Source organism: Lonchura striata, chromosome 4, assembly GCF_046129695.1.
Source record: "Lonchura striata isolate bLonStr1 chromosome 4, bLonStr1.mat, whole genome shotgun sequence".
NCBI classification, from domain to species: domain Eukaryota; kingdom Metazoa; phylum Chordata; class Aves; order Passeriformes; family Estrildidae; genus Lonchura; species Lonchura striata.
Genome location: NC_134606.1, coordinates 27,909,897 through 28,198,254, shown reverse-complemented (window position 1 = coordinate 28,198,254; position 288,358 = coordinate 27,909,897). Strand labels below are relative to the sequence as shown.

At 36.5% G+C, this 288,358-nt stretch overlaps 1 protein-coding gene across 7 annotated transcripts; it reads left to right on the top strand.

The window, feature by feature from the left end:
- The first annotated feature begins 73,458 nt into the window (after nt 1-73,458).
- Nucleotides 73,459-287,287, top strand: DLC1 (DLC1 Rho GTPase activating protein). Of its 7 annotated transcripts, none has more exons than XM_021533628.3 (18): nt 73,459-73,768; nt 88,505-89,669; nt 124,524-124,673; nt 127,145-127,285; nt 161,010-161,043; nt 261,979-262,050; nt 265,070-265,151; nt 272,006-272,069; nt 274,812-276,241; nt 277,354-277,530; nt 279,450-279,609; nt 279,849-280,047; nt 281,982-282,195; nt 282,600-282,714; nt 283,549-283,770; nt 284,215-284,432; nt 284,601-284,774; nt 285,324-287,287. In XM_021533628.3, exons 2-18 carry the CDS (start codon nt 88,617-88,619, stop codon nt 285,442-285,444), a joined length of 4,626 nt encoding a protein of 1,541 aa, XP_021389303.1. In that variant the 5' UTR covers nt 73,459-73,768; nt 88,505-88,616; the 3' UTR covers nt 285,445-287,287. The 7 variants fall into 7 exon arrangements, with proteins under 7 accessions (XP_021389303.1, XP_021389216.1, XP_021389559.1 ...); XM_021533541.3 differs by lacking the exon at nt 73,459-73,768 and adding an exon at nt 73,877-73,965; XM_021533884.3 differs by lacking the exons at nt 73,459-73,768; nt 88,505-89,669; nt 124,524-124,673; nt 127,145-127,285; nt 161,010-161,043 and adding an exon at nt 190,288-190,597.
- The last annotated feature ends 1,071 nt before the right edge of the window (nt 287,288-288,358 follow it).

Here is a 288,358-nt window from a genome sequence, read left to right as displayed (position 1 = left end):
ACAGGTCTCATCTGTAATGAGATGGAATTTTTTGGAATACACAAGAGGATAAAGGTTAACACAATCTCATTGTGTGGTATCTTCCTCTTATTCTTTTACATCCATTCTGCTGTACCATATGTATAAGACAATCTGGTTTTCATTGAAGGATAAATTCTTCAGTAAACATGTATCATGGAAAGCACAGTCCAAGATAAAACAATATCTGATATTAAGTGCAACCATTAAGAAATTATAGATTACAAGGAGTTACAGACTGTCTAACCTCAGTTACAGTGAGCAAAAATTTTGCCATAAGGATTTAATGATCAATATGAAAATAGATTTTACGGTATGTAAAAAGGTTCAAAGATTTTTCTTTGAAATTCTCTTATTCAGAGTTGAAAAAGAGTACCTATGGAGGAAAAAATAATTCTGAAAACTATGTTACAGTAAATATTTGGTCAAACTAATATATGAACAAAAGAAATATATTTTAAACTAAAATTTATTGTGATTCACCTAGTCATGTGAAAATCAAATGTCACATATAAAATGATAATAAGGTGACCACGATATTTATGCATGCCAAAAGCCTGAAATTTCTGGCAATGTTATGACAAAGAGTCTTTCTATATGAAACAGAATATAGCAAAACTAAGAATCAGTTCAAAAGCTTTTCTGTAATAGCAAGAGTGATCAAATATGTCAAAACAGTATAGAAAGACGGAGTCGTGACTCAAATGTTGAGTTGGTGCTACCAGAGAGCCTAATATCACATATTAGAAAACTGAACTCAGGATGCAGTACTTCTCTTTTGTAGAATACAGTTAAATTAATTCACCTGTCAATTTCTGCTGTGAATGGAGTAGCTCCTGCAAGTTACATTTTTGCTAATAGGTAAATTTAAGTTCACATTTTAAGTTTTATTATATAAGGTAGTAGTGCTGGATCCCACATAACTCCTGGGCAACTTAAACTACTTCTTTCTACTGCAACCACACGTACCTGGGTGGTTGCAGTTTTCACCTATTCTGTGTCAAATGTCCCAAAGTTCCACGGCAAAAGAGATTTAATCTCACACAGAGAACAAGGAATGAAAAGGGAGAGAAACTGATCTACTTGGAAGGACAGGAAGGAAAGCTTGTTTTATCTCATTTGACTTGTCAAGCAGGACTGACTTGGCAAAGGGACAGCAGAGCAGTACAAGGTTCTTAGACAAGGAACCCTTGGTCAAAGTGTAAACAGTTCTAAAATTCATCAGGGAAATAAAGCAATTATACTAGGAAGCAGAATGTCAGTGCCCAAGCATCCAATCCGCCTGGAGGTGGGAAGGAGATCAGGTGCTGTTTAACTGAGAGGGTGAAAGTGGGCAAAGCTTTCCATAACCTTCTTTGTGCCGAATCCTTTCCCGTTCATAGTGTGCTAATGGCCATGCCCTGGCTGCATTCTTACATGAGCCCAGGGCCTACAGGCAGCCAGCTGGATTTTCCCCGTGACTGAGCTTCATGACCAGCTAAGTAGCAAGGCAGGCTGGTTTATATTTTCCCACTTTTCTGCTACATTCTAGTTCCAATGTTAATATAACAGGTGCAGAGAGATTAAGAGCAAAGTAGTCATTAGGTCAACCAGTCTGGATTTGGATGTCTTCGATTTTTTAAATTTCACAAGATATTTTAAAAGCCAAGAATTTGTTTGTACTTGACTGAAATTATCTTTCAGAAGATTAGGCAAGCTGAAAAGATGGAGAAACCAAAATTTCTTGAAGCTTATTCTAATAGAAACATTCCTACTTTTCCTTAAAGTGAAGTCCCTGAATTTCTCTAGCTTCAGATTTCAGAAATTTTTTCATGTTGCTCCTTACAAAACAGAAGCCAGACAATAAATTAGGCTGTGATTTCTTCCTCTTGAAGTGATATACTGATAGTAGGTTTCCTTTCAGTCCTCTCTTCATTACTTAAACACATTCCTCTCTTTAAATATTTGCCTCTATGTCATGGACCCTGTTGGAGAGACAGTACCTTATAACTTCTAAATTTTGTATCTTGCTGCCTACTAAAACACTTTCCTTAGTTTTTCTAAATTATGATATATCTATAAATGATACATATCTTTCTCTAGGTCTGGAGGCCAATTTATTTAATACAAAATCTTTGATACGGGCAGGTAAAACCTTTTTTTAAATATTGATCACTTTCTATTCTATCTAGTCCTTTCACATGAATGATTGCAGATAGAAAGAAAAAAATACAAAGCAGAATCCTTACCTTGTAAATAAAAAGAAACAGTCAATATACAGTTAAATCAAGAAGCGTGTAAATAGATGTAGCATTAAACAAAGAAAAAAGAGCAGTATATTAAAGCACATCTATTGATTATGGACTGTAAATTTTATCCCAGCAGGTTTGCAAAGATTCTTTGTCTTCCACAGAAAAGCTAATTATGTTCTAGGATTTAAGCCAGGTTAAAATATGGACAAAAATAAAAAATTGATAACAATTAAAAAATTATTACAAAATGGTTATGATAAAAGAAAAATAATTCTGATGGAGACAAAAAATAAAAGTTAATGTATGAAGTTTTATCATATTCCACAAAGTGCTGATATTTTAACTTAATTGTCAAGTCATTAATACAAGCCTCAATCCCAGCACTGCCCAGTCTTTTCCTGATGCTATCTGAATCACCACCTAGCAGTTCTCCCAGGTGTGGCAAACATCCTCTTGTCATGAGAGCAGAAGTGGTTGCTGAGGTGAAGTCTCCATCAGGGGCAGGTGTGAGAAGGAGGCCCCAGAAATGCCAGCAGCTCTCAGCATTCAAAGGCAGGAGAGGACTGTGAGCACAGGTGCAGCAGAAAATGGGAGATTTCGCTAAAGAGAAACATTTAGGCTCAAAGATTTACAAGAGTCACAAGTCATGAAGAAAGGGATGACCATATGCTGACCTCATCAAAAAGGCAGCTATTGTCTTTCCAACTGGAAAAGTGAGAAAGGAAGAATAAGGCACTAAATCAAAAAGAAGAATATATGGGCAGAGCTAAAAGACACTCTGTATGATTTTGAAAGAAATTACATGTCCTTAGAAACATGCTAGGTTTTGTTCTTTAAAAGAATTAAAAATAGAGCTGAAGACGGGAAATTTATAATACCTGTGTTCTGAGAGTGTTTGAAATACATCAGCATCAAAGATGAATCCACAGGGTCAGCAGTAAGGTGCAATCCCAGGGATCTCAACCAAACACAAATGGCACTTTGGAAATGATTTTGAGATGGAGAGAGAGGACAACCAGTATGCAACAAGCCTCAGTGTTATGACCAGTTTGTTGACTGAAGTAGAGACATAGAATAAGATAAAAGCAAATGCATATTGTTGTAAAACATGCACATGAAGTTGAAATAAGATGGAAAATGAAGTAGAAAATAAATTATGATAGTAAAATATCTGACTAAAGAGCTAAAATTTACTTCCTGATTGAAATTCTCAAGAAATATTTTTCCATTCCAGAATAAAAAAAGTACATTCTTGGAAGTGTTTCAATTATGTTACCCTCAGGGGCCTGAGACCACTGAACCTTGCCTTAAGCTGAGGAATTTTATTTTACATTGAGATGAACACAGCTTCATTTGATCTTCATTTTCATGTGATAACTATGTAGTGACCTTCTCATATGGAACTAAATTATAATATCCCATGTGGCTGTTTGAATTTCTTACCCTCTAAAATGGCAATTTGCTCAGAGTAGCAAAAGCTAGGAAAATTCCAATGCTTAAAACTGTTGGGGTTTTTGTTTGTTTGTTTGGGGTTTGTTTGATTGGTTTTGTTTTGGTTTTTTTATGAGGGTGTTGTTGAAAGATTTATTGATGATCAAAGTGGCTGTAGAACCAATTATGTTACCTATTGACACAAAAAACATTTAGAAATAATCAGGACTATATGGAACAGTAAAAGAACTGAGAGTTGAAATAGCATAGTTACTCTAAGCAGCTTGTAACATCTAATTTCAAAAAGTCTTTTTGGTCACTTAAAATTGAAAAGTAGTATGAAAGATAAAAATATAAGAATTTTAGGGGAGACCTGGAGACCTGTAAAACTTAAAGTGTTACTAACCATGTCAGGCTAAAATTAAAAATTATCTTTAAAAGAGGCTTTTGAGATGGTCTCTTCCCTGATGACTTAGAAGAAATTAAGCAACTATAACATAAAAGGGAAGCATGTCATTTTTATTCTAGTTCTGTTTCTATTCATTTTTATCTCCTTACAGCTAGGTACTGCTGGTGCCATGATTTTGAGCTACATTTAGAAATGGTTGTGTCCTTATTTTCATGTGTTTTTCTGCTATTACTTGTTTCTTTAACTTCATCATGTCTCAGCCTCCCTATGACTGCCCTGCTAAGTTGCAAAGGACATATAAATGAGTTGCTCATTGTTTCTATTGATCAGAAAGGAAAAGCAAGTATTTAAGTGAGGTGAACATATATTATCTGGGCCATATTAAGATTTCCTCACACACTATCCCAACTTAAATCTGAAAATGGATTCCTGAAGACTAATGCTTGAAAATGCTTTTTCTATTTCAGAAATCTAAAAAATTTCTCACTGAAACTGGAGATGTTACAGGGGGGCTTAAAAATGTTGGACTATTCACAAGGAAATTATTTTGGAAAGTTTTGCAATTATGTGATTCTCGAGGTAAGGCAAACTTCTAAATTATCTTTATGACTTGTAGATGAGACAGGTTCAGCAAAGGTTAGGTTTGCCCTTCAGTCACTCATTGATATTCATTCAATGTGCATAATACTGAAAGAACTCTTGAAGACTAAGAAAAAAATCTCAGTTTCACATGCTAATTGAGAATCAGTTTTTGATTTGGTATGTGTAGATTAAATTGCATGGGATTTTTTTCTGTGGTAGGTACTTTTATGTATGTGCTTTTCCTGTTCACTGATGCCTTATCCTGGGGCATCACACCGTAGCTCCTTACATGCCTTCTAGGAGATTTTCCTATCCATATCAGACATCTTAAGAGTTATCTGCTCTCTATCATACATCTTTATAGCTCCTTTTCGTTCCTTTCTTCCCTAACCCTTCAGTCTTCCAGATGCACTCCAGTTCAGCTGCACTTTCAGTGCAGTCTCTGTGTGGGAAAAGCAAGCACGAGTTTCCAGGAAAGTTCAGGGATCCTGGTCCCAGCTTGAGGACCTGAAAGCCATTTACAGGAGTAACTATTGGTTGTTTGGATAGGCCTTCACTGTCATCCTACAATTTCAAGTGTTTCAGTGTCTTGGTGCATGCAGAAAACAAATGTCAAAGTATCTTTCTGCCCTCAACCCCAGACAAAAATTTCTCTTTGTAGCTGGTTGTTGTAATGAACAAATTTGCTGTTGCAGCATTTGGAGGCATCCATGGTTACTGCTCTTGACTGGGAAATAGAACCTAAGGGCCTGGGTGCTCTGGTGTATGTGGGGGGTGTGTATTCTCTATAAATGATGTCATGAACATGGAAACTCCTCACAGATAGGAATATCCAGAGCTGCACACTGCCAGGTTTCTGTAGTTAAAAGGGTAAAAGGTTAAAACAGTTGAAAGGTGTTAGATTGTTCTACAAAGAGAAAAATTTTCATGATCTTTAAATGAATAATTTAGCATTGATAGCAGATGTACTGTAAGAATTATAGAAATAGATATTGTAATATGATTATAATGTGGGTTTTTTTTCTGAAAATGCAAAAGGTTTGTTGAAACAAATGTTTAAATTAGAGTAAATTCTAATTCACCATATTTATATACATATTTGTTTGCACATTTATTATTTGTATAAATTTGTACTTAAAAATTTATATATTCTAGGCAAATTTGTATTTTCCCAGTAGAATATATTTATATTCAAAATTTTAATATATTGATTTTACAATATAAAATATACTTTATTATGTAATTTATAGACTTAATCTGGTATTGAATATCAATTTCTAGTCAAATAGTTTTTAACTACTTTGATTTCCAGAAAAATATCAAAAATCAGATATTAATTCTCAACATTTCTCTCTTTATTTTTGACCTTCACTCTCTATTTCTTGTGTTCACCCCTACAAGTTTACTGTCTCACATGGGCAAAAAATCCCAACGGTTTTCCTCCTTTTTTTGCTTGCTTTTCCCTCTCACCTTTTTTGCAGTGTTCTCATTTTCAAAGTTCCTTTGTTCAGTCCAGTCTCTCAAAATTTGCTGCAGTGCTCTCTCCTATTATAAATGCAAACTTAATCTTTTCCATACCACAGCCAGGTGATTCATTAAGCTTATACTGATGGAATACACAAATATCTCTTTTCTTTCAAACAGCTTCTTTATAACTTTGTTTCTTTTAAATTATATTTTTTGCAGTGCCTTACATTTTTTTGTGTGTTGTGGTTTAATCCCAACCATCAAACAAGTGAGCTCCTCTCTCACTTCCTTGCCAGCAGGATCAGGAAGAGAATTAGAAGGGTAAAAGCCAGAAAACTCATGGGTTGAGATAAAGACAGCTTACTAGGAAAAACAAAAGTCGCACACACTAACAAAGCAAAAGAAGAAATTCACTGCTTCCAATGGGCTGGCAGGTGTTCAGCCATCTCCATCAGAGCAGGGCCCCATCACACATAACAGTGACTTGGAACACAAACTCCACTGTTACAAACACTCACCCCTTTCTTCCTTCTTCCCCCCACTTTATAAACTGAGCTTGACGCCACCCAGCCTGAAATATCCCTTCCAGTTGGTCAGCTGGGGTCACCTGTCCTGGCTGTCCCATGCTGCCCCAGCCCCCTCACCAGTTTGGCACTACATAAGGCAGAAAAAGCCTTGGCTCTGTGTAAGCCCTGCTCAGCAATAACAAAAATGTCTCTATATTACCATCATCATGTTCAGCAAAAATTCAAAATACAGCCTCATACTAGCCATCATGAAGAAAAATTAGTATACCCCATCCAAAATCAGTGCAACATATCTTAATATTTTCCTTTCTGTTACACTTTGTTTTCCATTCTCAAAACTTTAGTTTAACCTCCTTTTCATTTTCCAGTAAATTTTTATCTCTGTTTTTGTTTTCTTTATTTTAAATCTGCAAATATTCAAAATCAAGGCATTTGTGTTTCAGTAACTGAGCTTGGATGACTCAGGACAAAATCCAGGCTGTAGTGTTTGCAAAAGCAGAGTTGTAAGATATTATCAATTTATTGTTTCTTAACTTGAATTATTTAGGGCAGAACTTAAATCATTATAAACATCATTCTGATTCCCTGAACCTTTTTAGATATTGCAGAACAGATCTATGATATTTAACCCTAGACTATAGAGACTGTTATTGCAAAAGGAAATATTTTGTTTCATACTGCTGCACTGGAGCTTTTTCTGGAGGTGCTTTTCCTGAACATTGCAAAGCCATTAATGCTGTCACATGGCTAATCTTTGTTAGAGAGACAGCCACCAAGGAGAGCATATGAAAAATGTGAAGAATTAGGGCAAAACCCCACAACAAACTGAGTGAGAGGAGCCTGTGAGTCACACACCTGTTGGTTGTCAACATCAAATGTAGAAATAGAAGGAAGAGAAGTTTAAATTATCCATCTATGATTTAACAAATGAGTAATTGTGGCCTAACTCAGAATACATTGCATGTCAAAGTCATACACCACTCTGACAAAATGAACAGGAGAGTTTTTAAATAGCTATTCTCTGAAGGCACTATTAAGTCTCTATTCCAACAACTTTCACAGAGGAAAACTCTGGTGGGGATTATTATAACCACACAGCTGTAAATTGGCAGATAGATAAAGGTCACTCAGAAAAGGTAAATAATCCCCCTGCTTCAGTGTAGAACTAAATCACAGCAGAATCATGTTGTTTCCTGATATAAAAACATGGTTTTTATTAGGTATAGTACCATGAGAACACTTCAAAAATCCTTATTGGAAGTCACAAGTAAAACATATGCACATGCTTTATGAACTAAACTTGAAGACTGGGTTACTATTGCCCAAAATACATTTTTATTCATTCATTCATTCATTCATTGTTCTTTTCTGTGGTTTGTTTTTTTTTTTTTTTTTCTGCTCCTAATCTTCTTTTTCTAATCTTCTTTGAACTGATAATAAAGAAATAAAGAAAATAGACAAATTATTATTTGGTGCAAGGAATAAAAGATTTTTCAAAGGAGGGTGTTTCAAACCTGAGATGTGGATCAAAAAAAAAAGGAAACAGGACGTTGGAGAATATTTAAAAAATTAGAGAATCTTAAGTTTAGAAGGCCTGATGGATTCATTTGATATTACCAAGGAAGCTAGTTACAACTTTTTAGGCTTAAGAGATTTTACTCTTAGAACTCTAAGAAGAAAGGGAAGGGGCAGGTAAACATAGCAGCTCTCTCTAAAGACCAGATAGGGGACAGAAGGATGTTCTGAGCAAATCTGTTCCAGCCAGCCCACTTTCGTTTTTGAAAGGCATGAGATCATAAACTAGCTCATTGGTAAGTACCTAACATACAGTGAGACATTAAAAAGATGGTGTGGATCTGTCAAGAGCAAATCATGTCAAAGTGCTGTAATTTCTTTCTTTGACAAGGCAACTGACCTAGTGTATAAAAGAAACACTGAAATTGTTATACCTTGACTTCAGTAAGGCTTTTGACACTGTTCCACATGACATGTTCATAAGATTATTGTTAACAACCTGGATGGCAGAACGGACATTACACCTGTAGAATTTAACGCTGGCATCAAGCTAGGAGTGTTTGTGAGCTCTTCAGAGAACAGAATAAGAAATCAAAATTATCTTGACTAAGTGAATAAATGGTGTAAATGGCAAAGACAAAAGGCAGTATCAGGAAGAGCAATTATCTCAAAGGACTGGTTTTAAAATCAAGAAGAGCTCTCAAAGAGAGCGAAAGGACATAGGGTGTCATGACTTTCAAGAGGAGAAATTACTCCAATGACTTCTAATATTGTAAAAATATATGAATTGTGTTTTTTCTTAATCCTAAGTGGTGATTACCAGTCAGGGGAGAAAAGTTTATTTTAAAGGAAAGCATATATTAAATAATTATTTAGATTTTTAAGGAAAGTTTTCCAAGTGCAATAGTCACTTCCTCTGATATGAGATTCTCTTCAGTGGTACTTTTAAGAAGTATGGTAGATAAATATCTAGTGGGGATAATGTAATTACAGTTTATCATGCACCAAAGAGTAAGTATGGACTGGATATTCTTGAGATCCCTCCTGGTTTTTTTATCATTTTTACTGTAAAATATGAATGTAAGTATTTTGCTAGGTGAGAGAACTGCTAGAAAGAGCCTGAATGAAAAAAAAAAATAATATCTCTATCACATTTTGTACTTGTTAAGGTGGGAATAGGATGATAGCACATTTTGCTTCCTTTTTTTACCAATTGTACTTCAGACCAGAATTTGTGGATGCAGGACAGAACAGTTGAAAACACGGGAGGTTCAAATATGTATTTGAATATTTTGAAACTCATTTCCCATCAGCTTCCCATTAGTTCAGTTTTAATTTACTTTTTCAGCCCTACTTGTTTCTAGTGATAACAACTCATTTAAATAGATTCTCTGGTGTCCTCCATAATATACTGTATTAGAGAAGACATTATTGCACTGAAAAACTAAGACTTCAAGATTTGTATCTGGGAATGCATCCAGATAATTTGGGGAGGATTTTCCAGCATCTTATTAAGCTGTCTACATGTTTCCATTTTATTCTTCCTCATTTTTGTCATGAACAGAGATGTGAGGCATGGGAAGAATTAAGACAGAATTTGCAAAAATGTTTCAGATGAGCTTAAAAAAAAATTACTGTGGTCGCTTTAGTCATAGAAATACAGAACAAATACAGTTAGATACCACGGATTTTAAAATGAGCAGACTTCTTTCTGATTTCATCACAATCGTTATGTAAAACCAAGTGAGTCCCCCAGACAGGAAATCTAATAAAACTACTAAGAACAACATAATTTTCTAAAGAAAAATTGCAAGGATTTGCTATGGACCAAGTTTATATGTTACTTTGACAACACTTCAGTTAATATAATAAAAATATTTATATAAATGATACATAGATGTTAGCCCTCTAATATGGTATTACAATAACTGATTTCAATAGTTCTGCAGCTGAAGTCCTATTCCATTTGCAAAAGAATGAAATGCATTTCAAAAGACTAACAAAATTAATGAATTTTCAAAAATACCAGCATGAAATGCACATTCAAAATTCATTAGCATTCATAAATAATATGTATAACTTACTTTTCACTGAGAAACAAGGGCCTTTGCCAAATATAAACCTCTGGCTACACTGCAAAATGAAATCAAGTTCCCCACAGTTCACACCAATGACCTCACGAATACATCTCAACATCTTGTTAAAGGCCAGGTGAGAGGGTTAACCAATGGCCCTGTGCTAATGCAGTCATTGTGATTTTAAAATCTAGGGTAGTGTTTCATTCACTGCACAATGCACAGATAGGACTTTGGATACTCATGAGCTTTATCACCACCAGGTCACTATTGTCTGTACTGGACTGCCTAGGTGATTTAGTCAATCCTTAATAAAAGAAAATGGCAAAATAGTGATTGTCACATAATACAATTGGGAACTGGAGAAGATATTTTGGGTCTTTTTATAAATTAGAAAAAAATTCAGAGATGAGGGAGTAGGAAATGGTTTCTCTGTGATCAAATGCAGTAGATATAATGGATTCAGGATGAGTTCTTTATTAAGAAATAATTTTAAAATATTGAAGTAACTCTGAAGTGAATGCAGCATTTTATAAAAGCTTTGCTATTTCTTGGAGAGATGAGAAGTTGCATCAACCAAAGAGGTTTAGCTCCAGAGACTGATATTAAGTCTGTTCAACATCATGGTGTTTGCCCATATACATCCATGTACTAAAAGCGATAGATATATCACACATAACTGTGCATGTGTGAGTGTGTGAAAACTAAATAAAAGATCATTTAGTTTCTTAAAAAAATGTAAAGATTTTCTCCCCATATTTTTGCACTAGGAAAAGTATTAACTAATTTAGGTTTATCTAGAAGAATCCTATTTCTATATAGTAATTGTATGAGGAAAAGATATCTTCAACTCTCTTCAAGAGTCTGCTCACAAGAGCTGTAATTGAATTTTAACTTTAAGAAAAAACTTGAATCATATGACTGATTCAATACTGAAATGATCAAAAGATATGGGTAAAGTATTTCTCTTAGATATGTGCAGCTTGTAAGACTTTTGTAAGTGATAAAACCAATTATGCTTCTAAATTTATTTTTTTTAAAGTAGGTAATTAAATATTTACTTTACAAATCTGTACTTTTAACAACTGCATGGACTTTACTTACTAAGTTTCTTGGAAGTTCTTGCACTTTAGCTGGATGCTGCTGTTGTCACACTAATACTTCTGTCAGATCCATCTACCTCAGATGGACACTTTTCCCTTACACTCTTTGCCATCTCTTGTGTGATTAATATACAAACGTAACCATATCCATTGTTGTGAATCTGGTTATTGCCAAACACATAGGGCTCAGTTGGCTTCCTGGGGTTTGTGACCTCCCAGCAATTTAAAAAATTAGTTCATTTATTTACAGCAATCATCCTTCTTAAAAGTCCATAGTTACTAAAAAATAGTGTATAAAATAGTAAGGATTTGTTTCTTTCCTTATAGACAAAAACCCAAACAAAAAAGCCCAAAAAATCCCCCAAACCCATTTCAAAAATCAACATCTGATTGTAATGTGATGCTTTATGTCAAAATAATTCCCAAATCTTGAAATTAATTACAATCCATTTTATATAATTACATTTTTTTCCCCCCAAAGGAGATCTTGGAGAGTTTTGGTGCCTTAAATCATAGAAAAATAACTAATTTGCTGCTCAGAGGGAAAAAATAAAATCTGATTCAACTGTATTATAGAAAATTGCACACCGTGAAGCTTCACAGGTACTGAAAGGCAAGCTCATTAATAGAGCTCATGAGACTTTAAATTATTTCAATTAGTTGAAGAGCATCAAAATATTTTGATACTTCTCAGTTTTAAAGGTGAGATGTAATGCTGACAAATAGTAGGATCCCAAATTAGTTGAAGATCAGGAGAAAATTTTTAAAATATGGTTGTTTCAAAGGTGTAGCTAGATTCTTCCATTTTTATAACCACACAGATGCAGTAGTCTGAGCAGGAACTTCTCTTTTATAGTCTAGAGTTGTCAAATATTATAGAATTTCAAAAGATAGTAAAAATATTTAGAAAGAAATTATTAAATGATTTGTGGCAAATAAGTAAAAGAGTAATATTAAAATTTGCATATTTAAATCATCTTTAGTTGCTAACACAAGCCTCATTCTTTTTTTGTGTGTATTTTAGATTTTTTAAGTAATTTGAGCCATCTTAAATTATTCATGCAAGAAAGCCTGGTGTCTTATAAAGAGAGGACAGAATTCACATTCCTTTTCCTCTGCCTTTATGTGTTGCTCTTACTGTGTTGCCTTAAGACCTTGTGACATTTTAAGTAAGAGTATTCAAAATCAGGGAGTAGTATGCAAAGTTGAGTGAAGTAGGTTGCAATTGCTGTGGCATACATTCCTATGTGAGATCAGGCAAACCTCCCCCATCTACAAAAGCAACTTCTGAATAAGTCAGGCTTGTACATGGCTTATAATGTAAGCACAAAGATTCAGCAAAACTGCAGTGACCAAAAGTCTTTGAGTTGAAGTAAAATAATTTAATTCTAAAACATAAAGAGTTAAACCAACTTTTCTTTCAAAATACAAAATTCAGATTGTCTATATGCCCAACCTGAGCTGCCTGTCTTTACAAGATCCATAGGTTGTAATACCCAGATCTGGAAGTCATTCACATTAAAGAAACTGGAGAACTACAGCCACAAGTTTCTTTAAGCAGCTTCCTTTAGTCATATTTAATTCTGGGTTAAATTAGATTAATGATATTAAATCTAGCAACTAGATTTATTTCTCCTTCCAAAATTAGCAACTAGCATGTTCCATTCTTGAAACTGTGGTTAAAAAAGAAAAACTATTCAACTCTGGCTTAAATAGTAATGTATTTGAAGAAGTAAAATGGGAGTAAAGATCTGAGTATGAATATACACTAGGGAAGCTCCATGGAATCTACAACTGCAGGGAGTGACAACAGGCACTAAAAACTGCACTCTGCCAGCTAAGTAGTGGCATTCAACACCATCTATATGAAGGGCAAACAGTCTCCTAAAGAAATCAATTAGAGTTTTGCAATCAGAGCCTGCTCTAGCATATTGGGCTCTTTACTCATTAAGTAAACTCAAGCCATATTCTTGCATATTATTATTAGTTATCTTGCTGTTATATTGCTGTTATTATAAGTTATCTTTTGACTCAGTCTATCCCTGAGTGCCAGCACTCTGCCTAGCAGGCTGAAGATAGAGCATAGAAAAGGACAAAAAATAGTGATGATTGAAGGCCACTTTTTGACCAGACCAGGAAGCATTATTTCCAAAGTAGGCTGGAATATATGCTCCTGTACAATTGCAGGGAATATCTTCTCTGACCCTTGACAGCAGCTCTTTAAGCTTAACTGGACTATCAGTATCATGTGTGAAGGCAAATTTCAGCCCTTAGATGACAGAGTGGCTATATCTTGGACACCAAAAAATGAACTTTTGGCTAGTAATGACTCACCAAATGTATATATTTTGGCATTGGTTTTCTAACTACAGAACTGAATAAAAAATTTATTTACAAAATACTGAATAATTTACTGGCTTATCAGTATATGTCATGAGTATAGGATGATTCCACTGATTTTTTTATTTTTAAGTAACAGTCAAACAGATATTAGTCATTGTACTATAGGTTGTACTGTGGAAAACATCTGCCTTTAGAGTGAAACTTCTATTAGTGCTCATTCTGTATCCGTATAAGAATATTTGCACGTCTTAAGACAATTTTTTCAAAAGTACTTATATACATATTGCTGTCAAAGATATTTTTAATATTTTTAAAAATTATTTTAGTATTTTTAAATTATTTTAGGGTTTTAGAAATGTTGGCAGTATGTATGTGTGTGTCTGATCTACATGATCAATCACAAATTGGGGAATATTGTTTTGAACTTATAAGCATTTATCAGGGGACATAGTTATCAGATATTACAGCTCTTCTGATAATACAAAAATATTAAACTGCCATAGGCTAAAGAAGTACAATTTTGTCACCTAAAACCAAGGGATGCTGGCATTTCTTGTATGAAGCAATTGTGAACATTATACGACTCAGAAATGACAATAACCATGTGTAATTGCCTCTTAAGTCACTGCTTGTTTATTTCTGCATCATCTGGGCACTACATCTTTGTACACTGGAGTGGGCTAATTTTGACATATTTTAGAGTTGGCTGCCACCTGCTGGGAGTCTGACCTCGTTTTGTCTTTAAAGCAGTTTGGAGGAGCTAGAGGAGGTTGGGTTTGTGCTGAAACTTTATTTAAATGGATAATGCAAACTGTGAGTGCCTAAACGTAAGAATTTAAGCATAACTGATTTGAAAACAGAAAATACACATCCCTGCCTGGTGAAATGCATTTAAACTAAAGGAAAAGGCATCCTCTCAGCTGCCTGTCATTCATGGGGATGTTATTCCCTACATCAGAAAAAAAAATAACAAAAAATGTTGAATTGACTGAATAACTTTCCCCTAAGGCACTGAAAAACAGCCCAAGTCTCCTTTCCTTTTACCAGTGGGAATAAACTATACATAAAATCATCTATTATTCAATACAATGTAACTTTTACAAAAGCTCTGCAGTATAATGACACTGCAAGAACCTCACCCAAAAGAATCTGTCAGCAGTTAATGAAGACAGGCTAAGCCATGTACTATAAAGACCTACAGCTTTTTGGACAGTGATATCCAAAGCACCAGGAAAACTCACATGCTTGGCCCCTTGCAGAGTCAAGGCCATAATCACAGAGAAGAATTATTTTTTTTTAACTGCTTAAAACCAATTGCCAAACATCCCTGCACTATGCAATGGTAATGTGAGATCCAAAAATCCCCAACTACATATGGGATCTCTTTTGCACTCTGCTGTACAGTAAGAGCACAAATCTTAAACTATTTCCAAAACTAGATAATCCTAACCCAGTTATCCCAGGCAGCCAGCTCTGTCCCAGCATTGGCTGCTTCCAGTCTTCACTGCCAGGAAATGTTCACTTTGTGTATCAAAGTTAGCTGCAGTAGTCAAACATTTTACTCAGCCTGTTCAAGTAACCCTTCACAGGATGACATAGCACCGTTCTCAAGAGAAAAGTGAAAATATTGAACTGTAGTCTTGGATTAACCCCAGGTCATAGGGTAATCTCTTTTTATGTGAATATAGCCCTCAAAACTAAAATAAATCTCATATGAAGTAATTAACTACCTGATCAGTGAAGAGAAAGGCAGAACTTGAGAACTTTCTGTTGCCTAATCAAAACTCATCCAGATCACAAAGTCTGAAAGTTCTTCATACTCTTAAAGAGAATAAAAATCTGGTTTCCAAGGGCCCAGATTATCTAAACTACAATTCCAAGTGTACGGCTTCACTCCAGCAGCCGCCTGGAGACACTGTAGGGGAAGATCTGTCTCTATAAGAGTCTCATCTAATTCATCTTTTCTACAGTGTAGTGGGTTGACTTTGGCAGGATGTCAGGTTCTCATTGAGCCACTCCACTCCTCAGCTGGACATGAGGAGAAAAAAAGTAATGAGAAGCTTGTGGATCAAGATAAGGACATGGAGATTATTCAGCAAATACCATCACAGGCAAAACAGGCCCTAGTTGGAGAACTTGATTTCTTACCTACCAACTCAGAGTAGTTTAATAAGAAAATAAAAACTAAATCTTAAAACATCTTTATCCCTTCCTCTCTTCTTCCCAGAATCAACTTCAGTCCTTATTTTCTCTGCCTCCTGCCCCTCTATCCACCCTCATCAGCACAGGGGAATTGGGAATGGGGTCTGCAGTCAGTTCATCAAAGGTTGTCTGCACAGGTTCTTTCTCCTCAGAGCTAGGACTGCTTGAATGGGATCCTTCAGTCATCCATGAACAAGTCTAATGTGAATCCTTCCCGGAACTATCTCTGCTCTGTCACCTGAAGTATCTCCTCCCACTCCTTCTGCATAGACATTGGATTTCCTGACCATTTTTCCCTGCCTTCTTAAATACCTTTTCCCAGAGACACTACTGCTGTCACTTGGGCTCAGCCTTGGCCAGTAGTGGGTCTGCCTTGGAGCTGGCTGGCATTGGCTCTGTCAGACATGGGGAAGCTTCTGGCAGGTTTTTCCAGAAATCAACCCTGTAGCCTCCCTGCCATAAAACTTTGCCATGTACAGCCAGTACACACAGTCTGCCTGGGCAGGGCAATATGTCCAAAAGGTATGTTTGGCTACCTAGAGGAACTCTTCAATTTAGAATTTTTTTGCATCAGATTTAGTATACACAGCATACTAAAGTAATGGTGATAGTTAAAACATAACTAGTAATTAGTCTGTGACTATTATATATCTCCTTTACTAGATTTACATATAGAGTGACAATATATTTCTCTATTTTTAGAAGTCGAAGTTATCTGATTGACTTAAAAGACAGATGAGACTTGATGTTCTCAAGCATTATTTTGGCTTATGTGTATCAAGGTTCCATAAAATTCTGATGTCTTGAATTACCAGGAACTTTGACACAACTTCTTAGAACCATTAAGAGATATTCTGTATTTGTGCCAGTAAAATTTAGGAAATTATTTTATCTAACTGATTTTGTGTCTAAGCTTCATATCTCCAGTACAGTCCACAACTATATAATGTTTTATGATTATGGACACAAAGGCAACAACTCTGTTGAAATAGGTTAGTCTAATTAGTCTTAGTTACATTTAAAAAAAAAGTAAAAAACCCTTAAAATTCATTACGTTATTGTTAAAATACAACTGTTCGGTTGAGAATTAAGGCAAGTGAGCATTAGTCAGCTCATGTTGGAGCAAAACCTAGAGTTGAACACACTAATTGCCCTTCCTACTGTTCGGTTCAAATCTAACAAGTCTCAAGCTGTTAGTACATACTTTGTGAACAGATGAACACATCATTCTGTGTCCTACCCCACGAGCCAACAGAGTGTATTATCATGTATAACTGAGGAGGTATTGCTGTGAGTGTCCCTGGCATGTCTTGCAGCTGATACTGCAGGCAGTGACCAGGCAGAAATCTCCTCATTGGCACTGCGCTGCTGTGGTCTGGACAGAAAGCAGAAGAGCTGTCTTGTCAGGATGTGGGCTGTGAAACAAAGCTGTCCTGCAAGAAAAGAAAACAAGAACAAAAACAAAACACCTATTCCTGCACTGCACAATGCAGATATGCCAGGTTAGTGAGAGCCCATGTCTTCTCCATCTTGTTAAGGGAAATAGGACATGCATATAAATATACTTTTGCTTCTTTGTAGTTTCAGTTCTTCCTGTCCTTCTTTTCACTTTTATCCTCTTCCTCCATCTATCTTCTATCCCAAAGTTCACTTCAGACACAGTAGTGCTGGGAGCAAGGTGAATATTCTTGACTTCAGTCATCAGTCTTTGCAGTATGTTACTACAACTACCCTTCCAAGGGTGCTATAACACTGCACCAACTCCCTTCAGCAGCCTTCCCCTGCAGCCTTTATCATGTGTCCTGAGATACATTTTTATCTGCTATACAAAGACGGCATACATTAACTAAGTCTCCCTAGTGCAACTTCACATAACACTTTTTTTATTTTTCTGCCAAGAAATTCTTACAAAAAAAAAAAAAAGGAGAGAGAAAAAGAAAAAAAGAAAAAAGGTAGCAGTAAGAGTTGTCAGCTTATTAGTTTTTATAGCTTTGTTTTGCACTCAGAGGGTATAGATACAGCTTTAGTCTAAAAAGAGATAATATATCATCACATTTGAATTATCATCACAATTGAATTTACAATTGCAATATGTTTAAGCAAGTGTCCTCTCTTGCATCCTGATTTTTTGTTTTCTTTTTGTTAAATATGTCTGTGTTAAAATTTATGAGATATTCTTAATCTATAAGATTTTCTGGCTTTTTAAAACTAAATTGTTACTCATATGTAAAATAGCACCAACAGTATCATTAGAACTGCCATTAATTATTTTCTTCACTCTGTAGGTAATTTACGTGTTAAATGTATATTAGAAAGACTCCTTTTTTCAATATTTTTTGCAGATAGTATTTTCCATACTAGAGGCATATCAACATTACAGTCTAGAGCAGTAATTCCCACACTAGTTTCTGACAGCCCAGCAGCAGTATCACAAGAGTAACTCCTAAGATAGTCTACCTTTCAGGCTATTATTAAAATAACATCATACTCTAATTATATTTGAAAGCCTGCTACAGAGACACATGCCTTCTGAGTTGTGGTGGTATTCACATCCAGGACATAATAGTGCTTGCTAAAAATTAAAACAGAAATCTCTGATTGTAAACAAGCTTTAATTCAATTAATTTCTTATGTTATTTCTTTCCTTTTAAATTTTAAGAAACATTATCTGAAATTATCACAGATCTCTTCCAGTGTGATTTTGTAGCTCTTCTCTGCTTACTTTTTGTGTGCACAGCAAATTCTCTTGTAGTCAGTCAGCAAACCTGTCTGAGAAATGAGGATATTTTTAGTAGAAGTAGGCAGAAGGTAATTGATTATTTTCACCTCTGCAGTCTTTGATTAAAGACAATGTGCTTAGGGGGGAAAGTCAACAAACATTCCTAAACATATACAACCATTTAATTGTAGTAATTAATTTATCTATACAACTCAGTGTACTTTTAAAAAGCTTCTTGACTGAGAATGAATGCCTCATCAGTCTTAAATATAACAGCCTGAAAGAACAAATGAAGCCAGTAGAATAACAAACAGTACTGCAGAAACCTCAGGCACTTGCAGGAAACAAAAAGACATTTCCAACTCTGTGCAGAGCAAAATTATGAAGAATTTGAGAAATAAAGGCTGTAGAAGAAACATAAATTGATAGAGTCACAAAAATAAAGTACATCCTCGTACACATTGCCATGTAAAAGAAATGAAAAGAGAAGCCTTGAGATTACAGAATTACAAAGACAATTTTGTAGGAGAGTTTGAAAAATTCAGTAGTTATAATCAATCCCATTTTTATAAATGTCATGTTTCCCATCAGTTTATCTGTTCACTACAAACAAGAATTTCTGTCAGAATGTGAGTCAAAGCAGCATCTAATGAAAAACAAACACCCAGAGGAAGGCAGTCAAGACAGATGAGCAGCAAAGACAGATAAACAGCTTCAGAAGAATCAATGTAAAAATGGCTGTGCCATTAATTGGGCAGGATAGATAAGCCTTTTTTCTCTCCAAGCTTGAAAGGTTTACTCTTCCCAAAGATGACAGCCTAAATGATGAAGGTAAGAAAATTTAAAATATACTATTCTCAGGAAACAGGAAAAGTGATCAGGTTATATATTATTACCAGGTGGCCCCAACTGGAAATATTGCATAGATAAAATATTCTCAGCAAAAATGTTTATGTTTTACCAGTGGATGTTGTACAAAAGTAGAGGTATTGAGCAGGCAGAGCTCTTGGAGAGACTCTTCTGGATGGATAGGGAGCTGAAAAGACTATCTTGACAGGTTTCTGCCTATCTGAAAGAGGGCTTTCCTGAGTGGTTTTTAATCAACAGCTCAGTCATAGATACTCTCTCACAAACAACTCCAATTCAGCAAGGTTTACTGCATACCTTACTGCACACTCTTCTTTTTCCTCACAGGAAGAAGAGAGAATTATGGAGAACAAAAAGACAATGGTCATGAGCTAAAAATTACAAAATTAGTGTTTTACTACTTAGTTTTATGCTTCCTCCAACTCCTCAATGCTATCAAACTCCTTCTATTCACTTTCAGTCAACTGTTACAGGTAATATCCACGACATTAGTCAGAAAACTAAATTTCCTGACATAATCAGAAATGCAGTGATATAGAGCCAATATATTAGGGATCATAACTTAGAAGTCAATCACATTTGTGATGTGGTCAATTTTAGCTTTTACGGTCGCATGAAGTAGTGTGCATTTCTGAGAGAGACAATGGCATTCAGGTTCATCTAGGAGAGAATTCCAGGATTCTTCGGGGTTTTTTCAAAAATTAAATCTAGTACCATAGAATCATAAAATCATTAAGGTTGCACAAGACCTCCAACATCAACCAACTTTTGACCAAACACCACTGTGTCAACTAAACCTCAGCACTAAGTGCCACATCCAGCATTTCTTGAATACTTCCAGGCATGCTGACTCCACCACTTCCCTGGGCAGCCCATTTTATTGCCTGACCACTTTTTCAATGAAAAAATTCTTCCTGGTATCCAACCTGAAACTCCTCTAGTATAGCTTGAGGCCATTTCCTCTTGTCTGTCACTTGTTACCTGCGAGAAAAGGCCAACTCCCACCTGGTTACAACCTATTTCACCTGGTTACAACCTATTTCATGTTGTTGTAGAGAGTGATAAGGTCACCCCTGAGCCTTCTTTTCTCCAGGCTAAACAAGAAGAGATAAAAAAAAACTTCCAACATAGTTTGTTTTTTTTTTATCCCTTTCCATATATAAGAATTTCAGCAAAGTGAATTGCAGAGTATTTTCTTAATTTTTTTTTGTAAGAAAGAGAATGCTTGAGTGATTTTAGTTTTCATTGCTGTAGATATTAATGTATTTGCAATCTTTCTTTCTATTGATATAGGACTTGTTAATATTTATAAATCTCTTGTAAATATCCAGAAAACTCTTAAGATTCTCTGAGGAGAAAGAGAAAATGAAGTTTTCTGCAAGAGGCAGAACTGCTGCTGCAAACAACTCACTGGCATTATTTCCATTATGTTCCTGAAGAACAGCCAGTCCCAAGATGAATCCTATCACTTGGTCCAAATGATGCAGCTCCGGGCTGAGCAGATTACTTCATTTTTCCTTAAAACAATGTAGAAATTCAAAATCTTGAATGTACAGTCTAGACTTGAATAATAATTCTATGAATAACTCAGTTCTATTTTTTTTTTTTTGTTCTGTAGTGTTTCCTAGTAAAATGAAAAGATTAATAGATTGAAGTTTTCAATTTTTTTTTTGTCATCAGAGTTTAAATATAGACCTAATGGCCCCTGTGATTGCAGGCTACATTTGCTGAAACAGTATGTCAGAAGTTGATAAATGTGCTTGGCAAGAACAAGGAAGGTCTCCCTAGTGCAGAAATTCACTTTCACATGAAGCTGGACAGCTTACACAGTTGATGGTGGAGCTCAGAAAAATAGTGATGATGTAGAGGAGGTACTTTGACCTGTGTCATTGAGGAGAAGTGTTAGAGCTCTGAATGTAACTTTGAAGAGAATTAAGAGATTATAGACTCGTATAACTCAGATGGGGTGCAGCAGTTTTATCTGGTTGTGCTATACACAGCAGGAGGAAAGATGCTGCAGTTAGGAAACAAAACAAGAGTCAATGCAAAAAATAGCAGTTTTATTTGTGATACTTCATGTGGGCTAATGAATGTTGATGAACGACAGAATTATTTCACTGTACCTACAGGCAGTTGCCTAGGGGTTTTATTTTATTTGCTGTACTGGAATCCTTTGGTTGTATATAAATCATTAGACTAAAGATCATACTGAGGCATTTTCATTAATTAACAAATAATGAAATCGTTAGCCAAGGCTAAAAAAAATATAAACTAACTAGCTTGGCTTACTACCAAAACTTCATATAACTATTGTATTATTAATGTTATACTGAAATTCTGAAATGAATTGATAAAATATACAAAAATGAGCAAAAAAAGAATGACCATTCTCTCTTATACAAAGAAAGATGCTCTTATACAAAGAAAGATGTAGGTGCACCATTTATTAAATCGCCAGTGAGAAAACCAACCCTGAACAGATGTTTGTCTTTTTTTCTGAGTGAGAATAGATATCTGATCTAATGGGCTTAGAACCAGAAAATAGTAAAAGACACAAACAAAATGGAGTGAAAGAAAAGAGTACAATTCTTTAGAATATGGCAAAACAAAGTAACTATGTATTTATGTTTATATTTGTATACAAAATTCTGCAGTATAAAACAGGTTGTAAAGAAGTTGTTATCCCTTAACCAGAGCAATGACAACAAATGTCAACACAGCAACATGTTTCATGTAAATAACCTGCAATTAGTAATTTTTAAGTACCTTTAAAATGTGACTTTATTCTTGGGAAAATTTTAATGATGTGAAATGTTTTTCATATATTTTTATATATTATTTAAAATATATAAATATATAAATAATTAATATTTATATATTATTTAATAACTTTTTTATTATTTGCTAGTTTGGGATTTTAATTTATGCTTGAATTTTGGAATAAAAATCTATAGATTACAAACTAGTTTTTGGGGTCTTTTTTGTGTGCATTTTTTTGGGTTTTTTTTGGTTTTGGTTTTTTATAACACAGTTAATATTACAACACTGGGGATTTCCCCTCCACTTTATAGTCTGAAAAATATTTGGTCCTTAAAACTTCCTGGTTTAAGATTCTGTAATCATAATGTGAAAATGCTGCAAATATATTCTTAGCACAAAATTTTCCTCTATGCAGGTTAAAGCAAAAAGAATTTGTCATAAAGCTTTGGGAAAGGAGGATGCGTTCCTGACCTTGGAAGATTTAGCCAGACCTCCAAACAAATAACTAAGGATATCCTTGCACATGGAGAGCTGCCAGGTCCAATTAAGATGGGTCCCAGCCAAAAGTAGTCACTAATAAAATGATCTGGGAGTAAGCAAAGCTCTGGGACCCCTTAGAGGATAGGAATGCTGAGAAAATTGAGAGTGTTTTATATCTATGTCTGTTGCTGTTATTAAGAGTAGTCTTACAGTAGGTTATAGGAATGGCAACAGCATTTGTGCTAACAATAAGGTTTTTTAGCGGGAAATTTCTGAGCAGAGGTACTGCCTGGATATAGTTCAGGGAAACTCTAAGGCCCATGGGGGATGCATTTTGCCTGAAAGAACAGCTCCGAGCTTAAATACAAATATGGATTTTTCCTGTATTAAATACTGGGAAAATTATATAAAATTCTTTTTGAGGGCTCTGATGAGTGTGAAATGGGTTTATCAAACTATGAATCCAAGGCTGAATATCTAGTGTGAAACTCTGAAGTTTCCACATGTGAAAAAAACCACAGTCTCATGAGTCAGCTATGGCTCAATTTGCTTCAAATGAGGAAAACTACCTGCTGTAGGAAGTGCTTGGTTTTCTGGTGCACAGCTCTGGGGAGATACACTTTATGGGGAGTTTCTTTCTGCAAATCTAGATTATTAAGTGTTAAAAGTATAACTCGTGTATTGGCTTCCTTAAAATTATGAGAATTATATTGAATTCTGCCCAAACACTCACTCTATAAATGTGCTGGTGATGAAATAATTAATAATTAACAAGCTGTGATCTTGTGCCTTCAGAGAAATTTGCTTGCTTCAGTACATTTTCCATACTTTAAGTAATAAAACTAGAACTTCTGCTCTGTAAATGCTTCCTTTCATGGCACCCCTTAGCTTCTATATTTCTAAGCAATGCTAAGACAAGGTCAAACTACATCTGGACTCCTGTCTTTATGGGTAAGGTAGCAACCACCTGATTCCACTGCCTGACAAAAATTTTGGAATGCACAATTTTATTCCTGAAAATTAGTGAAATTATCAACTAGAAAAGAATTTGAACTATTGTAAATATCTTACATGGTGAGACTGGGAGGTGAAATACAAATTTAAATTTCCATCACTTTCACTCTCAAACTGCCACTCAACTAAACAGTAAGCAGCAAGTACTTGTCTAAAGCAGCATCCAATTTTTGGCAGCTGTGAAGGAGATGAAGCCAGAAGAGAAGGGCTGCTCCTGAAGTGAGAAGCAGCAGCTGATAACATAAATTACTGCCATGATATTTGGATATGAGTAATCTGAGAAGACAGAATCAACTCTTGTTGGAAAGCTCTAATCCCAAAAAGAAGGAAGCAATTCACAAAAAAATGTGTGACAAGTGTCTGAAAGACTAGAAATAGGCTCATGTTATACAATTCTTTTATTCCATAGTCTGTTAGGATTTTTTAACCTAGTAAAAACACTAATAAGACAAAAAACATAACTACTTAATGGAGATTCTTATTGGTTCATTTTTATTTTATTTTACTTGCAAGATCACTCTTTCTAGGTTTTGAGCAAAGCATTTTGCTCTGTATGTAAAGGAATAAATTTTTCTAAAATATTGCTTTCTTTAACAGAGGTAAATAAGGTATTCCATATGTGAAATAGACTTCTTTTTGTGCACCACTTTACTAAAAATTAATTATGATTCTCAAAATCGAATGTCACTGCCTGTAGTTTGGGGATGAATTCCACTTGAACTTTAAATTTTGCCACACTACAATAGTTCTGAACTATACAGTCCCTGTCTGCATCTCTATACTACTTCTGAATGTTATAAATAAGGGAAATAACTCAATAAATGCAGTTATAAATAAAGATATCAGTACCTTTTAAGTATTTCAGCTGCTACCTGACTGTAAAATGTTATCCCTTCCTGAGGGTGAGATATTGGTGTTTCTATCAGCTTTTTTATTGACAACTACCCATGATACATGCTCTGGTGCTATAATTTTGAAAGCTGTCCAAAAGTGATGCTGGCTTAAGTAAAAAAATCCACTTGAGAATATCCGAAAAGTCATGGGAAGTCTGTAAGGGGCTGGAAGGTCAAGTGTAATTCTGCCTGCTTCCAGCTGGCTTCCCACTGTGTAGGCTGCTGTGAGAAAAGTTCCAAGAAGGATGGAGTCTGGGACAAAACAGAACTCTGTATGTGTAGCATGCACAAGTCTTGCCATGCACATTCAAGGCTTCAGACTGGAACACAGATAGGGAACAGCTGGCTGTAGGGAGAAACCAACATTTGGTATCTGACTTGAGAAAACTAATGGACCAAAAATGTCAGTGTAAAGTCATGGTCCTATCCTGTGCACAAACATTGTGATGCTGAATTCTTAATAACAAAATGCTCCATTTTTAACAGTATGTATTTGGGAAATGAATAAATTGTACCTTGCCCTGGGTTTGCCCACCCTAGGACATACCTTTAGACCTGAAAACCCCTGAGAAGAAATATAAAAAAGCCAAAATGGTTTTGTTTGTGAACTGTTATCCCTGAAACATTATCCTTGTTAGTTGAAAAAGGTTTATATTAAAAAAGGTTAAAAAAGGTCTTCAGTATTATTTTCATCTTTTTTTTGAAGATATAACTTGCTAAATATTTTGTAAATATACAAAAGGCTGCTCAAACTTCTTGCATTGGAGGAGGTCTGACTCATTTTACATTGTAACTTGTTAGAATTGCTAGCTTCTTTAATTTTTTTATCAGAAATACTGTGCAAAACAAAGTTTAAACACTGTTTTGAAAATTGCTTGCACGAGCACCTAGTGTCCATTTTCCAGCAGACATTAATTTGAAACCCAAGGGTTTGTGTGCTAAATGTATTATTTTGTAAAAGATAACTCTTAAGTTGAGAAAGAGTTAGTATTCCTTTAGCAATATTCATTTTAGCATCAAGTTGTTAAAACACATTTTATTCCTAGGGACTATACTAATTTCTAACAAGAGTATTATCCTTTCTGTGTCTGGTACCTGGTTAGGCAGCTCCCTAGCATGATAAGATGGCATAACAAGAAAAAATTAAGTATAGACTGTTTTTCACAAATAGATTCAGTTTTACTTCTGAAAGTTTCTTGAGCTACAGCAACTTTGGAGAAGCAGGTTATTTTTGCTGTCTATCTTCTGATTAATTGGATAGAAAAATTAGGAAATTAAATTAAACTTGTGCTTGTTGCAGTCCTTCTAGCTGAACAGTGAGCTAAGGGAAGGAAGTACTAACTTGCACTTCCATAGACATTTGTAATGATGTGAGAAATAGGTGACTATGCAATAAATTATTTTCTGATTCTTAGGAGAAAATAACACTGTAAAAAAAAAAGAAATAACTCTGTATTTCATATATAAATATATATATATATATATATATATATATACAGAGTATCACTGGTTGGAACATATTAATATTTTGTTTGTTTCATGTTTTAAAGGCTATAAAGGAAATAGTTTTTCTTGGATTATTCCGACAAATGTATAGCATCCCATATGCAATTAATGAAATAACTTTCTACCACGAAGCCAAAGACATGCCATATTTTTTCTAATGCTGCATTCTCATTCATCTACTTCAACTTTCACTTTTTCTCCTCTATTCCATTTACTGTTCAGATGGGTATAAGTGAAGTATTCCTTTCTTTTTTTTAAAGCCCATTGTTTGTTCTTACCTTAGCATGGTCTGTGTACATATCCTTCAAATTAAATTTTAGGGTTTGCAGTTACAATGTGTGGTGATACAGGGGAGAGAATATATTCCTCACTGGCAAATATGTTTTCTCAGCACTCAAATTCCAGCTATACACATGCTGTAAACTACCCAGTAAACATCATATGCAGGACCTGTAAACTTAATAAATAATACTCTTGCATCTCCTGTGTTGTCAAATAACAAAAGTCCCCTATGCATTATGAGTCCTTGGACACAGTATAATGCTCCTGTCACTAACTACCCACCTGGGTATTATCTGAATATTATGATGACCTAGGAGATTCCAAGTCATAAAAATGGCTCTTGCCACACTGGCTATATGTCTGACTTAAGTTAAATTTATCAGCAGTTAAATTTTCTTAGGGAGAAAGCAACCAAATAAACTAAAAGTACTAAACCTGTGTCTCATTTTATAGACAAAGATGTTGAAAGATCAGTACAGTCTTTGAAAAATAGATCAGTGTGCACGTGTATTTTAAGACCATAGCTAAACATCATTCAGAAACTTATGAGTTCTATTAATACTGGTATGTGTCACTCAAAGGTGACTCTTCCAGAACTGAAAGGGAGAGCCGCCTAATTAGAACAGTTAAAATCTCCTTGACTTCAACTTATTGTAAACTCTCTAAGAAAGAAGGAGGATTTGGTAGAGGTGCATGTTTAAAACATGCACTGTTTTAACTCTGCTCAAGGCTTTTCCACTACATCAGAAGTATTACAATGTGTTCAGAGTAGAAGGCTTTATAATTGCTTCAAAACCTGTCTAGATTCTAGTTTTGGTCGACTTAAAGTAATTGGTTAATTCTGTTCCAGTGTGGATTGTGGTTATACAGATTTTTTTTTTCTTTTTTCACTTCCTTCTTTCTTCTTTCATGTAAGAATACTTTCCAATGAAATGTTCAAAGTTCAAACCCAAATAAGACAGAAATTAGTGTTTCCACTCTATGCACCCTGCTTTAAATAATAAAAAGGTAGTGCTAAGAATTAAAAGACTTGCAGACCTTTAAAAATGGGCTACTGAACAAGGCATTAGCAAGGACTTTCAGGAGTGTATTGCTGGAATTTTGCCACTCGATGGCACTCTGTGTTCTACTGTTTGCTCGAGGCTCAACGCTGTAGTCCACTAGGTTGTGAAACTCCTCCAAGTCTGCAACAAAGCACAAGTCACTTTGAAGTGGTCTGCAAGATGTAACGACCGTGGGCAGAGGAGATGTGCTTGGGAGGGTAGGAAAGGGTTTCCTTTTTGCTCTTTCCACCGACCCCATGGGAAGAGTCAGGAGCTGTTACTGATTCATCCTGTGGTATGGAAGTATTTTGCCCCCACTCCAAGCCAAAGCAAAAGTATAGGTTTCCCTTCTTAGGAGTCAAAATTTTTATCTTGTTTTTGCTTATGACTGACTGCAGCCAGCCAGAGAAGGTGAGACTTGCACGTGTTCTGCTGTCTCTTAGGTTTTGCAGACTTTTAAGTGACTTTCCATCAGACTACTACTAGAGCAAATGCTTAAGCGTTAAAACAAACATGAAGACATGTCTCAAGCATTTCTATTTCTGAAGGAATTTTAGCATGTATTTCTTAAATAGCAGTCCTTATAAACAAATATGCACTTGGATTTTGGCCAGTCTCCTCTAGAGAGGAGAGTCTGTGCAGGGAAACAGGAGGGGGGTTGGGATAGGGGAGGATAGGGCACAGTGGCACAGGATGGGATTAACAGCTCCCAGGTGATATTTTTATTTTATTTTTATTTTTATTTTTATTTTTATTTTTATTTTTATTTTTATTATTTTTATTTTTAGCTTTCACACTGCAATCTCATATCCAGTAATTCAATATAAGCCTTGAGACTTTATTAAGGATTCATAACCTAGAGCTTTATAGCTATTTTCTTTCGAACTGGTAGAATTATTTTTTTCTGGTTGCCTCAGTTTTTCATGAATTACTATAACCTTGTCAGTCAAGAAATATTGACTCTTCTGATGTTTTTTTATTTTCCCAGGTCTTAGTTGAGTATACCATCAGATCAGAATAATGTATGCTATAAGTTAGTGGGACTTGCCAAACTAAATGTTTTTGTGCTATTTCACCTATTAAGCTTTTTAAGTTAGTGACCAAATTGCTGTTTTTCAGGTAAATTAATTTCATGGCCCTTCTCAATGAGTCTCAGCTGTAAGTTCCATGAATACTAGTATGCAAGGCCATTTTGGAAGTCTTTTTTTCCTCCTAATACAGTCAAGTTATGTGTTAGTAACTGCTGAAAGTGATGCTGAAACACAAGTAATTAGAAATAAGCCTTTTTATTGATCTTTTGGACTATATATATTTATGTATCTAATTTACCAGCTGCATTGTTCTAGGCATTTTTTATGTGTGAAATTGAAATTTCCCAAGAGTGAGGTTTGTTAGTAACACATGCAGACATTTCTTATTTGTAAAAACATGCCTACATGCCTGGTAGATATTATAAAAATTATAAATTTAAATAATCACAGTCATAAAGAATTCTGTTCTTTATGGCAGCTTGGATATGGTCAAATGATCTTACAGAAGTGCACTAACACAGCTTACTAAGTGACTACCAAGACTATAATACTACTGTGGTAATTCACTCTGGATGCTCCTAAGACCACCCAGCCTGCAAAATGTGACACATTAGCTCAGTGTCCTGCTGCTGTATTTAACAGCAGGAGGTGGCAAAGAGCATGTATATAGTAGTTACTGGAGCTTAGCAGGGTACCTTGTCACTACCCCTGTTCCTGCAACTTGAACTGAAAGGCATTCAGTTGTGCACTCAGGTCTGAGTCAGAGAATTGCTTTATTCAGTGGTTAAATCCAAACATTGAGACTCATGATAACTACACAAATTGGTTTATTTGGGCCAATGAAAGACTAAGAAGTCTGAAGTTTAACTTGAGGACAAGAGGGTAAGAAGAATGGTCATTTGTCATCTTGTCAGCATGCTAAGATGACAGTGATGACAGATGATTTCCAGACATTTCTGTACTATGTTCTGGTACAACTTCACAAGGATACCTTTTCAATACTCTCTCTTTTTAACTACATCTGAGGGAATGTGGGTTCAGACATCACTTACAATTCAGCTGAACCTTGAATGACAGAGTTGTTCTGGAAAACCTTTGGTGTAGCACCATCCACGCTTTGCCAGAGAAATTTAGTTCTAGAATTCTTTGTGGAAGAAACAATATCTACATTTGGTACATCATTTAACAGCACTCAGCTCTAACATTTTAGGGCCAATCTCTAAAGGATTTTAGAATTTAGGATTTTAATAGTCAGATAATACTGTGAGAGTCATCTGAGAGCATAGTTGCTCTCTGATTATAAAATTCAGGAAACTAATGTTGGCATTGAGAGAAATGGAAGTTTCATACAGGCATGAAAGTACTAATTGCACTTTGGACATTTAATTTCTGCTCAAACTGCTTTCTTTCTTTATTTTTCTTGATCTAGAGTACTCAATTTATAGCTTACTGGTTAGACAAAAATAATTCTATGGTGGTAGTTTTAAGTGTGTTTGGGTTTTTTGTTGTTGTGTTTATTTTCTAATCCAGTGCCTAACATGAATGGGAATGCCTCAGACTGTCACTGTGTAATGGATGATGTATAGTAGGCATGTGCTCTAACACTTAGAGGGAGTAAGCCTGCAAAGATTTGGGAGATTATAATTAGACAGATGACAAAAAAACCCAAACAATTTCAGTTTAGTTAAAAATTTTATTTCCAGCTTCTCCTACTGAAAAACTAGGGGGAAAGGGCGATAAAAATTGTATTTCCATCTTGCCCACATAACTAAGTACATAATGATCAAAGCCCTAGGAGGAGAGAAATGCAGCTTCAATTTAAAATTAATATATCTTGAATCATGAAGGCATGTTGCCATAACAGCCAATTTCCTTTTACATGGAGGAATCTTTACCTGCTGATCCAGCAGAAATATTTGTCACCTCCATAAAGACATGATTAGAGTGATATGACAACATTAGGACTAACCAAAATGTAAGTTAGTAACAATGTAGTTATGAGCTACACTGCATGTTACATAATGTCTTACTTTCAAAAAGAAAAAAATGGTTCAGATTAACAGCAAAGTTATGGATTCAAGCAGTAAACAAACATGATTCTGTTACACCCTTTGGCAGCTGAGACAAAGTGATATCGTCAGCTCTGCCTTGCATGCCCCAAGTCACATGTTGTTTGTGACTCATTTAATCTCTACAACTGCCTCTATTGTTCTGTAGAGCACAACAGTATAAAGGGATGTCAACTGAGAAGCAAGAAACAACTATTGCATTGTTAGATGGAAAAAATAAATTTATAAGTAATTCATGCTTCTGTCTTTTATGATCTCTCTCTAAGAAGCTGTTCTTGGTAAGAAATACTTCTCTTGTTTCTCAGGAAGATGGTAAATAAACCCTGTATTTTTATTTTGGTTATAACTATTCCTATTTTAACTTTTATTCAGTTAGTGGTTACTGCAGGTAAAGCAGTTCATAAGGGAAGGGAGGTGGACAGTAATTGCATCTGAATGACTAGCAGCTTGTGCCTTCCCTTGAAAGCACTGCTAATGCAATGAAATGATCAATTGACTTTCATATGAAAGAGGAGTTTCTTGCTTAGTGTCACTAGAAAGGAAGAATCACATTACTGTTTTGCTTTCTACTAGGTGTTCTACAGTTTTGGCCTAAACCAAGAAGCTTGCAGAAGTGAGGCAGAAGCTGAGGAGAATTTGGTTCAGAATTTGTGAAAGACATATTTTTCTAAAGAATTTGCCAGAACAGTATCAATTGCTTGCTTAATTGTTATTTATCACTTGCAGAAACACTGATTTTGGTTAAATGTGTTAAATGGTAGTTGACTGCCAAAATATGGTTCAAACAACAAATCTGCCTACTCAATATCTAAAGGAGAACAGCACCCTTATTGTCAATGTTAGCATATGAGAGATGCTTAGCTGTCATACCTTTTGCAATGGTGATTTTTTTGCAATAGCTGTAGGCAAATGCTTTAAAAAGGGAAGTTGTAAAAATTACCACTGAGTGATTAAAAGTAGTACTACTCATAAAAGACTTACAGCAGCCAGGGTTTGTTTCTGGCAGCTGGAGTGTCAGGTACTGACTAATATTTGCTCCATTTATTATCTGTCAGGTGTCAGTAGGTGTTTTAGAAATGGCCTCTGTGTCCTGACACAGCAAGCAGAGATTGCAGAGTGTTGGGTGTCATTTTTGCTTTCCATTACACACAGGAGGATTTAAGACTGGAGGATTTAAGCTGTTCTATGGAAATACAGATAAGGAGCCACAGTAGCACTGGGCATAAGGCTAAAATCATCTTGGTTTAGTTCTTAAACCACGTTGTAACATTTTAAGAGGGCATTTCAATACCTCAGCATATCTGTGGCCTGTTCCTGTAGGCTTGATGCTTTTTGGTAGTGCTTGCATAAATGATTTTTTTCCTCCAATTTTCTTAAGTCATTTTCCAAGGTGCTGAATAACTTTGGATTAAAATGGTTAATATTCTTACTGCCATCTCATAACTTCCTGGTAGATATGCATTTAAATTTGAAAAAAGTGCTACGCAACTGGAATTTAACAATTTTGTGTAAAACAGCCATGTCTTTCTTATACCTTGCATGGTTGGCACTTGAGAAGGAAGATGATTGAATAAAGGACATACTAATATAGATAAGAAGTATAAAAATAGTTTGTGTTGGAATATTCTCTTTTGCTAAGACCTGAAGATCTGGGCACTATTAATTTGCACTCCAATATGTGTGTTTGGTATATCAGATAGAACTATTAATTGCTAATGAAAGTGATATATGATAGCTATTAGGCTCGATGTCTCATATAAGGTTTAAAACTAATAAAAAAAGAAGCAAATATCAACAGCTGAATCTTCTCAAAAATTATTGCTGATCAGGCTTTTTGCATTTCTCTTCTGAAGAAGCTCCTCTTCTACTCCAGGGTTTCATTATTGTTGTATCTGTAAGAACTCGGAACAGCTATGTTTAAATCTATTTGCCTTAAATCTTTCTGGCAAGGAAGCTGTACTCTAGGACTACCATTAATTACCACTCTTCTAACCTTTGTTGATTTTTTTAAAGATTTGAATATATAGGATCTTTCAGAATAGGTGGCAAGATGTTACATCTCAAAGGAAATGTCATATGTTAGATGATTTCTGTGGGATCAGAGGCTATATCCTGATTAGATTGCAAGATCTTCTTGAGCAAGAGCAGATAGAACACAGCGTCCTGGAATAAAGCATGTATACATGCTTTTGTATTTGAATACTTTTGTATTTGAATACTGTGTAGTAACTTCATATTTCTCCTCTACTTCAGAATCCTGCCATGTGAACCCAACTGTGTGTGATGATATGTTTCCACTTTGTTTCTGACACTTGAAAACAGTTGTGGAAAAACTGCTGAAAATCTAGGCGGGAGATGGACATGGAAATACTATCTGGTAGGAACAACTCCCTTGGGAATGTGAAGCACTGTACAGAGTTATGTGAAAATAAATTTGGAATAAAAAGCAGAACAAGTAACAATACAGCCAAAAGGATAAAGTCCAGATGTTCATTTGCAACACAACTCACTGAGTGAGTTATAATTAGAATATGAAGGCCAAATACATGATAAATAAATCTTATAACAGTCCTTGTCACTAAATAAGAAATACTTCCTTTCTAAACATCCACTTATGTTCATCTTGCTTGTTTCATCTATTATCTTGGTTGTGCAAGCTATGAAGTTGCAAGATGTTATGTTAACTTGGAGTCTACCATAGAGCACCTGAAGCTGTAGCTTTTAAAAGAAATAGATAATAATTCTTCTGTGAACTTTTGTGGCTCATTGAATTCTGAGGTCAATAAATAATAAAGGAGGGGAGAGAGAGGGGGAAGGGGGAGAAAGGGGAAGCTCCAGACCTGCTACTTCTAGCCCCCAGCCATATCTTCAGATATGGAAAATCCAAACTATTCTGGACCTTTACTTTGGTGCTTAACTACTTTCATTATTTAAATAACTTTATTTATACTCAATGTAATTGCTCTTGTTGTTACTCAGCACTGTCACCTTGACCTTTTCCTCTACTTGTCTGAGCAGTGTTCAATTTCCTCTATATCTCTTCCCATAGAGTGCATCCAGTTTCTCCGTAGCTATCTCTTTTCTAGCCTCAGCAAGCTCCATTGCCTCAGGCATCCCTCACCATTGCTAGGTGGAGGGAATGACCCATTCCCTCAGCTCACTGCCAGTTTTCTCATTGCAGCCTAGTGAGCACAGCTGAAACCAGTTCACTCACTCTGTGGTGTCTGGGGTTATTTTTTGACTGCTTGTTTACATGTCCCCTCTTAAATAATTTCCACTCTGTGTATTAAAAAAAAAATTAAATAATAAAAAAGAAGAGGAAAAAAAAAAAGACAAAAAAAAGCTAAATCATTAAAACCCCCAAACAAAACTAAAAGAAGCCCCGAGAAAACACACCATCATCTGTAACACATTTTTCAGTCTTTGCATTGTCTGCATGTTGGGTGAATTTTTATATTTTTTTCTTACTGCTATTTGTAATACTGTTAGAGTATACTAGAAATTTATTTATTCACTTTTTAGAATTAGTTTTAATGCATTAATTATACAGAATATAAAATCTTAAAATAATTTCGTCTTCTACAATTTAATTCAGTTAGTTCCCTCAGCCCCTAAAATGACTGTGAAATAGATGTGTTTAAGATTATATATATTTAAAAATGCACTTAACCCAAAACTTATCACAATAAAAGCTGGAGGGATTGCAACTTAAAGCAAGTAAACTAGGTAATTACAGTTTGCAGATATCTGAAAAGCTTTCTATAACAATCGTAAAACCTAGACTTCTAAACAAGCTAAAAAGAGCATCAGGATGTGAACAAAAGAAGGAGGGAAGGAAGGGAAGGGAAGGGAAGGGAAGGGAAGGGAAGGGAAGGGAAGGGAAGGGAAGGGAAGGGAAGGGAAGGGAAGGGAAGGGAAGGGAAGGGAAGGGAAGGGAAGGGAAGGGAAGGGAAGGGAAGGGAAGGGAACAGTATCAATATTGGTCTTAGTTCTGGTTTTGGCTACATTAATTTTCACAGGAACCAGGAGAGAGAAAAATTCCCCTTCTCAAAGGTCACTAAGAAAAATTTGAGATGGAAGTCATGGGAAACAGGAAACTCAGGGAAAGTGTCAACATTTTGATATCAGTCTATGAATACCAAAGTGAAAGTATTTATAATTTGTTAAGTTATGCATGAGAAATGCAGAAGCTTCTGCAGTATCAAGAGTTATAAATACTTTCCAGTGTTTGGAAGCAAGATAGCAAAACTGCAGTCCATTCTTACCTCTGAGGTGGCCATGGGTTTTGATTTATTCCATGAGGAAATTATTAAAATTAGTGGTGTCTCAGAGTTGGTTTTTTGTTTGTTTGGGGTTTTTTTTTGTTTGTTTTTGTTTGTTTTGTTTTTTTGTTTGGTTTTTTTGTTTGGTTTTGTTTGGTTTGGTTTTTTTGTTAGAGTTCTCTGGTTGCTTTTTTGGTGGGTTCTTTTTTGGCTGCAGGTGGATGGGTATTGCTCATGGGGTTTGAGTTTCTTTAAGAACAAGTACTCTGAAACAGAGCATGATGTATGAAAACCAGGACCTGTTCAAATCAGTGATAGAGCCCTCACTACCACGTGTCATGATTTTTATCCAAAAATTAGAGTTCTTCATCCTTCCTTAGATGCCCATAAGTATATGAAAAACCGGAGCTTGATTTCAGGAAGATGGCTGCTCTTGAGTTTAATCTCAATCTGTTAATCTTTCCATAAAATTTCAGAACTCTCTTTCTCCTCCTGTCTGAGCTTTCACCTCAGCAGATGATTTGGACTACAGTCTGTATTCTGCAGCATGATGTATGGTTGAAAGCTTTGCCACTCTACACAGCTGTCCAGTAATGGTCTACACTCAGTACTGTGGTTGAACGCACTGCTTGGATTTGAGATGTTTGTCCAGCAGAGTCTTAAAACTTCAAGGATGGAGACTACAGTATCCTTGGGTAATTTGCTCCAGCATTTCCTGAAGGAACAAGATGTTTTTACATTTCAGCTTAGACCTCCCAGACATCAGTTTTTGGCTATAGGCAGATCATTCTTACTGCTCTCAATTTCTCTTGCCTGTAAAAAATTCTTAACACCATGCTGGTCAACATTGATGACAGAAAAACAAGAAGCTTAGATTCTGATATCTGTTCAAACTAGATTTTTGTGAACTGGAGTCTTCAATACTAAATGTTTTAATATTCAAACCCATAAACATTCTGAAATATTTTCTTTCTAATACTGTTATATTTTGCGTAAAACTTATTACATAATAATTTAATACATAGGAATTTTTCTTCTTATCTGAGCCTAGCAGATTTCAGTTGAGTCCTGGTTCTTATCCTAATGAATAAATAACTTGAAAACAAACAAAAAACCTGTAAATATGAGACTAGGAAATTCCCCTGTGTTTTTTCCTTTCTTACCTTATTTGTCAGCACATGATCTGCAGAATAGGGTAGTGAGGATTCTTTCCTGGATGTCACTTTATCAGCATTTTGAGAATGCTAATTGTCCTCCACAGTGCCATGAGAAGTGAAACAGTTCTCATCTTGAAATGAGATTATAATCAGAGAATAATATAATTATAATAATGAGAATTTCATCAAAAGAAATTTTACCAAACTGAGTGTTCTGAATAAGTCTTTTTCACTTTTCAGTTTTCTTTCTGATTCATTATTACCCTGTGTTAGTGTAGATATAGCAGTGTTTTCGTTATTTCTCTACCAGCCTGAAACCTAACCATTCTCTGGCTTGGTAAGAAAGGAAAATGCCCAAGAAAATTTATATTTAAAAGAATAAAAGCTATCCTATTAATTTTAATAGCTGTTGAACCATATTATATCTTTTAATTAACTGTAAGGAAAGGTGGTTTTAATGTCCTAAGACAGAAGTTTAAAGTCTTGTAGAAAGGAATCTCATTACAGTGTATTGGGTTGCTCCCATTTCAGTGCCTAGTTTTCAGAGGAGATGAGATATAATTATTCTTTTTTACAGTAAATCTAGGATGCTGGCAAAATTCCCTGGATACTGGTAACAACTGGTGCTGCCGTTGAAATATTAGATATGATCCAAAGAGAGGAAGTGCTGCCCACGCACAGAGGGCAGGAGAGGTTAGATGCAACTATTCAGTCAATGAAAAAACAGGGGATCCTCACAAAAAGGGTATGAAAATTACTTAATCCACAAGCTGTAAACAAACTTATCCTAGCAACAGAATTCATTAAGAGTTGTATTGACATAAACACTAACACTTGGGCTTAAGAGCTGCATTCTTAGTAAAAGTTTGAAAGCAGTTTGTTCAATGTAAGCAGTACATTAATGCAGTGATACATCTCCAGAAAAACTGTAGAAGGAAAACCATGTCTTTCTTGAACTTTCTAAGAAACTTATGGTGGCATTAACGAAACACCACACACCAAGCCAGTCATGAAGTCAACTGAAAAAATGCAGAAGATTTGTAGTTGATGAGACTTTTTCTCATTGCAATCTTCTATTTCATATACAGCAGCAGAGAAGTATGGTTTAAAAAAATAATTCAAAGGACTGCAACCCCTTAATGGAGCAAATATGCACAGAGGTATTACAACTATTTCTCAGTGCAATACTGTTTGGTGTATCCCAGTCTATTTGTAGCATTATGGTCCATCTTGTATTTTTTCATTATCTTCTTCACTACAGTTATATGACATTCGAAAATTATTGTTTCAATGGGAAAATATGTTTATGGTAAATATGTTGGCCTAGTCTCCTCAAATGTTATTACTTAGGCTGTATTGGCAAACCTCTGCAACAAAAATAATTTTTCAAGGTATTTATGTTATGGTACAGGATGGCATTTTTTAATAGACTGTCTCAGAAACACCTTTAGGTACACTTCTGCAATCTCTAAAGAGCTAGATAATTCTAGATACACCAGGTGACTCCACAGAGGGTTGCCCCAGGTTCTTTTGACAGCCCTTGTTATAAGGAAATGTGAAGATGCTCCTGATGAGTAATACCCCTGAGAGGCAGCAAGAGCTCTGCTGTTTTCCTAATGATCAGAAGAACTGACTACACACAGAAGCCTTTATATCACCAAATTATTCTGTACTTTAGTATGGAAGAGTAAAGAAAAATTGTCTGAGATTTTGTGTACTAGAGATGCAGATTGAGCTTCTCTGACTGGAAGAGGTAAAGGATAGAAAACACTTATTTGAGAAGATGTCTTCTTTGTGTTAAATGCCATTGAGCCATGATTCTGCCCAGATTTGTTTCTGACAATCAATGTCTCTGTTTACAGCTTGTAGATGAAATGCAGTTTCCAGTATCTAGAGTGCTTTGTGTCTTTCCCAAAAAAAATTAATTGGTTTGATGATGTGCAGGTAATGCTTAACACTGGCCACAGTTCCACAACACATCAGTAAATTCAACCACTGTTTGTAGAAAGATGGCATTTTATGAAATTTAATTTCCTTTATCAAAGAACATTTTCTGCTTACAAAATATTGCAGTTTAAGTGAATAAGGACAACTGTATGGAAGAATTTTATCCAATACTGACTATAAGTATCAAACAGAAGAAGTGTAACTGCAAGTCTTGGGACTTAGCAGTAGCAAAGGGGGCTGCATGTAATTTATTTATTTAAAAGACAATATCTTGGCTGTCTGGTGTCACTTTTCCATGAAGTAATCTGTAAAGTAGGTGAAAAAAAGTAATTTAATACAAGCAATGCACAGGCCAGAAGTTGAAACAGACTTTCAACTGCATATTAGATCAGTAAAAGAAGGTCTCAGGTAAGGTCAGTCTGTTAGGTCAGAATAATTAAGTTCTAAGGTCTACCAGGGTGCAATTACTTCATATAAAGAGCTGAATCACAGCATTTGGAGAAGTCTAGTGCATGTGACATGTGGGTTTTGTTCTGTCAGTATGAAATGCAGTCTTACATGCTTCTAATTTTTGCATCAAATTGAAAGGAAAATTTTATTTTCATTAAATAGATTGTTCAGTTCAGTTCAATTCTTTTACAGGTCTTTGGGTGAAGGTAAAAGCTTTCCAATTAATGCATCAAGCATATATTTGAAATTTAATTGAAATTATCAATTAGTGTTATATTTCTTTTAAGTGTCTTATTAGCAGGATGGCGTTAACACTTCTATTGACATAAAGAACTCCTATCAAAATAATTACTTTTAATATTTTTAGAAATTAAAAAAGTATACTTGTGCTTGGATAAAACTATTTCTGACAGGAACAAGCTTCATTTCTGACTCCTGAATATTCTGAACTTGTACAGAAAAACTTGTCTAGACATGTTCAGAGAAGCTCTCTCAGCCAATGTAAAATGAACTCTTCCCAGATTGTTTATGATACTTTTTAAAACCTGTTCTTAAAGGCTTTCAGGCAAATAAGAAGGCTGAGGAATCTCCCTGTTTACTGGTAGATCCAAGGATTAGGCATTGGAAAGTATTTTTCCCTGTAATTTAAACTTCTTCTTTGTTATGCTGTCTTCTATAAAGATGGGAAACATCACTTGCTTTTGACATAGCTAAATATTATAATTCTTTTCCCTTGCTGTTCTTCCTTCACCTTCTGCACTTTGAGTTGAGCAACTGTAAATTCTTTTCATTTCTTTGGAAATTACATCCTCAGAATTCTACATTAGGTAAGGTTGTTATCTCCTATTCAGGTAACACTCACGTTTGAACATTCTAGGATGATGATTATTCTTTTGGTTTGTCTTTTGAGTAACTCAAATTCTTGAGTGTAGCATCCCTGTTGGGACAGTTTCAAGAAAAGTTGTGGCAAACAAGACTACTTCATGACTCAATGGTAAGGGCAGTTGCATGGAGCTGAGAAAATTCAAGTTGATTTTGAAGGGAAGGGAGCTGAATTTGTCTTTCACATCCTGAACGAATGCTGGAATTTATACAGAAGAAAGCTATGATTGTTTGTACCTCTTGTGAGTTAGCTAACAAGAAAGCTATAAAAGCTACAAGCAGAGTCACTGGCAGGATTGGCCAGCCAGATTGACTTTTACGATGAAACAGATGAAACAGCTACCTGGATGGACGAGTGGAGGGCAGTGGGTATTGTCTGCCTCAACACAGTCTCTCACAGCATCCTCACAGGCTCCACAGCATCCACTCAGGAAGTGTGGGCTGGATGAGTCGACAGCGAAGTGGATTGATAACTGTCTGAATAGCAGATAGTCATTATTAGTGACACGAGATCCACTTGGAAGCCTGTCACAAGCAGTGTCCCCAAAGGTTCAATACTGGGCCTAGTATTGTTTAACTTACTCATCAGTGACTTGCTCAAAAGATACTCCACTTCTTCATCCAAGTTTGCTGATGCATCAAAACTGGGTGGCTGATACCCCTGGGTGCTGTGCTTATCTTTCAGAAAGACCTTGATAGGTTGGAGGGATGGACAGAGAGAAACCTTCTGAAATTCAATAAAGGCAAATGCAGGGTTCTGCATCTGTGTATGTAATCCCAGACACCAGCATAGTCTGTGACTGACCTGCTGGAAAGCACCTCTGCAGAGCTGGAAATCCATGAGTCAGCTTTGTTTTGCTTTTTATCTGTAAATGAGGAAATAAGGGAAGTGCTGGATGATTTAATAAAGGCTGATAGGCTCACATAGTCCAGTAATCAGGTTGTATGACCATTATTCTTACAGATCTACTGAGGTGGTTGGCTGAATACTGGGACCCTTCACCCTTTGTTATATTCACTGCCATAACCTTGCCAGATATATCTCTCTTTCATTCAAATTATCAATTGATGCTTTTATTTGTTGTCTACTATATCAATGACCACATACACTCTCCAAGGTTTGTCTACTCATACATCTTAATAATAATCACTATAAACATCACTGTTCTTTGTTGGAGAGCTCACAGGAAGCTATTTTTTGTTATTGGGTTAACATAGTACAGAGCTTCTTCATTATGTCTGAGCTGCCAACTACATGGGAAATTAGTGATAGCCAGTAGGGTGGGTGCGTATCTGCTTTTTCTGCAGCTTATCATTTAGGATTATGATACTCTTAATTTTTTTTTTTTAGGGAAGGATTGACATGCTTGAATTAGAGTTTCTCAGATTAAATGGTTAGAATCGCTAATAAACCCAGACATTCCACACACCTATAGGCTAAATAAATAATTTATTCATAATGGCCTTTTATGACTCTCCTTTTTCCATATATAAAGTGTATGCACACACATACATACATATATTTATATATATACTTTCCTTGTAAAACATACTGCAGTTTTCATCCTCTGAAAGCTTTAACATATAGGAAATATTTGAATCTGCATCACTCCATGTGTGTACTTGTACTTGCTCCCTGTGTCTTAACCTAATCATCCAGAAGCTTGTGACAGTAAGTGTAGAGTGGTTTCCTTGTCTGCAGCAGCACTCTTTCAAAGGGAAGATTCCCTGGTGAATTCATTATTACACAGAAGTCCCACCCCCATGAAACTGCTGTAGACATATAACAGGATTACTGTTCAAGAGTTTACTAAGATGCAAGTAAAATTGTTCCAGTCAGCAGCAAGGATCTTTGACTAAGGTAAGAGAATGCTTTCTTTTACACACCTCCTAAAAACATAAGGAAGCATTTATATTTATTTTCTATACATAAAATTACTTTGCATATTACATTATCAATTCACTTTATATGAAAAAAAAAAAGGTGGTTTTTTTAAACTTGTCTGAATCTGACTCTACAAAAATAGCTTGTTAAGGTTAGTGCATTCACAGTCAGTCAAACAGTAGATGTGAAAATTGCTTTACTGTTAGGAGAGGATATATAGTTCAAATATATTTTAAAATACTGAAGGAAGAGCTTCTGTACCTAATAGATCATAAATTATTTTGGCAGTTGATATTTGGGGGATTTTTTGTTTAACATCATTTCCTTGTTACCTGTAGTTTTATAGCTGCAAGGAAATGAAAATTTTAGTTTCAAAATATTAGCTGTTGTATATTATATCTTTAAAAACAACACATATTTTGTTTCTGAATTGGAGTTTTGATAATGGTAGTTCTCAATACTTACAGAAAGGATTTGATATGAATCTTCTGACTTCATTAGCTAATGAATGTGTCAAATGTATTCATGTAATTCTCAAGAAAGAAATTAGCTGGATCTAATAACCTAATGGCATAGAGGTACTCTGAAAATGTAGAGCTGCCTAATCGATATGGTGACAAATGAAATGATCTGTGGTCTGCAAGGTTAGGAGTTAATTGAATGAAGAGACAGTATTGACAGTATTTTATTGTTTTTAACAGCTGCTCATATATTCCTAATGGAAAGCTTGGTTTTATTATTCCTTAAAGTAATTGCACATTCATCCTTAATTGAAATTCCTGGGTTTTATCTAGCAAATTGCTTTTACACAGAGTAAGGGTCTTTGGCACTTATACTTTGGAGATTTAAGTTGTCGATGTGATATATAGAGAACCTACTTTTAACTATAAGTTACTGAAAATCATTTTAACCTGCACTGAAAATTTTCTTCTGCACTCAGATTCTAAAAGCTTATGTGAGTGCTGGGAAATACATCAATTTATGTTATATATTTCATGTTTTAGATACTGTTTGCTCTCCACATTACTGTATGAGGAAATATAACACATTTTCATTTTGTTGAAGTAGGTTTTCATTAGTTTGCACAGCCAGCTACATACAACATAAATGATTTCATTGATAGCTAGATTAAGAAGATTATTAATGACCTCTAGATCCATATAAGAATCCTCATCCAAATTCTAGTAAGTCTCCTTACTAGGATTCAGACATCAGAAGTGTCACAACAAGTACTGTTTAAATGATTGTCCAGGTCTCAAAAAAAAACCCAAAAAAATAGGAAAGCCAGCTACTTTTCCTGCACTTCCTACAACTGCTCCATCTTCAGGGAACCCAGTGATCAAAACTAACTTCTGTTTTCTGATCGCACACTCTGCACACCCACTTGTACTCACTGAAAGCCTGTATCTGTCAATGGGTTCTGGAAACTTGATGTATTTGAAGAAGTCCATGCTCTTTGCTGGGGGTTGGACTAGGTGGCTTTTGGACGTCCTTTCCAACCCAAACTATTCTATGATTTTTGTTCTATCTCTGCTTATCCGGCAGCAACTATCCTGAATATCTCAATTTTAACACCACCTAATACTGGGAAAAGGAGGGAAACAAAGATTCAGAAAAAAGGTGGTTCAGCTGTAGAAACATAAATGGCATAATTAACTCACATTTAAATAAAGACAAAATGAAATATAAAATTAAAACAAGCTGGATAGGAGTTTGTGGGAACCCCAGGCTTGCTCTGGGGTCCCATGTGGTGGTGAAATTCCTCCTCCAACCCGTGCTTCCAAAGAAAAACTGCGCAGGCTCTTGCTGTTTGGTATCGAGGCAGTTTATTGTTGGTTATCTAAAGGATTGTCTTCTCGGGCTGCGGCTGTTTGATCAGCGGCCCAGGCAGAGGCACACACACACCCTGACATCCTCTCTGTCTGCTGTCTTCTTCTTCTCCCCTCCACCCAGGGCTGCTGCTATCTTTTATATGATATATTACATATTACATGTTTATAGTTTTCCCCCAATACCTACTACCTATATTACAAAGAGCTTTTCTGCTCTAAACCAATCTGTGAATGCCAGCATCACCAAGAACATGGAGGCAAGGAAGAAGAAGGAGGAAGAACAGGATCAGCCCACTTTCCTCCATCTTAGAACCTCTGACCCCCATGTACAAAGTAAAAACCCCCCTGTACAAATGTTAAAACCCCCCTGTACAATACTAAAAAAATTTCCCCTCTGTTTTGTAACTACTTTTACTATACTATCTAACCTTTTGTGACTGCTTGTTCCACCTCCAAAGTTGGTAACTCATTCCATGGCTCAAACTCAAAATCACAGCTGTTTCCAGCTGCCTGCCAGGGTCTAAAATGCTTCTGACCAAGGCCTGGAACCTCTAAAAATGTCTGAGAGACATTTTGAGTTCCAACAGGAGTTTGGCATGAGGTAACAGCATCACCCTGTGCTTTACCACAGAGGTGGTTGATGAACTGACAACATAGGCAATGTCATGATCAGTAATAGGTGTGAAGGTATGCCCAAACCCTAGGATAAATTAATATGGAGATATCCCAAGATATCCAAGTTGTAGAAGAAGAGGATGTCTCAGTTATAATCATGTGCCACAAAAATTACTGCCACTGAAGAGCTTGGCAAGCCTGGTTTCACCCTTCAGACTAGGACATCTGGGCTGACCTAAACATGCTGTGATTCACTGCACAGGGGCATGCAGACATGTGTCAAGTAGACTGCCAAGCAGATGGTTTTTTGCTGCCTATGGGTTTGGGGAGTCAATTATGCTAAATCCAGAAAACAGTAGTTAAATCAGCATGTACTGAAAGCTTGTTATACTATAGATACGTGATAAATAATTTTCTTCATCACTTGAAGCTTTAAACAGGGAATAAAGTGTTGATAATGAACTAGAAACTGTTTCTCAAATACCAATTTTTTTTAGAACATCCCTGTGGCATATGAATTTTTAGCATGTTCTGTGATTGTATGAACTTTAGACAACTTGATTCCACTATTGTAGGGTCCAGCTCTTACCTCCAGGACTCTTTAGCAGGGGTTTATTAGGTTTCAACTATTTGGTTTCAGGGAGGTACTGTGCAATGCAGCAATATGAACAGTGTTCTCCATTGATCCTAACCTGATATTAACAAAGCTCTCCTCAGTAAATAGTTCTTTTCTTTCTTGATTTATGTAGAGTTTGGACATATTAAAAACTACTATGACTGCCTGCTAGACTTTGTGGGCTTTGATCTATAATCATACTTTGACTATTTCTGAAATATTTTTATTTTTACTATAGCCTTTGTGGGCTTTGATCTATAATCATACTTTGACTATTTCTGAAATATTTTTATTTTTACTATAGCCTTTGGACCTCTGTTTTCCCCCACAAATCTCACTTGTCCTCCAGTGCTTAACACATATCAACTGAGCAGGTCCCCTCAATTCCTTTAGCTTGGGAACAAAAAAAGCTTTGAGAATGGTATCTCAGAACGGTGCAGTGAAATAAAGTTTGCATCCTTTGAAACTTGACAATGAGCCATAATCTGTCCTTTTCTTCTCAAATTTGAATGTCATCCATATTTAATATGTGAAAAGCTTCTACACTGCTTGCTTTATCTTTTTTGGTTTTTTTTCCCAGTGTCCCCCTCTGAAACAAAGCATAAAACATCCAGGTGCATGAGTTGGACCTGGGATGGGTTTTCAGAGTAAGGAACAAAAAGAGAAATAAAATGGAGGAGGGGAAGAAAGTGTCTAAGACTTTGAAAGGCAATGGCTGTTCTCACAATGGAAACAACCCTATAACCCCAAAAGGCTAGTTGCTGTGTAGAAGAGCATGGAAGAGTAGCATAGCATATAGCTAAAGAATATTTTGGGGAATCCTCTTTTAAATTAGAAATTCATAATAAAATAGAAGTGAGATGTTTCTGTGGTTGAACACTGCACATAGAGACATAACAAGGCAGGAGGCAGCAGTAGAAAGGAAACAGCTGGCACTTGACCAAGCTTTCTCCTTCAGTAACTACTGTCTATATAGCGGGGACCTCTCCTCTATTAATCTTTGTTCTGACATAAGCTAACTTCATAGTGATTCATAACTTCATAGTGATAGTGAATACTTCACCATAATGAAGTATTTATCTTTTAAGTAAATTTCTTTTTAGTAAATTTATTTTGTGATAAAACCATTGATGCAGTACAAATACAGAACTATGAATTTAAAGTCTACTTGTGCTACTTGAGGTCTTGTAATTACAACCAAAAGAAATTGTTTGTGGCTTGATATGGAAATATTTTGTTTTCTATTGTGTATGGATTTATATCACCAAAAAAATCAAATGAATGGGCAAGCTTACAACATTTAAATCTTGTTTTCTTAATAAAAATCTGTAAGGTAATGAGGTACTTGCAACCTAAATTTTACATATGGTTGTATATTATATAGATATATAAATCAAGTGCCAAATGTAGAAAAAAGTGTGCTATTTAAAGCATATATAAGGATTTCCACTTTATTTTTACAATATAAACATGAGCATAGAAAATCATAAAGCTGTAAATTCAGATATGCATATATATACAGTATATATATTATAAATATAAGTATATAAATAAATCTCCACTAAAAGTTCTGAAATTAACCTCTGTTTTATATATATATGACAATTCTGATAAGTACTTACACAAAGGTGAGACTCATTCTTGAGTCTTTTGAAATGCAAAAATATCTTTGAAATGCAATACTGTTCCTGAACCACTTAAGAAAGATGTACTTTTGAAAAGATGGCTTGAGATTGTATAACAATCTATATTGATACATAAGGAGCAACGAGGTAGCAATTAATTGTGTAAGTAATAATTCTTTTAATGTATTTGCCATGGTTTTATTTACTTGACTTCCCTTTCAAAAGGCTTCTAACTGGTTTAGCAATCAGTTTTACAAGTGGTCTGGATAATTCTTCTACAGTGTTAATTCTATTTAGATTCCACTAATGCTACTGAAAGTTATCTAGCTTTATTTGACCTTATGTTCACATAATTGAAAATGCTATTGACACAGCAAAAATTGCACAAGTGTAATTATGTATATCTTTCTTGAAATTGGTATAATATAGGGTAATATTTTTTTCAACCAGCTCTCTGATACTTAGAGTTTGTGCCTTGGCTTTACATCAGTAAAGTACTAAGGATATCCTGCCTGATCAGAAAGAATAAAAGTAATTTTCTAGGTAGTTTCAGAGACCATTTGGTATCTAATAGATTAATGAAAGCCTAGGTATAGGCTAGACAGGAATTTAGAATTTTATTATTCAGAGTTTTCCCATAAATTAACACACTTGCCAGCACAGATTCTTTTTTCATAAATTTAAATTGAGGTGACTTTGTGCCTGAACCTCACTTTCCTATTTTAATTTGGGCTTTTAAAGGAAAGCCTTCACAAATGCCTTTTTAATGCAAACCTGGCATATATACTCTCTATTCTCTCTGTAATAGCTGTTCAAGAGAACAGCTTTGAATGTTATAGAGAATATAGAAAACATATATAGCTATATATAAGATTAAAATTTGGCTGTTTTATCCAGTAATTTTCTGGATTTCATCTTGGATTTCATTGAGTTGCCAGTTGAGTTCTATCAAACACACAGCTAATGGATTCATTTTGATAGAGCTGTAGCACAGTATGGGCTTACTCCTGACAGTTCCTTATATTGACAGGTCATTTTTCAAGTTTTCCCTCAAAGTTATTCTACTGGCTCCCCTTGATTCTGGACTTTGATCAAGCTGAGCCTTTGGACAGGTTGCTGTCAAAATGGTGAAGGCATTTTCTACCTTTACCTAGGAAATGCTCTAAGTAGATTGTCAATACTTTCTGCTCCTATTTCCCCCTCTATCTCTCACTTGCTGTGTGGGATTTGGTCACTCTACCCAGGTTACCAGTCACAGGCCAGAGACACACAAACTGTGATACATAGTAAACTGGGCTACTGACTAGCACTGATCTGTACCTCTGCAGTTCATTGGGCTGAGGAAGGCATATGGATATCAATTTTTAAAAAATAAAGTCATAAAAGCACAAAAATCCACAAATCATAGGTTGATTCCAGACTTTGTGAGTAGAAGGACAACTATATTATTTTAAACTAGGTCATCTAGACCACATGCAAACATTGATCAAGATACTCTATTGCAAAATAGTTATTTTCTTAAATGCTATCTTATTCTAACAATCTGAGTCTTTGTCAAGGGTGGGAGAAGGATTGTGAGAAGAGTAAGAATAATTTTGATTCTTGAAATAAATGAGGAAGAAAATAATATACCATTAAAATATCAGGTGCATCTCTTCTTTTTTTTTTTTTTTTTGTTTGTTTGTTTGGTTTTTCCCTTGATGTCAAGACACAGATCTGTTATTTTGACACAAAAGAGAAGCATTTTCTTCCTTTCTTATCCAAGAATTGTCAAATAAATCTTGTCAGGTGAATCTAATGTTTGCAGAAAAGCAGTTCCTGTAAGAAGCATCCAATTAGCCTACTTATGTCACTTAGTACTCTGTGCTGTAGTGTTCTCTGACTATAGATTAGTTTCTGTGCTCTAATTCCTGCCATTAATATTCACCCACCATAATCTTGCTTTGCTATGCATTATTTATCAAGTTTAGAAAGTGTTAAAGCCACTTTAACTAGGTAACAGGCAAAAACTGTTGTCCAAAAAGTGTTTTTAACCTGAACAGTTCACACACTGAAGGAGATGTGAAAAATGTTATTTCAAATGAGACAACTTTAGAGATAGTGGGGATATGTTCTTTGTTCGGGTGTTTTTCTGTCTTTATAACCATCTGTTTCTTCAAGTGCTGAGAATGGAACTAAATTTCTATAAAATTTAATTTTAAAAATATTTCAAAGTTGGAAATTTGAAAAATACCCTGTAAGTATATCAAAGGGAATCTTTCCTACCAGAAGGGAACTCAAGTTACAAACTATAACAGGGGTTCTTACAAATACTTCTATAGTCTGTTGGGCAGAAGGGCTCATGCAGGTGCTTCTTTAGGAACTGTTGTTTGCAGGGTAGAAAACTGGCTGGATGGCCATGGCCAGAGGGGATGGTGAAGGGTGCTATGTCCAGCTGGCAGCAGTTCACCAGTGGGGTTCTGAAAGGCTCAGTGTAGAGCCCAGTCCTGTTTAATAGGTTTGACAGGATTCTGGATGAGATGGTCAAGTGCGCACTCAGTGAGTTTGCAGATGACACCAAGTTGGGTGAGAGTGCTGATCTGCTGGAGGGAGGAAGACTCTGCAGAGAGTTATGGACAGGCTGGATCCATGGGCCAAGGCCAATTTTATGAGGTTCAACAAGGCCAAGTTCTTGGTCCTGCACTTAGGTCACAACAAACCCAAGCAGCATTAGAGGATGGAAGAGTGGCTGGAAAGCTGCTCAACAGAAAAGGATCTGGGGTTGCTGGTGATGGGCTGAACATGAGCCAGCTGTGCCCAGGTGGCCAAGAAGGCCAATGGCACCCTGGCCTGTGTCAGCAATAGTGTGGCCAGCAGGACCAGGGCAGTGACTGTCCCCCTCCACTCAGCACTGGTGACGCTGCACTTCAAATCCTATGTCCAGTTCTGGGCCCCTCACTTCAAAAAATATGTTGAGATGATGCAACATGTCCAGAGGATCTAGTGAAGGGTCTGGAACAGATGTCCTGTGAGGAGTGGCTGAGGAAGTCATTTATACTGGAGAAAAGGAGGCTCAGTAGTGATTTTATCTCTGACTATAATTACTTGAATGGAGGTTGTAGCAGCATGTGTCAGTCCTTCTCCCAGTTACCAAGCAATAGGACAAGAGGAAATGGCCCCATGTTGTACTAGGGGAGGTTTAGATTGATAACTGGGAAAAAATTCTTCACGGAAAGGGCTATCAAGCATTGAAACAGGCTGCCCAAGGAAGTGGTGGAGTCAACAGCCCAGAATATATATAAAAGCCATGTAGACATGATTTGGTGGTGGATTTGGTGGGGTTGGTGGTTTAACTCTATGATCTTAAGGAACTTTTACAAATCTATTAGTTACTCTATTTGCTAAATAGCATACACAATTTTGATAAATGAAATTATTTTCATAATAACAAGAAATTTTAAAAGTTTGATTTTTAAGAAGGATATTTGGATTGGGTAAAAGAATAGAGTATGCAAAATGCCAAGGGAGATTACAAGCTTTTACAAGGGCATTGGATTAGGGAGACAATCCCTGAAAAATGTGTTGAGAATGTTTTGGTGCACATTTAATCTGAGACCTCAGATAATAATAATCATGAAAAGACAAGGAAACAAGCATGGGACTTACACTCCTATGAATATAATGCAACTCCCATGTCGAAAGGAGGACAGCTGCCTTCTGAGAACAGGGTAGAAATCTGGGCCAGTCAGTTAAATGAGAGTTTAAAATAAATACATTGCTGTTTTCAGAATTTTAATTTTTTTTTCATGAGCTCCTTCATGAATTTTTTAATTTTTAAAAGTTACATATTTGAGTATTCAACTAAAAGTAAGCAAGATTGCCACTGGAGCTGTTGTAACAGGTATCCATTATATCAAATGAAGAGCAAGCTAGCTTTGTAAATATGTCAAAATTGTTATGTGGAAGAATAATTTGCCTAAATACTTATCTATATTTGAATGAATGATATGGTTCTACTTATGAATACGTAGAGAAAAAAATATGTAACCTGCATGTATTATATACATATATATATACAGAAAGAGAGAGAGTGGGAGAGAGAAAGGAATTGTATCATTTTATTTCTTAAATAATCTAATCATTAGAACAGTAAAGTAAGTAATTGGATATTTTTTCTGTTGTCTTATTTCAGGCAGAAGAATATTAAATATTTACAGCAGTAATAGCTGTAGTACTCATCATATCTATATTTTTTCATAAGTTACATGGCTTGTGATTCCATCGATCAAGGATACTACTGAAGGTTTAACCTCAACACCTATAATTTAAAAGTCCACATTTCCATCAAAAATGAAGAGGTCTGAGCTGAAGGTACTGTGGGAAGCTGGACCTACAGTAGCTCTCCTTTTAGTGTATTTGCTTTGACTAGAAAAATATTTTTAATTCAGAATATCTTATATTTGAGGAAAAAATATATGATTTTGAGAAAGTGAATAAAGTTTTCTGGTCATTAGCTAAACTTTAAACTCATATAAGAATATCTTGGAGCTGATGTAATGTATGAGTTGAAGGAAATTATAAATTGCTATAGGATATTGTCATAGACTTATCCACATTTGTGGTTTAGGAATACATCTAATGTTTACTTTGTAAAGCTAGTTGGTTTCTCTGAGTCACTTTTAAGACACTTCATATTCATATGACAGTGAATTAGATTTTTACTTATTCTTCTCTTTTCTTCAGCAAATAAGTTATTTATTACAGATTATGTAATACGTAGCCCCAAAATATCAGTTTGAAATTATAAAATTAGAAACACTGAATTTCTATATATGTGGTAGCACTCTCCAAATGAAGTAAAATATAAAGTTGTTATACAGTCACACCATTAAAGCAGTCAAGGAATTAAAATATTTGTTTTACTTCATTTATGAAGATGTTTTGTGCAGAAACATCCCTTATACTTTATCTTACTTCTCCCATGAAACATCTGCTTTAATGTCATATTTATGTTTCAGTGATTAAAATTGAAAGTTTTTTAAAGATTTAGGTATATAATCATGGAGAACAAATGAAAGGAAATCAGTGATGCCTGGAAATGAATAGCTTTATGCTTCCCCTGTGACCTGTGGTGCATCCTGTGAATCATTCATTTTCCAAGTATTAACCTAAATTATTTTTTTATAAAATATATCCTCTTAGTTCCTTTTTATCTCTTTCAAACTAAAACATCAAAAAAACACTTTGTTTTCTCCACAACATGGCCATAACTAATGCTAATACTAGAATTAAAATGAGAGGAGATTATCTGTGCCTGGACTGAATATATTTTATTTTTGAGGTCTGTACCAGTAGGTCCCTTATAATCCCAGTCAATGATGCAATTCTGAGATTATAAGGGACTAAATTTTGGTTTTTCTTGCCAACTCCTCAAGACTCATACAGCAGGATGCTTCTGTCTCTGTTCATAACTGGCAGCCTTGAAACCCTGAAATTCTAAGCTTGTTTTTGTGGGACATCTAGATCACCCTGCAGTCCCAGTGATGACGAGGCACGATCTGATTCAGCACTGGAAAGAATCCTTTGCTTCTCAAAGGATTACATCTTCTTGTGCAATGTTCAGCAATTTTCTGGATGTAGAGGGGTTAAGCAGCATAAGGAGATGCTAAGTGTCGGTTTCAATGCTGTTTCCAATTAGGTTTGATAAATAATTGTGTAAAAAAGCAACAGTCAAGGGCAACGGGGAGCTACTTTAGAAGAGAAGAACAGATGCTGAAGTCAGGTTTATGATCCAGGTGATTGGTATTATAAACTTCAGGAGATAATTCAAGAGACAGCAGAGCATTTTAAACAATGTTCTCTTCATAATTTTTCTGTGGTTTTTTATGCGTGTTTTTTCATCATTCTGTGGAACATCTGACATGCTGCAGTTCTGAATGTACCTGTACCCATCCTGGGAGAGAAGCTGTGGCTAAACTGAGACACTTATTCATTAGCATTTGATGTATACCGAAATAAAGAATGCATTTCTTACCCTATTAGTGCTTTTCTATTTGGATGGGACTTGGAAATAACTTGAAAATTGAAGGAAATATTTTTAAAGATATTTTGCATCTTGTTTTTTTTTAATTTCTCTCTTTCTAAATTCCCCTAAAAAAGCATGAAGCAAATTATACCAGAGTGATTCTATATGTGTTTCCCAAAACTTACAAGGTTGAGGGCCTACTTCCCCTGCCCTTAGTTTTGAGGATCTCTAGCTCTCTCTATCATCTACTGCTGGTGTGCTGAAAGGTATTTTACCATATGCCTCTGCTGTGCTAAAAACCATCAAATAATGCAGGACTGGACAGACACAATAGGCCAGTGGGGGTGATTTAATTAGCAATGAGCTAAAGGCTTTTTATTGGACATTTTCTACCCAGTTCTATCTTTTTGCTATGTTTTTTGATTGTGTCCTCATGACATGTCCTCCAAATTAAGTGTTCAGCATCTTCAGAGCAATTTGGTGTTTCTTTTTACTATTTCAGGACTAGGTCTCTGGCATTGCTGCACTTTGGGTTACATCATAAGAGGATGTGACTGCAGCCTATAGGCCTCTGCAGTCACTCTGAAAATTCAAAGGTTCTTCTCACCATCCCATCAGTCATTTTTTCCATTAAATTCCTCATGCCATTTTCAATGGGGTAAAGAAATAATTTGAATTTAGAATCTGTAAATACACAGCTTGAGAAGATGCATTTGACAGAGTATTGCACTCTGGCATCAGTCCTCTGAACTAAAGCCCTGCCGGGGAATTTCACATCAATTTTGTCAGTATTTTGGGCAATTTATCTACCATTGTAGAAAATACTGATGATATAAATAATTTCGTTTGGGAGGACTTTTTTTTCATGCTTTAGAGACCTTTTTTCTGAGCCCATGAGACAAACAGATGGGGTAGACAGCTGCTGTGCCACATTGCTGAGGTGACCAGCAGCAAAAAATTCAGGATAACAAAATGTTCTCTGATGGAAGTCTCACTTCAGAACTTCAGAGCAATATGAAATCTTCTCAAACAGTCCAGAAGCACACGTCCCTCAGTATATGAAAGATCATTCAATCTAATGGCAAAATGCCAAAACATATGGTGCAGACAGTGCAGTAGATATGTGGCTTAATTTCAAGACAGTAGTGCCATCACACTGCTTAGCAATACCAAGTCTGGTTTTAGCAACCTGGGCTACTTTTAACAGAGGAAAAAGAAGACATTAGAACTCCTGCAACATAAATAGTACTGTGAGTCTTCCTTGTTTAGGATGGCAGCAGGCAAACTTGCAGGACAACACATTAAAGAAAAAGAAGGACTTTATTAATTACTTCCCATCAGCAAGCAGAAGTTTAGCCTTTTCCTGTAAAGCAGGGCTTCAGAAAATATAACAGCTACTTTGGAAGACACATACCATAATTATGTCCCCCCTTCCTCCTTCTTTCCCTAAGTTTTTACTTTTGAGCATGTTGTGATATGGTATGGAATATCCCTTTGGCCAGTGTGATTCAGCTGTCTCCTCCCAGCCTCAGCTCTGCTCATTGAGGGAGGCAGAGTTGGGGGAGAGAAAACCTCAGTGCTGTGTAAGCACTGTCCAGACACTGCCAAAACATTGGTGTGTTGGTGTGTTATCCACATGGTTGTGGGTTTTTTTTCTCCCACTTTAGGAATACAAGAAGTTGTGGCAACATGAAGTAATGCTGTTGATACAGCTTGGTGTCATGCTCAGGCTTGCTGAGGGTGCATTCAATTCCACTGTCCATGTCACCAACAAAGATGTTAAACGGTGCCAGTTCCAAAATCTACCCCTGAGGAACAACACTTGTCACTGCTCTCCACTTGGACATCGTGCTGCCAAATGCCACTCTGAGTGCAACCATCCAGACAGTTTTTTTCCCACAGCATGGTCTGTCCATCAAATCCGTAACTTTCCATTTTAAAGACAAGGATGTCATATGGGACAGTGTAAAATGCTTTGCACAAGTAGAGGTAGATGTCAGTCACTCTTCCCCCATCCACTACCTCTGTATCCATCACAGAAGGCCACCAAAATTTTTAGGCACTGTTTGTCTTTGGAGAAGCCATTTTTGCTATCACCCATCACATCTTTATTTTCCTTGTGCTTTTGCAGTAGTTACCGACATTCTGATCCATGACCTTGGCAGGCATAGACATGGAATTGACTGACTTGTAGTTCTCTGCTTGTGGATATCTTGCTGCTGAAATGTTGCAATTAAAACACACAGAGAAAACACTATTTAGAGAGGTTCTATGACACAGCTTTCATGTATTTTAAGAATTAATTCACAACCCCAGTTCATAAAATTGATTTGGACTCTACCCAAAGAGGATACTGCTGTTTCAAGTTTGAGTGGATGAAAGAAAAAGATAGTGCCAAGGAAGTGATCTGCTTACTGGTAAAGACAAATGGCTGGGTAGGATGTATGACGTGGTAGGAAATTATTACTATGAAGCAGGTCAGTTTGAGAAACTAGAAGAGCAGCAAAGAGTTTCTGTAGAAGGAAAACAGTAAAACAGGTAAGGACAAATAAGAGCATTTTATGACTATTGTTTAGATTCAGGCAGAGGACTTAGAGCAGAGAAGGAGAATGTGATTCTATATAAATCCTACAATCTAGCTGGTCTTTTTACCACTTATACCATGTGGAATCTGCTGTGGTACTTTTCAGAGTATAATGTGTAAAAATAAATGAAAGGTATTAATTTACCATAAGACCACTTACTTATAATAAAATCTATTGTATCAAAAGAAAATAGCTACCAGCTGACACATCTGGGGAAGTGAGTAGTCTTGTCCACTTTGAGCTCTATGAGCTTCTTGCATAGCAGGGAAGTCTTGGCTCTTAGTCAATATTTCTTTTTCAGAATCAGCAGAAGCCATCTTCATCTTTTCTTCCTTTGCCTAAGTTGGTCATATCTGCCCAAACCTCAACCTGCAGTGTGTCTCACAGTAAAATCTTCTTAATGTAGGTGGATTGTGGGAATATTTATATGGCTAGATTCTCATTCTTGTTAAAATCAATTATTTTGATTTGAAAATAAATTATATCCTGGTTATGACCCCATCCTTTTAGCAGCTCTCTCAAGTCTATTTTGGTTCTGTTTCATTTCAGGAGCTTACTGAATCTGAATGTTCTTAGACTCTGTGGAAATTTATCTGCAGTAACAGTTGCAAACTCCAGTGTCAGCATAATCCAAAGTCTAATATTTGCTTTTAGAGCAGGTACTCCTCATAGTCTAGTCTTGGCTGTAAATCAACATGTAAAGAGGCAGGTAGCATCCAATTATGCCTTGAAAAGGGGAAAGACTACTCTTGTACATAGATCAATCCACTCTACAGGGACTGAAGAACTACTGGATGACAGCTGGAGGCTGAGCAAACATAAGAAACCTGTCAGCTTCATCTGCCGTGGTCTTCCTGCACTTTCAAACAGAGAATAAGCCTGTAAATTGATAATATTATGTGTGATATCTGAACTGAGAGTAATCTGGGTTGCACATATCTGGCTATTCATGTCCTCATGTAAATTTCAAATAATTTAAGTAAATTCACACTGATGTCCCTGTGGGATGTAGTGGCAGAGCAGCACAGTACACATAGAGAATCAATTTAAACTTGCCATTGATCTCAAGATAACTTCAAATGCCAACTCAACACTGTTGGGTGAGACACATCATACAGGTGGGCAGGACCAGGTTCAGCATGATTCTTTAGTGTTTCGTTGTTTTGAAGTTTTTATTATATATTTTTGTTATCTTTTTTTATATTCCTGGATTCTGTCTTTCTTGAGATCCTCATCCTCCTTAATAAATTAGTGATGGCTTATTAATCATGGAATGGTTTGGGTTGGAAGGGACCTTAAAGACAATCTAATTCCAAAGTTCGTGCCATGGTCTTCCACTAGACCAGGTTACTCAATGCCCCATCCAACCTGGCTTTGAACTCTGTCAGAGATGGGGTATCCACACACATCTGGACAACCTGTTCCATTGCCTCACCACCCCTACAGGTTAACACCTTCCCTCCTTTTGCTGTTTGACTTTACTACATTTCTGGGTTCTTTGCAGTCAGCAGAAAGGGCAGATTCATACATGCAACACAGTTTTACAAACCACTTTGCAAGAGAATGGTACAGATTATTTTACCCTACAGTCTGATGGAAATAGAGACTTATTGTTCTTCCCTAAATGCCCATTGATTGAGGCTACATTATAATTAAATCACTTTGCAATTGTCCCCTCATCTTATGCTTTCTTAGTTTTTACAAATCATACTTTTAGAACTCTACATTATTCATATATTTCTCCGATGGCAAAAATACATACTTATCTCAATCCCTCTCTTGACATTTCCAGTCTCCTTTGCAACTTTTGACTTTTTTCTCTGAATTCCCTTGAACTTGCTAACAATCTTGTGACAGCAATGCACCAAAGTAATTTCTGAGTCCACTGTTTTGTCTGTATGACTTTGAGGGGAAGGGTTATAAAGAATAAGCTATGCAAGGACATGCTTAAAATCCAATGGGATGGGAGGTTTTTTTACTGATTTCCACGTTTTCCATACTGACCACATGGGACTTCGACCAGTCAGACTGAAGTCTATTTGAAGCAGCTAGAAAATGCCTGTATCTTAGTCATACTGGCTGGCCACCCACAAATCCTCAAAAAAAATTCTTTAAACTTCATCCACCGTTTTTATTGTCTTGAGTCCAACAAATGGAATGATCTGGATATTAGTCACAGATGTCTGTGTTACTTCATATTAAGTGTGGGCATTGCCCAGATGTTGTGTGTACATAATCTCTTTGGACTTCCAGAGTCCAGAGGGGGAGGGGGAGAAGGCACACCAACACATATGCATATATAAAAGTTAATTTGTGAGTGAGCTCATCCTCCAGTGTTTTTTGATGATGGGCTTTGGAATGATTTAGGGAGGCATTTATATTTAGGTATATTTAACTTTTTGTGGGTATGCAGACAAATATTTGCTATAGCTCTACTTCAGCTTTCACATACTATAGTATATTAAACCACAAAACCACACTGGCATAGTTAAAGGGTGGATATTTAACATTATGCTCTTCTTGGAATAGATGTGTTTGAGGAGGAATGGGGGGTGGTTTTGTGTGTGTTTTTTTTTTGGTTTGTATGTTTTGGGTTATTTCCTTGCGACTGTGCATGCTTTATAGAAACTTTGTTTCAACATTAAAATCTTATCATTAGTGACACTGCAACTCAGGGGTTCAATTACACTGGACAAAATTACAAAATATCATCCTAATTTTATGGTAGCTCTGAAGATGGCAATGCATAAGAGATTTTCTCATTCAACATAAGAACTTAATGCAAAGAATATTAAAACATGCCATTCTGTGTTTCTTTGCAAAAAGATTTGATGTGAATATTGTTCATATTGAATTTTTATGAATACTTTGAAAAAAATTCAAATTCAATACCAGTAACCTACATTACAGCTACAACTAATTAGTTAATACTAATTGGTACCAATCTTAATATGTATTTATAGTTGACTCAGAGGTTGTCTCATTAAAGAAACAAGCATAGAACAAAATATTTCCTCATTAGGTTGTTATTGCCTTAAAATTTGTCTCTTTGGCTCCTGCTTCTTGAGTTGTATCGCTGCCTAACAGGGAAATCCACGAGAGACTAAATACTTATATTTAGTAAAAGAAACCTTATTAGCCTGCAATGTTTTCTGTAAAACTCTTGCATTCACTTCAGGAACAAACAATGCTAGCAACAGCCCACTTAGTTTTACTTTTGCATCCTTTACAACTTTCATTCTTGTGACACCTTATGTCATTTCATCTGCTGTCTTCTGGCACTCTCACTCTCCTCAAATAATTTTCTTTGTTAGACTCTCAAGACACTTAAAATACAGCAGTATCCTGATACCATCCAAGCGTTCTCTTAGAATGAGTCACAGACTCCTGCTCATCTCATCAAAAATATTTTTTTTTGCCAGGATATTCATTAATCAATAAACTCAAATTCAGGAGGCAGAGATAGGGAAATTTATACCATACACTATGCTGATTTGCTGTATATATTGGTTTTGTGTAATAAAAATCCTAGGTCATGGAGGTAAGTTTCTATTTACCTTAAATATACCTTAAATCTGGAATTAATTTGTCAGTCCATGTACTTTTATATTTCCACTAATAACTATTCTTAAACCCTGAGTGGTTCAGGAGCACAGTGCCTGCTGAAAATTTCAGTTAAATAATTAAAATATGTAAAACTTCTCTAAAATATCTTCAGTGTTGTAAAACTTAATGGAGACAAGTTTCCTTTGAAATGACTGTATTAGAACTGAATCATTGCTAATAGCATAAGAAGCTAAAGGCTTATTGTTCTTACGTCTCTAAAAGCCCCAGTAATACAACAAACTATGAAGCTAGACATGACACTGAATACCTTGCTGTCACAGAGTTCTCTCCATCTTATCTTCCAATCTGCAAACAGTACCTTTATCCCTAAAATGAATTGCATTCCTAACCTTGTATTTTGAACAATATTAAAGGTTTTGTGCAAATGTCTTGAAAGTACATTTTAAGGGATGACACAGACAAACTATGTGTTCACGTGCATAATATATATTACTCTTCCATTGTTCATTTGCAATTTTTTGATTAAACACCTTTTAAAAAATCTGTAGTTTCATTCTACTGAATGTTAACCAATCACATAAACTGCATCCTGTGACAAACTGGTATATGATTACCAGAACAATTCATAACCTCTTTGCCAATCTATGATTTATGTCACAGAATCATTCTACATTAGACCTTATTTTGCCATGCACAAGAAAACTAATTATAAGGATATTTATGAATTAAGAGTGCTAAAGAATGACCTTTTCTCCAAATAACAGCAGCTAGTAGAGGCTATGTATTAGTGTGTGGTGTTTATGCTTCTGTTTAGAAACCTCATATTCCTCTGTACAGTCCCTATTTATATACTTTCTTCTGCATTAACAGCAATTTCTTCAGTAAAGCAAAGTTAAGCTGTGCTACACCAAACTAGGCCTTGATTTATAGCATGATTCATAGCAGGGGAATCTAAGTGTGTTATTGGGTATGATCCAACACAGATCAACATGCTCTGTGTCATCTGGGGAGTTTGTCGGGTACCTACAGGACCCAGTATTTAGTATGTGTGAGTACTGCACCCTGTGTACCCATATGCATTTTGGAGCTTAAAATAAATCCACAATTGAAAAGGATTGCTGGATTGGATGGATGAAAATTATGGTGAGGTGAAGTATGTCTGGTATCTCTTGCTGCTGATTATGATCTGATATGTTTAGACTTTGCTTATCCTCTCTTTCTCCAACATAAATTTGAAGAATAAAGTAACTGGTAAAAAATAGTGATTAGAAGAAAATATAATGTCAAATTCATCTGAAAAAGGATTGACCCTGTGCCCTATGCTTTACAATGTACTTCATAAATCTTTGGAGAGCCTACAAAAAGCAAATCTTTTCTCCCTACTCCCTCATCATTAATTAAGGGATAATTCATCATCAAATCCTGAAAATTTGAGAAGCTTCCTTACTGTCCCAAAGTGTTCCCTTGTTCTGTTTAGTCTTTGCACTGACTCAACTTCTGGCTTTTAGTCAGGAGGCAAAAGTCATGTCACTGATGGAGAATGAAGATCTCTGTCTATCTGGATCACATGGCCTGGGTACGCACGCTGGACAGAAAGTAGAAAACCCACATGGGATCCTTTAACAACCTTTCAGACAGGTAGGATACATTAAGGGTTTCTCTGAACTGGGTAAATGAAGCAAATTGTGAAGTTAAGTATTTAATTCACAAACTTATTCCATGACAAAGCAGAGAATTAGAAATAAAAATAAAAAAAAATGGAGACAGAGAGAAAGAGAGCTCAAGGTGGGAAAGAAGCCTTTCAGGATTGAAGATCTTCCCCCAAAAATTATCTTGCGAAGGATGGTATTGGGAGATCATTTAGTTATGTATATCAGGATTAACTTCCAAATCTTCCTGAAGTTTCTTCTTATGAATAGGTTTTAAATGTGCTGATTGGAATTTGAACTATGCTGGAATGGGAAAATTTTATTGCAATGTGAGCAAAATCTCATGAACTGAGAAACTGGACCTGAGCACTGAGCTTGTAACTCAGTTGTTCTCAAGATTTTTCATCTCGCAGACCAGCTCATTTTTCTAGTTCTCTCAAACCCCATGTGATACATGATTGCTTCCATCTGTTTGTGAGGTTAAATTTCTGAACTGAAAATGTGGAAGGAGAAATTCAGTTATGCATGATACTAGCTGGATAGGGCTGCTTAAAAGAGAAAAATGTTTTGGCAAAACTTTTCTAGAGTTGTATTCACCATAAATCTCTTACAATATTAATTTTTATAACTGTGTCATAAATAAATTACAGTATAAAACTACATCCCTCTTTCTATGCCTTAATACTATCTGTCATGTCCTCAGAAATGCCAATGAAATTAATTACACCTTTCTGAGCAGAATTATCTAGGCATCACAGTCCTTTGTGACAGCTGCTCTGACTCATGAGGGTTTCTCTCTAACTAAGGAATGTAACTTAAAGTCCTGAGATTCACAAGTCTTAAGAGTTTTGTTACTTGGGATGCTTCTCAAAAATATTACTGTTACATATTTGGCAATTTTCTCTGAATTACCTAACCTTAAAATATAACCCCACATTTATTACTATTATAGAAGGAGTTGAGATTTTGATTATAAAATTTCAGTCAGTAACAACAAATAAATGAACAGCATTATATATAGGGGGTATTTAGCTATAAGGGTGTTAATGAGTTGCTGAAATATTTCAAGTTGTACTTTGGTTCAAGAAGAACTTTTTTGCATCACTACAGTTCCTTTTCAGAAGGAACTTATCTTCCTATGCATTCTTAAGTACTTTTTATAGTTGATCTCCATTAGGAACCCTGCTTCAGTAAAAGAGTTCTGTGCCAGACTTGGCCATAACAATTTGCAGACCTTCCTTTTAGTCCTTTGGTATTAGGATTTTCTTCCCTTGTTCCCTGAAGTTCATCTATGAGGCATGTGAATGTGGGAAGCATACCCACGAAGGTAGTACTGACTAAAGTGAACAGGTCTTTATATTCAGCTTTTCAGGTGGATAAAATGCAGTTTACTCTAACTGTTTTAATCATAAGGGCCACTATGTACCAGGAACACCTTCTCTCCAAAATGAGAAGTTTTGTGAGAAGGCTAGTTCTTTCTAACTGCAAGATGGGGAAAATATTTAAAAATCTCTTTGAACTTTAGAAATCACACCTAATGGGCTTTGTATGTTACCCAGATATGCAGAACAGCATATTTCAGTGTTTCCATTTGTGCTCTGCTTTGAATCCTTAGATTAGCACAATAACTTTGTGCTAGCCCTGTTAAGTTCTTAACTTTTGATTTTCAGTGTCTTCTAGGAAATTAAGACAGCACAGATTCAGTACTTACTATCTTGAATTGTAAGAAAAGAATAATCATGTCTTCTTAACACACAGAGGAAACCAAGTAACTGAGAATTTACCATAATATCTTCTTTAAAAACTAAGCTGTCACATAATAGAAAAAGTGAGTTCACTGAAAATAGGATGTCTATGAGCCTAGCCAAGACAACTAAAACATTGATCTTGGTTGGACAGACAAGAGTTCATATCTACTATAAAAATACTGTCCATTGCTAATGCAAAATTTGATATATTAAAGACAAGAGAAATTACAAAAAAAACTTTGTGAAAATCAGTGGATATGAAAGTGTTTGATATACCTTATCTTGATATATATTTGAATGTTTATGTTACTAAACATACAAATAGAGGAAATAACTTAAAATGAAAACTCCATGTAAAAGAGTACAATACACATACTTGACATATTTATCACTTTGAACACCTACAAGCTTTGTTTGAGAATTTTCTGTGATGTCTGGGAAGTATTCCAGATACCTGCCTCTCTCTCAGAAAAGCTGGTTTTAATCACTCCTTTTCCTAGTATGTAAACTAATCTTACAAATATAGTGTGGTATAAAAGACATGGAAGTTGGACTCATATTAAGCATTGATAATTTTGTATTTTTCTTCTTTGACTTATCCAATGACAAAATAAGGTTATCAAAATTCTTCTCTTAGTTATGTATATCTCTTTTATCTTCTGTTACCTTTAAATATCAGTTAGTCATGGGAGGTAGAATAAAACAGTTCCTGTTTTTTTTTTACTTTGAATATGTCATCTGCTGAATCTTCAGGTCTGATTCCAGCCCGTTTTAGGTGACAAAAACTGCTGGAGTCCTCAGATCTTAACAGAGCATATACTCCTTCCTTTTACTGCCTTTCATTTTTACTTCACTTCTTTTTAAAGATAGATAGCTGATATCTTTTTCCCTTATATGGAACTACTCTTTGATCTTCCCCACAAATATTTTCTGTGTAAGTTTGCCACTCTTTGTCAGGTATCTTTTCATTACCACCTTCTCTCAAGTGACTTGAAATATATAATTTTTTCACTTTTTACCCTCTTTGTAACAGGATGCACTTTCCCTGTTCCTTTGACATTTATAAAAATCTAATTAGTATATCTTGTAACGATTTTTAAAGAACGGTTTTACAAGTAATGCTGAGTTGCACTGTATGTTGATGTTAATTTTAGATTGTTTTACCAGCATAAACTTTTGTTCCAAAATCAAATTCCAGAGTTATCTAATTAGTTCAGCGGGAAGGTTCCTTGCAACTTTAAAATTTGTTTATATAGAATCTCTAATTGGAGTTGCTTTTATAAATTATGGAATATTTATCTTAAGTTTCCTTTACTCTCACTCTTATAATGAGAAAAAAAATACACATAATGCTGTCATTTACTCTGGTATGTTTTGTTTCTTTTGTCCCTTGTAATTTGAGATTCCTTCTCTCTGAGGAAAAAATCATTGTTACTCAAGTACTGCACACTCTCAAAGACTACTGTTGTGCTTACCATGGTTTTCCTCAAGTTGAACATGTGGTCTTGAAAAAAGATGTGAAAACAGTCTTTATCATTGTCAGTTTTGCTACTTCTAGAAGAACGAGCAGCTGAGAAGTTCTGAACAATCATGGTAGTCAGACTAAGAAAAGTAGTGAATGTGAGAGAGAGAGAGGGGAAAATGTCTTGTTAAGCTAAATTTGGAGAAATGCTCTCTATTTTAGAATATAATGTAAGAACCAAATACTGCCAATGAAAATATCAGAAATGGAAAGAGGAAGAGAGCATCAGCAAGGGATGAATAGAATATTTATTCTGCAAAAAGGGAAGTGGAAACTCTTCAAGATGAAAGCTGTATGTGATCTTGTTTTCTACTCGGAATCAGCAATGCAGTTTTAGTGAAAAAATATCATAGCAATCATAATGAATTCAATCGTAGCAATCATAATGAATTCAATAAAATCTTTCTTACTAATCTTTAAATAAAGATTAGCACACCACTCTAATGTCTAATCAAGATCAAAAAGACTAAGTTCCCATCTGCCCATGAGGAAACCAATAAAACCAACCTAAATTTCTCTTGAGAAGGATTGTTGCATAACTCCCTTACTGAGGTTTATGCTTTTACTAGATTCCTAATAGATCTACATTAGCAGGCTAATACAAATACAAAGCATTTTTTGAGGCAAATCTCCTAGTCATTCCTATTTACTATGTTTTAAAAGCAGGCTCTAGGAGCATGTGGGTGAAAGTAAACTGCATCACATGGAGCACACCAAATACATCCAGCCTAGGGCACCCCACTTAAAGAAACACAGCCTCTGACGGGCATATAATGTAGATCTCACTTCCTTAGCTGCTTCCCTCTACAGGTTTACTTTCATTGGACACTACTTACCAATGCAAACATGAGTACTATGGTCCAAGACCAGACTAAGTAGACCACAAGATCGTGTAGACACTGGTACAGCAAGTGTTGCATGAAAGGCTCTGTGAATAACTGATAGTCTTGGCTTACAAGCAATTTTGAAAAAAATGGAAGAAGTCTTGCCAGGACATAAAATTTTAAAGAAACATTTTCCTTTTTTTTTTTTTCCTAATAGTCTCAATGTAATTTGGTTGCTTAGTCTCCTTTGTTTTTCAAAACCAAGTTGTTTAGGCCCAGCTCTTTCCTCAAACTCCTTTCTCTTTGAAGCCAGTTTCTCAGATTAGTGAGATATGTTCAGAGTTGCAGACACCTGTCTTGTCTTTAAATTTTGAGTGGTTGCTGCCAGTTTAGGAGTACTTGTCTTGGAGAGTAGAAGGAGAGTGAAAGCTACTGAGAGTATGCTGTGAGAGCTCAAAGCTTTTTAGGCACTGAGCAACTAAGTGTAAGGGACAATACCATAAGAAATCTCCCTTAATTATCACTGCTGTTCATGAAGAGTGAAATACTGGACTAGCTAAATGGTGTGCAGAAGTCTTAAATTTAACTCTTAGTCATCAGCAGTTACATATCAGATATTTCATTTCATGGAGACATTACTTGCATTTTATTTTCCTTGTATGTTCTGTGGTCAGATTAATGTAGAAACCACCAAATCCTCTGTCTTTAATTTAAATGTTGAAGGGTTTTGAGTTTTGTTGGGTTTTGTTGAGCTAAAAAGGAAAAAGTAAGAAATATATAGCTCAGCATAAGATGAGATGTATAGAATGTGGCTACACTGGTACGTAACATATGGTTGTTATCTCCCAACCCAGTTGGTGCTTGTGTTGCAGATATGTCTTTATTCATATTTATAAAAGAAATGAGCACATGCCCTTATCCCCTAACTAAATTTACTGCACTCGCCGAATACAGTCCTATCCCATTCCTGGATGGAAACCACCTTTGAAATACTTGCTGCTGCTATTGATGCCCTCCTTATTCTCATCACTGCATCCCTCTAATTACCATTGCAATTTTAACACTTGCTGGAAATATGGAAAAGAGAGGGAGAAGGAAGAAAAGCCAGATGGTTTTCTCCCAGCATTATCTAACTCTCTTCTCTGTGGTTCAGGTCTCTCCCACCATAGAGGAGAAGAGATTGCAGGAAGTCTTCCCCTGGAAAGCATAATTAATTGCCTGGGGGGAATGAACAATTTTACTTCCCCTGCAGAAAGAGGCATGAGGAGTTAGCTTCACTATGCATCTGCACAGAGTCAAGCCTTCTAACTCAAGAGAAAGCAACAGGCAGAACTTCTCAGCACCAGCCCAGATGTTGGAATGACCAAACACATTCCTGACACTGTAACCTCATCCACTGCTCATTACACAGTGTGCACGTTTGCCTAGTAAAATAAAGAACTCTTCTCTGAGTTCCAGAAGACCCAAGATTTACTGTATTCTCTTTTCAGAAAGATCAATTAGAAAAGAAAGTTTGCTCATAAAAACGTTGTGTGTTCTGGATTTTTGATAAGTTAGGAAGCAGACAAAATAGACACTCCATTAAATTCTTAACAAATATTGTAAATTTCAGCTTTTACTTCTGTCTCTCCAAGATGGAAATAGAAACAGGCATAATGTTGTCAGAAATGTTGAGTTTTCTTGAATTTGAATTGGATATTCTGTACAACAAAAGTCATAAGAAAACATGAAGTAAAATGATGGTACTGTACAGCAAAGTCAGGCCCAATATTCTGTGTCTTACAGTGGCAAATAGCAGATTCCTGGTAGTGGTGAGTTATGAAAGATTACAAGAACAAGACCCCCTCACCTGGAGGATTTCCCTGCTAGTTCTTGTCTTCAGTCCCCCACTTTCCTCAAATCAAAAGTTTAGATGAGAAACTCAAGCCAGTGTTTGTATCTTTGTTTAATAGCCCTTGATATGTCTATGTACAGATGGAGGAAAGATCATTCTCACTTTGCTGCCTTAGCTAATATGAAACATAAATTGGGACCCTCTTAACTCATCAGAATTCTGAATAAAATACAGTAAGATTAAAGACCAGCATGCAATCTCAAATATCCTTTTGTCCAAATATTTAAGTCATGTTTAAATGCATACCTTTGCACCCTGGAGGCTTTTAACATCTGTGATATTAATAAAGTATCTATAATATTTTAGTATATTGGTAAAATATACTAATAAACAATGTTAGTTATATATTAGGTACTTAGTATATTAAGATTATGAAATTTTTAATAATTTTACATCTGTAATATTAGTAAAGTGTTATGCTGTGGAGTTTTCTCCCACTACATCTCATTTATCTTTATGGTTACTATCTGCACTGTTAGAATGTTTAAAGACAAACTTTCTTCTCATGACCATGCAAAGTGGTTCAAGTCAGTACAGCTAAGGTTAATGATACTCTATAAAATGATACCAGGAAGGAATTTGTCTGAAGTAAGCCAATAATTCCCTATTGTTTGGCAAGTCTGAATTTATTTTCAGTAACTGGTGGTTTCTATAAGAAAACAGTGATAATTATATTTGTCTCCCAAGTATTTTCTCAGGAAACACAAACAGCTTTTCTTGGTTTGTTTTAAGAACAAGCATATTACCATTTTAAATATTTTCTTATTGACTCTGAAGATGAAACAGGTTAGTAATGGAATGAGAATTGATAAAGAAAGGGTAAATTTTTAGGGTATTTGCAAAAGAGAAAATAAAGGCAGAGTTTGCACAAACTTTACAGATTCTGTAGAAATGTTAATCAGAGTGTGCATATCCAAATAGAAAAAACAGAGCCCTGTGTTTCTCCAGCACTGTGTTTCACCAACTACAAATTTATATGTTATTACAATGAGAAAGAATGATAAGCTCCTGGGGATTGTTGAATGTTCTTATGCATCCAGCCACACAAAGAAGTTTAGGAAATGGATCAACAGCTTTTATAATCTTATATATTCTTTATTCTGTATATTATTTTATATTCTTATATTTTAGATAGGTGGACAAATATAAAAGAATTGATAGTAAATATAAATACAGAGACACCACAAAACCAGTAGCAGTAGAGGGAGAGAGGAAACAGTCTCAAGTTCCTCCAGGGGAGGTTTAGATTGAATATTAGGGAAAATTTCTTGTCTGAAAGGTTTGTCAGCCAATGGAACTGGCTACTCAGGAAAGTGGTGGAGTCAACATTCCTGGAACAGTTCAAAAGGTACATGAATGTGGCACCTGGGGATATGGTTTAGTGAGGAAACACAGTTGTGCTGGATTAATGGTAGAAATTGATGATATTAAAGGACTTTTTCAGCCTTAATGATTCTAAGGTTCTAGGTCTGAAAATCCTCAAGTTGTGCTGAGCATAACACAGCTATTGAGAGACTGGCATTCCACAGGTCTGAAAGCAATTAGGAATGATGAATCCAAACAGCTTGCTCAAGCCTGGAACAACAGGACCCAATCCTCAACTACTTTAAATTGAAGTATCTCCCATGAGTTTAGTGGAACTATTTGGATCCTATCACAAGAACATTAACAGCAATAAAATGTGATTGTTCAAGTAAATATACTTCAACATCCTTCCAGGAGCATTCATATATATGAGATTTAAGGAAAGAATTGTTTTTACTGAGAGATGAAGAATGTTGAAGAACCTGGCTGCGTATTGTCTACTCATACTCAATATTTAATGGCACCATCCTTAATATTTACCATATGCAAGCATGTATTCTTCTTTATCAGTGCTTCTCAATTCTATGGAAATAAAAATTATGACCTGCACCCATAAGACAATTTTTAATTCATCTTGTAACCACAAGTACTTTGAACCACTGTACTTTTGTACAGTACTTGAAAATGGAGGACAGTTAATGTATCCTCAGCCTTCTGTTCGAAATCTGTGCTTTTTAAAAGAAAAACTGTCTTTACAGGGGCTTGATTTAAAAACTAAGAATTGCTTGAAAGATATCCCAAAATAGAAGATGCAGTCTTCACAACAGGAAATGTAAAATATAGTTAAGCAATACACAGCTTTCTGTGTTTCTTGCCAAGTTGTGACAGATATACTGATCAATTGCTGAGAGGTAGAAGCAATGCCAAAATCTGGATAGCATATCCCAGAGAGAGTAGAACTACTTATTCTTTGATGGGCTCTTGAAACTGCGCTTTATCTCCAGTTTATATCGTTGTGTGACACTCTCAACCAAATAGTTTTACAATGTCTTGCTGAACTTCAGTGTTAGTTGTCTAGAAATATGAAGTTGTAGATTGTGACAGGTTTTATTTCCATGGGGCCTGCAGTAATTGTAATTTTACTGGCTTTGTCACCAATTTGCCAACATAATAAAAGATGTGTACATAACTAACAAGTCCACTAACAGGTACACTTGAGTCCTAGTTTGGGGAAAGTTTGGACATTTAACTGCTTTTATCTTCAGTGTTTTCTAAAATGTTTTACTCTACTTAAACAGAGTAGCCTGAAAGGATTTAATATGAATATTAGTGAAGAAAGGGTTTTTAAATATTGACACAGACATTTCTACCAATATTTGAAACTTGAAAACAAGTGACATTTGTTTGGAGCAATGGCTAACAATCCATATTAGGGAAAATGTAATCAACCCTGACAGACACGCTTCAAATAGACTACTATGTTATTAAAAAATCCTTCTTTTGATCATTTGAACCAGAATGGTAATGATCAAAAATCCCAAAACAGTAAATAGAACAAACAGTTCTAAAAATAGGCAATCTCTCTGAGTGTTATCATCTACTAATTTGAGAAGTCACGGCATTCTTTTAATCCATCATTTAGCATATTATTTTGGTGTTTGGGCCTGCCTCAGCAGCAACCTCAATTTGAGAGTTTATCTTCTGTGGAAAAGTTAGAATCTTTATAAAAAAAACACAAAAGAGCCTTAACTTTCTTTTTACCTTTTAATGGCTTAATGATAATCTTCATTAATACATCACTGAGAACAAGAATGTCTATAAATACACGCAAAACTAAAGGCTTCTTTAAAAATTATTTTAATATTTCTGTCTAAATTATTGAGTTAAGTCCTTGACAATTAGAATTTAATATTCCAGATTGCAGAAATGTAATTAGCAAATTCCAAATGAATTTTGTATTTAGAAGGGTGTTTATTTGGTGCGGTTTTTATTAAAAAACCCCAACATTATTTCTCATAGTGATACACACAGATATGTTTCCTTCTCCTAGTGATTTGGATGACGATTTTTTCAAGCAGTTCCAGTTGTATCCTATTCATAAAGTCTTGGCAGTGAAGAATTGTGCATATGGACATAGTTTTAATATATTCAAATTAATTTCATTTTTCTGAAATGGTCACTTATAAATTTATTTCAACTTGGAAATCGTAGAGTCTTTTTTAGACTTCTTCATGCAGCACACTTATACTGCAATTCAATGCACTAGGATCTATCAAGAATATAGGAAACATGGTCTGTTCCTGAACAGGCTAGTACATGAAATCCATGTTTCTCCCATGCCTGATCCCCAGCCATTCTATTATACCGGTTTCTGTGTGCCTGATGGATGCTTCTCTTTCCCTCCACTTGCTCCCTCTTGTGTTTTATAATGATTTCATGAAATCCAAAGCATCTTCATAAAATGTCTTGGCAAGAATAAAATAATATACCTGATACTTATGAAATGTGAAAGTATGGAAATCATGAAATCAGATAATTCCACAAAAGCAAACATTGCAAGTTTGAAAATAGTTTTTAAAATAGAGCTGTTAGTCTCTGTCTTGCAGTACTTTTGGCAGTTCCAGGTGTATTTAAACAAAATAGGGTTGGGTTTTTTCCTATTCTTCAGTTTTTAAGGGAAATATATCAGGTTTAAATATGCTCTTTAAGAAAAAAGGAAGATGTTAGTGAAAGCTTTTGTGTTTTTCTGTAAGGAATATGGCAACTTCTATTTCTTAAGACAAATAAGAGTAAGACCTCATGTGTTCTTTTTTTTGTTTTTCTCCTTATTTAACACATTCCCTTTTCTGCAGGATTGCTTTTTAAGCATGAAAGCAGATTAGTTCTGTCCACAAATCCTGATGATACTGTTTCACAGAAGTTACTTGAATTTTGCATTCAGTAAACCATAGCTATATTATGCTAATAATTTCCTATAAACCCACTGTGAGATTTGGATAAATTCTCATTGCTTTATGTAGGGATTTGTCTGAGCAAGAACTAAATTATGGAAGAGCCTACCAGCATGTGTAGTTCAAAGTTTAGAAAAGACCATCGGATCTTCAGACAAATAAAGAGTGTCTCAAAATATCTACATCTGCATTATATTAATGTCTGTGTACTGCTACAACAGAAATTGTTTGACTACTTTGCATTCTTCTTAGTTTTTAAATTGTTTTGGTAGTTCACTTTATATAGGATCATGGAAATAACATATTATTAGTTTCTTTTTCCACAATATGTCATGGAGTGTATTCAGCTTACACTAGTATGACAAAAATGTTTTATGTTTTGCATAAATAATATTATATATGTCTGCTTTTTTCTACATTGATCTTACATAGAAATAAAATATAATAATAATAATAGAACATTATAATTCTTCAATTAACATTACCTAAAAGAAAGTTGGAGCTTTTTGAATATCTGATTTATATAGCGTAGCTTTGAGACATATGGTTTTCTGAGTTACAGATGTGTTAAGGAAAGGACCACCTTTGTGTTTAACTTAAGCTTAGAAATAGCAAGGAGATAAATTCTATCATTTTAGCATTGTCATTCTGACCACAGTGGAAGTGGTATTAACTGGTCTTATTAATGAATTTCTTTGTTTCTCATTAGTACTCCATTCCTCTACTAATTTTTTCCCTTCCGTTTATTGTTCAAGATCAAATAGAATTACCAAGATTTCAGACTTAAATGTTCTGATTTCACATGTTCTTTCTATTTTACCATTGTAAAGTTTTATTAAAGCAGCTTTTGTATAAGTATTCAAACTCTGGTTATTCCCCTCCTTTCTGCAGATGTGATAGCAAGGAAAGATATTCAGGGGACAGTCTGCCCTCAGTTTTCTCAGACAGGAAATGCACAGACAATGTCTGTGAGGGTCTTTTTTTCAGCTATTTATCAAGCACTAGAATATTTGAAATAAGTTTTCTTTTTGAAACTGTTTCACATAACAGATCATGTTCTAATAATCTCATACCTTTTAAATATGTCCCCACTTATAAATTTTTCAATCTCTCTTATTCCTTGTGACTGGCTTCTGCAATAAAAGAGAGAACACCTTATTTAATTAAAAGGCTTATGATGGAATATTAAGTGAAGTTTAGCTAAAGAAAAATAATTCTTAAAAAAATAATTAAAATTCTGTCTTGAAATGTTTGTTTACTTTTTTGGAACAGTGTGTTACAAATTTTCATCACTTTTTTTTTGCATTATAAAGCCAAACAGTTTTAGTAAATTTTAACTGCAAGGAAACTAAAGGCTTTTTGTTTTATTTTTATTCCCATAAGCATAAATTTTTAAATTGTGCAATTTGTGCAATTGCATAATTGCAAATAAAATGTGCCCCTTCACAGCTTGTAACTTATTCAGTAAATTCCAAACTGAAATCTTGCAGGGGAAATAGTATAAATCACACTTCACTGTGGAGTTAAAGTTATGGATTCAGAACTGAGAGTAGCCAAATGTAGTTAAAAATAATCCTGAAAAGTTATTTACCTCTGGGGCTGTGCTTCTGGCTGTTCTGAGTTTACCAGCACATGTGCTGTTTCCTTTTATGGGCTTCAAAGACCTCCGCCTTTGAAGATGCAGAGGTTAGGCTGGGAAGTCATTCCACTTAAGGCTGTCTACCTCCACTATCCATGGACATGAAAGCTACTGGGAAAAATTTCAAACCCACTTCCATTTGGGCCTGCATAACTTTGTAACTAACTTTTAAAGCTAATACTGTAATTTTAAGGCTGAAAACTGCATATATAAAATTACATTTGTGACAACGAAGACCACATTCAGCAAATTTAGCAGATTTTAGCACAAAGTTCCACATGCTTAGGAACTAAAGCTTGACAAATTAGCTCCAGATATGGCCACATTAGTGGGAGCTGGAGACAGCCCTACAGGGCTGGCTTTGCTTTGACTTAAGAAATGTCCTTGAAAAGATTCAATTGAGCTAATGAAGGCATTATATAAACAGTTAAAAGCAGTCGTTGGAGGCTGGTAGAAACTCATGTATCAGCAGTTAGTAATTAAGAAGATCTTCTATCTCCTCTCAGAGTAAATATCCTGTCCTAGTTGCAGCAGGCCTGCTGAATGCAGACTTTCTGGTCAGTAAATGTCCAGACATTGTTTTCTGTATGAAAGCATCTGTAATGTGTTACCTCTGTAGCTCCCTCTCCAAGCCAGACAAAGGCCAAAGTTTCCAATGAATAACCTGATCAATAACCATAAAATCATTTACTCAGACCAATAATTAATAAAGAGGGTTTACACCAGCCAAAGGGGTTGTCAGACAGCAAGTGATGTATGACTGACCCACCTGGTTAGATGAATAAACTTAGCAACAGCACTACTTTCTGTCTTAAGTGTAAAAAAAATTTTAAATTCTGCATGTTGATGACTACTATGAGTCACACTGACTTAAATAAAATAAATACTAAGTTATTTCACCTAAATATGAAAGCAGCGGCCAAAGATGGGGGTTTGCATGTGTTTATTAGTAGAATTTGTTATGTGAATAGCTAATATTTATTACTAATAAATACACTAATTAAAGCCATACTAGTAATTTCCATTAGCTTACCCTCAAATTTCCATGGAGCTGTCCGTCTGGTTTTAATCAAAACCAAATGGTAATCCAAGTTCTCAGGCTGGAACAGCTAAGAGGAAGTCGTTCAGAGAAGGCAGAAGAAAGCAAAAAAGATAAACAGACGATATTCACTAAATTTGTATAGAGCAAAGGATGTAGATGCTGTGGGTTACTCTGAAGACATGATTCAGGCACCCTGTCAAGCTGGAACGAAGTAGTTACAAGTGTTTTATGTCAGCAAAATACTAATATGATCAAGATGGAGTCTGTCCTTTTGCTTTTGCAGAGCTGGATTTGTGTGACTCTGGAGGATTCTCAAAAGAGGTAAAGCAACATATTCCACTGCCTGCAACATGACTCTTTAAACTGTAACATTCATTTTTTGAGATACAGCTTATTCTCTTGAGTAGGAATGCAATTTTAGCATATGTCTTTAAATGGAATCTGCCTGACTGTGTATATTTGACAGAATAGTACTAGACCTTTTGTCACAGTGATATGTTAAGTTTAGACCGTGTTTCTCACTACCTGATGTCAAAGGCCAGGTTTCAGAAATGTCCTTGTGTTGTTCTGGATAGCTGTTACCTCTGCATGAGCATTAGAGAAGCATAAAGTATTTTTTTTTTTTAAAGGAAAAAGTCCAGGAGGGAGAGGTTTAAGTACATTTTTACATTATGTAGCTGGAGCAGAGATTTTTTTTCTTTGGCAGGAATAGCCCTGCAGTGTATAAAGCTGACTGCTTTGAAACACTCGGTCTTGACGTTTTCTTTTCCCTCCATTTCTGCGCTCTCTCGCTGGCGCAGGCAGGCAGCCTCGCTGTCTCTCTCCCTCTCTCTCTCAAAGGCAGGAAATACTTTTCAGGCAATCTGGGCCTGGTTGTTGAGGCCCCCTTTCACAAAACATCAGTCTGAATTTAGTAGACAGAAGTCACTGGGAAAAGCTTGACAGGCTCGTGCTTAGCTAAGGCTCCCTCCAGCTGCAGAGGGTGTTTTTGTTAGAATCACACATTGAGCAAAACTGCTTAGAATAGAGCAATGATCTCAGTAGCGAAATCCGAACTTTTATGCTAGCAGAGCTAGCTGGGACTGTGCTCTTTTGTTTGTTTGTTTGCTTCTTCGTTTTGTTGTTTGGACTTTTTTTCTTCTTCTAATGGCTAAAGATTTTAGGGAGGTCATGTCTGAATTCCTGATTCTCTTCATCTAGGTAAGGCTGTCTTGGAATCTCTCCGTACTTTCAACTACTAAATTAAAAAAAAAAACAAAAAACAAAAAAAAAAAAAAACCACCAAAGGAAAAAGAAAAGAAAAAAAAAATAGAAGGTAAGAAAAACCTCAGGAAAGAAAAAAGCAGTATCCAGCACTGGAGTGTTCTGCGTTCAGGATCTCAGCACTAGAAATAGAGGTAAAATATTTATAATCTTTAAAAATATACATTTAGTTGTAAACTGTGACAACTCTGTTTTTCAGAATATGCCAGACCTATAAAAAAATTACTGTGCATTTTTCCTCATCTTTTAAAAATATGCTTGAAATGTTGAACTTTATTTGCGTTCTTATATAAATAGAGCTGTATGGTATTGCTTGCATATTTTTTAATGTACATTAAATTGGAAAGTTCAGTGTGAGTGATTCGGTTTTTTCACCTCATTTAACAACAGGGAGGGCATTTAGGGCTATGTTTTTTTGGTTTTTTTTCTCTCCCACCTCCCCTTCTCTCCACTCCAGAGGTAATGATGACGAGGAGTGTTTTAGGTAGATATATCGGTTATACCTTACTGGGCTAGGTCTCTAGCCTTTTCTCAGTCCTAGATGAAATTTTTAATAGAAGTGACATTACAGTCTTAAAGGTGTATACTCTAAATCTGAAAATCCAAGGTTTATTTGTTGGCTTTAGCTAAATTAGGTTATTTTTAGTAATGCATTATTAGATATGGAGATTGTGTGTTGTGCTAGCATTTAGAAGAGGTAAAGTAAGACATAGTAAATGTCACCTGACTATAATTTTTGGGAGGATGTATGGATTTACTCTTTTTTTCTTCTTAACCTAGTAAACATGTAACTAATAAAAATAACAACAATCTGCTGTTAAGGAATTTAGGGAGAAAATCAGGATAGTATCTTTCACTGATATGTGAATGCATTTATATTTTATGTAAAATTGCGATTTAATTATTCATTTGTTATGGATATGAGAAGCATTTTTATGTCAATCTATATAGTAGTCTTTGTCTTCCTGAAAAATGTTGCTAAAAAGTAATCTGAAAATTTCTTTCTTTCTTTCTTTTTCTTTTTCTTTCTTTCTTTCTTTCTTTCTTTCTTTCTTTCTTTCTTTCTTTCTTTCTTTCTTTCTTTCTTTCTTTCTTTCCTTTCTTTCTTTCTTTCTTTCCCTCTCTTTTCTGTCTTTCTTTTCTCTCTTTCTCTTGTTCTCTCCTTCTTTCCTTCCTTCTTTCCTTCCTTCCTTCCTTCTTTCCTTCTTTCCTTTTTCCTTCTTTCCTTCTTTCCTTCTTTCCTTCTTTCCTTCTTTCTTTCTGTCATTAAGACTCCATGTAGTTCTTGGCCAGATTGGTAACTAAAGTGAAGTCGTCTGTTCATGTATTTCAAGAATCTTTTAACTTTGCTTTTACTATTTTTCAAAATGGTTGTGAAAGGAGATGACTTTGTGGTGTGAAAGAACATGAAGGCTATTCCAGAATGGAGTTAAATATCTCCAGTATCTCCTCTGCAATAGACTGAGAATTGTACACTTTACTGACATATGGAGGAAGAAAATTGTCCAGGGTGGTCAGAATTGGCTCTGAGTTGTGAAGGGAATGCATCTAAACTGGACAGAGAACAACCAATAGGCAGTAAATTGTTCCTGAGTATATTCTGGGGTGAATTTTAACACCACAATCACTTATTTGGTTATGGACAAGTCTTCTCCAGTGAGATGTTGTGGTCTGGGAGAGCTGTGATACGTAAGTGGTGGGACTGAGAAGTTGAGAGGAATTTGACTGACTGAGTCTGTCATCCTTGTGAAATTTGTGCTGGAACACTGATGTCTCAAAGGATTTGGCTTTAGTGGCTTCTACTGCACTGTGTTCCCATGCTTGCTGCTGCAAGTATAAGTGCACGTATTTAGTATTTGTGAGTACTCCAGTTAAACAGAAGGAAACTTTCCCTACTAAGCGGGTATCTTCTGCAGCACCACCTCTAGGGTTTAAAGCATATAATGACCTCATCTGACCTCACTTGCAGATGAAAATACTTGGCACCTGAGGCAGTTGAACTATAAGGTGGACAACAGAAGAGAAACAAAAAGTATTTTCTCATTAAACTCTTAAGTTTCTTGTAGACCATAGGAAAATATAACACTGATAAATGCCTACATTTTTGATTTAGAAGGTTTAAATGAAAGTCCTGGAGTCAAATCACTATTCAACTTCTGGTTCTCCTTAGTCTAATTTCTCAGTTATACTTACCTTTTTTTGTTCTCAAGGGTTCAAGAAAAAGGATTCACAGAAAAGTTACAGTCTAAAAAACCTCTGAAAATTATTATATAGATATATAGCAATAATGAACATGGAAAATGAACATCCAGAGTTTTTTGACCTTGTTTTGTTCCTTCAGAAATGTTAAAGCTCTTTATTTGAAGCAAGAAAATAGCCCAAGTAGTTGGATCAAATGACTCCCTTGAAGGAAGTAATGAATTTATGTCTGGAACCTTGAGAAAAATTAAAACAAATAGTTACATCCATTTAATAGGAATTATTCAAATAGCTTGCCTTCACATAAATTTATGTGCCTAAAAGCTAATTTTCTTTTGAACTTGTACCTGTTGACCTTCATGTCAAATTCCATACCCAGAATACTGGGAAAAAAGGGTTTGTATATTTAGGCATAATTCACAAAAACTTCTGTAACACAAAGCAATCCCTCCTAAAAGAAAATTAAAGACAATAGCTTGGATGTGCAGTTTTTAAATAGGCAAGACTTATAGTTATTATTTTAAAATGTTTGGCTTAAAATAAATTTTAAAATTGTTCTTTACATGATGGAAAAATTTAAACATTCCTCTTTTGTCTTTTTCATCTCAAAGGTTACTTAACTTTTATTTTTCTTGATTGCCAGAAGTATTAAGTCACATTTTATATAATAGTTTTCTGTTGTTCTTAACATGAATTTTATTGCTGGAATGTATCTTCTTTGTTATAAAGCTTCCCTGAGGACAGCAGTAGCAGAAGGAGGAAGACAATTTACAAATGTTTTCCTCTTTTCTCAAAAAGAAGCTATATTTTAGAGCATTCTCCTTTTTTCTTTTATTCATCTGGTTCCATTTTCTATTATTTGTTTGTCTGGAGAAACAAAATAAAGTATGGGAGGGTTGTTGGTGTTCTGTCTTTTTTACAAAAGAAAGAGCAAAAAAACAAAAACAGAGTAATATAAGGGCCAGAGAAATTGAAATAGCATATCCAGAAGTATCAGATCTTGATTTCCTTCCTATTAGGAGAGAGCCTCTGGAGGTTTCTGATCCAACATGTCATTCAAAGTGGGCTCAACTAGAGCCAGTTGCGCAGCTCCTTGTCCACTAGGGCTTTAAATATGTCATCCAAAGATGATAACTGTGAATTCTTAGTAAGGACTTTAAGACTGGCTGGGTACATAAGTATATTCTTAAATATATATGTGTGTATGCATATGTATATATACTTGTCGACATATGCATATGTGTATATATGCATAAATTATACCTCAAATCAAAATTATCTAAAAATTTACATGTAAATCCTATGTATATCATATGTGAACATTATTTTATTGTAATAACTACTGATATTGAACTTCAATATTTTTTGTGGTATATTTCACAACTGATTTTTTTATGCTTTCAGGTATTACTTATTTAAGAAGAGCTTGTTGGTAGATAACTACAAATCCACTATTATCATAGTTGCTTGCTTCCTTTAATGATAAAAATAGCTTATGTTGTGATTAGTAATGTCCCGAGTTTTATCTCTGGTGTATTTTACATCAGTCACATCCCAAATACTAAGTTTGCTTAGGCTGTGTGTATCATTAAAATCAATTTCACTCATACTGTGTACTCTTTACTTCTAGTCTTCATTTTCATCTAGGCACTTCTTTTTCTTACAGTGATTTGTAATACTTCCTGATGGTTATTCCAATGTTCCCTGTGTCAAAATCTATCAGCTTTAGATGGAATACCCTTAAATTTTAGAAAATTTTATAATCAAATTTCTTACCTTTGAATTTCTGTTGGTTTTCCCACCCTCTTGCTCCCTCTTTATCAGTTGTAGAGTTTCTGGGTAGATAGGACTTACTGGTGAGAGTTTCACAATAGGATTAAACCACTACTAATACTCTTTAATGCTCAAACAAATAAATGTTCCAAGTTGGACATCATGGTACTTGTGGAAAGTTCACCTTATGATAAAAAATACTGGTATAAGAGGGAGTTGGTGGTGAGTTTTAAATAAACATCATTAGACTGAGAAGTGAGGAAAATCTGGAGTAGAGTGGAGGACTGCTGCAACGTGCTGTTCTGCTAAAGGAGCTAAGAGAAGATGGAAGGGGCAAGAGGAACCAGTGGCAAATACTCCAGGCCAAAGCTATTGGGGTTACATTATCAAAGCTATTTTACTGCACCTTATTAAGGAGCTTTCATAACCTTAATATTGTATTACTAGCATCTTTGCTAAGACTATTACAAAATTTAAACCTTTTTGAACCTCTGCATGAATTTTCTAATAAATGACATAGACATGTAAAGGGCAAGGAGAACTTACTTTGGATTCATTTTTTCAGTTTGGAAGATTTAACAATCCAATTCTTAGCAGTCCTGAGAGGCTCAACACAATAAAAGTTGTACTGTTAAATTCATTACGCACTTTTTTTTGTCTGCAGTCAAATTAAGATATCCCTTTTCATTTTGCTTGAATTGTTTATTTTCAGTTAATGCTGTTTTATCAGAGAAAGTTGATAGCTTCCAATAATAACTATTAAAATGAAACACTTTTTCTGAAAGGACGGTTTCTATGAGTTGTATCCTTCACAACAAAACCTAGGCTTTGAGGATTCCATATACAGAAACAATTTTACACTCTTCTTCCATCAAATACCTATGTGCAGATGTCACTGACAACTCCCAAACATTGAGTCACCGTCAGCTTAATTGGATATACCATACTGAATATAAGATTTTTTAAAAGCTTTTGCATGTTGTGAGACAATTGGTGCCAGTAAAGGAAATAGATCTGAATTAGTTTTAAAATCACTCACAACTCATCTGTTTTATTTTTCCTGTAGTTTTGTACTCAGAAACAGCAATTTCCAGGGCTCAGCATATCTCTCCAGGCACGCTACAAACACTGAGTAGAAGAATATCATTACAAAATCAGGAGACCAGCTGATGAGTTTGGAATTCAGGCACTCTGGAAAATATTGTGAAGACTTTCTATTGACTATAGTAGATATATTCACATTATGCCTATAAGAGGCAGAGAGAAAGGAGATGTAAAGATGAGATACACATACTCTGTAAAAGTTATTTGAAAGACAGGTTTCCTGAATTCCAAAATAAGAATAATAAAATGAAAAATAATCAATTTCAGGGTTAGATTTGGAAACCAGGGAGAATTAAATTCTTACTTTCCCTTCCTTGGAGGAAGTAGATTTAATTAGGCTGTCAAGTGCATTGACAAAGCCCTCAGTGTACATTATGTGTTATTTCTCTCTCTACTTTCAAAGAAATATTGGTACAGCTGCCATTTTGAATAATTTTTGCTTTTCACACCTTCAGCTACGGTCCAGAAATACTTGCTCAGTTTTCTCTCAGTACTTTTTTACAGGTGCAAAAGAAAGGGATTCTGAATGATCCTGCTAATGGCTCATTTCCACCAAAGAGCAGAGTCAGCTCAGTAGTCATTGTCTGTAGACTCTCAATGATTAAATATTTGTCTTTCTCAATGGGAGAAAATAATTTTCAGCTCTTTAGGTACAAAGTATAGGCAAAATAATGTCAAAAATATTCTCTAGTCATGTCTACACCAGGAATGAAAACAGGCCCCCTGCTATTCAGTAAGGAGGCTGGTTGCCAAAAGTCTTTGTCTATAGTGCCTCATACTACAGAGGTTTCATAGCTCATGGCTATAATGGACACCAGCAACTTTTTTTTTTAAATAGAAACACCATATTAGAACCTTAAATCTAAAAGGCAACAGGAATACAATCTGGTCAATTTATACTGTTTTCAAAAAGACCTCCTGTAGCTAAAAGATGTTTTTCACTAGAGTTGGCTAGAAAATGAAACATCTTCTATTTGGGGGAAGGGGGGACATATTTGTGGAAAAACATTTCCCTAATTCTGGACCAAAAATAATAGCCACAGTTTTCTGGGTTGCCATGTCCCATGGGATGACCTTTTCTCATTTAATGTCTTTTCAAGATGCTTCCAGTTCAACCAGGGAGTGAAAGGAGGTGTAAGAAATCTATAAATTATGTTATCTTTTTTATTTTCTGGGAATAGAGAGCCAAAATTATTTGGAGGAGGATTGGCAGAGCAATGAATTTTCCACATAAACCTCCTATGGAAAAACAAAACTTTAAACCTTTACACTTTAGATTACTTTTATTACAAAGAAAAAAGAAATTTATATCATGGAATCAAGACACTATCTGTAATAACCTTCACACTACTAAATACTAGAGACCAGCAGACTCACAGATCTGAATTGATAGACAGGTCTAATTTTCTTCTTAAAAAGTCTATGCTAGAAACTATTTTTTGGCTTAAAACCCTTTTACTTTTTAGTGGGCACTTATAAATTTGATGGCTGTTGTCACTTTGGAATTGTGCCATGGTGAAGGGGATGGATGTTCATAACTGCTAATATTACTTTAATGCTGATTATTATTAAACTACTATTAACAAAATTACAGTAAAGTGGTACCATTGTGCTATAAATACTTGAGAAAATAATATTTCATGGTTTTATTGACTATTCAAAATAAGACAGAAACATAAAGTTGGATATATTTAAACGTTGTGTTTAAATGGTTTTGATTTGATAATTAAATTGGGTGTAAACTATATAGATCTTTTTTAAGCCTGGATAACTGTGGATCAGTTTGGATCCCATTTCCCCTTTCTCATCCTTGAGGAAGCGACTCAGCTAATCTGAGGCTCAGCACTGGAAATGAACCAAATACAAATACAACCAAGGTAAAACCACTGTAATCACATGTTGGCTACAAGTAAAAGCTCTTCATTGTATGATGATGAGTACTGGTAATGCAGCTGCTTTTTGAGGAAGAGAAAATAACTCCATGATATTTTCTGTTTTCAGGCTATAAATTAAGGCATATTGACAAAGTTTGGGCTCATATCTAAGGAGCCAATAATATTTTCATAAAACAAGACTTTTGAAATCTCTGAATGAATAACTTACCAACTTGACTGTACATTTTGTGGTGTCTAAGGTATTGAGATCTTATAACGCTGCTGGACACTATTGGTTTTTGTAACATGTTAAATATCTTCCAAAGGAAGGATGTTTACAAACTTAAGTGTGTTAGGCATTTTCAGTGACAGTAAACTGTAATAAGGATATATGACATATGTCAGAATCTGTGAAGAAGAAAATAATTTGTAAATAGATAATGAGACTGATCCCTGAAGGAAAGAAGAAATTCTTATCAAGTCAGAAAAATTATTTCAGGTACATGGCTTGATTAATTTCTTGTGTGGATTTCTTATATTGAAAATAACAACTCTTTTGCAGTATGATTTATATTTATTATATATTATAGCTTCTATTTGCTTATATGGACAAGCAAAAAAAATATTCTTTGGTCTGTTTTTATATTTCTACTTTCTACTTCTACTTTACACTTCTGCAAATTCCCGCTGTATGAGGCAGAATGAATAAATGTTCTCCTTATTCATGATACTGTTGATTTTTATATGGCTCTAAATTCTCTCTTTCCCAGACAGGAAATATTCATGTATTTCATGGCTCTTCAGACAGAAGCTATACCATACATTTAATCCTTTCTCTTGTTTTTTTTTCCTGTATGTTTTCCTACTCTATTTCTGTTTCTGAGATGGAATTACCATCATTATAGGTAGTTCATTGCATAATAAGAATTTAAAAAACATATTTTATTATATATTTATTATATTTTATGTATGTTCAGCCTTTCTTTTGCTTATTGTGCTACATATCTTCTAATTTTGAGCTTGAAATTCAGTTGCAGATTAACAGCCTCAGTGACTTAGTTTTGGGTTTGTTTTCTGAATTGGTAGACAATATAATAAAGACTTTTTATATGCATTTAAAATTAGAAATACTTTTTTTTAATCACTGCATGCTATTTTATTTAGTACAGAGAGTTTCATAAGCAGTTTTATCTCCTAGTTCTCCATTTCAATTTGGTGAAATTAGCAAATTTCATAATTTTACTTATTTTCTTATTCTGAATAGTCTAGAAAACACAGTTTTTAATACCTGCCTTCACAAAACTATTTATAATCTTCCCCTTTATATTTTAAAACATGAATTGGTGCACACATTCTCAGTTCTGATTTTCGGTTTAGTTTCTGGTTTTTGCTGATTAGCCAGTTAACTGCATATGGAAATCCGATTTGCAAGTATGTAGTTCACAACCCAGTGGTCTTTTTTTTATTTGATTTTAAACCAGGTTTTGTTGCATCCTATCATTGCCCACAGCACCCCAAGGCTAAGTGCAGAGAAATTCCCTTTTTTCCCCACTTTCTCACTCCGTGGAGATTCCATTCATGAGGCCTTGTAGGGAGATGGGAATTTGAGGACCAGAAATCCCTCTGCTTTGTCTTCCTTTTAATGATCAGAGAGGAAGATTGGTAAAAGTCTCTTATCCTAGAAAGGCTGTACTTCCTATCCCTACTCCAGTCCCTGCTCAGGATCCCTTCTGGCTCTGTGGCTCTTTCTCAAGTAAAACTCATCTCTGGCCCCAAAGGCATTTGCCATTAGCTTGGAAGCATGTGCCTTTCGCAGTTCCCCAGATTTGCCCTCTCTACATCTGTCACACCTTTCCTTCCTTAGTGCAAAGAGGGTTACTTGGACACCTTTCAGAGTCACAAGTTCAGTAATATTTCTTTTGAGTATTGTTATGCAATTCTAATATTTGGTTCCCAATCACTTTATGTTCTTGGAGTCTCTCCTAACAGATGCTTTGAGGATCTGTTTCTAACAGAGTTTGAGGAGTCAGTTCCTCAAATTTGTCAGGGAAATGTTAGCAGTTGTGTGCTGTTTGATCTATAGCTGGGCAGCAATTTTAAAATCCTGTGTGTAGGGTATGCTGGAAGGAATGTTTGTGTGTTAGACTTAGTACTATTTGCCTCTATTTCTGTCCTCTGATTCATTGCTGGAAACCAACAGTAAGATCTCATCAAAGAAAAAGACAAGTATCCTGTGAATGGACAATATTGGAATGTGTTGGCGTTTATCTGTACAAAAATCAGAAGCACCTACATTTAACTGTTTATATTCACATTTATAAGTACATCACATGCATACATACATATGCAAACCTGAACATTATAAGTTATATAAAACATTTTAATTGTTATATTATTTTATTCTGAAGACATACTTGTCTTATGAGTATTATACTATTTCTAATTTTTAGAGTAAAGTTGTAAATATTTTTAAATAATTATAAGTTCAATCGGTCTTAGCATTTGATTTTACATACTAAAGAAATTTTTAAAAATTGCATCTGGTATTCACTGGATTAATACCCCACAACAAAACATCCTTATATTTCTACTCTATGACAGCAGGGTTTAGTATGGTCTAAAATCCTGCACTGCGAATGCTGCTTATATAGAAACTGCAGACAAGGTAAGCCTCCCCTTCAGTGAAATCCAAAAGGTGGTCTATGTCCAGGAAATAAGAAAATGAAGGATTGCATTTTAAAATGAGAAGATCTTTTAAAATAAATAGCCGAGTGAAGACCTAGAGGCTTATGTTTTATCTCAAATTATTTGTAAACAACATTCTGTGTCAGAGATTGGTATGGAGTTACTGAAAGAGCTGTATGCAAGCCAGACCAGGATATGTGAGACGAGTTTATAGGAAACAGACCCTGTTCACTTAGACTTCCCTAAACAAAGTTTGCTGACTGTGGTCATAGACCAATGAAGATAAAATAATGAAAACAAAATAAATATTTCTGGTCAATCTCCACTGCTCACAAATTCCTGCTATGTAAAAAAATATAAGGAAACAGTCTTTCATCTTTGTTTACATTAATAAGCTAATGTTTTGCCTTTTTTATTTTTTTTTAAGAAAAGATTTGCATCCCAGGTAAAACATTAAATTCCACTGGCATGATGGTGGGGTTGTACATCCTGGGTTGCCCTCTCAGAAACTTTCCTGCCACAGACTCTGTAAGCTGTCCTGTGTTCTCTGCAACTTCTTTCCTTCCAAAGCTTTTCTATTTATTGCCAGTTGATGGGCAAATACGGTGCAATGAATTGTCAAAATGGAGGAACTGGTGGAGCCAGCAGGGACGTCACACCTGGGTCAGTGGCAGTGCTTGCTTTGGCCATACAGGGATGCCACCAAGTGTCCTGCACAGCAGTGCATTACTTAGGCCTGCCTTTGCCATAGTCCTTCCCTCCTAATGGCTTGGGGTTCACTGCCTGGGCATGTGTGGTGGCTGCTCTTGCTGCATGGCCCCAGGTTTCTCTCCTTATCTCTTTCTTCCACTCTGGGAAAAACAGAGATCCACTCCCATGCCCTGGAAGTGTGAGGGACAAGATGTAGGACCAGAGAGCCTTGGCTGTGTGCTTCTGGCCTCACATTCCTGTAACTGGGGTGTTTATGTGTCCTCTCCTAAGCCCCAGAAAGGAAGCTGCTCAGCCACAGTTCCAGATATTAGAGTAGGTGCTCTTCCTTACATTTCCAGTCCCCCTCTAGCTCCAAGACTCATTTCTTCCTGATGCAGTTTTCACAGGCGTCAGTCCTAGTACTGGGTTTGTGTAAGGATAGTTCTTGTAAAGTGTCATTTTTCCTTGAGGAGGGAATCAAGAGAAGGTGAAATGTACCTTCAAAAATGTGTAGCATAGCCAAATCTGAATGGAATTTCATGAGATAAAAGAAAATTTAATGTCTGAATTTTGAAAACCTGCTGCAAGCCGTTTAACATGAATTTTTCTGAAAAAAAAAAAAAAAATCACAGGTATCATAATTGAAGGAAAATGTTAGGCAGTCTGATTATGAGAGCCTACCAGTTCATCATCATGTTGCAAAGTCACACAGTTCTGTGAGACTAGACACAAAGATTCCAAAAATAAACTAACCTAATGGTTTTCCCTACTTTTCATTAACATTACATTTTATAGTGAAAGGTGATAGGCAATAAATTATTACAGAATCCATCTCAATTTACATCTAGTTTTGTAAACAATGTGAAGCATGATAGAGGGTTCTTGAATGGGCTTCTGCTGTAGTATAGTGACCCACCACTCAGTTTCACGTCCTGTAGGTCAAGAACGACCTATTGGGTCAATGTTGTCAATATTCCTTAATTCACACCCAGGATCAAGAAATTTTGCCCAGAAGTTTTTAATGGTTTGTATCTTTGTTTCAAAATTTGTTCTTCAGAAAGATAACAGTACTAAGCAATACCAAACAGTGCTGTTGGAAAGTAAAGCAAAATATAAGTCTGAATTATAGCAACAGCTGAGTGGACAGTATCATATTGCTAGATGCTTTGATGAGAAGAAACATTTCAACAGACTGGTAATGGCTCATCTGATAGTCTTAATATTCTACAGAAACCAGATATAAAGGTTTCTAGTTGTGGCATGGCAAGAATAGAAAGTGAGAAAGGGGGATACTTCTTCCCTTGAGTAAAAGTACAAATGGACTCAAGAGGGCCGTTGCTCAGATGGTAAAATATGGTGCCTGTCAAGAAAAAAAATGAGTAGCAATAGAAGAAAAGCAGTGATCAAGGCAGGAACACTTTCTTCTGCAAAGTGGCAGTGCACTTTGTTCTCTGGCAGAGAATCTCTTTCAGAGGTCTGGAGCAGTGAACCCTCCAAGGCACAGCTTATGTGCTTACATGTGAGTCAAAGGAAGTTGTCCTGAGCAAATAGGTAGAAAAGAAAGAAATTTTCTTGTCAGCCCTTAAGTGTCAAGCAATTAGAGCAGGAAAATAATTTCTAAGCTGAATTGTTTAACACGGTCTTTGAGGAGTGGAGAGGGAGCAGAAGAAAAGAAAGCTGTCACCAAGCTCTGAGCTCCTTCATGCATCATGGGAGTGAGGGCATTTCAGGAACTGCTGGTGAAGCTGCCTGGGGAGGTGACATATGTATTGTAGATATTCATATTAAGTGCTAACATGCATTTATTTGTTGGAGAACAATAAAAGTTCCCACATTGTGTATTTATTTGTCTTGCATTTCAAGCAAAGTATTTTATATGTCTCTGTTTAATAATTTTTCTGCAGTATATGAGGCAGCCAAAACTAGTGATAATTCAATCAAAACAGAAAGGTAAAATTTGGTTTTCATCCCCCATGAAATATAACTCACTACATCCAAAAACTGCAAAACAGTAACAGATCTGTTCTTCCATTTCTGTAAGTCCATGTAGCAGCAGCAAGATTAACACATACCCATTAACTCCCTGAGAGCCTGCCTTCTGTGCATTAATTAGGTAGGTGGATGCATGTATGTCATTAGAAAGTTGCATTTTTTAGCTTTTTACCCTTGACTTCTACTATCTTTATTGATTGCTGTGAGAAATGTCCCTGTATGGCTGTAACAACCATGTTTAATTTTCTCTAAAGTAGATGAGGGTAGTGTTCCAGTAGGGGAAGAAAGGGAAGCTGCAAATGATTTGCACCCACATGCAACTCCAAACATTGTTCATGGAGGACATAGAAATCATTGAGCCAATTCTAGTGAATATGCCTCTTTTCAAAGATCAAAAGAAAACACTGTGGTGGCTGTAAAATTCTTTTAATTGAAGAGCTTTAGTGTCCATCAGGAAAAGGTGCAGCAAAAGTTAAAAGTTTATCACTATTGATTTTTCACTCTGGTAATTTTGCGTCACAAACACTTAGAAATTCACTCTGGTAATTTTGCACCACAAACACTTAGAAATAAAGATTAAATCAAAATAACAATGTGCTACAATTTATACATTAATTTGATTTTAAATTTTAATATTTAGGGTACATCTCATATTTGATCAGGAAAGAAGAGTGAATTATAAAATTGTATTAATTTTGTACTACTAAAATTTGCCTCTGAAAGCAGATAATTTTTTTGGCCTGGCTCTGTGTGTTATTTTCCATTTTGCTCAGCCTCCTACACACTAATGACTTGTGCATGGAATTTCATATACTCTATGAATATATGTTCTTCTTAAGCAGAGTCTTCACAGAGGTGGAAAATGTGAACGTGAAATGAAGTTTGCCATTCCTAAAAGAAGGTTAAAGATCTAGGACTGTGTACTAGCCTATCCTGAAAGTCAGTTTGTCAAGTCATAATTTATGGAGGTTCAGTTGCCCAGGCATAATTCTGCATTTCTTTCAGGATAAATACTTTTATACTTTCAGGCATGTGATTTGTCAAGGCAGCTTTGTGGCCTGGTGGGCAGTCAGAATTTGCCTTAGTGGACTGAAATGACCCAGAACAAACTCACTACTTAATCTTCTTTATTGCTGAAATCAATAACCAGATCCATGCTAAGTGCTGACAGTTCTTGTGTAGGGAGTGAAAAGTAGAAGTGTCTGCTCCTTGAACTTCTAACATTTGATGAGCCAGAAGTTTTGTTTTCTTCTTTGACAATGAACTTGTTAATTTTATTTTATAATTTATAAATTAATATATTTTCTTTGTGCTAATATACACATGCAATGACACAAGATTAACGTATCTCAAATGCCATCATACAGAATGCCTAATGCAACAGCCAGGGAAAATTTCCACATAGAAACCCAAGCAGGGACAGTGGCCTCTGGCAGAGCCAGGCAGTCCAGGTGAGTGGCAAATCTACAGCCAACCATGCTGACTCACAATCTACCCTTCTGGAGACCCCTGTTCTAAATAACAGTTTTCTCCATGCCTTACACTAGAAAATCATGAATATATTCAGCAAGGGGGGTGTGTGGCAGGGTTCAGGTTTTATAATGCATTTGAATAAGGAAATAAGCCAAAAACTTAAAGTGGTTTTCCAAGTGTTGTATTTTAGAGGGTAGGACTACATGGCCTTTAAAGGCTCCTTCAGACCCAAGCTTATCTATGATTCTATGATTTATTATTTTTTTTATTACCACACAATAACTGATTTTCCCTGCAGTTTCATGTAACACTTGTAATTACAACCTGGCCTGAAGAGAATGAATAGTAACAATAAAAATAAGAGCCACTGAATGGGCCAAAGATACTCAGAAGATAAGTAGTTTATACATTTGGTAAATTTGGAAAAAACCCTCAATTGTTCTCTACCTCTTTGAGAAACAGCCAGAATTCTGCACTCCACAGGTATCTGTGTATGCAGAAGAAATAAAGTTACAAAGCAACTGTAAGTTATAATGTCATTTATATCAATTGAAATTATTATCTTATGAGAGAAACAGTTAAGCGGAGCATGTTGTAAAATTTTGGCTCTGGAGCTACTTGCTTGTCCATATGCCTGTTTATATCCTTTTTGTTTACTTGATACTGGAAAGTAATCAGAAAAAAATGTTATACTGAATTATGAGTGCAGTCAAGTTTTGTATGAAAAGTATTAAAACTTTAAACAAAACAGTCTTTTAATTCCTGTCCTTCTGGTCCCACAGTCTTATCTTGTTTTACACTTTTGTTTAAACTGTTCCTTCCCTTTCTTTTTTTTTTTATTTGGAGTTGATTCAATAACACAGTCTTTTTTTATTTCTTGCAGATGTTAAAATGATGAAACCTGCTCTCCCTCAGGAGCAGTGCACAGCAGCCATGACATCTCCTCTGGTCCTCTGTGGAAGGTACATTGCAGTCTGCTGCTGAACTGTTATGACATGTCTCTAGCAATCAGAAAGAAAAGCTGGGAAGAGCATGTGACCCAGTGGATGGGATTGGCTTTGGAGCCTGTGGAGTATAATACAGCATGTCGTCACGGACTTGTAGCTGATAACTTGCAGACAAGTATGGAAAAAGATGAGGTTTTGAGCATGGACCGGAAAGAAAAATGTGCTTCATTTCCAGAGTGCTGCTATAGTGGAGAGGTGACTGGCTTCCCTGAAAAGCAGCTGGGAAATGTTTCAAAGGAGGTGGATGAAAATGACAACCATGAGGACGAGGAATACTTTCTGGAGGCAAGCACGGAAACTCTAGTCCATGTGTCTGATGACAACGATGACTATTCTGCACTCAGCCTGGAGAGTGTTAATTACCACATCACCGCTGTAGGAAGCGAACCCAAAGATGAAGGGCACAGCTTAAATGGAGCAGGCTCCTTAACACAGATGGTGCCAATAACAGAGGGTAGCAAGGCAGTTGAATCATCTGGAGTCAGTGGAGATATACGTGAGGAACCTGGCTGTGACACAGCTCCTAAAGAGGAGACAAAAGAAGGTGTTTGTGGCAGCGTTGGTCAAAGCCTGGAGCTTTGTAATTATGAAGTCTCAAATGAAGTAGTAGATGTAGAGAAGGAAAATTGTATCAATTCTCCAAATGTGAAAGAGGTTATTATGTCTGGGAAGCAGCTGCTTCATACTGCTGTAATTGCACAACAGCGCCGGAAATCTGATGCTTTCAAAGACGGGCTTGGAAAGTCTGAGTGCAATGTGGTAGAGAGTGGGATTTCTTCTGAATCATACACCAGTAGTGATGGACAGCTCTGCTCAGCAGTGCAACCCAGCAATGGCCTTATGCAATCTCCTCCTTGCTCTTGCATCCTGGCAGTGGAAAATGGTCTGGATAAAAGTGGTTTCACGGAACCTCAAGTGGCCCCTGAAAACAAATGCCTTTCAAATGTCAGTTCAGCAGAAGACATTCAGTGTTTAGATGTAAGGAATCATTTGACCACGCATGACTATTCAGAGAATCAAGTGAAACTGCGCAAAAGAAAGGTAGGATGCTTGTAGAGTGCAGAGTGTTTTTCAAGTAATTCTGTCCAGTTTTTGATGATGGTGATTCTGTGCCTGATTAACTGGAGAGAAAAATGATTGTTTCATTAATTTATCAGGTTCAAAGAGTTTCAAGACAAATATGTCTATACGACAACTGAATTTTAGGAGGTTTTTTTAAGGTCTGAAAGTGGCTGAGCTGTGAATTGGTATGGTACCTTATATTTACTTTATATATATTGTTTTATATATTTCATATATGCTGTTCAAGGATAAATGAGTACCTGTTTTCTTTTTTTGGTTTTCTAATGCTATCATTATTTGATTCCTCTTAGGAAAACTTATTGTGTCCAGGGGTTTGGAAGATTTATTGAAAAAAAAAAAAAAAACAAGGGAAAAGTGCAGCAAGAATTTAAAAGAGAAAAAAAAAAACAGTGGAAATATTCTGTAGTAGTTCTTTGGTCTTTAGCTCAGCTCCATTAGCATATGTTCTTGCAAAAACAAGTATTGCTGGTTCTGAAACCATATTTTGTAATTTTAAAGCAACCAGAGAGTTTCACTGTCTTCACAAGTAAGGAAGAGTATCATTATAAAATTTTAATGGAGAGATTCCTTTTCAATAATACTCCCACTGGCTTTAATGGAAGGAGATGTGCTGATTGTGGCACTATGGAATTTATCTTAAAGTCTGGCTTTCCCAGTTATGCTGCTTATTCTAGCGAATAACCTAATTGTAATTGTTTACTTCTCTCTGCCTTTTTTTATTTGACATCATTCAGCTTTTTTTGTCTGGTTTTTATTTTTTACATCTGGTTTCTTTTAATTGTGTGGGTTTTATCTGTCAGCTGCAGTGTCTCAGTAGCTGTGTCACTGAAGCAAAAATTCACATATCTGAAGTACTCCATGCCCACACAGCATCCTGAGCTTCTGGCCATTGCTTCCTTGTGTAGACTCCTTGGTAACAGTAACACTAGGTTAACATGGTGAGATGTTAATAAAGCAAGTTTTGCCAAGGTTTCAGAAGCCCTCCAAGCCAGTCTTCTTTTGATAATTTATGTAATCACAGTTAATGCAGTAACTGTTCAAATATCTCAGAGTTACAAATAAGAAACAAAATATGACTACCAGTACCAGAAATGGTAATGAAAATGGTTCAAGTTTTAAAAAAATTAACCAAATTGACATTGTAATTGAGACCTAATTGACTATTATAATAATTTCTCAGCTGCTTTACTTTGGCATCAAATTTTCTTTCTAAGTATAGTTACTTAATGTAACTATAGACTGATATGTACATTTCATATCATTAGCAAGATGCAGCATGCTATAGTTTTTAACAGCTCTGATTTTATGCTAGTTTCCATGTATCTCCTTGGATCTTACTTTGAGGTCCCATACCCATCTTTTAAATGTACAATCATGAGAATAATATTTGAGAATGTATGTATTATTTGTGTTTGTGCCATTAAATATTTTAAAGGACAGACAATAAAAATTCCACAGAGACAATAGTGAGAAAAACTAAGAAAGGAGATGAGCATAAAAAGGAGCAAAACAAGGAGTTTCTTCAAGTTTGAGCATTACATGGCTGCAACAACTGCAGAATTGTGTGTAATGTAAAAGGGGATGGAGTCTGTAAATCTCAAGGAGACCTCATTCTACTTTGGTTAAAGAAATCTTTGCCAACCACTGTAACATGAATGGTAAAAGAGAAAAGATACGATCTGTTATTGTTTGTGGTATTATTTATCTCTAAGTTCACAGGACACTTCTACAAGCAACATTCATGCATAAGGGATTTTCTCACTTATATCTAACCATGCCCTATTTTAAAAAAGCTTGCCTGTGTTTGTAGTAGTGTGCAATTAAAAATGTGCCTATGTTTACAAACTTACACTGAAAGCTACTTTTGTAATTTTAAGAAAACATTAGAAAAACTGCAGACTTGAAACTGAATCCATCCATAAAAGCCAAGTATTTGCTTTGCAGTGACAGGAAGACTTAAGAGATTGGGAATGGTATATAAAACCTTTTCTCTCAAGGTCAGCAGTTCAAACAGTGCAGTTAAGGCCTAAAACACACCAGTGTCTGATTAATGCTCAGTGGCAATTATAGTTGCACATAATCATGTGCCCATAAAGGTCAGAATATGGGAAAAGGCAGATGGAAGTGAATTGCTAAAGGTATTTGGGCACCCAAATCTTCAGGTAGCACCTTGGGTAATCGCAGGAAGGCACTGATCTTCAGGCATTTTCATGACAGTTAAAACTTAGGACCTTTGAGTAGACTTCTGCTCTTGCTGGTACTAAATTCTTTTTCAAATCTGTTCCTCATTAACATATTTTAAAGTGTTTTTAATTGTGGCAATAGAGCATGACCTTCCCTCTTATCATCAGATCGGCTGTCTTCAATCCAGAGCTGAGGTGAGAGACAATGTGGATCTGATATGCTTACTTCCAGACGGATGCAGGTTTGAGGGCTTAAGGGCTTAAAGTTTAGCATCTTTGACCAGCACGAACTCCATTGCAGTAAATTGCTTTAGTCATGATGGATGTACTGACACTGAAGATGCTTTCTGCAAACACGTCCAGCTGTTGCAGCATTCTTTGCTCCCTCAAGTCAACAGGGTTCAAATGTTCAAAGCACAGCTCCCTCTTTGCCTTCGCATTCTCAGAAAGACTTCCTAAGGCTCGGAAATAGGAAGGACCTGAATTTAATTGTAAGAAGTTAATGATATTAGGTCTAATTGAAAGATACAAAATAATCAAGCTTTTCTGTTGTTCCTGATTTGATAATCAATTCAGTTCCTCCACAACATGAAATTTATCGTCATTAATGGTTCCCAGTAGCAGAAACAGAAATGGATTAACTATATGTGGATAAACCAGCTAGACCCTTCTGTATGCTTTCTTGGGTTAAATAAATTTAGATTTTAAAATAGTCACTTCACAGAATTGTACATTAAATAATATTTGGAACTAAAGAGCAAACTGCAGTGCTTGTGATATCAAAACAGCTCACATGTATGTTCATATGTAAAAATCAACAGAGCTTTTAGCAAATAGTTTTATATAAAACTGGAAGACCACCAAGTATTAAGAGAATACCAACAAAAGGAGACTATTTAATTATTATGCTCTGATTTGTACGTGTAAGAAAATGGTCATTATCTCATACGGAATCCGTCAAATTTTTGTATGTGCTCCATTTTATGTTTTCTCCAAGCTGCTCATCTCATCAAGCTTAGGCAAAGACAGGAAAATCCCTGCTGGGGCATATTGAGAAGATTCAGAAATGCAGCAGAACTCTAAAAAATTAATTTCAGTTCTTTTTCAAGGCAAAAAAGAACTACTTTATTCAGTACCAGCATAAAAAAGTGGGTTGAGGCATATAGTTTCCCAGTAAGTTCTCTGCACTCAATTCCCAAGCACAATTACAGCTGTGCTGTTGGAGCCAGCGATAATCAGCATTTTATAAATGCAGTTTTTAAAATAAGGCTCATAGAGCTCTTTTAAATGACGAAACAGTAAAGGAGTAGAAAATCAACATTGTAAAGTGTGGCTCTAAAGAGTTTGAATAAAAATCCACAAATTTAAAAAAAAGGTGAAACATTAGCAAAATGTTAATAACACTTAAAAAACAAATTTTGGCTTGTTCTGTATATTTCATTGCTCTTCCACCATCCCCCCACCCCCACCTTAGATTTTATTCCTAAAGATCATTTAACATAAATAGGAAGAAAACAACTACAGAAACCACTGTGACTGTTCATTTCTCTCCTGTAGGACAATGTAGTTTCTCATGGCAGTCTGCTTAGAAGCTTTCCAGTTTCAAATAGATAATTTTATCTCAAAGTCATTCTTGCAAGGCCAGAGAATATGAGAGTCATGGCTATTCCTAATGCTTATTATTATTGCTGCTACTTTAACCCAGATTTCTAGATCAAATACTGTGTGATTTGCAAATGATGCTAAGGACACAGCCAATGTCAGCATAACAACAGCTGCCAGTGTCAATATGATGAAAATTAAGAGTAAGATTAACATGAGACTGGCAGAAAATGTCAGAAGACACCTGGGTAGAAGGTTACCTGGAATGATGCATGTCCTTGGAACAGTGCCTTTTCCCCAGTGGAAAGCTATGAGTTTTTAAAACTTGGCTTTACATTTCCTGTACTGTTGCAATAAATTTTATTTCTTTATTTCAACAATTATAATTATACTAATGTGAGAAAGCAAAACCATTGCTTACTTGAATTCAGACTTTTCCATCTGTATTTACTTCTTGATTATTGTGCATGCCTATGAGATGTGAAGGCTGACTCTCTTCCATTACCATCAGAAATATGTTCTGTTTCACAATGCTAAGACTATGATTTCTGGGGCAAGTTAGGAAGTTACTATGATAGTTACTATAGAGGTTACTATTTTATCATAGTAAAATTACCTTCTCATATGGAACTCATATGGTTCTCTAACCATATTTCTTGTAAAATTCAGACCTGCACTTATGCCAGAGTAGCTTCACTTTCATATACAGAGATAGATAATATAATCTTAGCATCTAAGACATTGTTTTCTTAGTTTTGTAAAGGACAATGGCAAATGCAAATATTGGAGATGTTATAATCTCTTTTAAAAGATGATCTCTGAAACAGTGAAAATCTATTTTATTAGGTGTGAAATTTGGAATTTTTTTTGTTCCATTTCTGCATCTCTTATAATTTTCAAACTTTATATAGGTTTTTTTTAAGATTCTCAAACTTTCTAAAGGTTTTAGAGAAGAGCATGGATCTGTTTATCAAAATTCATACAGTGAATGTGAGCACCATCAATAATTGGTGAGAGATCTTAAGCCACAATAGCTTTTGAAAGGTTAACTCCTACCCACAACTCAGAGCTACAGTCTGTAGTATTAGTACAGTGGGCAATTACTACTGAAATCCACAGTTGCTTCACCACAAGGAATTTGCTGCATTTGCACATTGCTATTAAACGGTCATGGTTTTGAAGGCATTGGGAAGAATCTGGCAAGAGATGCAAGTGAAGAAAAACAAATAGTAGGATTTATTTGAAAAAAAATGAAACCTTCTTGGCTGTCATGAATATTTGTTTCTCCTTTCTGCATTAAAAAACTTGCTTTCTAAATTTACCATTTAAAAATTAAAATGTGGTTCAAAAATATAAACTGACTGAAACAGTTAATTTACATTTTTTTAAATTATATGTATTTCCTATGGTAGTTAGTAGAAAGTGGTCATAAAGCACTCCTATTATTGTGGTTACATGAACACGAATTTTCTCTATTACTTGCACATGAATATATACCATAAATATTTTCCTCATCTGGGAAGCTAAAGAATGCTTTCCGACACACTTCCTTTATGTTTGGACTGAAGTATGATGTATTTCAAACAATGTGAAAAGTATTTAAAACAAGTTGAGAACAGGATGGGATGATTGCCAGGCCAATACAGTATAACCTTTATGCAAATTTTACTTTGGCACATTTTTGTGACAGTGTTCAGCAATAAATTTTCAAGGCAGTGTTGTCTATACTGCAAACCAAGAGGCTGTTGCACATCAAATTATGCTCAGAGCTGAGCTACCTAAAATGGTCATGAAAGTATTTGGATTTATAAGCAGCTTGTAGTCACACACACCAAGGTTTCACCAAAATCATCTACATGCTTCTAGGGACCATCTAGAGAGCTTTAGTTTCATGCAGAGATTTCTAGTTTTGTCAAGTTCTGCAGTACTGATAGGAAGAAAACTCCTAAAATATTTTTAGTTTTGTTTTTAAAATTAATATTTTAAAACTCCTTACTGGCCAATTATTTACTGTCTACACTCTATAAATAGTCAGTAATAGGTCATGTTAAATGGGCCAAAGATCACTTGCTAAAATGACATCAGATTTTTAATTAACGTCAAACTTTTGAGGGAAGCGGTTTTGGAAGGAATGAATAGTACATAAAACCTTTAACAAACAGGAAGTGAAGTCACTTGGACAAAACACCCTGGATTACATGACATCACTGCCCACAACACACTTTTCTGTTGGTTAAATATAAAAATTTGTAGAAAAGGAATTTGCTCCCTTTAGCTGCTCCTCTCGCACTTTCACATGCACAATGTTCACTTTGAAATAACCTTCAAGTGAAAACAGAGAGATCTAAGAGGCACACGGAGATCCAACTTCCATCCAAAACCAATTCTTACAGAAGTAATCAGAAGAGACAGTACTAGAGCACTGCCGCCTACATTAAAGAGCCTTTGATGCCATGGCAGTGGCAGAACAGCTTTTTTAAGCACAACTGTTTACTACAGACATGACCTGTGGTAAAAGTGAAAGGTTTTTTGTGTTGCTGTGTCAAAGAAGGAGGCAGCAAATATTAGCCAACCCTGGCCAGCTCTGGGAGCTGAGGCTTTACAGCAATGTAGGTTTTGCCACTGCTATCAAGGAGTACTTGACCATGGAAATTTGGTGGTGGGTTAGTCCACAGGCATCCGACCAGTTCCCATGCAATAGTAAAAAGCAAGCAAAGAGAACCTCTCTTGTGAGCTGAACTGCAGTAAGGTAGAAGCCATCTGCAAAGCTTACTGTGGGATTTTTTTCCTTGGTGTTTTATTTTGGGTTTTTCTTGCTTCCCACCGTAATGGTACCTACGATTAAAGCACCTAAAATGTGTTGCTCATGCTTATTTCCTTTCACTGCTCTCTCTCAAAGATGGCATAAGAGGTTTGTAAAGGCAAGAATGTTTATGCCACAGAAAATACACATGGTGTATTGAATATGGCTTTACAAAATGAAACAATAGCGCTTCTGCTGCCAAAAGCTATTCCAAGCTCCAGAAGATATGGCCAAAAAAGGTCATGAATTCAAATTTAGAGGGATATTCTTCCTCCTTTTAAAAAAATCTAGTCAGGAATACACGTGTGAGCATCTGTGTGCGCTGAGGTAAATCTATGACAAATGCATACCAGATCCTTGCTGCTTTTCACAACCCTGTCACATAAGAACTTAGTTTATGCACACGCTAATGAGAAATTGGCACCCTGTAACATGAGGATGTCCTTCATATTACAGCAATAACTGTCATATCTGAAGTTTCATACTGTCTTTGCACTGTCACCTTAACGTAGGACTTAGAATAGCAAACACAATATGTATTTATGTTAAATATATATGTTTTTATATTAAATATGTATTTATGCTTTATCTTTTTCTGTAAGTTGCCTCCTTTCTAAGCTTTTTTTTCACACAGCACATCCAATTAAACCAAGGTTTCTATTTGAATATCCTGAATATTTTAATAATGTACTATCTAATCTAAGCAACAAGAAAGATCTTTAAGGAACTGATTATATTCTTGCACTATGTATTTTAATCTCTTGGATGGTATCCTCAACCTTCTTAATAAAAGATGGTTTGCATACACTACAAATCATTGATATGTGATTCATGGCTGTTTGATATGAAGGCATGAAAAAATTCAGCAGTGCTAAAGCTCATGGCTTGTGTTGCATGTAATTTTAGCTTCAAAATATTTTAAAAGCTGACACATTTATTACACTGAAAATAAAAAAGCATGGTCAGAATCCAGACTTTGGTAATCTAAATCAAACTAATTTCCTACACCCAGATTCCCTGAAAAACGCTTTTCTTCTGATAAATGCCAAACTGTATTTATCTCACACAGATTTAGTAGTGATTCTATGTGCATATTATACCTCAATACATCTACTGAATTTATTCCAGCATGTTAATCTCACCTTTTTACAAATACTACTGCTTGGTAGATGATGACAAGATGATCAAGTGGTAAATGAACACTGTAATATTTTGGCTTTTTATAGGAAGCAAAATTGCCAGAGAGTAAATAAGATAAGAGATAGTCTCTCATGACCTGTCTTTTCCCACTATCTTTGATGTGGGATAAGACTAGAAAATAAAGATGTGAAAACCAATTGATTTTCTATGTAAAGTGAGAATTCAACTCTTAATTACATGAAGATTTCTTGGCTCATGAAAACAACTCCCAGTGGACCACTCTGTTCCCAGGTCTTTTTCAATATTACTAGCATCAAAGATAATTTAAGAAAATTCTTCTGTATTAATACTTTCTATATTAATAACTTGTAGTACCTTGATTCATACTCTTGTGCATAAGTCTTCTTCAGGACTCATAATTTATCACATTTCACAAACATTTTATTAAGCTTTCAGAAATGTTGTGTTTTAGTTATTACTGTAGCTTTTTTGCAAGATATGTTTTAAATTGATGGCCTGTGCTTTTGCAGACTGAAGCACAGGAATAGTTATGGCAACAGAGAAAACAGCTTTAATCAGATTCAGAAGAAATACATATATTCCTGAATTTTGCTCTCTTGGGAATAGTAACAGTAGCCTTAGATTAGAATGTCCATATATATTTTTTTTCTTGTTCATCCATATTCTCTGCCAGACACAAAAAAAATCCTTTTTCAACCAGAGTCTTCTAATCAGGGTGTTAAGAACATTGATTCTTCCCTGTATACTCTTGCCTTTTACAAATGCTTTGTTGTTTGGGGTTTTTTTCCCTACTTCATGTACAAACCTGAGTGAAATATTGAGAATTTTAACCATTTGGAGCTTATGTGCATATAAGGGAAAGATTACTTGGTGACATTAAAATAATGTGTATTTTATTCCTTGCAAGTGTCATCATTTCACAGGGTTTGATTTCAAAGCAGCAGCTCTGTAGTAGAGCTCTGTAGTCACATGCAGAGATTAGGAAGGGAATATGACGTTGTTGGCAAAACAGGTGAGTGACTTCCATGACTCTGCTCCACTTTGGTATGAGGGAAGAGTGGTCCCAAACACTCTCAAATGCTAGTTCTGTAGTAGTGGTAGTGGTTCCTAGACCTCTTGCCCAGTATTCATTCACTTGCTTAAAATGTGTACTCAATCCTAAATATGTGTTTTTTTCACAGATTCTTTAGTGGGTGGAGTCTGTAGTGACTGAGTGATTCTGGTCTCTCTTTCTCTCTCTCAGTCTCTTCCATGACATTTAGTTCATGGAGAACAAACTCTTGTGTCAACAGCATTGCCTCATGAAGCATAATGACAGTTTAAATGTCAGCAATGTTAGTCACTGATGATTGTCTAAGGGTTTAAATATAAATTTCTTACTTTTTAGCTACTCTGTTCAGAAGGAATGTTTACCAGCAGCAACATATAATTGTGGAGCTTTGATCTATGCTTTGAAATGCCTTTTTGAGTGTAAAGAAAATTCATCTATGCTGAGAACAACATTAGAAGCTATTTCTGGAGTTAGACCAGGATTCTGAAGGTGAAAGGACACTTCTCTAGCTCTCTCAACAAGTCCTTGGGAAAGTTAAAAATAAGTCTAGCTGAAAAAATATTGGCACTTGTTATTTGAGAAAATTTCTTTATTCCAGGAACTGCCTCATGTAGCAGAAATTTATTTACCATCTGTGTAGACTTGAAAAATTTTCCATCCAGCAGATACACAACTGAAATAGCAACAGATTTTCCATCCCAATGGTTTCCACCGACCTCCGTTTTAAGGGAGTGTCATAAAAACGTATGAAATTTTTGTGCTCTCGGAAGAGGGGTAGCTCAGTTAATAGACCATCTGTGAAACTCTGAGTTCTGATTGTGACCTTTAATAACATCACCTCACTGTTGCTAAAGCATGTTACTTGAGGGACATGACCTCATAGACCTTACAGCTAAAAATTTATTAGGTTTTTAAATTATAGTTCCATTTTTAATTAGTATTACAGTACTGACTTTAAAAAAAGTAGTCAGTTGGGAAATTTATTTACTTTGAGTATAGATGTACTTCCTTAATTTCACAGCTCTGCAACTGCAGGGGGAGAAAAATGGTTAGAAAATAAGAAAAGGTGCCACCACCAAAAATATCCCCACTGATTCTTGAAGTAACTTAAAATATGAAGCAACCTGTTTGTAAATCTGAATATCACTTCTGAGTATTCATATGAATACACCAGCTGGAAAACAATGCAAGCAATTCCTGGGAGACAGAAAAAGAGAAGAGTTCAGGAATAGATGTCAGAGTACACAAGCTTAACTTCTGTTTGTTGTTTCTGCATTGATTTCTTTCTTTCATGAATTTGGTGGATACATTTTACTTTTGCTTTTAATGCACGTTAAGAATCCTCAAGAACTATGGGGGCTGATTCTTAGTTGATGCTTAGATTTTTTTATCCCATTTACCAAAATAATATTTGTGTGATTAGAAAGCTTGGTGTTCAAGGCAGTTGTCAAAATTTTCCTTTTAATTCAGAGATCTGATTTGCTGAAAAAACTCTATCTACCATTCTTATAATTGAAGGGCTTTTCTGCCTAATCTATTTCTACCTTTTTTACCACTCTGTTCAGGGTGTTTGACTGAAGATGTAAGCATCTTAAACAGGCCTATCAAAGATGCTTTTGCTTTCATAATTCTGAGTCTCTAAACTAGCAAAATTGTACTATGTGATTTTTTAAAACTAAAATTGTTACTGAATTCTTTAATCTGGTAATTCAGATCTGTATTTTAAATTTATTCCAACTAATTCTATCTATTTTGTATAACTTTTCTATTTGTCTGCATGTGGTGAGATAAGATACTGTTGTTTCAGCAAAATTGTATTACTGTGAAATGAATGGGTCTAAGTTTTAAGCTTTTCTATAATCTTTCTTACTGGTAAATTGTATTAAACCACCTACAGTTCCAAAAGGAGACAATTACAAATTATACTATGAGAATTCAACTGAATGTTATTTAACAACCTGAACTTTAAAATGTGAGTTGCAGTTCTCAGGGAAACAGAAAGTTTTAGTTAGGTTTGTGCTAGTGGGTTAAGGTATGTATGCACTGTCCTGTGTTAGTTTGGTCCAGGAGCATTCTTTTGAAGGGACTTTGCTGAGTGACATGATATAAATCATGAGAGATGAATGATATCAGATATTGAGATTAAGTGGGCACTCTTTGATTTGATAGCTGCAGGGCAGATATGATAGCTGTAATACATTGACTCACAAAGAAAAATTGTATTTTGGAATTATCAATAGTCAGTGAAAATTTTTCAGCTATTAGGGTAAAAAATGTAACTCAGATTGTAGCAGATTCATATCTGCACAGTGCAAGAAGTATGAACTGAAAGACATAGTCAAAGGATTTTACATTCCCATAATTTGCAATGTGAAAATGTCAAACTCTGTCCTCCACACCAAACAAACTGGTTGCAAGATTCATAATTGTTATGACTTTGGGAACAATGACTACAAAAAAACTCTTATGAAGACAGATTTTTAAAATAGATCAGTACATCACAGTTTCCTTTTAGGTGAATTTGATAAATATTCCCTGCTAGAAGAATATAGATTTCTATCTATAGAATAGAGATTTAGCCCTTAAACAAACTATGCAGTCTCTTGAGATTTTTATAGGTTTTGCTTTATCTGTCTGAAATGTATCAGATGCAATGTAGAACTAGTAAAGAATATTTTCCTCCTGTACTTGTGCTTTCTAGTTCTCTCACTAATTCCCAGTAGTCTTGTGGTAATGTGTTCATTCTGTTGGCCAGCTGTTCAGCTCTCCATGAATGCATCCTCCTGATGTGCATTTCCCAGCATTTTACAAGTAAATGTTCTTTTCCACTTCAGTATAAAACTTTTTTGAAAGCAAAATTGTGTACCACTGGGAATGTAGACAGGAGTCTAATGTAAACATAAACTCAGTGAGGAGTGAAGAAATATATATTACACAGTATAAGCACTGAAATGTTTTTTATGTGTGTTTGAAATAGAGGTAGCAAGAAGACTGTCTTTTGTACTAGGGTTGGTGTTGTTTAGTTATTTGGGGTTTTTTTTTAGGTGGAGGGGTTTTTTTGTTTGTGTTTTTGGTGGGTTTTTTTGTCTCTGACAAAATTACCTTTATTTTGCTCTTACTGCCTATGGTATAAAGGAACCTTTCTGGTTCCTTTCTCTAGGCCTTTAGTAGTAGGACCCAATAGTAAAGCAAGTAATATCCCCCACAACTGCCATTGATATTAACTTTAGTCTTTGATAAGGACAGAGTAGTGAGCATCAAAAGTAAAGTTTGCTTGTACAGGAGGAATAGAAAATTGACTGGTTTAGTCTGTACAAGCAAACTAAAAGAGAATTAATGGATTTCTTCCCTCTAGGAACATGTTCTTCACCAAAAATGGCTTGTGGGATTATTAAAGATCAAGTGTTAAGAGAGCTGAAAATAGGGATGGTTTTATCCCTAATTATTCAAAACAAAAGAGAAATTTAACAACTAGAAATGGCTGTACTCTGGTCATTCCAAGGCAGTTGGGGGTGGGTTGTGTGGGGCCAATCAAAAATGAAAAGGAAATGTCTGTGCACAATGTATTTGATGAATCTTTATTTGTTTACTGTGGGGAAGCCTAACATTTCCTTCATTGGTATATAGATTTTGGATTCAATTTGAAATTTAATTCTGTACAGACAGGGGAAAAACTGTTGTGTGTAAGACTCTGTAATACTATAGTGTAGTTTTTTGTGAGTATTTTGAACTTGAGCCATTTGTCTAATTTGAATTGCTCCTTCTTATTTAACATAAACTGGGATTTACACCCAGGCCACAGTTTCAGCAGGCAGAGAAAGTGTGGAGTGTGATTTAACTCAGTAATGCATGAGGAGGCTCCGTGTCAAAAGGAATCTATGGCATCTACTTGATAACATTGCTCATTCTCTGCTTGAGTGATTCCCATTACTCCATGACAAATAGTAAGATTTGTCTTTCCTACCATGACCAAAGCATAAAACTTTGCCTTTCTCTGTGAGTCCCCATGTTGTATGCACACATATTATGTGACAGTGGTTTTTTGATGATTTTTGGCAGTATGTGGAACAGTTGTTTTGTGATTTTATTGCTTCACGTGTTCTGTAGGGAACCAAGATAAGTAGTCATTTGTTACAGTTTTTTCTGTTCTGTATAAATTATATCCATCTGTGTATTATTTGTGTTTTAAAAGGCATCCTAAGAATTGCAAGCAATAATCCTTGTAGAAGCTCTTTGTTAAAAGGAGTATATAATATTTATCACAAAATCTCCAGTAAACACCCTGAATTTTTTGATTTGATGTTTAGGGAATATAACCAAAATTTAACAGTCTGGGAGGAGTTCCTGATAACAACATCAGTGTAAGTATGAATAAATAAAACCAAAGGAATTACTACTCTCAGTCAAAGGTAGAGCTGGTGTTAGGACTTGGCAGTTTCTTGAATTCCAATATTCAATAGGCTTAAGAACATAGCATTCAGGCAAAATAATTATTTTATTATTATGCATATTTTAAGTAGTCAGTGTAATAATATTAAATATGTAACTTACAAAAAAAATATGTCAGTTGAAATAATATAATATGCATAAACTATCACAAACACAGTGTAAAGATAGTTTGGATGTGTTCTGGAGATTTTTTTGCAAGTTTCAGCCTATTGAATGGCCTTTTGTAGACAGAAATTTAAGTCCTGAACCTAGGTCAGGGCAATCACAAGCACAAATTTAGGCTGGCAGAGAACAGATTGAGATTAGCCCTGAGGAGAAGGATTTAGGATTGATGGTGGATAAGAAGCTCAACATGAGCCAGCAATGAGCATCTGCAGGCCAGAAAGCCAACTGTGTCCTGGGCTGCACCAAAATAAGTGTGACCAGCAGGTCAAGGGAGGAGATTTTTCCCCTCTACTCCACTCCCATGAGATATCCACCTGGAATACTGCATCCAGTTCTGGATGCAGCATAAGTACTCCCCAACATAAGGACATGGACTCACTGGAGTACGTCCAGAGGAAGCAAAGAAAATTCTCGAAGGTCTGAAATACCTGCTGTGAAGACATGCTTAGAAGGCTGAGATTGTTCATCCTCGAGAAGAGAGGACACTGTGGAGACCCTGTAGCACCCTTCCAGTACTTGAAGAGGATGTGCAGGGAAGATGGAGGGAGATATTTTACAAGAACATGTAGCGGTAGTACAAGGGGAGTGGATTTAAATGGAAAGAGTGTAGGTTCAGATTGGACATTAGAAATTCTTTAATATAAGGATGATGAGCAAGAGATTGCCCAGACAGGCTGTGGACTCCCCATCCCTGGAGATGTTAAAGGTCAAGTAGGATTTGGCTTTGAGCAGCCTGTTCTAGTGGAAGGTGTCCCTGCCCATGGCAAGGGAGTTGGAAATAGACGATCTTTAAGGTCCCTTCCAAACCAAACCAATCTATGATTCTATGATATGATCTTTTATTACTTCTATTTTTGACAGATATTTAAAAAGAGTTGTCTTGGCAATTGCTGGAGCTTTCCACATTCCCTTTAACAGAGACTCAGAAAATATGCTTCTAGGCAGTGATGGAGATATTTCAGATAGGTTGTGTATCTAATGTCAAATGAACCACCTCACCTGGGACAGAACATGGCTACTCACCACAGCAGCACAAAAACTGTGTGTATTGGTGAGGAGGATATGGACAAAAAACTACAAATCTGAAATGATGTCTATTCATTGTCTGCTACCATACCTTGGCCATTCACATCAACATAAGTCATCCAGAAGAATCCTATTCTCTGTCACTTGCTGGATTCATTGGATATGACAATTGCTCTACAATCTGTTTATAAACAGTGAAAGGGTTTTGTGACTATGACAACATATACTGATGGAAGAACAGAGAAAAAAATTTTAAGAAGGAAGAGATCTCCAGTTTTAACAAGTAAAAGTTTCATGATTATGACAATATATATTGATAAAAGGACATAGAAAAATCTTAGCATTTTATTTAAATGAGCTTCCTCATGTAAACCAGAGTTTCTACAATTAGGCAGTCTTTGCTAAAGTACACTGCAATGGAATTTACTAACCAGAAAGATAACGCTTCTTCCTTGAAAGAAAAACTCAAAGGATTTGATAATTAGCTCTCAGAGGACTCAACTGGTTATTTTGCAGCTGTGGAAAAAACAGTAGAGACCTATTTATTGACCTAGCTATCAGAAAGAGATCAGTGTCATGGAATCTTTTTGAACAGACCACCTCCTGACACTGGGAAAGATGCAGATGAGGTCAAAACCCTCAGCTTCCTGTCTCACACAGGAAAAGGAGAAAAAGAAAATCTGATAAACATAGAGCTAAACAGAGTTGCTTTGGAAATCTCTAGAGATAAAGGGATCAGGGGAAAACATGAAAAAAACCAAACTTCTCTTGTTAAATATAGGAAGATAATATATGTATTCAATAAACCCCCTTCTGATTTATATTTTTTTCCAATTTGATTACACTGTCAGAACTGAGCCTGAAACATAAAAGGCAGTAATGAAACTTCCCTAGCAGTCAAAATCATTGCAAACACAGTATGCTGTGTATACCCCACTGACCAGAGCATTAAATACACTTTCAAATGTTACCACTCCATGGGTGGATCAGAGAAACAGGGTTCAAAATGGAAGGGTACTCAGTATTGTTACTGAGGTCAAGTTCTTCTTTAGCCTTGGGAAAATATTTACCTTGCCTGTCATTTTCACATCTTTAAATGGAGTTAATATTTAATATATGTAATGTGAGTTTAGCTATATTAAAAAGATTAAAAGAAATGTTTTAATAAGAGCTTTGCAATTACCTGAGATATATAGGTGAAAGTTCCCCAGGAGCCTTAACATCTTTTGAGCTGCAATATAACTCCTGTTTGTTGCACTTCTTCTATTCTGTATTAAACCTCATGGTTTGTTCCCAGTGAGGACAAGTCTCATATTTTTATAGTGCCTGTGCTTTAAAATCAGATTTGGATGAAATTTAGCAGCTCCATGTAAAATATCTCATAGGTATGCTCTCACTCATTTACATATGCTTTCTGTCTCTCTGAGGTCTTCATACTGTAACTTGAGGAAACTTCATTTTCCAATGCCATTTTCTATCATTCTCTGTATGAGAAGTTCCTTTCAGCTTTCTATATGTCTTTCTTCTTTCTGAAATAATATAAGTACTCAGTGTCTTTTGAGTTTGTATTAATATAACAATTAACAATTAATATAACAATTCAAGTCAATTGCACATTTAAAGGTATTTATTCTCTTAAGCATAAACATCTACAGATTAGCTGTGCCCTGAACATGAGACAAATTAAGTCATATCAGGAAAAGGCTTCTCCTGTTTGCCCCGGGTGACAAACATAGCAGAGGGATGCAAATCAGATTGGTGAAATCCTAATTTTGTTGCTAGCAAAACCTGGGTTTTTTCATAAGGCCTCAAATTTTATCATGAGTCATCAAATAGCCTGATAATAAAAGCTATTATCTCATATTTTAAACAAAGAAGAGCCAAATGGTATTTTGCTCCTATTAATAAACTCACTGACTTAGTGAAACAGCCATATTGTCATTTATGTCTCACATTGTTATGAGTCAGAGGAAGCAGGATTTAATGAAAGCAGTGGTGGAACTGCAGTTCCAATTTTACTGGAAATTCTGTAACAATAATGCTTTTTTTCTTTCTCTACTGTGCAGAAGGATGTGTTTGATAGTAGTGACATTCATTTCAACATTAAGTTTCTGTACAGAAAGAAATACTTTTAGATTTTAAATGTCCTACTCTTCAAATTGAGCAATCACTAATCCAGCACCACTCACCATCAGATGCTTTGAATGCACTTAAGCCCACAGTGCTCAGTGCAGCTTTTCCTTGGGGAGGCCAGCTGGTGGTGACTAGAAAGTCACTGCAGCTGCCTTGAGTGCTGGCTGTGGCCTGAGTCAGGTCCTTTCTCCAGACATGTATCTCTGCTATGTGTTTCTGAGACTGTATTTTCACTCTTTTGGCCTCACTAGTCAATCAGTAGCCAGAGTTTTCATGTATTTCCTTCTTCCCCTGAGCTGGTTTTGTCATGGTGAGTTAAGTCAGTAAAAGTTGGCTTATACCAAGATAAATATCAAGCCAAATAACCTGATATTAAATATATATATATAAGAGTGTAGAGTTGGTAATTCTTTAATTCCTCTGGGATAATGCAGTCATACCTCATGAGATAATGCTTGATTAAATTCAGAAAAAAAATACTGGAGAATACTTAAACACTCTCAAGCTGGTTATCTCAAGTTCTCTAATAGAAACATTTTGATTGTATGAGGACATAGGCTAATCTGTGCCAGCTGTTCTGTAGTTAACTATTCTGAAAGTCTCATTCCCCCTTCTCCAGCATTTTTTTTCTCTGCAGACATATTTCATGCAAAAGCTATGCTGACCTTTAAAGATGTTTTATGTTTTTGTCACAAAATATGGTGACAGTGCTTATTTCTTTTCATATTAAGAAACCTCATATCTAAAATGGTTCTTTAAAAATGTAGCAAATGTTTAATTATTTCCAGATTTGTGAATGATAACCATAACAACTCTGCAGTTATTTTATATAAGTGAATATAAGGAAAGTATTAAATAGTAATCTTAGTGTTTCATCATATAGAAAAATAGTATTATTTTTAAAGAAGTTAGTAAAGCTTCAATCAAAAATGTATCAATTTACTTAATTCCTCAGCACATTTACTGGAGATTATGGCTATTGTTTACCTTGTGGACATATGCAGAAATAATAAGTATAAAAAAAAGTATTGCTCTGCTGACAAGCAATTTTCAAAGATCTGACCAGTAGATATTCTTTCTTTTCATAAAAATGTACAGTGTTACCTTTGCACTTTTAAGTAAAGAGTATATATATATATATATATATATATATATATATATATATATATATATATATATGTACATATATGTTTGAAAAAAACATCTTTCAAGAAATATCCTATTACCAAAGGTCACTATACTGCACTGGGAATCTTCTAATATTCATTTTTCTGAGGTATTAATCATAGTAAGATCAGTCACTTTTTAACCCAGAAAAGTAAGGGATTGATTCTAAAATTAAGAGGGGCATTTCAGCTTATTATCAACAAAACACTATTTTATGATAAAGGAAAATGAAGCCAAAAAATTATATAACTGTTACCATTTAGGGCATTTTTTAAACAAACGTGTATATTCCATTCTATGATGGCTTTATAACTTTTGGTGAGACATGCTATTGTTACTGCATCATGTCTTCTTTTCTGTACATGGAAGCAGTGATATACCCTAGGCTGTCTATTACATAGCTTCAAAAGGGAATGAGTCATCTGGGAAAATCCAGCTGAAATATAATTGCAAACATCATCTTTGTTTTGCTTTAAAAAAGCTTAATTATTAAAATGGCATATGCTTGTGCATGTTAAGGTACTGAAAAACAGAACAATCAGGCATTTCCATGCAAGTATAATTATAAATACAAAATATTATCCAGGCTTTGACATGTATGGATATATAAGCATAAAATTTTGCTTCAAATATTTAATATTTGAAGTGTTCTTTACTGCAATCCACCTAAGCTGGAATATGCAGATAGGAAATTCTAATGTATACAGGCTGCTTCCTACTACACAGTAATTCTTTGTTATTCTTTGGTAATTCAGTTTACCAACACTTACTGAATCAGTTCTACAAATAGCTGTTTTTTGCATCTCTTCATGATAGTGTCTCCATTTTCAGCACCTAGATTCTTCCAACCTGAATTTAATTCACCATATCATATTCAGAGTCTAGACTCATTAGTAGCACTAATGGGAAGGAAGTGGCAAGCAACTTATTTTATTCCGTTAACTTGAAGGGTTGAACTACTGAAAATGCAATTCATACAAAAGCTGAGGATTTGTGAAAATCAGACCAAGTTAACTGCTGGACTTTTAAATATCACTTCATAGTTACAGCAAAAGAAGTTGTTCCTTCTCATTTTCCACAGTTTCTTACACTTTAATCTTATAAGATAATTAGGGTATCATACTCTTGACTTAAATAATTATGTCCAGGAGACATAGTCCTTAATATTACTGCTAAGCCCAGATTTAAAATAGTTTCTCCACTTTTACTTAGCATCAGTCTCTAAATGCATTGAATTTCTGTAGTGCCATAATTTTTATTTAATGGTAATACTATATAAGCCCACTAAAGATTCAAAACTATAACATTATGATCCTTGGAAGCTATGTATTTGAATTTCAAAGAGCTGGTAAGGGTCTTCCCATGATGCTCATAAACAGTAGAGAAAATATTTTTGCATCCCTTATTTCCATCTGTTCTAAGATCTACTATAATCTGTCCCATCCTTTTGTAGTTACAGTAACTTTTTGCAGTGTTTGAAACATAAGTAATACTGCAGAAGTCTAAATTTTTAATCAAATACCCTGGTCACTGAGCTAACTGATCACATGCCTTCCTACTGCTTTACTGATTTTCCACTCAGTTTTTAATCAGCTGAGGTTTAAATCAGACACTAACCTCAGAATACAAGAGATATGAGTGACTCAGTAATTCCATCTTGCACACTGGACCTGAGAAGAGTTTTCCTCCTGTGCCCACAGTGCCCGTGTTTATACCCAGAGCAGCTGACTCAGCTGTGGGCAGTGCTGACCAACCTGTCCTTCTCAGTCTCCTTGTTTCCCCGAGTCCTGTGCTTGCCTTTGAAAACTCTTCTCACAACAACCCAATTTTTCTGCTTAAATCTTTCTGCAATTAAATAATGAAATTATTAATAAACCACAAATGACAGTAATACTCTCAATGACACAATACAGAATTTTCCTAGAACATATAACTCAAAGAGTCAAGGAAGCAAAGTCAAAACAGACTTAGAAAAAAGATTTTCCCTAGAGCACTCCTGAAAAATGATGCTCTCAAAATTTTGAGATTTTGATAGTAATATGCTTCATGAGAAGCATTTATTTTGTAGAAACTCTTTTATATTTCAAACTGAGGAACTGAAAGGGAAGTTCATTGTGCAATTCTCCTTAAATTTGGGATCTCTTCCTTCCAAAGGAGAACATTGTTGTGGAATTCACTTGAGGGTAGGAAGGCTAAATTAGAAAGCCATAATTTGTGATCACTGCCTATTATTCTTAGAGCTTTTCCAAGCTATGTTACTCCTAGCCCTACTGGCCCTTTAGCCAGATCATGTGAATCATTAAGGATTTGTTTAAACATGTGGGCTCATTTCAGTAGGAGATGTTAAAGATTTTTTTCTACTGGCCTGAAGCATAGATGAATTACGCTATGTGCCAGCTGGAATTTCTGAAAATGCTTGAAAAAATATGTATTTGTATTTATTTACTTCTCTTGAGTTGAACTGTTGATATGACTTTCATACCATTAAGACATGGCAATCACACCGTGCTGTTTTCCAAGCAGGTACAGCTAAATCCACAAGAATAAACTTCCCCTGCAACATATTCAAGCTAATAGTCTTATCGGATACCTAGTCAAAACAGTAGTGTTTACTATTTTTAAAATATCCCTTGCTATTTGATGTTGATATCTGAACATTTTAACATTTCATTGATCACAGGAAATGCCAAGTAACTTATGAAGAATAACAGAAAGTCCAAAATTATGTATTTCATATTCTGTTTTTATCTTCCTGTCTTGAATGTCACTTTCTACTAGGCCTTATCAAATTGTGTTTATCCCAATAACTGTTTTGGTGAATATTTTGGAATTGAATCCAAGTTTGTTGAACATTAGTTAAAATACGTGATTTAATCCTGGCCCAGATATGTTTGTCTTTTTTATTCTACCACCTCTTTGTGATAACTCTTGAATTCAAACCTCCTATTTGACTTGGTAAAGTCAGACTTGGAAATAACAGTGACTTCTGAATCTATTTTCCCATCTTTTATATGCCAGTAAAATAAATGTCTGTGTGTCTGTGTGTGTGTGTGTGTGTGTCTGTATTTCCTGCAGCACAATATTAGTATGTTGGGTGTTAGTCAAAACTAGAACTTGCAACCAACCTCACCTCCCATTCAAATTGCCCAGCTCCTAATCACAGCCTGCTGCTTCCTTTGTGGACAGACACACTGACACAGACTGACTGACTGAACCCAATTTGAGCAGCATCTCCTTCCTGAGCTGCAGGCACTTCTGCTCTGTTCCTGGGAGACAGCAGCAGTGAAAGGAAGCTGTCAGTCATCAGCTCACCAAAAGAGAAGAGATGTGCAGGCATGTAGAGGTGCTGTAGGCTGAGCTGGGAGGCAAGAACTGATCTCCCAGCTGGATCCAGAGCAGGGCACAATGCTTTTCCTTCCTCCAGGCTGTCAGAGCTGGCCACTAATGCCATTACCTGCTGCAGCCTGGCTGAAAATGTCAGAGACAAGAAGACAAAGGAAAAGGCTGGGGCCACAGCCAAGTCTCAGCTGGACTCAAGTTCAGGTAGGGCATTGCTAGTTAACTTCTCCCTGGGGGTAGGGGCTCAGGTTTCAGCTCAGGCTGTCATTTACTGCACTTACTCCTTATTACTCTCTTGATTGACAGTGTAAACGCAGCCTATGTTTTTCAGATAAAGGTTAAGAACTTAGGTATGATACACGATAATATGTCATATCAATATTACTTACGTGGTTTTTTTCTTTAATATTTTTTCCTCACCTCAGTACATCCATGTGAGTTATTTTCAGATTTTATAGTAAGAAAATCTGAGTTTTCCTCCTAATACTGATGCATACAATTTGGAGTCATATGTTTTGGTTACTGCTGAAAAGAAAGTGAAAATTATCAAACAGTCCTTGTATCTGTTACACAACACTGATGATGTCTGAGTTATGTTGGGAAAGAAAATAACATGGTGATAACCCCAAATAATGCTATTGGTGTTGAATTTTCACTTTAGTTGCAATAAATAAATGTGTGTTTTTAAAAAAGACTATACCATTCTATTTGGTTTTGAAGGTATTTTTCTTATCCTGCAAATAAGATTATTTGTCATATAATGTAGCATAATTCATTTGCTGGAAGGTATGGCTCCAGGGTATGACTGGCAAATATACCCTGTGTGTGAAGGCCACAAGCAAAAGCAGCAATACCTATCCAACAGTAGTACAAACACTAAGTGGAATACAGTAAAAAGGTAAATCACTGAGCAAAATGCTTAATGTGTTCAATTACAATACTTTCTACTTAACCTGATTTCACAATTAATTTCTGTAGATAAAAATTATTTTCCATCCAACAATGGAAAAATTAAAGACAACCCTAGTAACTGGTTGGAAGGGACCTCAGGAGGAGTCTTCTGAAGCAGGAATAGATTTGAGGTCAGATGAGGTTTCTTGGTACTTTATTCAGTTGGGTCTTGAATGCCTCCAAGGATGCAGCCTGTAGAACTTCTCTCCAAGAACAGCTTGGCTATACCAGAGTCATTCCTGGCAATCAATCATTTATCTTGTTGTTGCTACCTGCGTGTCTCAGTCAGCTGCCAGCAGTTTTGACCTCACAAATGCTCTGAGGTGCAATAGCTTCAACTGACATTTATTTGCTGTCACAACAGAAACATGCCCTGAGAATAGTGTGCTTTTCCATTCCTAGAGATGTGCTTTCTACATCAGCTTCACCTGCAGTGAAGGCAGAGGGTTTAGCAAGTTACTCTTCATGAGGAGAGTCCAAAAGGGACTAAAGAATTGATGTGAGAATGGCCAGAGATGGAAGAATGACCCTGCATTTGCATTGTGGAGGGAAAAGAATGCATCTGAATACGGGGATGAAGGGAATACTATCATTTCCAAGGAGAAGAAATTTTTGTTCTGCATTTCCATGCAGAACAAAAATTGCTAAAAATAAGAATAAGTTCAAGATAGAGAAAGATTGTGATTCCATGTTAGAAATTAGTTTTTAGTACTAAGGAAGGTAACACTGGAAGACCTTTTTTGCTTGTGGCAGTTTTGGTGGTTTGTAAGTAAACTGGAGAATTATCAAGTATGATAGCCTTGTCATTGTAAGACAGATGACATGACATTTCGAGACCACTTCCAGTTGTATATTTTATGATTCTATGACTTTCTGTTGTTAGCTTATGAACAGAGTATGTATAAATGTGTAATTTTTTTATTGTTTAATATTTCAAGCAGTTAGTGTTGATAATTTCAGATTTAAATAGTCACTAGTCTTGAGAAGCTAAACTTACTGCTGAAAAAAAAACAGTGAATGCTACAAAATGTATTCATTTAAACATCTATGGAAAAATTGCTGAAGTAGCAATTATGTGGTGCGGCTTTGGGCCTCCTCAGGATCTAGGATAGAAATGAAAAAGGAAAATGAGTACTTCAAGTGAATGACAGAAACATATAAGCTGCACACTTTTAGGGGAGAGTGAATTCAAAGATTCCAAAAGGTAGTGGCGGAAGAATGAAGCTTTCAGGGTAGCTTTGTCATTTGGTTCTGTGTTACACGGGTTCTTTCCTTTGATGTGAATGGAGAGTGACCCCTAAAGGCTCTTAAAGGCTGTACTCTACAGGCCAGTTGTGTGTCTGAGCAAGCCCTCAATGCTGGGCACTCTGCACAGGTCAGTCCCCTTAAGACATATTTAATAGCTAGAATAATTCCAATGTGCATAAACATATTTCAAAGGCATACATGAAATAGCTGAATATATTATAAAGAAAAGCAGAATTCCTTTTCTGAACCACAGACTTCTCCAAAATTCCAGTCAACCACTTACCACATGGCCCGACATTTAGCTTTGATGAATTTCAGACAATAATATACAGAAGACAGATGCTATTAAGGGGTGTCTGAGGTAAACAAGGGAGTTTTGGTATTTTTTCACCAGAATTGGGCCATTATCAGCTCTTCAGAATCATCTCCATAGAGATGGTGCAGTAATTGTTGCAGAATTTTAGAAAAGCTTGTGTGACTTCAGCATCTTGGTTATTTATTTCAGGAAACATCTTAGTTGTAAGATATGGTGTGTGACATATAAAGGGTGATTCAGCTTCCTTTGATTCTGTATTTTTCTTGAACCCTCTAATTACCATTCATAACTATTTGCTAAGAATTCAAAGTGAGAGAGCAAATGTGCTTTTCAATGTTTGGTTTGTTGGGGTTTTTTTTGTTTGTTTGTTTGTTTTTTAGCTATCTAGAATCTTTCTAAATGTGGCTGAAAAGGAATAACTATTTCCTTGATCAACACTTCCAATGTGTTTGATCCCAATTCCAGTTTTGGGGGGCTTGTTTTTCTTGTGACTAAGCTTCTATGTAGTCAAACTAAGAAGTCGGATATGAACATCTAATTTTGTAGCCCTTTTGTTGAAACACTTTCATTGAGGCAAGTCCTGAACTTTCAAGTTTATTGGGCATTAACCCAAACCTGGACATCTTATTCACAAAAATGTTATCCCCATTCAAGATCAAGAGTTTTGCTACCACTTCCTCAGTAGCCAATTACAGCGTGCAGCGAATTGTGATACAAAAGTAACCTTAGTTTAAATCTCACCGTGCAGAAGTAATTTAGTAAGAAGGTAATTGTCACTGAGACAATCCAATTTTCTCATGGGAAAATGCAAGCTCTTTCCCAAGAAAACAAAACACTGAAATTTCTTCCTCTGAATATAAAAAAATAGCAAGGGTTTTTCTCATGCTATCATGTTCTCTTACAAACTTCTGACATAAAAAAATATTTTTGGCATTTCTTCAGCTGCATAGGTTGGCAAAGCTAAAGAATAAATGGGTGAATTAAGAGACAGAGGACAGCAGTTTGCTGCTGTTTTTTGACAATGCACCTCTCTTTTAGACCCTCAGAAAGTTACTTATGTACACACTCCCTAAGTTGTTTGGTTTGGTATTCTGAAGAAAAACATTTGAGAAGATGTCACGACCCGACAATATCTGTAAAATCAGCTTAACCGCACCGGTAAAAAACAAGGTTACAGTAAGTGATCACTTCACAATTTAATTACAAGCTTTTTGCAAGAAAAAATAAAATTCAGTACAGCTTTTTGTCCTGGCTTTTTTAGTCTTCCTTGGCCAGCACTGACGTTTGTAGGGCTGCACAGAAGACCCTGATAGGCACTACACCTTTCCCAGGGACGGTGTTCAGGTAGACCCCCAGCAGCTTTCTGGAACTTTCTGAAAACCAGTGCTGGGTACAAGGAGAACTGGGGTAGGCTGGGTAAATAGATGAGAGAACAGGAATTTGTTAGAACCAGGAATTGGGAAAATTAAAGTAACCGTGTAACCATGACATGTATCAGATAATGATTTAGATATCTATTTTTTAAAACTGAATTTGGAGTACATCTATAAACAGAACAAAGTACAAAGTTGTTAAGCAATTGTTTTCTGATCGCCTCTGATTTTTGAAATACTAAACTGTTATTAATATCATGTAAGGTGAAAGCATATTTTTAGTCATTGTCTACTGTTTTTATATAGATTTTATAGAGGATTTACTATACAGTAGCAAACATCCATTAGAGTTTGTCTGGCAACAAGAGAATGGATTGATTTTCAGTGCCTTCATAGTAATAATTTACAGCTCTGTAATCTCATACACCCAGGGTGCTTATAACCTAAGAGTATGAAACTCTGAATATTCTGATAAGAATGCAGAATAATATCTTGCTTACCTGAATGTTGTCTTTGCCTAATATTTAGTATCTCAGAGAATCAGCTGAGTAGCCTGAAGTAACTTGTGGGATTCAAGAGACCTCACTTACTTCTCTGATTTTGTGGTTGATTTTCCCTGTTGTTTCCTCATCCATCTTAGTTCTAGTGGCACATCTACTTTATGGATAAAAGATGTATTTTTCTCAGATTCTTGTGTTTCCCCTCAATATGCTGTATGCTTACTCAGGTAAGTGTTTGTGTCACCATCCCTGGAGATATTTAAAGGATGTGTAGATGTGGCACTTAGGGACATGGTTTAGTCGTGGACTTGAAGGGGTTTGGTTTATAGCTAGACTTAATAATCTTAATAATCTTTTCCAACCAAAATGATTCTCTGATTCTAACTAATCCAATTGTGTCACTCAAGTCATATGCTAGGGTAAGTAGCATTCTGAGAATCTGTTACAGTGGTTTTGTTGCAGAAAACATTCTGCCTCTGAAAGAAACAGTGATATTTTGAAGCTCACTGTTTCTAAACAAATTCAGTCTTATTAGAGAAAAGTTTAAATTCTCAGCTACTCTGTTATGAAATGTTGGCACAAGAAAAACATGACTGTGCTATAATTTCTGCAAGTTTGCAACAGCCTTTATCATAAATTGCTACATTTGCCACAATAAGAAATTCTTCAAGCAATTGTCCCAGGTCTCTGCATGAATTTATAAAAATCTTCAGTTAGTGCATTGTTTTTTGATGAAACTAACCAGACGTAGCACCAAAATATTTAAAAACATTTCCAAACAGCTCTGCATGGAAACAACTCTCTGTCTATGCAGGAGTGCAGGAAAGCTTTGCAGCACAGCAAAAAACTAAACAAAACAACCACCCTAAATTTTGTCTTACATTTTGCCCATCTTGACAATGAGATCATAATTACATCTTGCCATATGTAGAACACCCCACATCTCATCACATAGACTCATTTCTTTCAGCCTCCATTCTTAATTTAACTCTTAATTTAATGCATTTAGGCATTTTATCCATCTAAGACAATAATTTCTCATTCTCACCTGGAAGAAGGGGAAGAGTACTTTATTGGTTTTTATTTTTATGTGGTGCTCTGATACTTTTCCCACTGAACAAAGTAGGACCCTTCTGCAGTAAAGCAGATTAACTGGTGACACATTTAAAGTAGGTCTTATGCACCTGGTTTGATACTTTTTGTTCCTTGCTCCTGTGTGTCCTTTCAGACACAAGATTGATTCAGCTCCATGAGATTCCATATGGTTGGGAAACACCTGCCTATATCCTCTAGATTTCCATACGAGAACTTATCCCCTCATTCTTTTACCACCAGTCCTGAAGTTCTATTTTTTATTTCTTGCTTCTTTACAGAGGTGTTCATAATCTAGTCATGCTTTTGGAGCACCATAGCTCAGTTTTCCTTGATTCCTTTTTTCTTCTAATGGCCTCCTCCAGATATGAGATTTATTGGAAAATGTTTGTGTCTGCCACAGAAGTCTAGTGTATTTCTCATGTAAACTGCTAATCTGAGCAAGGTTACTAAAATCAGAAGGATAAATGCAGACCTTTCTGTTTCCATATAGATGGCTAATTAACTTACATAAGCACTGGGTGGATTTCAGTACATTGCAGGCTATGACAAAGTCTTCCTACATTTTGTCATTTAAGATATAAAAATTCTCAGTCAACTCCTGATAATGAGCCAACCAATCTCTCTGGTTAAGTAACCAGCTAAACCCATTGCTCTTGTATGAGGGTTGTTTTATGATTTTTATAGGACAAATAAAAGTGAATAAAGGACATTTTCTGTAACATGTTAACTGGACTTGAAACACTGAGTGGTGAATCTTCACCTTCACCTCACCCCCACACAATTCCACACATTAATAAAATGCAAATTGTTAAGGTAAGCAGGGACATTGTGCTGTATATTTTTAATAGGCTGTTTTTTTCATTTATTGATGCCACAATCATATGAATGAAATATATCTTATCTAAAAAGACTGAGTTGACGGTGCAACCTGTATTCTCAAAACTCTTAATTTACTAGGGTAGCAGGAAAGCCATGTAGGACAACAGCTATTCTCACCTATTTGGAATGTACAGAGATTTTTTTAATTGTCATGTCTGTCATATCATGTCTGATTCAAAGTCCATTGCAATTGTGGGAAGAGTTACAGTAATTTCAGGAGGCTGCTCAGTACTACTATTGCTCTGAATTCAGGCACTGCAGGGTAGAGTGTCAGTAATAGAGTTCACATAGATACCAAGCATTCCTTAGACTCTGTTTTCACTGGTAAGCTGGAGGACAAACTAGGCTTTATATTTGTTCTTCTTCCTCCGCTCCCTTTGCACTGTATTCAGGGCAGTGCAAAACAGAAACTATTTGGTTTGCTTTCCATTTGTAAACAATTTCTTGCTTCCATGTTTGAATGCAATAAATTATAAAGACATATAAAGTGTAAGTGCACAAAGCCATTCACTTATTGGGGTATTTGTAAAACACATGCCATCAAACATGTATCAAAGCTAAGTTTCATGTCGATGATGCTGATTTAATTGCTGATTAATAAAATGGTCTCCATTTTCCTCATTTCAGTCTTTGATTTATAGAATAATACAAAAGAAACGATCACTGAAGTATTTTCTTGTTCATTTTTGCACAAAATTTCTAGATCTGAGGCACTTTTTCAATAATAAAAAAATTAACATCAGTTGTCTATCACTCATATTAACATCACATTTTTATTTAATTACATTATTTATCCAGTCTAATAATTAGTATTCAGATTACTGTTATAATATTCTCCACATAGCAGAAGTCTTTCCACTCATAGCAAACAGAAATAGTGTCCAGTAAAGGTAAAGATATGCTTTTTTGCTTACTTTGTAAGTCATAATCATTAAAGTATGGTCATAAAAAGTGATTTTAGAATAATTACAATGTTAATTTAGAAAGTACCAAGAAGAACAAAGCTCAAAAGTAACTGAATCTGCTTATGCTGGAAAGAGCATAATTAATTACATTATGTTTACCAATACTTTTTTCCACCCAGTGAACAGAAATTACATTCATATTGTGCTCTGTGTTTCTATGGAATTTGATTTTGGCAAATTTCTGAAGACATAATCCTGGTATGGTGCTAAATCAGGAATGCCTGCTGGGAGCTGGATGTCATCATACTGGCTGCTGTAATCAAAAGTAACTCCAAAGATAGAGAGCAGGATTTTATACATCATTTATACTTTATGAAATTGTAGTGAAATTATAAGATAATTACCTTCTACATTGGACAACACGTACCATTTTGAGTTGGTTAATTTTACATTTTTTTTTTGTTTCTCTTAGTTACTGGAACTAGTGCCACCACTATTTGCATTAATATTCCCAGAAAGTTGGTGTAATTCTAGTGTAGTAATGGCAGTCTGAGAAGTCTATGTTTTCCATTAATAGCTACCTGTGGTAATAGAACATTAGCTAGAAAGTGATCCTGAATGACTTTCTTTAATACAGAGCTGTTGTTCTGTTTCAAGAACAACTACTTCAGGAGTGACTGCTGCCCCATCCCTGCTGAGTTAACACAGCTGTGCCACAATGATTCCTCAGATTGTTTTCCACCAAGGTTTTTGAGTGATTTTCCATTTCAACAATAGCAAATTGCTAAATTTCATTATTAAAACAACATCTCTGCTAGACAGTTTACTCAGGTGACATGACGCATGGAAAACTAGAAAGCAAAAAAACCCCTAAAGTTAGTAAATAGTCTATGGGTGAGTATGTGTTTAGGCAAAAAAAAAAAAAAAAACAAAACAGCTGTAGAAAGGATATTACTACAAAGGAAAGCTTGGATTAATTTGGATTAAATTGGCTTTGAATGTGAAAGATGTCAAGTTTTTGCAATGGAAATTGGGTTAAGTTCAGGAGACAGTATCAGTGAAGACAACATGAAAGACCTTAGGAAAAGTTAGACAAATTGAGATGCTGCACCTCACTCCTAGTTCTGCAATCTCCTTCTTGCTATAACTTAGCAGTTGAGTATATTTGGATTTCTTGTTCTCTGTCATTTTTCAGCACATTTTATTCTTCTTCCAAGAGTGCAGCACTATCCCTGCAAGCACTCTGCTCTACAGAAGGAGACATATTTTTGCCTAGAAGTAAAAAACGCATTGGTTTTTTTGAGACACCATGTTATTCAGAGATTGGTTTTCTAATATGGTTGCGTTCTTTACATTTTTCTGAGGATACAGTAGTGAAAATCAAAATTAGGACCTTACATAGAAATCAAAATCCTCTGAAGACTTCACTTTTACAAACATGACTTACTTGTGTGTTTAACAGAAGTGAAAAAGCATACGTATACTAGTGCTGTTGAATGCTTTATATATGGAAAAACTGATCAGTGATCTAAAGTTCTTGTAAGGAAAATGAGAAGCTTTTTGAGAAGCAAAGCTATTCTCTCAACAGCAAGTGTGAATGTGTAGATGAATAGCTGCAGGAATATATGAGCATGTCTCATTACATGTGTTATGTACACCAGTGTAGGCCTACGGTATTGGTTCCATTTTCAGTCTGTTCTATTAGTTCAAATATTATTTATAATAGTAATCTTACTGTGATTTTTCTGGTGTCTAGGCTTGTATCTCATGTCAAAAAAGGAACAGAATGCTTTATCTTGGGTTTTAATGCTCTTTGCCTGCAATCCCTCCATAATGAATAGGACTCTAATCAGAGAATCATATGGTGTTGGGAAGGGATCTTTAAGAGCCTCTAGCTCCAAATCCCCTGTCATAGGCAGATATATGGTACAATATAGCATAAAATTTAGAGAAAAATAAAATTCTTAGCTATTTTTCAAAGTTTGTCTACAGCCCAATGGAGATCGATGAAAATTACATCAGACTAATTCCAAAACTGTATATTTTGCATTCTTCATTTGTTTGTTTGCATGAAAAACTTTATAGTATTAAATCCGTGATATATAATAAAATTTCCTTTTTTCAGAAAAGATTTTTTTAGCAAGAGAAGACAAGAATGAGTAATTTAATGCCATCTGAAATATATAGCACTAATATAAGATTTTAAGTCAGTCCAGCTAGCTGCGGATGAAGAATACCAGGCAAAACTCAGCCAGGTCTTTCAATAAATGATCTCTTTCTTTTGTGGGTACTCCAGCTTACCTTGTCCATTGTGTAAAAATCTGTCCTCTAAAATCCAAGTTTTCCTTTCCAATGCAAATGACACAAGAGTGTCAGGAAGGAGGTGATGCCCTGATGGCCCTAGCAGGGAGATGTTTAGAGTGGGATATTCTCTCCTTTCCTTAACCACCGGGGACTACACTGGCACTGGGTGGGTCTGCTCAATCTGGAAATCAGCAGATGTTTTCAAAGGGAGAACCTCCAGGGAACAGGGGAGTGATTCAATCCCCCTGAAGGTAATAAGAAAGAGCACAAGCTTAGTTTTGAGTACCATTTTTTTCTGTACAAAATTTTTGCTATGAAAATTAAAATAGGCCTTGCACTTAACAAAAGTGCCCTTTTCAAAAAGTGTCCTTTGCTTCAGCTTACCCAGCCAAAAGAAGTATGTAGGAAAAGGGACTGCAGTAGAGACTGTGTGTGTGATGCAAAACAGTGGCTAGAGATGAAAGGTGAAAACACACTTTGAGAAATACAGGATTTAAGACAGCAAGGAAGTTAAATACATCCAGTTCCATTTTTCCATGCCTGGATAAAAGAGAATGGGTGTATTAAATCTAAATTTAGGGTCATACCCTTCAATTGGTTTCTTCTGTTTGAGTTGGTTAAAGTAATTGTAATGTATTAAATTCTTGAAATCATAAATAAAAAGGAGGGAGTAAGTTCTTTCTAGAGATACTCTGATTAATACTGCCTTCACATAGGGCTTTTTGTTCATCAAGTGCTCAAAATAAAAATTACAATATGTGTAGAGAATACATTCAGAAATCGCCAGGTTTCACACATTGCACAAAGCAACTTGGTATTAAAAAAACAAGCACTTGAAGTCATGGGAGTGTATAGTGGGAAAATGTACTGTTATTCTTGTCAATAATGATATGAGCTCCAAATTCACAAAAGCAACTAAAAAACTGGCTAAATCTCATTTGCAGGCATGCTCTCAAAAATGTTTTCATTCTATTAACATTGTTTGCTGATGATAGCAACAGGACTTGTAGACTGTTTTCCTTGCAAAAGCATTTGGGGTTTTATAATTTAGGCAATAATTCAAATAATTCAAGCATCCTTCATTCTAGGAAGACTTACAATGTTTTCTGTTCTAAACATATGGATATATTCAAATTTAATTAGCTTCTTTATCACACCAGTGAGGATACAAATTAAAAGAAATATTGTTTTTTCCAGTTCATGACCTAAACTATTTCCTTCTTGTGTGGAGACATGTTAAAAATAACATCTCCAGACAAATAACATATTGAGTTTGACCTACTGTTTATATTTGTTCTGCATGCCTGATTTGCCCTATGCAAATGCCTAAAGGCAGAAATTAAGGTTATAAGGGCTTTCTTTGACCAGACATATTCCAATGCACAAGTTTTGACTTCATAATGGTAAAGGTAGGATTTCTATATCATTCTATAAATGTAATCTATATTTTTGCATTCTAATTTGGAAGGTACATAACCAGTGGGAAATAATGTGAAAAAAATGGAAGCAAAGGAAATAATGTGTTTTCAAAAGAAAATAAATTAATTGCTAACACCTTGCTGGCTATAGATCGTATCACACATCAGTAATAAAATCTCAGAATATACACAAAAGGGAGATACAAAAAAGATAAGAAGGTTATAAAGCTCTTGGAAATTCATTGGAGACTATCAAGGCTAAAACTGTCTAAATATAAATTATTCTTATAATAATTTTTGTTTGATGTGTTGCGATAAATTTCCAACTCAAAATTATCTTTTTTATTTTATGCGTTAATTTTTTGTATGATACTTAGACTTGCATATATACATATTGATAGTGCCACAGCAAAACAGCTGTTTAGTAAGTTGTAAAAGCAGAAACTATAGTAAAAATGTTAAATTTCTTATGTGAATGTGAACATCAGCCAGAACCACAAAGTTCGAACTTCTAAACAGAATAGCTAAATTCCATGATGATAATATTATTGTTTTCTGAAAGCAGTGTTTCCCTGCAAAGCCAGCATGTAAAGTCAAGCTGGAGTATCTCTTTGAGCAATATTTTTCCAACTCTTCATTTCAGCAGATTCTTCTTCATTCTTCTTCAGCATTCTCAATCTGCTGCCTACAAAGCAAGTTTATACTATTTCGACAGGATGAATCAAAAAATTTGCTAGGGGAAAATTCCAGATTTTTTTTTTTTTTTTTTTTTTGGTCTTTGAGTGAAATACTTCATATCTTTCTAGCCTAAGGAAAAAAAAACAAACAAACAACAACAAAAAAAAAAACTAAAAACCAAACCCAACAAACTTTAAAACCCTATCCAGCCACCACCAATTCCTTTGTTGTGGCATGGCAAAGAATTTCTGTTTTTTAAGTCCAGTGTCAATTTTAGGTTGATTAGGCTTTACAGTGGTGTATTTCTGAGCAAAACCAATAGAAATGAAAACAAGTGAGGGAACTGTGTTGGAAGCTAGTTTAGTAACAGCATTGGCATCCTCTGGATGTGTGAACTGGCAACAGTCTTGCTCACCATGGAGAACATGACCCCTGTCACAAAGGAGATCATGTCTACTCTGTTAGCAGACACTCAGCTGCTCCACTGGGCTTTCTGATGGATGAAATTGCATGCAGATTAGATGAAATAACTCTTCTGACATTTGTAAAACTCAGGTATCAATTTAACATAAATTAAAATGAAGATCCATGCAGTGGCAATTAATCATTTGCGACATTGTGTTTTCAATTTGGAAGAAAGTGCAACTTAACCCATTTGGTGATTTCTAAGGTATTTTGAGGTGATATTCTCTCACCATCACTCTAAACTCAGTTCAAAGTCATCAGGAGATTCTGCAAATTCAGCAGCTTTTTTAGAAACCCTTTGCATTGTACATTGTTTATAACTCTGCTATGGACTGGCAGATTTGTATTTCTACTTTCCTAAGATTTGTTTCAATAACCATCACATCTGTCTTCACATTATAAAGATCATGTAGACTGTGTTTTATATTACTATTTTATCTATACATGTTCTTTAATTCTAGCAGGAATCATCTAATTCATGTTTTGCAATGCCTTTGAAGCAGTCTACAAAAAACCTTCTAATGGAATCCTACCAAGAGAAATCTCTGTATAGCCTGAAAAAGAGTACTCTGTATAGTTTAGTGACTATAAAATAAAAGGCTAATTTGGACACTTATATTGCCTACCCCTTGGGCACAATTATGCAATTGTAACATCTTTGCATCCATTTCTTGAGAAGGATTTAAAAAAATATTATTTCAAGTGAGTTAATGGAACCTTTTATTTACTAAATTCAAATTATAAAAATCCATACAGGAACTAGTAGGGTTTTTCAGAGTCCTGAATTTTGAGGCAGACTCAAAATTAGTTAGTTATCTAACTAATGTTTCCCTATGTAAAAGGGAAAGGGAGGAACTCCTTGAGAGCATTATTTAGTCCGTCTAATTGAAGATCTTGCTTTCAGTTGCACTTTTGAGGCTCTGCTTTGCCTCCTTTTTCTACAGAGCTTAAGGAAATCAGCCACATAAACTAGGTGTTTGAAGCTGTGATGTCAATACCCCCTCATCCAGCTCTCTTTCCAGTCAGAGGATGTCTGATGCTGTGTTCACTATTACCCTAATGTACCTCATGTGTAACAAGAATTTCCAACCAAGAAAGAAATCTCTGCTACAAATTGACAGAAGAACATAGTTACACTACTGAGTTCCACAAAGAAAAGAAGTTAGGGTTATCCGCAGTTGGAAAATGGCCTCTTTGAAATTGTCTCCTGTTTCCATCGCAGATTAATCTTCATCATTTGTACTTGTACAATCAAGTTAATTAATTTGGGGTCAACATTTTGGGGAGTGTTTAGAATCCGTACCTGTTTTGAAAGTATGTGTATCTAGGTAATGCTGCATTTATTCCAAACAATTGTGCTGTTAAAATTTTAATTGCTATAATAGATGTATATTAAATATAACAGACTTTTTTTTTCCAGAAGTAAGTCAATACTCAATAAGCTGATTAAAAAAAGCAGCATTTTTTTAATAGAAAATTATTTATGTTTCTTATTTAGTGTGCTTTCCTGGTAAATTAAGAAACAGAGCTTTCATATTTTAAGGTTATTCTTTCCAGTTAGTACCATTTCAGATTTAACAGTTGTATTTTCTGTTCCATAGGAAATAACAGAAGATCGAGATCGTTCACGACTGGATTCAATGGTGCTGTTAATTATGAAACTGGACCAGCTTGACCAGGATATTGAAAATGCTCTCAGCGCAGGCTCTTCCCCATCCAGCACCCCAACATACAAACGGAGACATATACCTGTAAGCTATTTTTTTTATTATTATTATTATTATAAATAGGATCTTTTTTTGCCTCACCTTTTTCTTTGAATCCTCACATTTTTCAGCTCCTTAGTTTAGAACTAAAGCTCTTCTTGTAAAGAATTTGACTTGTATTTTTTTGTGTGTGTGTATGTACATGTTTTGAAGGCAATAATATTGCCATCCATTATTTCCCTTTGGCAACCTCTCACAAATGAGAGCTTCAGAAATCTGAGATAAAACAAAGGGAGATCAACAAGATTCATAAAATGTCTGGCTCTCTAATTATCACCTATTGTAAATGGAGAGTCAACACAGGCCCAAGGTCACCCCAGTCTCAGAACATGAGCATGTGTCATTTGACATTACATAGAACTGAAAGTAAGTCTGAGCTACAGGTCTTGTCTTTCTGCTAGGGGAAGGCAAAAAAGTCCTTTGTCATTCAAAGTAAGATTCTGGGCAGAACTTGAACTATTTAATGTAAGGGGTTTTTTATTCACTTAAAAGGATCATTCTTTGCTGAGAGTAATCCAAAGGAGGATGGGACAGCTCACAGATATGACCGATGTATTCTCTTTTTTTCTGTAAAATGTTTATACATTTAACTCTGAAGAACATGAAATGGCTGATCCAAGGTAGTCTTGTGCAGGCTTTCTGTTAATTTCACCCACACGTGCTGCAGCTGTTTTTCAATTCAAGAAACCTGAGAAACACTGTCCCATGATCTCTAGACTAGCATTTGTATCATTTGTTTTGGTTAGTGATATTTTCTTTCAAATAACAAGGAGTTTTTCCTTTGAAAGCCAGATTTCATTGTTGCTAAATGAGTGGTCTGTAGGTGAGAAAAATTGTATTTCACTGGGTTTGATCAGCTAAAAATTATATAATGTGTTATTTTTAGAGGAAATCACATAATTTCAATTTCCATCGTTAAGCATTTTCCCACTGAATGTCAGTGTTCTCGCAGTATCTCCTTAAACACACTGATGACACAGGAAACCTGAAATACAACGTTGACATCTGTTCTTGATGTCTCACCAATCCATGGAGCACTTTAGCTAATTTCTTGCACCAATAAAGGGACTGGAGGCAATCTGTATGAGTAACTCTACCTTATAATCAGAGGTGGTATCTGTTTCCATGCTGCAAAGCAACTCTGCAGAAAGATAGCTTATATCAAACATGGAATATATGCTATCTATGGACAATGATTTCCTAGGAATCTAGGAACCTTTGATTGTTGTGGACCAGAAGATAAAAAGCTCTGGTTTTCAAGATATATAGGTATTGAGTTCAGACTCATATTTATTTTATAGTAAGAAGTCATTTGAATATGATGTAAAACCCTGGGTAATGCAGTAGAGATCATGTCTCTGTACTGTGGCAGCTCTGCTAACCAGAAACCTCTGAAAGCAGCTGTAGCCAAACTGACTGCTACAGAGGCTGCTCCATGGCTCTGCTGCATTTCCCAGTGTTTCACATTGCAGATGACTCACTGGCAGGAAATATCTGATTCAAATACATGGTCCTACCTAGAGTCCAGCTTTGTCCCAAATGTTTAACCCTTTTCAGAACACCACACGCGCATTCACATGGCATATAGGCAGCTTCAGCTTGGCAGACAGATTCTTAACTGGAATTAATGAATCAAAGGATGCTGTATCTTTTCAGTTCAGGAGCAGAACCCCTAAGATGACTCTGCCCCATATTTCACCTATTCTAGGAGCCTGGCATTAGGAAACTGAGGCTTTTTCTGCACGGAGTTTTCTGGGATGAAGGGTTCAGGAGATATTTTTGCATACTGTGTAGCTGTATTCATGAAGGATGCACCTCATCTAATAATCCTGGCAGTATATGGCTAGTTCTACACATTTGCAGTGTCATAATTTATCTGCAAACAGCATAATGCCTTGCCCTCACCCTATGCAGTAAATCAAGCATGCACTAAATTTTTACTTCCTCAACAATGAAACATACTATATATCTTCTTTTTATTCTCAGAAAGAGGAATGTAATCAGTGTCATTAAAAGTAAGGGCATTTTAACCAGAAATGGTATCTGGCTGGTAAGTGTCTGGTGAATCAAAAAAACTGGGGAGCTGTACCTCTGAATTGTATAAACTGCTGGAGGGTGAAGTCATTTCATCTGCGTAATGGCTTACAGATGTTCACTAGCTTGCACTGTTGCAGAGACAGAAGGTGGGAGCACACAGGAAATACTGAATATCAGAGAAAAATGTCAAACTTCTGCATCCCTTAACTGATTTTTCTTACTTGCATTCTACCATTTAGCTTTGATGTTAGTTGTGATTTATAATTTCAGAACAGCAGCTAATGCAAATCGCCACATTGAAAAAGACAGCAAGCATATGTATTTAAGTAAGCTTGCCTAAATATTTCCATTATTTAGCAGAAATGTGATTTTATTTCACATTCACATTTACTAAAGAGACTTGCAATATTTTTCTGCAGGATGTTGAATCTGGTTCTGAAAGTGGAGTGGATGTTGCTTCAGTAAATCACTCACAGACCAACTTGTCTTCTAATATCCACACTCCTGACCTATCATCTCCCTCTTCAGTAGCCAGCTCTGGAGCTAAACCAAAGGCTGGGGTGAGTACAAAGTTTATATTTTTTTAAGCTTCTCGCGTGATTCCAGTTTGGAAGAGAAATAAAAAATATACTATTCATTACTTGGATTATACAACAGAAAGTGTGTGACACTGAGAAAAAAAATGAAAATGGTCTCAAAGGGCCATTTTAGTGGCAAACAATACTAGAATTTTCATATTTAAAAATACACTATTAACAGCAAATGATTGCAATAAGCTGAGATTTTATATGAGAAAATAATTTAAAGGAGCTTTGCTATTTAGAAGGGTAAGTTTTTCTGAAGTGGTATCACTCAGAACATTTCCTAAATCTCATGAAGGGTGCTGCTGGAGAAAAATTGTGGCTGATTTATGATGTCCAAACCCAGTTATCCTGGTCCTCTTGAAGGTATCTACTGCCCTACTGATCTGAGAGTGTCACTCTAAGGCAAAATTTGGACGAGAGGAGAACCTCTGAGCCAGCAACACTTTTCTGCTGGTCCCAGTGCATGCCAGGTGGTGAGGAAAGCCTGGCCTGAGAGCTCAGATATGGCAAGGAACCTCCTTCTATACTCATTCATAGATACACAGAACTATGAGAAGCATGGCTCTTTATTTTGCTATTTTCTATCTTTTGAAGAATTCTTCATAATGCTTCAAAAGATGCTTCATAATGCTTTCATGTGCAGAAATTTTTGGATGTCCTAGAAACTCCTGGTATATTATCTGTTCCCTCTTGAACTTACTGTTTCCACTGCCTCAAGAAGCATAGAAATCTAGACTTCTAAGTTTTGCCTATGCTGAAAAGTCTTTGCATAACTCCTACTCCATCTGTTCACTTATTGAAATGCTTCTGGTTACCAGAACAGCGAAAAATCTGGGATAAAATATTAAAATAAAAAGTGTAGTTAGCATAAATATATGTTTAGAACAAGTCTATAAAAAGTAAAATAGAGGCCACCTGTCATTTACTGCATTACAATAATAGCAAGTTAACTAATGCCTTTGATTGTGGCTAACAGAAGTTCTAATAAACATTTACATTTGGGATTGTTCACTTGTACAAAAATAAATTCACTTGTAATTTATCATCAGTGCATAACTATAGCAAATAGAGAGCTCTGCACTCTGTCACTGCATACATAGCAGCACAAATTCTCAAATAAGTACATATGTTATTCTGGAAGGTGATATACTATTTTACCAGATGCTGAGAAGAACACAGAAACTTTTTCACTTTTTAAGGTATTAAATGTCCCTTTTACATTTCGGTTTCTCTGCTAGTATTTGGGGAATTCTTGACACCTGGCTTTGCAGAAGTGTGGGTCACTTCCTGGAAGTTAGATATTATGTGTTCATTCAGCTTCAGCAAGTATTTTTCTGACTTTTGCTGTGATTAATGTATCATGCTGAACATATATGCAAATATTATTTTATCATTTTATAATTTTTTTATAAGTGAAGTTAAATTTGCTCCAAACACAACTGTCTTCTAAAGTTTTGCAGTCACAACTCCTCCTACTCTGTAGCAATCTATGTAGTGATCTCCTCTGAAAATCCACAATGTGGTGTTCTGTCTATAAAAGAAACTGCAGTTTTTGGGGTTTGGGGAATTTTTTTATTTTGTTTTTGTTTTTCTAGTTTTGATTTGAATTTTGTTGTAGATTATTTTGTCAGAATAGCTATAGGAATAAAATTATTCTGCACTTGAAACTCACCTAGGGACTTTTTAATGATAATGGACTGTTCCAAAGATATTGCTCCCTTTTTGGAGTTTGTAACTGCTGCTCTCCAAGGATTCCAGATGCTTAGTCTCCAAGGACAACTTCTTTTGTTGTGTTTATTAATAGTATGTAAACAGGAGTGCAAGGGTGATTAGTTATATTATGGAATGATTTGTGGTATTTTTAAACAAACTATAGCAAACAGTTGACTGCATCAAAGTGAGACTGTAAAGTTAAACACCACATCGTATGTAGACCAGGGTAGGGGGAATACCAAGGCAGGGCAATGAGACATGAATTTGGATCCAGCTCCTGATAAAGAACTTGTAAAAGATACTAACTACACAGGATATAGCTCATAGATGGAAGATTTATGTACAGACAAACAATGTCCATTCATGTTCATTCAGCTTTATATAGATTTAAACCAAAACAATTTCAAACAGTGTCACAATGGGTTGGGATATCCATAAGCAAAATTTGGTTTGATAGTCCTAGTGGAAATTATTCACTTCTTGGTTTATGGAGAGTAGGATTATTTAAATTTTCATGAGAAGATTTTATAAAATGTTAAACAAGAATTGAATTTAAAATACAGTGTCAATTAGGATATTCTATGCAAATTAATAGTAGATATAATTTTAAATAAAATTAAGGTTATATATATCCACAAGCTGTACATATATATATATATGCACTTATGCACTTGTGCATATATATATATATGCACAAGTTAGCATGTTGTGAAGGTTCACTTCTGGATAGTCAAACCCATTCTTGTCAGTGTGAATGCCTGTGTACACTTCATATCTGCATGTATAAGCACACACCAGAGAACTCCTTACTGAACACAGGCATGACAAGGACAAACAGGATTCTCCACAGAGCATTGTGGAAAGGCTTCTCTATGATTCTACAGGGTGCAGCATCTGCTTTTGATATGCAGATGTACTTGGTATTTTGGGCTTATGAGAAGCATAGAGCTGAATAACCTCCATCCTAAATTTAGGATGCCACTGCTATATCTCATGGTCAGGGTGAAATAGCACAATTTGACCAATATGGTATTTGGGCCACAAATTGTACATATTTGGAAAGGTGCATATTTGGGCAAGCCTCACAAATACAAGGATTCATGTGACTGAACAGATATATTTCCTACATAATTTAGGATGGGACAGTAAGAAATGGTTTTGGCATCTTTATGTTACTTACATTTACAGAGAAAAAAAAAATCACATTTTTATGTGAAAAAATGGCAAAAAGTGAAAAATGGCACATTTTTATGTTCTGGGGGTTTATTAATCAGTCTCCAAAATAGACAAAGAGTTTTGTATATCAACATTGAGGAGATACTTTTGGCTAGCACTAATCACATGAGAGTTGAAATCAGGCTAAAAAAATAAGAAATCAACAGTCTTTTGCCCCAGCAGCCATGAGAAACACACAAGAAAGGGAGTGTCTTGTCTGGATTTGTAGAGAAATTAATGTAAATATTCTATATGACATTGCTTTCTACAAACCAATGCTATACATTTGGACAATTAAAATATTCTTAACAATAAAGACCAGAAATTATTTCTTTTTTAAATGTATTTTTTATTATTATAAAAAAATATGAGACTACATTACCTACAATGTGTTTCAATGACTAAAGGCAAGTTACCATATCCTTCTCCAATTCCCAGTTAAAAGCTAATCGGTTAAGGAAAACTTGAATCTATTATCATTGTCTTTTTTTTACTTCCTCTGTACAAAAAAAATTGGCTAAAGGACAGCAGCAACTAAGGCATAAAAGTTGTGGCCAAAATTTTGTCCTTGAACATCAGCTCTGCAAAGCCTGTTTATGTTCTGTTCAGGTGAAAAAAAACAGCCATGATTATTTTCTATTCCTTGTCTTGGCAGTCTTATCCCTCCTGCTTCAATAGTGTCCAAGTTAACCTTAATCACACTGTACAAAGGCAATCAGGCATCTATTATCACCAGAATAGCTGGTACCCAGGAACAGATTGTTTTTCAGATTAGCTATAATGACTCATTTAAGGTGCATTCAATTCTCAAAGTGATTTAAGACATCAGTTATGCCTGCAAGTATAATATTACCTAGTCTGGCTGAGCAGTGGAATGGGCTTCAGGCATAGCTGCTGGTATCCCTGAAGCCTTGGATGAGCTCAGGAGTCCACTTTCACAAATCTTGTTACTGAATTGGGATAAAACCCTGTATTATCTAGATGGCAGATTTGCATACTTTTAATTTATATACACTAACAGAATTTAACCAAATGTGTTTTTGATTCATAATCATGTATTGTAAAATATGAGCCTTTTGAAGAAAGGCAAATCATTTTGTGAAAAAAAATTTTGAGATTTGTAGATTAAGAAAGAGCTCAAGTTTCTTGCTATTTAACTGCACTTTTTTTAATTTATGAAAGAAGATAAAATTTATTGTAAGTACAAGGGAACCTTTATTTAAAATTAAATATTAATGACAGAGAATTATCAAATTATTCCAAGGGTTTGAAATGTTTACATTAGTTTATATATTAAATTCACTGAACCTTAAGGTATGCAAACACATACAGAATATGTCAGTGCACTTGTGCTGACAAATCTTTAGCAGTGGGTCATGCAACTTGAAAGGTGGTAGATTTACATCTCTGAATTATCCTTTTATGTTATATTTGCTTATTTATCAAAGTCCTCATGTAATTTTTCTAAATTTTTCTGCCGTTATAGTATTCCTTGAATTCTTATTTTACTCATTCAGACAAACTGAATTAACTGAAAGTTAATCTGGTAAGCATCGGGGAGAAATAGCCTTACTGTGCAACATTAATTCAAATACTGTTTCTTTAAAACTTGATTATTTTTATGAATACCAGATGAGAAAATTCTTCTTCTCAGTGCCTGCTCAAGTTGATTAATTTATTATTGTCTTTCATATCTATGTTCAAAAGAAAGTGGTTTAGACAACCAAGATAAGGGAATTATGAAATTAACTTTTCACTCAATCACAATTTCATTTGAATTCTAATAACCTGTTATTTTGATGTACAAAAGGTAAAAAACCATTAAGTGACATTTGCCAATCATGTATGAGAACAGCAGGATTCTGCTGTATTTGTTATATGAATTTCTCAAAAATTTTCTTTGACAGTCTTGTACCACAAAGGAATTTGTATTCTGTTTTATGTCTTCCTATGGTAATCCTAATTGTATTTATTTTATCTCAAATGAAATGACAGAGATTTTTGTTCTATGGAGTCTTTTAAGCACTGTAAATCTTAAAGGTGAGCCTTTTTTGGGGAGGGGGGTTGAGTTTTTTGGGGGTTATTTTTTGTTTTTTTCCATGAGCAAGCTACTCCTACAATTTGAAGCGAAATCACTTAATCCAGTCATGACACCTTTGACAGGTGTCACCTTTGCTTTGGTCAGGGACAGTCTCTCTCTCTCTCTCTCTCCCACTTTATCTCTCCTTCAGTATTGAATCCTGAGTGACCAGTGTAAATTCACAATGCAGTGAAAGATTTGCAATTTTGTACAGGTACAGCGTGACCCAGGAAATGCATCTGTTACGTTATCTGCTCTTGGTTCCAAATTCACTCCCAACAAAATATTGGTAATCTAAATAAGTACCCAGCTTCTGAAGTGCTAAGCATGAAGACTTCTGAGACTTTCCAAGATGTCAAGTTGTATACTTACTTACATTTCTGTCTCTTCTTGCAACTTGTTTATAGCAGCTATGCTTATATACTGATTTTTTTTCTCATGTTTTCTGCCTTTTGTAGAGTTGCTGACACAGTCTTTAACACTGTCTCTTTCTGGTTGTTTTTGATAATATTTTTTTATAAACTGAAGAAAAAGTTTATGACTTCTTCAACTGTAGCATCACCAATTGTGCTGTTAGAAATTTAAAGTACATTTTTTCACTATATGCTGCCACCTGGTGTCTTGCTCTTTTAGATGAGGGGTGCTGCACAGGGTCATCAAGCATTTGGACATAGGCAGATATGTTTTTGCAGAATTAGTTAAAAGGTTTAATGATCAAAAATCATTATCATAGTCCAGTTTATATTTAGAAATGACGTATTGCAACTTTGATAACAAAATGCTTTGACTGAAGAAAAAAACTCTAACTGAAAATTTCAAAGTCACTTATTGACTTAGAAGTTGTTCCCAAAGCAATGTTTATATTGGAAAAGTAAAGAAATATGCAGACATCAATTTGAAAGTGGGGGCAAAGGGTTTTTTATCTACTATGCATGGATAAAATAACCTGTTTACTTATTTGCACCTCTTTCCGGCAAACAGGTGCTTCTCATGATAACACACAGATAAGTCTCCTGGCAGCCTTGTCTCCTTCCAGTGGTTTGTGGCTATGCCTAAACTGTCTCATTTAATGGAATCTTCCAGGTGAAAATTATGAGCAAATGACTTCTTCTAAAAGCTATTTCCAACCATTAGATTAAAGGGTTAATTTAAATACTAGGGTGATGGTAACAGTGGATGGACACTGATGTTCCCTTGGTTTAAGACAAACAACATAAAGAACTTTCAAAGCACAGCGAATAGCAAATTTTAGATGGGCCTGCATCAGCACTATATTGAATACTCTGTTTTATCACACACAGTCTGATTTTTCACACTAGCTTTGAGGACAGGAATTCAGCCTCTTACATTAGATATAAACCTGAGAAGAAAGAAAGCAAAACTATGCTGTGTATAAACTTAGGAGTATCTGCACTTGAAAATAAATTTAAAGATTACTCTTCATCCATAACCTTCTCCTCCTGTGAAATCAACAGTAGAAGGCTCTGTTTCTCTAGACATGCTAGTTTTGATAGAATGTCAGGATATCAGCTTTTTTTTTTTTAGTTAAACATGTCTCATATGAAGCTGCTCAAGCCTAAATTTTTGAGAGTTTGCTGGGCTTTACTTTCCATGACAATACGTTCTGAATGCCAGACACTACATGAAATGTTTCCATTTGTTGTCCAGTTTTCTTGCCTGATAAGTTTAGTTCAAGTCTGTCTTCTGTGCTCTTCCATATGGATTGAGTTGAATCCCTACCAAGTTTTTTTCCCTGAAGTTGTTTAAATGTGTTTAACTGTATGTCAGTATGAAATTTTAACTCTTTTTCAGCACCTGCCAAGAAAAGCATACATGTCATTTATATCATGTCATGGGAATTTTTAAAAAATACTTTGTTAATTTTCCCTGTCAGTATGTAATCCATATTGTGCATTTCTGCATTGAAGAATTTCAATTCTGAGATGGAGTATGGCATTCTTGTTGCATGTTTCTGGAAAGATGGGCAAAATTCTCAAATCATTTTCATTAGAAGGCTGTGAGTGCAAAATTACTGCAACTTATGAAAATTGGTTCTTAATGTCAGTGGCATTAAGAACTTATTTCTCTGAACAAAAACAGAATTCACCAAGCACTGGAAAGTTTTATTAATAATTTTTTGTTGTTTAAATTGCTGCAATGCAGAGTTGTATACATCTGTATGGAATTGCATTATTTTTACTATCAACCAACACTTGCAAAAATGATCACCACAGGAGATGGTGATTGGAAAGGTGAGGTACACAGCAAGTAATGACTACTTCTTAAAAACAAGGGACAATCTTTTTCAATTATTAAATCTGTGAACATTACTGATATTTTGGAATTTAAAAGTAAATTGATCTCAAAACACACTTAGGCATTTTTCTGGGAAAAAGTTTATAACCCATTAAAACAACAAATGGTGCACATTATTATCATAGGCTTACTGTCAGTCATGAAATGAAGTCCTAATACAGGATTTGCATTTTACTCAAGAATCACAGTTTGTCATTGGGATTTCCATGTTATTATACACATCCTCTAGACTGCTGCAGGTCTGGGGAGTGGTAAGTATCCTAGATGGATCCAACACAGCCACATACATGCTCTGAAACACTGACAGCTGTACATGGAAGCCCTTACTGGGCTATTTCTCTTACATGGAAACTTTCTTTCTCTTGCATGAGCTTTATCTCAACACAAGTTCTCCTAGTGACACATGCCTTCTCTTTTTCATGCTTGATAGAGCCTTTCACAGCAAGTAATAAATGCCAAACATTTCTAGGAAACTGTTGAAAAGAAGGAATCTGAAATTTCGTGTTAAAATTGCACTGAGATATATTGCATCAGTTATTACATTTGTACATCTCACCGTTTTTAGAATTCTACCTCTTTGAAAGGAAACAATTGGAGGATATGATGGGGGATTAATTTTACCACATGCAGATTAGCATAAGGATTTTAATGGTATAATTCCTTAAAACAGCATTGGAGATCTGTGCCAAAATGAGAAAAAAAATGTTCTATGTGAAAACCTTTCATAAACACCATAGAAAAAGAGGCATGCATGCATTTGTGTCTGTTTCAGTCCTGTTCAGTGATAACTCAAGATAATTTCAAAATCACCTGGAGCAGACTTTCAGAAAGGGTCAGTAGGTCCCCTTGCTGGACAGTATGAAGAGATGGAAAGCAAGACAACTTGGAGACTTGCTGCAGAAATCTAGGTTACAAATTTAGTGAAAACTGGTGATAAAGGGCTTTAAAGCTATGAAAAAATATGAACTTTTTGCCAGCAGATCAATAGGTGACAATTCCAACTTGTTGGTGTGTATAAAGTTGTTAAAAGCTGAATTGTTCATTACCTCATAATTTGCCTAGGACACCTTTATTTCTAGTTTTGGGTTGCTCTATGAAAAAATACATTGTATCTCTATCAGACTCTGTGAGCACTTATTACGTCTGCAAGGACTTCGCTCACTTGGAGATAAGTAGTCCAACTAAACAGAACGGATTTAAGACCATCTTATGACTTAGAGCCTTTACCTGATCCCTCAGCAATTCAGGAGAACAGAAAGATCAGAGTGTTTTGGAAATGGAAAAAATAGTATAATTTCAGGAGTTCATTTGTAAGTAATCTTTATGTTTAGGGGTGCAGTTGCTTTCTTTCTCCTCCTTTTCAAACCACCCAGGTGTTCCATGCCATGTAAAGCAGGTGAGCTACAAAATGGTTGCAGGCAATCATATTTAAGCTGCCAAAAAATTACTGAGAAACCTACTGCTTTGAGTGTCTGATGTGCTAATCTCTGAAGTGAGAACTATTAGTGACCATTTAAACTAATATTTAAGAAGTTGTCTTGACAAGATAGGAATTATATTTATTATAAAGTAGTGTTACTGTAAAACTGTTTTTAAGCAACTCACTATTGTTCATATCCAAAAGTTTGGTGCTTGATGGGATTTTGGCCTGTGTTGAGATGTTATGAAATTTAAATCACTTCTGGCATAACTGTATATATAGAAACAGGAAACATCAGAATTATTTTAAAATTATGATTTACTTTAACTTAGTTATGCTCCTGAATCATTAAAGTATCTTTTTTCCTGTTTCTCCTTCTTTCTTTTTGTTTCTTTCCCGTTTTCTTATTTTGGTTTCTTCTTTCTTCCCTCTTCCTATATTCTCTTTCTTTTTTTTTTTTTTTTCATTTTCTCCTGTATTCCTTCTATTTTCTTCGCATTTTCCGTCTTTCTGACTTTGGCTCTGCATCTTGCCTATAGTCATTATATTTATTTACACCAAACTGTACCCACCCTGCTCCAAAGTACAGTTTGCCTCCTGCATATTCCATTTCACCAGATCACTCCTAAAAAGATCACTGGAATGGTTGTGCAGCTGCATCTGTAAACATCTGAATTTCTTCTTTTATAATATACAGCTGGACAACAAGTCTACCTGTGAATTGAACAAGGTAGAATATTGGCACTTAGTGCAAAGATGGGTACTTGATGTTTTCCCAGCCTTGGACTGAAGACTGGTGCCCCTGGGGGACAAGTACATCACTAATAATTGTTTACACTGTCAGTCTTGCTTGTATTGAATTCAGACTCCATAAATTCACATATCTGCTTGCAGTTGTGGTTATTTTAAGTGTGATTTGGAGGGAGGATAGGGGGAGGGGAATAATGTGTGTTTAGCTGAAGAGAGAATATGCAAAACCTCAAGAAAGAAAAGCTGTATTAAAGGGGTAAGAAGCAATGTAATATGTAAATATATCTTTTGTGAGAATTTCCTGTGTTTTATCTAAGAAAGAATTTCAGGCTTGAGTCCAAGACAAATAAAGGAGCACAGAAGGAGGGAATGAAGACAGAATTTGAGTAAGAAAAACAGTGACAACTGTTTAATCTTTCTGCCAGTAGATGGAGAGCACAGGAAAGTAGAAGGTCTCACATAAAGAAAGAAGGAAAAATCCTTGCATAAGCTACTTGAAGAAAGTGAGAGATAAAAGAAGAAAAAAGCAAGAAGCAGGGTGGGAGGAGGGAACAGATTGTAAACCAGGAGGAAATTGGGAAGAAAAATGGATTCTAAAAAGTAAAGAGGAAATAATAATTGCTAAAGTGTCAGCTCAGCTTGGTCAAATCAGTTTGTTAGCAGCAAATAAATAATTATCTTCTTTTATGCCTTGTACACAGTATTCTTTACTTCTGGAACATAGTTTGAAAACGTGGCATGAATAGTTTGCATTACTGAAATGGAATAAATCCATGTCTGCCTTTTCAAGTACTTTTCCAGACACAGACATGCTGTGAGTGACATCATGGAAAACCTTTCTTTTTGTCCTTTGTATACACCTCTCTTATAAGGAATTTTCTTCCTCCTGAGCTCTCCTTCTTCCTGTCTCTCTCTCACTCTCGTCCATGCCTCACTTCTTGCTTACTTGCTTTTCCTCTTTCCCTTTTTCTTTTTTTTTTTTTTCTTTTTCTTTTCCTTTTCCTTTTCCTTTTTCTTTTTTTTTTTTTTTTTTTTTTTTTTTTGGACTTCAAAGCCAGGGTGGAAGAAGGAATTTGGTTAGCTCTCTGTTTAATAGTTGAAAGAGCGTGGTTTGGGGTTTTTTAATGCACAAAATTCCTCTCAGTGAGACATGCCACACATTCTGATCTCTCCCCTTCAGGCAGTTACACACTATTAAATATGGGGTTGGAAATGACACGCGTCTGGAAATACAGAAATGAAACAACCTTCCACTTTCTGCACTGCACTATACAATGAAGGTGTTGTAAATTGTTAATTGAATGGCATGGGCTCCTAGTTAGTGGGGCTTTCTATATATAGAAACTGTACATTCCAGTGTGTTGCCACTTTTTTATTTTCTTCAAACTTACTGAAGAACCTTTCTATGTTACACAGAGATTAGCAAATTTTTATTTTGTAAAACACATAGGTTGTGCTCTAAAGGTTTTTTTCTATTTACCTGCTGTTACCAAACTGTCTTTATGACATTTTTGTCCTATCCCTGTTTTAAAAAAGAAATAAAATCCAGACAACCTTTAATGGTATTTGATACTCCCTATATCCTGCCACCCAATAAATGGTGAAATATGATTACTGTATTTTAAATAATACTGCACATATTATATAGAAAATAATAGTAAAGTGTTGCCACGAAGAATACAGAAAGGCAATCAGAGTACTACTTGAGATGGAAAGATGGGAGATCCTTTGACACCCCAAAGTTACTCTGAAGTTTTGTATTTCCACTCTGAGAAGACAATATTGTCTGTATTGGTCAAATAAGTTTGTTGGCAGCAAATAAATAATTATCATCTTTTATGCCTTTTGTGCCTTATGCCACTCTGAGAAGGCAATATTGTCCGTATGTGAATGGCACTGGATTGGGAAATTTATTCTCCCACAGCAGTTTGATAGGTGACAAAAACTGCACAATTGAGACCTCTAGTGAGGAATTATAGACCATTGAGTCTGAAGACTGCAATGTAAAACTGAAGTAGGCTTTAATTTCATAGATGGAGTGGAGCAGATGATGGAATTAATCACTCAGTAGTGTGTGATCCTGCAGAACACACTTTCTTTATAAAGCCATCACTCTTAGTCCAGCGTATTTTAACCACAGTGCTATAGCCCTAGGAGTGTGAGTAAATGCCAGATTACATGGGATTAAATATACTGCTCCTTTGAAATGTGATGAGTTTTAAAACACCTCAAAACATTGACTGAGATAGGTGTTCTTGGAAGCCTGATGGAACATTCAGATAGAAATATTTTAAATTTAAAATATTTAGTATTTAAAATTCTGAATTTTCTGCTATTAAATTTAACAATTCACTATCTGATTGCAGAATCTATGGGGTGATAGTTTTAAGGCAGATAGAAAAAAACATGACAGAAAGTGATGGAGCCAATTTCATATCCATTAGAGCTCTCAAACCATTAAAACAGAGCTGTGTTGGCTCATTGTAGAGGTTTGTTACACAGTCACATGCAATTTGTCTAATTCTACTTTTGCTGCTTTGCCAATACAAAAACAATTCAAGAAAGATCTAGTTTTGCTGTTGCCAGCACTGAGTGATGTTTCACCATGCTTAGGGATTTCAGGGTTTTTTAAAACCTCTATTCTTAGGAAAGAAAAAGAATCCTTAAGAGGTTTCTCATGTAGTTTAGCACATCCTATGGATAATGTCTTGGAAATACAGAAATTATAAGGAGAAAAATCAGAGCATATGGATTCTATATAAGGAAAATAGACTTTTTTTTTATCTTAATTCAGAGAACCTATCTACCTAGAAGCCATTCTGCACTAAAGGAAAACATGTGATTGTCAAATATTATGAAAATATTGCCAAGAAATAAAGGAATTTGGGGATTTATATGTTCTCTTCCTTGCACTTTTAATAAGGAAGATTTTATAATTTCTACCAAGAGCCTAAGTTTTGCCCTGAAAGCATAACAAAATTTTCAGAAGTCTAGTTAACTTTATGCTAAAAATTTCTCTTCTGTAAGCAACAAAAATATTTGGGAGTCAATGGGATTAGGCTTGTAAATACTTCCAAAAGTATGTTGCTCTTTTGCTCTTTTTCTTTTCATGTCCCAAAAGTATTTGCACTTTTCTGAAGTAGTTGCTCCCTTCATCCATAACACACAGTACTGAATTCAAAACATAGTTTTTTAGTCATGGGCTGAAGTTTGTGCATACATAGAATGCAGGTTGTTTTTCCAAAGTGCTACCACTGAGAATCTCTGATAATTTTTCCTAATCCCACATGATAACATGATATTTATACCTCATTTTTTATATATTTATGCAGAATTTTATCTTTTTTTTTTCTTCTTTTCTTTTTCCCTGATGGGTCCTTTGACACACCTATTGGAAAATGTTTAGCTGATAGATGAGATTACTTGCCAAAGGAATTTTGAAGACCAAGAACGTTTGAAGAGCAGGACCTTGAGTCACTGAGACAGAACCAATACGTCTTGTAACCTTATTCAGAATTTCACAATCTTTGCTAAACTGCAAGATAAGGGCCAAAGGCAACAAACCAGCAGGAGCCAACTCAGAATGTGCCAAAGTTCATAGAACAGTTGCTTCAGGCTAAAGTTTGTTGACCCTTAATCACTGGGGGTCATCAGTGGTTCTGCTGCAGGGCCCTGCAGAACGTGAGCCGGATCAGATCTCCCGCTGCTCCTGCCCAGGCTGCCGGTGGGGCGGAGTGAAAGTGGGATACCCTAATTCCACAGCACTGCTTCATCGGTGCCTGCCTGTAAGAATGCTTTTTTGGGTTACCATCCTTCCATAACACGTGTCTTCTAATTCTAAACTCCCTTAATCTCTTGCAAATGGTGTAGGTGGGGTTAATCACAACACAGACAAAATATTCCTTCCAGTTAACATACCTTGTATGCTTTTGGTACTGTGTTTTGTCATTGATTGATATTAATGTACGCATGTACACACACAGTTTAAGTTTTATATCATTTTTTGTTAAGTCACACTGATAACATGGTTGAGAAATGCCCTTTTCCTGTTAAGTATCTTTTGACTATTAGTATTACCTTCAATAAATGCACTACAATGACTATGTTACTTTTCTGGAGAATCTGTGAAAAACTGCAGAAAACAACTGGCATTTCACACTCTAATCTTGCAACAAATTTAGCGTGCAAGCATGCACTGACAAAAAACGTGATTTGGTCTTGTGGTCTGTAGCAAGATACCCAGCAGTAGCTACTAATGAGTAAATGTAGCAATGATTCCATTCATGATATAGTAAAATCTTTAATGCTTTTTTTGTAAGCTGTGGATATTTGGACAGTTTATAATTTTTTTTACAAATGTAATCTTTATGAAAGTGATAGAACTTTAGAAAATATTTCCTTCCTGCAAAATAAAGGCATTTCAATATAGTCCATGAAGAACATAAATTGCATAAAAAAGTTCTTCAAAAGCTCCAGAATTGTCAGTGATTCTCATAATTCTTTTATACATGAAAGCAGAAAAAGAGAAAGAGGCCCCTGGAGCAGCAGTGGGCTGAAGGGGCTGAATATTTTGGAAACTGAGGATCTTCTTTAGAAGGAAAGTGGAAATGGGGAAATGAGAAGGATAACAGCAGTTCATGTTTCACTAAAAATTAAAAGATTAAACAGTTAATGAAGAAAAAACACCAAAATATTCTAGATCAAAAATATTCAATTTGTAATGTTTGTAATGTTCAGGATTATGAGAGCCTAGATGGTCCAGAAAAATATTTTTAGGACAAGATTCACAACTGTGAGAAAAGGCAAAACACAGGAGGCTGGAACCCTTCACGCTTTTCCTCATGAGGGTCATGCCCACATGAGCCAAGCTTTCTCATTGACTGTTCCAAGTGCTTTCAGTACTGTACTCTTTTGCTGGGATATCCAAAAACATCTGGCTATCAGTCAAGATCCCAGTGTTCCCAGAATAATTAGAATGTTATTTATATTACACAAATGATCATTTTCCTTGTACTCCCACATCAGTATGCATGAGGACTGTTGCTTTATGCTGGTTACATTCCTTCTGGTGTATGGGTAATTCTTCTGCCATGTTTGTATAGGATCTTGCACAATGAGGTTGTGGTCCTGGTCTGTGGTTTTTGAGTGCTTCAGTAATACAAATATTGTTCTCACTACTTAAAATACAATTGTGAATTATAATCATGTCTGATCTAGATAAGAAGTACAGGAAAAATACTAGCAGGCTACCAATATCACCATTATTATTATTTTATCAATTGCTGCAAGTATGGTGTTTGATTTCTATAACAAGAAGATTTTTTTATTTCACGAAGATTTCAGTCTAAAGAACAAGGTAAGGCAGCTCACACTAGGACAGAGAGGAAAAAAAAAAAATCACAGAGTGTTAATGAGTAAAACATTTTTAAAAATGCTCTCTCATTATCTTGTCTTCAAACAACAGTGGGCCAAGGGCAGCATTTGACATGGGAAGGGACACTTATAAGTCTTTGGGGAAATAATTGCTGGATGCAATGACTGACTGTATTTGACAAAATAAGCCAGTGAACAAGGCATCTATGAGCATGTTTTTGATCCAGGAAAGAGGGCATACTCTGAGAAAGAAACAAATAAGCATGGTCATAGCCTTTGTTAGAGTTCAGAACAGAAGCAGGGAATAAAACAATAGCAATTAAAGTATGGATTTGGACTGTGTTAGGTGGTGATGATTGATAATTTTCATCTGAAATTGGTGGGTGTTGACTATCTCTACAAATGAGAATCAAAACAGTTTTAGATAGCAGATACAATGAATAACATATTTGATGTTACAGAAATGGCATGAATATGTGTAAAAGCATCATTTGAGAAACACATGTGATATGTAGCTATGATAGTAAAGTGTATATGAAGAATTAGGTAAAATGTTTAAATGTAAGACTTTTTGCATCATTGATACATGATGGATTGAGGAATTAATTTTAAAAAAATGTCTGCACATAATTTTTTCTAGTTTGAAGGAGTTTTTTAAAGATTCCCTTTCCAGCAATTAAACAGTGTATTTTTTCATTAATCTATGTGAATAAATTATACCTTTATCTTCTTCCACATGTCATTGTCATCTTCTAGCAGATAGTCTTTAAGATTTACTTGGAAAAAAACCCACAAATTTGCATTTTTTGCTGTCTGGTAATCTTACAGTACTATTATATCCCAAAACACACTATCAATATCACCTTTTAAAATGAGAAATTGACTCAGTTCTTCCCATTGGCAAATCAACTTCCTGTGTAAATCCACATGGAATATGCAACTTCCATAAAATGCATGGGAAACTCTTTCTTAATTCCTGTTGAGGTCTGTGTGGTTATCTGAAGTTCCCACAGAAGCTGTATGAGCTATTAAATCTCTCCTTACTGTTTTCACTGAATTCTAATAGCTAGAATCAAAGTAGTAATTACACTGTTGCTGTGTTTTTGTCCCATGGGTTGTGTATGTGCATGTATGAAGTTCCCAGTCTTGCAAGCATTGGAGCAGGTCAGCTGTAATGTCCAGCACTGGGAGCTCTGGTGTTTGCCAAGACCTTCATTTCCACTTCTTCAACAAACACATCTGCTCTGTCATTTTCTAGATACTCTGGAATTGACTCTCAGATAAATAAGATTTTCCCAAATAGTGCAGCTGTCCTTCCACTAAAAGGCAGTACCTGAGGAAAATTTTACCAGTTCTGCCTGCCACTCTCCCAAGTCTTGGCCCCATCAGCTGTTCATCAAAATCATACTGATCCCACTGTGCTAGAGTGCTGTGCTCTTCACCTGCAGAAGGAATTCATCCTAATGAGAGATACATTTCATTGTAGGATTCCTGGTCCACTGTCTATTTTATTTAGGACTAAAGTAATTTTAAAAGATTTTGGTAATTTCATTTATAGGTAATAGGCAAGTTTTTCACACCAAAGTTTGTATAACACATAGAAAATAATTCCATGTAACAGGATCTTAAATTACTTTGAGAAAATTACTTTCAAATAGAATAATAGAATGATTAAGGCTGATCATCTAAGATTCAACCATGAATCTAACACTGGAAGTTCCCCCACTAAACTATGGGGGACCCAAACATTACATCTATACAAACCCAAACACTACATCTATATGTTTTCTGAACACCTACAGGAGTGGTAGCTCCACTACTTCCCTGAGCATCCTCTTCCAATGCTTGACCACACTTTCAGTGTGGAAATGTTTTCCTTTTATTCAATCCAAACCTCCCTTGGCACAACTTGAGGCCATTTCCTCCCATCCCATTGCTTGTTATTTGGGAGAAGAGGCTGACCCCACCTTGCTACAGCCTCCCTTCAGGTACTTTTGGTATCAGAAGCTGTATTATGTTACTAGGCATTTTAAAAATAGGTTCAAGATTGCTTTTAAGGCTGCACTATAAAGGCTAATTAATTGTTTTATGACTCCTTTCCATAGCTGGCAGTAGAAAATTTATTTAGTCTTGTTGGATTTGTGACTTAGGTGACAGAAGTCTTTCTGAGCATGAGGTGGCTCAACAGTTTGCTTTCTTCTCACATGAGGTACAAAATGACACAGACATGTCATGACCCTTTTTTGATGGGGCACATTCAATTGGTTCTCAGGCACCAAAACTGGTTCTCAAACATAATTTCAGTAGCAGGTTGTAAAACTGACAGGGCAAATAAAACATCTGATGAAAGTGAGATTGAATTGACCAAAGAAACATCAATTTCTTTAGCATTTGAAGTCAGAAAAGATATGGGAAGATAGTCTCCAGCAATCTAGGAAAGGAATCAGTGCTTGCCAAAGTCAAGGAAGTCTTCCCACTGATTTCTCTTCAGTTTAATTAACAAAATTACTGTGGTCGATCTGTGTTCAGGGTTTTACATGGGATCATGATCAGTGATAACTCTTGGAAAAGTTTATTTATCCAGAAGTAATTCAAATTAAATAAATACTTACAGATGGAATTGAGGTCAATTTTGTCACTTCAGAAGTAAATGCTTTTATAGTATATCATATCTTTCATTCCTGTCAAGCACTTGGGAATCAGCACAAAGTATAGCAAGTGGTTTGATAACTGTGTGTAGGAATGTGGAAAAGATATCTAAGAGTGACTGGCTTTTAAGTCTTGCCAGCAAAGGCGTAAAAAGATTGAGTCATTTGCTACAGTATGCAATTGAAAGTTCAAACTTGTATTACATTAATGGCAAAAAAAAGTTAATTGTTACACCATATACAGGATAAAGCTGCAGACTGGAATCATCTCAAGTCTTTAAAACAAATTAGGTTACTTCCTAGGGAGCAAGATTGGATCCATCTTTCCATGTCTTTGGAAAGATGCATCATGATTTCAGAAGTCACTCTTGTTCCAATAGTTCCCATCCACAGTAATTTCCTTCTTAGGTTATGAAAAGATTGAGATTTGTTCATGAATCAGTATGTCAGCAACTTCCTTGCTTTAGGTTTTCAAGAAAATAAGTACTAAAATAAAAGCTCACACTTTATTTCATCACCTCTAGGCATTGGAACAGAATTATTATCCCTGGCTAGTCAGGGGTTTCCAAAGGACAAAAGGCTGGCTATACTCTTGTCTGAAGCATTCATCACAAATAGAAATAAGATACAGACCAGAGAACCCCAGGGATGGTGTGAAGACTCTCTTCTGTTTATCATGCAATCACACTATTAAACAAATCTACAAGAGGACTCGCTAGATACAACCAGCTGAAATACTGATTTATTTTTCTTTCCCTTCATCATAATGTCCTACACAAAATTTTCTTTATTTTTAATATCTGGTTTATTTAAATTAGTTTAATAAATTAATTTACTAAGAAATACTTTTGACCTGCAACCTGAACCTCTCCTGAAGACTACTTCTTTGAAATGCATGGCAGATAATTGTCTGTAAGACATAGAGGTCAGAATAGCTGATCTCTTCTACTTTGTTCTATGCGATTTTTGTGAGAGGAAAAGGAAAAGGAAAAGGAAAAGGAAAAGGAAAAGGAAAAGGAAAAGGAAAAGGAAAAGGAAAAGGAAAAGGAAAAGGGGGAAGGGAAGGGAAGGGAAGGGAAGGGAAGGGAAGGGAAGGGAAGGGAAGGGAAGGGAAGGGAAGGGAAGGGAAGGGAAGGGAAGGGAAGGGAAGGGAAGGGAAGGGAAGGGAAGGGAAGGGAAGGGAAGGGAAGGGAAGGGAAGGGAAGGGAAGGGAAGGGAAGGGAAGGGAAGGGAAGGGAAGGGAAGGGAAGGGAAGGGGAACATTGTAGAAATCCTTTAAATTTTACAATACATGAGTATGTTAACTTGAAAAAGGAATAATAGGAAGTAATAAATTTCAGCACTTCCAGTACTTTTTAATCAGCGATGGTCTGAACAATATCTAATTGCTTTCAGAATATTTTGATTTTTAATGGAAGCCAGAAAACTGTAGCTGCAGCAGCTTTTCTATAGCTTCTATGAGAGAACAGAGTTGTTGAAGATAGAGGCTATCCTGAAGAGACGCTCTAGTCATGAAATACTAAATCAATCTTTTGTGACATATTTTCCTAAGTTTCAACTTCCTAATAACTTAACTGGAATTTTCATCATAGGAGAAAAAGAAATATCAGGAAACTTTCTGCAATATATTTGTTTGTATGTCAGGGTTGTTTCTATGTATATAGGAACAACTTATGGTTTCCTTACAACTAGATGCTTCTAATGCCAGGATTTCAGGACTGCTCTGTTGGGAATATTCAGGTTTCATAACACTCATACCAATCAGGAGAGCAAGTGTTAAAATATATGGTATTTTGCATGGTATTTACTAAGCTGAAAGTTTGGATTGTTTAGTCTTGTTCAATTGTGGCTTTGAAGCTATGTACACTTGTAAATACTGTCACATTCTCACAAATATAAATTGATCAGACCTCTTGGGAACCTATTAAATTTCTCATTGCTGCTTAAAGCAGCATAGTCTCCTTCTGCTGCCATTATTTGTTTTCTTGATGTCTGTGGAAAATACTTCAAGAAAATCTGTCACATCTGCAGCAACTGTAAGGGTACAATTTGAGCCACTCTCTTTTTCCTGCTTGTATTTCAGGCTTGAATTTATGCATTTCTTTGATGTCTTCAAAAGAAATTCTTACACTTTGTAGAACTCAGTGCACATAGCAGGAGATAAATCAGCTTCCAAAGGTTCCCAATCCTTTGCATTTTGGGGAACGCCTTGAAATATCACTGATTCCAGTTTTCATAAAGTTTTATCTTTTCCTCAGGCTGCATGCAGAAATGCTCTTCTGTGTTGAGTGATATTTGGCATTATCTTCTCAGCCATTTTGTCCTGCATCTAAAAGGGGCATCCAGATTCCACTAAGAACTCAGACAAATTAGTTGCATCACATTCTAAAAACTCTAAGAGCCAAGCTGGTTATGAACTAGATACCTTAGTTAAAGATGTCAGTTTTAATGGCTTGGAAATTTTGAATTCTGTTAGTTCAAACCGCTTTCAACCCATTTCACAATCTCTTCTTCCAGCTCATACTTCCAGCTTTTAAATGAGGCTGCTTTGGGAGACACTGTAGAAAATCTTATGGAAGTTAAGGTATATTATCTGTTCTCTTCTTGTCCATGTAGCCAGTGATTACATCTTGAAAGATAAATCAGGTTGGTCAAGGATGATTTTTTCTTAGTAAATTGTTGATTGCTCCCAGTTGCCTTCCTGCGACTCATGTCTGGTAATGGATTCCAAGGGCTGCTCCATAGTCTTTTCCTGGTCTAAGATCAGCTTACAAGCTTAGCGTCATTGCTTCTTTTCCTCCTTTGAATAAAGTCTTTCCCAGCCATCAGGAACACCCCAGAGCTATCATGGTTTTCCACTGATGTAAGTTTTCTTGCAACCATATCAGCCATTTCTTTCAGCATGCCTGAGTAGATTTCCTTTAGTCACACAGGTTAGATACTTTCAGTTTCTCTAAATAATCCCTAGCCTGTTGGGTCCTCATATCTGGATGTTCCTCTCTTTTCCAAATTGTGTTGAGATTGTGAGGTTAGGGAGTAGGATTTGACTATAAAAAGTGATCAGAGTGATGCAAATTCTGACTAGACTAGAAGCAAAAAAAAAATCGAGAAATAGGCACTAAAAAGGCAGATAGAAAAATCTTGATCTAATTTATCTGTGGGTTAGCTTATCACAGCTATCACTAAATTACTTAAAAAGCAAGCAAATATAAATAAAACTTTCATTTTTTACTGCTGTTTTGAGAGACACGGCAAGTTTTGCAACTTGTTGCATGCACAGCCCATTCCTTCCTGAACTGAGTTCAGGTCGCAAACTCTTAGTTTGAAGGTCTAAAGTACATGGGTGGCCAAGGGTATTGCATTCTCCCATTCTTTCCAATGAAAAACAGGCACTCATACAAGAATTGGTACAGTGTTCTTGTTTTGTTTGTTGGTGGGATGGTTTATTTTCACTAAGCCATGTTTCTGCTCACTTTGCTGCCAAGAAACAAGAAAGAAATCAGTTTTTTTTAAAGAGATATCTCCTTCCTGCAGCCAGCCTGTAATTTAAATTTACATTTTACAAATTAAGGATTAAGATGGGTGGTTACAAAATTTTATATTTCTTTTACTCCTATAAATATTTCCACAAAATATTTTTATAGGAAATACAGCTATTTTGTCATAAATCTATTCCAGCAGTCAGCAGACTAACTGCTTTTTAAAAAGTACCTTTTCTTTTTGTGTGATGAAATGGGATTTGCAGCCTTTTAGAGTTTTTTGCACTATTGTAGTGGTCAGGATTTTTAAATGCTTGTGAAAAATTGTTTCTAGAAGAGTTGAGTGTGAACATAAGATTCAGTCAAAAGTGTATTGGCAGAAAATGCTTCATACTAGTAATAATCCCTCTTAACTAAAATACAGAATAATTCAAAGTCTCCTCAGGGAACTGGTATTGGTATGAAAGGCAAAAGTATACTTGGACTTTTGTCTGCTGTTACCCTCTGGAAAGTTTTGAAAACTTAGAAACTGTGAACTACATTTTTGTAATATGCCACACAAAGTTTGGGAAAGATGGAAAAATTCAGGAGGAAACTGTACTAGTAAGGCATGATCCTGGGGAAATACAGGAAGTGCTCAGCACTTACAGAATTGGACCCTCTTAGTACTCTCAGGATCTGCAGTGCATCTGCACGCCTGAGTGAGATTTTCATGGGAATAGCGTGGGAACGCAGACATTGATGAGATACTTCTTTGCTCAGAAACCAAAAATAAAATTCAGAACAAAATAAATAAAGCAATCCTGAAAGAAGAACAATTTTAGAACTTCTGGGAAAGACAGGAGTTTAAAACTGCTCTCTTCATAGTAAACGTAGCAATTAGTAAAAGTTTTGATAGCAATCCTGTGTTTTAAGAGTAGATTTTTATTAACTTTTAGGATTATCCATATATGCCTACACAGAACTGTGTCTTTAAAAAGGAAATAGACACAACACAGACAGGAAGATTATGAGCCAGGTTGCCCAGCCTGAGGCTTCACTTACTAGAGCTGTGTATTGTGCTCTGTATCAGTAACAATTTATTTTTTCCCATGAATTAGAAATGTATCATGTATAGGAAACAAAAATGTTTGGAATTTATGTTAGATAAATTAATGGCAGTATTGAATAATCTCCAACTTTTAAGTATTTCATAAATAAAAATAATCCTTAGAAAATAAGGATTTTTCAGAAAAAGTATATCCTTCACAAGCTCTAGTTGGCAGTTCTTTAAATGCAATATTATTATACCTGTTAAATAAAAATTTCAGTATCATTTTTATACATCACAATGATATATGGAGCTGTGTCTACTCTAACTCTCACTGATTCTAAAAATCAAAATCTTATAAACAGTTGAACTAAAATATGGAACTTCCTACTGGAAAATGTTTTGATATCAGAATGCAAGCTACAGAAATACAAAGCATGCTGGATCATTCAGAAGACAAGAGCTCAGTAATTTTAAGAAAAAGGTGTATATAATAAAAAATAAGACTGACTTTTTTTATGTGTTAATCTTGCAATATACTACACTTTTATGCATGAAGCATAGAAAAGTCTATCATGACAATCAAACAGAATATTTTCAGAATTGTTTTTTAGGCACTTGAAAGCTCCCAAACGTTCCTTTTAATGTTAAAGCATTATTATTCACATTTTAAAGCTGAGAGAAATTAGATGTTTGTAATATTTTTAAGTGGCAAAAAAGATTGTCAGACTACTATTAATGTGTTAGGGGCAGACCACGACTATAGGCAGTAGTCTTGCTCTAAGAAAAGGAATAACTACTCTGCCACCTTACCCATGCAGTAAGCTCATCCTAACTTTAACCTGCAGCACATATAGCCAATTATTAAGGTGTTGAATGGAACCCAGAATCCCCTGCAGTCAGCTGCAAAACTCCTCCTTCCTCCCAGGTTTTTTAAACTTGTCAGCAGCATGAGCAAAACATCCCAGATGTATTTCCCTTGGTTTCTGCATTTTTATGGCAGCAGAGATCCCAGCTAGGCAGATAGCACTTGTGAATTAAATGGAATTACTGCAGAGACAGAAGACATGTAATGTATGTGTTGTCTGTGCTGGTGTCTTTCCATGTAGGTGTGTACTAGGAGAGGTTAGTTCAGGCATTACTCAGTTAAACAAGGTGTTAAAAGTCCCTGAAGATGTGTAACAGGAGTCGATCACATCACAGACCTAGAGTAGTGATCTTACAGTAGTACTTCCAGCTGAGGAAATTATATGGCTGACAAAACATATATTTCTCTGATTTATTAACTGTGCCAGGAGAACCAGGTACTAGGGGCTTTGAGCAGAGGAAATTTGATACTCAGTTTTACCAGAGTTTTGATGTTAAAATAGAAATGGCTATAATTGGATTTTTTTTCTCAAATAAAATAAAGATTAGGTTTTTAGCATAAAACAGCTGTGGTGATGAATCCTTTGTTTTCCAAAGAGGATTTCAAGAGCTTGTGGTATTTTTTAGCAATTTCATTTTTATATATGGATTTTAAAAACTACTTTGCATCCTTTCCACAGCCCCATTTTGAAGGCAAAGCTCCCATTTCTTTTTCTGAAAAAGAAAGTTCTCATGTTTACTTGTCACATGATTTTGTTTCCTTTTTTCTGTGTTTGGGTTGTTTTTATACAAGCAATATCTTTTCTTTTATTTTGGAACTTAACTATATTGAAAGAAACAGAAATTCTTGAATGAACTAAAATGCCAATTCTCTACTTTTCACACAAAAAAATCTGGTTTTGATTTACTGACTCTCCCCTCAAACTTTGAAAAATATTTAAAGGTTAACAGACTAGGCATGCAAAGAGCAAAAGAACTAATTTCATTTCATCTCTTTTTCTCTTGAATGACCTAGAAATAGGTCTTAGTAAGGTCACAGTATTGGTGTTTGGCTATTTTTTAAGCTCATGCTTGTTACATTTGTATGTTGAAGCATGAACAAGCTGAGATTCCAAGAATATGGACAAATAAGCAAATGAGGTCCAAGTAGCATATTTCAATTTTTATTCCCCTCCTATTTACCTCTACCTCCTGCCCAAAATAAAGCCATTGTCATCTTGTGTGCTTCTAGTGCTTGTCATTTTTCTCCTCAGTGGAAAATAAAATAACATGGTTTATGTTAATCTTTGTTTCTCTATCTTTTAGTAAACCAAAAAGAAATATTCTAATTATCACATTTATCAGGGCTGGTGATAACTTAATGAAACACTTAGTCTGACACTTATTCTGTTATGCTCAGCCCTGCTACCTTGCAAAGTTAGATGTATTTTTTCCTTCAATCAAACACCCCCCCGATGCTCCCAAACCCATCACTGTTTCTGTCAGGCCCCTCCTCTTCTATCATCCCATGATTAGCATCACATTTTTGTGACTGTGCAGCTTTCTGAGCAAAGAACTGTGAGGCTCTGCAGAAAGTAAGGGTTTCATCATCATAGAAGAAATATAACTTTTGTAGTAATTTATTCTTTTATGCCTGTAATAAAGCTCAAGATCAAGAGCCTCCTGAAGGATCTACTTTAGATCCTTTCCCAGCTGGCCTAACAAAAGTAATATCACAGTGACTGAATACCCATGAGACTGTAAGCATCAAGATTCATTCCAAAACATACATACCATGTTTTAAAAACTAACTTATTGGTATTTGCTTTTTTTATTTATTTAGTTAGAGAAGTCCAAACAGTTGTAATAGCCTGCTGTAGCTAAAAATGGGAAGAGGCTCTGCAGCTGGGATTATCTGCAGAGATTCAAGAGCACAAACTCACACATGATCAATGTTAGTAAATCTCAATAGTTGTTGCTCTCTCAGTAGGTGTCAGCTGCTGCAATGCTCTACAACTGATTTTCCTTTGCAGAACATAAAGCTGAACACAGTGAGGTCTCTTTGACCAGCATAAATACCAATCCTTCATACATAATGTTCCAGAAACTATTGCAGAGTTATGGCTGCTAACCTCAGTGATATCTGAATCCAGGAGAAAAACATTAGTGGAATACAAAAATGTAGATAGCAATCAACCACTGAATTTGGGCTGAGTGTCAGAAATATTATTAGAATCAGATTGCTCACTTACATAGCTGATGATTTCTACAGCTAAGCTTTTTTCAATTAGCTCAGGAAGATGCAGCATCAGAGTTATAGATCCTGGCACTGCAGCCACTAGGTGAGCTTCCTCATTTTCATAACTGCATCCTTCAAAATTAGTAAGAGTGACTTGCAGCATGAAGGGCAGAGAATTCATTGGTTTTCTTTGAGGAGGCTAAGAAAAGACAGAAATTGTAGGATTTTTTTTTTTTGTTTAAATTACATTTTATTCTGTAAGTAGGTGCTCACAGTTGATTTGTAACTTGGACTCATCATGTAACAGATTTTAGCTTATATAATCACATGACACTATGAATTTTTTATTTACATGAAACATGTTCCAAGGTTGTAAGTATTAGATATAAAGGGACGAGTGAAAACTGAAATCACGTAGGATTCCTGTCAGCCACATAGAAGCATTCCTCAGACTCCAGGGCTTTAAGACAAAATCACATTTGTAGACATTACATGATGTTGAAGCTAATGTGAAACATGAGACTCTAACTATATTTTACTGTTGTCTTATAGAGCTGCATGCCTTCTGGTTCAGTTTTGCCAGTGTGGCAGTGTTTATTGATATGTTTGTTATTGTAAAATGTTTTATAAGATAAATATTAGCCAAAAAGTTACTTGTGAGCTTGGGAAAAAGCTCTCTGTGTAAATGAATCTTAATAGAACAGCTGGTGATTGATGAAAAGCATGAGCACTCTTGGGGCTGCTCCAGTTCGAAGCATAGTGTGTCACATCTCAGCTTTGGTGTTAACATTCAAGTTATGGGTTTTTTTAGGGAAGAGATACATATGTCTGGGGGAATGGAAGGAAGTGAAGATTTTTGTTATTACCAAAATCTATATAAATGTTCCTTAACATTGAATTAAAATTTAACTGACCCCATTTTCAGGTATTGTATGTTCATCCCATAAAGTAGAGGGCAGTTTACGGGGAAGTCAAATTCCTTGTTTCATGAACTCCTGTGAAGCTAAGCCTTTACTTTTATTTTGAGTCCTTATATATAGAGAAGTTGAGGTCTAGCAATTGCTAATTTGAAAAAAAATGTTTCTTGCAAAATGTATGACAGTAACTCTTGGGGTATTCAGGAATTCCCAGATGCTGCTGTGACGCCCTATAAAGAAAGAAATTAATTCTTTATTATGGTCAAACTCTACTTAATGGCCTGGACAAGCTGCAGACAGGCTTTTGTCTTATCTGTCATATGAACCAGCTTCATGTAGTCCTGGCAGATTTCAGAGCACTGGGAGCTTACCCTGCTCTCTGGGAAGTCTATGATAACACCAGGCAGAGCACAGGGCAGTAATTCTGCATCTTTGTTCTGTGCTTCCATTCCAACAAGTCACACTCTGCCAGCAGAATGACAAAGACAGAAGAAATGATCAGACCACCCCAAAAGAAGGCTCTTGGCAGTTGCTCATGGGAGGAGAAGTGCCAACCGTCCAGCACTAACTAGAAGAGATCTCTGCATGACCTGAGTGGCATAAAGAGGCTCAAGCAAACAGAAATATCTAGTCAGAAAACAAAATAAGTGTAGAGAGGCATGCAACAGACTGGAGAACAACACATGCAGGCAAGCATACAGCTTTGCACTTCCACTAGAATTAAACTCATAGTGTCGTCATAACCTTAGCCAGACACATCTGAATGTGACATTAATTTCTTTCTAAAAATGAGCGAATTGATGCAGCTTTATTGCTGGGTGGACTCTAATTGCTTTCCACTCTACTCTTCAGTAAAATTAAAGACCACAGACAAAGAACTTGCTAAATTCCTCTTCTAAAGATATTCTGTCCTGAAAGTTGTTGGTTTTATTTTTTCTTTCCTCCTCCAGATGGAAAAAAAAAAAAAACTTAGTTTCAAAAACTCCCAGTTTAATAAAATATTTTGTAAATAAGTCTGAATGATAAACTAATCATTATTGGATTTTTTCCTATATTTTTTCTAATATTTATGTTCAATGAAAATACTAAAATATTATGGCACAATAAATGAATTAGAATTTTTGAAAGGGTTTTCTACGTGCTTACTCCCTTAATCTGGTTTATTAGCATGAAAGGCTTTGGTTTCAAAAAATCAGAATTTACCAGTAGAGATATTTATTTTGGTGTAATGCGGATATATTAATGAGGAAAATTCTGCTTATGAATTGCAGTATTTCCCAATTCCAAACCATCTGAGTGATCAAAGATTTTTTCTTTTGTAAAACAGCCCAGTTAATTTTTAATTACTACTTATCCAAATTAAGAAAATTGGCACATACGTTCTAAATAAAATAAAATTAAAACTCTATTTAAGGACTACAGATTATACAGAACATATTGCTGCTTAGTGATAAACAGAATAACGCTTAAAATTTGTTTTCTATCTGGACATTTTTTACCTCAGTTTTCAGGTACAAACCACTTCTTGTTTACTGAAATAGAGTTGGTTCATGATCTTCCTCAGTAATTGTACATTCTGTTGATATTACCTCTTTTCTTTCATGTTAGAAGCTCAATACAACACCCATATTTAGAGAATTTTAGATTTTTGTTTTGACCAGTTGAGTAGAAAGAGAAAACGGAGATATATTTCAATCTACATGGTTGTTTCTGGTCTTAAAATGAAAGATCATCTCTAAAACATGAATATAACTTTTTCTGTGTTTGCAGTCTTTATAGGGTGATCTCTTTTCTGCTTCTATTGCAGTATTAAGCTTCTAATTCTATAGATTAGGAAATTGATTTGGTCTTGAAGCAAATAATTTCAGTGAAAACCACAGTTTTTACTGTCTCTGTCTTTCCTAACAGAAGCATCTACTAAGCTGAGAATTTAGACTATGTTTTTAATTGCAGGAATAAGAAGTGAATAGCATAAAAGTGATTCTAAAAATAGGGTAAAGCATTTATAATATCTTGAGGTCAGCAATTGATGCCACCTGTGAAGGCTGCATTTTCTCTTTCTAGTCAAATCCCCATATGTCAATATTTGCCCTGGAGTTCTCCCTTCACCCTGGACAGTAAAAGATATTACCTGCTCATGCAAAATTATTGAGTAATGCTTACAAATCAAGATGTATTGAATCACTAGCAAGGAAATTCCCCAGCATTTAATTCAAATACCAGAAAAAAGCTGAATAGCTGACAGATTTTTACAACAAAAGGACTTCATAGAATATTCGTTGTCGATTGGATGGCAGTAATAATGCCGAATGCACTTTATCTCCTGTAATTTAAACAAAAAAAAAAAAAGTGGATTTCTTAACTTTTGAATAGAGATGTTGTGTGGTTTTTTTAATATTGAAATATAGAGACATTCCAATGTGTTTATGAGATATTCCAACAATAAATAGAGATAATGGATAGTTATTTCAGAAATAGTGTCATACATGTTCCTTTGCAACAACTTGCCAGTTTATACAAATACTTGCCATCTAGTGCAGCCATTTGCAAACCATTCATTCATGATAGAGCTGTTTATGCTATGTGAGTGCAAAGAACGGAAATAAAAGCTACTTTTATTTTATTCATAGTGGCTTTCTCTGCAGGTTTTGGAGTCAGTATACAAATAATCTAGCTTTGCCTACACTTTACAGAGAGCCAAGCCATGTTCAGGTCAGACTGGGTGTGCCTCAACTTTTTACAGTGGCAGTCTTGCAGCCCAGCATACCTTCACCATTGCCCCCAAGCATGATCTGTCTTCTTTGCAGGTGATGTATCTTGCTTTCACCACCAAGACACTGCACACATTTATTGATTATACCTCTTCTGTTCTGGAAAATTATGGCTCTAATTTTTTATCCAAAGTCAGAGATTAAATATGTGAATGCTGACAGTGTAATGGAGTGTGGGGAGGGATTCTAACTTGCCTGATTTCATAGCAAAGAACTCCTCATGGCAAAAATTAATTATTTCTCTATGAAATTGTGGATATTTTCATATTTAATACTCTTTCCTGCTAGAATATTCTTCAAAGCTCAGAAAAAAAAATATTTTGGCAAACAAAACCTTTATTTTGTGCAAAATTTTTAATTTATGCACTGATTTACCAGAGTTTTCACCATTTTTTTCTTGCTGGAAGACATCTTTTCCATGAAATGTTTAATAAAACTCACAAGAAGTTGCTATTTAACCCAGTATTACTATTTAATAATATCTATGCATTCAAGATAACAGCAATTTTAAAGAAAATTGCCCAAAATGTGTTCAAAATGTCCAGCACAGCTTCCCCAGGGGCAAATTCTGCCTGACCAATCTAGCTGACTTCTAGAATCTACTGATTCTACATCAGTGGACAAGGAGAGGGCTATTGATGTAGCTTCTGTAAAGCCTCTGATTTGTGTTTCCCCCAGCATCCTTCTCTCTACATTTCAGACAGATGGATTTGATGGTTGTAGTGTTTGGTGGGTGAGGAATTTGTTGGATGGTTGCATCTATAGGGCAGTGGTCAATGTCCCAGATGTCCCAGTGGACATTAGTGATAAGTGGTTTCCCTCAGGGGTTTGTACTGGGACTAGCATGGTTTAATATCTTCATCAACAGAGCAGACAGTAGAATTGGGTGCACCCTCAGCAAGGTTGCAGATGACATAAAGCCAAGTGGTGTTGTTTACACACCTGAGGGATGGGATCCCATCCAGAGGGACAGCTTGATGACAGGGTCCCTAGGAAACTCATGAGGTTCAAAAGGCCAAGTGCATGGTCCTGCACTTGGGGCAAGCCCCACTAAGGAATGCAGGCTGGGGAATGGACAGATCAAAAGCAGCCCTGCCAAGGACTTGGGGGTGTGTTGGTGGAGGAGATGTTGGACATGACCAAGCCATGTGCACTCACAGCCCATAAAGCCAAACGTTTCCTGGGCTGCATCCAAAGCAGCTTGGGCAGTAGGGTGAAGAAGAGCATTCTTCCCTTCTGTTCTGTGAGACCCCACCTGGAACACTCTGTCCAGCCCTGTGGTCCTCAACATAGGCATGGGCATGATGGAGCCCAGACTAGGGCCATTATGATGGTGAGATGGCTGGAGTACCTTTTCTGTGAGGAAAGGTTGAAGAAAGGCTGGGATTGCTCAGGCTTATAAGAAAGATGAGGGCACAATTTTTGTATTGAAAAGAGGGCTGATTTAAGTTAGATATAAAGAAGAATTTTTTTAGAATGAGAATGCTGAAATACTGCACAGGTTACCCAGAGAGGTGGTAGATGCCCCATCCCTGGAAACATTCAAGGTCAGTTTGGACTCTGCTCTGAGCAACCTGATCTAATTCAAGATGTCCCAGCTCATTGCAAAGGGGTAACCTCTAAATGTCCCTGCTAGCCCAAACTATTTGATAATTCTATAGCACTTGACATACACTTTACACACACACAATTTGTCACATTTGCACACAATATATATTTTTAGTGACACAGTTGCAACACAGCAGGACACACACAGAAATTTCACATAATATTTAAAGTAAGATTTTCATAATTTAAAAATCACATCCTCTAATTTGGAAGAAAAAGCTGAATATATTTCAGCAGTGGTCTAGTTTTTTCCTTTATTTCTTTCCCTTTTTGTTTCCCTTTCTTTCTTGGTGCTGTTAAGAGCACATACTATTAGGAACGGAGAAAGGAACCTGACTTCGGCAGATGTTTGTTGAAATCTTTGAAGAGTATGTGTCTGCTTTTTTTCTAAAATACACATGATCTGATCATAGAGAAATTGTTAGGCCAGTTCTTCAGTTCTGTGAGGAGAGTGAGAAATAATGTAAAGTTACAGTGAACCCATCTGGTCAAGCAGGAAAATCCGGTTTAATTGCTCTATTGCCAGAAATGTTAAATCACTTCCTGGGAATGCAATTCATTTGGAACATATGGAACTCATTGGAAGGTCTCCAGTGAATTCAAAACTGTACTGAAGATGAGAGCATTTCTCATAAGTAACAATCATGTTTTCCCACTGGGCAGCATGTAAGCAGCATGTGTAGCTGTATTAACAAAAAACTAAACAATAGGAGGACTGTCTGAGATCTTGTTCAACAAGATTTACTTGTGGTTTACTTTACTTTGAATTTTCAAGAGATGCTATGTCCATTTAGTCTTCTTTCCTTCAGCATTTGAGCAGCAAAAGAATGTTCTGATGAAACTTTTAGCTCATTTCACATCTTAATTCAGAAGCACTGCATTCTAGAAAACAGGTACTTGAAAGCAATCTACCTCATTCTTCCTTTCAATTTTCTGGAACTTAAATTGCTTCTTCATCCTACTAAACAGAAGTAGAAATTTTGTGACTTCCACATCTGCCCTGAGGCTTGACAATTTTATGTATTTCCTGCAATTAAACCCTAGCAACCTCTAAGACTGCCATTTAACAAATTCACTAAAATGTATATTTCATTGTACACCAACATTTATTAATGATCATCAATTTTAAATACTGTATATTTCCAGGAAATAAATTTATATGACCAATGGAATTATTAACAATATCTAAATCTGATATGCCAATATAAACAAAAATCTACATGTTGATGTGAATGATGATGACAGCATTTTAGGAACAGTTCATTTAGGCTAAAGGCACTGCCAGTGACTCACAGTGCAATTATAATAATGATCAATGTCTGTTCAAGTCTATCATAAAGCCAGAAGAAAATTATCTTCTCTATTTGTGATTATCATATCCCCATGGAGTCCTGTAACTTCTTCCCTTGAGATGTTCCTCTTGGCTTTGCATTTAGACCTTCCAGAGGCTGTCCCTATCAAATTGTTATCTCGTTTCCATGAGACAGCTTATGACTTCCGTGCAGACACTCTTGGTTGCCACATCTTCACTCTTCCACTCTTGGTTGTCACCTCAGTGTTCTCTAAGCTTTTCTTAGAGAAAGCCGCCATACCTTTTCTAGCTAACAAAACTCAACATTAGTGTGATGTTAACCTGTTCCCATCTTTCCTTCTTTTTGCCTGACCCTCCCATTTGATTCACACTAATGTTTTCTCTTTCTTTCTTGTGCCATTAAGAGTTTTGGGGTTTTTTTTTTCCTGCTTGTTTGCTTCTTTCTCACCTTCTCCTCCTTACAAAGTTCTGTCTTTACAAATTTCCTTCTTGGACTAATGTGAATAGTGACTCTGAGATTTTCTTTCTTATTTTCTTACTTATCTTAGCCAGTGCAACCACTTAAGTGTGGGAAAGATGAGAAAAAACGCATGCTTATTTTCAAAATTATATCAACTTTTTATAAAAATTCATATATTATACACTTTTTCTTTCTTTGAAACTAAGACCTTGATTCACTCTGTGATTTATCTTTGGCATGTTAATTTTCCTCAGTCTGTGTTTCTTCAGACTTTGTTGCATTACTCGTCCTTCTTCTGAACAAATATATGTTTGTAATAATGCAAGGAAAATGCTTTTCCAGCAAGAAGCTATTTTTGGTTTGAATAATATTAGTCTAGTTGTGTAATATTTTTGGATGTCAAAATCAACCAATGCACATTTAGCCAGACAGAGTACAGGTGAAACAGAAAGAATCACAAAAGGCATATATTAATGTTAATCATCTAAGACATGTTCTATTATAAATTTTGTTGAAATTTGATCCAGAAGGTTCTATAAGCAATATTGTATATAACAAGACAAATCAAATGAAATTAAAATTTCAAAGTCTGTTTTGAGAAATTCTATAGCAAGTCTGAAGCTGGTTGGTTTATTTCTGTCCATCTCTTCCCTTGTCCTTTTTCTTTGAATCTAGAGCATGAAAATCTGAATAAAGATTAGGCTAACATAAGTGAAAAGGAGGTGAAATTGATACCTTAACTCATGAGGCAGTTCTGCATACATTGCGTACCAAATTCAATTTCTCATCCAGCCTTTCTTACCTGTGTCCTACATGCACATTTTAAAATTCTTTCTATATGTTTGACATATAAATTTCACTTTACTTTCATTAAATCTATAACCTAATTTCTTAGAAAAATGCACTCAGAAAGTTCTTCAATATTAATCTGAAAGAAAAGCATAATACAAAACCACATTTGCATCCATTACAAAAAAAGAAGTCTCATCCAATTTTCCAAGTCCAGAAACAATGATAGCTGATACAAAAACAATTCTATTACTTGTATTTGAAAATTTACACAAAAAGTAGGAAACTAGTATATTATAGAATAGCATATATTTGAGCCTACAGAAGAAAGATTTGGCATTTCTATCTAATCTTGAGCCACATGTATTTTGTCTTCCTCCCTCAAAATTATTAAGTAATTTCCCAGTGGAATTTTGTGATCATGTGTTCTTAGGATGATTATTTCAAAATGTAATCATAGGAATATCTCATTAACTCCATCTCCTCCCTTCTCTCCTAGTTCTTTCTAGTGGTAATTACTTTCACAATAGTTTATCAGACACTCCAATGGGAACTGTATGTTTCTCTGCAGAGTGCTTAACACGGTGAGACAGTTTTGACACGCAGTTTTTTCCCAATCTTCTAGACACTCACAAAATTTACCTCAAGATTTCATAATATTTTCCTAATATTATGGGTATCCTCTAAATATTCCCTATTATTTTTTAATAGTGGCATTTTTTTTTTTCTTTCAGGCTATGCCAGTTATATCAGAGAAGGAGAAGGCGGGTGAGTAAATATTTACTCATTTTCTCATTTCCTTGCTGTATTTGTTTTTGGAATACCCTGTTACTAAACTAAGTGATAAAAGACAGGCTTCAACTGTGGGCTTTCAAATGTATAGGATTACAGATCTGTCCAATGTCTACATAAAGGCTATCTATTTTTTCCTGAATAGGGTAATTTCTCTTTCTAAAAAGCAGTCCAGCTTTCTGTGTCATATTAATAAGGATGTTTGAAACTGTCCTACAAAGTTGAATTGCAGCTGCTCCGTACATGTCACTATTCCTGTAGTTGCTAACTTGTTATTTGGTGCTAAAATGTAGGATGATTTATTAGATGTCTCAATTAACAAACATGGATGCAAATGGGTTTTCTCAAGTCAGTTGAATTTGACTTTTGACTTGGTATAAGTTTTTCTGTCTCTATAATGCAAGAAATTTCAGTTACCTGGAGTATTTCTCTGGAGATAGTAACATTTGTTTCAGCTAAGTACTTCTAGAATATTGAAAATTTGTTTTTCTGTTCTTTTCTGTTATATATGTCCTCCGAACACTATATGTGCTTTGGTGTTGGTATGTGAATTCTGTTACTGATTGCCTGCTAGACACTGTCAAATTCCTGTGATAAACACTAGGGATCTCAGCACGATCTCTCTTCAGAATCCATGTTGGTTGGTTGTCTTTTATTTTATTTGATAATTTGATACTGTACTTTGAATATAGCTTGAAAAATACCTCAAAATATCCAAATTCCACCTGGCATTCAGATTTATATCTGATTTTTATTGGTGATGTTTTCATGCATTCGCTTGGTTCAGATTATTTCTTTTCTTTTGCTTATTAAGGAAGAGGAATAGATTAAAAAAATGTTTGAGAGAAAGTCCACAGTATCAGTCAGTACTGTTAAAACTTTGGAGCTATCTACTCAGGATAGATAGCTCCAGGATAGATAACTCCAGGATGTTGCTACTTTAGCTGTTGAAGTTCAGAAGTAATTCCCAAACTCTGACCCATATTTAATAAGATTTTTCTTTATAGATTCCATAGGCAGCATTATTTGATGTCTCTTTTCCTGAAGTTGTAAATTATGTCAAAACATGCAAACTGATTATAACTGGTCATACCATTTGTAGCTAATTTCAAATAAAACTCAAAGATCTATGCTTACTTTTTTGGTGTCAAAACTACCTATCATGTCAGTGTTGGTTATGATACAAAATGAATGTATTTTTGACATACACTTTATAACCTGTATATATGCATATGAGCCTCTCTCTTTTCCTTCTTTCTGGTCAGATTCCTGTGCTATGTTTTTCTGTGGACAATATTATATTTAATATTACAAATATTAAGTGTAACTTCATGCCACATGATGTCAGTTTGCTAACATTTCCATGCACATGAGCACAAGCTAAACTGAGAATGAATATGTGGTTGCCTTTTCATCAGTTTTGGCTTTCATTTGCTTCTACAGTTCAGGAGTTCCTGAGGTTATAATGGGTTATTTTGCAATATTAAGAATGCATGAGGGATATGATTATTAAGATCAGGCCTAATGTCTTGGTTCTTGGGGCTGGAAGTGTTATTTTAGTTAAGTTCAACTGGATCTTGATTCAGATAGTCAGATCCCATGCTTCTCAAAGTAACTTGGCAGTGCTTGACCATTTCTTCTTCCACTTCACCAGAATGATATTGCCTATAGTCATGAATGACAAAGACATACCTAAGGTACAAAAGCCTTCAAAATAATATAACATATTTTCTTGTTTGCTGTAAGAGAACAAAAGAAATACTGATTTTGATATTTATTTGGAAATAACAGCAATCTAAAGTTTTCTAATTTATATTATCACAAGCAAATTAAAATGTATCACAAAATATTACAGAACAAAAAGAGTTGTTTATTTTATTGCTGGCAAAGCTAATAATTTCATAGGTAAAGAGACTGAATGACCTTGTATTACAATTGGATAGAAATGCACTCAAGATTTCTAGTGAAACATCTTTTCTCATTTTGAGAATTTGAACTACTATTCTCTTGTAAGTCCCTCTTGTCTACTTACACTATTTGATTCCATTTGGGACTGGAATAATACAAGAGAGTAGAAAGGTTATTATTACAACGTTCCTGGTTTAGAAATTTTATATATACAGAAATAAAACCCTGTTTTAACAAGACTTTCTATTCTGTAGACTCCAGACACCTTGATATTTTCAAATGTTTTCCTATAGGCAACCAAATATTTAGATCCTTAAATGGACTAAGCACCTTAGAAATTCACACATTACTGATTATGTTTACAACATTTTTTAATCCTTGAAATTAAATATTTTTTTCAATTTTATGTATTTTCCAACAAGCAGTAAATTTTGACATCAAACACAAATTCCATAAGATGGAGTACTTATCAGAAAAACCAAAACACTACCATACCATTTTTAGATTTGGAGCAAAGCCAAACATCTGAAAACATTGTTGCTTTTGTCAATTAATAGCTCAAGAGTTGCATAAAAAAATTTTTTTTTAATAGTGGAAAGCACTGTAAAACATGCAATTGCAAAATGCCTTTGGGAAAAATCTATAAATGATCAGTATATTGAGCAGAATTTATGCCTAAACACGTACACGATTGCTTCCACTTGTGTGAATTAGGGCACTGCAAATGATGTACTGTGGCATCAGCTATTTCTGAGTAATGCATGTTTAAGAAGTCTCAATATTGTTGACATTTCTGGCAATGTTGAAAAAATAAATCTTTCAAAATAATATTTTGAGGTAAAGATCAAGCAGTATGCACAGTCAGAAAAAATGGTGGCTGAAGCCAAGAGATGACTCAGTACTAGTAATGTTGGCACCTACATTAAGGATGCAAGCCAATCCAGAAACCAGATTCAAAACACTATTTTTTCAGATTCATCTGTTTTTCTTTTGAGTAAATTACATATTTGCATGCCTTTACTTACCTTGCATGCCTTTACTTACCTTGCTCATTGTTGTGATTTATATTCTCCAATTCTGCCCAAAAACTGAAGAAATTTGAAGGATGGAGAATTTAGCACACCTGTCAATAATGGAAGCGTCTGTGTCAGGGTTTGTAGTGTTGACTCCATCTATAGTCTAAAAGTAATCAGCAGCTGAACCTTTGGTTCACATGGCTGTATATCAGCATCTGTTTTACTGAGGTAATTCACATATGAGACTTCATTAATGGTATTGATTAACTCTCCACTAACTGTAGACTCGAGACAGCTCCTGACACAGATACCAATATTCAGTACAATGAACCCACTGTAAGCTTCCTAATTCAGGGCTAACTTCGTTTCTGGAGCAGTGTTCCCAAAACAAAGGTGAAATGACTTTAAGCCAATATTAGAATTATTGCCTAAGTCTCTATGAGTACCTGCTTCATGCTTTCCCAATTTATCCTCAAATATTTGTAGGGAATAGTGAACTCTGTGGCTCAGAAACATTGCTACAACAGAACCAGTGGGAGAGACAGAGCAAATATCCACATCTGGTCACAGACTAGCACAGCTTATTTCTCTTGAGGTGATGGAACTATATGCTATCAATAAACAGGGCAGAAGGTTTAGTCTAGCCCTAATCAAATTTTAAGTAAATATTAACACCATTGGTCCATAATGTTCAGCATTATAATAAATAAGTGAGAATAGCAATTGAACAAGCTTTTGAGTTTTCATGACTCTATCAAAAATATCCCCTTGTGCCATAAAAATATACTGTGGGAAAAGTGCACAGTCTTTTTGGGTAAATCTCAGTATTCTCTCTAACTAGTAGGTTAGAGAGATCTACTTCAGCACAAATAAAAGTGTCAGACCATGATATGTAGAACAGATTTGATAGCCCATTTCTCATCTGTGTTTTGATAATCAGTAGTCAAACAGGAAGATAAAACATGAAGCACAGTAAAAAAGATCAGTGGATCTCTTGCTTGCATACAGCCTTGAAAGCTCCCCAGTGTCAATATTAAAATATGGGCCTAGCAGTGAACAACACTTTTTTTTTTTTTTTTCCTGCATCTATTCTAGATTTCTGGCAAAAACACTATTTAATGAAGTACAGTTCTATTCTCCTTTGGTGTCAATTTTCCTGGTTGTCTTTCGATTCAGAAGGAAGAAAAATACAGAGATGATTAAAGAGGCCTTAATGGCAGGGTTTTCCTCTCACAGGCTCTAATTGTCAGTGTCAGGCAGCAGAGGACCCTTGGTGCTCAGCCCCATGGTGAGATGAGCTGCAGAGCAGGAGGTGATGGAGTGATGACAAGGTGGGTCGGCTGTCTGTGAGAACTCACAGCAGGAGGACCTGGAAAATCCAGTATGACAGGTTCACTATCATGTAACAGGGCACATAAAAGACCAAATGCTTGGTTCATTAGGTAGAGGTCTTTTCATTCCATTTAATTTAACTGCAGCTTTAGTCAAAAGGGAAAAAACAATCTTCACTAGGTTTTACAAACATATTCTAGATCCAGAGAAAGCAATTTTTTCTATGAGCACTATTCATTGGATGCTTTTTTTTTCATAAAGTCATTAAGGGCTCATGCATATATAAACTGTTTTGAACCTAGAGCAAACATTACAAAATTCAATTTGGCTACAAGAGATCAATTTCCACATAAACTGGAGAGAAATACAAGGTAATTGGCACAGTTACTAGTTTTCTGGCTGCCTTAAAATAATTCTAGCCAGTATTGTGGAATAAACTAGGCAAATTAATTATTAATTGTTCCATTTAGCACATGTTTTATCTGGTTTTAGTAGAACAATCTTACTAGAGTTTTTGTGAGACCTTAGTCTAGCTTCTAGCTAGGTAATCCTTTTTTTTTTTTTTTTTGTCAATGTTGCAACAGTTATAAAAGTTGGTGTTTGTTTTCTAAATAACAATGTCAGGTGAGCACTCACTTCAATCTGTCATACTGAAAAACAGTTATAGAAGCTCTGCCAGAAAATGCATGGATGGCTACCAGACACTAAAAATTTTGATATATATATTTTTATTCCATTGCTATTAATTTTATTACTAGACAAAATTATGATGCCAATAGATACTGAAAGCTGACCTCTCATGCTAAGATTCTTAATCATTTTTGGTTGTTTAGTTTTCTTTATTTTTTTCTAAATGCAGTAAAGTAGCTGATGTCAGGATTTTTGGTATTTGGTTTTTAGTGGCTTATTAACCACACACTAGTGTAGTTGTTCTTCTGAATAAATTACTTCACTTTAAAAGTCATATATATTCACTGGCATGTGAACATAAACATACAAATTTTAAAACCTAGCACTGTGTGAAGCCAAAGGTGCTGTTGCAATTTTCTTTATGTTTTAGAGTAAATAGGAGGTCCTAGGACTGCAGCTTTCATATAGAAGTCCCCTTCAAGCCATGCTAAATGCACTAGAAGCAGGATGATGCCTAAAACTCCTCATGGCTGCCTCCAGTACATTACTTTTGCTAGTTTTAAAGAGTGAAGGTTGGGGCCAGGTAGTGTGAATGTGCTCTGAGGGGAGCCAGTAATAAGAAGGCTGTGCACCATTGGAGAAGGACACAAAAGTTCAAAGTACCAGCTTGGACTGAAAAACAGGCATTTTATGGAAGGCTAAAACTATTTCCATTAAAAAAAGTTATAATGACTAAGTACCTCTGCAGTAACTGGGAACTAGCAGAACCTGTTGTGCATAAAATTCCTTAGTCAGCTTCTATTTTCTTTCCCCATGTACTTTGTGGAGAAAGTATGGGCCATTTAGTATGGACCTGCTTTTACATTTTTTGGAAAGGCTTCTTAAATCAAAATTTGCTGTTGTTATCTTCAAAGGAGTTTAATTTTTTCATATCTTTAATATAATCTCATTATTTACATCCTTAAATGCTTAGACAAAGAAGCTTAACTGAATTATTTCAGGCTAGTAACAAGGCTAGGCCATTATTTTTATATTGTGTTATACATACATATACTTTATTATACACTTCAGGGTATTTTTAGTCATAATATCTTTCTAGGCTCCTCGATGATTTTGTTAATTATGGAAACAATTCTAAATATTTATTTGATAAATATTCAAATGTCCTTTTTCATTTTAGAGGAGACAAGTTGTACCCAGGTGCCTTATATTCCTGTGGTGAGCAATCATATCTTGATTCCTCTGCCAGTTTAATGTCTTTTCTTAAGTAATAAAATTATGTTATTCAAATCAAGATAGTTCCCTGATAGGAATAAAAATTTATATAGAACCAGCTGAGTGATTACTGCTCCCAGCCATCATGCTAAACCTTTCAATCCAACGTGTTTCTAAGGCAACATGTGCTTCCCTATTTAATGCAAGTTGTTCTTATCACAGAAATTATGTGATTATAAAAAAACCCAAGCATTAGCACTGAATTACTTTAAAGATATTTGATATTAATGATATTTAATCACAGACTGATATATTTTCAGAACATATAACAGACTTCATCGTTGATTAGTGAAATACAGTTAAACAAAGAATAACTCTCTTCAAGGAGTTATTCAAAGAATAACTCTCTTTAGGGGCTCTTACTCCAATTTTCTGTTTAAGCAGGCCAGCCCTGAGTGCAGACTAGATTGCTAAGTCTGTCCTGTCCAGTTTTGAACACTTCCAAGAGCACTTCTGTAGGCTGCGTGCTACTCTGCTGCCTTGTCTCCACAGAGGAGACTTTCCTAATGTCCAGTCTGGTCCTTTCTGGTTTCAGTTTATGCCTCTTGTCTCCTCCTCTCCTCCTCTGGCATCCTCACATGCACAGTACGAGGAGTCTGGCTCCGTCTGCTTGTTGCCCTACTGTGAAGTCCTGGGAGCTGCTGGTGGGACCCCAGAATCCATCTCTGCAGGCTGAACAAGTTCTGCAGCCTCAGCTCACAGGCCAAGTGATCCAGACCCTGGCCCACTTGGTGGCTGTCCCGTGCACATCCTTTTATCAGTGTCTTCCTTGTGTTGGGAGGACCCTGAGGCTGGACTCACTGTTGCAGGTGTGGTCCCACAAGCACTGCACAGAGGGACAATCCCTCCCCTCCATCTACAGGCCATGCTTTTATTGATCCATCCCAGGCTGCTGCCAGCTCGTTTTACTGCCAGGGCACACTGCTGGCTCATGCACAGCTCACTGTCTGCCAACACCCCAGGGCCTTTTCCATAGAGCTGCTCTCCAGCCAATTTTTATGATTTATTTACCCACCCTTACAGACTGTAAAATCCCAATTTACAAACAAAAATATTGTGGCAATTGTGCTCTTTGTTGTCAAAACAGAAAATAGAGCAGGGAACCATGAATTTGTTACTTTCAGCCAATTCAACTTTGTATTACACTATAAGTAATTATAATATGTTCAGATTTTAGAACACCACCAAACAGACTGTAAACTGGTACTCAGTATATTCTGGTTAGTGTCATAAAATTAATGTTAATCAAATGGCTTCTCAGTATAAATTTAGCTATCTGTTACACAATGACTTGGTAGCATTTATATTACCCAGACTACATTGTAATCTCTTTTTGAACTGCACATCAGAAACATTTTAAAAGAGGTAGTCCCTGACCAAAAATAGCTTTTAAATCAAACATGATCAAGTTGTTCTTTCTTCCCTTTTCTGGCTATAACAAGTGTAACAGAGAATGGTGATAACCAATTAATCAAGTTATTTCTAAGCTAATTTTCTTCAGACTGAGTTCATGGCAAAGACATGTGTTGATTCAATTGAAATATAAACTAGTTCACGTGGTCCTAATTGATACTGACATGCAGTCATGAGGTTATGGTTTCCAAAGTAATGATGTTACTGTTGATTTGGAAATCAGGTGATGGTCTTTCTTTTTCAATGTCCAGAAATAAAGGCAGCTTCTGCAAAGCTTAGGTGCCTACAGTCAAATTTTAGAATTAACTTTTGACTATATTTTAATAGTTATTTAGGTACCTGAAGATTAAAAACAAGCTCTCTGTGACACCTGCTAATTTTGCACCAATTCCCTGTCAACGTTACTTTTGGGAAGTAAAGTCTGTACATGGCACAAAATTATGATGATACCTGGTCATTTCTGAAAAATTTAAGATGCTCTTCTTTCCTTCTAGACAACATTCAAAACATCTGTAATATATTATGCTCCTGTGTTCATATTTAAAAATAGGACTTGAACTGCTGAATTGTTTCAGAGCTGTTGAAGATGAGCCAAAACAAAACTTGAAAAAATTTAAACCATGTTTAATAGGAAGAGCTTAGAGTACTTAAAATTAAGTGTTACAAGATAACTTCTTTTTGTGTCTGATAAAACAGAAGGGTAAGAAACCAAACCACTGGAACATGAGCTTGTTTTTTGTTCCTTATAAGTGTATAAGGTACTTACATGCTCACTTTACTAGAATAGGAAGTTGCTATTCAAAAATTCTTAGGGAAAAGAAAGAGGTCTTTGATTTCTGATGAGAAGACATGATTAGTTACCTGTGATTCTGTGTCATGATTATTTACATTTCCCTAAGAACATGCAGAAAACTCAGGTTTTCAGAGAGAAACACCCAAGAGCACACAGAAGTGATTCCTGATGCAGAAGCATCCTTCATAGAACAATGATAGGTCTGGATGTAACTGCAGTGTCCCGGGTGGCTCAGACTGGGGTTTATTTTATCCTTGATGTGCTCTGAATGTCTTCTGCTATAGCAACTCATGTTTGAGCGAATTGTGGTTTCTGTACATAGCGTGCTCAGCCTGAGCAGCTAGACATTTTATTATCTATAAACTGAAAGTTAGCAACTACACTGACAAAAAAGTGTTTTCATAATCCTGAAGATTTAAAATAGCTTGTGATATCTAGTCATCAAGTTTAACCATTTTCTCAAATCTTCTCTCCAAATACTCTTGTAAAATTAGATTGCTATTTCACATATCAGGAAATGCTGATTCTCTAACATGTAGTAGATGCTCATGGTCTTTAAAATGCACCAGTGTACAATTCTTATATGTAAAGTCAGTTACTTGCTTCATGCTTTATTACCTCTGTCAATCTACCTCTGTATTCATTTTGACTGTTAGTGGATTTCCCCGTCGTGATATTTTAGGAAAGAATCAGATAACTACTTGAAATGGTTGCTTAATTTATAAGTATTACAAATCTAGAAGTAACTGGAAAAAAAGTTTATCAATAGACAAAACTGCCAAATGGTCTCTAAACTATAAATCTGCAAGGAGTTATTTATGACCATTCAGACCATGAGTTATTCAGATGATCATTCTAGTCACATGAGTTTGGACAGAGTTTGGAAGTAGAGATTAGCTAAATCCCAGTCTAAAATTATTTCTCTGAAAGTTTCTTCATGTGAATATTCTCTTTAATTTAGATCGTTAGTTTAAATCCCAGTCTATTCTGGATTGAGTTGCATGTGCTGCTGAATATTGGCCTAAAAGAGGAAATATTTAGTAACCAATTTCAGAGTGCTAGCCAGGTATATCATATCTCAGTAGATGTCTGTGAGCAGAATTGAAAGGCAAAGAGGAAAGTAACCATGGATTTTAGCACATATCAAAATACAGGCTTGAAATTAGAGAAGAGCAGTTGAAATATCTGTTAAAAGGCAAGGAAAAGAATTAAATAAACTATAACATCCTCTAGGCAGGTGTCTAATTTACAGTGTTATCATGGGATGTGTTTTCTTATTGCAAGGAAGAAAAAGAAAGACTGATACTTTAGTCAAGAATTCATCTATCAATTGATTAACATAGAATAATGTTTACAGAGCAATCCATCAATACACCAGAAATATTCTTCTCATGTAGTTACCATGGGAGGCTCTCAAAACAGGGATGAAACTACAGGATGCTCAGAGAAGGCCAAGGCTTTGTTTAGGTGGTATAGCTCACACTAAGTCTGTGATTGGGATAACATTTTTTGTGTCAGTGTCTGCTCCACATTTGTAACCCATATACCTGGTCTGGTACAACTTTATCATGTGTATCAGGTTAATCAATTTTATCAGGTATAAATTCATCATTAACAGTGAATTCCAGTCACAACTGGAAAATGAAAGCTATATAGTTTTCCTAAAATTTCTTCCCTCTTTTAAAAGATGTCAGACTAATGCTTTTTATACAGAATGCCCTTAGGACTTAAGTCTGGCCATGTGTTTTGATCCATGAATCCAGCCTAGCATTTGTAGGAAAATGTCTTTTAGCAGCCATTCAATGAGCTGTTGCAGGGTCAGACAATAACAATGGATGATGTAGAAGACACTGTTCCAGGCAAGCTAGTTAGAGGAGGATTCTCTTCTCCTAGCTTGGAAGTGGTACTGGCTTTTTCAGTCACAGATTTAATATCTGCCATTCTTTTCAACAGTTAGTTTTTGCACCTCACCTTTTTTTTTTGTGTCCCAGTACCATACTGTACATGTTTATCACTCTGTGTTGATAAACATTTGACTTTTCTATGCAATTGCTCATCTCTTCCTGTAAAAGAATGAGAGGACATCAAATAGCGTTGGCAGATTCAAAACAAACAGGGGGAGGCAATCTAGAACTGAGCTTTGGAGCTCCTCACCTCAGTAGACTGCAGATGCTAAAGTTATACACAGCTTTAGAAATAAACTAAACAAACTAGTAACAGAGAAATTAATTAGCATAGCCCTTTCTTCAATAAAATTAACAAAAGTTCTTCCCAATAACTTTTTGCAGGACTTACCCAAATAGTAATTCTCTATATACCAAATCAAAACTTGCCTAGAATGCCAAATTAGTAATGCAATGCATTCTCTAAATATTGAGTTTGATTTTAATGGGTCAAAATTGGTAATTGTAGTAAAAGTATACTGAATATTCAGTCTTAACATATGCATTGAATATACTTTTATTGCATGGTTCTTTCTTTTTTTTTTTTTTTTGCAAGAGGCATAGTTTTACCCCAGGAAACAGTATCAATTATCCATCATCAAATTAAGAATCCTATATAACTTATACAGCAACAGCAAAAGACATCTACATATTAGGAAACTTTCTATCAAAAGCTAAAGGGATCTTAAAACTTGCAGAATACCAATCAATGATCAGAATAAAGTGAATGCCATTCTTCAGCTTAGTAAATTGCAAAAAGAAAAATATGAGTGTATGTCATAAAAATAAAAACCCACAAATATAACTAAAGAACATACTAAAAACTGTAAATAAATAAATATATATATATATATATATATATATATATATATATATATATATTGCAGTTGTAATCAAAACTTGGCATAATTTTGTCTTTAATGAGGAAATGAACATTGGAAAACTTACCAAGAAAGTTTCCAATCTAAGAAGCTGCTACATGTATTAACTTTTGCAACACATTTCAAAGGCATTTCCAGAGAGGCAATGTACGCCACATTAGCCAAACTAAGACAAATAAGAAACAGACGTCTTTTTATAAAGCAAATCTAGATAAAAATCTTCAGCAAAGTAATTGCATTTATTTATATTAAAATCCTGAGAGATAAGAAATGAGCCATGTTTTTTTTTTCCTCAAAATAATCATTATAGCTTAAGTAAGTTAAGCTAACTCTACTGATCCATAGAAAAAATTCCACATCTGGAAAATCTTTGCTTCATCTGTGTTGGGGTTTCATGCTTTTTGGTGCTTTGTTCACCAGTTCCCATTACTCTAACTTCAACCTCTCCCTCAGGAGCATTCCAATTCCAATGGAAGAGCATTCCAATTCACTTAAAGATATAGTGATAATTTCATTTCCTGAGGTATGCTATTTAAGCTTCCTTACCTGTTTCCCTAAACAAAGCAAAATAAATCCTCAAAAATAAAGCAACTTAAAAAAAAAAAAAGAAAAAAAAGGACAATGTATCTTTGAAGCATGCTGCAGTATGGACAATTATTTTAATAGATTGAAATGAGATCAAAAATTGTAATTGTCAAAGATAACGAAAAGTACACTTTTTGTTATTGTAGCTGTTTTTAACAAATAGAAGTTTAGACACAATCCAGCACCAAATTCTCCTGTTTGCCATGGACCATTCACAAGCAGCACTGCTTAAAATCTGAATTTAGTATTGGCCAAATGCATGCAGTGCAGACAACCAGAAAATAATTGCTTCCTGTATTCCCTTCTGGCTACACAATTGCTTACTCTTTGCCTCTGTATTTAGAAATCCAGGAGATAGATTTAGAAATGTAATTATGACAGAAACAAAGTAGCACAACCAAAGTACTTCCAAAACTGGGAATTTTTTTTTTTCTCTGTTAAAGGAGCTGTTAGAGGAGCTGTGGGCTGAGTTACAAATGATTTTTTTTTTCATATGTATTGTCAGAAGAAGGTATGGGCTAAATAAAAAATAACTGGAAGTGCACACATCCAGTCACTTAAAGGGCGCCTGTTTCAAGAACATAGTCACACAGCAGCATCTGAAAAAGTAAATTAAACAAGAAAAGGACTGAAGTACACACACAGAGTTGTCCTAGTTCTTTAGTTATTATTCTTTCTGCTTGAGTTTTAGCCCATGTCAATCAGTAATTTTCTAGAAAAGACCCATGAATACTTGGAAGATAAGATCCAGGTAGGAGATTCACACTTACTGTCATTGAGTGGTCTGGATCAAAAAGGTCAAAGAGATTAATTCATTCTGACATCCTTTGTCTACCACAGACTTCTTCAGGCTTAGTCCTTGCTTAGAGGATTCAAATAAAAATTTATGAGCAAATCTTCCTCTCAGTGGAAAGATCTTTAACCTCTTGTAATGCATGGAAAATACACCTCAGTGAGATTCTAGCATAAAAACTCCAACCACTGCTTTCATTTATCTCCTCTCTCCACTTTCCCTCCTTCTGACAAACTGACTTCAAGGTTTTTATGCTTGAACTTCTGCTGAAAAGGAGATTTAGGAAATGAATTTTTTTTTTGTTTACAGAGAACTGTATCTGATAACTGCACTTTTGCCTTTTAATTGTTTACCTTTCGTGCAACAGTTACTAGTTCAGGAGGGGAAAAAAAGAAAAAAACAGTGAAAATTAGCTATACTGCTGCTCTGTTACAAGTACCTGGAAAGTGGGGCACAAATGACTTTCAGCTGCTTCCCTAAATGACAGGGCAAGGTAATCCCTGGCATAACTGTAAAGAAAGGTGTGACTGACAAGGGCAGGCATTAGCAGCTATCCTAAATTATGCTCCCTGGAGAGCAGCTTTTTGTAGCAGAGTTTGCTGCTCCAGTGCTCCCCTTCTTCTGGGACAACCTGTGGAATGGGCAGAGTTATACTGAGCCATGCTTAGCACTTGCCACTTAATCACTCCCAAACCATGCTGAGTTACTAGAAGGGCTAAGTGGAAGTCACTGTAGCCTTAATTATAGCTTGCATGCAAATTGTTATCTGCATGAATGCTCACTCTTTCAGCAACCTAACAACAAATTGATGAAACTTGAGAAAGCCTCTGCGTGTGACAGAATAAAGAAGCTCAGGTACAGGGCTCCACATTAATACAGTAGAAAACCACCCCACTTTTAACATCCTGACCCTATCAACACTGAGGAAGCATAGCATTGCCTTACCAATGTCCTCACACAGCAAGAGTCCAGATGGAATTTGCTTTTATTTCTAATGGACCTTTGAACAGCAGATCTCACTGATAGGAAGCAGAAGATTTCACTGATTCAGTCAAGTGACTGTCAAGTGAACTCAAAAGCATATTACTTTCCTGAGCCTGCAGCAATTAGACATTCACCCATTCATAGAACAATCCTTAAAGAAACAGGAAAATTGTGCTGTGTTCTCTGGTTTATGCTATAAATAGTAAAAATTTTGGAGCAAGTTACCTTGTTCAAGAAAAAGTTAATTTATATTCCCAGACATTAGAAATATCCCAATCAGCTGACCCTATATAACTGTAACTGATGGACAAAATAATTTCAGAGGAGCACTTAACACCAAATGGAAATTTAAAAGCTGATAAAATTTTAATTAAAGTTTATTCCTGAAGAGCATCCAAATAGATTATAGTAAGAAAATCAAAGAGTCATAGTTCTGTTCTTCAATGACATTAGAAAATAGGTATGCCATTATGATTAAACTAGTATAATTTCTGTAATATCTGATTATCTTTAAATTATTTTGAAAGTGCAATACAGTATTTTTTAGTTCCTACTTTGCCAGCTGTGGGTCTGTTGAGAGAAACACAGTGCCTAACTTGCAGTCCAAAATCAGTAAATCTTTTCATATTTAACCATGAAAGGACACACACTACTCTGTAGCTTAGGCTGCAGTGATTCATGTTGAGAGCAGTATTAATTCATGAATGAATGTGCTAAACCTTGTAGGTCACTGATTCATTTTAATTGAGACTTGGTTACATTTCCTATCCACCCTTTTGGACATTTTGGGACTTTTTGGATTTAATACCCAAAGGAATTTCATAAAAAATAGGGACTTTGTTTCCACTTTCAACAATCAGGATTGAGCTGGGCTCCCGCCCTCAGGCCCTTCAACTCTATGCTCCTCTCCAACCCATTCTCTCTTCACTGCCTTACCCCAGACATCTCCTGGTGGACTTTCCCAAGGAAGGCCTGTGCTGTTTCCAGCCTCCAGTTCCAAAGCTGACCCCAACTAGCTTGCCAAATCTCTGACTGTGAACTCACATCTTCATTCTAAGGGACAATTAATTCTTCTAGAATAGCTAAAGTTTTTAAATGAACCAATCAGTTTTTTGTAGTGTGTCCAGTATTTTTTAAAAATATACTTTTCAGTTAGCTTGCACAGAAACAAAAATAACAAACCCAGCATTCTTTTTCTTTAATCACTTTCCTTACTTTTGTGATATATACTTCTGGCTTAACTCCAGTCATCTTGAATAGCTTAGGATCTTACTGTAGGTCATGTTGTGTCACTTGAATAGGGGAGCTTTCCAGCTCATTTTTCAGAGCATTTTCATATTCACTAGCACAATCATCAGAAAGCAATGACTCAGTCTATGATAAACTGTCAAACTAAGTTTGTCTCTACCATCTACTGCTAAAGTTTTCTTGACACCTATTCAACAATTCATTTCATTCAGAGTTTCTCTTTGATTAGTTTCCATTCCTTCAAGCCTTTTCCTCCCAGCTAGAAAAGAAATCTAGTACCCCTGGGGCTATTTGTCATGAGCTGTCCACCTGGCAAGAGCTGACCAGAAAGCATACTTAGTCTGAACCAGAGCCTGGAACGAAGCTTCCTCATTCAGTAGCACATACAAAGGCTCACAAGCACATTCCTCTATTAGCATATATAGCAGCCAATAGAGTCTACTGATTCTCATAAAGTGGATGTCATGAGTCCCTTGTCCACCTTTCCTGTATGCATTTTTTCATGGTTCTTTTAGAGTGTTCATTCAACCTGCAACCAGGTGAGCACGCTTAATTATCTCATATTTCATAGGGAATAGCTCACCAATTGGAGACCATGCAGCTCTTCAAGGGGGAATTGAATACTTCTCTTCACATTCTTGCAGTGTCTATACCTCATTTTTCATCTCTTGGTGTTACAGCAATCAGCTGTAGTATGTTCAGACTCTAGGAAGTCTGAAATGTTGAGAAAGGCATCTCTAAAAGTTATCCTAATTGTTTAGCTACATATCTCAATGTGGATTTGTGTTCAAAGGCATGTTGTCAGTTTTTAAATGGAATTTATAATCTGGTTTAGAGTTCAAGCAATAATTCCTGGGTTTCATGATGCATGAATCTGCTATGTTTGCAAAATATATATATCCCTCTTCATGTCTTCAGTGGGCCAGACTGTGATTCACCTTAGCACAAATAGATTGAAATTTGTAACTCCCTGAAAGAGAGCTTTGTTTTGAAGGTGAGTCACAGTGTTGCATCCCCAGCTTTATTTCAGTGCCTTCTAAGTTCAGGAATTCAACCATTTGCTGTAAACTGGATCATTGAAATTATTCATATTAGGTCTATTTTTTACCCTATGTTGTTTTAATGAGTTGACTTCCAGCAAGCTGTGCAAACAGTCTCCCCAGTATCATATGAGAGAACAGTTTGGTGCAACAAGGGACACAGGCAAAAAGACTTTGAATTATGAAATACTTCTTGTAGCAGCCTTCTGCTGCTAGTGTCTTGGGAAATAAGTGCCTTAAAGAGGCTGCACAAGACTTAGAGAATTTGGTAGAGAAAATGTATTTAAATACTAAAATGTGCAATTCTAACAGACCAAGAATTAGGACTTTGTGGCTATACAGCCATTCAGATGATACTACAACAGCCTCTTTTATTTAATACAAACTTTGGAGTCCCTTCAGAAATTTCAGACTTTTACAGACTGTCTTTTGCAGACTAAACATCTCCCCTTCTGCCCTTGTGTTTGCTGTGTTGGCCTATATGAGCTGCACAGACATCCTCATCTGGACTCTTGGTACGTGTGACTTGCTTCTGTTCCACTGCCTTTTGTAACTCTCCAACATGTACTATGCCCATGACATTGATCCCCTAATCTATTTCAGCTGAACTGATTTTTATGTCAATCCTTTAGCATTTCCAAAGTTATGTCACACATTCACAATCAAACCATGCCTTTACATAGTCTGTTGATATATTATCATGCTTGAGACCTTCCTCTTCTTGCTAAGGGCCACCATTCCTAACAGAGGTCCCCACCATTAACATCTTTTATTAGCTTTCAGGCATATAAAGATCATGTAACCTTGGTGCAGAGGGTGCTCTGCTGGGAACTGTAAAAGCAGTGTGTGTTTACAGTAACACTAGACACTGAATTTCAGAATAAGTCAGCATTTTTTGCCCAACAGGAATCCAGGACATCGGTTCTCAGGCAAGGAGGAGCAGAGTGGACCTAAGGTCAGCATGTGCTTGCTGTTAATGCACAGTTCAGTTCTTTGTTTCAAGCTTCAGCCCCACACTTACCTGGCCTTTTTTGAGTTTCCTTGCTTGGCAGATGTTAGGAGTTAAGAGCTGGTCTCACCTTATTTTTCTGAGAGCTCCTTTCATGAGACTGTCATTGATAAAATAAATAAGTAATTCCAAAGGTTTGCATGACCTTTTTTGAGTTCCACAGATTCATTCATGTCTTTACAAACCATGCACAAAAATATGATGAAGTCCATTTTTTCCATAAAAGGGTATAGAAACATCTAACTTTCAACAGATTATGAAGTTTTGCAACTAACATGAAGTTAGATCTGACAAGTGAGCAAGGCATTTATAGAAGAAATTACAAGGTTTTAAAAAATTGATACAATCTAAACTTCCTTGGTCAAATAGAAAAGATTTCTTTTGGATATATTCACATTTATTTCATAATGCCTCTTAGAGAGAAAAACCATACCTACTGAGGATCAAAATATGCAGTGGATTTTGGTGAGCTATACATGCTTAATACTTCATCGCTAACTATGACAGCTCATTTTGGTTGATAATCAGCAGTACTTTAGTGAAAACATTGTACAAAATGCATAGGCACAAATGGACAATGTACATATGAAGGTCTTCTGTTGAAATTAGAGTAAAAAGACTTTTTCTGCAGTCTTCTCATTCCAAGGCATGGTAAATTTTAAAAATTACATCATTCCTCTAGATTAACAATATTCCTCTAGGTTAATAATTTTCAGTATCTGTCAAGGATGTATTTAAAAATTTTACAGTTCTTACATAGAGGAGGAGGTTTTCAGCATCAAATAACTAGGTTAATTAGGTTGAAATGAGGTTAATTAGTAACTGAATCTAGTCCTATTAATTGACATTCAGAGCTATCATGACTTGATAGGGACAGAGCTTTTCAAAGTTTAGTATTGAAGGATTCATATTAAAACCTGGGGTTTAGTTGCCCTTTTGGTTGTTCTTATGCATTTTGATATACAGTTTATATTTTAGTCTTGACCTTTTGAAATATATTTGTTTTATTCCTGACTTTTATAGATAGTTATCCAAGCTCAAATTTTTTATCAGTACACTAACAGCTGCTCACTTGAAATTTCAAACAGTCTATAATCAGTCTTTTATATCAAGACTAGAAGGGTACACTTACTTGTTGTACAGGAGTATATTTTTCCTGTTGTGGAAGTTTTCACTGAATGTAAAGAAATATTTAATGCCTCCATATGCAATTTTTCTAGTTCTTGACTAAAAGGTAGTAAGTTTGGATTGAAAAAAAATTAGCAACATCTAAGTTTTGACATCTAAATATGCCATCATTTTGTTGCATCTTCTGAAGAATTTTAATGTTTCTCCTTATTTTGGTTCCTTATGCATAAAGTGTTATAGAGCACAAATAACATTCAAAAATATCTCCTGGATATCTTTCAAATACACTTATTATATATGCCTTCAGAAAGTTGCCAGCACCAGCAAACAGGGCTGAGCTGATTTTTTAAAAAATCCAGTTATAATTTAATAAAACTTTCAGTTATGACTGAAGTTTTGATATGACAAATTTTATGTCCGAGTAGCAGGTCCTTTTTCACACGGAAGGGGTAGCAGGTTATCAAGGAACTACAAAACTTTCTGAGCAAAACAAACCTACTTTCAGAAGATGTTCTTTCTAAAGAAATTACGTACTGTGGTACTGATATAGGGTTCCCCTAATATTATATTCTGCTCATTTATCATATTTAATCTTTTTTTTCAATCTTGATCTAATTCCTATGTTTAAATACTACATCGAGGACTTGCACGACAGCTGATAGATGTGTCATTCTGTTTAACATTTGCACAGGGCTTTTTTGCTTTCCACACATATTTATTTGTCCATACATAAGCTGCACAGATTAATTAGCCTTAGTTTGGAGGAAAAAAATACACAAACACAATACTCTCCCCAATACCAAGTCAGTGTTTTGAAACCTTGTACTACTCTAAAACATGTCCACACTTTCCTTGATGTGCTCATGCTTTAAATACTTCTTGGCTCTTATCATTACTCTTCCCTTGCATTATTAGCTGTCATTTGACTGAGCAGAAGAGGTTTTCATCTTTTCTTGTAAATCAAATTTTCTAGCCCCTTATTAATTTTTTTTGCTTTTATTTGAATTCCTTCAAAACTTGTTTATGTCTTTGTGGTACTGGAGAGACTAAAATTACATGCTGCATTTGAGAAGCAATTTATTTGTGCCAAACAGAGTATGTCTGGTTGCTCTTTATGGAAATACTGAAAGAGTAAATAATAGTTATTTTTTTATACTATAGATGCATGAAAAAATTATGTTGAAAACTTCAGAAATAATAAAGAAAAAATTACATATATTTTACCACATTTCTCAGTGTGGTAATATTTGACATTATCCTTTCACCATTACTGAAATAGCTTATTTTTAAGCCTTTAAAATATTAGTTTAACCTATCAATCTCAGGCGTAAGCCTTGTTTTCTTGTCTGTTTTATTCTTCAACTTCTTTGGGAGTGTTTTATTCCCTTCTTCCAAATACCACATTTTTCCAAGGAATTTCTACATCATCTACTAATAAATATGAAGTAACTTCTCCTATATTTCACCAGGTCTTTCATTGCTTCACTCCCCACTTCTGCTATGAAGCACTTAAAGAAACACTTGTACTCACTTGATTCTAGTGCGCATCTAGATTTGTAAGTAGTTTTTCCATGTATGTGTTGCAGCTGCTATTTTAAATACATTTTTTCAAGGCCTAATTTGGATTCTTTCAGAGACATTAATATCTTTCATTGATCCTGAGTACAAGACTCATATTTCTTACTTTATTTAAAAACTGCATAAATTCAGTATTGTAATGATGTCTCTAAAAACTTTATGTTCACAGAAGGTAAATAGAATTTGAGATTCTCCGATGTAACCCACCTCATCATCTAGATATCTTTTTAACATGAAATGACAGAAGTCTGTTCAGACTGAAGAGCAGAGCAGATAATTTTCATCATATGGGGATGCCACCATATATGTCTATTTTCAAAATTATTTGACAATAGAAAAATATTAGGTCAGATATAGCAAAATACAGTTCAGGCTGCCAGCCCTACAAACACAAGGGGCACATTTTCACCTTGCTTTTGAGACTGTGAAGTGTACAGTTTACTAAACATATACTAACAAAATGACCTACTAAAATAATTTAGGAGAACTTGCCAGTGAGCAACTAGTGTAAGGACAAAAAAAGACAGACTAAATACTGCTGTATCCTGTCAACCTCCTTTCCCCCAAACCATGTAGTTCAAGCTCACTATTTTTCCATCGCCAGTCTTCCAATACTAGTGTCATAATCTGAACTCTAATTGAAGATTTACCACATGCTGCAGTGGGACTACAGAAGGCAGATATTCATGGCTGAAAAAAGATGCCAGCAGGAACAGCAAATTTCATGTAAAAGAAATTTTTGATGATTAGTTGTGAAATAAATTAAGTAAAGATTTGGAGAAATTCACTTCCTACAATAATGCTGTTGCTAGCTTTATGGAGTAAATATGAAACATTAACATCTAATAATAACTTTAGCTAGAGTTTTAGATTTCTTTTTTGTAAGTTTTTATGTCATGTTGTGTACATTCACTATTCACAAAGGCTTTATTATGGAAAACAGAAACTATGTTTCAGTTGAAATGATGATTACTTTAATCTTCCAGATAATTAAATTTGACACAGTCCCCATAAAGGTTCAACTACCATCTGTGATATATTAAACTTAGAAAAGGTAAAGCAAAATATTAGATTCTTTATATTTTAAAGGTTAGGCATTAGAACTTGCAGTCAGCAAGATTTCAGTTCAAGTAACAAACCCCAGAAGAAAGACATTCTAAAAAATCACAAGAAACACTTGGAAAAATCATGGGTTTTCTTCTTGATTCTTTTAATTTTTTTTTTTTTTAAAGTAATCTAATTGTAGCCAATGTTCTAAAAATAAAATTGCTCAGTGCAAAGAAGCTAATTGTTTGAAATTATGTTTACTTAGTTCCATCAGAGCAGAACTCAATGAAAGCTCTCACTAGCTATGTAGTGGCTGAATTTTAATTCCTAAATGGAAGTATGCGATTAAAACCACAATAGGTGACAGGTACTCTCCTCCCCTGGTCTCTTTCCCTGTGTTCTTGTCTCTCCACCAAGCAGTGTGTACCCATCTCCCTCTTGACCCTAGCAAACCTTCCTCATTCTGTATTAAGATTTCATGAGGAACCAACCCTTTTTTACATTTCTGTGAAATGAAGGTGGAGCAAGTAAAAGCCTGAGAGAGACAGGTTCTCTCCCTCATCTTGCAGGGCTGGCAGCAGCCTGGGGCTGTGTTTGCAAATATTTGCCAGCCTGTACCTAACCCAGAAGAGAAAATGTCTTCTAGGCTGTTGGTCACTAACATCCAAAGTTGCAGAACTGCTGAGAAATATAATTTCTCAGAGGCTTGCCAATGGCTACAACAAGTAAATACTCCCATAAATGAACTTCTAGAAAGATGAAAATTGAATATCCCTAAAAAAGAGCAAGTTGCCTTACCAAATCACTATCAGTTATTTAGGGATAAATTGCTAGAATTTTTCAGTGTCAGGAAAATAACATATCCTCTCATTCATTTTCCAAAAAAACTGGTTTTATTATGAATACACAGATAAAGCACCTCAAAGAAGTCATGTCACAAACGACTCCAGAACAAAGAGTTAAAGCATGGAGAATACGTCAAACAGAAATCCAGAGTCTGAGGAAGTTAAGCACCTTTAAAATAAATCCCCAATTTAATTATGTAAATGAACATTTGCACAAAAAATGATGCAAGGAGAAGTTACCACTAGCAAACTATCCAGCAGTGCCTTAATTAGGGAAATCTTTAAATCTATTGAAGGTTTGGTCCAATACCTATCCGAAAGTTTAGATTCAGTTTGGATCCTACTTTCTGTGTAATTGCTCCCTATGAAAATTACGTTTTTTCTGCTGTTTTCTTTACCAATGAGGCCACAAACCAGAAATTCAGGGATGGTTATTACATCCTGCTTGTCATCACAGTAACAAACCTTCTGCAGAGATTGTGTTTCACAGTGCTGCAGTGGCAGCAGCAGGGATGAGAAGGCAGGAAGACAACTCTGCCTCTTTGCATCACTTAATAAAACACACATTACACAGGGCAGAGATAATTGAAGATTACTTACATGAGACCCCTAAATCTCACTAAATCTTCTCAGGAATAAGCATTTTCCATTTTTCCCTGCAAGCACTGGAACTTTCTCTTTGATTTAAAATTTCTTGCCTCTCTTTGATCTCTCTGTTCAGAATTATCTCTGTACTCTGAATTTTCCCTCTGCTCACCCTCTGACTTCGATGAGTCCAGCTCACATAACACTCCTCACTCTCCCCTTCTGCTCCCTGCTCTGTACACAGACACCCGTCTGCCACCATTAGATTATACAGAACTCATTGAACCAAATCTGCTCTATTCATAATCACTGGTTATGTTGGTCACTGCAGACAAGCTCAAAGGCTTTATTTCTTTGATATCTTATTGTGCCTTTTGTACGAGATGTCTGAAGAGGAAGATCTGTAAGGAACTTGCCATCTTAGTATGACCAGGAGGGACAGAGAGAGTGGAAAAGAGAAAAAAGAAAAGAGAGGAAAGGTTAATTTCCAATTATGAAACAAGATGGTAGAGAAGATTTTAGATAGGCAGTAACATTAGTGAGTTGGGGGTTTTTTTGGAAGTGTTGGGCTGTTTGTTTGGGTTTGGGGATATTTTTGTGAGTTCTATTTTTTCTATTACTACAATTTCACATACAGACTAATTTTCATTTCTACTGGAAAGAAAGAAGTACCTTATGCCATGCCTTTTATTCTATGAAATTGTATTCATCCTGCTCTAATTCCAGTGATGGGACCAGTGAAGTTATAATGCATTACTCAGCTAACAAAAAGCTATGTATGGGCATTTTGCCTGTCAGGTCACTGAAGGAAGGAGAAACAATGCTGTTTAATACTCTTCTGCTGTGGTGAAGCATAACACATGGCTAATACTAAAAACTAATCTCAGTTCACAGCTTATTGCCATCAACTATTTTATAACCAAGACAGTTCTGTTGCTCAGCTTTAGATATTTGGAAGTGTTTGGACACTTCTATAGATTAATACTCCCATAAACTTCTCTAAGCAGGTGCCTCACATATGGCTAAACAGAATGAAGATTTAACACTTCCTTTCTCATTTGAATTTTAAACTATAGCACCAGCACTAATGTCTCTTTTTTTCTTCAATATGTGGTATTTCAGAAAACGTTTGGCTGCAGGAGCAGAACTTGTGAGTTGTTTTTGGTTTTAGTCAAATAACCTAAGAATAGTTTATAGACAGCTACATTAAAAAGAGGTTAAAATGGAACGATGTGAAAATGAAACTGGAAGCACATCTTTCTTTCATGTTATTTACTTAATTATTATTTTGTATTTATGGCTGTGATTAGGAATTCTTTTTGCGTTCCTGTGTTGGTTTATTTATTATTCTTGGAACACACAGTGATAGTGAGACAGCAGTTCAGAAACAGCCAGATAAGCTTACACTTTGAAGTGCACAGAACTCTAATTAAGCTGTGGGGATGTTTACAAAGTAGGGCCATAATCACACTATGAAGATTGTTAATATTTATTTGAGATCATGTTTAATTTGAGACTCAGGGATGTATATTAGAAGGCTACACTACTCAGTTTATATAAACCCATTAGTATGTATTTAACTCACAACAAAAGCTAATTAAGGTAGATACTTTGACAAGAGTTTCTCAGTGTTCCACCAGAAGAAGGCTTCAAGGTTAAGACATCAAAAAGTTCATGAAAACAACAACAGCTGTAGTTTGCATCATGTACTGCTGCTGGGGTGGGTGGATTTTGAGTGTATTCTTTCTTAAAGTTATACACCCCTGTTGTTCAAAAATACAGGTCTGGACCATGGAATGAGAGTAAAAAGCACGTACATCTTGCAAAAGCAGTGTGTACAGAGGCAACATGGTCACCTGGAGAGAGAGTGATTGTTCTTGGGACCTCTCCACCCCTCTCCTGCCACGAGGAAGGAGGGTGCAGAGATGCCGGGAAGGGCCCTCTTGACATGGAGGGCACTCAGGAGACTTTGTTGCTCTACTCTCTCATGGTCTACTATGACTGCACCCATTTAGGCTCTAGGCTGTTCAAATGTTAACACCAGGGTGTTGACAGGAGTCAAATGGGGACTGTTCTGAATGCAAAATATGGTGGGACACATAGCATTGAGACCATGGACAGATAAATTGCCCAGACATTTGCACAGCTACAAAAGGACACATATGTGCTAAATGAAACTTCTGTATATTTTTAATTTACCTAATTGGAAAATAGAGATTAAAAAAAAAAATCCAAATTAATCAAAATGTGGCTTTGTCATATAAAGAATTTTGTTGAGATTTGTCAAGCTTCTACTGAAATGTTTATGTTTTAACAGAATACATTTTATTTCCCTGTCTTTCCATAGGAATTTCCCTAAATCTTTCCAGTCTGCACTGATTTGTGGCTGCTGCTTAACCTGATACATATCAGATTTCTCAAGTACTGCAGATATTGCAGAACCAGATTTTATTTTGGAAAGCAGCACAAGGAAAATTCAAAGTGCTTTCTTCTGAGCCTTGGGCATATTTTGGATCCATACATCCTTCCAGACTCATGGGGCCAGAGTCACACAGAAGAGTCAGAGATATACATAAGAATTTGATGAAGAGTCAGAGAAGTCAATGTATTTTAGAGCAAGCTTGAAGAGCATGAGGCTTGTGCAATTGTTAGCTTATTTCCTGAGAGCTGGACTCAGTTTCCAGAACTAAAAACAGTATCTCCATTCCTGTCCATCCCAGTACCCAATGCATTTTTGTCTTAAAGAGCAAAAAGGATATTTGGTATTATGTTTGCAGACCAGAGTATGGATAGACCCACAAAAGGACAAAAAACAGATAAGTTTGCCAAGTGTAGGTACTTCAGTTGGAAGTGCTGAGCAAGGGAAATGTTATAGGGAATTAGCCTCTGCCTCCTGCCTGTGGCTGGTTTGAGAATTAGTGTTCAAGAACAATGAGCAGCACTTTACAAGTAGATTCAACCTTGAAAGGAAGATTGTAGAGGCACAGCTTTGCTTATGCTAAGAAGAGGTTTCTAAAAATATTTCCAAAACAAGAAGTGGCAGCAGTCAGTGGTTGCAGTCCCAAGGCAGGCCAGGCCTGGGGGACAGGAAAGACACTGCCCTGGGAGAGCCAGGGGTGGAGCTGGTCTGAACTGGTGGGAGGGCTGGCAGGGCAGGGAAGGTAGGGTCTGGTCCCTCTAAATATTTGCTTCTGGAATTACACAAAGACTTCCTGGATGTGTATGCTGCTCCTCATGCATGAAGTGGGCAGTTGTCTCTCTCCTGAGGGTGTGCTATCACCTCACCCCTCTAAGACCAGCTGCTGCAATCCCCTCTTGTCAGCAACAGAGCCCTGGCCTTCAGATCCCTTCATATTATTTTTGATTCAGCACACATCTTTTTTGACCCATGTCTTTTTCAAGAATTTACTTTTTTAGGTTGTTTTTTTTTTTTTTTCATCTCAGCCATTAAACAGAAAACTCTGAATAAAATGAAATTATTCTGTAATATAGCTGGAGTATTGACTGCATTATGTAGTCAACACCAAAATCTTCAAATACAAAAACCTGTGTCTGATTGTGGTCATTCTTAAGTTTCCAGACAGAGTGAAGCCAAAAGATAGAGCTGCATCATGAATTTTATCTAGATTAACTAGATGCTACTTGGTGGATTAGGTCTTTGCTTATTTTTGCATGTGTTTTGCTGCAACATCTCTATACAGCTAATTGAATGTAAGACATGAAGAGTGCATTTTCCCAGTTACAGAAAGGGTATTTGTTTTCAGGAGATTTTCCAGTACATTGTCAGATAGAACAGCAAAACATTTTCCATTTTCTTTGACAATACATTCTTTACCAACCCATAAATCTCAACATTAAAATCTTTTGCCCTTAATGTCATTTGCAGCGTTCTAGGGCAGCTGTTTGTTTTAAGAACAAATTAATTTAGTACACTCATGTTGATCAACATCAAAGATTCACCTGGTGAGGTCTGTACCGGGGGTACTTGGTTCCAATGGCCCCTCTCTCAGTTCAGACTGAAGCATGAGTTTACCAGAGAAATGGAGGAAGTTCTTCCACACAAACAATCTGCAAGTAACTGCAGGCCTGTGATTCAGGTAGATGTCTCTGTGAAAACAGCTACACCTTCAAGGGGAGCGGGAACAAGCCGGAGCTGAAATGGAAAATATCTCCACATATGCAGACATTGTCTGGGCAGTAGCAACTGGGAACTTGGGAGGTGTTTGCCTGAGATTCAGAGTAGGACTCTCAACAAGAATAATGGCACAGTGATGGTGGCAGCTCAGCAGACTTCCCCTGAACACGTGGCTGTTTTCCAGCACAGACCTCCTTGTCATTGTCACCCTGGCCCTGCTGCCGCCAGTTGCCTGTACATTGGGCTTGTGGATGCTTTTTCAGCATCATGTGGGTATTGAGAGGTGCAGAGCAAAACTGAGTGCATCATTCCACAAGGGGCTGTTTTTCAAATGATACAAGAATGGAGATTGCAGCACAGCTCTGCACCAATACAATCTTTTAACATGATTTGAAAAATCCTTAAAGATCATGTGCTTTCATATTGGCAAATTCTTACCTTATTTTGTGACTGTAATGGATGTCATGAATCTCAGATTTCCTTTGCTGATCATATGTATTTGCTTTTAACTGTATTCCCCATTTATGTCTCTGTCTAACACTTTTCTAAAATTAATATCCTTTATTTTCTATCCATATTTTTTGCTAATCTATATCTAATTATTTACTTCCCCATGCCCATTAAAAATTTTCTGATGTTTAATTCTTTACACTATTTTACTTAGATTACCTATTTATTTGTGTTGTAGCATCACACAAACAAATGTTTTTATCAGTATTTCTCTGCTTCATCACAGTTTATTCCTCCTTTGCCATTTTCCACACCATTTTGTAAAACAGGTTTTAAGAACTGTTTTAAATGTTTTAAATGTCACCATGGATAATATAACGCACAATAACTCCAAAAGAATCAAACTCTAATTAGAAATGTATGAATGTTGCCGATTTAATTTTTAAATTCTTAAAAGTTGTTTTAGCTTCTAAAATGAATAATGGTCTGCATGTTTTTATTGACATTGTAGCCTGGACTAGGCACATGATTTTGAAAAGATTCCCCCAACATCACTCTTTGGTTCATATCTCCAAGCAGTCTTGGAGTATGCAAATTGGATGGTTTTCAAAGGAAAATAAGCCAAAAGCTGCACTCTGGTAGAGTGCCAGTGATCTCCAACCCAATCATGAAACTCTGAGGATTCATTTCATTCACAATATGCTGATAGACATAGTTCAAAGTAACTCCACCTTGAGATGTATCAAAACTTTTGTAGCATTTATTTTGCTGTATAAATTCATTCTTTCTGGGTTATGTTGCTGGTAACGTGGACATGGCCAGTGGTAATTAAAGCCTTGTTGAGACTGTCTTCACCCTTGTTGCCTTCTAAAATAGAGAAATTCAGCTTCCGATTAAGTTATCACTTACTGCATTTTCATTTAAAAGTGAACAGTGCTCTTCTGAACTTTTCACTCATAGCAACAACAGCAGATCTATTCTGAACAGAGTATACATGTTTCAAAACAGATACGTTGTGCTCTGGTCATCATGTCAGTCTTTGCCTATGTAAGCCAATGTCAGGATTTGCCTGTGCAAGCATTGCACTTGCTCTACCAGAAATTTTTGCAAGAATAATAATTAAGAAAAAAACAAAACACAAAAAAAAAAAAAAAAAAAAAAAAGAAAAGAAAGGAAAAAAAAAACCCACAACCACACAAGAGTGTGTTATCATATTGAATTTCTCTGGAGAGTTGTCTGCTTCTTTCTCCATCCAGCCCCAAAAAGAAGGAGGAGTGTAAGGAGGAAAGCAACTGCAAACTATAGGAATCACTCACTGCTGTTTTGTTCAAAGACACACACAGGACATTAGTATTTGCAGAAGCTCTATAATGATAAAAGACAAAGGCCTAGATGTGAAGAAATTATGATCTGCATTAAATAGATGGTGAGCCAGTTATTCCCTCAGTTACACTATTGCAAATCCCATAAATTTCATTTCATTATGAGAATGAGATAATGATTTCTCTTAAGGGAAATGACAACTAGTGAAAATGAAGGAAACTGAGAAGACACCAGAAATAAAGATTACAACAAATAAGAAAGTGTGAAATAAATTATCTAATGTTATGAAAAGAAAAACTATTTTTTAGGAAGAAATTCAAAGGGAGTGAAAATCCCTTTGTCAAAGGTTAAAACTCTCAATTCTGTAATTTGGTATGCCAACCTTGTGAGAAGTTAATAAATCAATTCTAATGATGATACTTCTAAAGAAAAAAATGGTATCTAATATATCCATATCTATATATGGTATCTAATATATCATATTTAATAGCTGTAGTTGCTGTAAAAGGAATTAAGGACTACCTGTAGAATGAACATGAAGACAACTTTATTTAACACTTTTTGCTTTCCCATATAATGGTGGTTTTTAAGCTGGTATCTCTCATCTCTTCATACATTGCCACATATAGTATTAAAAGGGAAAGAGAGTCTCAGGTACTCCTTTATTCCTCCCTTTCTCCCTCAGGGAAGTCACAGGACACAGCAATCAATTAAAAAGGTCAAAATAAGCAAGGTCAAATGGCTTCATTTACTGTGACTATTAATCTCAGTTACATTCATAAATATTTTTCATATGGGAACTTATCTTTCCACTCAGCAAAGACGCGGGGACTTAGTTCCCTCTCCTTTTTTATTATCTCCCCTCTTCCTCTCATTTTTTTTATTTCCTTTCATTGTTATAAAGTAATAAATATAGGGAACTCAGAATCAGGCCATATTCTCTGTCTTAACTAGGGTAAAATGCAAAAAAATATACTAAGAAAATAAAATACCCGATCTCTAGATATTTAAAATTACTTTATCTCTCTTCTATTTCTTACTTTTTTCATGTCCAAACATGAAAGATTACCTGAAATATCATCTAAGCAGGGAAATATCCTAATAAATGAGCATGCAAGTATGTGTCTGGTAAGTTATTTGATTAAACAGGAAGCTAGAATCCTATAGATATCCACAAATATAGCCCCAAATCTAAATGACTGTATCGTTAGCTCATTTGTAAACTGTTCCAGATGTAAGATTTTGGCAGCTTTCCAGTAGGCTGGCTGCAGTCTGAGCTTTCCTGCATCCGCAGTGAGAACTGCAATGCCTGACTCTTCAAGGAAAAGCTCCACAAGGCTGATGACAAATTATATAAAGTAACAACCTGCCTGCCTGGCAAACAGAAATCCAAACAGATCCCCGGGCAGAGAATGCCCTTTTTCCTGGGGCTAAGCTACAGCCGTTTGACCTGGATGTGTGATCGATCTGCATTATGCATCACCCGGTGAAAGCCCCTCTGAGGAGATCATTTAGTGATCATATCAGGGACTCCACTGCTAGAGCCTTGGATGTTATCTGGAAAAACACGAGAGACAGACGACTGGCAGGTGAGAAGGGCATTACATAAATATATTTTAAAATTCTTAAGGGATCAAAATCTATAACAGTAATTAGTAGTATCATTTGCATATGTATCAGTGTAGCCTCTGAGTATTTCTCCAGCCTTTTGTTTGTGTGTCATGTTACATCTGTGCTGTGCCTAGGGTGGAACTGTGTGTGCTCCTCTAACTAAATGAGACAAACTTCAGTTAAAAGGAGAAGAGCAGTGAATTTTGGTTCGGTATTATGGCAAAAATTCCTCAGACTAAAGTGTGCTGAAGCATTTTATTTTGCTGTTAGGTCAGACCTTGTGCTTCGCTGCTGTGATGTGCTTCAGTGAGTTAGGTTACGGAGCGTTTTGTAGCCAAGGAGCGTGTCAGTTGGAATATCTGGGCTGTGCACTGAGCAATTACTGGTATTTCCTCTGGCAAGGATTTCAGTGCTGTGAGCTCCAAGTGAGTATCAGGTATGCCAGAGCTAGGCTTCTGAGATATAAATTACCAGCCATTTATATTGCTTCAGTCCACATTTTAATTTTGGCTTGCAAATATTCAAAAACTTGGGGCAGACCATAATTTAACTCACTTTATTTTTCTCTTCTATTTTTGTCTGTTAGATGAATGCATCTCATTCACCCTGCTGGGGTTTTTACTTTTATTTTGCAGCATTTAGAGGTTTCAAAAAAGGCAGCAGAAATGCACAATGGGTGTGACTGCCAGAGGGATCATTTTGGTTTGTTTGTATACTTACAGTGGGGGTGGTTTATTCCAGGGAGAAGGAAGGAGGGAGGAGAAAAGTGAATAATGATAAGATCGGATGAGATGACCAAGAGGCTGACTTTATGGCTTACTAATGTAAACTGAACTTTTACATCACTCTCCTACGTTTACGTTTTGGAGAAATAAGAGTAGCTAAGTGCATAACAGACATTTGGTTGAGTACTGATTCCAAAACTGATTACATTAGGTAGTGAGTGGCCATTGCCTATAAAGAAGCACGTGGGCAAAAATCTGCTCTGAATTAGACCTACTCATAAAAACCTTGTTCTGCCCATGTGTATATGTGACTGGATTAATTCTGTGCCTATTCCCATAGATGGCAAAGGAAAGTGAGTTTCCTAGGCAGATGAGTTCAGTTTTACACTGATTTACAGTAAAAGCTCATGGTCACAGGAGATGGGGGCATCATATTTACTTTAGTGCTCTGTAGGTGGTAACAAATACAGCAGTATCATAAAAGCAGTAGACATTAACCTCTCTTCACAGCAAACAGAACTGGGGAGACAGTCCACTTCATCTCTCAAAAGTGTGTTATAAAACTGGGATTCTTTGGTAGCCTTAACCACTGCAGGGCATGGAGCAGCAGTCACAACAAAGGTCCTGATGTTCAGGACATTGCTGAAACTCCACTGAAAGAAGCACTGAGAGGAAAAAAATTCTGAGTGAAAAGACATGGATGTTACACAAATCTGTAAAAGGGAAGTCACTGGGGCCAAGTCATTGTTTAATCTGTTTGTTGCCTGGTCATCTGGACACTTGTTTACTCTGAGATTCTTTGTCATTCTACCTGCTGGAGATGTTTATGTGAATGCTTTGAAGTAAGATTTTTAATTTATCATAAAGTTGCATCAACAGAATCCCAAGTACCTCTGGCCTGTGTCCACATACAACAACTGCTACCAACTGTCTTCTATAAAATTGTTTCCCTCTCATCAGCTGACATAGGAAAGCATTTAATGGTATGTAATTTATACCTTCAGAATGTGACCTACATATGAAAGTATGCAGATTTTATCAGGATACAAAGAGAACTTGATAAATGTGTATATTTAACCTTGCATATGATTATCAAATATTTGGAGGCTAAACAACTGCTAATTATATTTCTGGAGACTCTGTCGCATTCCTAGAAACGGGGAGTGAACATGAACCCTTTAGCCTCTTTAGCTGCACTGATAAGGGTCGGCATGTTCTTATTCTACTTGGCAGTTGGTTATGAGCCCTCACAATTTTTATCAATACAAGGCTTAGATGTTAGAGGACCCTTAAAAACTGTGACAGTTCCATTTTCCAGGCTGTGCTGCTGATTTAAACTTGTCAGTCCACTAGTATATTTGGGCTGCTGTCAGTCAAAAAATCTAGAAATCAGGCTAAACCCCCAAAAAGAAGTACAGTATTTAGTTGGAGTAGATATCAGGGTGTATTCCAGAAAATACTTCATGATTCACAGAGATTCAGGGAGAGAAACAAGACAGCAAGTTGTGTTGCTGTTCTGTTTGTTCTCTGGGATATCAGCAGTTTAAACTGCTGACTACCTCAAAATGGTCAAGAAGGGTCATGACACTGAAAGAAGAAATCCTCTTAGATCAGCAATTTGTGTTATCAGTACACGCCTTTAAAAAAGAACATTATTTGCAAAAGAAAGAAGAAAATCTGAAATATGCATTCTTCATGGCATATTCAAGACAAAGTAAATGTTTTGCTTTCAAAAAATCTTTCTAGCATGCACACAGAAATAGCACTTCATGAAATGTAATTTGATATAATCATCAAACAGGGAGTACTATCTACTTCCTAAGTAGAAAATATATCATTGAAAATGTTTTTTCCATTAGATAAGAAGAAGACTTTGGGAAGACCTTGCAGCAGCCTTCTGGTATCTAAAAGGGACTTACAAGAAATCTGGACAGGAACTTTTCACAAGGGCATGTAGAGAAAGGACAAGGGGCAATGGACTTAAACTGAAGGACAGTAGGTTTACACTAGATGTTAGGAAGAAATTCTGTACTGTAAGGGTAGTGAGGCACTGGCACAGGTCGCTCCCTGTCCCTGGAGGTGTTGAGACAGGGCTGTTCAGGCATCCCCTGACAGGGATGGGGCTTTGAGCAGCCTGGGCTAGTGGAAGGTGTCCCTGCCCAAGGCAGGGTGCTGGAACTAGAGGATCTTTAAGATCCTTTCCAACCTAAACCACTCTACCATTCTAGGACTCTATGATGATGTAGTCTTACTGAAACAAAAGAAAAGGAGCAATATACCTGTATAAAAGGTACCCAAAATATTTGAGATGCTGTTAAAATTTCATGGAATTAGTTGACTGTAGCTAAAAACATTTTGATTTTGAGTGGGTGCAGTAAAGGAATGCAAATGAATGCAGACTGCACTCTCAGGTCACCTCTGTGTGCCCTCCCCTGCTGGGCTCTGTAGAGCAGCATGCTCATGCTGCTTTCAGACTCCAACACCAGGCCTGAGTTACTGCCTGTGCTGTCTCATCACATGGCAGAGCAGCCTGTGATTCAGCCTGCTGGGGTGGAGCACACTCATATAAATATAATATTATACCATATTATGGCATATTGTTACTTTTGTATAAATTTGGTATAGCATATAAATATGGTATATAATACCTATCCTGAGGAGCAGTGAGCTGCAGCTCATCACAGTCACATCATAGCAGCACAGATCATGGTTTTTCATTCTGTCTTTTTTCCTTCTCCTTGATTTATGTAGAAAAAGAATATCTAGACACATGTATATAGTAATATCTGGTGATCTTAAAATGTGGAAAATTATTCACTAGGCAAATCATTAAATATTTTCAATTTCTAAAATGCCCACTATAGGTGATAAAAAATTGGGGGTAACAGATAATACAGTGAACAGCATAAAATATGGTCTAAGGAGAAAAGAAGACTTAAGTTGAAAGAGCCTCTAAATAGGCAATTAAAAATTGTGACTTTTCCTGTTAATGCATTCATAAGAAATATATTTGGAGTTCCCAGTTAATTCCCCTTACTAATGTCAGACCACATCCTCAGCTGGGAAGAAAAGAACATACTGGCTTCTTCAGTGGACAGACCTCCCAAAGAGACCAGGATTTCATGCACAAGGGCAGCAGCACAGAATGAGCTTTCAAAGAACAGGAAGCATCATTCTCAGCTCTCAGATGCACACACCCTCAAAACATTTGAGACAGATTTCTCCTAGTGCCTTCACTCTTTTCTGAATTTACATCACCCAATGTAGCATTTATCTGCAATATACGAAGAGCCATTGTGTGCACCATACAATATGACTAAAGATCCTGGCATTTATGTTTTCACCAGCATTTTTTGGAATGCATGATCAGACACTGAGTACAGCTGACTACTAATGTACCTCTCTTAAATTAAGGGTTTTTTTGGAGGTTTTTTTATGGTGTAATAGTTACATTGTTTTCTGAAATTCTGCTATTATAGACAAAATAGAAAGAATGTGTAGATAGTCTGAGGTTGGTGGATTACTGATAGTTTTGCTGCAGTAGTAGCTTAGCCATTGAAAGTCTGAGGTAAAAAATTTGTTACTTGGTATTTTAAAAATAATTTTTCAGTTATTCTAGTTGAAATAATATTATTTATTTACCTACTTACTGTTCCTCATATTCAGTTGTCTTTTTTTTCTAATTTAAAGTTCACTAGGATTTCTCAATGTTGTATTTACCCCAGGAATGTATTTAATTTGTACCTTTTAGCCACCATTGGTGGGATTTTGCCAACATTGTTTTTCTTGGTTTGTTTTCTGTTCATTACCAAAGAATTGCAAAATTACTCAATTTCCAAGATCTATTACAGACCAATTCTCATTATGCCTACTTTGCTAGTACTTGAGTCATTCAGAAAGAGTCTACATGTCCTCATAAGCTATTGCTAGAGATATAGCCAAAGAGGGAACTCTGGTGTTGGTCTACAAGTAATACCATCAAACAATTCATTTCCATTTAGATTACTTTTTTAAGTCTGTCAGTCAGCTTTCATCTAGTTTTCATGGTTTTCATGGCTGGGTTATTTTTGAGTCTCCTAATGAAAAGTTATCTGCAAGACCCTTTGGGTAGACCTTTATTCTTTAATTTATGATGATTAGCTAAAATTATACCATTATTTATTTTTTTCTTTCTACTGACCACTATCAATTTGCAGGACTTGTCAAAGAACACTGTGTGCATCTGCTACATTTTCTCTGTTCTTGTTGATGTCTAATTTGTTCTCCATTATCAACATCCCTGTATTTCCAGTAGATTTATAATTTCTGTTTTCTCTTATACTTTCCTCTTACCTCTGATGCCTTAAAACGTACCCATGTATAGATTGTGAAGTCTGTGTGTATATATATATCTAATAATTCTTAAACATTTCCCAGATACTGCTTATAATTCAAAGCATGTCTGTAGCAAGTAAAGGAAGGAAAGAAAGGAATTTTTATCCTTTGAAATTTTTAAGCACCAAGTGAAGAATTTTGTACTACATTTCAACTGTCTCCAAAATTTATGTTCATGCAGAAGAGAAATTATGTCTTGAAGTGTTTGCTTTGTTCTGAGATTGGAGAAAGATTTACAGTGTGTGTATGTGAAATAAAGTCTTAGAAAATAGATACGTCGCAGGACCCAAGACCACTTGATATATAGCTTCAGATATATCACTGTTTGTCTTTATCAGCATTTTTAGGAAATGACTGACCTCCAAGCTGGAGACAATCTCCTACAGGTCTAGTACTTTACTCAGACTATTATATAAATACTAAACCTAACCACCTACTATGATGCAGAGTGTGATCAGCTATTGATTTGATACATATTTGTAAATAGAGCACAATTTATAGAAAATAAACAGGAAAACAACAATTGTCTGATAACTAAAGCAGCTGTATCTGTAAAAAAGCAAGTGTAGCACATCCAGTGCAAAACATATGAATAATTTATTTTGGTTGAATGGTTAAATATCATTACCATGTACCATTTCCTCCCTCTGAGAGTGCTCATAAGCCTTGCTGTTATCAATATCATTACTAAAAAAGCTTATGGTGTAAGCATGTTTTTTGAGAAATCAGTTTCATTCTTGTAGTTTATTATTGTTCACATCTTTCAAATTCAGATATCAAATGGTACCAGAAGTAATACATTTCATAAATAGCACATACTTGTCTAATTTTTGAAAATATTGGCACACTAAATTCCAAGAAGATATCTAGAGTATTGTATGCCTTTTTTAGAATTGGTGTTTTTATCATGGAATGACTGTAATTATTTTAAGGCAAAGTCCTTCAATCAAAATACTCACTCAAAATGGCATTGGGAATTAAATGCATCATTGAATTCTTATTCCATATTCTGTTTCTTAATTTCTTACTGTCTATATGAAAAAACACCAGTTTCAAACTACAGGCACCTACAGCCAAAAAGTTTTAGGTGTGTGTAGTTTGGAGCTGGTGTTTATTTTCAGCTACCAGAATGTCTTTTTTTCAGCCCTTTTACGCTTCTAATTTGAAGTCTAGTACCAAAAGAGGTTGAAGCTCTCAAAGGGAAGAGAACGTGTGCATACTCAGTCACCTTGTCTATTAGCAATAGATATTTTCATACAACAGAGCTAAATTGCACTGCTGGGAGACTGGACAAGTTGAAAGCTTTTTATATGACTTTCCCATTTTCCTCCATTAGTGAAATTTTAAACATTTATCTCATGGACCTCCACCATCATTTCTGTAATCAGCCAACAACAATGCCACTGTTTAGTCCAAGTTTACAATAAGAACATTGTATACTAAGCATATTGTAAAAGTAGTTGCTGCAAAATTCTCATGCATTCAAATTACAACAGCTGGAGAGGATTATACAATACACACTTTTTTCAGAGATCTGCTTTTTCCATAGTCATTGTAGCCACTTCTAAGACTGCAGCAATCAGCCAGTAAGCCTATGTCCTGTCCTGCCTGAGATTTTAGGGATGTGCAGAAGTATCCAGTCCCCAGACATTTCAGCAATTAGGAATTTTTAGAAATAACTTCACTGTTTTCTTGGGTACTCCAAACTGATTCTTCATAAGAATGGCTCAAGGAGGAAGGGAGCACACACAGAGCCACCCACAAATCATGTCCAAGAGGAACTGAGCAATTGTGTAACTCTGCACATGGAGAATGAGCACCCAAATGAAAAATGTCACTGTTCCATCAGGCAGCTCGGACAGGAGTGGAAGGAGAGATGCAACACACCTGGCAACCACCTGTTAGGAAACCAGCTTCATCATTTATATTTTTCAGCATGCAAGGCTTGTATGTGGTACATGTTGTCAAATGGGGATTAAAAATGAGTGAGAAAGATGAAAATTATGATCTGCTCTCTCCAGGCCCAGTTTTGTAATTCATCATTGTATTAAACTCTAGTCTTAAACACTGGATAGCACAAGATAAGCAGCATTGTGTCTCTGCTAGAAGTCTGTGCTAATGACAGACAGCCAGGAGGCCTCATCTTCTCCTGCTCTTTGAACATTCATGTGCACTTACCAAAAGCAGAGGCTCACAATCCCCAGGCTCGACTCCCCAGACTGTGTATTCTTTTAGTACTGAGCAGGCCTTTTGCACATCTAAAAGACCACTATATATCTGAAAAATTCCTAAAAACTGCTGAAAGTGCTGAACTGCCTTGTATCTGATTGTTTGGAAGGAGTCTTGCTCAGAAAATATTTCAACTGCTACAGTTCTGCTAACATCTGGACATCTTCCTTACGTCAGAGGTGGATGATGAGATCCAGATGCTATGACTTACTGATGTTTTCATTAACTTCTTAGCAGTTTTGTCTTTGTTTTGTTTACCAACTGCAACTTCTTAACTCCAATTCACATATGTGAATGTTACTGGAGAGAGGGGGGAGAAGAGCTGGAAAGGAGGGGGACAGCCAGAGAAATTAAATTAGTCTTTGGCCCAGATCCAAAAGAACTGATTTCTCTTACTACAATGCTCTGTTCCAGGATATGCAGTCTGTGGGAAGGTCAGCCCCAGATGATAAGAAGCATTTCACCAAACTGCTATTTTCAGTAAAAATAAGCTATATTATTTGCTAATTATGTTCTAATTTAAAAGTAAACATGTTTAGCTATGAAGACAACAGGAAATGAGGATGTAAGATAGTATTAATGGCAACCTTGTGAACTTTGCATTTACAATAATGCCTAAATCCAATTGCCATATAGAGAATATTTATTACTCTGAGGGAATGCCAGTATTGGAGCAGACACAGGAGGGAGACTACTTATATTGTAGGCTATACATTAGGAACTCACTGAATAATTCTTTGGCAACAAACAGAGAAAGAAACAAAAAAAAATTTTAAAAACCCCCAGAAAACAGCCAAACATATCCAAGAATCTCTATAGTATCTCTGTGGCAACAAATGCCTTATATTTGCTAATTACACAAATTATTATTATATATCTATTATAAAATTGCTTTTATAAGAATTTAAACCATTTCCAAAGACTAGTTCCTTCAGCTATTTATTACTGAAAATAGAACTAGTGCTTGCAGAACAGCTTTCCTTGCAATGTACATCCTATTAAGAAGTTGAAGTGCATTTTCAAAAATTGACTAAACTTGTATTTGCATTTTATGTAGCCATGCACTTTAATTTTTGAGGTGGTTGAAAGACAGAGAAACATCACAGCACACTGATAGCCTGACTGATCAATACTCTTATTAATAAATATTTCAGCACTGTGAAAGAAATTTAGATCAAGAAAATCCTGTTTTGAAGAGATTATAATATGTTAATTACTGTCAGTGCTCAGTAGGAGGAGGTAAAATCAGAATCCGTAGAAGTATGTATTATGTACCCAAAAAAAATGCAGCAGCCACTCAGACCAGCTTAGGCAGAGAATTTAGCAATCCACTGAGCTTCCTCCTGCACTGCCATGTTCACCAGCTTGCAGGAATATGGGAAAACAAAAAATGGGCCAAATTATCCCAGTGCAGGAATTATCTCCCTGTACAGAGTTTGCTCAGTGATACCAGTTTTTCCAAACTCTTAGAAGGTCAATTAGCACTATAGTTTATTTTTTGAGTTATGGATGTGTTTGTCTCAGGGTGCAGATATCTGTGTTAATCTTCTACAGAGGGAACTAATAAAAATAATAGGAGAGAAATGTTTAGGCAGATTCTACATCCAAGTGGTAAATTAAACATACAAAAAAGGAATGAACAAAAGAAATTTATAACAGCTAGCCAATCAGTCAGTTAGTTGGGCAGCAGAAAAAAATACAATAGCACAAGTAGGTAATGAGATCTGAGAAGCTATTTTCAAAGCAATATATTAAAAATTTGTGACCAGATGTGCAAAGATGTAAGATTTTTTTTTTACTTCATCCTACTTCACACCCATGTTTCTTGTAATTTGACTTCAAATGCATTTTTAATTTCTCATGTTCTCTTATGTGAAAATAGAATGGAGCCCAAATATTACAGTAGCTTTTGGATTATACTGCATTAGAAATTAGAGTGGTTTATGTTCTGTGGTTTCTCACAAATAGGGATGAGATCTTGGCACATTTTTTGGAGGGACCTGAACTAATAGAAATTGATTGCTGGAAAGGCATAAGGAAAAAGGAAATCTACATTCTGCTTTTCTCTTCTTCTTTCACATTTTGAGGTCTCTCTTGTGTACCAATACAATTTCATTTGGCAGAGAGTGATAAGACAGAACCGATACAAGCCTGTTCAGCTTTAGATGATCTTTTAATTGATGCTCTAAAAGGCTCTTAGTCTCTATCAGTATTCTGTTCAAATTTCACAACATTCTTTCACAGTTTCTACAAGAGCTACTTGATGATGAAATTATGTTTTGGCAGCCATCCTGTAGTAGCAAAGTATCTGCCATGTGAGCTGAAGGAACAACTGGCCTGCCCTGGGCAAGAAGAGTTTGGTGGGTAACTGCCTGTCATTTGCCAGCAGAAAATCTCAAGGCTTTAAGCTGATGCTGGTCATTGAGACTGAGGAAAATAGAAATTTGTGTTGTCTCATGTATAGTTCATACATCATTGAATGTACAAGATGGCCTTTTTTGCTTTTACTTTGTTCATCAATCTGGTAGCCTTCCAGGTGCTATCTGTGAAATACATAAAAGAAGGCATGATTTCAAAAGGTGAGGTAAGCAGTTCACTTCCATCCAATACTCTTGTATAACATCTTGTGCTTTGCAATATCATTTGTCCATCCTTGCAGTCAGTATTCAGAGCTGAGGGACAGAGACATGACTGTGAAGTGTTCCCACAAGGCTGGTGCAAAAGAAGCCTGACCTTAATCTTATATTTTCTCTCCATATCCACTCCTTGTCAAGACATGTCTATTTTTCCTTCAGTGAGGAACACAGCTGCTTTGTGTGTTGTGCTTACCTTGATACACTAGCTCTTACCATGCCTACTTCTCTTCATCCTAAACACATTCATTTAAAGATGGTAAATTAAACCTTCAAGCATGAGATATTCATCTGCCATGATGTTACCTCTGATCAGTAGTTAATCAAATATTCCTGGTTTTTTGAACCCCACACAGAGACAAAAAGCATAACGTTTTTCAATGCAGATGAAAACAACTTTACTGAGCAACCTGATTGAGAGAGGGCTTACTTTACCATCAAGTAGTTTCTTAAGAGTGCTTAATAATTTGGGGGAGATATAAATTTGAGTGATCTTGCTATAAGGCAGTTCAGATTAAGCTGAAAGTTTGGTACATTTCAAAAAGCTAACAAACCTTGGATAATAATTTTGAGAACAGTTGATGAAGTCAAGCAGAACACTGATCTTTTTCCTTCTGCTTTTTTTTGATGATACATTGAATGAATTTGATGTAATGGATCTGAAGAAGAAAAACTCTTTTTTTTTTTTATAATATGAGAAGGTGCTGCCTAAAAATGTCTCATTGTGCAGAACCAAGACAAACAGAATTGCAATCAGACATTTATGTTGATGAATTTGTTTGTTTTTCTGCTGCAAGAATTTGCTGAACAGACATAACCACAACTCCAAATTCTAATACAGAAGTGCTGACCATATTCTTCTGTGTACCACACATTTTAGAAGTCTGAGAACCTAATAAAGATTACAGTATTGATAAAATCCTGACATTCAATCTTTTATCTAGAATTACAGTAGTTATTTTTCACAGTTGTATCAACAAAGAAAAGGAAGATGAGGTTTCCATGTGATTTTTTCAATCTAGTAGCTATTACTACATACAGTGCATACACACACACACACACACACGCACACATATACATATATATATATATATATATATATATATATATATACATATATACATATATATACATATATATATACATACACATATATATATATATGCTTCTTGCTATGTTGATTAATATTCTGGATTTCTACAATACACTGAATGAGATAGGAAGAATGCTTAAGCAAAAATAGTCAGAATTTCTCTAAATTTCTCTAATAAAGTTCTCTAATAAGACTGTTCCTTGGCTTTAAATCTATTGCTGGGGTCAATCCAGAATTCCCAGAGAGCTCTTTACTAGTTGACTGCCAGTTCATCTTTTTTGTGTCTCAGATTATATGGCCACAGTTCCTTTTCTGAGGCCAAAAAAGAATACTATGACCATCAGCTCTAACCTTCTACACCACAAATCCCATAAAATCTTACACAGTAACTTGCATATTTGAGAATTCTATATGGTTCATTTTAATTTATGAGTTCTGATATCTATTTTCTAAATTTTCATACTCTAGTAGTAAGCTCTATAATTTGATTTTTAGTCTTTTGTTCACTGGAAGATAAAATTATCTGTAGTCTGTTAGGACCCTCAAACAAGCACTCAGATACTTCAAGCAGGAGGGAAAATGACTGCACAAATATTTATGACTGGCATCAGCACAAGTATTGTAGAAACACAGATTCCTTGGCTCATATCCCAGCCATGGCAGCTTTTAATATAACTTGAAGCCACTTTTCAGTGTGGGTCTGTCCTTTGAAAGTACTTGATAAAATCTATTCCATTTCTTATGGGCATATGCTATCATCTATAAGCTTTAAGGATTTGGCCTGCAACCTGACATAGTAAGATATTACATATGTTTACTTCATATAATTTCAGAAGAAACCTCCTTCTGTACCCCTTAGAAATGTTGTACTGCAGTGAAGTATAGGCACAGCTATGTTCCATGGTATGCTAACCTTACTGAAGCTGACTGGTGTATATCTGTGTTTTAATCCTCTGGAGTTTTTTTTGTTCAACTGAATATGCAGAATGGTTAAAACAATGGATACTCAGTAAATGTGGAAAAAAATGAGATATTAGGTTAGAAATTAAATATCTCAATTTGTGGGTCAAATATTAGATATAAATGTATATATTGCCAATGAATTTAATCTGAGAAATTTCTTAAGTATCTTATAATAGGCTATCGTATGTGAAGCAATAAAATTAGATTATCTCAAATTTAAATACTTTCACATTACAGAAAATTTAAATAGCTTTTTACTTACTAGGAGTAAGGAATTTTGCTAATGTGAAAGCCACAGTAACTTTGCTGAGGAAAGAATGTTGTCCAACAGAATATCTGTGTATTGAAGATAGGTATTTTGATGAGATTTCAAAGACCAATGAAAAGATAATCAGTATTTCTCAATCTTTCCAACTACCATGAGAAGTAGAAATGATTTAGCAAACATAAGTAGAAATGTTTGTAACATGTTTTTTTTTTTACATTTTACTGCCATTGCAACATTTATGGGTGACTATAATACCTGATTCCTTTCCCACTATCCCACTGTCTGAATTCCTATATTTTTCTATTATCCATAAGATCTATGTGTTTATGAACAGAAATAATAACCATCTCCTTTCTTTTTTTTTCCTCAGACTGCAGAAAACAAAAATGATTGATAAGAAAATTGTCTTACTCCTTTCACAAGTTCATCTTCTTCTTCTATGTTTTAATTAGTACTATTTGTAATACTTCTTTTGCTCATAAGATATCTTATATTGTAATGTCATTGGGGTTAGCATCCTCACACAGCCTGTTTGAAAGCTGAAACCAGTAGTTTCTGATCCCTGAGAGCCCACCACTGCTTTTAATAAGATCTACTGGAGCTGTTAGGAATTAAAGGTCATTACAGCCTTGTGTATATTTGGGCTATTTGGCAAAATTAGCTTGCCATGGTGGCCTGATGGGTAATGATGAGCACATCTGGTTCCATTTCTTTCGAGCTACCACAGCAAGATGTAATTTCAAACATGAGGTTTCAGTATTTACCACCTGGGGAAATCCTCACAGGGATTTAACTCTTCTCTGCCCACTTTAAGATCAGTTACTGTGGTTCTTCCTTTGTCTTCAGTGCATCAAACCATTTAATTCCCACCATTTCAGATTTCTGCCAGGGGCCAGTTCACATATGAAGTAGAAGATTGTTTGTGACAAGGATAGGCAACACCATATGCTCGTGCAATGCCTGGAGCAGGTGCTGAGCACTCTAACATACACATCTCTCCATAGAGTGACAGTGCTGTAGATGAAATTTTTCTTTAGGACAGAGGGTTCACAGCAGTGAGCAAACCTGACTTTTTTTTTCAGAATGGCAGAAAGCTTACATATTTTAATGTGTTGCAAAAGAATTAGACCACCAGGAAAATTTATCTTTAATAAGTAAGAGTATTTAAAGAAATTATTTCATTAAAAACATTAGAAACTATGATTTTTTTTAATGTTTCAAAGACAGTTCAGTTAAAATGTTAAGTCCATTACCACAAAAGGCATAGAAAAAATCCCCACAGATTACTATAGTGCAGTTTCTTAGTGCTAGAAATACACACAAATAATTATCTTTATTACAAAATTTCCATCATATTTAAAATATTACTAAAATTGACCACTCTGTACATCTTATAATGTCTCATTATTTTTGTTATTTATTTTGCTGGTCATAACTCATTAAATTGAAAGGACATGAGTGGAAATGAGGAGCAGAACAAACGTTTAGCTGCACACAGGAGTACACCAGAACTTCCATTGATGGTTTCCGTATTCTCAAAGTACATAAGGTTAGATTTCACACCTGCCTGTTTTAACATTAATGTTTACTAGAAAGCATGAGAAATAATAGTATATTATTCAGAAGTATAAGAGGAATTTATAAAACCAGGAATAGTTCCATGGGACCAAAATTAATTTATAGTTGTTTTGAAAAGCAGAATGCATTTATACCCAGCAAGTCTGGGCTTTTTCTTTTTTGTCTCAATTATTTGCATCTTTCTAAATTATCATGAGAGCTAGGGAGTAGAAACTCCTCCTCCTGTGCATTTAACAACATAACTGAAGTCTCTACATGGATTTGTTCTCTATTTGTTCCTATTTGTGTGAAAGCTGGCATATAATGAAATTAAAGACAAACAAAACAGGCACTTGGCCTTGAAACAAAAAGCAAAGAGGGTCATCATCACTCTTATGGGTAAGCCCATAAAACTGGATTTAACTTCATGTTCTTAATTGCCATCAGACATCTGACTCCTCCCGGTATGTGGCAAAAACATGGTACTTTTAGCAGAAAGGTGCCCCAGCATAGCTAGAAAGCTAGAAAACTGATAACTCATCAAAACAAAAAATAAAAGGAAATGGAAATAAAATTCCTGTACTGAGACAATCTTATCTGCCTGACTGAGACTTGTTCTCCCATTTGCTTAACACTTTGCAAAAAAATTCTCATGAAACATCTGCAACCTGTCCAAAAAACTAGTCTCAGAGGAATTTGTGTCATCATGCTGAAAACACTTCTTGTACTTATGACTAACACAAATAAATCGGTATACCAGAACTAATTTATAATGAGAAAAATAATCACACTTCCCCCCTCCCCTGATTTTTAATTTGTTTACTAGATGAAATCACTCTACTAAAAATCCCAGTACATTACATAAAAGTATTAATTTTATGGGTACAGAATAATTAGTACTTGTAACTGGTGAACTGGGGTAAGAAGGAAATAAACTGCCTTTTCATTAGCAAGACACCAGTTTCAATCATATTTGAATTTTCTTCACCATTAAGGGATTTTTAATATAATTCACAGTTTAACTGAGTTTGGGAACATCATATGATCCAATATGTTGTGTTGAATATTGCAGGGAAGTCCTACTCCAAAATATTTTTCCCTTCCCCACAGACTCAATCTGAAGCATGCTATGAACCATACTGTGGCTGAACCGGTTTTCTTGTCAAAGAGAGCATTGTTAATTTTAGTGGAGTTACAACAAATACTCAATAGTAAAATGATAGTAACACTAGAAGAGACCCAAAATATTTGAGCAAGTCTTCCTTTTCCCTTGTCCAGAATCAATGCAGAAAGCCCCTTCATGTTGGAAGCCCCATGTGTAGTTCTGCAGCTATTCCAATACTCCACCTATGTACACAGATAAAACACTTCCAACTCTGAAATCCAATTGTCCAAGGAAAGGCAAAGAGGAAAAAAATTGCACATTCAACAGTTTTGACCTTGTAAATCTAATGTAAGCCCACCCTTTCCAGAAGAGTGTTCCTTGCAAATTCCATGCTGTTCAGCAGGACCCCCTTAATGCTTTCCCTGCAATATGCATATGTAGTGACATCATCCCATAAAAATTCCCCTGGCTCAGTCTGCTCCCAGTGTAGGTGTGCAGGATATGAGTACAGCCATGGCTCCAGAGAGTTCATCTTCTCACATGAGGGGAGAGGAAATTTTGTAATGCTTGTCTATAGGTCTGTCCTTTAGTTCTTGCCTGTTACACAAATTAATTCAGAAGCATTTTTGTGTACATAATGGTAAAAGGATTCAAACTTAGTTTTCACTCACACTCGAGCCCTCGTAACAGTGCTTAATACCCTGCTTCTTTGAAGTCCCTTTAAATTCAACAGGCTGATAGAAATAGCAGTGAAACTCCATGCAGCTTTAGAAACCATCTTTCTCTCTGCTCAAGGTGAGGATAAGCAGTGCAGCAGTGCCTGGAACTGCAGCTTTTTAGGCACAGTAACTCCTTTTAAGAAGAGAATAAAACTGCTAAATCTTTACAGCCAGTCAGACATGCTCACCTGGTAGTGACTATGCCTCAGTCTTACCTTATTCTTCACCCTGTGGGGGCAGAGTAATGAAATTCTAATCTCTTGGCCTACAAACAGGCAAGCGTGAAGGTGGGTTTTCTGCTTTTTTCCCACAAACTCAGGGTGAGCTGATGGGTTTACCACTGAATTTCTTGCATGCAAATGAATGCATCCACACTTCACTGGGTATGAGAACTTAAAGATGGGAAAAGCTTTGCATAAATAAAATACAGTAGGGTTCAAAATCAAATTTTATAGTCAAAATGTAATTCCACTGTGTGGCAACAAAATAGACTTCAGGAGAATCAGAATCTGTTTTATGAGTTGGAATTTTCTATATGTTTGCCACTTGTACCTTAATTTTAACTCAAAGCATGTTTTAAATATTACTCTATTTATTATTTTAAATATTACTGTAGCATTAAATAATTTGTAGTAAATTGGAATGTCACTACAGGGAAAAAAATCCCAAAAAAAATCTGCTGAGACATATCTATTAAGCAGTTTTGTTAATTAAGAGTGAAAGGAGAAATTGAAGAGCAAAGCTCAAAATTACATGCACACCACAAGACACAAACAAAAATCATCCAGCACTGACATTCACTAGAGGAAAATGAAAGGAACTCACTATTTAACTTACTACTTTCTGTAAAACCTTGTGAAACAGCAATAAAACCAAGAATCTAAATAACCGATCTATTTCAGCAGCAGCTAGTAAACTAAACCAACAGCAACATGGATGAATCTTATTTTATCTGTCTTTGGCATGACTCTTCACAGTTTCTTAGCAGCTGCCACATTAAAGAACACTCCTGAGAGAATGAATGACCTTTGAGGCTCTGAAAGCGTCTTTAAAACTCTGAACTTTAAAATTACCAGACTTCAAAAAATATTTTGTATGTATGTCAGGACTGTCATGAATTTGAGACACTGTGTGTGGTCTTATGAGTCTCATTAAATCCTATGCCTCGGATAGCTTACTACATGAAATATACTATAAGTGTAATTAATAGGAGTAAGAGGGACCCCCTTGACTTATGCAAATAAGGCATCATTTGTTTATTCAGCCATCTGTTCTGATTTGAGTAGGCATTTCCCAGTATGCCAGAAATTGCATTCACTTTAGTTTTCCACGAAAATTATTATTATAACGATGACTCATTCTGAAGAAGGATTTCTTTCTTCTTCTACCTGAGTTCATTCCTTACAGATAAACAAAGATCAGCTCATCTGACAGGGAATTACCTCTGTCCTCACCATTCACACCCTTAAAATATCATCAAGAAATCATAGCAACTGTTTCCAAATGTATTGCACTTAAGGTGGAAAGTGACACGAGTGCTTTATAGCTCTGTATTTACAAGATATCAAAGTGGTTTCTTAGAGAGTAGTGCAATTTCCCTTCTGCTCTGGGTGCATAAAATCAGTGAACCTAATAAACTAGAAAGCCTCATTAATGGAATCAACTGTCCTTTGTAAGTGAGCAGCAGAAGCCAGCAGATCAAAGGTGCCCCGCTTCCTTCAGTAGTGCCTGCACATCTGTTTTTGTTAGATCAAATATGTGGTTAAGCTTTCTGGTTGACAACAACAAAGCTTTTTGCTATTACTGTTTTTCTAATATATGCTGACTTCAGTTTTCAGCCCATCTTTTTCTATAAATACTTAAGTGTTTTAACATGTTGTTATGGGTCTGATTGATATAAGCTGTGTCTAAGTTTAGCTACAGAGTTAGAAGAGATGTGATGCCCCTCATCTGGCTCATGTAAATAAAAAGATTAGACAGCACTTTGCTGGAGTTAAGTTTCCTTTAAAATAACACAAATGCTAATACTTTTTGCATCTATGTGCAGCTACAAACAAGCCCAGGACTGGATCTGCTATTCTATCAGTAGGTGTGCTCTTGCTTTTGAAAAAGAGATAGAAATCATAAAGAATGGTGTAACATCTACATAGTTTAAGAAAAAACAAAATACAATTATTATTTTTAAAAAACATATTTAACTATAAAATTAAAACACTGCTTGCCCAACACCATCCTTACTCTCTTTTGTATATTTTTCTACAAAAGATTTTGCAGTAGGTCGTGCATATTGAATAGCACCTATATCCCATAAACACAGACTGCCCCATCATATTAGAGTGGTAATTGGAAAATGTACTAGAAGCTACTTTGTGAACAAATGTTTTCGTTCTGAAAGTGGTCATGCATATATATGTGACTAGCAGCCCATTGAAATTGTAAAACAGTAATCTGATTGTGATGAACTGTAATTGTAATGAACAGAGACCAAAAAAAGTGAGGGAAGGGCCAATCTAGTAATGTCCTTGACAAAATTTTCTCTGAGAGGACAGTAACAGGAGTCCTTTGAATTGTTCCCTCTCCATCCATCTGGCATGCAGAGCTGAGGAAGTTGATCAAAGAAAACAAAAAATGCCACATATTTTTGCGTGGTACCACACATGTCTGATTAAAGGCAGTGCTCAGTGCCTGACGCTGATGTGACCCAATGCCCATTGGAATGCAGCTGACTCCTTCCTCCTGCTTTGGCAGATAGGTAAAACAGTATTTACAAGATGACAAATACTGCAAACCTCTGAGTTAATCCAGCCTCCAGTCCAGGACTTTATGATCAGGGTGATTGCATAACTCACAAAAAAACCAAACAAACCAAACCAAAACAAAGAAACCTGTTTATCTGTTAGAATGCAGGAATAATCTGAACATTTTGATAAAAAAAAACCCCAACAAATCTCATGTAAAATATGTCAAGAAGCCCTTCTCTCTACTCAGGAAGGAAAACAGATAATTTAAATTCTAGTGTTTCTATTTGTAACTGAACATATTTCTTCAGCAAAAGGAGACAAGAAGTGACTTTAAATAGGTCTGTTTGTTTCCTCTTGTTCATATCACTCCCCAAAGTGCTCTCCACCCTATCCTTTTTTGAGTGATATCCTTATTCATTCTTATTTATGCAGGTTAGGTTATTAAATTCACTTATGAAGACAACAAGGCAAGCAGGGCTTTGGACCAATAGCAAATGTAACATTTCATATACCCTAAGTAAAAACTAGATATAGCATAAACATTTATAAAAGGGTTCAAGGAAAATAGATATATGAAGAACATTTATTTGTTTGCTTATTTAGGTTTCCTTTATTCACAGATAACTTGATATTTGTTTAAAACTGTACAGTGGTTTGATTCTTACCAACTTTAGATAGCAGAGCAAATATGTTTATATAAAGCTAAATTATCCTCCCCAAAGATGGAAAATACAGTCAAAGATTATCCAAAAGGAAAACTGAGCTCTTACAAGATTTATTCTTCACACTATGAACCAAGTATGGAAGATAACAAGCATGCAAGCCTAAATTTTCTAACTGCACATCATTTTGCACGCTTGTCTCATAGTGAGTCCAGCAGGGTATGGGCTGTGTGAATCTGTATACAGAGTTTAGAGCAGAATCATAGAATACGTTGAGTTGGAAGGGACTTATTAGGATCATTTAGTCCAGCTCCTGGCCCTGCATAGGACATTCCAAGAACCATACCATGTGCCTGAAAGCATTATCCAAACACTCTGCCAGTCTTGGTGCTGTGACAACTTCTCTGACGAGCCTCTTCTAGTGTCCAAACACCCTCTGGTCGAAGAACCTTTTCTTGATATCTACCCTAAATCTCCTGGAACTCAGTTTCATGCTGTTTCCTCAAGTCCTGTCAGTGTTCATGAGTGAAGAAATCAGTATCTGCCCTTCCTCTTTTCCTCAGGAGGAAGTTGCAGACTTCAATGAGATCTCCCCTCAGTCTCCTCTTCTCCAGGCTGAACAGGCCAAGTGCCCTCACCTGCTCCTCACGCAGCTATCCCTCAAGGCCTTTCACCATCCTTATGGCCCGCATTTTGCACCCTCTGATAGTTTAATGCCTTTTTTATATTGTGGTACCCAAAACTGCCCCCAGCACTCGAGGTAAGGCTGCCCCAGTGTGGAGCAGAGCGGGACAATCCCCCCCCCTTTCCTAGCTGGTGATGCTGTGCCTGATGCCCCCCAGGACAGATTCACCCTCCTGGCTGCCAGGGCACTACTGACTCATATTTAACTTCCCATCAACCAGGACCCCCAGGTCCCTTTCTGCAGCTCTGCTCTCCAGCATCTCATTCTTCTGGCTATATTCAGTCCAGGTTTGCCCTGGTTGCAGAATCCAGTACCTTCCTCTGTTAAACTTCTTATGGGCGGTGATTATCCATCTCTCTGATTTGTCAAGATCTCTCTGCAAAGCCTCTCTGCCCTCGAGGGAGTCAATAGCTGTCTCCAGTTTAGTGTCATCAGCACAGTTACAGAATATTCTTAGTATTCCTTCAAGTTTTGTGTCCAAGTAATTTATGAAGATGTTGAAGAGCACAGGTCTGAGGATGGAGCCCCACTGAGCCCCACTAGTGACCAGATGCCAGCATGATTATCATGCCATTCACTAAAACTCTTTCTTGCCTGACAACCTTGAGCCAGTTGCTCACCCATCACATGATGTGTTTATCCATCAGAGTGCCAGACATTTTGTCCAGAAGTATGTTTTAAACATGTATCAAACTGCTCACAAACAGTGCTTTTAATTTGTCAGCAGAATTAGGCCAGAACCTAAAAGTGTGAGTCAGTAAACTAATTATCAATGTGTTGAAAGTACACATTTAACAATCTGAATTATCCAGTAAAGACCATTTCTTTTCAACTATATCATGAGTGTTAATTCAAATCCATAAAATTTCTGTAATCCACTTTTTCATTTCAGAACTGACCATTCTTATTTATACCTAAGTGATGGTGCTGATGGATAGTTATCCTTACAGCAGACTAACAAATAGCAAGACATTGTTTTCATGAGGCTTTTTATGTAATTGGTTTTTACCTGGTTTAGGCTGATTCCATAACAGATTAACAATCTGTCCTGGATAGCAATATAGTAACATGTGAGAGAGAAAACATGAAGATTTTTGGTATAGCATTAGGGTATTTTTAGAAAGTAGCTTGCGCTCCCGCAGTGGTACTTAGGACACAACTCTCTTTTCTCTCTTAGAGATTTTCTTTTTTCTTAGGATCTTAAGAGAACAGACTCCCAGTATTCAGTCTTCTCCAAGAAGTATTATTCTAAAGTAGTCTATTTCAGGATTTATTTTTTGTCTATCAGTGTGGTTTAGCTGAAACCCATTCTCAGCAAGGGAATCTCCATATGTCATCTTCTACTACTGCCACAAATGTGCCAGTCTAGATATTGCCTGGCAGCACTGATTTTAGAGGCCAAAAATTTCCAGACTTTCTCTAATGAAACATTTCAATTAAAACCCAGTTGCATTGAAGGAAGTGGGAGTTTTGCCAGGATTTCATCCTATCTGCTTTCTGAGACTACCCATGAAAATGTGCTACACCACATGACATTCCCAGCACAGCATTGGGTAGGCTGTATCCTGCAGAACGACATCTTTTGTAAACAAGATTTAGAAATCTTGGAGGGAATTTCCTGCTGCTGGTCAGATTGTTTTGAGCACCATTGACCTTGCTGCAGGTTTCTATTCTAAGAGCAGCTATTCATCTGTGTCCCATCCAATTTCTTTGATGACAGTAACTGCTGGGGAGGTGGATAAGGAAATCTAGAGACACTCGTTCCAGTTGTGAGGCCTGCTGATAACCTGCCCAGACTGTGCTCTGGCTGGTCTGTACCAATTGAAGCCGTTTGGAAGGAAATAACTTCACTGAGGAAGGAAGCAAAGGAATGCGGAAAGCAAACCAAAAAAATTCCAAGTACAGTGCTAACCTAGACCACATCATTTGCCATCATACTACTAACATTCTGCATCAAAACAGGGTGACCATGCCTCAGACTGCACTAAAAGTATATTTCTAAAATGTACTGGCACTCAAGGCATTCTCAGATGCTCTTCAGATTGCTATCCCTGATTAAGCAGATAAATCTGCACCATTTGTTCCTACTTTGCAAAGAATGTCACACTCCTTAGCAAGAAAAAAATATTTCATACACTTCAAATTGTAACGACTCATTCATGGATTTTTTTTCTGAACACAAAGAAGAATATCACGGCACAAAAGCCAAACCACAGGGAGCAAAACTGATTTACTTAGCTTCATATCTTCTAAGTTAAAAACTCTTTTAGCTTATCTCTCCTCTATAAAAATGTATTTGTGTGAGAATTATGTTTTAGTAAACTTAGTTTCTGGATAGTATTCTTTTCTTCGGTCTCTTTTGATGGTATGACTTCACAATCATAAATTACTTTCGGTGTTTTAAATAATTCAGAGGTCTCACCAACTGAGGCCTCTCCAAAAGCAGTTCCTAATCAGATAATAGAATTTTAAAGTAAAAAAGAGACAATCAAAAATTGTGTCGATCACATTGCATGAAGAGTATCTACTTAGCAGGGATAGTTTCTCTAAACAGTCTCAACATCTAATAGGAAATCTTTCCATTTTCTCTCTGTTTTACTATATAATAAAGAGCAGATGTAGTCTGAAACAGCCTGAAATTATTAGAAACATTAAACAATTTCCATAGCCTACATAATGAGGGTCAAAGATTTAGTAAATATTCAGTATCATCATTTATATTGAAACCTTTAAGTGTATTACATAATTTTAAGTACATTAGATTTTTATGGGAAGAATAAAATTATTTCTATATGGTGACTTACTAGTAGCTCTAAAAGAACAGAATGGAGACTCAAAGTATCAGTCTATATAGGCATCTAAAACTGGAGTTCTGATTCATAGAAACTAAACTTCAATTTAGTATGTTTTGTATTATGTTTAGTGCATTCCTGCATGTAAATGGTTCATTTTGATTTCAACAAAATTGTATGTCTTCAAATGGTTGCGGTTTTTACTGGTAAAACTTGCAATGTCTTCAGAAACCCTCCACCAAAGAGTTATGTAATGACACCCCAGCTTTAATATCATATGTAAACTATAGCTCAAAGACTCACTGAAATCACCGATCATATTTCCACTGACCTATAATTTAAGAGAGTGGCAAAATTATATTCTAAGTTTGCACATCTATGCAACTTTGGCTAAAACAGAAGAAGTTTTACAGAACTGTTTATGATCTCAAATGATGCTCATCTCTGAAATGAAAAGTAAATAATACAAACAAAACAGCTTAGATAAAGCTTGAAAGCTTATAGCTTATAGGGTACAGCATGCAAAAAGTAGATAAAGAGAAATTATATTTTATATTCATCCTGAAATTAAGTACAGAAGGAAAAGGATAAAATATTACCTATAAGATGAAGGAGAATGTTCCTTTATTCAAAAGCAGGTATACAGAATTTATAATCTGGACTTCTTATTATTCACTCACATATAAGAATATTAGAGGAGTACAAAACAAATTCAAGATACAAACAAGAGCATTATTCAGAGGTCAGCAAGGGTGATGCGTGATAAAGGACAGCACAAAAGCAAACAGCCTATTTCATTGTCATCTTAATATTTCAGCAAAGAGTCAAACACTGAGGCTATGTGATGTTTTCTAGTTTTGATTAGGAGAATAAGAACCAAGTTCAGACCTGTGTCATAGTTTTCCCAGTTGTCAAACAAACAGTAGGCTCTGAAGAGTTCATTGCAGGCTTTTCATCTTAGGTCTGCAGGATAAGCAGTTTCTAGAGACTGAGCTTTCTGTGGCCATGGACCACATGTTGTAAGAAGAGCGCTTAACTTATCTCTATACAAGTTAGTGGAACCTAGGCCTGAGAGCATAATTTTGGAGATTATTTTGTTCTGCATTTTGTAGAAGGTTTATCTACACAGGTGGGCTTAAGATCCCTGACTAATAACTGGATTTTGGCTTTCGTTCTACAGAAAACTGCACCGTCCTATGGCAGATATAAGAGACTATCAGTGTATGATTTTTCGGAAGCTACTGTTCAGAAAATTTGACTTTCCAGCAGGTTTCAAGCATTTTTTTGAATTGAAGCTGAGCCTGATCTAGTCATCCTGGCCACGTGTTTAGCTGTCATTGTACTGGGGTTTGTATGTTAGACTGAGGTTAATTTAATCTAATGTTAGAAGAAATAAGTGACAATACACTCCCTGGATGTAACTGCATCAAGCAGGTTCCCACCACACTTTTGAGCACATCTAATCCTCCCTCCATCATCATGGCATTTACAAGATATGATTTTTTTTTTTCCTAAACCCTTATACTAAGACCAAATGGCTTTCTAGAAATCTTTGTTTTAAGGAGCCTTCTTTATGTACCCCATGGTAAGGCTACTGAAAGTTTAACTTGTTTTGAAATATCTTCAACTGTTTGAATGCTGCACAAGCAGGACAGAAAAAAAAACAAAACACACTCTCTACACTTTCCTCTGTGATGTTTCCCAATATAAAGCTCTCTGTTTGGTTTACATAACAATCAGCCATCACCTTGCCTTGTTTCTGTGTTTCATCACTCAGTTTCCCTCTGGTCTTGCTGACACTCCTGACACACCTTCCTTGCAGTCACTTGCATGTCAGTCAGCAGCTGCCTTCTCACACATCCCAGCCCTGATGATCTGCTTGTGAAGTACTGGCAGTTAGTGCTGTGGATGAAATTCAGTAATACAATCAATCAAAGGCTGACCATACATTGCACTGTTGTAGATGTTAGGGTTGTCAGGTGCTGAGCTGAAGTAGGAAACCCAGTTAGCTCAAAATACTGGACAAGGGGTTAATTTTTTTGTTTGTTTGTTTGCTTGTTTGCTATCAGGTTAGGGTTAGGTTTTAGCCATGGTAATTCCTGATCCAAGTCTTTGTGTGGTTTTCTGATCTTTTGTGGTAGAACAAAGGCAGGAATAGGAGTGCATAGGTGGGGATGGAAAGTGAAAGAAGGAGGCAATATTTTACTTCTAGCTCTCATTTATATCAGCTTTAAACTACTTTGAAGCCACAAGCACCTTTACAGAGGTAAAAAAAGTCCAGGACATGAGCACCACTGATGAAGTGTTACAGCATTTGTCAGAAGTGCAAAGTAAATCGTTCCTATCCCTGGCCTCACCACTACCTAAAGATCAGTATCAACATTTGTTACCAGGAGTCAGGATCTCCTGTACCCAATGTCATCCTCTTCAGTCTTCATATTATCCATATTATCCTGTTACAAATAACTTTGAAATGGATTTTGTGATGTAATGCAATGTATGTGGCCTGCCATGAGCCCCTGCTGTATGAGCCTAGGGTTGGGTTTTTTTTGTATGACTTCTTTTTATAATGTTTAAATCAAATAAAAAACCCAAAAAATTCCTTTTCTTTTGAGATTATTCATAAGCCATTTTTAAGTTAATTCACCAGGCAAAAAGGGTAATATAAGTGGATAGAAAAGAAGATATTCATCATTGCAATCCCCACCCCCAAAAGCGGTCGTTAATGAGTTCTGTGCTACACAAGCACGTTGTCCTTGCATTAGAGAAAATATTACTAAATGTGCACAAAAGAGTACAAGGCTCTCTAATTTTAATAAACATGCACAAATACACTTGATATGCCAAGACAGGAGGCCTGCAGTATTTGAGACAAGGCGGCAGCACCACGCAACAATAGTGCAGTTTGTATTGCTGGCAGCACTGGCATACCACTGGCCAGAACTTCAAAAGTGTCCAAAAGACCAAAGAAACTGCTGCAAACAGAGAGCAACTTTAAATGCCGATGGAGTGCTTTGAAGTGATTATTAACAATGCATCCCATGGCCCGAGGCATGCACAATGTCTGTACACCAGGCTGCTGAATGGAACAGGATTTGTTTATCAGCCCCCTCCACCGAGACCACAGAGGCTCCCTCTGAAACAATTTATTCTCCTCATCTCCTGCAGCTGAATGTGCTCACAAGCTTTTTCTCTGGGACAGATTCAGTTCATAAATGATTGGGTCAGTGGAAGTGCTAGTAAGTCCTAGCTGGAGAAAGCTGTAAGCCATACACCACACCAGATAAAAAAAAGGCCCAAAGACAGTATTGTGTGCTTGTGTTTGTGTTCCATTTCTGGCAACACTGATTTGACTTTTTGTGGCCAAATGCAATTTCTGTGCAACTGCTGGCTCTCTGGATGTGTTAGGTGGACACAGAGGTACCAGGAGAAATCATCTGACCTGTCATAAAGGGAGTAGCAAGGGACTCCACTAATTACTCTTAAGAATCGTGCAAACCATGTTCCTTCTGCAGGCTCCTGTTTTTCTGCTAAACTTCAGCTGTTCTATTTCTGTCATGCAAGCTCAAATTGTGCCTCCATCATTTGTCTGTATGGGTTGTCTGTCTTTTCCTGGGACCTGGACAAAAGGCTTTCTGGGCATGAATGGCTGCTTTGTTTCCCTGCTCTGAAGAGATCTTAGGCAAATGTAGTCAAACTCCAAGTTCGGTAGGAAAAAAAAGAAATCTGGCCAAGATTGTAGCCTTCAAACCCATGGTTGAATACTTTGAAGTTAGAATTTTTCCTCATGTCTTCTGTTCTCTGAAGAAATTATTTCACAGCCACTCTTCACTGTGTGGCGAGGAAACAATAGTCAGGCATGAAATAAGAAAATTTCTATAAGGAGGATGACTTAGGATCTCATTCAAAGTGAATAATATATCATTTAAAGCTCAGAGAAGCAAATAATGAAACTAAGAAACAGGAATTATCGCAGAAGCTGAAGTATAAAAGACTCATTAATGACAATTTCTGGTTTTGTATGTCTGTCAAATATGTATTAATAACCCTGTTGCCGTATGGATAGGTACTGTATCAAAACACTTTTGGAAGAAAGCTACAGAGCTGCACTGCATATTTCAGGAAAAGGGGAATTGGTTGCCTTTAGCTTGTAGTGTCCCTTTATTCTTTAAGACTCTTCTAGCTGCCTAAAAAGAGCCAAGTTTTTTGTTAGAAGACTAACTTCAGCTTTTGCCCATCTATTTCAATGTATTTCCAAGAGAAGTCAATAATGAATGTTTAAGCTCCTTTTTCTTTTCCTGTAATAGGAGAAGTTTAATTAAACAAATATCCTGTTTAATATTTGCTGCTACACTGAGGTCTGAGCACCTGAAAAGATTAACTAAAATAAAATGTTAGCATTGTTTTTTGTTCACTGGTTACTAGCTAACAATCAGGAGTATAAATTGATTTCAGCTGCATGGTCTGGCTAGAAATGAAGCTCTGACTCAGAGGGGTAGAAAAGATATTACAATCCAAATTTCTCAATTTAATTTCTTCCAAGTAAGGGAATGACAACAAGAGGGAATTCATCCTGTATCCATTGAAGTATTTTGTTCTATCCCCAAATAACTGCTAACTCTTTCTAAACAGTGGCAGAAGCCACTGTGAAGCCTTGCTCTCCACACCATCCTTCTTATGTCTTGCCTAAAATCATCCCCCACCATGTTTTTCAGGATTTCCCACAATCTTGCAGACTAGTATGGTTTTTAACCATCAAAGCAAAGCAGCAGGAGGATGGATTTTGAATAAAACAAAATAACAATTTGGGGAGAAATGTCTGGTTTATGCTAAAACAGAAAGACTTCCTTCACTTTGAATCAGAAAATTATTTGTTTGTACCATAGGCATTTCTAAATGAGGCATCAATCACAAGAACAAAACAGAAAAGAAGGCAGCAGTGACATTAATCCCAAGTGCTTTTAATCAGTAGCCCAGCAGTGATGGTATTTATCTAAGATAATTAGGACACATGTGCGACTTCTTGCACTGTACTGTGTGGTTCTAGCAGCTCAGGACCACACAGCTCACACCTCTGCACCACTTCCCACCTGCTTCCCAACTTCTCTGGACTCCTGACCTTCCAAGGAGAGCATGGAGGGGTGTCAGGTTTTCAGAGCCAGCAAGCTGCTAGGTGTTTGTGCAAGGGTCATCCTCACAGGGGCTGTGCAGTCCCCAGTGGGATAACCCCAGCTCACTGGTGTGGGCTGACAGTTGTGGGTCCCAGTCCTGCCAGGGGACAGAGAGAGAGAGAATGAGCAAACTGACACAGTCGGGACATTCTTTTTAATGCAGAGGGGTGTAGGTGAGCACTGCTGGGTCGAACTTCTACTATGTACCTCTGTAAAAAATTGATCAAATGTCTCTTCTAAGATGTAGAGGACTAAAACACAGCTAGATATTCCTTGTCTTAAATCAGTAACATCAGAAGGCCTATGACTTGGGTTTAAAGGGAATCTGCAGCAGCTGCAGATATTGTATTTAATTTGGCTGTTTGGGACTATGTGTAAGGAGCATGGCCTCCTCTGGCCTCCAGTGAACAGTGTGCTGTAGTATGGATGAAATACCTGGCATGCTAATATTAATACCATTCACTAACCAATAAAATTCCATGTGGGGCTGACTTGACTTTCCTATTTTATGTTGAGGCTGACAATTTTTCCTTTGAAAATGGGTAGCAGGCAAATAGCAAGTAACAAACTCTAGGTTCAATTTGCAGCTTGAAAACAGGCAAATGTATTATCTAGTTCTGAGCTAACTTTGATCATCTGCTCACCCTTTTCAAAATCTCTTTAAAGAAATTCTCATCCCAAATTTAGCTCCTAACAAAACCCCTGTTCCTTTGAGTGACATACTTTTATTCATGGCTCAAGTGTGGCTCTAATTCTGCTAAATGATTAAACACCACAGGGTTTAACCATATGAACATAAGTGTGTGGAGCCCTTCAAAGGCCTTCCAAGTTGTCTTCATCCTCTGGACAAACCCTCAAGGGCCAAGTCACCAAAAGATGTTTTTGTTATTCCTTCCCCACCCTTTGCCTTTTTTTTCCAGTTCTAAGCAACCATAAAATGTGTGCTACACACTTCTGTGATGCAGGGAGAATAATAAGTTGCCCTGGGCCAAGTCACGTACAGAAGCAATAGAAGAGTATTTTAACTGAGCAGGAAGCTATTTAAAATTACTTATGTTTAAGCACACTCTAAAAAATCTTCTTCTTTTGACCAAATCAAAACAAACCTCCAGACACAGATGTTCACTAAGTATCCAAACATGAATAAAAGATATTCAGAGAAATTTGTGGGAAAGAACTCAGAACCTAAATCCAAAAGCCCTTACACAGATTTTATTCAGTCAGAACTTGCTCTGAATTAATTGAAGCTAAGCAATGAGTAAAGCTTTCAGAATTTAACTATCTCCTTACATAACTACATTTTTTTTAATTAGGCTTTTTAACCTGATACTTTCATGCAGCATTGCACCAGCAAACTCACAAACTATAAACTGTCTCCTAAAAGCCATGAAATTGAAACCAAGAGCTTTTGGCTAACTTGAAATTTGCTGCTGCAAGAGATAAACATGCCAGATCCTAGTATGTGGGTCACTTGTTTTGCCAGACCATTCAGTGTATGAACAGATTTGCATTTCTTACCCTGAAGAGGGCACAGAATAAATATTTTCACTATTTTTCAAGTTTTTGAGTTTTACAAGTAAATGTGTGGTAACCAAAAACTGCAATATGGAATTAATTATATTGAGATCATAACAGTGAATTTTGTCTTTCTTTATATCCAATGCTGTCATTTCCCATCCTAACACTTCAGTATGCACATTGCAACATCTACCTACTGCTATAACAGGCACTAGTTGGCTGAAGAGTATGGATCAGTAAATTGAGTTACTGCCAAAACACATCAAAACAGGGTAAAATACTATTTGGAGGGCATTTTGAACAAACTTGTATGGCCACTGACTCTGCTTCTCGTCTCCTGTCAACAAATGCAGAAATTCAAATACCAAAGCTCTCAGTAAATTTCACAACTGATAAAAAAATCTAATAATCATGGTTTTAATTACTCTTCTTTCTGTGCATCACAATAACACATAGTCCTATTTTTTCAAATGGAAATTTTCTATGGATCATGAATCAACAACATCATTTCTTACTCACGTAATATGAGACCATATCACATAACTACATGGTCTGGAAAGTATGAATCTGAATCAAACAATGACTAGGCAAAAATTCTTCATAGCTCAATTACAATCACTCATTTTGGTTTTTATTTCCTATTTTCCTTAACAATTAATTCTGTTGAGCATTAAGAGTGCACTGTATAAAAATCTTTCTACAGTCAGATCTTAGGAAAGCAATACAGGAAAAGTTATGCAATAATCTGGTTAAAGTAATAAAAGAATATTTTGTAAAAAAAAATTGATGAAATTTTGGTTTGTTAAGCATATTTTTGTAGAAACCTGGTTTGTTTTGTTTTTGGTAGGGGTTTGGTTGGGGTTTCTTGTGTTTTTTGTTTGAGTGACCTAGTCCTTTATTGCCTATCATGCACAGGGCAGCTGTTCAGATTAATAGCTTTGAGGCTGGGTTATTCAGATATGCAGAGGTTTTGTTTTCAAGTGCAATGTTTCTGTGCTTTAGTTTTTCAATGTGTAACATGTGATCTTTGTTAAAACCCTGCTGTGGAATGCTGACACACACAGAAGATTATTTTCCCTGCCAGGGGTTCATATAGATTTATATGAAACATGAAAAAAATGCAGACTCAACTTCTATTTTCCATTCAGAAAGAAATACAGCTGTCATGTTGGTGACAAATAGCTTTTAATTTTAAATTTTTGGATGAAAGGAATGGGCATCTTTCCTGACCACAATGTGGCAGGATAAAACTCACTACATCCTATGAGTTACAAACCACATATGGTATCTGTAGGTAACTGAATATTACATTTAACCAGAAGCTTCAGACAAGAGCTATTCTTAAGGTCAGCATTCCTAAAACCAGGCCATTTACACTGATTCCTCCTATAGTGAGGATCCACTGCTCCTCCAAATCAATCTGCATTTCCATCTATGAATACAAAGCAAAAAGAAATAAAAATGAAGATTTACACAAAGATTGGGAGTAAGGCATGACTGTCTTAGCCAGAAGTTAGTAAAAGCTAATGTTTCCTTCACAAGAAAACTCCAAGCTAAGATACTGTCAGTGGGAACATTTCACAGGATAAATATTCAAGGGAAGGAATTGCTTTGTCAAACCTTGGATTGATTGCAGGGCCAGTCAACAACCCTTGCAGAAAATGGTCTCAGTGGCAGTGTATGCTCTGTCTGAACTAACTGACACGATTTCTGTAGTAATCCCCTAAAATCTTGCCCTTGCTGGAGGGTTTGCACCTGTAGAGTGCCAGATTTCCTTCTTTGTTTCTTCTTTTAAACACCCACCCCTTCAATTTGCTGAGACAATGCAATGGCAGGACAGCCACAATACAGCACCAGGGTGTGAAAGAGAAAACCATGTGTGAGCCATCTGTAGGGCGCTGGGCTCCCCAGCATCTGCTACCCACATTCCAAAGATATATGGGCAGATCATCTCCTGAGGTCAGTGAATGGGATGTGCCTTGCACAAGGAAGGGAGTGCTGCTGCTGCTGCTGCTGCTGCTGCTGCTGCTGCTGCTGCTGGGCTTCCTATAGCTGGGAGGCTGGATGAAATAATTCTACCCTTCCCACCACAGGGAAATATGGTTTCTGTAGCTTTTGTTGTTTTCTGTTTTGTGGTGTAAACCCTACTTAGATGTGGTTTTAGGGTAACCACACAGGCAGAGTCCCTGGCTGGGTGGCTCTCGGGGACCCACAGTGAGAGGAGGCATCTGAGCATCAGCCTTGTGGCTCTACACAGGAGAATCCCTTGCCAGGCTCCTCTTACCCCAAAAAAATCACTCAGTACTGCTATAAGAAATATTTTTCTATCTGCCTGTCTGTCTACCCTCACCTGTACTTAAGACTCCCTTGTCACTGAAGGAAATCAAAGAGATTTCCTGGCTCAGAAAATCAGTCATTATAAATAAACGTGTTTTCTTTTATGATGCTGGCATTTTGCCACTTCTCAGCAGCTCAGATCTGTGCCTACTATTCAAGACAGATAGAAATGTTTACACAGTCTATTCCCAAGGTAAAATTTTAAAATATAAATAAATAGAAGTAAAATATAAAATTATTCTGAATATATTAATATATTATTGAGCATAAGCCTGAGAAAGGAATTGCAGGGTAATTGTCTTGTGTTGGCTGGAGAGATTTCTCTGTAGCAGTTGCAAATATTATTTTTGCTATGTGGAGTTAGGGAATTTTCCTACACAATAGATAACTTTAATTAATGAAAATTATATTTAATTCCATTGCCACCACACTCACATCAAGGGGACCATCCAAGCACAAGACACAGTGAAGTGAAAACAGTTTCTTTGGTCTTTTTAGAAGTACATATGCCCCCATCCAATCCAATTGCATGTACAAAATCAAAGCCTAGTTTTTACAATATAATGAAAATTAATTAATTTCTATAAATCATCAGAGTAATTTCCCTACCTCAGAAAAAAATTACAGTGGGAAAATTATCTACCAAAAACTCTTCCGGTCTTCTGTGAGACTAATAAATAAGTTAATAATCTGAATGACTGAATGTGGTAAACAAAGCATATCTAATAGCCCTTTAAAAGCTTTCCAGTTGTCTAAAATGACATCTGCGTGAAATTTTGTTTTACTCATAAAGTATTCTATCTGTAATGTAATAGGAGCTTCAAATCATTATACTTTTCATGTAATCCATTTTTTTATCCTCAGTTCAAGGAACTGAGTAGAGTGTCTGTAATGAGAGGAAAATATTGCTCTGAACTTAACTCTATATTTGACTATGTATTTCTAGGTAAAAAGTCAAAGGAAAGGAGTTTGAGCTTTAACCTACCTAAATTTATCTGCAAAATATACTCAGATGTAGTTTGAAAGACAGAGACAAATAGTGTGTTTAACCTTAGGAGGTGCTTGGGTTTTCCCTAATCTCGACCTGCCACATAGCTGAAAGTGGAAGCCTTTGAAATGTTTTTACAAAAATATTTACTTTTTTAAAAAAATTAGGAATGGAAAAGATTAGCAAGGACTTTCCTCTCCCTTTCTTTTTAACCTTGCAAACAGTTTAGTCATGAACCTCTGCAGGCTAGCATGTTCTGTTGTGTTTATCTGATAGTGACAAAACAAACTTCAAATATCTCAAGGGCTCAGTTTAATCCATTGAGCACAGGACAGCCTTTTATCTAAAGATGTCTAATTAATAGATCAGTCATTCAGCAATGAGCCCTGCATCATGTTATTTTCATTAGGAACTTCTTCATTACAATTATGCATTAAAAAAGAGAAGGGAAGTCTGCAAAATGAGTTAAAACTGTAGAATTTGACATCATGGAACTATGTACTGCTTAAAGTCTGAATGCTAAATACACTGTGCATCTGCTTCTCTTGCTGATACGTTGACCAGCCCATGAGCTATTGGGGTGTTGAGTATTTGCATTCATATACTGGGAGAAGGAGTCAGCACCCCAACCCAGCAGTCTGAACCACACAAAACTCTTCTTGATCCCAGTGTTGCTTTTCAAGACACTCAGTTTGGATTTGCTGCCAAGTCAAGTAAGGACAGGAAGAATGAAACCCTCAGGACTGAAAAGGGCAGTTACCTTGGTAAAGAATAAACTGGAGGGAGTATGCAGGCATTGTGCAACTGGGTGAAGGAGTAGGAGTCCCTGCACTGGGGCACAACTTACTAAGGACTGTAGGACTGCTTCTTTATACAAGAAATTTCTACAGCTTACTGATTCTTTGTTGTGACCATTTTTCTAACAAAAGGTCAGTTCCTATTTAGTATGTTCAATCATTAGTAAAATCTAAAAGTGCCAGAACTAAAAAAGAAAATGCAGGATGAGAAAAGCAGGAAAATATCTTCTTTCTTTAAAAGAAGAAAAACCTATTGAAAGCAAAGTAAAACAGAAATTTGGCACCACACTCACTGCATCTTCATAGGCAATAACCACGCCACAAATTAATGACACATTGAATATTTTTGGCTATTTCAGTTCTTTCTCATAGCACCATTGACATTTCCATAAGCCTCTTGGCAGCAGAGTCAATTCTGCATTCCAGTTTGCCCCATTTTAAGAGTGTGTTTTCCTGTTTCTAATCATCCATAATCTCCCATAACCCTCACTCATTACATCAATCTCCCAGCCAGCATGAGGAGCTGATGACAGCGCACAATGCCTGACATCTCCATGCTATTCCTAGATGCAAAAATCAACTTGTGTCTCAGCCAAAACAACAAATACTAAAATGACTGATTGAGAAACAATTAAGAAAATGGAGGATTTGATAGCTGAGAAGATGGTAGAACTTCAAAGGTGTGGAGGAAAGATTGAAATTTCTAAACAACCTCAGTTTATTTTATTTAACATTCTTTCTGTTTTAACTCCTATTGAAGTTACAGTTACATGATGATACAATTCTTTGTGAACCAAAGAGAGTAGTGTATTTGAGGCTTTCTTTCTCACAGAAAAACTTCATTTTCTGTTCAGAGATGAACACACAGGTGGCTTGTGGAAAGATTCACTTGGAAGCACCATTAAGTTGGCCCACATTTCTCATAGAACCCTTGACCTGAGAACTCCCTGCTCCAGCAGCCATGGATACACTTGTCTTAAACATGTTAACTCATTCCCACAGTCATGACAAAAGACCAAACCAGCTGCTAATACATATTAAAGACAGGTGGTTGAGCTTTATGTTCAATTTATTTACTAGTTTATTATGTGGCTTAAAAATCTGAGAAGAAATTTTTTAAAGTTTTATCTCAACTACATAGATATAAATACAAAATAACATTCCTCTCCCCCAATAATAGCAATCAAGAAATATTTTCAAGATTTTTCTACATGCTACTTTTACAAAATATACTTAAATGTCTGGACAGGTACGGAAATAAATATGAATTGTCCAATAGGTGATAGCAGTAACAGTAGCAATAAGCTTTAATCAACATCATTTGGGCAGAAAGCTTTGGTTGCCAATGGAAGTATTAACACAATTTTCTGAAGAAATGTGACTTATGGGAGAACACTGGTCCTTTGTCCATCCATCCTTTGGTACACATTTCTCAGACTGGATATTAATCTCAGAGCTTACATGCAATTTGTATATCCATTATTTTCTGTATTTAAGAGCACGATATTTGAGTCATACTCTCAGCTCCTCTCTTTGCGTAATCCTCCTACTCCTTGCTGTATCCCCTTGTGAAAGTGATAGCCCATCATGGTAGGTTATTTACAAACATTAAGAAATTATTCTAGTTTCAAAAAGAACTGAACCTCCTGGTTGTCTCTACACTTTTTTCCTTCTCTCTCTCTCTTTCCCTCCCTCCTTCCACTTTTAGTCCGACAAGACCTTGTTTCAGTCTCCTATTTCAATTTTATTCCCGTCTTCATTTTCCCGCAAAGAAGGAAAATACATCCTCCTTCTGAACAGAACTTCTCTTCAGAGATGGTACAACTCTCCTTGGGTGCTACAATATTACACAGCTCCTAAACTGCTCATGCCTGAGCTTGCTGGATTAAAGCTCTCTGAAGACTATCTGTATGAGTCACAGTTACTACACTGTCAACAGTGTTACTATGCTGACATGTTATATATTTAAATATTATTCTAGCTAGAATCACTCCTAGAGAACCAGGGACTCCATATTCCTCTTAGTATATTGAACTCAAGTCTTCCACACTATGAGGGTGGTGAGGCTCTGAAACAGGTTGCCCAGAGAAAAGTTTAAGGCCAAACTGGATTGGGTTTCGAGCAGCCTGGTTTAATGAAAAGTGTCCCTGCCCATGGCAGAAGATTTGGAAATAGATGATCTTTAAGGTCCCTTCCAACCCAGACTATTCCATGATTCTAAGTGATAACATATTTCAAGTGTTTCACAGTGCAAATTTTCTGCATTTTGTATATTAACATGTCAAATGGGTAGTAATTTTAGAGAATTGGGTATCTCTACCACTACGGTTACTATGGACTACCACTTCTTAGGAAGTAACACAGCCAAATATTGCATCTAAGGAAAACCTGTAGAAACTGTTTTTTGTTTTTCTAAAATATATCAAGTAAAGCTGCATTTTTACTTTCAAAGCAGTAGCATTGAATTATTTTGAATAAGTAAGGGGTTCTTTGCTGTACTTGTGATATTAACTGCTCTGCTTTTTTAATTAATTCTGCTTTGCAACATTCGATAGTAGGTAACATTCATGAAGAGTTCAAGATCCTCCACTGGCTTCGAAACATGAGCTTCATCAGCATATTGGTGTCATCCCCATTGTGACCAATTAAATGGGAGGATACAACAGTAAGAAGATATAGACATTACTTGAGTGATTTCCTCCATACATTGGGCAGAGCTCATTTGGCAACACCTCCTCCTGCACCAGGAGAAAATTGCAAAACTTTATTGTCAACCACATGCCAATAAACAAAATTTAATGGCTGCTTCTATTCATGACTGTCTGTGAAAGAACAGGTAGCTCAGCATTTTCAAACCACCCTGAAAACGAAGCTATAGTAGCTAGATTTGAGCTGTGGAATGGGCTGTGCTTATTTGCACCACACACATAATGCTACCCACTGCTTCACACCCAAACAACAGGATTTTCAGTGGATTTATATTACCTCTGTGCTTGTGTTGTTGTACCACAATTTGCACCATCTTCCTTCTGTAGAAATTGGCAGACAATATTTTAAGGTCAGATAACCAAAATTATTTGATTCTTCTTTGTTGTGGAGTTAAAATAAATTCCTCAGTTATAAGTCTCTTTCTGCTATATGTATATTCAAGAAATATCCAAATATATGGGTCTAGCCCTGCAAGCCATTATTCACATGAGTTAATTCCTTAATTTTATGGAATTACTCATAGGAATGCTTCTTTTACAGAATGCAGTCCTACTATCAATAAGAAAACACAGCTAATTAAAAAAAGACTACTTTTTGCCAAAAACAAATCGTTTATTTGTATTTGTAAAAGTAATATTATTATAGTTTTCACAAAAAAAACATTAAAATTTTAGCTAAAGCAAGCAACGTTTTTACTTTCTTATCGAACATCTTTTGGGAAAAAAAATATTGAAGTCCTGAAAAATTCCAATAGTGTCTTGTATTAAAAGCGTTAAAACCTGAATTAAAGAACATCATTCAGATGGAGATCTGGTGACTGCGCCAAAGATTACATCGTTGGCTGCTGACTGCATCCAGATTTTTAGAGCAGGTGTGTTGACTCATTTTCTGAGAAGCTGAGGAGAAATGCTGGCCTCACTCCAATCCCTTAACACAGAGCTAACCCAGCTCCATTGCTGCTTTGGGACAAACCATTGCTGTCAGACAGTGCAATCTTCATGGAAATGCAAAATATGGCTTTAACATGATATTCCAGAGAGATTAGCAATTCTCTGTATGAAAGCTGGAGAATGATTTACATCCCGAGTTTAGTCACTCCGCTGCTAACAGCTCTTGTCTATTGGGAGGTTTATTGTTATTGCAAAAGCAGCAGCCCCTCAGATGGCCATTTTTCCTGAGAAAGTTGCTGAATGCTTGGCCTGTGACTCTTAACTGGTTTTGAAAAACACATGCCTTTTCCAAAACATTTTGAACATTGTTGCCATTTCTATTGGAGGTTGTCCTTGCTCACTTTGGTATTTAACATGGCCTCTGTTACCCAGTGTATTGTTAAAATCACCACATTTGTCATCTTGCTGGCAGTTCCCTGCTCACCTTTTCTTACCCAAATGATGTGTGCTACAGGACACAGAGATAGTAAGGATTTTATTTTACAAGTTATTTTTGTTTCATAAAAAGATGCCTTTTTAGCAATCTGAGGAGCATATTCGTATGCTGAAAAATAAAGTGTTCAGAGTGCCTCTTGTCCCCTTCCCTCCTTCTTTGCAATATTTGGAAAAACCCATAGGCATTATAGAAATACCTCAAAGCAAACTGTAATCAAGAAATGCCTTTACAGAAAGCTTTCCCTACAGCTAGGTCGCATGTGATTAAATACAACTGCTATTACTGTCACTGCTTTATTTATTTCTAAAAGTAGCAGTTGTAGCTATCTGAAGTGCTAATGTTTGGGATATCCAGTGTCATTACAATTACAGTCTCAAGAGTTCAAAAAGTACTGGGGGAGTTGCACAGAGAAGTACAGTGGAAACCAGAGAGCCATTCTCTGGACTAGCTGAAGTCCATTATGTATCTTTCTACCCATTTGGAAAAAAACAGGTAATGAAGTAACGAAACCCTACATTACAATATTGTTCACATTTGTGTGTAGGCAACAAAAGCATGCATTTGCTGAGTATGTTGGCATGTGGCAGAATAAAATTGGGCAAGGAATCAACAGCTCTCTCACCTTCCCTGACAACCATAGCTGACCACATCCAAGGGAGGCTGGGTCTGCTCTCTAATTTCGGTGCAAATATGGAGCACTTCTATGGAAGTCAGGAGAATGATGGCAGTCAGAAAATTAAATTTACTTTGAACAGGAGAATTTGTTCTACCAGCCTCATGATAGCAACTGATTAGGACTAGGTTTTCTGGGGAGATTTGCACAGCGTTCACAGATCTGTCAGGAGAAGAAACAAAATTTTGTGCAGAATTTGCAAACATTCACCTTTCACCCTTAATCTGATTGTAAAAAATAAAATCACCTGGAAATACACCACTGTTATCCCCAGACATTCATTTTGAGAGTTTTGAATTTCATAGTGGAAACTGCCATTTGAAATATATTTTTAACTGCTGAATATACATGATTATTTTATTCAAGGCATCTGTGTGCTCAAGCAATGCTTTCCAGCAATGTTTTGTATTTTTTGTGAAGACTAGTAAATTTTAAAAACAACAAAAAATGTTTAGTAAGCTAATTCTACATTAGGCTCACCTTATATTCTTCTTCTGAGTCTCCTCTCCTTTGCTCTCTTTTGCTTGCACAGTTCATTTTCCAAACTCAACAGGGATATTTGAAATGGGAAATCAAGACATGAGAGAAGATGCCTGGTGTGGTTACTGGTTACTGCATGGCAACCCACATTCCAGCTCACAGCCAATTACAGGCAATGCTGACATCTGAGAGCTGGGAAAAACTGGGATGTTAAATCTGCTTATTTGTACAGCAAAATTTTTTCCACAAAGTATTATTTTACTCCATGGAGCCAAGGGCAGTCTGCAACATCAGTGCTAGCAGAAAGTTAACGTTGTGTTAATAGGGGATGGTAAAAGACAGTGTAGCTTTAATAACTTAGCATAGAGATAGACCATGGACCAAAACATTAATCATAAGCATTCCTTTATTGACCTCCTGAAGGGCCAGACTCCTCTAGCTAGGCTTATTAATCCCCATGAGAATAATAATATCCCATTTCAACAGTGAGAACAGAACACTTGTCTTGGTTTTAGTTGACGGATGGCTTAACTATTTTTTTTTTTTTTTTTTAAGACTAATAACATCCCTCTCCTTTTTTGAGATCAGACAGCATGGTTACAGGCAGGGTTTGAGACTATCTGGTGGATGGGATCATTGGTGATGTACTGAGTACTCCCTCTCATTGATACCAAGTTTTTTCACTCGGCAGTTTATTTTCTTGATGCTATTTCCAACATATGGAAAGCTCATTGCCTAGTACAGCAGGGCCAATACTTTTCTCTCCCGATGTAGTATCCAAAAGTGATCTAAACATGGTGAAATAATAACCCCACATTTAATAATATTGTAAGGCTATCAGCCAGCTGCAGCAGATTTTCCAGAGGGTATATTGACATCTTGCATATGTGGTTGCAAATATACTGTTTTCAACTTCTCTAAATTATATGCGTTCATGACTAAAGCTTGTCAGAGAAAATACTCATAGCCTACTTATTCTTTCCAGCATTTAAAAGGAGTGATTTTCTGGGTTTTCTGGAAATGTGGGAGAATCAGATTCTGCTTACTCTAAAGCATTTAACTGGTATATCAGCAAGGAATGGACAGGCAGAACTCTTCAATAAGTCATTTTCTGTTCACTTTTTCCAGCTGTCTCTTTCATAAGATAAGAGAGCTGAGGAAAAAGGATATATGCTGAAGTATTTCCCATCTCACATTTACATTTAAACAGACTCCTTGTTGTTTTTCCAGGATCATTATTCTAGAGAAATAATTTTTTTTGTTAATTCCTATGTTTCATTAAAATTTTATATTTGCCCTTATAAAAACACAAAAACTGAGCACAAGCTAGAGAGTAATGTTAACATCAAAATTTCCTATTAGCAAGTGTATTCAGTTCATTGTCTTTGAGATGTGGCAAACAACTTAAGTTAGATCCTCTCCCAAGCCAGTGGAACATAATAAGGAGTTTAAATTATTCCTTACTTCTGGATCTTATTAGGTTTATTACAGTTATTAGTAAGCCCATGTGCACATTGCTCTAACTTTCAGAAGCTCACATCCCTGTGATTAAGGGAAAAAAAAAAAAAAAAAAAAGAGAGATTTCTTGTCTTTCCCTGACCTATTACTATTCAATTTCTAACCTGTGGCTATATCTTGGCCTGTGGCAAGGGTTTAATGAATGTGTCCTTTACCTAAAAAATCTCACTTTTAATCAAAAATTTTTTGGATATGCAATAGACAGTTCAGGGGTTGAACTCAGCATGTTGCCCTGAATGGCAGAATAATACCTGCATGTATTTTATTTATTCTGCTTTTTCCTACTCTTTTATGTATATGTCCTATCCTGCTACATCCAGTTGGTGAATAGACATATTTGCATCAATTTTCATGCATCAACTGTGCCCCAGCCCCAACAGAGACTCTTAATTTTCTTCTCTCCCTAAGCAGAAGGCAGTATTTTAAAAAACATTTAGCTAGGTGCCATGAGATGACTTCATGGAAGTCTCATGGCTTCACTATAACCCTGAGCACATACACAGTAAGGGAGAAAGGCATTCCTCTTGCTATCCAAGTTTTGGAAGGGTGGAGAGTGAAAGCTGGAGGTACAAATCCAAGGTCCAGGACCAGTAAATCCATCTGCTGTGCAATATCCCTCCCTCCTTTCTACACAAGCCTTCTGGCTGAAGTAGCACCCAGAGCTCTTGGCCAGTTCTGTGGTGAGAGGACCCTGGGCAAAATTTCAGGCTCCCGCAAGGACTCTGGGGGAATTGCAGGCTGTCAACAAAGTTTCCTTGGAAAACAAAGCAGAGTATGAATAAGCCACTTCCCTTCTGACAACAGAGAGGTCCAGAAAAAGAGAAGATTTTTCTAGCAATTAGGCTGCAAGAAGACTCTGTGCGAGCATGACAGCAAACATGGCTGGGAAGCAGTGCCTGGAGGAGGGCCACTTGAGTTTGGGGCAAATCAAAAGCAGGTTCTTAAGTCCGTGGTCCATCATGAGAGCAAAAGATGCAGAGCCTGTGGCTCCCTGCACAATTCAAAGTAGTTGTTAATTCCTATGTCTACTCAGTGCATGTGTACATCCCCAGAAAATGCTGTGCATGCCATGTGTGTGCCTGCTGCCATGGATGACCCTCACACACAGTCTCTACAGGCTATGAATTGTGAAATGAATTGTGAAATGAATTGTGAAAGCCTTTTCCTCTGTTTGTGCTACAGGAAGTGCTTGCAGTATACTTCCTTGTGTCCTTTAAGCTGTCATCTAAAATTCTTTCTGTTGTTTCCATCATTTTGTTACCTCTTCTTGCAGCCTACAGAATTTCTGCAATATTGTTTTCACTCTGTTTTGGTACTGCATCAAACAGATAATTTCATCAGTTACCACAGGGTGATTGATGCTTTTTTGCACAAGCTCAGCTCTGAGAAAAACCAATTATTTGCACTTTCATGAAAATTTTTGCAAAACATTTTGCAAATCTTCACTCACTTATTCACACAAGAACAGCCCAACCAAATACCGTAACATTAAAGGAAGTACAATGGAAATCTTGGAAATTTTACAGAAAAGTCAAGTAATACTCCTTGAACAAAATAACAGCTGGAAAAAAGGGAATGACACAGACTTTAAATATTATTATTGCAAAACAATGAAGAAATTGTAATTAAATTATGTTCAATTATGTTTCATTAGAAGAAAAAAAATATGTGCTACACAGCATTTTAAAATGTAAAGTCTCAGTAAGCCTTTTATTTTTTGTGGAAGTGTCATCATGCCAATTACATATTCATAGGCCTATGATGAAGAACTGATTTATCTATGCTAAATCATTCAAGATAATATACCATATTGTGTGTGCAAAATCAGTCAAAACATATGAAATTGTTTTGCTGTCCATTACAAAATGTCATAATTCACCTTTTCCTAATACTTGATATCACTGAAGTTGTTACTAAAAAATCTACTTTTGCAGCCTGTGCTCTTCGCAGTTGACATGGGTGACTAATGTATAAAAGGAAGGTTTCCAACACTTAAAAGACTTCTTCAGCCATGCCTCAAATGAAGTTCTTTCTGTTCAGTTGTCTTTCTGAGAAATATTATAATCAAAGTACATTTGAACACCTCAGACAATCCTTATTTTATTTCAAAACCAGTCCTTGTCGCCAGAGTCTGCATATAGGTATTTAAAAGAGATGCAGCTCATTATATAACTAGTCTGGTTTTGAGTTTGAGAAAACTTAGTTCTAGGAATCTGAGTTATGGATATTAAGTTTAAACTAAATGGATGTACAAACCTTTTGGAGATTTAGCCATCGCTCAATGCCAGAAAGTATGAAAGTGATCTATCTTAGAGTACTTTGTGTTCCTAACAGGGAGTTCTGGGGACTTACTGTCTTATTGCATAATACTGAACACTAGTAACCAAACATCTGTTAGCAGAGAATGGAAGCTGCAGATAACTGTGGTTTTAAAATGACCAAGAAATAGATATCCTTGGATACTTAAAATTACTTTGGTAAACTGGTACAGAATAGCTACACTAGCAAGATTCTGTCTTACATCAAGTATTCCAAATAACACAGCATAAACACTAAGGTTATCCCTGGATAAGAAAACTATAAATGTTATTGATAAGGTAAAAGAAAACCAGGTGAGATGCATACTTGAATACATACCTTGCACTAGATACTTGTCCATACATTAAATTTGTTTTGTATTTTCTCCTTCTATAAAACAACACAGAATGTGAATTTTTCATGGCATCCTATATAAAACCATTATATTATGACACTGGCTTGCATTAGAAACAGTGTACAGTAGAAGTGTCAGAAGCAGACTGAACACAAAAACTTCAAGCAATTTTGGGCCTAGTACTGGAACCAGTAGGGTTTTCCTTCTTGCCATAAAGGTGTGAAAGTGAGGCACAAGCCAGTCCTGGAGTGTATGGGATGCTGTGAGTGGTACCTAAGGGCAAAGTCCAGAAAAAGGCAAAAGGCTGGCAGACTTTGTTCACAGTTTTCTCAGCCAGTTCAGAAAGTAGCTGTGGGAAATGCCCATATCTTCTTGAGTACTTCAGTCTCTCTAACTGTAGAATGAGAACTCCTGCATTAAAATTACTTTGAGACTAGAACATTAGTTGCATCATGCTTTGCAAACCTCTGTTGAAAGTGTCACAGTAGTGCAAATGTGTGCTTTTTTCATTTAGTATTGTAGGCACCATCATGCAGGAATAGCACAGATAAACATACATGTTTTCATCATCTTTTGCCTTTAAGTTCCTAATGTACAGAACAACTCCCTTTTCGGAACTCAAATTTTAAGTGTAAACAAAAAAAAATTAGTGTTGTTTTTTTTTTTTCCCCTAGGGAAGCTTTAAAATACTTAGGTAGGCAATAGTATTTAGGCTGCTAATGATATCTAAGAAATTACTCTCCGCAATTATAAATTAATGTTCTTCTGTAATATATAATCAGCAGTCAGAAACTGCTAGGAAAAACAGTGGTGATGTGAAATCGGTCACCATTATGTGTTTTGACGTCTCCTAATTAAGAAAATAATTACCCAAACCACTAAATATGTAGGGGAAAATATATCTCACAAGTCTGGCAAAAGATGAGCATGTTCCTTCTAATTTTCATCATATTTTTTTCTATGAAATGGAATAATCTTCTGCAATATCTGTAACTGGAACTAAACCTCCAAAGGGAGGTTATCCAAGATTGTTATTTCTAGTGCCAAAAGAAAACAGATAGTTGGCAGTCAAAGCACACCCGCCTATAAAGTACATTTTGGTCAAAAGTAGGCAATTCCATTCTGATTCCAAGGCTCACATCCCGTGCTTAGCTCATCACAGATGGGCGCCTCATCAGTCACAGCTGTCTGAAACACCCAGATATCTCAGGCCCAACAGGGAGTGAGGAGATGACACTGGTTCTTGGTCAGTATGAGCTTGCTGCTTTTTTTAATATTTTTTCTACCTTCATATAACACTGACCTGATTTCTACCATTGTTTGGGATCTTCCCATTTTAAATTTCTAGTGGGAGATAATCTCTAACTTTCACTGTGGAGTCAACCACTAGGCAAGGGAGTCCACATAGTTTAGGAATTTTGTGTCATTCTTTTACCTCTTCCTTCTTCCTCTTCCCATGTGATTTTCTGTAGAAGTCATTCCTCACATTCTTCACATCTTGGCATAAAAACAAAAATCAGACTTGGCTAATCCTGTGCTTGAATTTTCTGAGGGATCAGGAATGAGTAAAATAGAATCAGTGTCATCTAATAAAATAGAATTCAGTATTAATTTGGAGCTGCACCTCTTCCAACTGCAGATGCTATCAGTCATCCATATCTACCCTTAGCATGTTTCTGAACATCTTTCACATGCACAGATGTGATGTTTCACCAGGTCTGGCTCTTCTTGTTTTCTTCTGGCAGCACTCAGCCATAAATGCACATAGCAGCCCTCTCACTTGAAGTGTCTCTCTGATATCCCATTCTGGGTAACTTTATATGTTATAAAGGAAAAAACATACAACCACAAAAACAAAGTAGAAGAAAGTAACAAACTGGAAGGCAATAAAAACTGGTAACATCAAAACAAACAGAAAATAAACCAACCTGTTATCAAACCCTAATCAGGAAAAAAAAAAAAAAGCCAGCTGTGGCAAGGTTCTGCCTAAGACCACAAAAAGATTCCCACCCATCACCTTGCCATTAAGCAGAACTCAATCCTGGAAGAGTTTAGAAATGGAAAACTATTGGGCAAAAAAAGCTATTTCTGAGAAGATGAAATTCTCATGCCCAAATGTTAAGTAAAAACTTTCTACCTCAGGGAAGGGGATTGATTGTGGGTTGCACACATGCAAGACTCAGGAAATGGGATGCATGTTCCTCTGATATGGATGGCCTCTGGCAGTTCTGTGGATATCCTGCTTGTTTTTGCTGAGAGGGTTATAGCAGTACACACATATTTTTTACACATTTTCCTGCTGGTTTTGTAGAGGGCAAGAAGACAGTTGTAATCACAGCTTGTTATTTGGCTGACTAGCATTTTACATATTTTCATATTGGCTCTTTATAAAGGTGATGACAGGTTACAAATTTGTACAATTTAAAGATTGAGAGAGCCTACTACATTGTCATTTCCATTCCACCTGAAATATGCAGGACCATCTCTCTTGCTCATTTCCCAGCAACTTACCTAGTATCTTGTTCAAAAAACTGTTCATTCCACTTTCTTTGTGAGTTTATTCCAGACTTGAGTGACTACCAGTGTCAGGAAGTCAAAGTGAACACAAACTGGACCTAAGAAAACCTCTTCTTGAGGCTCAAAATAGTTCTTTTGTTTTTCTTCAATATTCATGCATCTCTGACTTGCTGATTATCTCCCAAAAGCAGAAGTTCCAAATTTACTTCTGAGAAGACTTTTCCTGACCTACCAAAAGCAGAAGATACAGGAAATTGTATGAGAAATGTCTATGTATCTGTCACTATGTTTTCTAGGCTGAAAAATTAGAAGAAATTTTGTGAAAATTGAGTTGTTTCTCTGAAGAGTTTTTTCTCAGACTCATGCATGAAAATGATACTCTAAATAGCTTTATATATGAGTTTTGCAGTTAATGTTACAAAGGAGGATTTTGACATTTTTATGGTCTTTTGTAATTAAATGAAGCAAAATCTGCTCTACAGAATGATTCATTTATCCTATCAACCTTTCTATTTTTGTAAGATTAAATCAGGAAGTTCACATTAAGCTTCCTTTCCTGGAATTCCAGTTGAACATTATTACCCTTTGTTTAGACTGTATCACTTACTCAGCTGATAAGAGTAGACTATTCCACTGGAGAGACAGAGGTTCAGCAATTTAGATCCCTTAAAGAGCATTCTGTATTTTACAGTAAATGAGTATACTACATGTTTCAGGAAGCTACTGAAAATTATAGCATTTTTTAAAATCTGCAGACATGAAACTGTCTACTAATGCAATGATGTGTCTCAGCAAAGCACACATAATATTTTTTGTCCTTGACATTAGGAGGGATGTTACAGCCTTGCATCATTTAGTTCTCATTGCAATCCCACAGCTTGATTATGATCTCCAGGACAATACAAAAGAACACTGGTGAAATACTAGATTCTAAGAGGATAAAAATTTGTACTAAGACATGCATTATAAATTCTAAAGCAATTAGTCATGTTTTAAACTTTGAAGTTGTCATCTGAAATCTTCAAATCAAGGTGCATTCCTAAAGGAAGCATTTTAAAATGCTTCAAGAGAGATTCAGCTTAAAGCAGGAAACTAAGCAAGACTTAGAGTTCAGGTTGTTACAATGATCTTTAAAATCTATGATCAGTGATGTAAAAATATATACACAATTTAATTCTGGACTGTTTTCTGAAAATACGCTGCCTAAATTCTTTGCATATTATGTTTGTTTTACTCAGTAGTATCCTGAATTCTGGCATATATGTGAAAACTGTCTAGATTTACAACGTATTTAAGTATTCATATGAATTTGTTTTACCTTTTTGTGGAGATGGTTTTTGGTTTGGTGGTTTTGGAGTTCACTGGTTTTGTTTGTCTGTTTGTATTGCTTGGGTTTGGACTGTTGGGGGGTTTTGCCTAGGACAAAGTCTAGCTTGCAAACAAAGAAAAACACATTTTTCTTAAACTAACACCTGAATTCCTTGCTATGTTTGCACCACAAGCTGATAATAATTCAGTTATGCTTCCAACTTTGTCTAGCAAAATCCCAAATTCTTATTTTCCAGTATTTCCTTAGGTGCCTGGATCCAATTTGTCCTTCAGCATGAATTAAAGGCTGCTTCTCTCTGCAGCCTGACATATTTACTGATGCTCATAAATGAGAGCCCTAATCCATACAGAGTGCATATTTTCCAAAACATCTAAACTAGAGGCAAGCACAGTGTGATGAGCATTCCTAAATTGTGAGAAATTATATATATAACTATATATGTATTTATACAATAGTCACAGACAGAAAACAGATCTTTATATCTTTTTATGTATTTTATGTTCTCACATTTCTAAAATATGAAGCAAAATTAAATCTGCAGAAAAAAGTACTTTTAATCTTCTCCAAATCCATCACTCTCTAGTTCCCTTGCATATTAGGCAAAATCTCCATAAATTAAAGCAAATAATAAAAACTTATTAAATGTGGTTGTTTGCTTAGGTCAAATAACTCATATTCATATTAACTAAGGGGGGGACTAAACCTGAAAGGGTTCATAAAATAACTTAGTGTCTAACCCTAATTATTGCAAACAAAGATCAAAAGAAAAGCTTATCAGAAGTGGAGACAGTTTATTTCCATCTTGGAACAAAGGACAAAAGACACAGTGTCTTGTCCTTCCTTTGAGGTTTCTCTGTCAACTCCTTTCCACTCCCTTTCCTGATAGGTTGAAATATCTTGATGGCTGTTCTGTTGATTATAACACAATAATCAATTCTGGGGAACATGTCAGCTACTTATTTTTATAACAGGAACAATGGAAATAGCATCACATTGTTAATAGAGGCAAAAGTGATTAAAAATACCCTTTTGAGTTTTCTTTTCTAGTTCCTATTGTCACAATGCACTGGAATTGATCCAGAACAAACTATGACTGTAGATACACATATTTTTACAGGAATCAGAGCTTCAATTCATCTTTAGTCAATGAAGGAATGCTTGTTTTTTAAAGCTGCTGCTGTATGAACCAAGAATAACTAGGTTGCTTTTTTATGTATATATTTATTTTTTCAGATTACTATTTCAAATCTATACCAAAGAAGAGGCATTTGTCTCTAAAATAGTCTCAAGAGAGAATATTTATTTCTTTACAGTATATGCATACACAGTTGTAGCAGGTTGACAACTGGCACTTTTTCCTCCTCACCAAAAATTCAATTAAGGCAAACCCAGGACAACAGTCTATGTCAAACTGCTACAAAGAAAACTGACTAAGAGCCTCTATTGCCAACACTGCAAATTGCAGAGCCACATTCTGTGACATCACATGGAATTTGCATAGTACCATGTACTTAAAATTTAATTTAATTTAGTAATTAAGTAGAGAATGAAAAAGACATCATGCTCATCGATAGCATCCTCAAAAGATATATTAAATTTGTGCATAAACTTCATAATATTTGCCTGGCTTAAAATGATAGCATAAATTTCTCCAAAATTTTAAACAGGCACAGAAAATTTTGTTCCCTGTCCAACAGAGAAATGCTATTGAGCACACCAATGTAAATATCCCTACTGTGTTTTTATTTCCTTATTAAAAAAATAAATCCATGTGTTGAAATTGAGGCTATCATATCCTGAATAAGCTTCTTGATATAAAGATGGCTAAGAAAAAGATCATTCAAATAGGTGAACTCTATTTCAGAGTTACAAAGATCAGATAAGCAGTTCTTGATGCACTCTGTTGAGACAAACCACTCATTCAGTGCCAAGTATTATTAAAAATTCATTTTCTTAGCTGACACATGGACTTTTCATGCAGAGAGACCATTATGAAAAGCCTTGCTGTTCTGATAATCTGTACTTCGATTTCTGGTATTATCAGTCAGATCAGAAATAGTGGGTACAAGTGGCCAGAGGTTTAAGCATCAGCTTTTCATTCTTGAGGAGATATGCTTAATGGAATGAGTTTAAGAGTTTCAAATGAAGTGTGGCTGAGAACATAGAAATAGTGTGCTAAAGATCCTGAAAATCCATCACCAAAAAATTAAGCACATGATCCTGAAAGCATTTATGCACTCAAATTTCAATATACCATTCAAATCAAATAGAATTGCATACATGAATTTGTACTATTGAGGTTTAAACTCCTTTCCATTCTGAAATAAGCAAAGTCCTTTCTAACCAAGGAGGGAGATTTGTAAGCAGAAAAATACTATTGCATGTCAAACAGAGAAACCCATAACAATTGTCTGGGCATTCCATAATGCTTTGTAATACATTATGGAGAAGATATAAAGTGTTAGGTAGCTCTCATATTGGTTTAGATTATATTCAGTGTACTCTGATAATGTTTGTCCTAACATAACTAATTGCCATATAAAGCAATTCTTGCAGAAATTCATCAGAATACTTGAAGGCCATTTTCCTTCCTCCTTAATTTAGTACATTTATTCATATCCAATGGTTCTGAGCACTGGATATCAACTGGCTCCATGGAAGCATTAAATTAATTGCTAGATTTGTGTTACTACAATTGCAGATACAGTTTACTTGGTCACAGTTCACTCTGTCTGGCAGTGATCTTTTCTCTCAGTCTTCCAATATTTACATTTTGAATCCTAGATTCTCACTTCCTTCTAGGGAATCTAGAAACTCATCTCTCGATTCTTCCTTTTAGTCCATATGCTTTTCCCTCATTGGGGATCACTATCCAACAGTTCTGGACCTAATGTTCTGCCTGCTTGTTACCTGGGTTGGCCAAAAGAAGAGAAGATAAGGAAAAAATCTAAGGAAGGCATTTCTGCCCCTTGCTGTTAGTAGAAGCTATCTATAAAAAGAAGACAAAGACAGAAATAGAAAGGAAATGGAAAAAAGGAAATAGAAAGGAATTTCCAAAAGGAAATGGAAAAAAAGAGGTGGAGAAGCTGGCAGTAGGTGAACTAAATATCCAGCATAATTGCTACAGACTTGAAGATTATAAATGCTTATTCAAGGTACAAAGCTTTTTATATGGCTTAGTGGGGGAAAGGGTGTTATCACAAGGCAATTCAGGAAGTTACTTTGCCTTTTATAAACAGATGGAGCACCCAAGAATCCTAGGTTAGCTAAAAGGTTACCATGGTGGGCAGTAACTCATTATGTCAGAAGCAAATCTAAGGATGAAATGCTCCTGTTCTCATTCTGTATGCTAGCTAGGAAGTTTCCCTCATAGCTCAAATCTCATCATAAAGTCCACTAACTTGGTGAAGTGCAACAGAAATAGCAAAGGAGATAAGCTACTGAGTATTTCAGGTACCTGTCTGACATAAAGGGGAACACCAGTTTGGGGATTTGGCTCATTTCTTACGTATTTGCAATTACATAATCTTCTCAGCTTTGATATAAAACCACATTCAAAACAGGATATGATTTTGGAATATCTGGCTCATATAAGGCTCATAATTTTTTGACAAGTGGGTTTCTTGCACCCTAGGCCATGTGACATGTGGCTTTTATTTCCAAATACTTCAGTTCACTTGAACAGCTCAGAAATTCCATATTCTAACCTGTTAGCATCTAAATTTTTAGGATATTTTTAAGCTATTTTTCTTAGTGGTAACACTGATTTACATCAAGGAGCTAAGAGGCAATCCTAGTTTCTTAGATCTTAGCTAATTAAGTTTGTAAGGTCAACATGACATGCACGACAGATTATAAAAATATACTGGTAAATCAGATGGAAAGTTCGCCTATACACCTTTTGAGTCATTGTTTACACTTCCTGACTAAAAATCAAAGGCCAGGAGCAGTGTTAATCTTGAGATCTATGGTTGGAAAAATAAAGATTCCTCACCAAAGAAAATTGAGAATATTTCTGTACTCCAGTGCTGCTCATGAGAAATACAATTCTACTGAGTGATGTAAAGGCTCTTGTTTCAAAGGAGGGAAAGTTCTAGTTTGAGCATGAAAGGTTCAGGATGTCCTATCACTGTTAATCACTTGCCCCATTGATCCTAGCAGAGGTATGTCCCTGGCTGCCTTGAACTCTCTGAGGTTGTGATCAAAGAAAAAGCAGGTTTGCTCAATGAATTTTTTCCCCTGTATTATTTTTCTCAAAATGGATCCTTATTATTTTCAAGTACTAGACCAGAAATGATCCAAACCCCTGTTACCACCTCATCCTATAAATAATATTGCTCATAGTTTTAACTTCCTTTTCCATGAAGAAATAATCAGGTTCTAGATCTACTTCAGGCTTATTATTTTCTATCACCCATCATATATATTAATGAATCTTCAGTAAAATCAACAGAAAGCAAAGACTAAGAAAATCCAATGGCAAAAACATTTTTTAAACATTAGGCTATTTGTTTCATGTATGTAACTTTTCAGATGCCCACAGAAGGCATCATATTACTGGTGCAGCTGGCCACTTGGTGGTTATGGAAAATCAAAGGGGTTCTTCAGAATGCATTTGCTGCTATACTAAAGGTGACATACAGAAATATGAAATATTTGATGTAGAATGGAATAAGATAAACTTTGCCTATTATCAATTTCTTGTGTCTAACAGTAATTCAGTAATTCTGGTAGAAGATGCATAGCTCTTGCAAATTACTATGCAACCACAGACTCTAAAAAAGACCAACTACAACAGGAAAGAATCTGTTTCATAGCATGTTTGATTTAAAATAATAGAAAGCAAGTGTAGGATGTTTGCTCTTTGTTGCTCTAGTGACAGAACTGTTGTAAAATTTAATATAACAGCATGGTAACCTCAGTTTATCAGGTGTACTGAGCAAAGATATTTAGGTTAAAGCATTCTCCAATAACTGCTATCTGTATTTACATTTTTAAGTTGCATGCAAAAAAAAAAAAAAAGGATATTTCAGAATATGACAGAACACTGAATTTTTACTTTAACAAAGATAATTCTTTTTCATATATTCCCAGTCATAAGAAATAGGAGTTTGGGGTATTTTAATTCAGAAAATAGGTATTCAAAAACTGCTCTGGGCTAAGATTAGATATAAGAGATTTACCTGTCTCGAGAATTAACTAATTTACCATATGTCTTTGTAAACTGATATGAAGACAAAAGTAAAACTTTATAAACAAGGGGAGTATAAAAGGTAGCCCTTCATAATGTGACAGTGTTGAAATATGAAAGCATACTAATCACTTTCCATGTTTCCTTTTCTTGTGGTCATGTAACAGAATATGAGACTTTGTTTTTAAAACACGAAAGCTCCTATTAACGTGTCAGTCACTTCTATGCATTGTACCATGTTCACAAATAACATCATGCAATACTCCCAGTCTCTAACGTAATGGCCTAAAAAGAGAAATGTAGCAAGAAGGAGAAGGAAGCATTTTCCAGCTAAACTGACCATCCATTAGAATTCATAGCCCTAAATTTTAAAGTGATGAATGAGCACCCCAACAATTCTGTTACTCCTCCTAATCCTCATCAGGTCTTGAATCTGTTGACGAAGTCCAAACAGCCACTTCTTTCTGCCTGATCCCCTCCCCTTGCTATTGCTGGCTCTCATTCAAGTCAGGATCACATTTATCTGAGCAATATACACCTAATAAATCTTCTCCAACTCAGTTTGTTCTTGCTGGCAAGACAGCTAGCTTCCCCCTCCACTTCTCTTGTCTTTCCTCAGACATCATTATGGGTGTTGACACTCTAGCAAGCTGCTTAAGGTGCTCTTAAATAACTGTCTGCATGTACACATCTCCCAGTAAAAGGCAAGGTAATTGCTGCTATAAGCCAGGTTTCAGTTACAATAAGCAAGAGCATGGACATGGACAATGAAAGCAGCCAAACTAGCAATCTGCAAGAGGATTTTTATTAGACATAAATAAAAAAAAAAATCATACAGTACTTTCCACAGTATTTCTCAAAGACTTTGCAAAAAAAGCATGTACTATTCTCCCTAATTTATCTAAGGAAAAATTAAACATGAGAAGGGGAATTGATAGACCAAGGCTTCCTGATAAGTTAAAACAAAACTGCAGATAGGTATTTTGGGTCTCGGTCTCCTGTGCTGTCAAGAACAGGTCCAAGGATTATGAATCTGTTATGACTTACACCAGACCTCACTTTTCTCACTGGGCTTATTAACATGTTTTCCTTCTTCCGTGTCTCTGTAGCTTCACATGACAATAACAATAGTTACTCTCCATGCTGTAGTACCAAGCTAGTAGCTCCCCTGATGAATGCTGATGTGAAATTAGCCATCACAATGTATGTGTTCCAGTTGCCATAGTTATCGTGTGTTTAAAATTATTTCCTGAGTCAGGAGATTTCCCCAAGGCTAAAACAGCAACAGTCTCTCACATAATAGGTCAACTGGTCCAGGTGGGTGCATATGCTTATTTCCTCCAGAGGAAATAAGTTTAATGAATATAGAATTAATTTAGGTAAAAAGCCTTGGATTTCACAAGATGGAAGATGGAAGTAAGAAAAAAAATTGCTTTTAAAAATAAAATATTAATCGTTCATAATTTTTTATTCAATATAATTAAAAATACCTCCAATTAACAAAAAAAAAAAAAATTACCCCAAAACCTTTATTTCTTTTCCCTTTACTCCTTTTAACTCCAACTGGGCACTGCATGGCTGACAGTCCAGGGTCTCATGCTCAAAAGTCTAGCATCTCATGTGTAACATAACAACACAGCTGCTTCATAAACCAATTTTTGATCACTGTTTTGACATGTTCAAGGCATCAGTCTTTCAGTTTTCATCTACTTTAATGGGCAACTTACATCTTGTTTAATGAAAGGTTACTGTTGCCTCTGTAAAAGCTGACCTTTTTTCTTCATCAGAGTGGAGGTCATGCATGAACAGAGAATGAGGTTTAATGAAACGCATCTTAACATTGGAATGCCTTGGATACTGGTGGTTTTAAAGGTGGAAGGTAAAATCTACTTGCCTTAAAAATGAAGAGTGAAGAGCAGGTTGATTCAGCAATGATATAGCTGCAGTCACAAGAACACAGAGTGAAAACAAGAGCATTGTTCTGAAAAAAAAAATTAATTTCCCAGGCAACACAAATTTGAGCTTTATTTCCTGACACCATTTTACATCATCATCAAGTTGCTCATCTTTTGATCATTTTGTATTACATATTTTGAGTAAAAGCATCCTTTGTGCCGTATTCCTCTCACACTTGATTGCACTCTGTGATTTGTAAGCACAGAGGAAGAGAACTGGGATGAGACTTGGAGACTTACATGGCCCATAAAGAAAGGAGAAGGCTCAGAGATGACTCCTGGTGCCTTGGTGCTCTGCTGCCCCACAGCCACCAAGGCAATAGCCACCACTGCAACTGGGGATGGTGCCTCGACCAAGACAAACCTTCATTACAGCTTTCTCTAGTGCAGTATAACAGTCAGACCCCCTTAACTTGCATATCCATTAGATCTTACACAACCATATTTACCACATACATGCAGAGGTTTTAATCCTGATAATTTCAGGTTTAGATTCCTTTTTGTGAAGCAGTGATCAGTTATGGATGCTGTCTTTATCAGTAATAGTACAGTTATTATGAATTTTTCTAAATATAAGAAAGAAGGACTTCTATGTGTCACAAGCCATACACTTACTCTGGATCATCTCTGAGCTCTCATCACAGGTTGGACATTCTAACTATGCTTCTCTAAGCACTTCATCTAGATAAGGTTTAGTTTACCTACTTATATAGGTTTAAATTGAAGGGAAGGCTGAGCCATTAACAGCAGAAAAATCTGCAGTCTTTAAAAATAAACCTTCACCTGTGACAGCATCTTAACCACAATATGGGAAAGATACCCTACATCTCCACCTATTTCTATAAACCAATGGTATTCCATGTAAGCTAAAGAGCTTATCCTCTCTGCTTAAAATGGAATGAAAAAACTGATTTTCTCTCCTATTTATATTTTATCAAATTGTATCTTTGTCAATTTAATAATATTTTTGTTTCTTACTCTGTTGTGCCTTTAGAGAATAGTCTTTCTTAAATACAGTGTGAACTTGGTTATTTCATTTCCAGCCTGAACTGTTGAACTCAGTCTTTGATGGCATTCAAAAGCAGGCAAAAGCACAGAGATCTTACCTCTTGTTTTAAAATAGCTGCTTATATGGACCACAAAGAATAAGGCAAGGTTAGTTTTCTTTATTGTTTTTTACTGTTTAAAAAAAGGGGGGAAACACCCAACTGAATGTTGCCTGGGATCAGCTACAAGAGTCTAATATACACGACAAATTGGTTCATTTTTATAGGAAGACCTCTAGAGCAGAAAGCCCATAAATTACATGCAGAGCACCTCTGTTTGTGCAGTATAGTGAATTTACTATATATTTTGTGAAAAAGTATTTTGGGTAGATGCTTTCTTTCATTTTGTGATTCTCGAGTAGGTGAAACCATGTCTTTCTTCCTCTGGAAGCAAGGCACTGTTAGGGTCACTTATCTCTGCAAAGTGATAGTGCAAACACTCTTTGTCAAGAGGCCTGAACAATTACAGACTTCTTAAAGTAATTACTTTCAGCAAAATCAAGTGCTAGAAGATTCAGACTTAATTATTTCACTGACAATGGTTGGAACACATAAGTGCTTAGGACTGTGGAAATACAAATATACCCCAGAACCAGAGGCCTGGAAACTCAGTTTGAAACTGTCCGTAATCTATCATGCTGTTGCTAAGAGGATATTAATACTAGCATTTAGAATTGCAGTCATGTGTCTGACAATCCTGTGTTTGTACCAGCAGGTCAGTTGACTAATGGTGAATTGGAACTTCTCTGTGTACTGCACTATTTAGAAGAAAAAGGATGACAGGGGTACAGTTAACCATTAAGGCATTTGGGCCTGGAAGGGAAAGCAGAGGACAATCAAGTCCTTATTATTAGATGCCTTCCTGCAAATCACCCCTTATGCAGTTACAACAGAAGGAGAATTCACCTTTTAAACTGAGTAATTGTGCCTGTGGGCAACCCTTTACAATTACTTTACCATCCAGCAAGAGCTCATTGATTGCATTAAGGATAACAGTACTCCACAGAAACAATCCTCTTAGGCAGGCTACTTCCAAAATCCTGTGTCTCTGTCAGGCAGCTGCCTGCTCTTTGAATAGCCAGGGAGATAAAGGAATAAAAATATTAAAGGCTAAAGTTCTTCTGATTTCACAACACTCTTTAAAGCTGGATGAGTGATTAGGGTGTTTGTAGCCTGTTAAACACGCATGCCTCAGGTGGAATGCTCCTCTGAGCACGTTTTACAGCAAATATGAGACTGGTGCCTTGCTTCAGCTCCAAAAATACGCCTGCTTAAGCAGCCCCTATAGAATTCCAAGTTAAAATGCAAGCCCGAGTGACTGTGTGTCTTCAGCAGTTGATAACAAACTACAATCAAAGCCTTTCTCTTTTAGATTACCAGCAAGAATCTAATCCAGGTCAGTGATAATCCTCCAGCATCTATTTAGCAATGATCCCAACAGACAGACTGCTCCATCACAAAAGTCACTGTTTCTGACATAGCTGCAGAGACTGAAATGAGGATGAAGATTCCTCCTTTACTGTGGAAGCTAATCAGATTTTCAAGGAGAACAGGAGTGCTGAACTAAAGCAGAAGTATAGTGTTTCATTGTCAGCATCATCATTAAATAGCATTCATTTGCTATTTAACAAAGTGATAGAAGGGAAAATGATAACCCTTGATTTAATTACTGAGAGTTTCCCATCTTCTGTGTCTCGGACACACTTGTCAAGTATTCACCAATCTTATCATGTACCCCTCTCAGAATCCTCAAATGAAACTCTGACTTCAATTCTTGATTTGCAACTATCACACAACCCTCTCAATTTGGATTTTACTTCACTATTGTACGTCTCCTGTCATTTTTAGATTTCTTTGAGTTCCCTTCCACAATGCCAAGTTGCCCCAACCTTTCCGATTTTTTCTGTGAAGTCCATTCTCTCCTTCAAAAGCTTCCTGTGGGTCCTATACAAAAGCTTCCTATACAAAATGAAGGCTTGGTCCAGGAAGCAGCCTAGGCAGTCTGTGTTTACAGGAACAAACCCTGACTTTTACAGGCGGTATTAACTTGACACTTGGTGGTCTCCTGGTTCCAGCATTATTATTGTGATAGAAATGCCTTTGGGCCAGCATGTTTCCCTACATGTTCTTGGCAATAATTTTTTCATTCCTCCTGCCCCTCTTCCTTTTGAGGATATTTAATGGAGAATTTTTTTTTGCCCCCTGGAATTCAGACTGAGATTCACACACAATATGCAACCAGTATATTTCATCCCATCAGTACTACTCTGACACTTACTAGTTTACCAACTGCATAAAATGAAAGACAGCACATACAGAAAGCCAATTAGATTAGGATTACTTTGGCTGTTCAACAGCTGGGGTATAGCATATGTCTGTCTTCCCCATGCTAGAGTGAGGAATTAGCATTTTACGTGCCTGACCTATCTAATAAACATATATCCTGACCTTACAAGAAAAATTCAACAACAAAGGCAAATGTCCATGAGCCAGGTTAGATACAAGAGGTAATTGATTAAACAGGTAACATATGTAAAGTTAAGCTTGAGGAGATAGTGCATTTCCATCCTCTTCTGGGCTATTAAAGTAAATTAATGATCTAGAACTGTGTAGGGTTTTCCAGAAACAACACTATAATGGCCAATTGGCCACAGTATGCAGCCTCTAGAATGGGGAGATGTTTATTCTTTAGGAAATTGCCAGCTCAAGCATCTCATTATGTATACTTTATATCTGTATTCCAAGTGCAGAAATTACAACTGAACATTAGAATAACACCAGTGAGTACAAAATATGATGTTGGCTTGGAAGAAAATGAATCATAATCTTTGACAGGGTCCAGATATTTTCAAATTTTCACAATACTGTTTTCATGCTTATTGTTTGGCAGCTGCTCAAAAGTACCTGTTTTGTGCTGTTTTACAATCCTGAATATGTCAACCAAGCAACAAGAATTCAAAAAAACTTTGCAAAATACAAAGGGGAATAAGTGGTGTAGGGAGAAACTCCTAGACACAGACTATGAACCCAGTCTTTACTTCACTCTCTTCAAGACTTGCCTATCACCGTTCTGTGGTCCCCATAGGAAAAATGTTTGTTTTCCATCCAGGTTCACGCTGAGACTTTGATGGTGCTCGAGAATCCTAACATTTCACAGCACTCTCCAGCGCGCCGTCTGGAGAGGGAGGGACTGGCACGCCCTGGCCACCCTGCATGGCTTTTTTCTGGCTGACGGCTCAGCATCCCCCATGCCTTGGGCTGCCCAGGCAACTCCAAACCTCTACAACTTGTAACACCAGTGAACCATGATGCCTTTTCAGTCAAATCTCTTCTCAGTTTCCTGGAAAAAGTATTGAGAGCTTTGGTGACTGCTTTTTATAAACCTGGTCACCGCAAGAGCTGACAGGCATTACCAACCAAAGGAACAAAAGGCACAGAAAGCCTTTATGTCGTCTTTGAGCGCATTACCTTTGGTTTGTATCATTCCCCTGGACTCCGCGGAGGAGGAGCAGCGGAGGGACAGGGCAGAGGGGTGCGTGTGTGTGCGTGCATGTCCCTGCGCGTGTGTGTGAGCGTGTGCGCGGTGCGTGTGCGGTGTGCCCGCCCGTGTCACTGTTCTCCCGCGCTCGGGGGTCTCTCCAGGCGCGGCGGGGGCGCGGAGCGGAGCGGGGCCGGGGCCGGGGCCGGGGGCGGGGCGCGGCGGGGGCGGGGGCGGTGAGGGCCGGGCGGGCGCTGCGCTGCTCCGCGGCCGGTGCCACTTGCGAGCCGCCGCCGCCGCGCAGGCAGGCGGGCAGGCAGGGACGCAGCCAGCCGGCCCCACAGGCGGTCCCGCGGAGCCCCCGCGGCCGGCGGAGACCATGATCCTCACACGTAAGCTCCCTCTCTCCCGGCCCGTTCGGGGGGGCGCAGGCTCCGCGCATCGCGCCGCGGGCGTGAGGCGGACGGGGACGGGATCCCGCTGGTGTTATCCCGCAGCGCCCGGGAAGGCAGCGCTGGCAGCGGGCGGCTCCCCGGCCCGCGGGCGCTGCGTCCCCGGCCGCGGGTCGTGGCCCCGCCGCCGTCCGTGTGCGCGGGCGAGAAGCGTCCTGGGGCGGCGGCTGCCCCAGGTGAGACGGGAGCCTGCGGGAGCCGGGATTCCTTCTGTGTCTGGGGAGCGCTGCGGGAGCCGGGATTCCTTCTGTGTCTGGGGAGCGCTGCGGGAGCCGGGATTCCTTCTGTGTCTGGGGAGCGCGGCCGAAAGGGTTAGCAGCGCAGGAGGCGCGGGGGTACCGCGGGCGCGGAGCGCCGCTCGGGATGTGGCAGCTCCCTGAAGATCACCGTGGCGTGGCGCATCTTTCTTTTTCGGTGGTTTGATTTTGGTTGTTTTTTTTTTTTTTTTTTTTTTTTTTATTTTCCGTTTCCTTTTTCTCCCCCCTATTTTTCGTCTCACTCTGTCTCTGTTTTGGGCGTAATTTTTGGTTTTTTGTGGTTTTTTGTTTAGTTTGTGTTTTTTGTTTGTTTGGGTTTTTTTTGTTTTGTTTTGTTTTTTTGAGGGGGAGCCCTTGTGAGACGGGAACCGTCGAGTTCCTTTTGAAGTTTTCCGTAATTAGCCCGATGGCCTCCAGGAGCCCAGTGGCTCCCCCCGTGCGGCGGTGGCCAGCCCTGGAGTCACCCCGGCGGCTTTGATCCCGGTGGAGGAGCAGCATCTCCTGCCAGACGGGCTCACCCCTACCCCCCTCTTCCTTTCTCCCTTCTCGAGGAAAACGGAAAGCCGATGCCGTTTTCCAGTCGGTCAGTTTTACGTTCCCTGTCACCCTCCCTGTCTTTGCAAACCACTGCAATGACTTAGTTCCACCTAAACCGTAAGCGATGTGTTGCCATTAACCTAATGAGCTCTATTGCCAGTCAAGGCACCTACTATTGGTACAACTGGTTTTTTTTCGGGTTTTTTGTCCCCTCATACTCTTTGGGAGAATTTGAAGAAATAACTACATTTAAACAACGTATTTAAGTAAGTCAGATAGTTCTGCCTGATGTGTCATAGTACTTAACACACCTGATTAGAAAGACTGAGGAATGCAATTTATCTTAGCCATCAATTAGAGGTGTTTTTATTTTTTTTTTTTACAGGAGTGTGATATGTTTGAATTGCCCTGCCCTCATCAAGAAATTCCTGACAGCAGTTCAATAACAATTCTCTGAGTCAGGTTGTGTTTTAAGGCTATTTGTAGTGAACTTAAGGAAGATAATAGGCAGATTTCTTATGAGCCTCTGCGTATGAATCTGTCAACAGCTCAGTGCCAGACTGATCCAGCATGTGTCTGGCAAGCAGGGCATCGCTGGGCTGACAGCACATGGAGCTGGTATTAGGTGTGTCTGTTGATTCCACAGCCGTAGCCTGCTATGGTGTATCACTTGTAATTACTGCTGTCCTCTAGGGCTCGTCCTCTGCTGCTCCAGTAGAAGCAACAAAAAGAAAAAGGCTGAGATGGCCAGGAAGTGGGGTGTATGGTTCTCAGATGAATGGGTTTGGGTTACTACTTCAGTTTGTTGATGGGATCATAATTAGGACTGAGATTCTTTGATTATGGAATGCAATGTATGTAAGAGAAGATGTAGATACGAGATGTTTTGACAAGATTCCTTTCACCTACAAGTTCATAGAAATCAGAGCATTTGGAGCTGTGTGACCTCCAGGACTTCTTGCTCCCATCTTCTTTTAAAATAATTTCGGTTATTTGACACTTTTGATTAAAAAAGGAAGTGCTGATACATTGTTTTAAACACCATAAGGCTTAAACTTCCTACCTGTCACAAAATGTTACGTCTAAGAGGTAGTTAGCAGCAAGAACATATCTGGTGGTTTTATTTTAGTGTAGATTCAGTCTAGGATTTTTAATTCTTGAGTCAGAGTCTTCCCAGCCATTTGTGCAGCTGCCCTTGCAGGGCCAGAGAGGAAGATTGATGCTACTCATGGAAACTTTCAAATTCCCAGTGCATTTTGCCTCTGGTGAGGTGTAGAAAAAAAGTACTATAGTTGTACTCATGCACTAATGTCGAATGTTTATATTAAGATTCCTAGAAAAAGGAGATGAGGTTGCTTGGTTTTACTTTTCTGGTTCTTCTGATTCATTACATTCTAGGCAGTGGTTTGTGTGAGGCATGTGAATTTATGAGTTCTGCAAATATTTAGAGATGCAATTTGCACTATAAAGTTTTGGGTTTTTTCTAGGCAAAATACCACAGTATGTTATGTTTGGACTTCTTGAGAGATTCAGACTTCTCTTCCAATTCTCCTCTGATGGGAGTTTTGCTACTGGCTTGAGCATAAACACAATGCACCCTCGGCTGGTTAAAAGGAGACAGAGGAAGAGAGCTCATGTGTTTAACAGGATGGTCCTGTACAGTAAACAAGCACTTTTCATACTTAACTATCCTTCCTAGCGACAGGAAGAAGGAAATGAGGCTATGCAAAAGGACCATGACACATTTCAGACAATGCCAGACCCACCCTAGCATTCATACAGTATAGCCACAAGACTTGGGGAAATAAAAATAACTTCAGATGTTTCCCCTTCCTTCCTGTGCATGTTATAGAAATACAGCAACCGAATGATATGCAGTTCACAGAAATTTGCTGGTTTGATCTCCACTAAATAGATGGTGCCCTGTATAATTTATATATATTCTTTGCATATCATATTGTTCTGCTTACAGTTTGAATCTCAGTGTTTCAAGGTGAATTAATTACAAAATTCTATATTCTCTACAGTAATGTAGTAAGTGAAGATATACAGTAATTTTCGTAATTTCAGCAATTTCAGGCTTATTTTTTCTTGTATCTAAGCAATCAGTAATTCTGCATGGTGCAGAGTATCAGGATTGTCTTGTGTGTTTTTTGATTTTGAAAGTTTTTTGCCAAGTTTTTCACAAATTTTTTCTTTTTTTTTTTTTTTTTTTAAATTTTCTCATCTACTTTCCCTCCTTCTCCTGTTCAAAGGATAAAACAAATTCTGTCTTCAATGATGAGCAAGTCTCATGAAAGGGGCACAGGACTGGGCTGTGATTGGAACTTCCTGATTCCTTTTACTGGACACTTTGGCCATTCTTGCTGACAGTGCTACCCTATCCCACTCAGCATATCTTTGAAATCAGTGGATCTGCTAGTTCAGTATACCATTGGCAAAACTGCCAGAACCAAAAGACAGCTGAGAATGACTTAGCCAGCTAGCGGTACTTCACTGACTTTCATTATCTGAAAGTTACAGGTAAAAATATTGTGGACCATTCTGAACTACTTTGGTGCCTTCAGAAGAGCATGACAAGCACTTTTATTTATTAGGATTAATATTCTTTCAAATATTGTCTAGTATTTGTTTCCCTTAGGAAGGGACTGTGGGAGATGAGACAGGATCAGGAAAAAATTTTGTCTGGTCTCTCTCCTAATAAAGACACAATAGGATGGCTCACTTATTTCTTGTGGGGCATTTTTTTTGGAGTCTAAAAGGGTGCAGAATTCTATAGATGTGGTTTAAATATATTTATTTTATAGTTGTCTAAATTTTTCTATTCAAATGCAGTAGTCTGTACTAAGAATGATTCCTGAAGAGATTCTTGAAAGACATTTACTAAGTCAGTGTTGGAAACAGCTTGACCTTCCCAGATCTATTTTCGTAATTTACTGAAGTTTCAAAATTAAGAAAAATACATGCCCCCTCCCCCCCCTCCCCACCGCATTTTTGCTTTCTGGGGATGTTCTCTCTGTGACCCTGTGGACCTATACAATTGGATGTTCTGCTGGCCACCCTTCACTCTGTTCTCCACGAGCTGTAACTGTCTCTAATATCTGAAAATAGGGCGTTCACAGTAATATTTGCTTTGGAAAAATCCATGTTTGCATCTTTAATTCTGCATCAGGGAAGAAGGCATTTATCTGTGATGGCAATTAGCTTTATGCTGGGTTGTTCACTGCCACTGGTATTTTGTATCTAGTGTTACATCATCCACACAGGATATAGTTTGGGACTGGCTCATCAATGAGATTGGCCATAAATGGTTATGATATAAAGGTAGTCATTCTTCCATGCAGTTCTTCCTACATGCATGGATAGTTTTGAGGTTGAGGTTGAGGTTTAACAAGAAGTAACTGTCTACAAAACTGTCTACTGTCTACAAAATCTATTTTCTTTTGTATGAACCATTGAGCTAGTTCAGATCAGTTCTTACAGCATTGTTATTTCCTAGATCTGAACAGGTAGCTCACATTTTGTGCCTTTTTTAGGTGAAGTACCTGTCACGCTGGGCCTGCTCACTTTTGCCTCCCTCTGGAGCGGGATGAGCCTTTGAGCTGAGCTTGGCACACCACAAGCTTGCAGACAGGGGGCAGTTGGAGGAATTAGTGCTGGGCTTGGAACTAGCAATAGTTAATGTTTGCCCTTCAGTATGTTCTCAAAGGTCATGCTGACCAAGAAATTTCCGAGAGAAGGTTAAAGTCATCTTCTGTTTCCCACTCTTTGGAGGAGGATTTGGTTCTCACTCTGGAATCTGTCAACATAACCTCCATCAGAGGATTTGACTAACTGCTTTCTCTGCCCCAAATAATCCTCCTCCAAGACCACCCTGTGTTAAGCAGGCCAGATAAATAACCCACGTGCCCAATTATTTTTTGAGGGGTTTTTAAGTCACTTGACATGTTGTTCCTTTTCATCTGTGAGCCTTCGTAAAAACAAGATGGGAGAAGACCATCTTTAACCTATAAAAAGAGTTGTTATATGACAGGATAACTGCCACATTAAGATGTAGTTTTCTGATTAAACAAAGTTAGTTTTTATCTTCAGACCACATTTGTTTTTAAATTTCTTTCCAAATTCTCCTGTATATGCTCAAAATGCCAAAAAAAGAATCACCCCAAAGCATCAACAAAACAAAACAAAAAAACCCTATTTAGGAATAAATAATTAACTTGCAGTGTAAACCAGTTGTGGTGATTCTTTTGTGTCCTAGATCATGCTTTCCCAAAGTCTTCAACAAGTTAGGAAGTAATGCAGCTAACCTTAGGCAGCTAGAATCATATTTACTGGTGTGAAAATAAGCAGAAATTGCAACTTGTTAAAGAGTGTATAGGGAAAGGGTTTGACAGACACATGGGAAATATCCTTTATTTCAGTAGCCCTTTATTAGATCCTGAAATTACGTTGATTTGGTGCTTTTCAGAGCTAATCAGTTGTGCTTGGTCCTCTTGACAGAGAAGGACCTCTTGCCAGCCAGGGCATGCTCTGGAGGTGGTGGTTGTGCCCTCTCTGACCTGCCATCAGGCATTGTCCTTTCTTATGTTCTGATGAAAAACTGGGTTTCTCTCCATGCTAAAAATAGTGAAACTGACCCCATTTATTCCTGCAAAAGTTTTGTTGGGTTTTAGACACCCACGGATCCACACTGGGAAAGTCCTGGTTAAGTCCTCTGAAATTGATAGAGGCTCCCATTGATTTTAACAAGCATTGGCTCAATCTCTAAACGTTTGAAATACTTTCAAAAAATGTTGTTTCTCTTTTTATGTTGTGAGCCGTAAAAGTTCTGAAGTGATTTTGATATGTGGAAGACTGTGATAAAGAGGTTCAAGTTTAAAAATTAGATTTTGGTCCACAAAAGCAGTATTGTGCTTGCTGTGCTAGCAAGAGTATTAGTGAGCAATTAAAAGTACTATATCCTGTAATTTGGTATTAGTTGAGAAGGAGGGAAGGTATATACAGCCAACATACACCTCTGTAGATATTTTGGAAACCAGACATTCTTTTTTTTTAATTCTTATTTTTATTTAGCTTTCATCAATAAGGAAATAAACTGAAATCCTATCAGTGGAAGTAAGCCATTTGCTTTTTTCAAAAGTTCTGCTGACCAAAAAAAAAAAAGGGGTGTTAAAGCTTCCTGCTTTTTTTTTTTTTTTTCAGAGAAAACATCAGTATATGATCTTAAACATCTGTTTCCTTACTTCTTCATCTGTTCCCACACAAATTCCAAACATACTCTGTTTCTTGTCCCAGTGTCCTGTGGTTTATACATAACATCAACTGCATAGTTACTGTCTTGCTTCAAGGCTCTGTAACTTGAAAAAGCTAGTCAGTCCCATGTTTAACCCAAAGCCAGCAGGAGACAACACAAAGAGAGTATTTTTTAGTCGTCATCATATAGTTGTGGAATATCTGAGTAACATTCATCATTGTTTCTAGGAGTTTTATAACTAGAAAGCAGTATATGTATTTGGTGTCATATATGGTTTGTCTTAAGAATTTGTGAGTCCCCCTCTCCCCATCCCTCTGAAAGTTTTTAATAAGAGGTATTTTCTTAAAATTGCACATGCATCCATACTTGCTCAAATTGATTGCAGAGACAGGCAGCTGTAAGTGGAGGTCACAGCATGTATAGTTTGACTGTAGAAGGTAAGTTGAAGCACAGTGAAATATGGGAGCACATCAAAAAAGGCAGCTGCAAATGCAAAATATAACTTGCATTTTAAAGGTAAAAGGAGAAAAGTTTCTCTCTTGGGAAGGTTTTCACTTCAAAACCTGCAAGCGCATAGCTAGTTCGAAAGCCATGCTTTATATTCTCTTGATCTTGCTGCTTCTTCTAGAAATGCATTCTACATGAACTGAGTGTGTCAGACTGTTATTCTAGAGCAGTTGTAAAAGATAAGATTGTTCTCTTAGAAGAAATTCCAAGTGTGTTAGAAATTTGGCAAGAGCTTTTAATGGGATTTTCAGAATGCTGTAGTTTTTAGTGCTTGAACGTTTATTGACAAACTTCCCAAGTTTGTGTTTGAGTGCATTATCTGTATAAAATGCTGTTCTTCACTAATTATATTTTTGCTTTCTTTAGTCCTTGCTATGTGCTGCTTTCTTGAAAGGTGTGGTGCACTAAGTTAATGATGCTGCCTAAGGAATATTAAACGATATAAGTTTGAGAAAAAACAGACTTATGAGACGGAATTTAATTATTTTCAAGCAACAGTCGCATATCTTCAAAGTGAAAACCATCTGAGGCCCTGGACACATAACAGGCTTACTCTTAGGAAGTCAGTCATACTGTCCCAACTTTAAAGGGCTGCAGGCATATGACATTACACAGAGCTGATTTAGCATTTTCAATGCCTGGACTGCTCATTTGTAGACAGCTGCCACAGTTATTTCCCCGGTTTGTCTCAGATTTCACATCTGTGTTCATGTATCCATAGACTGAGTGGATGGATAGTGTGATCAGGTCTAATGTTGGGACCACACTTCACATGTCAGAGATGCAATTCAAGCACTAGGGAAAATGATTGCTTGTACTTGGGCAGTGGAATTCTATCCAAAGAGTATTTCGTATATGTACCACAGCTGGTCTTAAAAAATACGATCCTGAATGATCTCAAGTTTCTTAATAGATCAGGACAGTGTTTTTGAGTTGAACAAAAATTTTGCAAAGTACCAGAAGTTTCAGAGAGTCATGAGGTGTAGGGAGAGGCAATTTCTGATATAGACAGAAAAAAAGCATGCCAGCCATTTACAGCCATTAAACTGGACCATCAGTGCTGTATGGGGAAGAATCCTTTGTGCTCTGTGTGCTCCATGTGCTTCTATGTGCCTTAGCAAACATACAGATAGTTTATGGAGTTTTAGACGTTAAAGTAAGGAGATAGTGTGTTCATTTCCAGCTTTCATGAAAATCTGGAATCATTCTCTGCACTGGATGGGAGAGTCTCTCCCGCAAGCTAATTCAGAAAGATGATTTTGTATTGAGTTTCTACATGGGGTTTTTTTGGGATTTTTTTCCTTCTGAAAGAAAAGTCAAATAGTGAATTTCAACTAGAATAACTTACTTAATAATTAAGATCAATATGCAATTAAGAAGCTCAAAAAAAAATCAGTTGTTATGTATGGCATTGAAGTGAACCTTCAAACTTGAAGCCCATTTTTTTCTTAAATTCGATTTGGACAGTGCTGATTTTACCAGTCTCACAACAGATTTTTACAAGCTGCTCTCTTAACAGAGCCAAAAGGTGAGATGGGTAGAACTGATGTGTGGAGGTGCTAATATGATTGTAAAGGTGTCTGAGTTCAGGCAAGAGGAAGCCATCTGCTTGGAAAAACTGTTCATAAGATGTTTAGCACTTAGGTGAAAATTGAGTCAATGCATGACTGTACAAAGATACATCTGCTTTGCACCTTGTCCTGAAGACCCTGAAAGAGCCAGTGTTTAAACTGCCTGTTATTTCATGGAAACGAAAAAGAAGAATGAAAGTAACTGTTGTTGGACTGCTGTGTTGATTTTTTTTCTGAAAGAATGTTATTGCAGCATCACTGTGTGGTTTTTCTTTTCTATGGGAGAGAAGGTATCATTAAACAAAAGACTATAGACATCTTACAGCTCTCCCTTCTGCAACTGCAGTTTCAAACAAGGTGTTAATTAAGATATTTTTACTCTGAAGGTCTAAACCTGCAAACTTACAAGGCCAGGAACCAAGATTAACCAAAGTTTAACAAAAAAAGGAAGTTAGACTTTCCCATTTTCATTTACTACTCTGGAGAAGGATTGAGTTTTCTCCTAATCCCTCTGAAAGTGGGTAAATAAGGACTAATGGTTCCCAGCCATACACAAAAGGAACTCCTACCCTCGATTTGAGCATGGAGGACTGCTTTGTAAAACAGACTAACAAATAAAGCTGTTTCCAATAAAAATTTCCTGTTTCCTCCTTAACACATTTGCCTGTTGTTTGCTTACATGACACCAAGAATAAAGACTTCATTGTACTTTTTGGGGTTTTGGGGGATTTGAGTGGGGTTTTTTTAATTTGTTTTGTTTTACTTTCTAAGAGGTTTTTTGGGTTTTTTGGGTTTTTTTATCAGGACATTTAGAAATAATAGCACAACTTCTTTCTTGCCAGCAGTTTTCTGTACAAGAACCTCCTGCTGCTGGGGGAGGGAACAGGATGCACGTCTGAAAAGCTGCACATACATTTCTTGCTTGGAATGTATACTGAATTGTAGTTTATTGTAAAGGTTTTAACTGGCAAGGATGTTTGATTCAGAAAGGAAGTGGCACTGCAGGGATGGAGTGAGAAGGAGGGAGTGAGACCAGTCCTTTGCCTGCAGCAGCTTATCAGTTTAGCTGCCAGGTCTTCATCAGAAATTGCTTTGCAAATTGTGGCTGAAGTAGGACTTTCCTAAAATAGGTTGGAAAGCAGTGTAGAGTTCCCCTGCAAGTTTCCTCTCCTCCCTGTGGCTATCAGCTGGCCCCAACCAAGCAAATGCTGTGCTTGACAGTGAGTTCCTAGCTCAGATAATGATCTGTAACCTATGTCCCCTGGGATATTGAACAAAGGCTATTGAATGCTCTGTCCCTTCTAAATGTTTTTAGAAGTAGTTGGAGAATCTGATTTTGAAAGACCTGTTCTTCTTTCTTTTGCCACTTACTATCTTGGTTGCCATTGACCAGAAAGACAAGGACTTGCACATAAATATTCTCATGTCCACTTGGATATGAAACTGGCAGCTAGCAAACCCAGAGTCCCAGGGCTAGTGCTGCTGAGCTGGAATTTGGAAACTAGGAATGAGCTTCTTCCTCTAGGGTAGTTTAAATTATTTGGCCAGAACTTCAGGTTTAACCACTGTGTATTATTCTCAAACAGTTTCAGTTAAGATGCAGTAATGAACTTTTTACCTAGACAAGCCCTCAGCTGTTTAAATTTGTATCTCTTATTGTGAGGAAGCTTGTTCACTGTACTCAGCTTTCTATGCAGCTTATTCAGTGTCCCTTGGACTGGATTCTCCCTCTGACTATATTTTGATCTGCCTGAATTTCACACACATACAGTTTTGTTCATACTCTGGCTCCTCAGTAGCCAATAAGGTTGAGATAGAGAAGCTGGGTTAAAAAACTACCTTTCCCTTTGTCTGGTCACACCACATAGGAGTGCAGTCCAGGAGGAATCCTGAGTTTGGCCAACCTGAGTTGAACAAAAGGAGCTACTCTTTTAGGTCCCACCTCCACTCTGTCACCAGTACCCTCATGTCCCTCTCTTAACCATGCTTTGTGTGGGTGGAGATGGGATGGAGAGAGCCCTGGCCTCAGGGCACTCCCTGCCCCCTTGTTCAGTATGGTACTCAAACCCTTCACCTTTCCAAGGCCTTGCAACAGGACTTGCAACCCTTTGCCCTTCCAGGATTTGCAACAGGACTTGCAACTTGCCCTATGGAAATGGGGCAAATGTGGTTTTTAAACACTTAGCACTGTCTTGTACCCAACTCGAGGCATTTACATAGCCTAATTAGGGTGGACAGGTGCACTTGTGCTTTGCTGTTCTCTGCAATTCTTGTGGGCAGATAGGAAAAACTCAGGTGTTTCACTGCCTAAACTTCTTGGGAGATTCACAAAGGTATTTTGAAAACAAATATGCTCTGAAAATTCCAAAGGCACATGACAGGTGGATGCCCATAAAATGTAACTTTAACATAACTGGCATATACATTTGCAGAAAAGATACACAAAGACTCTGTAGAGAATGGTGAAAAAAAAGTCCAGGGAATGCATATTCATAATATTCTAGCTCTAGAAATAATTTACAGGTCATACACCTGGGGAGCTCAGTAAAGGACCTGTGAACAAATATTTAAACACATTGAAGAATGCCTGTAGTAGTAAGGAATCTGACAACTTTTTTCAATTGCACTACAAGCATCTCCCTGCATTTTTTGCTAAATGCTTGCTATCTAGGGTAATTTTTTTCCTGGTTTTAAATCAAGCAAAATTCTCTTTCAATCCAAGCATTTCTGCAGAACATGACCTATAAGATACTGCATTTTATTTTAAGTACTCTTAAAAATTAGTTGAAGATTTTTTTTCTTTGTAACTTTAATTGCTCCTGAATCTGTCATCTTGTTTGTTCTTGCTTTAGCCATACAAGTTTCAAATTTTTTTCTTCTTTATTAAATTTCCCACGTATTTCCTTAGCATACTGAAATTCAAATACTACTTTAATCAAAACTTTGTAATAGTTTGCAACTGGAATTGAAGAATGCCTTTTCTTAATCAGTAGCTAAGTCAATATGTCTGTACGTGCTTGTTCTCATGTGGTCCCATAACCCAAAGGTGAAGCAAACACAAGTTGCATAAATGCCTGCTTGTCCTGACTTCAACAGGAGTGGATTTTTAGATGTTTATTTATCTGGAATGTTGTGTTTTGGCTCACCTTAACCCTTTGGTTTGGATATGTTTCTTAGTAAAGTAGTCTGGCAAAGCACAAATATTTTAACACTATTGTAGCAATTTGGAAAATGAGAGGGGGGTTGCCATCATTTTGGAGATGCTAAAATGTGCCTGCCATTTTTACAATTTTGTGTACCTATATCTCCCTGGGAATATTTCATAGTGTGACAATATCTTGTGATATTTTACTTACACCGTGATATTTTACTTACACCGTGTTTGGCTTTTCAATGCCATGCTTGCAGTAACCTGTATGTGGAGCAATTCTGAGAGGGCCCCTTTGTGCATGGCTTCTGCAGCAGGTAGCCATAGTATCCTCTCCAAGTAGGTGGCAAAATTGTGTACTGAGTTGTGCATAATGAAGCTTTTGTTTCCTGGTCCATCAGGAGCAGTGAATATAATGAAAGCCAGACAAACTTTAATTCTTTCTGATTTCTCATTGTTTGTTTGATCAGTACGAAGCAGGGAGCTAAATTCCCAGTAGCACTTCATTGAATTTTTTGAAGACCATAATTAGCCCAATCCATTTCTTCAACACTTGGAGAATACCCTAGGTACCTTTTATATTTTCCTAGTTTGAGCTAATAGGATAACATGTTCTTTATCTCTACTTGTATTAAGTAGCAGATTAATTTATATGTGATTTATTCACAAACTAATATTCCTCTCTGTGTAACATATATGTGTGTGAATAATTTCATTCTGTGGCATGCTGTTTTGGGCAGTGTGAGGGAAACCTTCCTGTAATACACCAAGTAACTCATAAATACCTCGTAGACTTCCAATGAAACTAGGTTCTTGTTGGGTAGTAAATATGTGCTTGAGTGAGTTGCAGTACAGTGTGTCAGTTGTTCTTGGACTTGAGTCTGTCAGTACTATCTACAAGGTGTTAAAGTGCCCAGTAATGTGAGCTTTGCAAGGAATTTCTGTCAAGACAAAGTAGTTGTGCCAAGAGGACCATAAGATTTGCTGAACAAGCACTGCTCATGATGATTACAGATTGTTTTTTCTAGTGTTAACAAATACTGTACAGGATAATACATAACTGCTGCAGTTTTCATTAGTGCCTGTTTCTCTTACTATTAAAATGATGAAATGATGAGCTGTTGATAAATAGCAGCTGAGTGTTAGTGACTTTCCAGAATCTAAGATATGTTTGATAGTGAGAAGAAAAGCAAACTGGAATAAGCAAACATGTGTCTCAGTTCAAAGTTTCTGGAAACCTTTGTGCTTATTTTGTAGCAGGAATAGTAGAAGTGGTGGAGAGGAAGTTTTATCTCTGCAGATCTCTAATCAGAGGATTTTGTGTTTCTGTCCTCTTTCAGAAATCGAGGCCAAGGAAGCTTGTGACTGGCTGCGGGCTGCTGGGTTCCCACAGTATGCGCAGCTTTATGAAGGTAGGCACTGAACTCAATCCTCCCCAGCAGCTTTTGGACAAGGATTCACCGGTAATGTTCACCAGTAAATGAGATTCAGGGGCACCACCGAATCATACATAAGATGACTTTAAGGGACTGGGCTGCTCTCTGCTACCCACCACACAGAGATGTACCAAATGCAGTGAGACTCTGAAGCACACCGGAGTTTTGAATTTGTTTCAGGTTTCTGTTTTAGTCTGAATCTTTGAAACAGCATCATAGCACAAATGTAAAGGTTACTACTGAGGTATGTTCCTTCTGATTAAAGCAGAAAGGAACATAGTCAGCCACTGCTACAACCCCAGTCTTGGAGAAGTACAAAATCTGTGTACACCTCCACTGGCCAGCTCTCCTAATGGAACAGTAGTAGGAAATATGCATGGGGACGTCTGTGTGCTTCATGACTCCCAAATCCTGTGTGTTTATTCAGAATAGTTTGGGTTGTAGTTAGAAATAGGCTTACTATGAAGGGAAAAAGAACATGCAAGCTGTTGTTGTGCAGCTGCTCCTCAGAGGAGTGGCTGCCTCCTGCAGTCGTTTGTTGTTCTCTGGGATGCATTGTGTGTCTGCTTTTACGAGGTTTTGTTCAATGAGAACTGTTTTCTTCATTACCTCTCCACCTCCTAGAAACCTGCAGGTTTGGTATACAGTTATTATACTGATGCAGAGTAGTCTATAGAAGTTTGTTTAAAAGTGTGACATTCTTTTTATATGTCTATATTATTTTTTCAGAATTTTCCCCCACACCACTTAAAATTACTTTCGCTGCAGTGAAACTATTATGCACTCTTAACTGCCTCTTCATTTTTATGAAGCAAACTCCAGCTGCTGCTTGTAAGAACGAGCATAGAAAGTTCATTATTACAGTGAATAACTGCTGAAAATTACAGCAAATGCTGAGCTGACCTTCTTGAAAAATGATCTTGTTTAGCTTTGATTTGCAGCTGCATTTGCAATATGAGATGATAATAGCACTTTCAAAAGCTGCACTTGGCAAAACTTTTCTTTGCCTGTTCAGAAATTAAATTTCCTTTTATTTTTTTTTCTTATTTTCTTTCCTTCTTTTTTTTCTGTGCTAATGGAGATGCCAAGATTTTCTTGGGATATGGAGCTGGAACTGTAGTTCCAGTCTTGTTACAACTGAGACAAAACTCTCAGCTGAATATGTGGGCTTATGGGTTTCTTATAATGCTGAGACAAAAATCCCCTAATAAATTACTTGCATTCAGAAAGCATGTCCTACCTGTGTAGGACTATTGCCCTATCTAGAGATTCTAAACTTAGATTAAGTTTCTATTGTCCTGCCTAACATCAAAAGGACCACAGAGGTGAGAGAAGCAGTGAGAGCAAGGCCAGTCATACCCATTGAAGGGACAGCTGTCCTTACTGAAAAACAATATACCATTGTCCTTTGCAAGTCCCCCTGACAGCAGCAAGAACAAAGCCAGCAATAGCATAGATTAAGCATTAAAAAAAGGATCTTATGCAGACCATCAGCTTCTTTCAAGACACCTCTCTCACTTAAGTTCTCACACGTTCTCTTGTGGATATTTAAAGATACGACTTTCCCAGTGGAAAAACGTACATCAGCACTGCTGAAAAATATGGGTTAGATGTGCTCACCTTCTTTACTTGCACTTTCTACTTAAAACACTGAAGGGGAGACCTGTGAATCAATTAGGTATAGTACAAGAGTTCTAAGAAGTTGCCTGTATGGTGTGTTTCCAAGCAGGGTACATTTAATATGGGAGATTAATCAGTGAACCTTTGCCATTTGCTTTGCTAAATCTGCAGTTTTCTGTAGAAAATACAGAATTTCTAGCATTTTGCAGAATATGTCATAATTTGTATCCCTGAGGCAGTTGTGGAAGCTGTGGATACCCTGTCTCTGAAAGTGTTCAAGGCTCTAAGAGAACCTTGGTCTATTGGAAGGTGTCCCTGTTCATAGCAGGGGGCTTGGAAATGTTTGAACTTTCAGGTCCTTCCAACCCAAACCATTCTATGATGCTATGAAAATGAGGACATGGAATTTATTTCTGTTGTTACAGAAAATGAATTAATTTCATAAAATTCATAGAGTTAATTTTCTGTTAGTATGGAAAGTACCTTTTTAGATATTAATATCAGTCTTAATTCTTTTCCTCATTTCAATTCATTCTTCCCAGTCTATAGAAATTTAAAAATTAGTAGATAGTTCCTTGGATCGGAAAAAGTGTGTGCGACTGCTCATAGATTGACCTTGTATTTCTGTGTTCCATGAAGAACCAGCAGCTTTGGGTGGGAGTCTTAGCTGTGCAAGGAATGCCAGATCAGGACCTGTATGACAGTCAGGAATCTGTGGAGTACAGTAAATGATATATATGTGTTTGCTGCTTCAGAGCTGTAGTAAATTTTCAGCTCTCTGCCAACATTGTTTCCTCCCCCTCACTCTCCCAGTTGTTTACCTAAATAATCTCCTAAGGAAAGGAGGTAGTATGGTCTCCACACAGCTTGGCTTGCTTTAGTTCCAAGCCATATCTCATTAATGAAACAATGTCAAACTTAAATAGCTTGATAACAGCTAAGGAGAGTCAAGGGTTTTTTTTTCATTTTTTCACAGAGTTTTGGCATTTACTGGCCTTTTTTCTTCAATGTGATATATTAGTATTTTCATAGAGCTTGCATATTTATTTTAATTAAAGCTAGAATTTATTAGTTTACATTTCTGATGTCTGATAGGGAACCTTGCATTTGCCTTTTTACATCTCCTATTGTTTCACCTCTGCTTTAATCATTTTTCCTCTATTCTGTGTATGAACTCTCAGTTATCAAGGCTGCATGTCAAAAATTTGTAGATGAAAAGGAAGCACCTCTGGCATTTGAGGTGATAGCATGTGTTTACCTAAGCACCAATCACTGGCATCTTGATGGGCTCAGCTGCAGGCAGCTGGTTGTTTGAAATAACGCATCACTGGGAATGAGTCTCACTTTAATTTTTGATCTGTTTCTTTTCTTGCAGATCTCCTTTTTCCAATTGACATTGCTCTAGTCAAGCGAGAGCATGACTTTCTGGACAGAGATGCTATTGAGGCGTTATGCAGGTAGGTGAATAAAAATCACACTGCATTTTGAAACAAAACCCTTCCTATGTAGCAGAAAGTACCTGAGAAAAGCATAACAAAAAAAGCTCACAAAAGTATGGGGTTTTCATTAAAATACTTTTATTGGGTTAAGTAATCAAGGTTGGGAGGAGAGTGGCAGGAATCTTTGAAAGGGTTTTCATGGGGATATTTTTTATTATTTCTCTTTGTTTGCTTTCTTTCCTAATTCCCAAGTTAGGCATGTGAAAGCAGAACTGTGCTGGCTATAGCCATCTGCACATACAACTGCAGCACCAATTCCCACTCAGGAACTGGGTTTTGGAAGTAGTATCAGCAAAGCAATGCTGGTGCACTCCATTACTCTCCTTTCTTACCTTGGTGGGCAGCTGTGTATACAAACAGAATGCTGTGTGTATAAACAAAGTGCTCTATATACAAACCCGCATGCTGGCCTCAGTGCATCGCCCTGTAACATGGGTAAGGCTGAAAGAGATAATATAAGGGAATCTATTAGTTTATCACTATTCCAAAGACAGGTCTGCCCTCAGCTACATGCTCACATTAACTTATCTTTGTTGTTTATGGGCTCCTTCCACAAATCAGTTCAACTGGCTCACCCTACAGAAAGGGTCCTGATAGTCCTTTTCTGGGTTAGTAAATTAAATCAGTGAAAAACCATAATGAAGCTCACAGTAGATGTGAAGAATGGGGCAGGATCCCACAGCCAGCTGAAGAAGGAGGAAAAGGGATAGTAGAGAAAAAGAGGGAGCAAGACTTACTGGTGTGTGACAGGGAGTTTTTTACAGAGCTACAGCCTCAGCCTTACCAGTTTGGTTATATAAGCAATCACAATGGCCCCATCTGACATCATCTAACATTAATCCATCCATCAGTTACCTCCTCTAGTGAGAGTCCACAATCTTAAATGGCAAAAGAAAAAAAGCTTTAACATCTCGTATCTCCTCTTACCTATAAATAAATGCAGTTTTATGGCTTTGTCCTTCAGTATGGCAGCTTTCCAAACTGCCTGCAAAATGAATGCTTTTGGATATTGCATGCATGGTGTGTGCAACTGTAAATGTCAGTAATTCTAATGAATTACAAAACCCTTTTAAGAACAGCTTTAAGTTTATAGTGCTCTAATGCCATCACTGCCATACTTGGTAGGGAAAGATAGGGACTGGAATTTAAAGTTCTTCAGAAATATCTACAGGATTTTCAAACTAAGCAAACAGATTTGTTGTCCAGTCATTAGGAGGGAAAAAAATCACATTAATGTTAAATTCATGCAAGATGGGCCTTACTCAAATTGGAACATCTATTCCATCAGTATTTAAATATGATGTGTTGGTCTGCTTATTTGTGTTCTCTGGAACTTGTGAAGTCATTGAACAGAAAGTACAGCAATGCAAATAAATGCTGATTCCAGAAGCATGGTCTTCCCTCACCAGGAAAACAAAATACAGTCAGGCTAGCATATTTTGCTTTTGGTGCTCTCCTCCAAGAATATTTTTAACCTGGGATTAATTAATTACTCAGGGGAAAAAACATAGTGGATTGCTTCTCACTGATTAAAATGGCAACATGTTGCCCATATCTCTGTGAGACAAAGATTTTAAAGGTTGAACTGTATCATTCTGAAGCCTGTGGCTTATACATAAGAGTTATATTTTACAAAATAACTTTAAAACTGACACTGAAGTATGTCCAGAATCATTCAGATCCCACCTCAAAACAAAATTGAAGTAATTCAGTTCACCATCTGAGATGTCTGAATTTGACCTTTTATTGTGTGTGTTAGCCAAAAGTAGTACATTATAACAACATTTCCACCTTTCAATTTTTTTTTCACATCTCCGTGTTTAATTTTGCAAAGCTCATTAAAAACGGTGGAGAAGCACAGTTTGGAATGCTGCCTTTCTGCCTGCAGTCCGGGTTTATTTTGACTCATGCCACAGTCGGTGTGTAAACAGTAAAGGGTTTACTCAGTAAAGGCTTTGAACAGTTTCACAACTGTAAGTCTATGGCTGTTTCTTGACTGAAAATCAGAATACTTTAGGAGTTATTTGCACTTTCAGTACAGAGCTAAGTGAACATTGTACACAGTGGATGGTAGCAAAATAGTAAGAGGTCTGTCCTGAGAATCTGCTTTTCTCTGTAACAGCCAGTGTTTCCCAGAAATTCTAATTACCTTGTTCTGATAACTGTATGTGAAAGAATTGTTTTAAAATAAAAGACTGTAGAAATCACAGTGGCAGGGATTTCTGTTTTAAGTTTGAAGCATTTCAAATGATAGCTTATGTCTGAACAGTATTGCTAATTATTATTTAATAATCTTATTAATTTAAATGGGAAAATTCGGTTAACTTTAACCCACCCCAGTATGTTTTTTAAGGAAAGTTTTCAAGTGAAAAGTGAGTTGAAACTTGAACTACAGAGACAGCAAATGGCACTCAGTAAGTGTGCCATATTAAGAAAGAATTTAAGAAATGTCATTTAGTGATCTTACCATGAAACGTTAAAAATACAAGAGTGATGACCGTATTTTAATTTTCTTGGATGCTTTCTTTAGTGACTGTGCAAACCACTGCTGGCCTTGGTTTCAAAAAACCTTATGTAGATTAATGACTGGGAATTTATCTCCAGTGGATAACTGGATGCATCATGTGCTGATGAAACTAAGTACTGAAACATGTTTATCCTAGAGGTTGTTGCTAAGTACAAAATACATAGCAAGCCATGATGGAAATCCTTTTAAATCTCCTCATGCACGGCTAGGAATCTGTTTCACTATATATGCAAGGGGTTTCTTAAATCTTTTATCATCAGGACTTCTCATCCAAGAAATTGGTTGTAATGTATTCACTGTATATAGCATTTGGTCTGTGGAGAGCTGACTTCCTTCGCAGAAGAACATGCAGACAAACCCCCGAGCCAAAGTAGAGGCTGTCCACTGAGACAAGAAGGCCTTTGTATGACAGCTAGTTACAAGTATAATGGAGCTGGACTTTGCTCTATAAGCAGAACTATGAATTTAACTACATCAAGAAAATATTTTAAACTTTAAAGCTAGAACACACAGTTCCTCAAATTCAAAATCATAATTTAAAATGCATAAATCCAGTATTCTGCATTGCTACTACTTTATTTGGGTGCATGGGGTAAGAACTTCTGTTAATGAGAACATAATTAATTACGTGGTGTTATACTTAACATAGAACTGACTAGTACCTAGTTTAAAAAAGACTTCATGTCATAAACCCACATTTTAATTTAGAAGTTAGCTGTTCACACTGCAGTTTTTCATAATGAGTGTTCAGGCTGCCTCTCTTAAAAGAAGTTCAGGCTAAACTAGTTTGGCCATTTCTGAGAGGACTAATTAAAATGCCCCATCTGCATCATTTCTGAGAGAAGCTCCAGTGCCCCATGATTTGAATGCAACAGGTTCAGGCTGTGTAACGGCCACTCAGGGCTGATATGGGCTGACTTGGGGTCTGGGATGGAGAGGCAGGTCCTGCTGCCTTGGTCACCCTCAGGAGGAAGGGGTTTGCAGAGCTGGGTTGAAAGAGGATGAGAACCAAGGTAAGAGTCCATGGAGAGTGAAGAAAAGGGACATCTTGGAGATAGACTGCTCCATGGGAGTGAGATAACGTCTGGATGTGAAGATGTATAGAGAGAGCTGACTCAAAGATGTTTCTCTAAATGATGGGAAAGAATATTATCTTGTCATCCAGACAGACATGTAGAGAGTGGCCAGGGTAGGAGGCATAGTCAGAATTGAGACTGAGACAGCCAGGCGGTGAAAGTGGCTGTAACTGCTGTCTGCAGCAATCCTGCCCCGTCCCTCTGTCTCCCATCTCGTCTTCAGGAAGGTGTTACTGAGACAGGTTTGGGCAGAATAAGACAATCCTAAAGAATGAGGCAGGTCTGCTGACTGTCAGTAAGAAAATGATAAGTGAATTTATCCACTTCATTGGGAGTGGAGTTAACAAAGGAGAAGGTTCAGACCCAGAAGAGAAAATTGTCATTTGTTAGCTAGCATCAATTAGATGAGAAGATCTGTAGAAAATGAGTATGTGCTTAGAGGCTACAAAGCATATGTGAAGGTTAGTGACAGTTGTATAGATAAATTTCATCCTGAAAAACCAAGCTGTAAACTTAGATTTTAAGACACACTAATGTGTTTGGAAGGCAGTTTTGCATATTGTACTGTATTTTCAGTGGTGTGTAGTTCAAGGACCTTGGCACTCCAGAATTTGAGCAGAAGTTGAAGCAGGATGTGTGATGTATGTAATGGAAGTTGCAGACCTGATGCAATAGCAGCAGAGCATTTAGATTTTAAAAGGGAAACTGGTTTTGAGATGCATCCCTGTGAAATATGTAACAGAGACTTTATTTGCCTCACTGCTATTGAATTTAACCTCACTCATTAGGGGTTACCTTATCTTGCCTTGTACTAATTTTTGTGAGGTGTGTGCCAGGAGAATATTTTTTTTAAATACCCTCTGAAAATAAAGGTCTTTACTTTACCCTTTTCCACCTATTTCAGGGGTTTTAGTTGAGCAGGAGAGAAGTCTGGGGATGTAATCTTTGTGAAATCAGAGATTGTCTTTATTAGTGGTCAGACAGGCTGGAGCTAGATAAAGCCTGATCCAGGGATTCAGCAGTAACTTCTCTCTGCATAAGTCAAAGGTTGCAACACTGTGAAATTTGTAAATTATTACACAATATAGAACTAAAACCGGTTTAATATTTCCTGGTGTTGAGGTCCAGGACTTTGAGAGGAGAATGTGTTTATAGCAGAGAAGGAGGCAGCTTTCAGATACTTGTGTGGCCTCTTGAAAAAAAACCAAACAGTTTTGTGTCTAGCATGTAGATGGGACATTCACCCTTCTCCCACACCATAAATACAATTCCTCTGAAATCACCAGACTTGTGCATGTACCCACCAGCTGCAGCTTGCAGGACTGAGCCTTTTGCCTTCCAGATTCAGAGCAAAGATGAAATCTGGATAAAAAAGAGAGATCTGGATAACTTTTTTAACCTGCCACTGCCCTGCTATTTGACCCATGGCAATTCTTCCTGTTTCTCTTCTTCTCTGCTGTGTTGTGGCTGGGTCTAATTATAGATCAAAATGTCTTTTCTTTTTTGCTTCATGACCTGCAGCGAAAGCATCAGTAGCAGCTTTCCCATTTTCTTTGATGGCTTCGGGATCAAGCCCTGTGTAAATACCATCTGCAGCCAATCCCGTGCATAAAAGGCAAGGGAAAAGAGAAGAAACTAGTAATTCTCCCTGTGCACACATTTTCTACATCCAAGTACAAGTTTAATGAATCTGAGAAAATTCATTTGAAGCAATAGGGCATGTCAGCATTTCTTTTCTTTTTTAGTTTTTCAAAACTAAAAAAGGGTCTTTGCACTTCACTCGGATGAATTTGTATGTGAAAATTACACAACTTCCTTTGGAATAATAATAAATAAAGGCTTTTTAAAGCTCAGCTTTGCTTCTGTTGAATTTGGGCTGGGGTCCAGTTTAATTAAAGGGGCAGCCCTATGACTGTGCCTCCTCCTTGCACACACTACTCTTCATGCAGCTCAGGGTACTGACCCCAGGGAAATTCAACTCCAAGAAGTATTGAAAAATTGGTTTTCAGCTCAGTTAGTCTGTTCATCAAACCCACAGTACAGCCTCATGACACAGGACTAAACTATCATTCCATGAAAGCTTCTGCTTCAGTTTTTCTGCCTTCTGTATTGTACCCAGCCTGTTTCTTCCTTTTGCCTTTCCGTAGCACAGGCAGTTCTCTAATCACACCTTACCAGTACAAATTTTAGTTGAACCATGTTCTTGGAACAGTTCCTGGGAAGGCAAGGACATGGAGAAGGGCAGGAGACCATGGCAGCCTGCACTTAGCTGAGCCTAACCTGCCTTGGAGCTGTGTCACAAATAGCACTTGAGTTTTGCTGTGTTTTAAGTTGCTTGTGTTCAGTCCTACACAATGAGTGACTGGGGAAGAGAGAAGAAGAAAGATAATTTTTTGGTTGTTTTAGGGATACCTACCAGGTGACCAGATTAGTTTACTGAGGAATAGAGGAATGTTCATATGTATTGATAGAGTACTTCAGTATATGTATCCAGACTGCTGACACATTTTATGAAGAGGCTGCTTAGCTATTGCTGCTGCAGCAATTTATTTTTGGTTCCCTTTTAGTCCTTCATAAAAATATTTTTATATATGAAAGAAACTTTCAGGTTAGGAAGCAGAAATTGGGTCTGTGTTCTGTTTTTTTTTTTTTTTTTAACTGGCAAATGGTCTTGTCCCAGGACAGTATTGAAAAGAATAATTATTCAAAAGCAAAATAGGCATCTAGTAAGTGGCAAATAAGTTTTCATCTGGGAAGTTTCAGCTGATAAAGTACAATTTTAAAACAGCATACTTTTTTTAATATAGTCACATATTTACAGTGTCAAACTGGAAAACTTTTCTGATAGTTTTAGCCTATCAAGGTTGAGTATTTTGGGGTTCAGATGTCTGCTATTTAGAACAAATGTAATGATTACAATTTGTAGGATGTGATGTACTTCTCAATTTAGTCCAAGTTTCATTAACTTCTCTTTACTTTGGTTCAGGTAATTGTGACAAGTAGTCATCCATCTCTCCCTCTGAAGTTAGAGAACAGCCAAATGTAATGGGTTAATAGTTAAGTAAATTAGGGCTCTAATTGTAACTCTGCTTTTGGCTATTTGTATGCAGAGCAGTTTGGGGACAGCCTTCACAAAAGCTTTGAACTGGAATAGCCTATGTCAAAACACTGCTGTATTCTTTTAATATGGTTTCCTTTGCTCTTTGCAGGCGCTTAAATACTTTAAACAAATGTGCAGTGATGAAGCTAGAAATTAGTCCCCACAGGAAAAGGGTAAGTTCATTTAATTCTTCTGTTACAGCACTATGTATTAATAAAACTCAAAAAAAAACCCCACATCTAGCAGATTCTATAGCTTTAGTTTAGGATTACACCTGAGTAGAACCTGGCAAGGACACAGCAAAAAAGGAAAAAATCTGCTTACATTTATTTTTGTGTTTTCACTGAGTGAAAAGTGCAAGGCTTGGCAGTGGATAAAGGTTGTCTAGAAAACTTTTCCCTGGGATGCTGCTTCCAGTGTGAAAGGCACTGGAATTCTCTGCCAGTGAGGTTGTTGTTGATGCCTATTGCCTGCACTCAGGCAGGATTTTACAAAGTAGGCTTGAGTGACTTTGACCTGACTTTAATGTTAGACCACCATCTTGTACATCATCTTCGGTTTTGGTTCTCTGCCATCACGTTAGAGTTGTATTATTTTATTATGATGTAGACACTATCAGTTAGACTGTGCTTGGCCTGCAAAGGAAAGCATTAAGCACATTGGTTCCTTTCCAATATATTTTCAGAATACAACAGCTATCTTTTCAAAAAGTTTGCATGTTTCCAGGGAACTCAGCAGGAATTAAAAGTATTCCCTGAATCTTCAGGATTCCTGTGGAGCAGGGTAAGAAATAAGAAAGCATCTACTGTAATTTCAGTAAGATAGTACCAACTTGCTAATAAGGTACCACTCAATAGCTGTCTTAAAACTATGTGTGTGTCCTAGGAGGGATCAGTAATTGATACCATCCCCTGGGATATGACAACTGCAGATAAAGATGACTGAGTTAAGGCAATACAATGCTGCCCTACCCCTAACAAGAATGCATACAAATGCTCTGAGGTTGTTTACCAGGAATTAATCCCCTCTTTCCCTATCTGTTTGAGGTATGTTGGAAAGAGCATCCAAGCTCCAGAAGATAACACACTGAGGCAGCATATATAGAAACTCCTTAAAAGTAGGGGTAGACAGCTGGATTGTCATTTATGACCACCAGAAGATTTCTCATCTTTTTTTCCTGAAGCTTGTTAACAGTGTTGGTATTAGAGGTCAGACCAGATCTGACCTCAGGTCCAAACCTCAGATCTTCCAGAGTCTGGATATTACTTTTTGTTTCAGTTCTTCCTGCATTTCATTCACCACCCATGTTCTTGAAGATGGACTTGGAGCCTATTCCCTTTCATTATTTATGTCAATAAAATCAATACTTAGCTTTTAAAGCTTTTTAATAGTAGAGAAGAATTCTGCTGACAGAAACATGTTTCTTTATGTTTCCACTAACCTCTTTGCAAATTAAAATTATGTTACTTCTCCTTTTTTTCTTCCAATCCATCTCATTCACCCCTAAACCATCATTATTATCCACTGGCAGTTTCAGATTACTTTTTTCCTGCTGAAAACTTTAATAAGCAAGTCAGAATTCTTGGGTTTTCACCTGAATCATGGACAAAAGTAGTCTGCAGGAGTGAGGAGGCAAAGAAAACTATGCTCGCTCTGTGTCACATGTGTATTTAGTCATAAGAAATAAATACAGTATTTCGCTTATTTTCCTGAGCTGATGAAATGTCCTATAAAAAGAAAAAAGTAAAAGTAGGAGATAATCAGGATCTGAACTATGCATTCATAAATTACTTGAAATATGAATAATTTACTTGTTTTTCAAAGAATAAATGTTTGTAGTCTTAGCACACAAATAGTTACAGTTTGGGGGCATGCATATGTGTTTGTTTTTAAATTAAAGCAACTTAAACAAATGAAGTTAAATTCATGGAGCTGGGTGGCAATTAGTGTTTCTTACTCTAAACACCAAAGATTATTTTGTGGTTTCATGGTGTCATATGAAAATAACTTCATTGGTTTTATTCCTACAACGTGAAGCTTTCCGTATATTTGGAAGACCAACTATGTCAGGATCATTCCCTTTCAGTTTTTAGATGAAAAGATTGTAGGCGTAATTGATGTATGTGTAATTGTACTCTAAGCATTACTCATACATCAAACATGTTATTTACAAGTTACTTACGTGCTACACTGTCAGTGAGCTCTTGCCTCTCACTATCTGTGAGTGTTAAAGTTTGCCTGAAGCTAGACTGAAGTAGAGAATTCACAGAACATTCTTAAAATGTTAGCTGCTAGCCTGTGGGAGGAAGAGTGGACCAGGTAAGAGCCTGAAGCCATCACACTCTATGAGTGCAGGAGCTTCTTTTGTTGTCTCATTAGTCACAGAGTTCCCAAATGGGTAAGGAATTAAGCCACTAAAATTCAGAATGTATGAGAAACATCTCATAATTGCAAAGAGGAGTATAAACATATAGCCACTATCAACAAAGTGTAGCTTTGGAGAAAGTCCAGAGGGACCCCAACCCCTGACTGACTCCAGTTTAAAATGTTATGCATGCCAGGAATTTCCACTGATGTGAGGGGCTATCCACTGTGACCAATTAATTAAGTCTATGGATACTAGGGTTTTTAAAATAGAACAATTTAAAGTAGATTGTATTGTTTGTTTCTTTTTATGAACGCTATATCTTTTGCATTTAAAAACAATTAAAATATATTGCCTGTACCATGTTATCTTTTCCCGTGACAGGCTTTATGGCCTAATCTTCCTCTCCCTGAAGTAAGACTGTTTTCACTTTAAATTCAGTGAGGGCAAGGTCATGCTTAAAGCAGTTTAGTGGACATTGTATTTAAATGCAATTGCCTTTGCTGTTTGAGCAGTTTGCAAGCATTACTTTCAGGGTTCTTCTTTGTAGAGTGAAGATTCAGATGAAGATGAACCTTGTGCAATAAGTGGCAAATGGACTTTTCAGAGGGACAGCAAGAGGTGGTCGAGGCTTGAAGAGTTTGATGTCTTCCCTCCAAAACTGGACTTGAATATCCCATCCCCAGAAGCTCCTCCTCACCTGACAAACGCAGCAAGCCGGGAGAGTGTGCTCACAGACCTCAGCGAACGCCAGGAGGTGGCTTCTATTCTGAGCATCAGCAGCACCAGCAGCCACCAACCAACCCTGCAGAGTGAGGCGTCTACCACCAGGACAAACTCGGTAGTGAGCGTCTGTTCATCCAGCAATTTTGTCGCCAACGATGACTCATTCAGCAGCCTGCCCTCGCCCAGGGAACTGAATAGCTTCAGCTTCAACACAAAAGCCAATGAGAAGAATGCCAAGTCCAAAACAAAGAGCCTGCTCAAGAGAATGGAGAGTCTTAAAATCAAGAGCTCTCACCATGGCAAGAGCAAAGCTCCTTCAAAGCTTGGCCTCATTATTAGCGGGCCAATCCTGCAGGAGGGCATGGATGAGGATAAACTGAAACAACTTAACTGCGTGGAGATTTCCACCCTCAATGGCAATCACATCAACTTCCCTATGGTACGAAAGAGGAGTGTCTCCAATTCCACCCAGACCAGCAGCAGCAGCAGTCAGTCTGAGACGAGCAGTGCTGTCAGCACGCCCAGTCCTGTCACACGAACACGCAGCCTCAGTGCCTACAACAAAAGGGTGGGCATGTACCTGGAAGGCTTTGACCCCTTCAATCAGTCAACGTTCAGCGATGTGATGGAGCAGAACTTCAAGAACCGGGGCAGCTTTGCGGAAGACACCGTGTTTTTTATCCCTGAGGATCATAAGCCCGGCACTTTTCCCAAAGCGCTCTCCAATGGCAACTTCTCCCCTACAGAAGGCAACACCTCTGTGAACTGGAGGACAGGGAGTTTCCATGGACATGGCCACCTCACCCTTCAGAGAGAGAACAGTGGTGACAGCTCCAAAGAGCTAGGCATGGGAAAAAGACGCAACTCCTCCAGTTCAATGAGCAGCCGCCTGAGTATTTACGACAATGTGCCAGGCTCAATCCTGTATTCCAGTACAAGCGACCTGGCAGACCTCGAAAATGAAGACATATTCCCAGAACTAGATGACATCCTATACCATGTCAAAGGGATGCAGAGAATAGTGAACCAGTGGTCAGAGAAGTTCTCAGATGAAGGGGATTCTGACTCAGCACTCGACTCCATCTCCCCATGTCCTTCTTCTCCAAAGCAGATTCACCTTGATGTAGACAATGATCGAAGAACACCAAGTGACCTTGACAGTACAGGGAATTCACTGAATGAAACGGAAGAGCCCACAGGGATCCAGGACAGGAGAGACTCTGGGGTTGGTGCATCGCTGACACGTTCAAGCAGGTGAGATCACAAGCAATAGGACTTGGGGTAGCCTGGGGATGTCCCCTCCAACCCGAGCAGCTCTATAGTAGCTGCACCACATTTAGTTAAGGCAGGCGCAGTAGAAGCTGTGGCTGTTCAAGCACACATATGCTGTTCCATTGTTTCCCAAAACCATTATGGACAGGAGAAATATTTGGGCAAGACTCTGTGGTTCCTACAGTTCATAGCTGTATGTTTGTATGTTCAGCCTGAGTTGTCATTGAAAAACCAATGTTAACACAGTTTTGGGGCACAATAATTCTTCAAACTGAAATGGTGCATTGGGAGGGGAAGGCCTTCAAGTAGGATTAATCACTTTTTAAGTTGGCTAGGAGAACCAAGAGTAAGTAAGTATGTTCTGGTTTGTGTCAGTATGTAGTAAAAGCCTGGACTTTTAGACTGTTTCAAAAAATTGCATTTTTCAGTAGCAGGCTGTTTCTAATAGCATGCTAGGGCACTAAATCTGTAGAGAAAATGAGACTGGATTGCTTTCTCTTGATCACTGTAGCACAGTGGAATCTAGGGGAGTTCCAGTGGCCTCCAGATTCTGCTGGGAGTTTTACCATGGCTGTATTTTGTAGTGTGAGCAGAGCAAGGATTTTAACTTTTCTAGCTTTGTTTCCAGTTTTCCTTTAAAAGTGATGCAAATAATTTAGTCATCTACAGCTGCTTGTATAAACTTAATGGGACTTTCAGAAGCACAGAGTTCCTATTTGATATGACTTGAAAATTCATGCCATTTTTTCTTAATGGATATTTTTTATTCCTACTGCCCTAATACTGAAAGGACTTTGGGAGAAAGGGGTTGGAGCCCTTGTAGGATATCTGCTAGGGCATGGTTGTGTAGCTAGCACTGAGCTGTGGGCCAACTCAGAGTGCACATTCTCATGTGAAGCCGCTGCCCATGCTGCATCACGCCAGGTGAGGCAGAGATGCCGCTGGCTGATGCCTGTGAAATCTCAGCAGAATGCAGCTGCCAAGGACAGGGATCTCAGCAGTACATTTGCATTAATTCCTGCACATGTCTTGCAGAGACCTTGCAGAGACATTTCAGTAACCTGCCCTTTCTCTGCCTCCCAACTTCTCCACAGGCACAAGCTAAGGTGGCACAGCTTCCAGAGTTCCCACCGGCCCAGCCTCAGCTCGGCATCACTGCAGATCAACTGCCAGTCCGTGGCACAGATGAACCTGCTGCAGAAGTACTCTCTCCTGAAGCTGACTGCGCTCCTGGAAAAGTACACACCTTCCAACAAGCATGGTTTCAGCTGGTAAGGATACAGTGCTGTGTATAGAGAACCCAACTATGCAAGCACGACAGTTGTGCTTGTCCCAGGCAATGTTTGGAAAGATGTAATGCATCCATCCAATCCCTCTTTTTCCATATTTGCACTTCTTCCTCCAGCCTGTGCTGACAATGATTTGTGGTTTCCTAAGATGGGGCTAAAATCACTAACCCTTTACGTAAGTGTAATCCTGTTAGGCATCAGAGATGTGTTTATGGGGACATGTGAGGGAACCAAAGCGATGAAGTACAGACCAGCTTTCAGAAGAGGAGGATGTTCAGAAGAGGAAGAAGTATCTATAGCAAAAGAAGGACCACTTGTTTATTGAGGCAGTTAGCAAGCAGTGGCAGAAATGGTAACCAATCTTTATAGGCTCTCTTTTTTTCAGTTATTCTTAAATATTTGCATTATTTCCTTTCCATAATGATGTAATTGAATAGTGTAAATTTCTCTTACTACTAGTATCTAGTAGTAATAGCCAAAATTCTGTTTTCCCTTTCTAAGGCACTATAAATCCATTAGCAAAAGACATGGAGAGAAGTAGAAAGGTTGAGAGAACCGTGGCATTTTTTTGTAGGCAGCAATTTCTGCTGTGGCCAGGTGTTTGTAACCCAGTTGAATATTTTTTGTCAGAAGAATGAAATAGAAAGCTCTTTTATTATAGTATCTGCACTACAGCCTTTGTAACCTTCAGGATGCAAAGGACGCAAATAAAATTTTTCTTGTCCCTACCACAGGCCAGCCTCCTCCCTTCCCCAGGAGTCATAGAGAGTATTTAGCTTCGGCATCAAAGTACCTCCTGTTCAAAGGCTGTTATTATGTCAGTCTTTCTAAATACAGAAGTTGTTTGTTCTGAAAGACAGAAATAAGTATTGACCAGTTATCCCTGCATGCTTCAGATTCTCAGTGGAGATCGCAATGTGTTTTTTCACATTCCATTGGCATGTTTTTTGACAAAGCAAGTATTATTCATACATGTATCAATAATCCCTAAACTTAACTATATGGCAATACAAATTGGTTCTGTTTTTCTGTGTAACAGATTAGTCAGCTGTAAATCCAATGCACTGTTTTTATAGTTGAAATGTTAAATGTCTCCCTGTTTTCATTGCTACTGTGTCCTATTAGTTGTTACACTGGACCTTAGCTTTCCTCCCTGTTTAGGAAAATGACCTCAATATTTTCACATTTTAGTGCCTTTTTTTTCTTCTTTATAAAACCAATACTCTGGGGGACACAGGGGTAAATCATTCTTTTGTGTTTAGTAACTTTTTCCTTGGAGTCATAAGCAGATGGAAAGGCCTCTCAATGAAACTGGAGTGGGAGGTGGGGGCAACAAAAGTCACTGGCTGACAAGGAGGGGGGTCCTTCAAAGGGGTTGTTTATAGAGCTGAAGTTTTTAGCTGACAAACTCAAATGTATTACATCAGTTTCCTGCTGTTCTGCACACTGGTGGGTGGTGGACCCAGTTTGAGGACTTTGCAGAACAAGTAGTTGACATACAAAAGCTCATTGTTCAAATGCCCATCTTTCCTAAAACCTAAAGAAGCAGTGTTATAAGGGGTCACTGACCGCAAGATTTATTTTGACTCTTTTGCAATTCAATCTGGCCCCTGCAGTTTTACCCTGTAGCTTTCGTCCTCCTAATATTGATGGAGTAGCACCACATTAATACTTAGAGTCAGCATACTGCCCAAATGTCAAGCCTTTCTCTTAGAGAAACTCTTGTTTTCTTTCCTCTCACCCTTTCCAGCCCAGAGTGGATTAACTAATTTATACTGTCACTATTGTTCATATCACTAAAAGCATGTCACTTACTTTCACTTACTTTCCAAATTAGTGGAAATACAGGAGATAAATAAACAGAGGTTTAATTCAATGTGTCATTCCCTTTGCTTAAATAGGGCAGTACCAAAGTTTATGAAAAGAATAAAGGTGCCAGATTATAAAGACCGAAATGTGTTTGGAGTGCCACTGCAAGTGAACGTGCAGCGCACGGGGCAGCCTCTTCCCCAGAGCATTCAGCAAGCCATGCGCTACCTCCGCAACCACTGTCTGGATCAGGTGTGTTTTGTTATTCTCTTGCTCCACATGCATGCACCAGCCAAAGCCCAGCTTTCCATGAGTTTTTATTGTTCCTGGGTCAGGTTGGAAAAAGACTTAAAACAGGACAAAATAGATAATTAGTGTGTGGAAAGCTTTCCACAAAATTAGAGCCCATATTTAAGAAGCTAAAGAGCATGCTTACATTTTAGATTTTCTAGATTCCTCATAAATGTATTTACTTTTACACATGTATTTAGGTTGGACTGTTTAGGAAATCTGGAGTCAAATCAAGAATTCAGGCTTTGCGTCAGATGAATGAGAGTTCCACAGACAGTGTCAACTACGAAGGCCAGTCTGCCTATGATGTAGCAGACATGTTAAAGCAATTCTTCCGTGATCTCCCTGAGCCTCTCATGACCAACAAACTCTCCGAGACCTTCTTACAGATATACCAGTGTAAGTGTGAGATTCTGCAGCAGATAACAAATGGTCTTTTGTGTAGCAAGGGTGGAACTTTGTAACACTGCTGCTCTGGGCACTACGGGTGTTTCTTATGTTGGTCTTTGCCTTTCTCCAGCAACTATTACAGTTCAGGCTGCCTCTAATGAGTGGATTTTTTGTATTGTAGTTTTCTAAAAATTTATAGTACAAGATCTTTTGATTTTCCCTTTCTCTCTAATTCAGGAGAAAATATAAATCCTTCATCACCTGCTCTAAATTTTTTTCTCTTCTTTGAGCATACTTGATATTATGGTTTGAAAATAAGCCACATCTCATGTGGTTAAGTAGAGAAGCAGAGCAAACACTACATGAACAGGGTTCGGGGCTTTTAAGGGGATTGGCAAAGCTACCGAAAATTTTTACTTTCCTATAGTTAATTTTCTGCTACCCTTCACCTCAGCTGTTTAAAAACAACCTCTAAGTGGTAAGATTTTCTTTTACTGACTTGTAGCTACTTTGCAAATAAGTACCATAATATTTTCAGAATAAATCACATTAAAAAAAAAAAAAAAAAAAAAGAGTTTTTCAATGCTTGTGAAAAGAAATAAATACAAAAAGGTTACAGGAATTTCCACCAGAGCTCCAGAGGTGGAGATGATGATTTAAAATACTGTACAGACCATTTTTTCAGTGCAAGCATTTTTTTGTGTGTGTTTGGATTCCCAAACAGGTTTATGGAGAGAATTAATCAGACTCTCCAATTCCATGCAGATTAAACAGCAGCTCTATGGGTTTAGAGCCAAAAAAAGTTTTGACAGTGCACTGCAGATTTTCTGTTCCTTTCCTTTTGCAGGTGGTAGGTCTGAGGAATCCCCAGAGGTGGTTGGGAAGTATTATCTCTGTGTAAAGCAAAGAGCCTTAAAACAGCTGTAAATTTTGCTTCCCTGCAAAGGGAAAACTTTCCCTTTGCTTGGGTGCTATGCAGCAGGCTGCACACTGGAATGCACATGGCTTGAATGCGCTTTGAACTGATTGAGAGAAGAGTGTGGAAAACAGTGGATTTTTGCTTAAAACTGCTTTTTAAACTGACTTGCTAGCCTTACAAAGTTGCTGAAGCCCAAAGCAAATACCAATTAAGTATCTGGGTAGCACCATGTGTATTATGAGACATGCAGTGAGGGCAGTAGGCTGCTAATGATGATATAAATGCTCGAGGACTCAGACTCTGATGTCTTTAGAGATGGCTTATTGGAAATCACTTTATAAGAAGCAGATCTGGTCTGGGTTATTTCATTTTTTGTTCCTTTCAACTTTGGAGGAAAAAGCTTTATATAAAGACACATCAAATCTTTCCAATGGCTGTTTGTTTTTCCTTGTAACCAAGGAGCTGTTTAATGGTATGGGGCTTCACAGCACGGACTTTCTTTTTCCACCGCATGACTTTGAATGATCTGCTTAATAAAGTAACCCTCTCTGTTTGGTAAAGCACTTTCTGGATATTTTATGATATCACTGTTGAAAAGGTTTGCTAGCTAAATTATTTCATTTACCTATTCTAAAATGCATTCATGTTGTTTTAAATTTCTTTGCAAGCCAATGAACTTCTAAATTGGCTGGACTATGTTTGCTCATTCCCTACCTGAATCCAGGCTTCTGTCCTTTTAGTGCATCTGCAGGAGCATGTAGCTGTTGAAGCTAAATCTAAAATTAACTCTGGCCTAGGTACAGCTTCTTGCTTGCAATTCTTGTGACGCAGGAAATAGCTGAGGGTAGTTAAACCAGTGGGTTAAAAAACATTCCTTCACATTTCCTACGAATGGTATGCATCCTGAAGGAAATCACTTCAAACTCGAGTCAAATATTTGAAGCTGGAGTTTACTTTGGGATGTATTCATGCTGTGTGTGTGGAAAATCAATGGGCTGATGAGAGAATTATTAATATTATGCAGATGTGCCAAAGGATCAGCGTCTCCAGGCTATCAAGGCTGCCATTATGCTTTTACCTGATGAGAACAGGGAGGTCCTCCAGATTCTTCTCTATTTCCTGAGTGATGTCACAGCTGCAGTGAAGGAAAACCAGATGACACCAACAAACCTGGCTGTCTGCTTAGCACCTTCCCTCTTCCACTTGAACACTCTCAAAAGAGAGAATTCTTCCCCAAGGTAGGTTTTTGGGAGCAGAGCTCTCTGCTGCTGGTCCCGTAGCACAGCTGGCAGCGATGTGCAACCGGCGCAGTCTGGGATTGATCCTGCCAGTTGTGATCCCCTCAGAGAGCACCAGCTGTAGAACAGTTATGGGATCTCTTACCTTTTGTTGGAGATTTGTTAAAATGCAAACAAGCTCATAAGAAGGAAAAAAGTGTGGGTGGGGAAGGAGTTTCCAAAGAAAAGGCTTAGAAAGAGTAGCAAGAGAAGTTTGCAACACCATGCCAATATTTGGTACCAGGCAGCACTCCTCTATATCACTAGCAGATGTGTGAATCCTACTGTTTTCTTCCCAAACATCTCTTGCTCTGCAACAAATAACAGGATTTTTGTGTATGTGTGTGCTCTTTTCCCCTGTGAAGGGTGATGCAAAGGAAACCAAGCCTGGGCAAACCCGATCAAAAGGACTTAAATGAAAATCTGGCTGCAACCCAAGGGCTAGCTCATATGATTGCTGAATGCAAGAAACTCTTTCAGGTAAAACATCTGTTTACAAAACTGATGGCTGGAATATTGATTAAGATGTCTTAGATCTGCTGTATACTGAAAAGCTAGGAATGTCTCTGTATTTTAATGAAGTTTAACACATGATAAATAGCTTTTTAAAAGCCTTTTCATCCTGATCTCTGTGCATACATTAATTGCAAGTGGTGCCAGAAGGGAAGAGAGTTGTTTTGTTGGCACTGGTGCTCTCAAGTCAGGAGGCAGTTGTGGGGTTTGGCACATTTTTGTTGCATCCAAGCTTCATTTGGAATACATTTTAAAATTTTTATTGTGCAGCCATGAGGCTCTATGAACCTCAGCTCTAACTACAAAGCAAGAAGCTATTTCCAGGAATTTCAGTGCTCATTTTGTACTTAAATTCCCAGGAGTTAGCAAGACAGGCCACAAAAGCATCCTGGAATGTAACACTGTCAAAGCAAAGGTTGAGGGATCTGTAGGAACTAAAGCATGCTCCCTCTAGGGCCTGTTATGGAGAAGCCAACAAGTCAAGTCCTGGTTTTCCTCACTGTCATCAAATCTTTTTAGAGCACTCAACTGAAGATGTGCCTGTCTCTTTTCTTGCAGCTGACAATGTTCCTTTCTTTCTTCAGTTTGCAGGATAAATTTGAGAAACTAATTTGAGTTAAATCAGAGTTAAAAACTTAATTTTGGCATTTCTTCATATTGAGTGCTTAACCTGACACATACACATCCCATCACTTACAAAACTAACATACATGTGTCCTTGTGGCTATTGAGCTGCTAGACTAATGCAGTGATCTGGGGAGAGAGCTGCAAGAGGATGATTTCACCCTTGTCACCTCTCAGATACCGGAAGAAATGAGCAGGGGTCGGAACTCGTACACGGAGCAGGACCTGCGTCCCCTCAGCCTGGAGGAGCTCCGGGGCAGCAGCAGCAACACTGAGCCCTCTGACTACCACTGCTACCTCCAGGACTGCGTGGATGACTTGCTCAAGGAGATGAAGGAGAAGTTTAAAGGCTGGGTCAGCTGCTCCACATCAGAGCAAGCAGAGCTGGCGTACAAGAAGGTATGCACCCTGCCACTCACACCACAGCTCTGGGGTTTAGCTCTCTTGTGACGTAGGATATTACAGAAGGTTCAGTACACATTTTACTTTGCAGACAGATAATAGAAAAAACCCTTGATCTCGTGATGCAGTTGCACACCATATAGAAGCACCATGTCTTTCAGCAGTAGTTTCCCAGCATACACTGATTTGTGTTCTTCTGTTTATCCAGAGGATAAACAGGAATGTTCACGGTATTGAATTTACACGCCTTCACTCACACATGCAAAGCCTTAACAAGCTGAGTCACTATGCAGGCAGTAAGAAAGAAATTTCTCATCTCTGATCCTGTACAGCTCAGAACTACCAGATGGAGAAGTGTTTCAATAAGATTCTGAAAAAAATGAACTTGAAAAAGAAAGTGTAAGGAAGAGTAAAATTAAGGACTCTGCTACTTTTCCCCAGGTATGTGAAGGTCCCCCACTCCGATTATGGAAAACTACCATTGAAATCTCAGCTACACCAGAGGAGGTTTTAAATCGTTTACTTAAAGAGCAGCATCTTTGGGATGAAGATCTTATAGAGTCCAAAGTAATTGAGCCTTTGGATAGCCAGACAGATATATACCAGTATGTCCAGAACAGCATGGCACCTCACCCAGCCAGGGACTTCGTAGTCTTAAGGTAAGATTTTCATATGTTTATATCCTACACATATGGCAACCTTGATTATTTCTTTATCATATCAGCTGTATTGGTAAACATCTACTTGTGCCTAATTTGAATTCTTCTTAGATGCTTGACTTACTATTTGTCAAATAAAAGATTTTTGGTTTTCTTCTTTTTTCTTAGGACATGGAGGACAAACTTCCCCAAAGGAGCCTGTGTGCTTCTTGCAACCTCAGTGGACCACGACCGGGCTCCTGTGGCAGGTGTTAGAGTCAATGTGCTCCTGTCGAGGTATCTGATTGAGCCCTGCGGGTCAGGAAAATCAAAACTCACCTATATGTGCAGAATTGATTTAAGGTAGGAAATTCCATTCTGTCCTTTGGAGGTGGTAACTTCTCTTGTATAGTTTCAGTGTGGTCAGTGGAAAACTTAGACTTTAGCTTGGCCAGTAGTACATCCTTCCCAAAGGCAAGCACACAGGTCTCTGAGATGTCACAGGAAGCTGGCTTCAGTGCACATCTGGCACCAGTAGTTTGTTGCATTAGAAGCCTCCAATATGTGTTCCACTACCACTACTGGTATATATATAAAGGTTATACCAATATATATTGGTATATATATTGGTATAACCTTTCCTCTAACAGTCATATTGGATGCAAGGACATATTAATTTTAATACTAAGCTAGTAAAGAGAACCAGGTTGTCACAAAACTTTCCATAACTTTTCCTTACTGCAGCAAACTTGTTTTTGAGCAAATCTACTAGGGCTGAGTTGTGCAGTAAGCAGTAAGGAGATTTCCTAGCCAGGCATTTAACCAACTAGATACAGATTAGATTGTGACTAAGAAAATGCATACAAAGTCACTCGTACCTTCTTCATCATACCTTTTTCTTCCATGCAACAGGGGCCACATGCCAGACTGGTACACCAAGTCTTTTGGACACTTGTGTGCATCAGAAGTTGTTAAGATACGAGACTCTTTCAGTCAGCAGAGTCCTGAGAGCAAGGAAGTAAAATCCAGGTGACTACTGAAGAGGAACAGCCATGTGCTCCCCACCTCAGCAATATAGACATTACCCAAAACTGAGACGTGCACGCTGCAGACCGGCCCTGGGTTCCACCTGCCAGTCATGTCATGAAGGGATGACAGCGTGAGAACTTGACTGTGAGCATTTCTATAGGACTGTGGCCATACCATACACTTTAAAGCTGCTTCCTGTCTGTGTAAGGTCTATAGTAGGCCTCGACTGGAAAACATAGGAGAACTGTGCAAAAGATAAAAATCTAAAAAAAAAAAAAAATACTATTAGATGGTTTGAATTGCTTCTGAGAAGCAAATTTCTTTAAATGCAAAATATATTATAAAATATGGTGAAGGCTCATCATTCCCATGTGAAATACTTAGCTTTATGTACATACTCATGTCATTTTATTTGTAGTGCATTGAGGGACTGGTGTATCCACTGGAATAGTTGGTACTCTTCAATGTGTTCTCACTGAGATAAGCAGAGAAAGGTTTGCACAGAGATTAAAGTGTGAATGAGTGTGTTAATGGTTGAAAGGATAGAAGAAGTTGAATTTGAAATGTGTCTGGTACACTGATAGGCAGCCAGAATGGATTTTAGTATGCTGGATACAGTTCAACCTAGAATGGGACTCCCCTGTGGACCAGGAGTAGCCATCCTTCGAATGTGCTAGTTCTGTCTTGCTCAGCTATAAACTTGTTGAAAACCCTAAGCAGATGTTACAAGAGGCTTGCTTCAGCTACTGTCCACTCCTTATCCAGATGATCTTTTAGGAGTGATGAGCAATTCTATAGCAAATGCTAAGTAAATACACTTTTGAGCAACATAGCAGCTTAGAAATGAAATGTCTGCAATGGTGAGGAGAGCCAATAACATCAGTTGTTAAAAAACAAAAATGTCCATTGCTTTTACTCCTACCTGTGTTATCTATAGGTGTTTTAATGAACTTTATATATTTTATTGTATTCTAATGGCTCAATAGGAAAAAAGTCAACACTGGAGTTGTGGTGCCAGGAGGTGGCAGGACTCCTGCAGTAGCAGCTGGGGTGACTTGGCTAGGGAGAGTCACACAAACTCTTTCTCTTACTCACCCCCGCTTTGCCTGTTTTTCTAAAAGCTGCATGTTAACATGAACAGAACCTGTATGTGAGCAGTTTGGAAGGTTATATTTGGAGGCAGAAAGGAGGGTGCAGTTTTGTCTTTGGTTTTGTTGTGTTTTAAACCCCTTTGGGATATTCTCCCCTTCTTGAGAATCAACTTACATGAACTGTAGGAAGTCCTGAGGTCCTCTGGAAAGATGCCTTTCTGTAGGTTTTACTGTAAAGGTAAAGATTTGCTTTCAAGGTGCAGTATTAAGTGATAAATGTATTTTGTGGCTAGGGTATGAATGAGTTGCAAGATGGAATCTTGACTGAGACTTTTTTACCATTGTCAGTATTATTTTAAGCTTTTTTGATGAAGATTTTTTTTATAAATGGCAAATAATGTAGTACTTCCTGTAACAATGTTCCTCATGAGTAGGAAAATCTTGTATATTCTTCTACATAAAACACTTTTGAATTTGTAAAATTGTATGTTGTACATACCATTCTATTGTAAACATGTATACTTGCCCACAGTGTACTGTCAAACATAGATTAAGCATGATAAAGATTATTTAAAATATACCTGTATTTATACCTCAGATATTCTTTTTGGGTTTTTGTACCTCAATTATGTTTTCTATTGTAAATGTGCTTTACATGAGTATGATCTATGCGAGAGAAAGGAAAATGTTTAACTTGCTATAGATGTCTGTACAGAATATACTCAATAAGTGCACTATTAAATGTTTAAAATTGGATATTCATAATGAGTTTTATATTATTTTACATTCTTCCTTCCACTCTCATACCAAGAGGGGGAGGTGTTTTTCTTACTTCTGGTTCTTCACCTACTCTGCCAAGAGCAGAGCCACCCTTGCCCTCCTCCCAGGCTGATATGTGTACTATTGCTAAAGGCAGGTACCAACCTTTCCTTTCTTTCTTCAAAGTTTTTGGAAGACAGGACATCACAATGACAAATAGCTGGACAGAAACATTCCCTACTCAATTGCTTCATTCTTTTATAATAGTGAGAAGAAACCTCTGGTTTGCTGTGGTCTTGTAGAAAGGTATGCTTGAATTTAACAGGGTGGAAAGCAGCAGAATGCAATGCTGGAGAATGATTCATTGCTTTCCTATTCTCTAAAGAGAGAATGAGGACATGATGAGTTGTGGAGTCATAGGTTTGCTTCAAAAAATGCAAGTGTAAAAGTAATTGGAGAAAGTTAAAGCACACATAGCAATAAAATGAAGCCAAAGAGGAGGCCAGGAAGATATACAAGCAACTGACTAAGGTGAAAAACCAAGCCAAAGACAGCTGTTAATTCAAGCAACTTTTCAAAGTTGTTAAAGTCTTAGCCAACAGAAATATAATTTGGGCATCTGAAGGAGGGTTTTGATTTGTGAGGTTTGTCTGATACAGCAGCTATGAGAAGACCTGCTGCCTTTCAGTTACCATCATCCTATTCTTTCTCTACCTGAGCATCCCAAAGTCCTGATCGTTATCACTTCCCACTTCATTCCCCAGGGAGCACTGAGAGATGCTGCTTCAGAGTCTGCCAAAAGCAAACCTCTTATTGCTATGGTATTAGTTCTCACACACCAAAGGGTTTTAGAGAAGCTTTCTGATAAAGGACTGTCATTACTTTGGCTGTTACAGAACCTTTTTCTTTCCCAAGTCAATACTTAAACAACTAAACATTAAAAAAAGAAAAATGCCGAATAGATTTGTGCACAGTTTTGGGCCCTTGGAACAAGCAGGGTTAGAGCTAATTTTTTTTCTGTAATGATTTTGTTTGGATCTTTAAGCACACAAACTCATGACACTCCTG

Coding starts and splice junctions, on each gene's coding strand:
- DLC1 (XM_021533628.3), top strand. CDS start 88,617: ATGTCTCTAGCAATCAGAAAGAAAAGCTGGGAAGAGCATGTGACCCAG. Junction 262,051..265,069: donor GTATGCGCAGCTTTATGAAG/GTAGGCACTGAA, acceptor CTTTTCTTGCAG/ATCTCCTTTTTCCAATTGAC. Junction 282,196..282,599: donor AGAGAGAATTCTTCCCCAAG/GTAGGTTTTTGG, acceptor TCCCCTGTGAAG/GGTGATGCAAAGGAAACCAA.